The following is a 211,145-nucleotide window of genomic DNA, read 5'->3' as shown; positions in this document are numbered from 1 at the left end:
GGCAATAGCAAGCTGAATGGAATTCTACTTCTGACTAAATGTGCAGAGCATAATGTTGTTATTACAAACACACTCTTTTGACAGAAAAATAAATTTAAAACATCATGGAAGCACCCTCGGTCGAAACACTGGCATCTCCTGGATTACGTAATTGTCCGTGCCAGAGATTGCCGTGATGTACTCCTCACCAGGGCCATGACAACTGCTGATGACTGCTGGAAAGATCACCAATTAATTCGATCCACTGTGGCCATTAAAATTGTTCCTCAACGTAGGCTCCAAGGAAGAAAGCCAAGGCGTAAAATGAACATCCACACCCTTTAAGATCCTATTAAGCAAGCTTGCTTTCAAACAACTTTCAAGAAACATGTACCTATGGAATTTCCTGAAAATGTTGAGGAACACTGGATTAAACTGAGGACTTCCATTATTGCAGCATGTGAACAAACTATTGGATACCAAACTAAGAAACATCAGGATTGGTTTGATAAGAATTATAGTGAAACTGAACATATCATCGACAAGAAAAGGAAAGCCTTCTAGATATGGCAGAAAGACATTAACTGTGCTGCTAAGGAAAAAATCTATGCCAGTGCAAAGGCTGAGGTTCAAAGAAGAACTAGAGAACTGAAGAACGCCTGGTGGATAAAGAAAGCTCAAGAAATCCAGTATTTTGCAGATGCTCATGATGCTCGGGGCTTTTTTAATGCCACAAAGGCCATCTATGGACCAACAAATTATGGTACAAATCCCTTACATTCAATGGATGGTACCAAATTACTTAAGGATAAAGAGTCTATTGCACTGCTCTGGAAAGAGCATTACCACGATCTCCTTAATCGCAACTCTATTGTGGCTGGTGAGGTCTTCTCGCAAATTCCACAACAACAAACTAGAGATGAGCTTGGAATATCCCCTCATTTGGTTGAAGTCAGTAAAGCCATTAATCAATGAAGAATAACAAAGCTAGTGGACCTGATGAGATTCCTGCTGAAGTCTTTAAAGAAGGTGGGCCTGAACTTACACAACAATTTCATAAGCTCATTGAAAAAATCTGGATGAGGGAGGAGATACTGGAAGACTTTAGGCATGCCATAATTATCACCTTTTTAAGAAGCCATGGGTGAATTAAAATGGATGGGAATTGGACATTTTCCTCATTTTCATTCAGGCAACCACAAAATATTTTATGCAGGAAATGAGAAATTAAGAAGAAACGGGGTTGCTTTAATAGTGAGAAGTGATGTAGCAAAAACAATTAAGAGCTATAACGCAAGGTCTGAGCGAGTTATATCAATGAGATTTAACAGGAAACCTATTAACATAACTATCATCCAAGTCTATGCTCCAACAGCAAACGCAGAAGAAGAGGAATTGGAGGGATTTTACGTAGAAGTACAGGAAGAAATTGATCACACACCAAAGCAAGATATGCTGATAATCATGAAAGAGAGAAGAACTAGAAATTGTGGGGAAATGGGGCTTAGGAGAGAGAAATGAAGCAGGAGAAAGACTTATTGAATTCTGTGAAGCCAATGATTTGTTTCTCACAAATACCTTTTTTGAGCAACCAAAAAGACGACTGTATATGTGGACATCACCAAATGGTCAATATAGGAATCAAATTGATTATATAATTGGTAGCAGAAAATGGAAAAGTTCCATACTTTCTGCAAAAACAAGATCAGCAGCAGACTGTGGTGCAGATCATGAACTGGTCATATTGAAAATCAGAGTAAAGCTAAAGAAGACCAACAAAGCAATCATAATGCCAAAATACAATTTAAATAACATCCCAGAAGAATATAAACATCAAATAAGAAATAGATTTGAGGCTTTAAATTTAGTTGACAGAGAACCAGAAGAACTATGAAGTGAAGTCAGAGACATTGTCAAGGAAGAATGCAAAAAGACAATACCTCTCGTTAAAAGGAAAGAAAGAAAGACCTCAATGGATGACTGAAGAAACTCTTAAAATGGTTAAAGAGAGAAGGAAACCAAAAGCAAAAGGAGATAGAAACATGGTCAGAACCCTAAATGCAACAATACAGCGACTAGTATGTAGGGACAAAGAGAACTATTACAATAGTTATTGTATAGAAATAGAAGAGGACAACAAAAAGGGTAGAACAAGAGCCCTATTCCAAAAGATTACACAACTTAAAGGGAAATTTAAACCAAGAGTAGGGATGTTGAATAATCAACAGGGGAACACACTGACTGACTGAGATGAAACAAAAGAAAGATGGAAGCAATACACTGAAGAACTCTATAAAAGAGATGCCAGGATGACAGATTCAATCATGGAGGAACCAGAAATTTTAGAATGTGAGGTAAAAGCTGCTCTTAAAATACTTGGAAGAAACAAATCACCAGGAACAAATGGCATACCAATAGAGTTGCTACAAGCTTACTGAGACTGAATCTGTCCAAATTTTGACAAAACTCTGTCAACAAATATGGGGGAAAAAACAATGGCCCACAGACTGGAACCGTTCAATATACATAACAATTCCAAAGAAAGGGGATCCCAGGGAATCCAGTAATTATCAAACTATTGCCTTAATATCCCATGCAAGTAAAGTAATGTTCAAGATTCTAGAAGAAAGGCTCTTACCATATATGGAGCGAGAAAAGATGTCCAAGCTGGACTTAGAAAGGGAAGAGGCACCAGAGATCATATTGCAAACATAAGTTGGATAATGGAACGGACCAAGGAATTTCAAAAGGAAATCACCCTGTGCTTTATAGATTACAGCAAAGCCTTTCATTGTGTAGATCATGAAAAACTATGGAATTTTTAAAAAGAAATGGGGGTGCCACAGCATCTGATTGTCCTGATATGCAACCTATACTCTGCACAAGAGGCTACTTAAGGACAGAATATGGAGAATCCAATTGGTTCCCAATTGGAAAGGGTGTGAGACAGGGGTGTATTTATCACCGTACTTGTTTAATCTATATGCAGAACATATCATACGGAAAGCAGGATTGGACCAAGATGAAGGAGGTGTGAAAATTGGAGGGAGAAATATCAATAATTTAAGATATGCAAATGATACCATACTACTAGCAGAAACCAGTACGATTTGAAACGAATGCTGATGAAAGTTAAAGAGGAAAGCGCAAAAGCAGGACTTCAGCTGAATGTGAAGAAGACTAAAGTAATGACAGCAGAAGATTTATGTAGCTTTAAAGTTGACAATGAGGACATTGAACTTGTCAAGAATTATCAATACCTTGGCATAATCATTAACCAAAATGGAGACAATAGTCAAGAAATCAGAAGAAGGCTAGGACTGAGGAGGGCAGCTATGAGAGAACTAGAAAAGGTCCTCAAATGCAAAGATGTATCACTGAACACCAAAGTCAGGATCATTCAGACCATGATCTTTCCGGTCTCCATGTATGGATGTGAAAGTTGGACAGTGAAAAAAGTGGATGAGAGAAAAATCAGCTTATTTGAAATGTGGTCCTGCAGGAGAGATTTCCCCCACCATGGACTGCGAAAAAGATAAATAATTGGGTGTTAGAACAAATTAAACCAGAGCTATCACTAGAAGCTAAAGTGATGAAACTGAGGTTATCATACTTTGGTCACATAATGAGAAGACATGATTGCCTAGAAAAGACAATAATGCTGGGGAAAACAGAAGGGAGTAGAAAAAGAGGAAGACCAAACAAGAGACAGATTGATTCCATAAAGGAATCAACAGACCTGAACTTACAAGATCTGAACAGGGTGGTTCATGACAGATGCTATCGGAGGTTGCTGATTCATAGGGTTGTCATAAGTCGTAATTGACTTGAAGGCATATAACAACAACAACAAAGAAGCTGCCTCACACCACCCAGGCACTGCCAAGAAAAGGCTGTCCCTCAAAACTCAGCGCTCGAACAAGAAGGAGACTTGTGAGAGAAGCCACAGAGAGGCCAACAATCACTTTGAAGGAGCTATAGAGTCCAGTGGCTGGGAGTGGAGTAATGGTGCACCAGTCAACCATATCAAGAGCTCTGCATAACACTGGCCCGTACGGAAGGGTGGCAAGAAAGAAGCCCTTACTCAAAAAGTACCATGTGAAAGCACGTCTGGGGTTTGTCAGAAATCATGAGAGTGTACCAGCTGCGATGTGGGAAAATGTTTTCTGGTCAGATGAGACCAAGACAGTGCTTTTTAGCCAAAACTCAAAGTGTTATGTGTGGCGCAAACGTAACACTCCGCATGCCTCAAGGCACGCCTTCCGTACACTGAAGTATGGTGGTGGCAGGATCCTGCTGTGGGGAAGCTTCTCATCAGTAGAGACTGGGCATCTTGTTAAAATTGAAGGGAGAATGGATGGAGCAAAATACAGGGAAAGACTGAAAAAGAACCTGCTTCAGTTCACTAATAATCTCAAGCTTGGGAGGAAATTCACTTTTCAGCAGGCCAATAACGTATTTATTCATTTATTATTTGATTTATATCCTGCCCTTCCTCCCAGCAGGAGCCCAAGCATAAGGCCAAAGCAACATTAGAGTGGCTCAAGAACCAAAAGGTGAATGTCCTACAGTGACCCAGTCAAAGTCCTGATCTCAATTCCATTGAGAATTTCTGGCACTATTTGAAAATTGTGGTCCACAAGTGAAGTCCAACCAACCTGAATGACCTGGAGCAAATCTGCCAGGAAGAATGGGCCAAATTTTCTCCCACACTGTGTGCAAAGCTGGTACATATCTACCCCAAAAGACTGAAACCTGTTATTGCAGCAAAAGGTAGCTCTACCAAATGTTAACGTGTGTGTGTGTGGGGGGGGGGTTTGAATACTTATGCAAGCAATGTTTCAGTTTTTTGTGTTTCTCATCAACATTTCACAACATAAAACCAATGTCACCTTACAATAATTGATTTTGAGTTTCAGTGTTTCCAAATAAAGTATCACACAGAACGAAATTACAGTGTACCATTTGTAATTCAGTAGTATGAGATAATTGGTCAGGGGTCTGATTACTTTTGCAAGGCACTGTATAAGCAAACTAATTAATTGCTGATCTCTCCCTCTCAAGAGGCAGATGTTAAGATGTGGCCGTATACGGCTAACTTTGAGTATCTTCTTGCCAATAGCATCAGTTCAAAACATCTCTTTCCTGAGCTCTGGAAGCCACCAACCCCCTTAACCTCACAAAGGCCCAATTAAAATTGGGCAAGTGCAAGCAGCCGCAAGAGCGACTATGTTGTAAACAACATTGTTAGGCGTGCATCATTCTGACTTCACCAAGGAGATAGACAATGAGGTCAGAGTGATGCATGTTTAACAGTGCTGGCTTTGTGATAAAGCCTCCACCATCACCTGCTTGGATTTGTCCATTTGGTGAGGTTAGAGAGATTGGTGGCTTTACAGAGCTCCATTTTGAAAGATATTTAATCTGTTCACTTGCTTATATTTCAATTAGCTAGATAGGTTTATATTTAGATTAGTTACTCATATTTACAATTACATTTCTTCATTATTTAAGTTGTTAAAAGTTAATATTGTAGGTAAGGTATGTTACATTTTACTCAGTTCGTTCAATAGGTTGGCAACTCCGTTTACCAGGTAGAACACTGCGTAGCATTATATTTTGTAGCATCTTTGTGTGGAAATGCATCTTTGAAAGATATTTGTGGAGCCTCTCAAGCTTGTAATAAGCCAACTGCCTGATGGACCTGGCCAAACTTCCCTTCAGATCAATGGAAAGAAGAATTAGGAAAGTAACTTGGTCTTGCCAAAACCAGGCCTGAAACCCGACTGAAATGGATCCAAATAATCGGTCTCATCCAAGAGGGTCTGGAGCTGGCCTGCCACCACTCGTTCAAGGACCTTGCCCAGGAATGGAACATTTGCCACCAGGGTATAGTTATTAAGATTTTCTGGGTCCAGGGAGGGTCTCTTCAGAAGTGGTCTCACTACCACCACTTTCAGGCTGCCAGGGACCACTCCCTCTTGCAGAGAGGCATTAATCACTTCCCTGGCCCAGCCGGCTGTTCCATCCCTGCTAGCTTTTATTAGCCAAGAAGGGCAAGGATCCAGCACAGAAGTGGTTGCACGAACCTGTCCAGGCATCTTTTCAACGTCCTCAAGCTGCACCAACTGAAACTCATCCAAGAAATCAGGACCAGGCTGTGCTCTGGATACCTCACTTGATTCAACTGCTATAACACTGGAGTCTTAAGTTTTATGTTTTTTACACACATTTCCCAACATAAAACCAATGTCACCTTACGATAATTGGTTTTGAATTTGTGTTTCAAAATAAAATATTATACAGAGCTAAATTGCAATGTACCATTTGTAATTCAGTAATATGAGAGCATCGAACAGGGGTCTGAATACTTTTGCAAGGCCATGTATGTAGGAATCGTAAAGGTAGTCTAGTGGGTGAATGTATATAGGTTGAGGGCAGGGCTATTGCCGTAATTCAGCTTTCCTTCTCCTTGCACTCTCTTATGGGAACCATGCTGAAGTGTGTGAGGGATGGACTAGGATAACAACCTCCACTACAATATTTTAAAACACTATTGAACTGTTGTGGAAACATGTGGCTATATGAGATGTTGTTAGCTACAGAATAACACTGCACTACATTGTAAGGTTGATGTAAACCACTCCCTATGAGCCCCAGACCCACCTCCAGCCTGGAGTATTAATTGTCGATTACATTACCCATCACTGGATCGTCACCTTGTAGTGGTAAGTGGACTTGTGTGTTCCAATGAACCCTGTGAGCGATGCCGTTGGGAGTCATGTACTCCCAGCAGAGTCACCCATGGCGGTAAGGTCAAGGGAGAGGAACCAGACAAAGAATGATCCAAGAATGTCCTCAACGGCAGAACAGGCAGAGGATAACAATGTGTATGTTACAATGGCTGTGAAGGCGGATGAAGGCTGCAGCAGATAAAAGACTTCCAGTCGTCGTGGTATCCATGCCATTGGATCAAAGCCTATTTCTGTCAAGATTGTGTGCTGATCGTTGTGCGCTGATCTCCCCACATAAAACAAATTCATGCACAGGCGTCTTCCAGCCAAACCAAACCAAACCAAAAGTCCCATGGCGATCGGCGAATGGGGCAGGACTGTGAAATCTGGAAGCCCCTAGTCATGGACCGGCACATGGGCAGTAGATACAGACTCAGTCGTCCTGGCTCAAGGACCAAGGCAGTTGAGTAGTTCAGCAGCTATATGTACGACTGAGCAGTCCTATTCAGGATCCACTCTGCTCACCCCATATGGGGAGGGGGCTAGAAAAGGTGTCCTAAACATAGTCTGCCTCAACTCTCTCCCTGACTGGATTACCGCATCCAGTGGGATCACCACTTAGCAGTCACAAAAGACCATTGAATTTTGAAACATGGAATATATGGACATTGCTGGATAATACAGATAGTGAACGTCCTGAACACAGGACTGCCATCATTGCGAGGGAGTTGAGACATTTTAATATTGACATAGCAGCACTCCAAGAAACTCGAAGAGCAGGAGAACGACAACTGAAGGAAGAAAAAGGAGGTTATAACTTCTTTTGGAAAGGACTGCCTGAACAAGAACAACAAATACATGGAGTAGGTTTGCTATTAAAAATAATCTTGTGAAGCTCTTATCAGAAGTTCCTACTGGCATTAATGAACGACTCTCAACTCTCGGTTAAAACTTGCCAAAAAGCAGCAGGCAACTATTCTAAGTGCTTATGTACCAGCATTAGATGCTGATGAAGACATCAAGGAAAATTTTATAACCAGCTGGAGACCATCTTTTCAGAGATATCTAAGGAGGATAAAATTATTCTCCTGGGTGATTTCAATGCAAGAGTTGGGCGTGATTTCGATTTATGGCCAGAAACCATTGGGAAAGAAGGAGTTGGCAATAGCAACCTGAATGGAATTCTACTTCTGACTAAATGTGCAGAGCATAATCTTGTTATTACAAACACTCTTTTGACAGAAAAATAAATTTAAAACATCATGGAAGCACCCTCGGTCAAAACACTGGAATCTCCTGGATTACGTAATTGCTATCTTCATTGCTATGATTCTACACCTTAGTGAGGGGAAACATTCTACTGGTGTGGAAATCATATCGAACAGATGAAAAGCTTTTTCATCTCAGTAGGCTCAAAGCAAAAAGTAAGGTAATGTCAACCTCTGTCGTAGAACTTCAATATGCCAATGATAATGTGGTCTCCGCACATTCAGAGAAAGATCTTCAAAGTGTCCTAAATGTCTTTGCAGAAGCATATGGAAAGCTTAGACTCTCACTTAATATTAAAAAAACCAAAGTGCTTCATCAACAGGTGTGAACTAGTCCCTCTGTAGCACCATCAATCCAGCTTAATGGTGTGACGCTGGAGAACGTTGATCAATTCCCGTATCTTGGCAGCCATGTCTGTGTAAAAGCTGACATCGCTGCTGAAATTCAACATCGTCTGAGCTCTGAGTGTGCCACATTCTCCTGAATGAAGCATAGAGTGTTTGAGGATCGGGATATTCACAGGGAGACCAAAATGCTTATTTACAAAGCCATTGTACTACCAACCGTACTGTACGCCTGTGAAACATGGACCATCTATAAATGCCACTCCCAACTTCTTGAAAGATTCCACCAACGCTGCCTCCGGAAAATTCTGCAAATTACTTGGGAAGACAGACGGACTAATATTAGCGTTTTGGAAGAAGCAAAGACTACCAGTGTTGAAACAATGATCCTTCAACATCAACTTCGCTGGACTGTCCATGTTGTTCGAATGCCTGATCACCGTTTTCCAAAGCAGCTACTTTACTCCCAACATTAGGATGGAAAACGGAATATTGGTAGACAGCAAAAGAGGTTTAAAGATGTTCTTAGAGCGAACGTAAAAAAAAGTAACATGAACATTGAGAACTGGGAAGTCTTGGCCCATGAACGTCCCAAATGGAGGTTGGCTATTATCAAAGGTGCTATGGACTCCGAAGAAGCATGAATACAGGGTGAACGGGACAAATGAGCTAAGCGGAAGGCACGTCAAACAAACCCTCATTGTGACCATCTTCCATCTGGAAACCTATGTCCTCACTATGGGAGGCTGTGTGGATCCAGAATTGGTCTCCACAGTCAGTTATGGACCCATTGTTAAAGACCTTTTCTTGGAAAACAATCTTACTCAGCTACGAGTAATCGCCAATGATGATGATATTACAAGGATGTCTTATTAGGCAAGTAGATCTCTTACCTTCAAAATAAAAACCACATTTTTCATGTGAAGAAGACCAGTTAGAAAGAGTATGAACACCTGTCTTTGGTTTTATACATTTACATGTTGGTTTTCAGTCAAAACACCACTCAAAGTGCCTTACAAACCAATAAAATATAACAGAAGTTTTAATAAATAACACAATATCCAAAATAAAATGAGCAGCCAGCAACAAAGGTAAAATAAAGTAAATCAGAGACAGCTATCAATATAACATCCCCTGCCAGGTGAATAATTACTCAATATTGGAGGCTCACCAAAAGAAGCCAACAAGTTGTTTTTGTTTTGTTTTGCTAACTTTTTGGAGATGGATGAGCTAGATGCGCCTCCTAGAGATTTCTTGTTTTGCAAATAATTGTATTTCATTCTGGTCATTATTTAAATGTATCTTATTTCTTGTGTGCGAATCTTTGTCCCTGCAAACGACCTTTGATTGAAGCAATGAAATCTCTGACTGACTGACTGTCTGGCACAATATATTAATCTGTAAATTAGGCATATAAAACTAAAAAATGAAACATTTATTGATTTAAGCAAATTGAGTTAAAGTGAGGAAGACCTATTGAATGTGAATGATCACACAATTATTCTGAAATGGTCTGAAAGAGCTCAATATTGTGAATGAAAGTGGTTTTAATATATTGCAAATTAACTATTTTTTATTTGTTTGCACAGCTTCATCTACTGCTTGGAAAAGTTACTTCTTTGAACTACAACTCCCATCAGCCCAATCCAGTGGCCATGCTGGCTGGGGCTCATGGGAATTGTAGTTTTAAAAAAGTAACTTTTCCAAGCTCTGCATCTACATAACATATATTTTACCTATACCGGGAATTCTAACAATATATTTAAGTTGGGGGGAAAATAACGAGCGAGGAAGGGGGAAAAGGAAAGAATAAAGTAACAGAGAGCTGCGTAGAATAACTTTTCTGCAGTATTATTTACAGCACCTCCAACTTGGTGTACAGAGCGGGTAACTTTATGCGACTAGGAAGAACTACAATTCCCACAAACCATTGCGACCATCCATCGACGGAGCCAATGCAATTTAAGCCACGGCCGTAGGCTTCCACGGCGCTGTGCAAAGGACTACAATTCCCAGCACCCTCTTCGGGTTAGAGAGCAGGTTGGAGGAAGTGAAGCGGCCTTTTGGTGGGTTTTGTTTTTGGGCGAGAGAGGAATGACGAGGCTGGTCTGGCAGCTGGTGGTGCTGAGGTGTGCGGCTGGGCGCTGGGTGGATTTTGCTGCCTCAGGCGCTCTTGGGCTGGGCTGGGCTGGGGCGGGAATGGACAAGACAAGACAGCAGCTCTCTCCCCCGCTCCCGCTCCCTTTAAGCGGCGGGGGAGGGGCTGCGGGAAGGGAGGGGGGGAGATGCTAATACTTCCTCGGCTGGAGAGCCTCCTTTTTCTGCCTGTGGTTGTTTGGTGGCCGGTATGGGGACTCTTACAGCCTTTCAGGGACTGACAGCGTCAAAAGAAAGAGTGGCCCATCTTTTCACCTTTACAAGCACATGGATGGAAACCCTCATGGGCCTAGTTCTCAGTGAGGTGCTGGACCTGTGTGCCTGGGCGGAACAGAATGTGGGTGGTAGAGCTCACGTGATCGGCCGTGATCTTCAGAGAAGAAACGCATCCCTTTTCAGAGAAGACTAACATGTCAGGGAGAAGGGTCCCGGTCTCATCTTCTCCCTGGCACAGTTTAGTATGTGCACTTTTTTAGAGAGAGAAGAGACGTGCAGGCTGTATCATTTTAGATTGTAGGTGGGGCTCACAAAACTGGCACTTTGGGGAGAAGAATTCTACCCAAGCCCGCTTTACAGCGCTTTGCTAATACAGCGGTCTCAATTAGATGCAATTAGACTAAAGCCCCACTCATACGGCACTTGTTCTGGTTTTACGGCGGTTTTGGGCATCATGCACCATTCTATTCAGTGGTTTTCACTTTACAGTGGGGGTCCGGAACGTAACCTGCCGTATGGGTGGGGCCCTACTGTCTTTCTTTTTCTATGTGGAGGAAATTGTTTTGCATAGAGAAGCATGTCAATCATGCGAGCCACCACCTGGAGTCTGGAATGGCACAGCCTAGAACATGAAAATTAGGTAAACCAATGGCAAATTATAGTTTCTGTTGGGCAAAATAATTAGCATTTTAGATAATTTAGCATCCTAACCCAGGTTCTTACTCTCTGATATATTTTTTGTTAACGTGATGCAAATACTTGTATCTGGGCCAAAACTCACGTTTTTTTCATGCCCGTGTGAGCGTTCAGTATGATTTCCCCTTCACCACATGGGCCAGCTTATTCACATGTAGAGTTGGCATACTCCCAACTGAAAGTGCACAGCTGGTGTACAAACTATGTGAATGGACAGACTCATGTAATAAGTATGTTTAGGTGTGGAACATGGAATCTTTACATGGGCACGTGCTGCCTTGACTTCACGTTTTCTTCTACTAAGTTGCTCTTGGCCTGCTCCCTCTCTCCTCCCTGTTTGAGAGTTTCTCTTCTTAAACCTGGCTTCTCCCATTAATTATCCTGACCTTTGGGTCTCATTTGCCCCCCCCCCCACATAACTTGCCCTCTTTGAGCTTCTCAGGGTTGCATTATAGTGTGTGTACAGATTACTTTCTATGTAGTTGATAATTATGTAGTAAGTGGTTTATGTAAAGTTCTGTTAATACATAGATAAGCAAGGAAAAATTTGCATTTTAATCAGAAATCAGTGGAGCAGTAAAATTCTTCTTGCCATTTGGCAAGATATCGCAGATGATCAATTTATATATATACCTTGATAAATTGCTGCTTGGTAAAATAGCCATTTGTATTCACCAGTACATTTATTTCCACATGATGGGGGTCTGTGTGCAATGCCCATCATGTATAATAGGTTTGTTGTGTAAACTGGACTTGCTTTGTGCTTCCATGTCAGCACTATACATTACTAAATGAAGTTTTGCAAAATTGTAATAGGAAATATATTTCAGAAATAATATCTGTATGCCAGACTTGATAGCTGGTGTATTTAATGATGCTCTAATTTTGGGGCACATTCATACCAGACATTTATTCCACTTTAAACAGTCATGTCTTTCCCCAAAGAATCCTGGGAAGTGTAGTTTGTGAAGGGATGCCCTATACCCCTCACAGAGCTCCAATTCCCAGAATTTTCTGGGAAGAGGGGCTGACTGTTAAACTACTCTGGCCACTGGAGCTCTGTCAGGAGAGTAGGAGTCTCCTACTAACAGTACCTTTCACAAACTACACTTCCCAGGATTCTTTGGGAGAAACGATAAATGTCTGGTGTGGATGTCTGCAGCCTAAATATGTGTAGGACCCCCACACAGATTAAAACCTCCCTTGAATTGTCATTCTGTTCACTGTATTTTGATTTAATTTCATATTTTGACTTGAAATCTATGCAAAGCTTTAATGTTTTGCATGGAGTCATGTCAGAAGGATTAAACTCTCTTGGTAATGCATTTCAAGATGTAAATTGCCATAATGTCTCTCAGTCTTTAACAAGCTTATTAACAAACTTCAGAAAAGGCTTTCGTTCCTAGATACCTAATTTTATGACTACTTGCAAGGGGCATATATTATTGAAGTGTATTTCTTGTGGTTATAATTGTACCCCTAAACTATGGCTAATTTTTCAGATAGTACCAACATAACTGATGAAAATACAAGATTCTGTATTAAAAATTTTTTTTAAAAAAAAAAAACTTTTTCTTTAAAGGGTTGTGTTATAAATTCACAATGTTTGGGGATTTATTTGATGAAGACTTCTCCTTTTTGTCAAACAATCAATGTGGCAAGCCCAAGTCCAAACTCAAAGATGCTGAGTTACCTGTTCCTCGGGAAAACACAAATTTAAGTGGAATAAAAAATCAGGGTGGAACCTGTTACCTGAATTCACTTCTTCAGACCTTGCTCTTTACACCCGAATTTAGAGGTAAGGGATTTTAAAATTAAATTTTTTAAAAAGTTTTCTGCGCGTTGGATTTTTGTGTTATTTCACAGAATGTCGTTTGGTTTACCTTGCCTGCTATAGAGCCCAGGAATTAATAAAGACAAAACTTTTTCAAAGGTTGTATTTTTTAGTGGATTGCATACCAGGGAATCTTAGGATTGTAAAATTCATCAAAATGAAAGATACAAAGGCCTCCATTAGAAAACAACAAAAAGAGTCCTGTGGCATAATAAAAGATAGCAAATGATACTCGGAGATCATATTTTTAAGTTAGACCAGCCTTTCCCAACCAGTGTGCCTCCAGATGTTGTTGGACCACAATTCCCATCTTTCCTGACCATTGGCAATGGGAGTTGTGGTCCAACAACATCTGGAGGCACACTGGTTGGGAAAGGCTGAGTTAGACTGTACATGTATTTCCAGCATAAAATCTTGGCCTAGAGGGCTAACTAGTGATCTAATAGCTATAGCATGGACTGTGTCATATCATTCAGATTTGGATTTTGCTCCTTAATGTAAGTTGGTCATTACTACCTTGCCTGATCATCTGAATAACATTTCTCATGTTTATGTTCCTCATGATTATGTTAGAGTATCTCATCTCTCTCTCCAGATGAATAGGCAGGGTTTGCTTGCTTCCCACCCTTCCAAAATTGTCCTTTTTGTTTGTTTTCTTTGGAGAAACATGCAGTTGTGTGTTCTTGTTGTATTGGACTATCACAATTTGAAATGTTCATATACTTTTTGAAAAGCCAAATTGTGCAAGGAGCAGCAGCAACAACTTCCTCAGAATAAACACATCTTTTGTGCCATGGTAAATGGACAAAAGCAGCACAACAAAATTGCCATGCTAGCTGGTGCTGATGGGGATTGTAGTCCAAAACATCTGAAGGGCAAAGTGTTGCTGAAGGCTGATCTAGAGAGTTAACACAAGATTTCTATTTTCACACTTTTAAAAATTGTGTTGTTGCTTGGAGACTTGTTCTCAGTGTTTTTCTTCTTTGTTACAGAAGCACTCTTTTCCATAGGCCCTGACGAACTTGGATCTTTGGAGGACAACAATAAGCCTGAATCAAAGGTGCTCAGTTCTATCCTTTTAATAAATTCAAAACATATGAATTCATATTCATAAGGAAGAAGAATGTCTTTATAATTGAAAGCTGAACACACACATTTTAGTTCATGCAATCATATAATTAACAGCAGGGGTGTCGTTTTTTTCAGAATAGTTCTTAGAACAATTATTTGGGCAACAAAAGGATTTACAGTGGTGTATTCACATTTTGTGCTAATTCAGTAGTAGCATTATCTAATGGAGTAAATTCTAAGAGATTTAAAGATGCAGTTGCTATGTGGAGGCTTCTCAAAATTGATCTGGACAGCTAATAGTAATGTGTATTATTTTTAAATAATTCTACAATAAAAAAGTCAGCTGGATCCTGCCTAGTCTCATAATAGGTGGGGCATTTATAAAGAGATAAGATAGGAGAGGGCATAAGTAAAGCTTACTAGCAGGCCACAGCTTGGAAACAGATATCTGGAGGCAGAACATTCCAAAGACAAGGAATGGCGTACGATAAGGTCCTTATGGCAGCTGCCACGCAGCTTGCCTCCTCGCTGCTTCAGAACAGTCCTGTTGGTGGTCTGTAGCAATGTGGAAAGCCAGCATTTTACCCATGGTCCCCTCGGGACTGAAATGTAAAAGTTGTTGTAGCCAACTTTTAACTTTTTAAAAAAAGGTGAATTTGGGAGTGGGGTCACATAAACGTTTGCCTTCAGCATAGGGGACTGCAGGAGCAGATTTTAGGAGGGTACGTGGGAGGTGAGGGGCCGAGTCCTGTTGCACAGTGGAAATCCTTGTGCTGACATGGCTTGCTAGCTGAATGCTGCCCAAGGTTTGTTTATTTTAAAACAAGACAAAATTTGGGGAACCACAAAAATCCTCTTGGTGGTAGAGTCTGATAATTGCCCGCTGATTAGCCAGCGCTGGAAAGAGGATATATTTCAATAAAAAAGCTTATATAGTTCACATGAATTTCTTTCCAAAACAGCAAAAAAATTGGTGCACGCAAGTGGATCCTCATATTAGTTGCTTAGAGAATATATGTTATGAGGTAACTAATAAATACAAATAATATCACCACTATCTTAGCCCTGTGCACTTAAGAGCTGTGATGCATTATCATGCACAGGGGAAGGCCTGGCTTGTCCCCTGATATATTTATTTTTAAGAAAAGCAATTATATTGAGTTTAAGGAAAGTAATAATAATAATAATAATAATTTATATCCCGTCCTTCCTGCCAGAAGGAGCCCAGGGTCGCAAACAAAAACACTAAAAACATCTTTAAACATCTTAAAGATAAAACATCTTTAAAAATAAATACTTAAGATGTCTTTTTAAAAAAATCAAAAAACAGTTCCAACAGAGATGCAGAGTGGAATAAGGCCTCTATTTAAAAGGCTTGTTGAAATCGGAAGATCTTCAGTAGGCGCCGAAAAGACAACAGAGATGGCAAAAAGAGAACGAATTGATAGAATTGTTTCCACAATAAATACTTGCAATTACATTCCTCATTTGTATTTATATTTGTTAGGTTACATTTGTTACAGATTGTTATAAAGAATGCTTACTGATTGGCCAAATAACTTATTCTTTGTCGAAATGAAGACATAAAAAAGCATTTTGAGACAAAATGTTTTCACTTGGCTATTGAATGGGGTTGGGGTATCTGGCCCTCCAAATGTTGTTGGGCTGCAAGTCCCATAATCCCTGACTACTGGCTATAGCTGTTGAGAGTAGTTGTTGTAACATCTGGAGGACTATAGGTTTTTCACCCCTACTATAAATATGAACTAAACAGGCTAAACTACAATTTGCTAGATGCGTGATCCAGCCAAAGTTAAGCAGATGTCAATCTAACTGATATAATTGGAAGAGTTGCACCATATTTAATTCTCCCCCACTGAAATCAAAGTGACTTAAAAGGCTTTAACTTTGGCTGGATCACGCTGTTTGGGGGAAGCCCTATTAGTTATGCTTGTGGCCTGCAGAGATTCATCTTGCAGCAACTTAGAGGAGGGCCTTCTCCATGGTGGATCTTAGGCTGTGGAATGAGCTCTCTACTGAGATATGGCAGACATCTACTATGGTGAGCTTCTGACAAATGTTAAAAACGTACCTATTTACTCAAGTTTTGCCTGGCCTCTATAACTGTTCAAAGATTCCTAACTACTGCAATTGTGACACATTGTTTTTATTGGATTGTTTTTATTGTACATTGAATTGTTTCATTGTGAATTGTTTTACTGTATTGTATACTGACTTGGTGGTATTTTAATGAAAAGCAATATGTAAATATTTTAATAAATATGTTTCTGGGAGGCTGTTGGTTAGTTTCTACTTCACTGATACTTGCTAATCAAAAGTCAGCTTTTTATATTCAGATTAGCTTCTTAAAATATATTATCATTTTTGTTTAGGTTCGAATCATTCCATTACAGCTCCAACGCTTGTTTGCCCAGCTTTTGCTTCTAGAGCAGCATGCTGCCTCAACGACTGACCTCACTGACAGCTTTGGATGGAAAAGTGATGAGGTATGATATAGTATTCAGTGATAGCATTGCTCATAAGGTATTTTTTTTCAGTGTGTGTTTTTCCTTCCAGAAAGAAAAACGCAAACAAGATTAGACACCACTGTGTTATTTTAATAAATGTTTCATTTGCAGTCAAGAAATATATTTTATCAAACTACTGTTGTTTGGATCTTCATTGAAGGTAAATACCAATTTCTTTCAGATAGGTAGGCAATATGGTGAATATTTATATGGTATCACTACATTTGCAAGTAACTTCTCAGTCACTTTGGCAGTTTTCTCAATACTTTAGGCAAATTTTAAAAACATAAACATTTATGGGAAATTAACAGCATTTTACTAGCCTGTCTGTCTACATGTCTGTCTTTGTTAGTCATTTAGTAGCCTACAGCAGGGGGGAGCCTATGGCCCTTCAGATGTTTGTTTTTATTAAGGCAGTTATATCCCACCCTTCTAATATAAATTCACCACTTGCCGTGGCTTAGAACATTTCAGTTTCATTTAAAAAAGGCAGAAAAGACTCCAAACTCCCATCAACCCCAGCCAGCCTGGCTATGGTCAGGGGTGATGAGAGTTGTTGTCCAACACCATCTTGAGAGCTGCCTTTTCCTCACTCCTGTTTGCAGGAAAAACTTCTGCTGAACTGGAAGAACTGTTGATTACAGGCACGCAGGTGAATGGGTATTTACAAGCCTGACTTAAAAAGAAATATCCAAACATCGCTGTGTCCTCCAGTGTACATTTGGGTACAATTTTTTAAATAATTGCTACTATTCTTGATACATCATGGCTAGGGTTGTATCTGCCAACAGAAGCAGGTGGCTGGAAAGTGACTTTCTCATCACCTCCTTCCCTTGGTGGCTCCTCGAGTCCCTCCCAAAACCTCTTCACAGTGTTGGGGAATCCTACTGTATTTGTTGGGCTATGTGGGGATGAAGGGGGAAGGAGAGAACATGGAAAAAGGGGTAAAGCTCTCACAGAAGGTGTGTCCACCCAGTTCCCTGTGATCTCTCTCGCAGCCCCACCCACAACAGCCATTCAGCAGAGTCTCTTGACAGTCAGGGGAACCTTTTTCGGGAGGTTCATGGAGATGAGATAGTGGGAACACATCCAACCCTTTGAGTTTTTTCAGTTCACATCTGCAAATATTTAGTAAGTCTTTAGGATTTAATTTCATTGGTACATTATTCATCAGGGACAGCAAATTTTAATTGGTAGGCATAGAAGTTAAGGGCATGATTATTTTTGCGGGCTGTTTTGGTTGGGGTGTGTTTCTGTAAAAGGAAGTGAAAAACAAAATATTAATATGACTTTATCATCCAACAATAAGTAGCAGCTCATGACTGGTTTTGCTCTCTTAAAGTGCTTTCATACGTTGCTTTCAGTGCAGCTTCACCTTACCTTTGGAAAACACGAAATGTGCTCAGACTTAACAATAGTTAAATGAGGTCATGTGCTTCGGGCCCTGAACCAGAATTCTATGGCACACCATAGTCTGGCACGGGTGGCTAATGTGATGCCCTCCAGATGTTATTAGATTCCATCTCCTTTCAGCCCCAGCCAGCATGGCTGATAGTCAGAGACAATGGAAGTTGTAGTTCAACAACATCTGGAGGGCACAACGCTGGCTACCCCTGCTCTGGTAGATATGAGGACCTCCCATAATGTAATTCCATGTTTTAGAGCAATTGCCTAGAAACACCACAAAGATTTCTGAAGAGTCAAATATAATGGCAGATAAGCAATCACAGAACCGTCATAAGACTCTGCAGAGTTGACATGACGTCTGTGAAATGGCATGGCTTACTGCTATTCAAGAGGCTTAGGAGCTGTCCTAAATTAGGTTTCTGTGCATAAGTGGACCTACTCTACATTACAGGAGTCTTTGTAGTTAGGTTTCAAAATGTTCATATCTGCCACATTTTCTCCTTAGAAACCTTGAGTGGCATATGCCTGTGTATAGGCTGTGTCTTTATTAAGAAATCTTACTCCCACCACCCCTTTTAGTATTATTGTCTGAATGGAAATACTGTGATAGGCAGGATTCTGTGGAATTGCCAGCAGATCAAAGTTACGTGGTCAGTTACATTTAAATGATTAATATGTCAACAAGCAGATACTGCTTTTGAAGACAACCTCTTGTAAAATGTAGTATCTTTTGAAATGAAGAGGGAAACTGTTCATTTTCAACCATTTTATGTCTCCTCTGTGTTGCAGGAAATGAGACAACATGATGTGCAGGAGTTAAATCGGATTCTATTCAGTGCTTTAGAAACTTCCCTTGTTGGGACTTCTGGCCATAATCTTATAAAACAGCTATACCATGGGACTGTTGTTAATCATATTGTCTGTAAAGAGTGCAAGAATGTTAGTGAGAGACAGGTAAATCCATAGGCAAGTTTCAGAACAGTACTCTGTGCTCTCTCTCTGCACCACTGAAGTAATGAAATCCTGTTAGAAATGCACAGAACAAATTTTCATCAATTTAAAATTTCTCAATACAGCTATATATTGTTCACAACTTCATGTGATTATAAGAATCAATAATAGTTTTGAAAATAATGGAAAACTATTGTCTAAATGTAACCTTATAAAGGAACCGTAGTCCAGTTCACAACCTTGGCCCTGAATTTCTTATAATGATGATTAATTAATTAATTGCCTTCTACAGTCGTCTCAAGGTGATGTACAATAAAACAGTTAAAAACACAAAAGACAACATATATTTAAAACAAAATTGACACCTATGGCACTAATCGAGCTGGGAAAGCCTGTTGGAACAAAAAATGTCTTCGGTTGTCTGTTTCTGGAAATGCTGATAGTGGGTCCCTGTTGTATCTTGACAGGAATGGTATTTTACAGAACAGGGGCAGCCACATTGAGATCCCTGGTCCAAGTTATTGTGGAGAGGGTTCTGACATATTTGGAACTTGATGACAATCTTCGGGATTGCAGAGCAAGCCACAATTGTATATTTATAGCTTTTGCTGTAATTAACACAGATTTTGATCAGCAATAATCTTACAATAAGCCAAGATACTAACATGTATTTTGGCCAAACACAACCCTTTTGTGCAACCAAACAAAATAGGAAGTCTTCCATTTAACAAAAGTTTTCCATTGTGTCTGAACCAGGAAACTATGGTTACCAGCTTTGGAACAAGCCAAAATGTTAAACCATGGTTTAAAGTTCACTTAATTTTCCAGATTGTTCTGAACCCATTAACCATAGTTTACTGGCATAGGTGGGCTTTGTCTGTAGTTTTCTTAATACTAATATTATTTTATGAGCCATATGCCTAAATCTGTTGATTTTGAAACAAGGTCTTTCCTCTGCTCCCCAATACTGCTTTGTAGGAGGATTTCTTGGACCTAACAGTTGCTGTCAAAGATGTATCTGGTTTGGAGGAAGCCTTGTGGAACATGTATGTGGAAGAAGAACATTTTGAGAAAGATAACTTATATCGATGTGGAGCATGCAATAAATTGGTTGAAGCTACAAAGGTATTTTACCTGTATCATTTACACAAACGTTGAGTGTTCTTTCTAGCAGAACATCCTAAAATAAGACTCCTCATGTGCAAAATTTATTTAAATGTAGAATCCATTCATTGTGTCATGTGCATGGATTGTTGTACTAGATGATGGAAACTTTTCCTTGCTATAATTCGAGGGTGGGGAACTTCCAGCCCTTGGGTCAATCTTGCCTTGCCAGGCTTCCTCACTTGCCTCCCCTCTCTCAAGTCTGTTTTGGGTAAGCCATGGCCACCTGCCTTATACCTAACATCATACAGGTACAGACGTGGCTTGGCCAAAAAGGTGTGGGTTGTTCAAAGCCTGCTTGTACAGCTTCCAAAGCAAGACACACACACCCCATGCATCAGCCAATGCAAAGGGAGAGATTCTGCTTGGTCTGGGTGTGTGAGAGAGCACTCTGTAGAGAGCTCTCTTGCGCAACCAAACCCCACGCTAAGCCGCCTTGTTTCTTACATCCCCGTCAAGTGGCAGGGAGGGGAGAAACAAAGCTGCCTTTTCCAAGCAACAGCAGAAGAGTGGAGAAATCCTGCTTGCTGCTGTTGCTTGCACACTGCAGCCTTATTTCTTCCATCCCAGTCATGGCTGGGAGGGGAGAAACAAGCACTTTCCCAGCCCTATGTTTGGAGCTTCCCAAAGTGCCGAACATGGGGCTGACAATGCCCCTTGTGGTGTGGTTCCCAAGCACCCTTGGCAACCCCACATAAGGGATTTTGAAATGTGGGTGTGACAACCCATTTGTCAAATTTGACCTGTGAGGCTGATCCTGATAAGGATCTGGTCTGTGGAGCCAAAAAGGTTCCTCACCCCTACTATAATTGAAAAAAATGGCCAGTTATAATCTCAAAACTCAGTGGTGGATTTTTGCTTGTTTATAGAAACTGTTGAGTTAAGTGGTCCTGGAGTCTTTGTCCTCACCAGTGTGAGAAAACTAATATTTTTTTCTTACTTGCTGTATTGGAATCTTTCCTGCAAGAAAATATAATAATCTGAATGTCTGCCTCTACAGATAGCATTTCCTATCCCTCTCTTTACTGGAGGGCTTGTGTGTTTAATCCTGAAAATAGCAGCATGGTTGGTTGCTTTTATAAACTAAGGGCAGGATCTGCTGCTTTTTTCCTCATTGTGTAGCCTGCTCTTTGGATCCTCCTTTCCCTGAAATTTTTCTCATTGCTTCCTCCCCCTCCCCTGGCTCCCACAACTGCTCTAAGTATTTCTTTGCCCTTAGCAATGCTTTGTAATTATCATGTGCAGAACCATGTGACTTCCTCCAAGATGCACATAGATCTGCATCACTCAACCTGCTGCCCTCCAGATGTTTTGGCTGGGGCTGATAGGAGTTGTAGTCCAATACATCTGAAGGGCTTCAGGTTGACATAGATCACAGGAGGGGCAAGTATTCTATTGCGCTTGTGGAAGTCCTTGTCTTAAAACTAGCAGATTCTTAAAGGAACTGCAGGGGTTAATTATTGGAGAACTGTGATTAACCTACAAATATTGTTTAGGGTCCCAGCACAGACTGTCCTGGCCTGCTTTTAATTCTTATTTTCTAAGACGTATTACTTGGATGTGAAAATATGATTTGATTTTAACTTATCCAGAACATTTTAAAACATATTCTCTTACTAAATACTCTTATAGTTACTGTAAACCGCCCAGAGAGCTTCGGCTATGGGGCGGTATATAAATACAATAAATAAATAAATAATAAAATAAGTTTGTTTAATTTATAGATTTTGCTTGTTCAATTCTGCACTGCAAAATGTATTTTACGCCAGCTTGTCTTTTGCAATTATTTTCTGTGTGTTCTGTCTTATTCCTGGAATGTTTTTATATTTGTTAAATTTACATCCTGCCTTTCCATTGAATTTTCCTTATGACAATAAAATACAAATATAGTAAAATAAAATGCATTAAAGCGGAATAAAATAAAAAGAAACAATATAAAAACAAATCTTTAGTCTAGCCTTTCCCAACCTTGGGTCCCCAGATGTTGCTGGACTATGACTCCCATCAGCCCCAGCCGGCATGGCCAATGGTCAGGAGTGATGGGAAAGTCCAGCATCCTCTGGGGACCCAAAAGGTGGAAGGCTGCTTTTAGTCTCTAACATAGGACTACTTTTTAAAATTTTTAATTATTATTTTACAGTCTGCTAAACTACGCAAGTTGCCTCCATTTCTCACAGTCTCCCTCTTGAGATTTAACTTCAGTTTCGAGAAGTGTGAACGATACAAGGAAACAGGCAGCTACACATTTCCAATCCGGATAAACCTCAAGCCTTTTTGTGAGCAGGTTGAACTATTTTTATGTGTCTAAATTTTTGTGCTTGTTCATACAACTGTCTATAAATTGCATAAAATTCAGTCATTAATTTTGTTCTAGATGATTGTGGCTGTCCTCGTGTTTGCTAGTACAGTCTTCACTTAATTCTGTCCTAGACTTAATTTAGTGCTTTCTACGGCCATACTGGTCCAACCGCAGACCAGCCTCAACTGCAGAGAAGGAGATCTGCAACATCCTATGACTCTTCAGTAGCTTTCCAAATCAAACTTCCTTTGTTTTGGGTTTGCTCCCTAAACAAATTTTAATCAATCATATTACTTGATTAATTTACCAATTAAATTTACGTATGGGTCGAACCGTATTTCTGAACTAAGAAGCAAACTTTCTTTGTTTTAGATAGTATACATATGCTGTAGCTGCCATTATCTTGGAAGAGGACTTCTTCCTATGTGTGAGAAAAAGGAGAATGCCTCTCTTAAGATGGGTGCTTGCCATCTGCAGTTTCGCTTGTATTTTTTTTTAATTTTGCTACCTGATTAACCAGAGGCACCATTTTAGTTATTAAAAGTCTCTTTTGTTCCCGATAGTTTTGATCCACACGATAGACCTCCTTTTCAAAGCCCTTAACAGAGCAATCCTATAAAGGTTATATGCCAATTATCCTGGTGCTTGCTATGCTGGCAGAAAGGCTGCCATATCATACACCCACTCAACCCAGGACGAAAGAGAAAATTCAACATAGAAAATACAAAAACTGCAGACATGCCCACAGCCTCCCTGGAGACAATGTCAAAGTCCACCAATTGGAGACTGTGGAGGGATCCAATGAACTCAGTTGACAGGGACACAGCCCTGCATCACAACACGCAGACAGACAATAAAGGGGCTGCTAGCTGTGAGTGTAGAGCAGCCTTTCCCAACCAGTGTACCTCTAGATGATGTTGTTGGACCACAACTCCCATCAGCCTCAGCCAGCATTGCCAATGGTCAGGAAATATGGGAGTTGTGGTCCAACAAAATCTGGAGGCACACTGGTTGGGAAAGGCTGCTCTAGCCAGAGGGCACCCTCTGCCAATGGTCAGGGATGTTGGGAGTTGGAGTCTAGAAACACCTGGAGAGCCTCCACAGGTTTCCCAACACTGCTTTAAATGATTCCATTTTCTTTTATTGTATCACCACATATCTTTAATGTTTTGAATCATATTCCTGAGATAAGGCAGTATATTTCAATCTTCTGCGATTCAATATTTTATGTGGCACATGGTGACCTGCAAAGCCAGCATGAAATATCAGAAAAGCATGTTGACTCTTTGTTGTACAGGTCGCACTTCTCAAGGCACTGTCACCATAACAACATGCCCACCACTGGCAGACAATGTACTGGTGTTCTTCAACTTTGGGTCCCCAGAACTTGTTGGACTGCAACTCCCATCATCCGTGACCACTGTCAGTGCTGGCTGAGGCTGATGGGAGTTGTGGTCCAACAACTTCTGGAGGCACACTGGTTGGGAAAAGCTGGTGTAGAGCATTCAAAGGTGCAGGAGTGTGCCTGGAGCCAGTAGGTTGTCAATACCATATACAAACAGCTAAGAAGTTGTCCTCATGGTAGCTGTCTATACTGTGAAAGTTGAAGTTCTCAGGTTGTGGGCACTCAGCTATACCCCTAACATTGGAATATCTATGTGATGGCCAATATGTGACTGCTTTCCAGTGCAATGTATTTTGTTTTTCTTGCTCTGTCCTAATTGTTTTTTCCTCTGTTGAGAAAATGATTTTTTTACTGTGTGTATATTATCTTTCTTTTTAGACTGAGCTGGATGATTTGGAATACATGTATGAACTTTTTTCTGTTATAATACACAAAGGTGGCTGCTATGGAGGACATTATCATGTTTACATCAGAGATATCGATGAATTGGGAAACTGGCAGGTGCTAGTAAGTCAAGCTGATTTCTGCCATTTGGATACAGTTTGCAACACACCCCTAAAAAACCAGCCATATTAAAGCATTGACTTCTATATGTGGACACACATAGTGGAGTGAAGCATCTGTCTCTCGTTTATATGTTTTCATTCCTTCAAGGGGCTCAGGGCGGCATATATAGGCTTATCCTATTGTATCTTCATGTCTGCATTAGAGCTGTGCCACAAGACAGTTAGATACAGTCTCTGTCATGGTGTCTAGATGAGTTTCCCTTTTGTTATTTTCTCAGATACTCAACACAAAGAGACAAGCTCATATGCAGTTAGGTCTCTGACTATATTCAGCATTTGTTCATTGAAATAAATTCTGATTTGATTATTTACTTCCCTCCTAAGGCATCTCATTTGTGATTAGATAAGCAAAAATGGCTTCTAGCAGAGCCTTTTCAGAGGATGCTAATACTCTGCTACAGGTTTTGTTCAATTTCAGCACCAAATCTTCATTTCTGAGGCTAGCCATCTCATATCTGTTGCAATGTAAAGCATTGCTCTACGCTTAGGAGGGAACAAAACTAGGTTAAAAGAGCCAGTGCCTTGATTCAGTAAGCCAATCTCAAGCTGGTATTGTGCCAAAATCTGCCTCAGATAAATCAAGCTAAATTTATTTGGTGAATAAAATTTAACATTGAGTAGTTTCTCTAGCATGTGTCAATTATATGCAGCCTTTTATTATCTCCTTGTGGGCCACAGCTGAGTGTTTAATTGGCAGAGGGAGAGGGATGGTGGAAATGGAGGTTGATATAGATTAATAATGAAATAAGCAAATAAAAAGTTGGGTACATAGAGAATTTCACATGATGGGCTACTATTGGGAGGAAGGGCAAGATATAAATCTAATAAATAAATCATACTTTTTCTTTTCCTCAATCGGTTGGAAGGCAGATAGCCAATAAAAAAATGCTAGTCTTTCTTTCGCACAATAGAATGCACAGTTCTGTCTTTCTGGATTTTTTAATAAGGTGTTCTTTTTCTTGGAGGAGGAAGGCAACATGAATGACGAAGATAAGGATAAGGATACTGAAAATGCCAAAGAGAAGGAAAATCCATTACGAGACCTGAAAAACATCTTAATGGAGGTAGAGTATGTCAGAATACATTTTGTGTTCCTTCATGATATTTAAACTGGAATACATTTCAACGCTGCTATTTAAGTGCAGCTCTGAGAGTGAACATCTGAGATTTTTATTTTGAAATATTGATGTTCAAGATCCATTGAAGAACTTTATGAAGGTGTGTTGAAATAATGTTCTTCATTACAAAACTTAGCAAAACCAAGTTGCTAACCTGAGTTCTGACTTTGACACAGTTTTCCACTTATGTCCTTCACCTTCTGACTTTTGTACATAAATCAAGACATGGATAAATAAATGGAGTCAGCAACTGAGACATAAAGAGGTAACTCTGTCAAAAGTTACTTTTGCTGCTCACACTGGGGAGGATCAGTTTGTGTCTTGGAATGAGCAGGTGAGGTGTATAATAAAGCGGGAACATAAGAACGTTTATTTTATTTATTTAAAATATTTCTATCTTGCCCTTCTACCCTAAAATAGGACATTCAGGGTGGCTCACAATAAAATCATGCACACTAAAATACATAAAATATAGTTAAAAAACGTAGGGGAGTGATATTAAAAGGTGACTAAAGAGATAAAACTTAAAAAGGGGGGGAAATAAAATCAGTTTCAGGCTCAGACTTCAGTTCCTCCCAAAGGCTCTTTGAACAGGATGGTTTTCAAAAGTCTCCAGAACGCCATCAAGGAGGGAGCAGAGTGGGCTTCTTGGAGCAGAGTATTTCAGAGCTTGAGGGCCATGGCTGAAAAGGCGATCTTCCACATGCCTTCCAGTCTGACATCTTTCATTCTAGGTGCGCAGAGGAGACCAGAGATGGCTGATCTTAAATCATGGGCAAGTACATATGGGTGTAAGCGGTCCCTCAGGTACATTGGTCCAAGGCAGTTTAGGGCTTCAAAGGTCAGAACCAGCACTTTGAATTGGTCCTGGAAACAAATTGGGAGCCAGTGGAGTCGATAAAGCACAGGGGTGATATGACCCCCATGCCGCAATCCAGTTAACATTCTGGCTGCCGTATTTTGATCCAACTGCAATTTCCAAACTATTTTCAAAGGCAGCCCCGCATAGAATGTGTTATACTAATCAGGCCTCGATGTCACCAATGCATGTGTCACTGTGGCCAAGTCATCCACTTCCAGGATTGGGCACAGCTGGTAGATCAGTTTGAATTGGCCAGTAGAACTCCTGGCTCCCGCAGACACCCGATATTCAAACAGTAAGGCAGGATCCAGTACTCCTCCCAAACTGCGGACCTGCTCCTTCAAGGGGAATATGACTCTGTCCAGAACAGGTTGCAGCCCTATTCCTGGCACAGCTTTCCCCTCCCATCTTGTCTGGATTAAGTTACAGTTTGTTGGCCCACATCCAGCTCTTCACAGCCTCCAAGCACCAGTTTAGGATGAGCACTCCCTCTCCGCAGTCATATGGTAGGGAGAGATGGAGTTGTGTGTCATCATATTGATGACATTGTACTCCAAATCTCTGGACGACCTCTCCCAGTGGTTTCCTATAGATGTTAAAGAGCATGGAATGGAAGAGAATGGAATCCCACAGGCCAGTGGCCAGGGGTTGAGCAGTAGTCTCCCAGTACCATGTTCTGTAAAGCAGTTCCTCCCAATCCCATCCCAGCTAGACAGCCCAGAAGGATACCATGGTCAATAGTTTCAAAAGCTGCCAAGAGATACAACAGCACCAACATCATCATCATGCAGGGCAACCAAGGCAGTCTCTGTCCCATGACCAGGCCTGAAACCTAATTGGAAAGGGTCTAGTTAATCCTATTCATCTAGCAAAACTTGGAGCTGAGCAGCCACTACTTTCCCAATAACATTGCCCAAGAAGGGGAGATCAGAGACTGGGTGGAAGTTGTTAAGATCTGCAGGATCTAACAAAGGCTTCTTTAACAAAGGTCTTATCCCTCCTGCGGCTTCTGACAACTGGTATTCAGTAGCATACTCCCTCCAACTGTGGTGGCAGACCACAGCCATCATGGCTGTTAGCCACTGATAGCCTTATTCTCCATGGATTTGTCTAATCCTCTTTTAAAGCCATCCAAGTTGGTAGCCATCACTGCCTCTTGTGGGAGTGAATTCCATAGTTTATTTTCTTTTGACTGTCCTGAATTTTCCAACATTCAGCTTCATTGAATATCCATGAGTTCTAGTATTATGAGAGATGGAGAAAAACTTCTCTCTATCCACTTTCTCCATGCCATGCATAATTTTATACACTTCCATCAAGGCACCTCTGACTTTCTTTTTCTGTCAACTAAAAAGCCCAAAACATTGCAACCTTTCCCCATAAGGAAGGCGCTGGATCCCCTTGATCATTCTGGTTGCCTTTTTCTGAACCTTTTTCAACTCTACAATATCCCTTCTGAGATGAGGTAACCAGAACTATACACAATATTCCAAATGCGGCCATACCATAGATTTGTATAACAGCATTATGATATTGGCAGTTTTATTCTTAGTACCTTTCCTAATGATCCCTAGCATGGAATTTGCCTTTTTCACAGCTGCCGCACACGGGGTCACCTATGTTTGGGACCAGATTCAGCTCCTGCACCGCCATTTCTCTGTCATTGTTATGGATAATAATTCCTTTTATTATCTTCAGTTTACTCAGTAGTTATCTGATCTTGTAGGAAGAGTCTAAGGAAATTGCTGTGGATCGGTTGGCACAGAAACTTTTGGAGAAAAAAAGTGTGTCCTGGAATAAGAGATACCGTAAGCAGCATGGACCGATACGGAAGGTATTATGTGAAGAGACTCACATTTTATTTCTACTAGATTTAATCCTATTGACCTTTACAATATTTGGTTAATTGGTTTTTATCAAAGCCGTTCCTTAGATTATGGAAAAAGACTAAGTACGAATGGTAATATTATGATGAAGTATGCAGAAAATCTCCAAGTTGCTAACATATCTTACACATATCTTACACATATCTTACCTACATGTAAACAGGAAAATTATGTTAAATACATTGCCTTCTGTTAGTAATTATATGATGTAACTCTTTTTTTGTTGTTGTTGTATTTTGGAAAGAAAATTTAAAATAAATAAATAAAAGATGGGGAAGGTCGATATTTGGAAGACCCTTTTCCTTTGCATCTCACTTGATTAACTGCTGCTTAGTATTGACAGTGGTTAGGCTTAAATGTGATTTCCTAAAATAAGCCAACTTCAAACTATTGTTTATGAAACTCTTTTGTTTTAGTAAACTATAGTGAAGATTAGCTGAAGCTTAGGGTAAGGATGTAATGCTTAATAGCGAGTGGTTAATTGAAAACAGAAGTGAGAGATTCTGTAGGTACACTAGAAGAAAAATGGGGGTGCAAGCTCATGCAGCCAAATCCAGAAAAATGTCCTTCATATAAAAAGATAGATAATTAATGGATAATAGCTTCATAATTTAAATGGGATTTTAAAAACATCTATTAGGTGCTCACATTCATCTTTTATCATTCAGTTTTTGCAGAGTCATTCTCAAACATTTCTTCTAAGTTCTGATGAAAGCAGAGTTAAGCTGAATGACCAAAGCCATAAACTCCATTTTGGATCAATGTCCCGAAGCCACCCTCAGAATGGTGATGTGAAGATGTCATCAGAAAAAGTAACAACAGGTTTAAGGGAATACTCATCTGAATCCCATTGGTTTGATTTGAATGACTCCAAAGTTCAGCCCATCAGAGAAAGAGAAATTGAGAAGCAGTTTCAGGGTAATGAGAGTGCCTACATGTTGTTCTATCGAAAATCCCAAATGACAAGACCATCTGAAGGTACAAAAAGTATAATGTATAATTTGGGGCCTCCATATTACTTTTGGTTATTTCCTTTTTAGTAGTCAGTCATGAAATGCCTGTTTACAGAAAGTTTAAAAAGACAAAATGTAGGAGACAATTGTTGAAATAACCTAGACCAGAATATTTCACTGACTTAAGTAGCAAAGCTTGTCTTTAAGTGTGAAGACTGTAGCCTTAACAAAGCAGTTGTGATCTGAGCAATTCGCTTTAAGGAAATAATTTCCGTGATCCTCCAGCATCTTTTTGAAGAACAGAGGTTACCAGAAATTGAGTGAATTTCTTTTAGTGTGTAGTTCAATAGACTGCAGCTAAGAGAAGAATTCCCTAGTGATGTCAAAAGGCTATACATGAAGCCCTGAACTTCAGCACCTCCTAGCCCTTTTAATGCTTTTCAGTTGATGTTCATTTAATCAGATCCTTTTGACACAGCTCGAGGAAATCCAAGATACCGGGTCCCCAGCCACCTCTTGAAGGAAATGGATGCTGCTAACATCAGACTGCAAAAGAAGAGGTGAATCAGCTCTGGTATAAAATGTATAGTCTATAGTTCTTGCAGGGACTCAAAACAGGAACGCAAGGCTCTTACTGTCATCTTCCAGACTTGGAAGGCTCTTTGCTCCAGCAGAGGCTGGAAAGGGAAGGGAGGTGATTTTTGCAAAAAACAAACCATTTTCTTCTGCAGTCCCTTCAGTGCCACTTCCTGTGTTGTTCCAAAAGGGTCCCCCAGTGTTCTGGAACAATTGCATGTGTGTATGGGCAGCAAAGGGAAGAGGGCATCAACCAAAATTTTCTCACTCACAGAGGCCTCCACTGGATCAATGAGCCTTCTTTGATTAGAGAGAGACAATTGGGACAACCCCTGGAAATTAAGTATTGGGAAGAATTGCCTAACTGGCAGTTCTATAAGAGGTTGGTAGCAAAGCTAAGCATAGAGGTGGCTCTCTGTCCAAGGTATTCACACTAGCTTGTGAGGCGGCCTTCGCTATACTATGTCTACATACAAATTAATATTGTTTTTCAATAAATTATTTCAATTAAAAAGTTATTTTAACATATTATTTGAGAGGCTTTTTCCTGTGGGAAAGAACCTTGCAGTTCGTACTTTATATCCGTTTCCCCAACAAATACTGAAAAAAAATCAGTGTTAAGTTTGTGCTGATTGATCTGCAAATGGCATGCTAGTGTCTGGAGTGCTGGATTTTGCCCCTATATGCCTGTATCGGGAAGTAACAGACAACAAGTTCTTAAATTTCCAGATCACCCTAATTTTCCATAGGAGGTATGCCATCACAGCGGGTATCAGCTCCACCTATCGTGCGAAGGCAAGAATGTTTTTGAAGTCAAGACTAGGGGCGACAGGCCCCTCCCACTCTCCAGTTCATTCTTGCCTTCGTACGAGCAAGATTGATATTTCCTATAGCGTAGCATTTAGCTAAGTCTTTTGTCTGTGTTTGTTTTGTATTTGTCTGACAGGGTGTGGAGGTATTCTTTACATGTGTGTTTACCAAGTGTTTTCCCTTCCCTCTGTCTTGTAGCTAACGTTATTTTATCTTGGGGGATTCCCTTGGGGAGGTTCCCCCTTGCCCGGGCCATTTATTTCCCCAGTCCTTTCGTCCCCCGGCCGTTAGAGATACCGCGGCTGCAGTTTTCTCTACTCCAGTGGGAGCTTGCGGCTGCAGCTCCCTACATTACCCGCCGCTTGTCTCGTTGCCCAACCTGGCCGTTTGGGCCAATTTTCTTTCCGGGTTCCACCGCGACTTTTTTCCTCACAGCGGTGCCTTGCTAAAACATTTCCTTGAGAGACTGCTACTGCGGCTCTCTTTATGCGGCTTTTTTCCCCGTTAGACTGTTTTGAGCCTCGCTGCTTACTTCCCTCGCCGCAATGGTCTCTGCAGACGGCGGCTGCAGTGGCTTCTTCCTGCTGCTATAGCAGCTGCGGCTTTTTCGTAGCCGTCCCCCAATTGATTTGCTACGCCGCGGCTTCGCTTATCGACCCCGCTGCTGCAACACGAGCCGGCGTACCTCAGTCCGCCATTGCTTCTTCTTCATTGTCCGCCATTTTTGAGTAGATTTTCCCACGCCTGACCCGGCCGCCATTTTGTTGCCCTCGTTTCCACTCCTGTACTAACGTATATAGGGCTGCCTTGATAGGGCTCCCTGTGTGTGTCAACTGTTCTAGGACCCTATAGACAATACTAGGGTTCTTTTTCATCACGACCACTAGACTGTGACTGTGCCCTACTGTGACTGTGATCTACGCTGTCTGCGCTGCTCATAAGCCGTGGCTGCGTTTTAAACTGTCTGAATCATACTCTGCTGTGGCTGTGTGCTGAGACTTTGACATTGTGCACAAGTAGAACTGTACATTCTGCCCCATCTGTGGCCGTGTACCTGCCTGCCTACACTGTACATTCTGCTCCTTCCGTGTGGGCTGAGACTGTGATAATCTGCACAAGTTGAACTGTACCCTCTGCTACATCCGTACAACTACCAATCTGTGACTGTGTGCCAGGCTGTTGATACTACACAATAATTACCATCGTACATTCTGCCCCCTCTGTGGCCGTGTACTTAGCCATCTGCCAGTGCATTCTACCCCCTCTGTGGTCGTGTACTCAGCATATTCGGGTCTTTACATTCTGCCCCCTCTGTGGCCGTGTATTGCATACCCTAGTGAATACAAGATGGCAGAACAGCCAGAGACACCTAAGGCAACTAAGACCAAGCATGTCAAAGCTGTGGCCAAGACTAAACACCTCTCCGGTCACAGCAAAACCAAACGGCCACAATATGCTTCCATTCCAACTCACACTAGAGCAGGCCAGTCACAGCTAACAGACATATTTCATTCTCCCGCTGCCTCCTCTGCCGAAGATGAATTTGCGGGTTTTCCTGAACAGCCAACAACTGGCCAGCCTCTTTCCATATTATTGCCCCATCCGCCGTCACAGTCTACCGCGCCTCCTACTCAAGCACTACCATCTGCTTCACCGGGGCTGCAGCTGTCTCAGGAATTTCTTGCCCAGTTACAAGGCATGTTGTCCTTTTTACAAACACAGTCACCACAGGTTCCTGTCATACCTCAGCACAGTATGGGCCAATATGTATATAATGAGGCAAATCCATCTTGCTCCCCAAATCCTTTTGATGTTACCAGAGGCAGATGTATCGATGACTTATCATGTGGGGCGGAGTCACCCTTTCTGGAGCAAGTCGAGGGTGACGAATGGAGTGATTATTCGGAACACGAGGAGGATACATCATACCGCTTGTTTAATCCCTCCAACTATCAGCCTCTTGTTCACAGGGTAGTTAACACCCTTGGTCTCCAAACTACTCCACCGGCAGCTACCACTCCAGCTATTAAAGGGGCCAGGGTCCTCAAATCACCTGCACCAGTCGAACATTACCTCCCGGTGCCAGATCCCATCGCAAAACTGGCCACCGATGAATGGTCTCATCCTTTGCAAGCTCGCCGCTTCAAGAACCTTGCGGACAAGCGTTACTCTCTGGCTCCTGACTTTACCACCAAACTGGCCGTTCCTGGCACAGACGAGCCTATCGCTAATCTAGTTTCTCGCTCTCTTTTGCCACGGGAAGGTGAATCCCAACTACAAGATGCTACTGAGCGGAGGTTGGACTTTGCTCTACACAAGAATCATGAGGCCACCGCTTTCTCCATGCGCGCCTCCGCATCAGCTTCCGTTTTCTCCAGGGCAGCAATGATGTGGCTGGATGATCTTCTAGAGGATCCTAATCCTGATCCCGCATCGATAAGAAGGTCACTGATAAAGCTGCGTAAGACAGCGGCGTTTGTAGCTGATGCCACCTTAGATGCCAATCAACTGGGAGCACGAGCCATGACGGCTCAGATAGTCGCTCGACGCACCCTTTGGCTTCGTCACTGGCAAGCTGACTCCACAGCCAGAGTTAATCTCTCCAGGGCACCTTACTCCGGATCTTTACTCTTCGGCGACGAAGCCCTAAAGGCAGTACTTGTTGATCCGAAGGATGCTCGCAAACCGGTTTTGGCCACTGTCAAGCACATTGACCACCGACCTTTCAGGCGCTTCCCCTCATTCCGTACGAACCAGCCCTTTCGAGGAACGCAGTCTGGAGGACGAGGCCCCGACCTTCGATCCTATGACTACCGTACCTTCAGGGGAGCCTGGAACAGACGTTTCCAGGGCAGAGGTCAGTACCAGCGGCGTAGAGGTACTTCATCGTCCTTATATAGGGGAGGCTCTCGCCAGAACAAACAATACTAAGGCACTACCGGTTGGGGGCAGACTGCTTATGTTTAGAGACCATTGGCTGCGTCTGACTAAGGTTGCCTGGATCAGGGACCTTTTTAGTTATGGCTATGCAATAGAATTTTGGGCGACCCCACCAGACAAGTTCCATCCTTCTCCCTGTCCTAGGGCGCCAGCCAGGCACGGCATCATGCAGACAGCTATACATCACCTCTTGGACATAGCGGCGATAGAGCCGGTACCTACAACAGAGAGGTCGGAAGGGGTGTATTCCCTCCTATTTGCCGTGCCCAGACGAGATTTGTTATGGAGGGCGGTATTGAACCTCAAGTTCGTCAACCGTTTTCAAAATGGAATCCCTCCACTCCATTACAGAAAGCCTGCAAGAAGGAGACTTCCTGGCCTCTATCGACCTAAAGGAAGCGTATCTCCATGTGCCCATTTGCATAGCCCACAGAAAGTTCCTTCGTTTTGCTTTTGGCCACCAGCACTTTCAGTATAGAGCGATGCCGTTCGGCCTCTCCTCTGCCTCAATAGTATTTACCAAAGTGCTACTCATCTTAGTGGCTTATCTCCGGATTCAAGGGGTCCATCTCTACCCTTTTCTGGACGATCTTTTAATACGGGCAAGTTCTGAGGCGCTGGCTCATCGTCATGTAACGCTCACCCTCAATGTCTTGCAGGCCCACGGTTGGTTAGCCAACGTTGACAAAAGCCATCTACAACTGACCCAACGCCTACAGCATCTAGGTGCAATGTTGGACACCCTGCAAGCGACGGTGTTCCTGTCACCAGATCGTATAATTGCTATCACAGACATCACAAGATCTCTGCTGCACAAAACATCTGCAGACATCATGTTTCTAGCCAGGGTGCTCGGAATGTTCATCTCTACCATCCATATTGTGCCATGGGCTTGAGCTCATACTCGCCATCTTCAGTGGGCCTTGCTACCGTTCCAACAAGACATTGCCAGATCAAACCATCGAGCAATCCCCTTGAGTCCTGCGCTCCGCCTTTCGTTCCGCTGGTGGACGAGGGTCCAACATCTTTCCAAGGGCACCCCGTTCAGAGACCCCCGCAGGACTGTTGTCACCACAGATGCCAGTTTGATCGGCTGGGGAGCCCACTGCAACTCCCAGTACGTTCAGGGAGTTTGGTCCACAACAGAGCAGACTCACAGCATCAATTGGTTGGAGCTAAAGGCTGTCCACTCAGCTCTGCTTCATTTTCAGTCTCTGTTCCCTTTGGACCATGTTCTCATTTGAACGGACAACACATGTGTAAAATCACATTTGAACAGACAGGGGGGCACCAGGTCTCGCCGTCTGCAGGACTTAGCCTCCCTCATCTTTGTCTGGGCAGAACACCATCTACAATCTCTGAAAGCAGAACATCTCCGAGGGATTTGGAATGTGACGGCAGACTGGCTCAGCAGACAACAGGTTTTTCTGGGCGAATGGAAACTTCATCCAACTATTTTCCATCGTCTCCAGTGTCGATTCGGCGCCTTCTCAGTCGACCTGTTTGCTTCCAGTCGCAATTGCCAGCTTCCCAGGTACTTGTGTCCAGGTATCGGGCAAACAGCGGAAGCAGTGGACGCTCTGTCAATACCGTGGCCAGACGGTCTTTTGTACGCCTTTCCCCCAATACCACGGTTAGCCAAAACCTTGAGGAAGGCGTGGAGCGAGAGGGCACAACTGGTTCTGATAGCACCATATTGGCCACGCCGACCATGGTTCTCGGATCTTCTTGCAATGTCAGTAATGGATCCTTGGACACTTCCAGTCAGGCCAGACCTTCTATCTCAGGGTCCAGTATGGCATCAGGACCCCACTTGGTTCAATCTAACAGCGTGGCTTTTGAATGGGGACATTTGAGGTCAGCTGGCCTGTCTGAAGCGGTTATTGATATTATCTTGGCCTCGAGAAGACCATCTACCACTCATATTTATCAACATACTTGGGTGGCTTTCTCCAAGTGATGCCAGTCCCACCACCATGATCCATCCAAGGCCACTATGCAACAGGTGCTGCAATATCTCCATAGCGGCTTCATGATGGGACTCAGGCCCAACACTTTACATCGACATGCCTCGACTTTGTCGTCTATTCTTTCAGTGTCTTCCTCTGGTGCGACTATTGCCTCCCATCCGTTCATCAAACGCTTTCTGAGGGGAGTCGCTCTCAGATCTCCGGCTGTTGTACATCGTTTTCCCTCATGGAGTTTGTCAATGGTTCTGCAGGCTTTGCAACGCCGTCCATTTGAACCCATCAGGACTGTGCCTCTACGTATGCTGTCCTTCAAGGTTTTGTTCCTGATCGCAATCACCTCTGCGAGAAGAGTTTCGGAATTGGGCGCATTGTCTTCTGCTCGTCATCTTTGCGTTTTCCATAAGGACTCTGTTGTACTGAAGACTGATCCTTCCTTCCGTCCCAAGGTTGACTCAGTTTTCCATTGCAACCAGGACATTGTTTTGCCTTCCTTTTGCCCGAATCCTACCCATCCCCTCGAGAAGGCGTGGCATTCGTTGGATGTTCGGAGGGCTCTCAAGACCTACCTGTCTAGGACCCAGGATATACGACGATCTGAGTCTTTATTTGTATCCTTTAATCCACGTTCTATGGGGCATAAAGTAGCTAATTCCACCTTATCCCGCTGGTTGCGGGCATGTATTGTTTTAGCTTATGAATCTCTTAAGCTTCCTGTGCCAGCTAGCATAACTGCTCATTCAACCAGGTCAGCGGCTACTACGGCTGCTTTTGCTACCAACGCTCCTGTTGCTGATATTTGCAGGGCTGCCGTTTGGTCTACCCCACACTCGTTTATAAGGCATTATAAAATAGATCGCTATGCCTCTGCTGACGCCTCTTTTGGCAGACGAGTGTTGCAACAGGTTCTTAATGAGGATTAGCATGTGGGTGGTCCCTCCCTATATGGGCTGCTTTGGTATATCCCGCTGTGATGGCATACCTCCTATGGAAAATGTACCATTGGTCTCACCTGAAAGGTGATTTTCATAGGAGGTATCCCATCACGACCCTCCCAGTTGGAGGATGACTAGATATTTTTTCTAAAGTGTTATATATTCTTGTTACGCTATTGTATTTAACTTTAAGAGTGAAGTCAAGACTTCTAGTTCTGTTATTTCGCTATGTTGGAGTCACGTTATTATGCATGTTATGATTGCGTTATTTTCCTGCTGGCAGGTCTGTTGGCCTTGTTCTTGTATTTTTAGATATTTCTCTTTAGACTCGCTGCGAATGAACTGGAGAGTGGGAGGGGCCTGTCGCCCCTAGTCTTGACTTCAAAAACATTCTTGCCTTCGCACGATAGATGGAGCTGATACCCGCTGTGATGGCATACCTCCTATGAAAATCACCTTTCAGGTGAGACCAGTGGTACAATTTATGTATGCAAAAAATCCCAACAAAATAGTATCCACATAAGGAAATGTATAGCACTAAATATATATGCTTATATTCCTTATAAAATTTCTGCACAACAAAACATGCACACTTAGTGAAATATTCAAGACTCTTACAATGATGTTGCAAATGAATGCACTACTTTTTACTGTGGGACGTTTATGAAGGTTTGTACAAAAAGTAAGATTGTTTTGTTCAGTTGTGCTCTGATTTTTCACTTAACTTACTTTTCTGTTATACTTTTTAAAGGGCAGAATGTGACTTGGCAGACAATAATATTGATTTACATCTCCATGTATATTCTCACTATAAATTTTGCAATGGAGCTCTGCACCCATTACTTTCCCAGAAGGAAAGTGTTTTAGATCTTACCACTGATAAGAGAAAAACACTGGGAGAACTTCGTCAATCGGTATTCCAGGTATTTCCTGCTATTCTACTTTTCCAAACTTGCTGAGTTTGAGTTTCTTTAGTAATAATAAATTTGTAGAATATGCTCTAATACGTGCTTTGGTAACTTGTAGATTACTATAATGTGGTCTTCATGCATTATTTAGTACTATGGCCTCCATCAAGAGAGCCACAGCTAATTGTTTGAGTTGCATATAAGCAACATACTTTGCATATTAGTTTTGTTAAGAGGATAAGAGTAGTGTTAAATGACAGGTGATACTGGTAAATTTCTACTGAAAAACTTCATGGTTTATGTGGTACTAAGTGATCACAATGGCTATACAGATCATATTTCTCGAATGTGAGCAAATTGGCACTTCTTGCCTGCCACCCTTATCTTTCTTATGGCTATTTCATAATTCTCATCTGAACTGATATAGTACAGAAGTACCCAGAAATTAAACAAACATTGTTTTGCTTTAAAAGGAGCAAACCATTCAAGAGATTTCAAGATGTCCTGTAGTCTAGACCTCCAAAAATAAGCCAATGTCATAATTCCGAAAACAATTGATTTTATTTTATGGTAGGAGTTAATTATTGTAATAAAAGTGTTCTTGCACCAGATGAAATCTGAATGCACTACAAAACGTGCTGTGGTCTTGTGTTTTTTATACTCTAATGTTTATAGTTAGGGTAATGGTGTCTTGAGACACTGGCTTGGTTTGCACACAATGCTGAGCCAAAGCACCGCTTAGCATTAATGTGCAAAGCTCCCAGAAAGGAGATTATGGCCACTTTGCACCTCCTTTGCGTCTACTGGTGCTGTTAGTGAAGTTGGAGGCAGCAAGTTTCTGAATACCCGTTGCTGGAAACCACAGGAGGGAGAGTACTCTTGTACTCAGGTCCTGCCTGTGGGCTTTCCATAGGCATCTGGTTGGCCACTGCGAGAACAGGATGCTGGACTAGATGGGTCATTGGCCTGATCCAGCATGCTGTTATGGTGTTATGTTTGTTTAACATCCCTTTTGAACCCAGGTTCTTGGTTTGTCCTTGTAAACAAAGACAGCTCGAGACAAACCATGAGCTCCTGTTTGGACAGCACACTGAGCCAAACAATAGCATAGCTTACAGCCGTGCAGCAGGACCAAAGAAGGAGCAGAGCGGCCACAATTTTCTCTCCAAGAACTCGCATGCTTGCACATTCACACTAAGCCAAAGCATGTACAAACAGGGTCACTTTGATGGAATACGGCCTGTTGTCCTTCAGAGCCATTGTGCAATCACATAACATTAAGATGATTCCTGATCCAACAAGATTACAGAAAGGAAACAGCAGAATGCAAACAGGTAAAGAATATGCACGTGCAGTCACCATATTGGCTGTACAACAAAGTACATATTGCACAAGTTAAAAGCACAGACCCTTTTTGAGTTTGTAGCTGCAAATAAAGGATGTGAATAACTTTTAGCTAACATGACAGCAGTTATATCTGCACTTCTGAAATATATTAACTTTTTACAAATAGTTGTTGGCATTTTGGGAAGGAAACTTGGTTCTCAGCCTTGCAAAGCCTCTACCAGCTGGACTGCACATATACCAAACACTTGAAGGTAAGATACCTTTTAAATTATGAATGTATAATAGTTAGAATCAGCCCTCTGAATAGTTGCAGGAGAAAATACATATTTGTTAGAGTGGCCAATAAATGCTTTGTTTCAAAGCTATGTATCCATCAGGAAACATCTTGATTGCTATGATGGGAGGGCATTCCATAGTTCGGGGGCCACCACCGAGAAGGCCCTAGATCTAGTTGTTGATCTCTGGGCCTCTTTATGAGTTGGGACCCGGAGAAGGGCCTTCGACGTCGAGCGTAGTGAACGGGTAGGTACATAGCGAGAGAGGCGTTCCACCAGATATTGCGGTCCGATGCCGTTTAGGGCTTTATAGGTAAGAACCAACACTTTGAATCTGGCCCGGAAACATATCGGTAGCCAGTGCAGCTGCGCCAGGACAGGTGTTATATGGTCAAATTTCTTTGTCCCAGTGAGAACTCTGGCCGCAGCATTTTGCACTAGCTGAAGTTTCCGAACCGTCTTCACAGGTAGCCCCACGTAGAGTGCATTACAGTAGTCCAATCTAGAGGTTACCATAGCATGGATAACTGAGGCGAGATTCTCCCTGTCCAGATAGGGTCGTAGTTGGGCTACCAGCCGAAGCTGGTAGAATGCATTCCGTGCCACCGAGGCTACCTGAGCCTCAAGTGACAGGAGCGGATCTAATAAGACCCCCAAACTACGTACCTGCTCCTTTAGGGGGAGTGTAACCCCATCTAGGGCGCCTTCTTTGTTATCTTTTCGGCACCAGGTAAAAACCTACCTTTTCGCCCAGGCTTTTTAAACATTTTAAATTTAATTTTTAAACCTAATATGGATTTTAATTTATAAACTCATGGCAATTCTATTTTGGATTTTTATCATGTTATATTTTCCACACTTGCTCATATTTTAATTGTGATTTTATTTGTTGTACACCGCCCTGAGAGCTTTCTGCTATAGGGCGGTCTAGAAATGTAATTAAATAAAATAAATAATAAATTCATTAAACTCAGTTATCTTACAATCTTACTTAAAATCTTATGTATGAAACATTACTAATATATGCTGTGAATTACCCCTTTTAAAATAATAAGTACATCATCTGTTCTAGTGCACTGATGAGGTATAGCAATGGTGGAGATCCTTTTCCAGCTGAAGGGCCGCATTCCTTCATGAGCAATTTTCTGGGGGTCACATGGCAGTAGTAAGTACTAGTGCCAGAGACTAAAGTAGGTGATGCAATGGATGTGACTTACCTTTTGTACATTCTAGCCATGCAAAAAGTCAAGAGGTCTCTATGCATGTATATCCCCAATACTCATCGACACATCTCAGCAAGGAAAAAAAAACACTTGAGGGGGGGCATGGAGCAGGGCTAGTGAAAAGTATGGCCTGCCCTGGGGAGAGGGTATGTGACCTGTGGAGAGTCCCATGGGCTACAAAGAGAGAACTGAAGGGCAGTGGAGGCTGATCTGTTAGGGCAAATGGGGCACTATCCAACCAAAATCAATCTGCCCTTAACCATCCCCACTTGCCTGCCTGCTTCTTACAACGAGTCCTGGGGGTGGCACTGGCTGTTAGCTGCTTCCTCCTCCCTAGTCTCAGTATTGCCTTTGTAGAATTTAACAGGGAGGAAGATGGAAACAAAATCAAAATTGGTTAGCTCTACCTATCATTAGCTGTGGCTTCACCTACTGTCAACCTTCTTCCCTTCCATCCTGCAAGTCCCAAGTGGGCACCAGCCTCCACAAAGGGCCACATTCAGCCACTGGGCTTAAGGTTCTTCACCCTTGAGGTATAAGCATAACTTAATAGCCAAGGCTTGGTTTACATCAACAGCAGATGAGATAATATAACTGTTCCTGGTCATGTCACTTCAGACTGCTGGTGAGTTATCACATGGCTGAATTTTTCTTTCTTGAATTCCCTCCCCCCCCAAAGGGAGGCTGTGCTCAAATGCTCCTGACATCTACTTTTCTCTGTGCTATTCTGGGTCTGGAGGAGCATTCAGTCATACCTGGCAGATTAAAATTTGTTTAGAATGGGCTGGGAGAAAGGGGTGACAGAAAAAGCCCCAAAATAGGATGCACTTACTTCATTGCCAGGAACCATATGAGCTGCCAAAGGTTACATGCATACTGCTGTGTCTGTCATTCAAGCTTCTGCAAGGGATGGAGTGTGAGAATATCCATGGGATACCATTGGGGGAGGCAAGTGTTCTCCCCTGTGCTGCCATTTTTTGCCCAAGCAGTACAGCAGATACATGTTCAGAAATCTGTTTCCTCAAACTGATTGTGTCTGCTGGATTAGGGCTCTTAGCTGCAATCTTTTCTGTGGGTATTAGGACTTAAAGGATGTGCGGATGAAGTAGAATTCACTGGAGAGAGGGAGAAATAGCTGATAAGCAAGGATCTGGTAGTAGAGGGGAGGTACTGTTTCTTAGGATGCTGAACCATGTGGAGAAAGTGTACAGTGAGCAGAAAGATCACAGTGCTACTATTTAGACTTTTAAAATAAGCAAGTAAAACCAGACAGACACAGATAGACATTTTAGAAGCACAATTAAATAATATTTGTGTAGTGTACTTCACATTCCAAAGACTTCTGCTGCATGATGTACTCTGGGCAGGTTCAGCTGTTATACCTTTGATGTGATCATTGCCCAAAAGCTCTTTTCCATCCATCCCATTGCTGCACCTGCTGGGGTGAGTACCTACACTAGTTGCAGATGGAAAGTCATGCCAAGCAGTGTATTTAACTATCAAGTGATCGTACATGACATACCATCAAAGAAATATTTTTTCAAAGACGCTCGTGTGGTGGTGATAAAAACTAGATTAGTCTTCTGTCTTGTTTCCTAATCTTGGATGTTCATAATATCCCTTTCTTATGCGGGTGAAGCATTTGACAAGGGAAAAAAGTCCAAATTCTGGCACAATAAATATCTCAGAACAAGTGCAAAATTTCTAAGTTTCAGAAGGTGAAAGCAAAAAAGTTACACTTTACTGTGCTAGAATTCAAATCAAATATTTTTATATATAATTGGCTTATATATAATATAATTAATATATAATTTTAAAGGACCTTTTCACTTTTCAGGATATTTTTTGGAGTTTAAAAATTATTTTGTTCCTGTCAGGGGATGATTCTACCTTGAGTGGCATTGGACTTTTTGATGGAGCTGATATATTTGTGTGGAATGGAAAGGAGGTAAGAAAACCCCTACCTTGTGAAGGGAGCACATGTATTTTGTGTTTTTAAAAGCTTATTTTAATATTCTGTTAAATTGTGTATCCTATCCCAATGAAGGGCTAGAACATATTTATTCCTAGAGGAAGAATTGGTTTCATTTCCTTGTGGCAGGATCTTGTTCTGCTATTATTCATGTGTCATTTTGTTTTTTTTGCATATGGATCTCTATTTCTCTTCCCTCCCTCTCTTCCTGCACCCGTTTTAAGAGTTTTTAGCATTGCATAATTAATATTTTTCTCAGTGGTAGTGAAATGAATTTTTGTATGGGGGCTATCTTTAAATTGGGGTTTTGTGTTTTATTCTGATTTGTGCTTGAAGAGGGACTTTATTGTTGGGTGTTTGATCCATGCATTTTAAACCTCTGTATTGTGAGGCTGTATTTTATTTTTAACTGTAAAACACCTAGAGGCCATTTTTTTCAAAATTGTTGCATGTGTATGGATTACTGATACCTGACTTGAATGAGTTTATATGTTTTGTGAACATTTAGTGATTTAATGAAGGGGATACGGTAAAATTATTTAGCTTTGAAATCAAACTGAATCTTTTGGCAAAGACTTGTCAGCTGTTATCTATGACTTTCTCATTTTATTACACCTTAGCAAATTTCTGCATATTAATTGAGGATAATCTGTCACTTAGAAAACTGGATCGGGGAAACTGTATGCAGTGTACAAGGAAGATTGTGACTTGCTAGTGACAGAAACCTATGCTTGAAGTCCTAGTTTTCTGAAATGTCCTCTCAGCTCATTACCTGTGTTCAAATAATTCTACTTTGTTCCAATAGGTTGATGGAGTGGAAGTTCAAACTAGCATTGACCATGAACCTATTATTATAAATGTTCTTCGTTTAGCTGGACATAATGAAGGGCGAATGGGACAACAGTTTGTGGAATCCCAGCATGTATTTTCATGTAGTTCAAACCTGCGAACTGTTTGTGAAGCTTTAATGTCACCCAAAGGGATTGTCTTAAAGAACCATTCACAGTGTGAGAGAGAATCTGAGAACTGGAAAGTCATTCCTGAAGAGGATATGAAAAAGACACTCAGAAATATTGGCCTCAGTGATGGAAGCTCAATACTAGTTTTAGGCAGCCATGACCAAAGGTAAGTGCTGCAAATTGGTTTTCCATAAAGTAGCTATACTCCGTTCTGGTTTCATTATGCAGTTCATCTCTGGGAAGCTATTTGGCAAGCCAGATAGGTGTTCAGTGATTTCAAAAAGCCTCTAGGAGCCGGGGAACGTTGAGGGCCTTGGTGAAGAAAGAATGGAAAAGCAGGGGAGAGATTGGACTGCTGAAGCCTTAATCGCAGCAGTGGTGTGGAACACCTCCGGCCTATGAGCCTAATTGGGCCTGGCAGGGGTACTAATTTGCCTGTGAGGCCTTTTGTCTCCCAAGCCACATGCACTTGTCCCATATCTGACATCATATGTGATGTTAAGTGTAGGGCAGGTAAAGATTCAGCTGCAAAGGAACAGCCATGAGCCTTAAAGTTCCTTGGTGAGCTGGGTTTGTAATTGGTGCATTTTAAATTTGGCGCTAAATGCAAGTCCCACTGGAATTGCTTCCACTCACGATCAGAGCTTCCAAGTGCAGCTGATCCCTCCGAAAGGGGGGGTTGCAGGGGCCACCAATCAACTGATCGGCAATGCCTGCAGACTCCACTTTTGCGCGGATCGTCCTATGCAGCCTGACTTGAGTTTAAGCCATGCTTAGAGTGCACTTCTGATTCTTTCTTTTGAAGGTTGGCCACTTGAAGCCCAGGGGACATTAGATGATTGACAGATGGACACCCCACTGTCAAAGTGTCCCAGAAGAGGTGGGGAGAGCTCAGAAAGCCCACTGGCCAGATCCTATTACCTACCTCTGCTTAAAGTATCCTCAAGGGGCTATTAGGTTTGGGGACTGTGCCTTGCACTGTATTTTGGATTACGCAAGGAAACTTCAGCAATGGGAGAAGATGCTCATTTTCTTTCTTGTTCTCCAGAAATGTCTTGCTGCACCCTGCTACATAACAATAAAGCTTTCAAGTTCGGGCTGACAGCAGGGGAATGTTTCATAAGGGTGGGAAATACAAGATTTCAGCCCTTTTTTTTCAAACCCCCCTCCCTGCAATTTTTTCTGACTTTCCGTCTCTCTGCACTCAAACCCTGTGAGTCCTGAACAGTGCTACAAGGCACTTATTCCAGGTTGTCTGAGATCCAGAACAGGAACACTCCTACCTAGATGCTGGGACCACAATGAAACATTTCGTTTCGTGGCACTATTTTTATTCCCAACCCCTTCCCACAATCTCAGGGGGTCAGAGTTGGTGACAATATATTTGCTACCAGCAGCATCAGTATATAGGACAAGGTCCATCCCCCTGCAGCTATAGCAAGGGACTGGAGTAGACAGTGGAGGCCATGGTGGGCCTGCGTTGCTGTCCTTTCCTAACACGGCATGTTGCTGCTGGTCATTAAGAAGGTGTAACCGGCAACGAGAATCTTGGCACAATGCAGGCACAGCGTGAGGAACATTGGATTTGCTCTGCCGCTGTGCTGCACCAGGCCCCCCACTGCCTTGCTCTTGGTAACTGGGAGTGGTGTGTGGTGTTGGGAATTCAAGTGAACAGTGCTGTCCCATCTGTGCAGGCCTGCCAGCTGCTACTGGGTGCAGAGCTCAGTGAAGCCCCTTTTCTTCACTCCTAAGCTCGCTCTTGTTTCCTGTGTGACTTAGGTCAAAGACGGCATAGCCAAGTAGATACAGCCAGAATATTTATACTCTTTTAATTAAGAGTATTTGTTAAAAGTGATCATTGCTGAGAAATACGTTATATGAACAATGGCTGTGAAGAAGGAAAAAGATTTATTGTGGTGAATAATTCTGAATGAGGCTAACGTGTGTATTTCAGAATTCTCAACATTTTCTTCTAAGCCTTTGGTGCTGAGGCTCTCTTCCAAGATGCTTAAATTATGCCACCATCTTCTTTTCTATTTTTCCCCATAGATCTTCTTTTGTGAGAGAACCTATATTTAATTAGTCCCATTCCCACATTTATTTCCTAAAACCATCATTGTGAGAGAGTTTTAGTGTCATTTTGCGTATAGTTTCATTTCTGTTGACACGGGAATGCATGTTTTCAATGTACTTTGCTAGAGATTCTGTGTTGCCCCCATTCATATTAGTACCCATATACATGATTTCAGTAGGCTTTGAATGGACCCAGGTCCTGGATCATGTGCAGTCATAATGGAATTTAAAGCATCTGCATGGGTTTCTTTGGGAGTAATATTCATGGAGTATGCTTCTAGAAATAAGGGATGAGTGTTCCAGTATTGAAAATAAACATATATACAATGTTACGATGAACCTGGCCTATTTAATCAGCTATGTCTGAGCTGGTTATAGGAATGCCTGCATCATATGCTGAAATATGTCACACATTTCTTTTTTGCATAATCCATAAGTAGTCATGATCAGTCAGATGCCCCAAAGCCAGTGGTGGTGTTAATCACATAATTAGCTCAATCAGCAGCAGTACATCTAAAAATCGCTATGGACTGATTTGAGCCACAGCTACCATGACTGGGATCCAAAGCTTCTATGGGTTCACCCAAGGATTTTATGCCATATCAGAAACTGCTTTTAGAAATCCCCTTGATTTCAAATGCTGATTGCTGTGCAGCATACTTCTCAAGCAGTCACAAGCCCAAAGACTTCTTGGTCTGACAGAACTACTTGTGTATTTGGATCATAGCCCATGGATTGAAAGGTTTGTATGAATTTGCTCTAAGTATATGTGCAACTGCATTCATGAGTAATCTTGATGTACGGGTGTTTTTTTTTCTTGTCCTTGGGCCTAATTCTAGGTTGAAATCTCTTTAGAAAAGACACTCTCGTAATTAATTTAGAAGTATGCCATACTTATTCCTGGCATTATTTGAATAATTAACAAATAACCAGAAGAGGAGAAGGAAAAAGAAAAATAGTAGGCACATATATTGACTAAAACCAGATTTAAAATCTGGTGTTGTGAATTTTGACACTTGCATGCATAATGCCCATCATAGTGTCCCCTTGATGACAATGGAAGATTGTGATTGTGCTGTGACTGATATTTGCAAGAATAGTTTATTTTATGAGAACAAGATTCTATCTTGCTGGGTCATTTAGCTGCTCAGATTAGAACCATTGTTCAGAATTCATTTCCCTGCATTTTGTTTTATATGTGGTGCACAATTATGCATTCTAAGCATGTGTTGTTTGCAGCATGGTGAATGTGGCAGGCGGCAATTTGACTGCTTTTACGCATGATATCAGCTGGTTACAAGTAACAAATTTCTGTAGATTGGAGGCTGAAGAGATGCAAGTTAAAATTACTGCAACTATTGAAACAGTAAGTAAAGGAATTGTGATTGCATGGATCTGAGGAACTTCATCTCCAATGGTTCATTTCCTTCCATTCAGTCCAGTCCAGCCCAGTTACTTTATTTTACTTTCTAAATTGTCCAGTTCCAGAAAGCTGCTTACTTTTTGTCTGCTTGTGTTCTTAGATGCTTAAAGGGAAGTAGGAAGATGTGCATATCTTTGTAACATGCGTATTGTCAGCTGTGAATCTGAGGATCGAGTCACACTTTGCTTTTTAAACTTGGGTACAAAAACACCTGAGTTTAAAGTGCAAAATACATGTGTGGTACTGTTCATTCCGAATGGTACATGTACATTGAAATGGCTTGGTTTTTCTGTGTTTATTTCTGCATTTTTTGTACTCCGACCTGGGGCAATCTTCAGGAAGGCTTCCCAGTTTTGGTATTTGCAGCTGACTCTTTGCATATTTCCAAGGCATGTGGTACTAGACATTTTCCAGTACCTTCCCTGCATGCATCTTAAGAATGCAAGTTGGAAAATGTAATGTAGGAAGTCTGTACTCTTGAGATGCATAACAAGGACTAAAATGTAATTAAAATAAAACAGGTACCTATGACACAGGTTTTTGTGCCAAGGAAGTTAACTATTCTTTAGCTTATGGGGAAAAAATAATAAGATGCAAGATGGGGGGAATCTTTTTAATATGCAAATATCTCTGTTTTATGGCTCAAGGATACATTTAAATCTGTATTCTTTTAAAATACAAAGTTTATGTTTCTATGTAAGTTTTTTCCAGTTTGGCTTATTTATGTGAAAGTATATGAGGTTTTTATAGGAGTAAAATAAAATTCTTGGTTGCTAATAGAAAATGTTACAGCTGCTGAGTACTAAAACATAAACATTTACAAAGTCTGCATTCCTTTTGTATATCATTTCTTGCATTGCACTAATCGTTTTTATTTTAGGTGATGGCAGATATCAGAATTAAAGCAATAGAGGAAATGCAGTTGGACAAGGAGCTAGGTAAAATAGTTTTACATATTTAATTTAGTTGAATTGATTATTTCAGAGTTGGTGTTAAAGATCTGAAATAGCACCATATTCAGCAGAGGCTGCTACTGACGGGGAGGGAAGCAATTTTTGCCTATTCTTCCTTACCCTCTGCAGCCCCTGAGCTATCATCTGTGTTGTTCCAGAGCGTCCCCAACTTTCCAGAGCAACTTTTCAGGGGATGTGTGTGTGTGTGTGAGAAAATAGCCTTCACTCCCCAACTGCACTTCCTCCAGTGGGAGCAACCTGAGAACAGAGTTATATGCATGGGACCCAATTATTCTTTTGTTTAATGTTAGATAGAAAAATACACACACTTATTTTCCACAGGTAGCCTGCCATCAAGCGGGTATCATAGCTCCACCTATCGTCCGAAGGCAAGAATGTTCTGAAGTCAAGACTAGGGGCATCAGGCCCCTCCCACTCTCCAGTTCATTCTTGCCTTCGTCGTTGGCAGTTGGATATTTTCATAGCGTAGCGTATAGCTAAGTTTTGTGTGTTTGACTGGGGACTGATTGTTGTTATTTCCTATTGTTCCCTTCCCTCTGTCATTCACTTTAGTGTGTGTGGAACTGATTGTTTTAACTGTTTGTCGTGATGGCAGTCTACCTGTGAAAATGACCCTTCAAGTGAGACCAATGGTCCATTTTATTTTGTAACAGATGTTGCTAAAGAAATATATTCATGTATGACACAGATTACTGTTTAGTCTGCACAGAAGAAATGCTAAATCTGTATTATACAGCCACTAGGGTTTTTTTGCTTTCTGCAATGTTATATCCCTCCATGCCATTCTGCTGCTTCCCATAAGCTCATTTTTTTTAAAAAAAAAAACTTATAAAACTTATAGTCCTGAACTCAGAAAAGCTTGCGTAACAACCCTCTAAGTTTTCATGGCGATACACAACCGTCAGAGAGTTCAAAGTATAAACAAGCAAGGAAAAAAATTCAGAACTCCTGTTGGACTTTGTTCTGTCAAAGGTCTCATAATTTGTTGAAATTAATTAAAAATCAACCATGTTCACAGAGTACCTGTAATCCTATTACTGACCTTGCCCCTACTCTGACCTTTGTCTTCGGCAATTTAAAAGTTTAAAAAATGCCTGGCTGATTTTTAATTAATTTAAGAAATTTAACATTGGAGTTAATGATAAGTGTAGGCATGCTGAGTAAGAACCACATTTCAGTATTCTAAAAGCCAGATTCACAGCTGTTTGGCTTGGCTAATCAGGTGGCCACACCAGACCTTTATTTCACTTCAGACAGTCATGGCTTCCCCCAAAGAAACCTGGGAAGTATAGTTTGTGACGGGTGCTAAGAGTTGCTAGGAGACTCCTATTCCCCTGACAGAGCTCCAGTGGCCAGAGTGGTTTAACTGTCAGCCCCTCTTCTGGTGATTGCAGCTCTGTGAGGGGAATAGGGCAGTTATAGTGAATGCAGTAGGGGAGCAGGGGACCTGACTTCCTCTCTGAGATATTGTAAAAGGTAAAGATGTCCCCGCACTTATAGTGCGAGTCGTTTCCGACTCTTAGGGTGACGTCTTGCGATGTTTACTAGGCAGACCGTATATATGGGGTGGGATTGCCAGTTTCTTCCCCGGCCTTTCTTTACCCCCCAGCATATGCCGGGTACTCATTTTACCGACCACTTCCTATGTAGCTTGGAAGAATTTGGTAACAGGTGCCTCTGAGCATATGGTGAGTGGTGGCAATACCTGCAATCAGCCCAAATAACAGTAACAAGACATGTGCTGTGCTGATCTTGTGTTAGTAGGGAGGAAGCAACAATATTAAGACAGTTGATATAGTTCAGATAGTCACTTTAAATATGTTTGATTTACTTTGCAATTTTAGTGTCCTATAGTAAGTCATTTTCTTTTGCTTCTGTGAATATGTGAAGTACAGCAACATTTTGCACAATTTACACTAAAAAAAAACCCACAAAAACAATTGTGGAATAATGGCGCTGACTATTCTGCAAAATAGTCTCCAGTGGACATGATGAGTGTCTCAGTTTGCACAAGATAAAACAGTGGGAGATTAAATATGTTCTAGCAAGTTTCTTGGCTTGCTTCATGTTTTTAATTGATCATGCCTTTCCTTAAGTGGAGTGGTTTAAGCATGGCAGGCTGAACACATGCCTTTTGGGCAGGCCATGTTTGTTTTTTCCAATAGCTCAATTCATTGTTTAGGTAGCAACATATTGTGATTAGTCTGATTTTACATCAAACTGCAGTTTCAGATTCAACTGTTAATGCACCCAAAATAGAAATAGAACATAACCACCAATTTGAAACACAAAAGGCTATCTTCACCATCATATGATATTGACCAAGAAAAAGGCTTTGAAATTAATAAAAAAATTATAAAGATTTCTAAGATGAATAATGAGAGAAATATAATTTTCTAGGTTAGATTCTCTCTAGAAACAGTAGTAACACTGGAAAGAAACAAAGTAAGAAGAACCCCAACAAACACACAAAAAATGTAATTCTCGATCTCTGAAGATGTAGTCCTGATTGCAGGTGTTGCCACCACACACCATATGCTCAGAGGCACATGTTACCAAATTCTTCCAAGCTACACAGGAAGTGGATTGGACTGTGAAAGACCAACCCAAATGGTGTTTGCATCTTGACCAATTTGTAGGGCAGTCCAATATCTCAGAGAGGAGGTCAGGTCTCCTGCTTCCCTGGTGCATTCACTATAGTTGCTCAATTTCCCTGCTTTTTAAAGTTTGATAGAAATATCTGTTGGCTTATAGCTATGTTCTTAAACCACAAGGGTTTTTTGTCTATTTATTTATTATATTTTAGTTTATTAGATTTATAACCCACCCTTTCGCCCAGTAGGAGCCCAGTTAGTGAACTAATTATTCACTAATAATTAGTGAATTATTATACAGGCATGAGAGCATCTGTATGGATAAAGCAGTGGGTTCCTACACCTTCATTTCAAAGACTGAACATTCTACTCATTATAAAAACAAGACAGTTTGGCAATGCCATACAGTTCAGTTCAGTTTCTGGAAATGTTTTTGTCTCTCCATGTGTCACCTATTAGCTTTTTTTTTAATGCTTCTCAACTCAAATTAAGTTAATCAAATGGTTTGGAATTGGTGTATCTGTTCTGAAGTTATTTTGTAGAAATGGCAGAAATACGTGCTTGGAATGGAGTAAAACATTATACTTGCCCTGTCTTCCAAGCAGGAGGAGCAATTGACCATGTCCTACCTGAAGGCACATAACAAATCCCCCAAGAAAACAAAAAATCATGCAAATTTCATGGCAAAATTCAGGAAAATGAAACTTCATATGGTTGTGTTGATTTAATTTTTGTTCTCCCTTCTCATGTTACAGTGAACAATAGCTGTCTCAGACCTATTAGCAGAAATGGAAAACTTCTTTGTCCAGGTAAGCTCACAAGGTCCCAGTCTGACACTCTATCCCATCAGTCACCAACCTTTTTGGACCAGAAGGTACATCTCAAATTTTGGGAGGGCACTGGGGGCACCAGTCACAAATGGCCTGGAAGTAAGCCCCATTAAATACAAAGTGACTTACTTCTGAATACACAGGTATAGCGCTATATAGTCAGTTCTTAATGAGCCCCTGGTCTTTAGCTCCTGCAAAGCCTCTTTGGAAAATTTTCACGTGTGCCTTTTGCAGGGAAGGGGATTCTTTAACATTCATTCATACATATTGTGTAGTAATATTTGCAGAAAATAATTTCTAGGCACTACCTGATCTCAGGTGAACCCACCACAAGCAGATGCATCCTGGTGGTAGGGAAAAAGGAAGGGCAAACTATGAGGATTCTAAGGACTAGAAAAAAAGATAGAAGCAGGAAAAGTGCACTAAAGGGGAGGGCAAAAGAGCAGCTCTTTAGGAACCCATGGATTCCTGTTGCTTGTCCAAACAACTCACTTATCAATCACAGCTCTGACTTCACCCATTGGCTAATTACAATGACAGGCCGAAGCAGCCATGCAGGCTCATTTCACATAAATTGCTTAGAAGAGTATCGGCACATTTTGCTCCATAACTTTAGGAGGCTAGAAACTTTTTCTTTTAAAATGAAAGTTTGGATTTTGGGCTACCTGCTGGGGTGCCCCTGAAGGCCTTTGCGGGTGCCGTGGCATCCTTGGGTGACAGGTTGACGATCCCTGCTCTAACCACTACACCATCCTGGTTTAGTGCTAGACTCTAGCATCATTATTCCTTCTATTGATGAAGTTCAGGTGTGAATGCCAATACACATGTAGCCAAAATGGCATCTTCTGCAAGATGGCATCTACAAGCAGAGGTATCAGCAGACTTGAGGGAACTCTGAAGGTTTACAAAAGTACAAAAAAAAATCAGGGACACCCCCCCCCAATAGGCAGTGTCCAGAAGATATTGACTGGCTTGGAACAAGAAAACTTTAGGGGGGGAGGGATGTGGAATGGAATATCCTGTTATAAAGGAGGGCATGACTGACTGGGAACAGTGAAAAAGAGCATTCCACACTGCAACATTTGTTGCAGGTCCAACTTGTAATTAGTATTATAGAAAAGTACAAGAAACTCCCCTTCAGTATTCGCTATAGTAGTAGAAGGTGGTGGTGGTGGTATCCATAGTAAGAGAATTGCACTAGTAGGACAAATTTAAGAGAAAAAGGAGAAAATACCAAATGGTGTAAAAATTATCTTTCAAGCAGTCACCCTTTTTCAAGGAAACAAAGAAGCTTAATTCTTTAAGCATGTGGAGTATGGTAAGAGTACCAAAATATTGAATCCATTTTAAGTTACTTTATGGCATATTGTAAAGAGAAAGACGTTTTTAACATTTAAGTGGTACTTCGATAATAACAAGAATTCAGTCTCTGTTTTGCAATCTTGGAATGGACCATGAATAAACCTGATCTTTCTAATTGGTATGACATGTGATGCAATTTGGAAATTCCTGATCAATATTTACCATGATTGCTTTAAAAAAACAAAGCATTATTGTGTTCCTGTTTTGGACTCCTTAAGTGCCTGAGGATTATACTGTTAAAGAAGCAGAGCTGAAAATGGGAAGCCTGCTAGGACTGTGCTCTGGAAAAGCTCCAACAGCCACACAGGTAAAACTAAAAGGTTGCACCAAAGTTTTTTTTTAATTGTAACTATTCATATTCTTGTCATTTTGTTAATACTGCTGGAGATAGAATAGGATCATTGTTCTTAGGTGAAGTCTGCATCTCTGTGAAGGTGTGCTAAACGTGCAGGGTGGAATCCAGTAGTTGTAAGAGGAGGCAATTTTCTCCAATTTCCCCCTTCCCATTGCAGTTTCTCCACTACCTTCCATGCTATTCTAGAAGGTCCCCATCTCTCTGGAACAGGTTAGCAGGGGGCTGCAGCAGGAAAGTATTGCAGAAAATCAGTTAGCTCCTTCTTATGCTAGTGGAGACATCTGCTGGATGAATAGCAATCAAGCAAGCAAAATGGCATCCTTGGATTCCATCCATGCTGTTTAATGGACCTGGCTGCATTGGTTCACAGCTTGTACACTGAATGTTGCTTTCCTTTGAAATTCACAAGTAACAGTGGGTTGTATCCAGTGCAAGTAAAAGTGGGTTGTATCCAGGGCTGTGGAGTCAGAGTTGTGGAGTTGGAAGCAATTTTGGGTGGAGTAGGAGTCCGAGTCAGTAGAAATGTACTGACTCCAACTTCAAAATAAAATCAATATTTTAATATTAATATTTTAATATTAATTTATTAATATTAGTATATTAATATACATTTGCCATTATGAAGGAGTCAGAGTCTGAGTCAGACAGTAGAAAAATTAATATACATTTGCCATTTATGAAGGAGTCGGAGTCAGAGTCTGACAGTAGATTAATAGAGGAGTCGGAGTCAAAGGTTTGACATACCGACTTCACAGCCCTGGTTGTATCCAGTGTATGCCTAACTCAGCTCCATTGATTTCAAAGGGTCTACTTTGAGTAGAATTTAATCGGATACAATCCAGTGTCTGTCCGGTTTAGAACTAGTTCCACTAAATTCCAGCCCTGACCACACAGTATTAGAAATCCAATTGAAATTAATTGGGCCTGATTTCACTTGGGTCTATTTAGGTGCCTGTGGCTGTATTTGGGGTACATAATTAAACCATGATGTAACCATTGCTTTCTAGTTATGGAACATGTCAGGGTTCACAATAGGGGCCCGAGTGATTAGATTCAGCCTCCAACAGTCTCTGCAAGGGATAAGTCACTTCTAACTTTATTTCTTGGGTCCTTTAACTGGAGGTGCCAGACATTAACCCTTGAACCTTATATACGGGAAATATGTGCTCTGCCACGGACTTATGCCTCGTCCAAACTAAAAATACAGTTGAAAGAAATTAATTTACATAGCAATCCTACTGGGCTTGGGAAGAGAGAATTGAAGGTGGATGAACAGTCAGATGCCAAGCTTTGCCGGACTTGTGCTGGCAAGATGGAAGGCGAGAGGAAGGCATCTTTTTTCCTTTCACTACAATAGGAAGGAAAATAAATGTACTGCCCACCTCTTCTAGAAGTGTGTTGGGGGAATGGGAGAGCTTTGGATTTCTAGGATCTAGAGGATTCCCAAGCAACCCTTAGGAATGCCTCCTTTCACCCCCCTCTTTGCTAATTGTGTACGTCGCCTAGAGTGACTTCGGCCAGATAGGCGACACAAAAATTAAATTATTATTATTATTATTATTATTAAAGCACTGACAATGGGGAAAAAGGAGGCTTCCCTCCACCCTCCTTGCTGACTGGGAGGGGGCTGTCAAGGGCAGATCTCCCACTTCTCCACCTGTGGAGAGGAAGATCCATAAGACTCTATGGCCCCGGGACACCCTCCCAGAGATTATAGGATTGTGCCCTTAAAGTTTTCAGTCTTACAACTTTATTTTAAATTCAATACACCTTATGAATACTTGAATTCAAATATTCATTTTTAAGATATATAAATAGATTTTTGCTCAGTCATCTGTGATAAGTAACATTCTTCACCAGATGACCAGGCAGGGAAGCTTTTGTTGACTAAATAACTGTTGTTTTTCTGTTTTGTTTTTGTTTTAGGTCTTTGATGTGCCACAAAATAATAAACATATCAAATTAATTTGTAATTTTTGCCTACTTATTTATATGCCTGCTATATTCCATAGGGAATTATTTATACATAAAATGCCTTAATCTGAAAGTGTGGAGTGTGTTAAGTTTACTAAAGCTACATGGGGTGAATAAACTTGACCCACTCTGTTTCTTCTAGCTTTTTCTGTATTACATTGTGGGCCATGAGCTTCAGTCTAGTCGAGAGATGGAGATAGTGGTAGAAGAAACTACAACTGTAAGAGAGGTAAATACACGAGCGATAAAGTCTGTAAAAAAATGTATAGAATTCTTGTATGGCTGTTACGTTACTAAACTATTACTGTGGTGCCATAGTAGACAATGGTTCAGACAGAATGTTCCTCTCTGGATAAATAAATAAGCCTCACAAACAAACCTCAGAAATGAATTTATTTAATTTATTTATTAGACATACAAACCTTGGTGTGTCTAATCAAGGAGCAGCCGTTGAATCTGTGGGGGCTAGGTTAAATCATATGATTGTTTTGATCCTTTTTTCTTTCTTTTTTGAAAATTATCTTGCCAAAGGTTTGACTGAGTTTAAAGTAATTTAATAAATACAGTTAAACGGAGGTCATTGGTAAAGGGCATATTTATCTGTTCAGGCCATTTTGTTGTGGTATAGTGTAATAAGGAATGAAAAACAAAATACTAAAAATGGCCTTTTAATGTCAAAGCAGTAGTTTTTAAATTAAATTGTACTTCTGCAAATATATTTACTTTTAACCAGTTACTTAATCAAGTTATCAGTTTAAAGTTGGATGGTTCATCAACTAAAAAAATCTTTAATTACTCATTAAGTCATAATTATATTTATGGTTTTATGTTCTCAAACAAAAATAGGCCTTAAAAGAATGCTACATAAATTGGAAGAGTATTGCCAGTCCCAGAAACTCAAGATAAACCATTCTAAATCAAAGGTCATGGTGAGTGGAAAACATATGAAAGCAAAGAACTCCTGGTCACTAAACGGGGTCCCAATAGAACAGGTTAATTCCTATAAATATCTCAGCATATTGCTGACAAATAACCATTCCTGGACCTCACAGTTAAAAGCAGTGACCACAGCAGGCGCACGCGCCCTAGGTATAACCAAAAAGTTTTTTTACACGCGAGGGGGCCAATTGGTTCCCCCTATGATTAAAATATTAAAGGCTAAAATCCTAGCTTAAGATACTATATGGCGCAGAACTATGGGGCCCAACCGCTAGATCTACCTTGGAGCCCACCCAGAACGCCTTTATGAGGATAGTGTTAGGCCTCCTCCCGGGCACTCCGGCTGCCCACATGAGAGCTGAACTGGGACTCCCCTCAGTAAGGGCATGTATAGATATGGCATACCTACGGTACTGGCTTCGAATTCTTAATATGAATAATACATCTATGACTAAGAAATGTTGGCAGGTACAAATGGCGAAGGGAGGATGGGCGAAGGAATATCAATCAGTACTCATAAAATACGACCTTACATTAGATAAACTTTTAGACTTAAGCAAAATGGCTCTCCGCAATTGGATTTATGAATGTGATGCAGCCCAGGACCGAGCCTCAATTGTGATGGCCCGGTTTTCAACATGGTACCCTCATATTAAACTTAATCACATGTTAGCAAATTATTTAGACTCACTTGACAGAGCCCACATTAGAAGAGCCTTTACAGCTCTGCGCTTTCAAGTTATGTCATCGGCCTATTTGGAAGGCAGATATCGAGGCATACCAGTGGCTCAACGTCTATGCATCTTTGGATGCATGGCAATAGAGGACATTACACACTACATACTCCATTGCCCACTTTATGACAATCCTAGGCGGAAATTTTTATCCACTTTTTTAAACCTTTTAATGCCTTATTCAGATAGGGAAAAGATAATTATGCTTTTATTGGATGAATGTAATTATGTATCACTAGCGGTTGCCAATTTCGCTATGGCAGCACAAAAAATGAGAGATTCCTATGTTAAGAGAATCTCCCCCATAAATGAGTCACCCAAAGAAATGTAAATTGTAAGGTGATACGTATCAATGTATGTTCGTATGTTTTAACATGTATTCTTGCACATGGCCCATGGCTAAGCATGCAATAAAGATTATTATTATTAATTATTTTATAAAAGCCTTGGCTTCTTTCATTTGATGTTGGAACTCCCAAGCCATTTGACCTCTTGTTCAGCACGTGGGAAATCCTTCAAGTCCAAAGAAGACGGGAGGCAGTGCTTCTCAGGATTCTGCTTCCCAGGAGGGGCTAAAGCAGGGACGGGAAACCTTTTTCAGCCCAAGGGCCTCATGCGCTTCTGGACAACCTTCTGGGGGCCACATATCAGTGGTGAGGGGTGAGAGGCAAATGGGGACAGAATAACCAATGTAAATGGTACCCTTTGAACAGTAGCCTAATTTCTGTGCACACCTCTTTCTATCCTCCATCCAGGCAAACGAGAAATTATGAGGGTTCAAGGACACATTCCAGCCAAGCAGGGCCAATGTAGGAGTGGTGGTGGCCTGAGAAGTGGACCAAGGCCCAGATAAGAGAGGCATGGAGGGCAGCATTGGGCCTCTAGTCCTAAGGTTTCCCCACCCCTGAGCTAAAGTTACTGGCCTTTTCCAGACTTTCTCATCATTTTCCTTGCTGTGGTGGCAGCATCCCTCCAGAGACAGGCAGCTGGGACAACTCTTTTGAGTCCCTGTCAGTTGTAAAGCTACTATTGCTGTGTGTTCCACTACAGTAGCAGAAGCAGCCTGGCTCATTTGCCCCATTACAGCAATGGATAGTTAGCTAGCTTAGATTAATAATGGTTAACACTGCCCCAAGAGTACAAAGAGGACTGCATGCATGATTTAAAAGAAGTTCACCTTAAACATGAAACACAGCTGGATTTCTGTTCCAGTGTTCAGTGCATTCATATTTTTGTTCTTTTTTTTGTAGATAAAGCTATTTGCCAGTATTTAAATTTTATTAACTTTGGTTATGGTGTTGTTTTTTTTAGTGTTTAAATTTAATGCTGAAGAAATTGGATATAGCAGGTGAGTATAAATATTCTGTAGAGTTTTTTTTGGGTGGAAGGAGATAATTCCTTTCCTAATATTGCTTTTGTGCTCAGGGAAAAATTGGGTAATGCTGAAGCAAAATAAAAATGTCCTGCACTGTATATTATAGAAATCTTGAGTGTCTCTGCTGTTTTGACTTCAGGGATTTATAATTCTTCATATGTTATGGTGAAATGCTCAACTACAGCTGACTTCATAGGAAGCTTCTTTGACATTTTGAATTTATATTTTAAAAAAATTGTCAATCAAAATTTATTTTGAAGTTGGAGTTGGTACATTTTCCATATGAGACCGGCCATCACTGCGGGTTTCAGCTCCACCTATCGTGCGAAGGCAAGAATGTTTTTGAAGTCAAGACTAGGGGCGTCAAGCCCCTCCCACTCTCCAGTTCATTCTTGCCTTCGTACGAACAAGTCTGATATTCTATAGCGTAGCTTTAGCTAAGTCTCTGTGTTGTTTTTTGTTGTATTTGTCTGACAAGGTGTGGAGGTATGTTTCTCGTGTGTTTACCGAGTGTTTCCCTTCCCTCTGTCTTGTATCTAACGTTGTTTTTCCTTCCTGGGGAATTCCCTTGGGGGGGTTCTCCCTCGCCCGGGCCATTGATTTCCCAGTCTTTCGCCCTCAGCCATCAGAGAGACTGCGGCTGCATTCTCTCTACTCCCAGGGAGCTTGCGGCTGCAGCTCCCGGTGTTACTCCCTCCAGCCCTGGCCGTTTGAGTCGTTTTCCGTCCCGCGCTCTGCCACGGCTCCTCGCCTCACGGCTGTACCTCTTTTGGAGTATCTCCCTGAAAGCCTGCGGCTGCAGCTCTCTCTTTTTTGCGGCTTTTACCTTCCTGAGCCTCGCTGCCTAGCATTTTCACGCCGCTACGGTCCCTGCAGATGGCGGCTGCGGCTGTTTCCTGCTCTGCTTTAGCGACTGCGGCTTTTTTGTCCTCTTTCCTAGCCGTTCCCTCTTTGTGTTCTGCGCCGTGACTTTGCTTATCGGCCCCGCGGCTGCAGCACGAGCTGATCCCCTCAGTCCGCCATTACCCCTTCGTCACTGTCAGCCTTTTTTTATCGTATTTTCCCGTGCTTGCTCCGGGCGCCATTTTGTTTGTCTTCTTCCCCTCTCCTGTACTAACAAAAGAGGGCTGCCAGGATTACCTGTAAATGTGGGGCAGTTAGGAACCTGTAAATATACAAGGGTTCTTTTACCACGCCGACATTGCTGCTGCTCCTTGCTACTATTGATCTCTACAGCCTCTGTTGGCTGCATCTCAAGGCGGTGACTGTGATCTACGCTGTCTGCAATCTCCTTCTGTGGCTGTCTAGGCTGTGACTGTGTTCTGCACCGCTTGACCTATACACTGCTGCGGCTGTGTGCTGAGACTATTGATATTGTGCACAATTGAACTGTACATTCTGCCCCACCTGTGGCCGTGTGCTGAGACTGTGATAATCTGCACAAGTTGAACTGTACATTCTGCCCCATCTGTGGCCGTGTACCTGACTGCCAGCACGGTACATTCTACCCCCTCTGTAGTCATGTACTTAGCCATCTGCCAGTACATTCTACCCCCTCTGTAGTCGTGTACTTAGCCATCTGCCAGTACATTCTGCCCCCTCTGTGGTTGTGTGCTGTGCCTGTTCGGGTCTGTACATCCTGCCCCCTCTGTGGCCGTGTACTGCACCCATAGTGAATATAAGATGGCGGAACAACCAGACATGTCTCAGACAGCCAAGCCGCAACCATCTAAGGCAGCTAAGACTGAACATGTCAAAGCACTGGCTAAGACTAAACATCTCTCCAGCCACAGCAAACCCAAGCATCCACGCTATGCTTCTGTTCCGAACCCCACCACAGCAGTACAGACGCAGCTAACGAATATATTTCATTCCCCCGCTGCCTCTTCTGACGAGGAGGACTTTGCTGGCTTTCCTACTCAGCCAACACTTAGCCAGCCTCCTCCTGTGTTGCCGCCCAGGTCTTATCCTCCGACTCAGCCCACGGAGCCACCTACTCAGGCACAACCATCTGCTTCAACGGGGCTGCAGCTGTCTCATGAGTTTCTGTCACAACTTCAGGGCATGCTGTCATTTTTCACTCAAATGCAGTCACCACCACAAGTTCCCGCCATATCTCACCGCACTATGGACCAACATGTATGCCATGAGGCAACCCCTTCCTGCTCCCCAAATCCTTTTGATGTAGCTAGAGGCAGGTGTATTGATGACGCTTCGTATGGGGAGGAGTCAACCTTTGCTGATCATGCTGAAGGAGACGAATGGAGTGACTATTCGGAACATGAGGAGGATACATCGTATCGCTTGTTTAATACCTCAGATTATCAACCTCTAGCACGCAGGGTAGTTAACACCCTTGGTCTCCAAGCTGCACCCCCACCAACTACCGCTCCAGCTATTAAAGCAGCCAGAGTTCTCAGATCCCCTGCACCAACTGAGCATTACATCCCGGTGCCGGACCCCATTGCTAAACTGACCACCGAGGAATGGTCTCATCCATTCCAAACTCGCCGCTTCAAGAACCTGGCTGACAAACTTTACTCCCTAGCTCCTGACTTTACCACCAAGCTGGCCGTCCCCGGCATTGACGAGCCGATCGCTAGCCTAGTTTTGCGATCTCTTTTGCCTAGGGAAGGAGAATCCCAACTAAAGGATGCTACTGAGCGAAGATTAGACTTCTCCAGGGCAGCAATGATGCGGCTGGATGATCTGCTAGAGGACCCTTCCCCTGATCCTGTTTCTCTCAGACGATCATTGATTAAGTTGCGCAAGACAGCGGCGTTTGTGGCTGATGCCACTTTGGATGCCACTCAAGTGGGGGCACGAGCCATGACGGCTCAAATAGTCGCTCGACGGACCCTCTGGCTTCGCCACTGGCAAGCTGACTCTACAGCCAGAGTGTATCTTTCTAGAGCTCCTTACGCTGGATCTTTGCTCTTCGGCGAGGAAGCTCTAAAGGCAGTGCTGGTTGATCCCAAAGATGCTCACAAACCGGTCTTGGCCACTGTCAAGAACATCAATCATAGGCCTTTCAGGCAATTTCCCCCCTTCCGCACTAACCAGCCCTTTCGAGGAACGCGGCCAGGAGGACGAGGCCGCGACTTCCGATTCTATGACTCCAATTCCTTCAGAGGAACCTGGAACTGACGTCTCCAGGGCAGAGGTCAGTACCAAGGGCGCAGAGGTACTTCATCATCCTCATATAGGGGAGGGTCTTGCCAGCGCAAACAGTATTAATGCACTTCCGGTTGGTGGCAGACTACTTACGTTTGGAGACCAGTGGCTGCGTCTGACTAAGGTCACCTGGATCAGGGACCTCTTTTGTTCTGGCTATGCAATAGAGTTTTGGGCGACTCCACCAGACAAATTCCATCCATCCCCTTGTCCCAGGGCGCCAGCCAGGCACAGCATCATGCAGACAGCTATACATCACCTCTTGGACATAGCGGCGATAGAGCCAGTGCCTACAACAGAGAGGTTGGAAGGGGTGTACTCCCTCCTATTTGCTGTGCCCAAACGAGATTGGTCATGGAGGGCGGTACTGGACCTCAAGTTCATCAACCGTTTTGTAACATACCGCAGATTCAAAATGGAATCCCTCCACTCCATTACTGAAAGCCTGCAAGAAGGAGACTTCCTGGTTTCTATCGACCTAAAGGAAGCGTATCTCCATGTGCCCATTTGCATAGCCCACAGAAAGTTCCTTCAGTTTGCTTTTGGTCCCCAGCATTTTCAATATAGAGCAATGCCGTTTGGCCTCTCCTCTGCTCCGCGAGTATTTACAAAAGTGCTTCTCACCTTAGTGGCTTACCTCCGGATTCAAGGGGTCCATCTCTACCCATATCTGGACGATATTTTCATACGGGCAAGCTCTGAGGAGCTGGCTCGTCATCATTTAACGTTCACCCTCAATGTTTTACAGGCCCACGGCTGGCTTGTCAACTTCGACAAAAGCCATCTTCAACCGACCCAATGTCTACTACATCTAGGTGCAATGTTGGACACCCTGCAGGCGATGGTGTTTCTGTCTCCAGATCGCATAACTGCCATCAGAAACATCGCGAGGTCTTTGATGCAACAAACAACCGCAGACGTCATGCTTCTAGCCAGGGCGCTCGGAATGTTCATCTCTACCATCCACATTGTGCCATGGGCTCGAGCCCACTCTCGCCACCTTCAGTGGGCTTTGTTGCCTTTTCAACAGGACATTGCCAACTCCAATCATCGCACAGTTCCTCTGAGCCCCACACTGCGTCTTTCATTCTGCTGGTGGACGAAGGTCCAACATCTTTCCAGAGGCACTCCATTCAGAGAACCTCGCAGGACTGTTGTCACCACGGATGCCAGTCTCATCGGCTGGGGAGCACACTGCAACTCCCAGTACGTTCAGCGAGTTTGGTCCACAGCAGAGCAGACTCAGAACATCAATTGGCTGGAGCTCAAGGCGGTCCACCTAGCTCTACTTCATTTTCATTCTCTGTTCCCTTTGGACCATGTCCTCATTCGTACGGACAACACGTGTGTAAAATCACATTTGAACAGACAGGGGGGCACCAGGTCCCGTCCTCTGCAGGACCTAGCTTCCCTCATCTTCGTCTGGGCAGAACAACATCTACAATCCCTAAAAGCAGAGCATCTCAGAGGGATTTGGAATGTGACAGCAGACTGGCTCAGCAGACAACAGGTCATTCCAGGAGAATGGAAACTTCATCCGACCATATTCCAGCGTCTCCAGCGTCGGTTCGGCGTCTTCTCGATTGACCTGTTTGCTTCCAGTCGCAATTACCAGCTTCCCAGGTACTTTGCCAGATATCTGGACACAGCAGCGGAAGCAGTGGATGCTCTGTCCATACCGTGGCCAGACAGTCTTCTGTACGCCTTCCCTCCCATACCGCTGTTAGCCAAAACACTGCGGAAGGCGCGGAGCGAGAGGGCACAGTTGGTTCTGATAGCACCATATTGGCCTCGCCGACCGTGGTTCTCGGATCTTCTTGCAATGTCGGTGACGGATCCCTAGACACTTCTAGTCAGGCCAGATCTTCTATCCCAGAGTCCAGTATGGCATCAGGATCCCACTTGGCTCAATCTAACCGTGGCTTTTGAACGGGGGCATTTGAGGTCGGCTGGACTGTCTGACGCTGTTATTGATATTATCTTAGCCTCAAGACGACCATCTACCACCCGTATTTATCAACATACTTGGGAGGCTTTCTCCAAGTGGTGCCAGGCTCACCACTGAGATCCATCCCAGGCCACTATGCATCAGGTGCTGCAATATCTCCATAACGGTTTTATGATGGGACTCAGACTCAACACTCTACGTCGACATGCGTCCACTCTGTCGTCCATTCTTTCAGTCTCCTCCACTGGTGCCTCTATTTCCTCACATCCGTTCATTAAACGCTTCCTCAGAGGCACTGCTTTACGTTCGCCGGCTGTAGTCCATCGTTTTCCTTCATGGAGTCTGTCCAAGTTCCTACAAGCTTTACAACGCCCTCCGTTTGAACCCATTAGGACTGTGCCTTTACGTCTACTGTCCTTCAAGGTCTTGTTCCTGGTCGCCATCACTTCTGCCAGACAAGTTTCGGAACTGGGCGCATTGTCTTCTGCCCGCCATCTCTGTGTCTTTCACAAGGACTCTGTTGTGTTGAAAAGTGATCCTTCCTTCCGTCCTAAGGTCAATTCAGTTTTCCATTGCAATCAGGACATTGTACTCCCTTCGTTTTGCCCAAACCTTGCTCATCCTCTAGAGAAGGCTTGGCATTTGTTGGATGTTCGGAGGGCTCTCAAGACCTACCTGTCTAGGACCCAAGAGATTCGACGAACGGAGTCTCTGTTTGTATCCTTTCATCCAAGGTCTATGGGGCATAAAGTAGCCAATTCTACCTTATCTCGCTGGTTAAGGGCATGTATTACCTTAGCATATGAGTCCCTTAAACTTCCAGTTCCAGCTAGTATAACAGCTCATTCAACTAGGTCAGCGGCCACTACGGCTGCCTTTGCTACCAACGCTCCTGTTGCTGATATTTGCAGAGCTGCTGTTTGGTCTACTCCACACTCGTTTATAAGGCATTATAAAATAGATCGTTATGCCTCTGCCGATGCCTCTTTTGGCAGACGAGTGTTGCAACAGGTTCTTAATGACGATTAGCATGTGGGTGGTCCCTCCCTCTTATGGGCTGCTTTGGTACATCCCGCAGTGATGGCCGGCCTCATATGGAAAATGGACCATTGGTCTCACCTGAAGGGTGATTTTCATATGAGGACGGCCATCACGACCCTCCCAGTTGGAGGATGTATAGATATTTTACTAAGATGTTATATATTACTGTTACGCTATTGTATTTAAAGTTACTAGTGAAGTCAAGACTTCTAGTTCTGTTATATCGCTATGTTAGAGTCATGTTATTATGCATGTTATTTTCCTGCTGGCAGGCCTGTTGGCCCTGTTCTTGTATTTTTAGATTTTTCTCTATAGACTCGCTGCGAATGAACTGGAGAGTGGGAGGGGCTTGACGCCCCTAGTCTTGACTTCAAAAACATTCTTGCCTTCGCACGATAGGTGGAGCTGAAACCCGCAGTGATGGCCGTCGTCATATGAAAATCACCCTTCAGGTGAGACTAATGGTCCATTTCTACTGACTCCGACTCCACCCAAAATTGCTTCCGACTCCATGACTCCGACTCCACAGCCCTGTTAACTTCAGTCTGTTTTTTTCATGCATCTGCTCTGGGTATGGCTTAGGCAATGCAAAGCACTGGCTGGCTGGGTTTTAGAGGGCAGCAGGGCCACCACTGCATCTGCAGCCCTGCTGTGCATGGCAACCAGGGCCGAGGGTGGGAGGTCAGGAAAATCCAGACTGCCACAGTGTTGGGGTCTGCAGCTGGCCTGATGCCAATGGATTCAATGCCAGCTTAGCCCCTCCCTGTTTTGAGAACACCCTGTTTCAGGGCCTTCCTCTGGCTACCACTAGCAGGGATCCCGCCAGTGGCACTTCCACCTGTCTGCACATTCAGTGGGTGGAAGGGGAAGCTCCGCATGGCAGAGCTACTCTGGTGGTGGTGGCTTGCAGGAGGCCAGTTTAACAGGCAGAGCTGGATTCTGAAAGGATGCCTTTGACCATCAATCTCATTGCCCCTTAGTCTGATTTAGATTGGCCTGCCTGTTGATTTTCCCCAGGTAGCCTGCCATCACTTTGGGTACTAGTGCCATCTAGCGTCCGAAGGCAAGAATGCACTGAAGTCAAGACCTGGGGCATCAAGCCCCTCCCACTCCAGTTCATTCTTGCCTTCGTCCGAGGCGTTTGGATTTTAATAGTGTAGTGTTATAGCTAAGTTCTTTCTGTATTTTGTGAGTGATTGTGTGGAACTGAATTTTATTTATCCTCATCCCCTTCCCTCTGAGTGAGTGTGTGGAACCCATTATTCCCTTTCCTCGTTCCCTTCTCTCTGTCACTGTTTTATTTTTTCTGGGGCGTTTGTTGGAGGATTTTTACCTTTTTCCTTCCCCCTCCTTAGCCCCTCAGCTGGGGGCTCCGGCAGCTGTTTCCCCTGTTCGACTCACACGTCTCTTGTGAGACGATCCTTGGCTGGGAGCCCGCGGCTACGGCTCCCATTTGTAGCCTTCTCGCCCTTTTATGAGGGCTCCGGCGGCTGCCGTTTCTCCGTTTTAAACTCAAACATTGGCGGAGGGTTTTTTTTTACTTCTCCCCTCCTTAGTCTCCTTTGTTGATGGCTCTGGCGGCTACCTTTTCCCCCGTTTGAGCTTAAACGCCTCTTGTGAGGCGAGCCTTACAGAGAGCCCGCAGCTGCGGCTCCCCTTGCAGCCTTTTTGACTCTTGCCACCAGCTCCATTTTCGCCCCGGCAGCGGTGGTGCTTGAATGTTTAGCAGCCTGCCTGGGAGCCCGCTACTGCGACTCCTCTTTGTGGCCACTTTACCGCTAGCTGTTTTCTCCAGGCAGCGGCGGCTTTTTCATTAACAGTGGAGCGCTGCAGGGGCTAACTTTCATGCTGCGTTTTGGAGCTCGCTCCTGTGGCTCCTCTAACCTGACTGTTTGGAGCACGCGGTGGCCATTTTTTCAACCGCCATTGCTTCTTCTCCTTCCTGGCCGCCATTTTGTTTTTCTAAATTTCCCGCCCTTTTTCAGTGGGTGCTATTTTGTATGCCCTTTCCCCCGCCTTTTTTATTTAAGCTCTGCTTGTTACTCCTTTGTGTGGTAGCCACAGTTTCCAGTGCTTTTTATTTGAACATAGATACAGCACAAGGCTTATCTATTACAACAGCATCTCTGCATATCTGCACAGCAGCTGCACTGCACCCCCACTGCTACCTGTAGATACAGAGAACCCTGCTCAGGGCTCATCTATTACAACAGCATCTCTGCATAGCAGCAGCACCGCACCCCCACTGCTACGAGTCTACTACAGTGCTTTTGGGGCGGTACATTCTCCCCCACCTGTGGGCATGTACTGAAGCATGTGTTGGCTATTCATTCTCCCCCATCGTGGGCGTGTACTGAAGCACGTGTTGGAGAACGTGCATTTGGGGCTGTACATTCTCCCCCACCTGTGGGCGTGTACTGAAGTCCCTCCTCACACGACTTGTCTGCACAGCAGCTGCACTGCACCTCTGCTATGTATTTACTACAGTGCATTTGGAACTGTACATTCTCCCCCAACGTGGGCGTGTACTGAGGCGTGTTGCCGGTACATTCTCCCCCACCCGTGGGCATGTACATGATGGCAGATCAACAGCCAGAAGCAGCTCATGCTACAGGGGACGACGACACCGGGTACAGCTTAGTGCCTCGCAAGTCTACTAAACACAAGCAACCCAGACTTCATTCCAAGGCTGTCGCTAACACCAAACACTTATTTAGCCACACCGCTGCCAAGAGAGCATGATATGTGTCTGCCCCGGCTTCTGAGGCTGCTGGCCAAGAGAGATTAACAGCCCTCTTTCGTTCTCCTGCCGGGTCGTCTGATGACAGATTTGAGGGTTCCCTAGCCAACCAGCTGTGAACTGTCCATCTCAACCCATGCCATCAACTGGGGCTCATACATCTCACCAGTCTGATGAGACTCCTGCTATTTTGCCTCAACAACGGCACCAGCCTCTGCTCCGCCAAGCGCAGTCTGTGACCTCAGATCCTCAGATGGCCTCTTGCTCCTCTTCTGGGATTGCAATTCCCTCCTGAATTTTCTGTTATAGTTGCAGGACATACTGAGCTTCTCCCATGCGCAGTCACAGTCGAATCCACTTCCTCATCAGAGTGCGCAAATACTTTTTGGCGCTATGGGGCATTGTGACTGCAATGAGATAGATCTGCCACCCTCACCAAATCCATTTGATGTTGCTAGAGGCAGGATTGGCAATGAGATTGCCAGTTTGGAGGATCCATCGTATTCTCTTCAAGCCGAGGGAGATGAGTAGAGCGATGATGCAGAGGGCTTCTGATGCTGCAGAACCAGGATAAGTTATCTACGGGTCCTGTCAGGCCACATACAAGACCAGTGCGGAAGGACACTCACTGCCTCTCCCCACTGTGTAATTATTTTGGCTCTTAGTGGTGGTTCCACTCTTGTCTCTAACCATGATAGGTATCAACAGTCCCTGCTAGGCCACAGACATGACCAGTGCGGAAGGACACTCTCGATGTCCCTCCCCACCATGTGCGATTCTTTTAGCTCTCAGGAGTCTCTCCTCTCCCCTCACGAGCCATGTTAGGTTTCTACAGTTCCTGCCAGGCCAGAATCAACACCGGTGCGGAAGGACACTCTCACTGTTCCTCTCCACTGAGTGCAATTATATTGGCTCTCGGAGGTTGCCCTGGCTGGCCTTGTGAGGCAATGCTCTCTCTACCAAAGTGATTAGAGCTAGTTAGAGGCAGATTGCTTCCTCTGCCTCTGTTGGGCAGTTTCTGAGCTCTCTATTACCGCTCTTCTCTACCTTGGGTAGCTTTCTCAGAGTTCATTTGGGCTCCGACCTCTACATGGCCCGCCTTCTCTGACACTATGCGTTCACAGCTCTTCCAACTTCACAAGCCACGTTATAACAAGTCTGACAGTGTCTTCATAGAGCTCTGAAGATGGGACTGGCAGTTAATACTGACACCCGGCTTCACCAGATTTGGTTTGATTACCCTGCGAGTGTTTAAATGGGCTCGCATCCGATGATTGTAGGTTCTCTATAGGCAGCTGCCCTCCTTTCTTCAGCAGTGTATCACCAGGGTATCACCATTGCGACTGTTATCCTTCAAGGTCTTGTTCCTGGTGGCAGTCACATCGGTGAAAAGAGCCCCAGATTTCTACACCTTCCATAATGATTCAGTGATATTGCGGCCAGATCCATCTTTCTACCCCAAGCTCAGCTCAGTGTTCTGCTGTAACCAGGACATTGTTCTTCTGTCATTCTGTCTGGAGCCAGCCCATCCACTAGAGAAGGCCTGGCAATCACTGGATGTCCAGAGGTCCCTCAAGACCTACCTGTCTCGAACCCAGGATATAAGACTAATGAATTCATTTTTGTATCCTTTCACTTTGGGTAAAAAAGTTACTAACTCAACCTTGTCTTGCTGGTTGCGTGCCTGCATTGCGTTGGCCTATGAGTCGCTTAAGCTTCCAGTGTCCATTAAGATAACAGCGCACTCGACTAGGTCAGCAGCCTCTATGGCTGCTTTTGCAACCAACGCACCTCTTGCAGAGATTGCAGTGTGGCTGTATGGTCTACTCCAGATTCCTTTATAAAACATAAGATTGACTGTTATGCTTCTGCCTAGGCCTCTTGAGGAGGCGAGTTCTGCTACAGGTTCTTTCTGACAAGTAAACAGTGGTGGTCCCTCCCTATTGGGGGGCTGCTTTGGTACATCCCAAAGTGATGTCAGGCTACCTGGGGAAAATGGACCATTGGTCTCACCTGAAGGGTGATTTTCCCAGGTATCCTGCCATCACAGCCCTCCCTGTTGGAGGATGTCTGGGTATTTGTACCACCTTTCCAATTATTTCTGTTAGAGTGTACTGTTTTGCACTGTCTGGCTAAGTCAAGACCTTTCTAGATCTGTTACATTGAATGTAGTTTCATGTTATTATTAGGGACATTGTCTCTATTTTCCTTGCTGGTAGGCCCCTGGGCTTTTTGTACTTCTCAGATATACCACTTCAGACTCGTCACGAATGAACTGGAGTGGGAGGGGCTTGATGCCTCAGGTCTTGACTTCAGTGCATTCTTGCCTTCGGATGCTAGATGGCACTAGTGTCCAAAGTGATGGCAAGATACCTGGGAAAATCACCCTTCAGGTGATACCAGTGGTCCAATTTCACCCAATCCATTTAATAAACGGATAAATGTATAGGAATTATACTGATGATGTGACTCTTAGTTTTGTGTGTGTGTTTGACTTTTTATGGTCTTTTTTGTTTTTACAGGCGACAGCTGGCATTTGAGAAAGATTGACTGGTGTTATGAAGCTGGAGATGCATTACATGAGGAAGTAAAAAAGCTAATTTTATGCATAAATATACATTTTTATATTACTTTTATAGAACTTTGAATTATAAGGCTCCAGTAAACAAACTTCTCAGGACTTTTTCAGTTGTGGCCCCCACCCTGTGGAACTCCCTCCCAAATGATCTCCGCCATGCCCCTTCCATGATGAGTTTCTTCTGCGCCTTGAAGACCTGGCTCTTCAGGCAGGCTTTTGGGGTGGGCTAGATTTTATCTTCATTGTTTTTAGATTTTTAATGTCTAGGTATTGTATGCCTATTTTGTACATCACCCAGAGTGGCTGGACGACTAATAAATTCAATAAAAAAATAAATAAAACTTGCTGGTCCAAGTTTGCACAATTGTAGCACAGTTCTTTAATCCATTACTACTTAGTTCATGTTATTTTTAATGTCCTTTCACGTAGGAAATTATCTATTTAAAAATGGTCTTGGGGGTTCTGCTGTAGGCAGATAAGGTACTATGGCTCTACTCCTTAGATTCTTCCCTCCCCCTTTAAAAAAAATACATTTTCTTGTTTGGCGTTTGGTTAGATACACTTCTCTCTTTTGTACATAGGTGAATAATGATTTTTCGGACAACTGAAAAGATACAAAAAATTGGCAAGCTTTTAAGGTTTTCCAGAACTCTTTGTCAGGCATGATGTTACACAAAACAGGAAGTAGTGCAAGAAAGAAAAGTTAAAAAAGCAAAGAAGTAGAAACATCAAGTTATACATTGTAGGCACAAAGTCACTTTGTAGACTTGGTTCCAAGGTGGAGATTGAGGCTTCCAAACGTAATGGGTAATACTAACTGCTCAGTAATACTAGATTATTTGACTTAAATTGACTAGTACACCATCAAAAATTAATACCTGCCTTTGCCAAGATAACAACTGCCATGTTAATTCTATTCTCTCTACCTGCATGTTTTAAGTTGTGGGACAGTGGGAAAAGAAGCCATTGGTACTTTATTCCAGAATCCTAAGTGTGTAACCTGCTGCCTGTAGCACCTGGAAGAGACTTAGCGCAGCCTGCAATTTCCATCTTGCAACTGAGTCTGTATGCTGATCTCACAGCTACAGCATCTAGACCAGGGGTGGGGAAAGAACCTGGCCAGAGAGCAGATCCTGAATGTCCTCACCCCTAGCAGGCCACTTTAAGAGGCGCATGGGGTGCCCACTTGTTAATTACCTGACATCACCATGAGTCGGGTCACACATTCTTCTTTGCATTGCGGCTTGAGTTCAAGTCATGCTATAAAGAAAGATTCTAACCAATCCAAGCAGGCTGCACTTCCGAGTTCCTTTTAAATTTGGCACCCAATGCAACCCCCACTGGGATTGGTTCCACTCAGCAGCTCCCAATCAGAGGAGTTTGTATTTGATGGCAAATTTGAAAGTTGCTAAATACAAGTCCCATTTGCCAAGGAACAATCAGGAGTGCATATTAAAGCTCCCAGTTGTGCCTTTGTGGCCATGTCTGTACTCACCCCACACTTGATGTCCCATATGATGTCTGGGGTGGGGGTGATGGGCAGGCATAGCTTGGGGGCCAACATTTCCCATTGCTGATACAGACTTTGGAGAGTTTTTTTTCTAATGGATCAACATGGATACTGTTAGCTGTTTATATCCTCTCTTTAATGTTTACTGTTGTTTCATCAGGGTGCAACACTAAAAGAACTTAATATCTGCAGCGGAGAGATATTGAATGTTGCCGAGGGGAAGCTTCCACCAAAGGTAATATCCAGCATAGTAATGATGATGGCATGAGAACTGAAAGTAAAATAAGTTTTCTCAGAGGAAAACCAGATAATTTAATCTGCAGAAATACTATATGCTTGTTTTCAATTAAGGCTTATGGAGAGGCAACTGTGTGCCATCCTAACACCTCAGCCGATTAGGATTGTTTTCTAAATAATAGAATGCTGAATGCTGTGACAGTAGTAGAGTGCCTTGAAAAAGGAAGGACAGAGCTGATCTTGTGGGTGCCACAGGCTAGGTCACTGTTTTTCAACCTTGCATCCCCAGATGCTGTTGGACTACAACTCCCATTATCCCTGATCACTGGCTAAACTGGCTGAGGATGACAGGTGTTGTAGTCCAACAACATCTGGAGATTCAAGGTTGAAGAACAATGGGCTAGATGAAGCACAAATAAAGGCAGTGAATATGCAAAGTTGTGTTGGCTTAAAGAATCATGGTAGATGATTTGTGTGTGTGTGTGTTTTTAAGTCAAACTGAGAAAGATAGAAGACCTGCCTAAGGGGGAGACAAATATAGAAGAATGAGTAGCATCAGAGATGGATAAAAAAGGTAGGGAGAAACTGGTGGAAGTGTTTGTGATGTCACAGAAGAATCAAGAGAAAGGGCAGTGGTTCAGGAAATAAGGCTGCTAAAGCAGGTAGATGTTCGGAATGCATTATTTTTGTTTAATCTTCTGTTCAGAGGTGTTATATCTACTATCTATTCTAAAGCCAACATATCTTGTTTCTTGGTAGCAGTAAATTATAGAATATTTTTCATTAATTCCGAAAGGGTTTCCTGAAAGTGCCTGTTTGGTGGTACAAATCCTTGTCTCAGTTGAGGCACAAAAGTAACATGCAAGACCAAGTGAACTCTGTCAGCAAAAAAATGGGAGCTCTGGGACTGTCAGCATCTGGGGGTAAGCTATAAATACCCAAGCATAAATTCACAAAGTCTGTAAGAATTTTTCAGCCCTGGAAGTAGCTATCTGGCCATCCCAATACCACCATATCAGCAAGAGATTTTATTTGTGCATGTTTAAAAAGATCAATATAAATTATCATTTCTTGGACAAAACACTTTGTTTTGTGGATCACAACAGAACTATTTACCTAAGGGGAAATTACTGAGCTCTGCAAAGGAATGTATGTGCATTTCCCTTTTTTTACTTTTAGAGTTTCCTTTTAAAAGTTTCCTAGACATCAGAAATGGTGCTGGGAACAACAATAGCTGCTGCAGTTGGTTTAAATTGTTTAAAGGAATGGAGGAATCCCTTGTTAAGGCACTGAGATAGGGCAATTTATTTATATTTTAATTAAGTGAGGGAGGCCACACAGCTTGGAATTACATTTCCTTATGAAGTAGAAAGCTTTAAAGCAGAGGTGGGCTTTTTGAGAGCTGTGTTCCTCTGTGGGTAATTTGTTGGGGGCTACATGCTAACTGCAGGCAGGGCTAGAGCCAGAAGGGTACACCACATTTTCACACTCACCACACACTCAGCAGGCTGCTGAGGGAGGGCAGAGGTCTGAAGTTTTGCCAGAAGTCAGAACTGACTTTGAGGGCTTTTGACATTAGGCTGAGGGTTGTATAAAATTAGGCTGAACACTGCGGGTTGCCAACTTCTGCTTTAAAGGGAGGAAAAAAGCCCAGTCTGGAATTGAGGTAGAGCTAGAGATTCCTGGCAAAAGGGGAGGGAATTGCTCTTGTAACACTATATTGTCAACAGAGCAATTACAGCAGCCACGTTGCTATTTTAGATTTCAGTTGAACAGAAACAAAAGCAGGCAACATGAGATCAAGAGTTCATGGACTGATTGGAAAGCGACTAGCCACATGCAAAGCAAATTATAGCTCTCCTCTTTAAATCTTGTGCTGTGCCTCTGAGTTAGGTAGTCAGACTTTTTTCCCCAGTTGCAGAGAATGAAGATGGATCACATCTTCTCAGTCATCCATGGACATGTATGTTCTTTGGATTTGCAGCAGTGGAGAGAGCATAGCCAAGTGCTTGTTTCTTTCTGTGCTTGTATGTTGCCTTGGCTGTCTGATCTGGCTCCAGTGCAGGCTGATTCTTAGAGGCAAAACATGCCATACAGGTTAGTGCAAGTGTGTATAAAAGTCAGCAGCAATCTCCCCTAGCAACAGCTTTCACAAATGTTTTTGGGCCAAGGTGTCTTTGTAGGTTTAGCCATCCTGGTTGCCCTGGACATGACCCTTAGCACACTTCTTTACACTGACTATTTGATGCACCAAGCACAGCAATTATTTGTGCATTAGTTAAACCATCCCAGTAGTGGTTAGTTTGCCACTTCCTGCAGAGAGGGATCCCCAGAGAATGGGCATTGTGCCCTTGACCAATTTTAACTACAAATCAATGAATGTGTTTTTGCTCCATTCTCCTACCTTCAGTCCAGTATGTTAGCCATCTTATTGCATAGACTGTTAGAAAATTTTCATCTATAGGGTCTCTCTGACATGGCCGTTCTGCTTAGAGTGATGTTCTAGCCTTAGGGTTTGGAGATTCCAACAATGTTGCACTTTGAAGTCATAAAACTCAAACCTTTTGAAGTTCCTTTCCACTTAACTTACAAATGGTGCTCTCCTAATTAGTGGGTAAGAATTTGATAGACTCAATTATTGTGCATCTGGGTAACCACTTGGACATATACAATATCCATCATCTACAAGTAGCATTAAATCTCTACAAAAATGCACTTATCACGGGTAATCTATCGTGAATTGAAATATTATTACCATAGCATGAGACTAGCTTCATATGTAAGGAGATAGAAACTTCAGTTTTCACTAATCTGCAGTTTCTCATTACATACAAACTGAAGAAATTGTGGTTTAAAAACAATTAAATGATTTTATATCCTAGTTTGTTAACTTGTCTAAATTTAAACCACTGTTTTCCAAGTTTGGATTTCATTTGTTCTTATGTCTGTCACTGTCAGAAAAGGATACAAACCTAGTATGAATAATTTTCAGTTCTGTATCCAACCAGAATTTTTTTAGGGTTGATCAATGCACTAAGCTCTTTCTTTAGTATTATGAAGACCTCCATCTGATCTTGTTTGAACAGAAAACCAGTTGAAACAGTTCATTTATTGATCACTAAACTCATGTTTTGGTAACTGTGTAAGTGTGAAGAATTCTAAATTTCTTTAAATTGTCATTCTTGATGTTCTTAAAAGATTCACCAACATGTCTCCAAAGTGAAGCTGACCTATGTTATGTGGGTGATATAGAAATCTCAGGAGAAGCTTTCCTGGAAGACCTAAAGATGCAGGTTAGATATTATATTTTGTTAATGAATGTAGTTGTTCTTTCTTTAAGTAAGATCTATTAATATATATATATATATTTATTTCCTTTCCTCTGTCTCCAGTATGTTCTGAGATGGCATTTGCTTAGATGCCATTTTCAGTGGTAAGTACAACCAGGGACTTTTAAGATTCTAGCTGAGACACTTTCTAATATCCACTTCCTACAGTTTGTCATCATTTTTTTCAAGTGTCATTGGCTGCAAGATTCATGTTGCACTTTTATTAGAAGTGTTATAGGACTTCCCCATTTTACTATATGTGAAAGTAATGCATTTAGTATCAAAAGAACCGCTTTGTATTTTGACATTGTTCTTTTATTAACTGGGGTTTTGTGTCTTTCATATGTGGGATATGAGAGGTTGGTGGTAATATTTGTGAAATGGTGGGTTAGCTTGTCAAAGAATCAGACCATTGGTCCATCTAGGACAGAACTGTGTACTTCATCTGGCAGCAGCACTTCAAGGTCTCCACTGGAGCTTCTTTAGAAACCCTTTTTAACAGGAAGAAGCCAGGGATTGAACCTAGGATTTTCTGCATGGAAATCATATGCTTTATCACTGAGTCCCTCAATGATAATGAAATAGTTTTTAAAAAATACACACACGTTCAACTTTCATTGAGATTTCATTCAGTTGACAAGGAAAACTGGCTGTGGCCCAGTTAAACTGTAAAACTGGTTTAATGTGAATGAACGTTTCTCCACATGAACCACAAGTAGTAACCAGGTTTTTTCTTGGCTTTTCGCTTGTGATTTGTTATGAGAAAAGAAACCGCAAGCTGGGGTTTGGATTGCATCACAAGTCAGACTCTGGCTCGTTTCATCTGTGGCATGATGAGAGTTGCACCATGGACAAAACAAGCCGGAGTTGTCATGTTGTCTAAACCCCAGCTTGTTGTTAGTTTCCTCCAAACAAACCCAGCCATGTTTGGAGGAAACAAATGACAAGTCTGAGTTTGGGCCACACAAGTCAGACTCAGCCTTGTTTTGTTTGTGGCATAGCCAAAGGGGGGGGATGCTACGAGAACTTTACATTCACATTAAAATAGTATGATTCAGTGTGTCATGTAAAGCAGGCCTATGTTAAAACTCAGGGAGTTGTTGGTGTCGCTGCAGAAGAGAGAATAAAAGGGGGGGAATGCTCACATCGCATGCAGAGAGCTTTCACAGAATTAGATAGTCTAGGGTGAATAATGAATGTGATTTTGTTTAAAGGAGCAGGGGAGGAAATGTATTGGGGGGGAAGCAGGAGAAAGCAGGAGAAAGGAAGGCAAGAGCGACTGGAAGTTTGCTCGTCAGCAGCAGGAAACAAAATGACGCCCATAGACAGTGCAAGGGGCAAAGTAAGGGAGGATCTAAAATGGTGAACAAACTGCACAGACAAACAGCGAAGAAAAGCGACTACACAGTACGTTGGCACTGAAAAGGGTGCAGATTTTTAAGCCAATTTGTGATTTTTATCACATCAATTTAATCCGGATTTAAAGGCAATAGCAGCTGAATGCGCTTGTGTTGGCAAAAACGTCATGTAAACGGTCCAAATTAAAAGGATCTGCAAACAGCACCAGATCCACACTATCCCGGCATGTGATCAGGCCTCCAAACAGTTTAGTAAAATAGTCTCTGTGGGCCTCTTCAGACAGTGTTCCCCACTTCTGAACCTCTACACGCTGTGAAATTAGGAGGTGATTTTGTACTCTCATATCTTCCTCTGTCTTTTCCCCTTATCTAGAATGTAACTTGAAAACCAGTTGTATCAGGGAGATTCCATGTTCAAATAAAGATGGTTGCTCCTGATTCTGATGTTATGCTTTATGCTTACTGATGGAGGTTGGGGGTAAGTCTGACACCTGCTCCCAAGTGCACAGGCATATAGAGGTTGCAGGAGGGGGAATTACTTCTGAAAATTCCCTATGATGTAGATTTTAACAGAAAAACACACATTTGTTAGTATTTTCTGTTAAGTTTGTGGTTCAAGAATACTGAAAAAATAGTAAATTTATTAAAAGAAATCTAATGTGATGGTTAAATGCTTTCATTTGTAGTTCTGCAAGTTAGAAAATACATTTCAAAGACTGACTGTGGCTTTCTGTTTTTCAAATAATATTTATTCTAAAATTGCTAGCAAAGTGCTTTTCTTTTCAGGTAATGACTTTGCCATTCTTTCAAGAGTTTAGTATTCCATTGCCAGAGTTTCTCCGAGTTTGGACAGTGGAAAATAAACATCCATGCAGACTTTTACGAAACAACAAGCAGCAACTCCAGTAGGTTCCTAATTGCAACATTAAGTTAAATGTTAATGCATCATATTTTTACTGCTAGTTTTAAAATTAAGGTGCCAGTCGTACACGCCTTTGAACTTTGTGGGATTATGCTAGGGATGCTTTGGAGCTGTAATCGTTTATCCAGTTTTCTAGGAGCAAGCCCCACTAGACTCAACGGGTCTTACTTTTCAGTAGACGTATCAAGGATTGTCATACAAGTGTTCATTCAGTTGTTCTCGACTGAATTACAATTAAAGCTAAAGTTTCATTGGTTGTTGTCTAAACCCTGCTCTCTCTTTTTTTTTACATTTTGTGAAGGCAATCTGTTCCTTCTGTATAAATTAGACAAAGGATTTCTCTTGACCCTTTCACATAAGAGTTCTGGCAACACTTAAGTTAGCAGTCTATGGTTTTTCAACATCCAACTCTTAAATGTGCCACTTTATTTTATTTTATTACTGTTTACATCCTTCCTTTTCATGAAATTGTTCAATTCTAAATTTAAATTATTTATTTTATTTCTTTTTCAGTAAACTCAAACTAGGAAACAGAGTGGAAATTTGTATAGAGCCTTTACATAAGAGAGAGGACCTTGGGTAAGATATACAGTCACAACTCGTCGAAACAGATTTTAGAAAAAACACTGTAAAATATTTATTTCAAGTCCAGATTATTCTAGGTTTTCCTTTTAGAATCTTTGTTTCAAAAGAAGCCTCTGTGACATTTACGTCGGCATATAATTTAAGAATGATAACTGCATTGTGTGTGTTTTTCTTATTGCAGACCAAAAGATTTGCTTCTGCGGGTGCAGATGGGCATACCAGGGGAAAGAGATTATTACCATCCTGTGGATTTGGTATGGGATATCTCTAAAGAGTATACAGCATACGCATTGAGACAAAGAATTGCTTCATATTATTCCTTGCCAGTTGAGAGAATTGAAATTGCTAAATATTCTCCTGGGAAATTCGAATGGATGCCAGTATGTAGTTGGGTAAGCTAGGAGATGACAGAGAAAACGCTCGGGACATGAAATATTATTGTCAGCAATTATTTTGAAATAAAATGTCACATTATCTAAATAAAAGATGATCAATGCTAGATCTGTGCCAAATGTTTATCAATGACATTTAACCAGGGAAGGGTTAAAAGGAAGAGGTTTCAGAAGTATTACAACTTCCCTGTTACCTTTTCTGCATGCTGATTGATACCAGTTCACAACCATTTCTCTTCCCTGGTTTACAGCTTTGGCACCACTGTTTTAAAAAAATGCATTTCTTCTTGAGGCCATCTTAGTCTGTCAGTAATCAGGCAACGTTCTGTCCTTCTTCCAAGGAGCTCAAGGTGTAGAGAACATGGTTTCCCAAATCCATCTTACTCTCAAAGTAAAACTATGTGGCAGGCAGGATTGGCTGAACTATAGTGTCTAGCCCAGCCTTTCCCAACCTTCAGGTCCCCAGATGTTGCTCCCATCAGTTGTAGCATGGCCAATGGTCAGGAATTATGGGAACTGTAGTCCAGCAACATCTGGGGACCCAAAGGTTGGAAAAGACTGGTCTAGCCCAAGGTCACCCTGTGAGCTTCAAGGCTGAATGGGGTGTCCCTGAGTCTCCTCAGTCTTAATCTGACACTCTTAACTACTACATTACATTGGCTTTTAATATGTTTTGTCATCATCATGCAATGAGTCATATTTGTATGTGATAAGATCAGAAAGCCAAATTGAAGTGCAGACAGTCCTTCTTGCTCCTCGCTCTGAATGGAGAACCATTTTTGTTCATTTCATCATCACCCTCCCCCCTAAAAAAAAACTACTGAAATGGGAAGTGCATTTTACACAGAGGCAAAATATCCCCCCTTTTGTCCAGCTCTAGCATGTATGAATATGTTAAATAAATCAAATACATTTTACACATATGTAACAAAGATATGAAGCAGTGGATGAGATCCAATGAAGTGTGACTGGCTGTCTACTCATGCTGCATGGAGGAGAAGAGGAAACAGAAGCCCCGCTGCATCTCATACCTCCCACCCTGTTCTGGGTGGCCGAGAGGACCCTCTGGAGCAGATTTTAGGGTGCCTGGAGAACTGGAGGAGAAGTAGAGAACACTGGAAATCCCATTGCACAAGTGAATTTCTCCTGCATAAGTGGGCAAATATAATTGGATATCATCCATTGGTGGTTTCTAATGATCCTAAGCAGGGAAGCATTAGTACTTAGCAATAAATCTGAATATTTATCCCCATTAGAAGTTTATTGAGGTCTTTTTTTGAGCAAATCCACATGTATTCAGTCTCATACCAGTTTTTATTTTAAAAATTACAAATGACCGTTCAACTGTAAAAATGCATTATCTTTTTATCTGGAAATATAAAATACTCTCCTACTTCTCTGCACCAAAATCACAAATTATCTATGCTAGTTTATGGTGCTTTTCTCATTAATTCTCATTTGCATTCAGACACAGCAAGTTTCAAAGCGAAGAAAGAAGAAGAAAAGTGACAGTCTACAGTTAAGCTCCTACTGTCTCAAGGATGGAGACATTATAGGTGTGAAGGTAAATAAACTGATTTACCAGCAAGATTCCTTCACTTAATTTCAAGCAGTTTCCATACCACCACCACTGCAGCCCCAGAAAACACAGCCCACAATGTTTGGTAGGTCTCCCTACCAAAGAGAGCGAGATACACAATGTTGGATATGCGTACAACTCATAGTTAATAAGCTGTTAATTATGAATTAAAGGTGGAGCCTTCTGAACTCCAAAATTTCTTGCTTTCAAATGTTTTCTCGGTGTACCTTAAAGCTGAAGAGGATGAGACAATTTCATTTATATTTGCCTTTCTTATTGGTTTGACTTACGATTTTAGATTTTCTGTTGGGCATCAGGCTTCCTGTCACTCCCCGTGGCTCTTTTTTCAATGCTGTTTGTCTCTGTTTTCTGCGGTTAGCTGTGTTGAGAGGTTTTGGTCTGATAAAACAGGATAGAAATTTTTAAAATAAATACTGTTAGATGGCTTTGTTCTACTTTGTAATTGGATAGAGGTTTTGAAATATTTTTTTGTTTTGTGTGAAATTTTGCGGTTTGAATTGTCTGGAAGACATATTCTAGGAGAAAAGTTACTAGTTGTATAAGGTTGGGAAGGAAAAAATGGTATAGTATTGATACAAACAAAAGAAAATAGTGAAGAACTTTAATTTTTAATAACATGACTTGATACAGTTTAAGGCCATTAATAGAAATGCCATTGGTAAAAAATTACCTGCCTTTTTAAGCAGAATACTGTAAGGAACTGATTTCACAATACTTTCAATACTTCAATACAGAATCTCCTACTTGATGACAGTAAGGATTTCAGTACCATGAAAGATGATATTGGAAAACAAATGCAGAAGCAACATTACGTGGAAAAAACTAGGTATATATCTTTTACTTATTTATAGAATTTATACCATGCCTTTCCCTCACTAAGAAGCCTATACAATGTTATTGTCTAAACATAATAAAGCAGTAAAAGGGATCTAGCTGTGTCCTCGCATGTGGTAAGCAGATCATTTTACCTATCAGAGGACTTGTATATAAAGCATTCAGAAAAGAGACTTATTGTAAAATTCCAGTGAAGAAGCCCCTGTAATATAAAAATATTCCATGTTTCTATTGGCTGGACCATACCATATCTGTCTAACAATATAACTCCAACTGTAGTCTCACACTCATGAACACACATTATTCAAGACAGCAATGCATACTGAAAAAAATGTTAGGGTTACAGATGGTTATTGTAAACCATATGCCTGCTTAAATTGTTGGGCAGTGACTTAAATTTTGTATCAGCTTGAAAGATAAATATTATTAGGGAATATGCAGGTTAAGGAGAAGGCATGTGAGCAATATTTCCACATGGTAACTCAAATGAATCAAACAAAAGATTTATCCACACCAAAGTATGCTCTTAAAAGCTGGCAGAACAAATTATTATTTGTATTTTATATCATAATCTTAAGGATTATTTAGTTGGAAATGTCTGTATGATGTGCTGCAAAATAGATAAATGTCAATTTTCTTGGAAAAATTAAGATTTTATGTATAGTTTTTTTAAAAATAAATTTTAATAAGTGCCTTTTTTAAAAATTATAGGCCATGATCCAATTAATGTGAATCATAGCTAACATTAACATCATAATAACGTGCTGCCCTGTTTTTGTATACATTGGGATATTAGATGGTACAGGCCAAAACACTGGGTTTGATGAAAAGTTCTGTTACATGAACAGAAGTAGCTTCTGTTCATAGAAGACTTCCATGAACAGAAGGCATCTGTCAATGAGTGGAACAAGATGTTCTCCTGTGCATGGAAGATGGGAACTCGAGCTCCCCCTAGTGGTGTGGATCTCTCTTTGTCCAAAGCTCCAGTTCTAGCCTACCTTCGCCGGAAATGGTTGGAGACGCTCTCTGCTTTACTTCTCTGGCTCAGGTTTGTTTTGGGTGGCTTTGTGTCTTGTGAGAGTTAGTTTGTTGGGGCTGTTTTTTGTTGTTTCTGTCTGTGTTTTCAGTGTTTTGAGTATTTTTACCTCGGACATTTTTCATTTGGTGCAATTTCTGCTCACTGTTTAACCCCTTGTCTCTGCCTATATTTCCCCCTCTGTAGGTTTTTTGCACATTAAAAAAGGAGGTCCTTTTGTATTATATTTGTTTCTGTTCTGGGGAAAGGTTCTCCTTCAGCGTTTATTTCTCCTTCATCTTCTTTCCTCTGGTAACCCAATCCTGTTTCTCCCCCCTGTTGTAATATTTTGGCATTTGCACTAGGAGGTTTGGGTCCTAAATTCAAGTCTGCTTTGTATAGATTTCTAATTGACTAACTTTAATAGTGTATATATTTTTGTTTTCAGTAGCCAGCAGGCTGTATGTGTACAGAGTGATCATCTGTCTGGAAAAAAGGTGGCCAAGAATCGTAAACCTGAAGCATCACTGTCCATCAGTGTTGGGGTTTTCAGCTGACTCACTTGGACTAATCAAACCTTGTCAGTATCTTACTGAATAGAATGGAATTGCCTCGGTTCACCTAGCCAAGGAACAGTCTTCCCTGAGATGTGTGCCTGTATATTTGATGCCACAACTGGCTATGGATTAGAAGATGGCTGGGGTGCTCTCTCTATATCCTATTGTGGGGAAGTGCTTTAATTCTATTACAGTTTCAGCACTTACTCTTGGGGGTGGGTATCTGCACTTTAGTAATGAGAACAATATGAGTAACTTAATCTCTCAATTGTTTTGCAATAATCATATGTTTGAATCTGATTGTATGCTGTATTATCACTACAAAGATTGTTGTTCCCCTGATGGATTAATGTACAGTAGAGCAGCATGAGAGCTGCTTCTTGTATTTTGGAGATGTGGGGTGCTTCTGCTGCAGCATTGCTCCCATGTTTGAATGCCACAAAATACTTCTAAAAATTCTAGCCTGAAAAATTAACATGTGCAGCTAATTAGAAAGGAAACTGTTGTCACCCATGGGAGTGACTCTTCACACAAAATGTGAGGATTATTAGCTGAATTTAATTTTGAGTTCCCCTCTCATTTCATTGCTCTTAGTTGTTTAGGGTTTGAAATTTTGTGAGCTGAGTGACAAATAATTATGTGCTTCACGAAATCCTAATGTAAAATTTCAACACATAATTTTCTGTGCTGTAATTTGGTCATTAAGTATCAATTCTTTTTTTTACAATAATTTTTATTCAAATTTTCATAAAACAAACAAAACAAAATCAAAAAACATAACAATAAAAATAAAAATAAAAACATTGACTTCCGATTTGTCACAGATCAGCTATAAATATATAATATATATCAAACCTGTCCCTTAATACATACAAAATCATTTTTTCTCCATAGTCTATCTTAATTAATCGTCAAATCCCATTATCATCATTTCATTTTTATCTTTCAACAAAAAGTCTAAGAGAGGCTGGTCATTAAGTATCAATTCAAAACTTTATTAACTAACAAATTCAATCCAGTTTGTCTTTTGGTATGCCACAATTCACATGGTCAATCTAAAAGACAATATGAAATATAAAAAGACGAATAGCTATAGCCTATGGCTTGGATCCAAAGATCCCACTATGTAAGTGGAAGACTAGAATGCGCACGTGTATGTACGTATTGCAGATTCCCTTGCCCTCTTATTCTTGATTGCCATATATTTTGGCTGGGTTCAAAATACACCAGCCCAAACTTCTCTCTATGCACAGTGGGCTGAGTGAGATTATGCCTTTTCACTCCCTCACTAGACATGCTTGTCCCACCAGATATCCACATGTGGGAGTAATGTTTGAATATGGCTTAAGTGCGCAGAGTATAATTGGTATGCCAGATATAATCTGGAAATGGACTGTATATAATGGCCCTACACACATTCATATACACCCTACTCAAAGATTACACTCACATTTAGGCAGCTGCTGACTGGGATTAGGTGTATTGTGTGGGTGCTGAGGGGAAATACACTGTTGCTTTTCCCGCCACACAAGAGAAACTAGAGGAGAGTATTGTCCAAACTGGGCCTTTGTGGGATTAGATTTGTTCTGCCAAAGTTCAGTACAATCCTACATAAATATGAACTTCAGAATGGTGGTGTACTGCTGAAGTGAACGATTAGAGATTTAAAAAATTGGGGGAGGGGAGCTAATAGTAAATGCCAGGACGTCTGCTGACTTTTGTCAGAAATTCCTGTCAGGCAGCAAGTTTCCTAATAATATTTCTACATTATTTCTACATTATCCTGAATGAACAGAAGCCACCAGGATATAGGTGCATATACATTATAGAGACTTTTCTCCTAGAGTTCCCACACAATCTTGGACAACATGTATTTCACTGTTCATTTTTAAAGTGATTTAGAAAAATGGACTGTTCGAAAAAGTGATTTTGTGTCAATTGCCCTCCATAGCTTATTTCCTCAAAGTATTTCTCCCAATACATGTACATTTTGACCATAGTTTGAACTCCAGCTGATAGATGGTTTAACCTTAAAAATGGTATTGGGATAAATATGTTGGAAAATGGTCTGTGGAAGGAGGGCTACTGAAAGTGTAAATAGAAGTAATGAATGACATGGGGGAAGACAGAAAGAACTGGTAATGGGCAAGAAGAGGCAGGTAGGTGTTAGTGCAAACAAACCTTATTATCAAGGTTTCACTTTACTGACTGAGGGAAAGATATAACTGTTTGCAATTTATTCCTGTACATAGGGATTTTGCTGTCTTTTTGGTGATTTTGCTGTTTGTGTTCTTAATTGAAGCATGCAGCTTGGAAGGAATTTTATCACCTAGTAGATGCTATGTACTGGCATAGGATTCTTTAGAACCAATTATTCTAACTGCCTAACTTGTATCTTAAAAGAGATATAGTGTGCTGTATGAAGGACGGTACAAGTAAGTTTAATAGCCAAATGGTACAATCACATCTGGGAGAAAATCTTTCTTAATCATTAATTAAGTGATCACTTGGAATTTGAGTGAATTCTGTATGTTCAGCACCTGACTGTTCATCTCCTACTATGGAACCCTGATCTCTTACACAGAAGATGCACCCAAGATGTAGAAAAATGCTGCTAGTTGAAGAATCTGGTAATACCCCTCATAAAAGGTTCCTTTGAGATTTTTGATTTTCTTAAAAAGAATAATGAAGTTATTTACTGAACATGAGGCTCAGAAATTTTTATATTAAAAAAAAGGAAGTGTGTGCCTTTAATAAAAGTAATGCAGCAATTGCTGCAAGAAGCCAATACCAAGTTGTTTGTGATGTTGGCTTGATTATTTTGTTATAAAATTATGGGACATTCCACATTTGAACATTTTATATAATGGAATGTCCAGGGTTCCACACTTCTGCTTGTATTACAATACAAGTAATTTTTTATAGTTCAAGTCTCTCTTGTACTCGCAAAAAGAATAAAAAGATTAAATGTTTTATTTGTATTGCATTTATAACAAGATCTTTTAAATAGTTTAATAACTTATCGGTTGAACAATTTATTTAAAAGTGAAGTGTTTGCAAAAGAAACCCCAAAGGTTGGCAGAATCCCACTTTTGAAGTGCTATTAATCAAAAAGTAAACACACAATATTAGTATTGTGTTGTGGTAAATGGTATCACGTTATGCTTATGGTCTCCAGAAATATAGAACTGACACAAGACCTCAGACATTCGCCTATGATTAATATACATGCATACTACACCACCGTATCTAGCTAGAAATGCAAATCATGTAGCCAGAAATATAGAGAAAATAAGCTCAAGTACACCAATGAATCCTAATTTTTCAAAACAAAGGGATTGGAGGAGGCTATGTTAAGTACTTTTATTGTACTGTACAAGGGGTTTTTGTGTTAGGGCCAGAGAAATAATACATGCATATTGGTAGCAGATTAGTACCGTTATCATGTTTTTATTTTCTAATCTGATTTGGACCAGACTGTGTAATAGTTTTGCCATGTGATTGTCTAATCTGGACTTGTTTTTTTAAGACGTAGTAGCCATGGTGGGTTGTGGTCCAAATTGGGACCCCTCCCAAACTATTTTTAAAAGTCATTTCTTGTGAGAAAAGAGGCCTCTAAAATGGCCCCTGCATGCATGTTAAAAACAAAGAGAGTATGCCTTTTTCATTTTGTGACTGTTTTACTTACTTAAAATTGATACAACTAGTCCAGGAGTTCCCAAAATGTGTTCCATGGACCGCCATTGGTCCCCCAGCTTTCTTCAGATCATGGTGGGTACCGTGGCTATTTTGCCCTTCTTAGAACCTGGTGGTCTGCCCAGACGGTGAGCAGGACAGACCGGAAAAAACAGGAGGAGGCACTTGAAAGGAGGAGAGGACTAGCTGTGAAATCAATGGGAGGTTAGGTTTAATCTTGATTCAGTTTAAATCATACAGATGTAGCTGAGGGCATTGCAGTTACTACAACAGGCAGAAAAATCATTAAGTGATCCGCCTCAGCAATTTTCAAGTAGTTGGTGGTGGGGGGGGAGTTTGGGAACCACTAAATTAGTTTATTAAGATTTTTTTAAGTGAAAGCCCCCTTTTGTATTCTTTTTTGGTTAGTTAAGACAATGTTCCTTTTTGAAGTTCTCTGCATCTATGATACAATTTGGATTCTGTAAAATGTGAAAGCTGACAAAATGAAAAGTGAGAGGGGAAGAAAGGCAGGAAATCCCAGGCATAAGTCAAAAAAGTCAACCCAAATATTACTGCAAAGGTAGAGAATAACAGTTGAAGTATACAAGAGATAAGACTTGCACTACCTACTTTGCATTATTTTGTCTCTTACTATTTAAATAAAATAAACTATCATTTCTTACAAAGGACCAGGTTAGGGGAGGTTAAGAAAGGGAAGTTGAAAGAAGGCAAGTTACAAAGCATAAGCGTCCAGTAGCAGTGGGAGCAGAGTACAGTAACCACTGAGAATGATTGTAGGGAGACAGGTGGGAAATCCCACCCAGTATTATTTTATTATTTTCATGTCTTCTCCCCCTCCTGCCCCCTCGACCCTCACAACAACAGTAGGTTGCACTAAGGGTGACTGGCTTCAGCTCACCCATCGGTCATCCCAGTCTGAACTCAGCACTCTTTACTCGCTAACTCGCAGTGAGTTATGTGCACGCAGCACATTTCCATAAAATCTTAGAAAGTTCAGCAATGGAAGTCTGTGTGCTGTGTTGCTGTGGGGGTTCTAATGGTTTTATTGTTATCTTACTGGGATCTTTATAGATGAAGGGAGGTTTAAAAATTGATTCAATAAATTTTATTCTCAAGCGTGATAAATTGCACTGAAACGTGGATCCTGCATTTGCACAGTAAAAGGAAAGATGTACAACACACATAGCCCATATGACCTCTGCTAATTCCTGGAGGAGCAGTAGTATGTCTTGTGGCACTTTAAAGATGATCAGATTCATGGACTATGGTCCAGTTAGCCACTGTATGATATGCATAAAGTGTTAGGCTAACTCTTACCATATAAAAAATGAAATGGACTGCCTTCAAGTTGATTCTGACTTACGGCGATCCTATGAACAGGGTTTTCATGGTAAGCGGTATTTAGAGGGGGTTTACCATTGCCTTCCTCCGAGGCTGAGAGGCAGCCCAAGGTCACCCAGACAGCTTCATGGCTGTGGGGATTCGAACCCTGGTCTCCCAGGTCGTAGTCCAACACTTTAACCACTACACACTGGTGCAATAAATGCCAGACATCCAAGCTGGATTTAGAAAGGGAAGAGGCACCAGAGATCATATTGCAAACATATGTTAGATAATGGAATGGACCAAGGAATTTCAGAAGGAAATCACCCTGTGCTTTATAGATTACAGCAAAGCCTTTCATTGTGTAGACCATGAAAAACTATGGAATGCTTTAAAAGAAATGGGGGTGCCACAGCATCTGATTGTCCTGATGCACAAGCTATACTCTGGACAAGAGGCTACTGTAAGGACAGAATACGGAGAAACCGATTGGTTCCCAATCAGAAAGGGTGTGAGACAGGTGTATTTATCACCCTATTTGTTTAATCTATGTGCAGAACATATACGGAAAGTGGAATTGGACCAAGATAAAGGAGGTGTGAAAGCTGGAGGGAGAAATATCAATAATTTAAGATACGCAGATGTAATCTCTTGCAGGTTCTTACGGGCCAAAAATGAAATGAATTTGCAAAGATTCCATGAATAACTTGTGAACTTTTTTTTTTCATAAAGAAAACACGACATTAAATATAACACAGTTCCATATGGTTCTCAGTTTCCAAATACTTAAAAGATCCTTGTTCATGTGTCCTTTCTCTTTTTTTGGTAAAATATCTTTGCAATCAACTGAAAAGTTCCTTTTCATAATCTTCAGGAGATGAATAACTTTATCCTGCTGCAATGGCAAATGCAATTCAATATAAACAAGTGTAAAATTATGCATATTGGAGCAAAAAATCTTAATTTCACATATACGCTCATGGGGTCTGAACTGGCGGTGACCGACCAGGAGAGAGACCTCGGGCTTGTAGTGGACAGCACGATGAAAATGTCAACCCAGTGTGCGGCAGCTGTGAAAAAGGCAAATTCCATGCTAGCGATAATTAGGAAAGGTATTGAAAATAAAATAGCCGATATCATAATGCCGTTGTATAAATCTATGGTGCGGCCGCATTTGGAATACTGTGTACAGTTCTGGTCGCCTCATCTCAAAAAGGATATTATAGAGTTGGAAACGGTTCAGAAGAGGGCAACCAGAAGGATCAAGGGGATGGAGCGACTCCCTTACGAGGAAAGGTTGCAGCATTTGGAGCTTTTTAGTTTAGAGAAAAGGCAGGTCAGAGGAGACATGATAGAAGTGTATAAAATTATGCATGGCATTGAGAAAGTGGATAGAGAAAAGTTCTTCTCCCTCTCTCATAATACTAGAACTCGTGGACATTCAAAGAAGCTGAATGTTGGAAGATTCAGGACAGACAAAAGGAAGTACTTCTTTACTCAGCGCATAGTTAAACTATGGAATTTGCTCCCACAAGATGCAGTAATGGCCACCAGCTTGGATGGCTTTAAAAGAAGATGAGACAAATTCATGGAGGACAGGGCTATCAATGGCTACTAGCCATGATGGCTGTGCTCTGCCACCCTAGTCAGAGGCAGCATGCTTCTGAAAACCAGTTGCCGGAAGCCTCAGGAGGGGAGAGTGTTCTTGCACTCGGGTCCTGCTTGCGGGCTTCCCCCAGGCACCTGGTTGGCCACTGTGAGAACAGGATGCTGGACTAGATGGGCCACTGGCCTGATCCAGCAGGCTCTTCTTATGTTCTTATGCCGTGAACCACTGCAGCTCCAGCTAGGCCAGGAAAGTCCACAGATTCATCAAGGTCCTATGATTAAAGAATACATATACAAATAACCACCATTCAAATATATATATACTCCTCATACCCTTCCCTACTTCTGTACAATACAGATATACATATGTACCTTAATCAAGGGGTTAAAGACCAACTAAATAATAGCTTCCCTAGCAGCCATACCCAGGATCAACTTCTCTGCTCCACACTTGCTTTCTTTTTCAAACAGGGTTTTTCTGCTATGAAACCTCACCCACCAGACTGAACCAACTAAAACAAGATTGTGGGGGTTATACAGACGATACCATACTACTAGCAGAAACCAGTAATGATTTGAAACGAATGCTGTTGAAAGTTAAAGAGGAAAGTGCAAAAGCATAACAACAGCTAAATGTCAAGACTAAAGTAATGACAACAGAAGATTTATGTAACTGTAAAGTTGACAACCAGGACATTGAACTGCAGATATGAGAGAACTAGAAAAGGTCCTCAAATGCAAACATGTATCACTGAACACTAAAGTCAGGATCATTCACACCTTGGTATTTCCTATCTCTATGGATGTGAAAGTTGGACAGAGAAAAAATCAGGTAAGAGAAAAATCAACTCATTTCAAATGTGTTGTTGGAGGAGAGCTTTGCGCATACCATGCACTGCCAAAAAGACAAATAATTGGCTGTTAGAACAAATTAAACCAGAACTGTCACTAGAAGCTAAAATGATGAAACTGAGGTTATCATACTTTGGACACATCATGAGAAGACATGATTCACTAGAAAAAAATTATGCTGGGAAAAACAGAAGGAATTAGAAAAAGAGGAAGGCAAAAGAAGGGATGGAAAGATTCCATAAACAAATCAACAGGCCTGAACTTACTAGATCTGTCCATGGCATAAGTCGTAATCAACTTGAAGGAACATGAAAAATGGAAATGGACTGCCTTCGAGTCGATTATAACTTGTGGTGACCATATGAATAGGGTATAGATGCTATTGGGGGTTGCTGATTCATGGGGTCGCTATACGTCGTAATCGACTTGAAAGCACATAAAAACAAAGTGGCTGACATCCAAGATTATGTTGCTTCCCCTCGCCCCCCCCCCTTCGACTCTCTCCCTCCCTCGCTCCTTCTCTCCCTCCCTCGGTCGGTCCCATTTGGGCCGGGCTTTCTGTCGCTGGGGCCTCAAATGGCGCCATCACTGCCACCGCCCAATAGAAGGGCGAGGAGGGCGGAGCCGGATGCGGTGGAACGAGACCACGCCCAGGCGCTGCCTGTTGCTAAGGCCGCGAAGTTGGGTGGCAACGAGAACGGAGGCCAGAGCGCGGGGCGTGCTGGGAGTTGGTCAGGGCCCGGTTTGGTCCTGCTTTGGGGGGTGCAGCCATGCAGGGCTCCGTGGTCCGGCGTACGCAGGAGCTGTTGGGGCGAGTGATCCGGAAACCACCTCTCACGGAGCGCCTTCTCAGCAAGCCCCCCTTCCGCTACCTGCACGACGTGATAGGAGAGGTCAGAAGGGGCTAAAGGGGCGCGAGGGCGAGGGGGCGGCTTGCGTTCTCCAGTTGCCAGGCAACGAGAGGAGGCTGAGGGAGGGAAGTGTGTGTGTGAGGGGGAGAATGGTTATGGCTGCGTGAATTCTCTTTCTCCAGTCCTAGAAGTGTAGGTGCCATCACTTCCTCATCCCCCCACCCAAACTGCCACCCCCAATTCAACCGCTCAGTAGAGTTCCCCACTCTTAAATTAGCCTCTGTACCTGCCCCTTTTAGAGAAAGAAAACGCACTGGTTTGGACCGTAAAGAGATGAGCAGCGTACAGAAACCCAACATGTATAGTCTTTGCTCATTAAAATAATTCACCACATGCTCAGGAGTGAAAAATCCTCTATTCCACATACAAAGTAATCCTTTTCAGTTAGTTGTTAACTAGCAGTAGTAATTTGTTGTTGTTCTGATAGTACCAGCCAGAATTATTCCTGGTCTTGTAGATAGTGTAGTTCTGTATGTAGGGTGGTGTGCTTTGATCTCTCCATGACCTGAAAGAGCTTCACCTATGCTTTTCAGTAGATCAAGTTGCAATTAAAGGGGCTGCTGCATAGGCCAGTATGAAGATAGGCGAGAGTACCTGTATTGAAGGTGGCGAAAGGAGTAAATCTGCCTTAGTCCAGCATCCCCGGAACTTTGAACACCATCTCTTCACTCCACACACACACACCCTTTCCATCTTTTCCGATAGCCTTGTGACACTGAGACTAACAGATTTGTTGTATCAAAAACTTTTTTGGATTAGAGCACACCACAAGCGGTTGGCAAATATGCAGTACAGAGGTAAGGGAGGGGGATGTAAATCTCTGGTTTTGCTTTATGATGAATATATTAATATAATAATAATAATAATAAAATTTTATTTGTTAGTCGCCCATCTGTCCGAGTCAACGGACACTCTGGGCGACGTACAGCAGTTCAAATACAATAAAATAATATACAATCAACAAATCACAACAGCAACATCAATTTATCTAAAACCATCTTTCAATTAATACACCATAAAACTAGTCCACCCCAGAAATCCCATAGGCCTGCCTGAATAGCCAGGTCTTTAAGGCTCGGCAAAAACCCATCAGGGAGGAGGCATGTCGAAGGTCAAAAGGAAGTGAGTTCCAGAGGGTGGGGACCACAATCGAAAATGCCCTCTCTCTGGTCCGCACCAGCCTAGCTGTTTTTACCGGTGGGACCGAGAGAAGGTCTTGTTTGGCGGCATAATTGGTGATACTGGAGGCGTTCCTTCAGATAAACTGGGCCGAAACCGTATAGGGTTTTAAAGGTCAATACCAACACCTTGAATTGGGCCCGGTAAACAACTGGTAACCAGTGTAAATCTACCAACACTGGGGTGATATGATCCTGGCGACGGCTCTGCTTTATCAAGCGTGCCGCCGCATTCTGTACCAGCTGCAATTTCCGGACCGTTTTCAGGGGTAACCCCACGTAGAGCGCATTACAGTAGTCTAAACGAGAGGAGACCAGGGCATGTATCACTCGTGGGAGCAGATGTACAGGAAGGTAGGGTCGCAGCCTCTGTATCAGCTGTAGTTGATACCAAGCTGCCCGGCTCACTGCCGAAACCTGAGCCTCCATGGACAGCTGGGAGTCAAGAATGACCCCTAGGCTGCGAACCTGGTCCTTCAGGGGTAATTTCACCCCATTGAGCACCAAGTTTAAATCTCCCAACCTTCTCTTATCCCCCATGAGTAACACCTCGGTCTTGTCGGGATTTAGCTTCAGTCTGTTCTCTCCCATCCATCCACTTACGGACTCCAGGCACTTGGACAAGGCATTCACAGCCAACTCTGGTGAGGACTTAAATGAGAGGTAGAGCTGAGTGTCATCTGCGTATTGGTGACACTGCAGCCCAAAACTCCTGATGATGGCTCCCAGCGGTTTCATATAGATGTTAAATAGCATGGGGGAGAGGATAGAACCCTGTGGCACTCCGCAGTTGAGAGGCCAAGGGTCTGAAACCTCCTCCCCCAATGCTACCCGTTGTTGCCTACCAGAGAGAGAGGAACGGAACCACCGTAAAACAGTGCCCCCTATTCCCAATCCCTCCAGGCGATTTAAAAGGATACCATGGTCAACTGTATCGAAAGCCGCTGAGAGATCCAGGAGGACGAGGAATGTGTATTCTCCCCTATCCAACGCTCTCCTCATATCATCCACCAGAGCGACCAAGGCTGTTTCAGTTCCGTGTCCAGTCCTGAAGCCCGATTGGAAAGGATCTAAGTAATCTGCTTCATCCAAGTGTGTCTGTAACTGTTTAGCCACCACTCGCTCAATCACCTTGCCCAGGAATGGTAAATTAAAAAGTACAAAACACCACACATTGTCTTAGGGCACCCAGACTAATAAATTTATTGTGCCCTATGTCTTCATTAGCTAGAGCCCACTTCATCAGATATATAAAGTGTTATCCAGTAGCTCACAGATTAAAAGAGAGAAAAATTTCTAAGTAGTGGAGTGAAAAGGCCATGAAATGTGAGAGTCAACAGTAGGTGAATAGCAGATTAAAAACTTATACACCCACTCATGTAGGTCATCACTTTATCCACCATGCTGCTATAAATCTGTTCTTTAAGGTGCCACATGTCTGGTGCAAAAACAAAAGAATGGTCACCCTCTGCAGTTTATTCATGGTTTTAATATGAAAGTACAAGAGTGATGGATAGGTACGAGGATTGTTTGAGGTTAGATATCCTTTTCTGTTTTAAACGAATTTTGTGAGGTGTCACTTAAAAACAAACTGCAGCTTGTTTACAAGGAAGTAGGTAGGGTAAAAATATATAGGCTTGGATCCAGAATTTCCTTGAATGGAACTCTCCTCCTGAGTTGGTCCTCCTAGAAGAAGGGAGGGGGAAGAGACATTTGTTGATTTTCTCCTCTCCTTTGCAGTCCCTTTGCACCGGGAAAAGCTGGTTGTAGAGGGTTGCGGGACCCTGCAGAACTGTGTAGGAGGTGGTGTGGGGAGGGGATTGCCTTTTCCAGCAGGACCTGTGCTGGATCACAGTCTCTTTCGCAAACAGAAGTCAACTTATATTTTGCCGTGTAGATTTCATTGGAAAGATTTAAGCGTGTCTTTAATTCTCATCACAAAATAAATTGGAATATACGTTCTTGACTTTGGTTGGATTGTTGCTCTCCTAAAGATCTCCAAAAAGGCACATACAGTAATCTTAAATATTTATTTAAAATTAATGAATCTCATTTTCTGTTGCTTATTATATAGTTTAACAACTAATTTTTCTTACTGCCTCATCTCCGTCATTTACCGAATTCTGACTTCTCATGGGGTGGGGAGATCTGTCTCCAAATTAGATTTCTTCACCCTGGGTAGTGATTTTCTCAAACATTTTCCTAAGAGAGTAAAATCAGTTGTTAGAAAAAGCTGGCAACTTCTTTGCAGCCATTCTACAGTTACCCATAGAGGAAGGTTTCAAAAATATATGCCATTGTCTATACCTAGAACACTATGCAGGAAGGAGATGCATCTGTCAAATCTTGCACTTCCTTGCAATAGTTAGAGTGATATGAACCATCACATAGAGAATTTTGAAATCTTACATATTACTAGCCAGTAACAACACAGCAACTGACTCATAATATTCCCATGACCCACTGGTGGCTTCTGCTCAACCATTTGAGTAATACATCTAGTCCTGTAGCTTATTAAAGACTGGTTTAGTTACGACTTTACTTTACTTGTCTGAATTACTATGGCAGTGTCTTAAGTACAAGTTGCATTGTAATTGGTAATGAAGAGAATTGTCTTCAAAACTAATTAACACTGAAAAGTTAGTAATTGTTTTGCAAGTAATCTATCATATATTATCTGAACTGAGAGGTATATTACCTTAATTGAGAAAAGTATGCAGAACAGAATTTTCAATTCCATTCAGTCCCATGAGAAGCCCACGTTCCTATCACCTACCCATCCCACCTGCACAGATATATGCCCATGTGCTTATAAAATTGAGGTGTTAAAAGAGTAATTAATTCTGTATAGAGAATAGTCATAACCAAAGAGAAATTTGCTGGGCCGTAGATATGAGCCACGAGCTTTGTCGTAAACAAAACATTTGAATACTACAGAGAGCAGAATTTCTCTGGAGATATCTTGATTATCTCTGCTGTTATCTGAACCTGTACTCTAATAATTGTATGTGCTTTGGCAAACCCTTCCACCCCTGATAGAATTGTTATATATGTGAAGTTGCTTTGAAAAGTGATAAAACTGGAAAATATTACAATCCCTATGAAATTGCATATGTAATCATGGAAATGCAGACAAAATCAAGAAACAGAACATGTTGTGTTTTTTTGTTTGTTTTTAAAGGTAATCAGATCAAGTGGTTTCATGAAAGGACTGTACACAGAAGCAGAGATGAAATCTGATAATGTTAAGGTATGCAAGGCCGTTCATTGTTTAATCTTCTAAAATCAGAGTATCTCATGTGTGCACGAGCGCATCAAAAACACACATTCTGAACTATGCTAAAATGCTGAACTATGCTAAAATGTTAAATAATATGCTTTTATTAAGATTATATGCCAGGAAGACCGCAATTTGTACTGAAATCTGGTGAACATTCTTTAACTATGTCTTACTCTACTAGGATAAAGATGCAAAAATCAGCTTCCTTCAGAAAGCAATTGATGTTGTCATCATGGTAACAGGGGAACCTTTAGCAGTGAAGCCAGCACGTATTGTTGCTGGGCATGAACCTGAAAGAACCAATGAACTACTCCAAGCAATTGCCAAATGCTGTCTTAATAAGGTACAATCTCAACATGTATCTTTAATCCATGGACTTTAATGTTACTAAAGGTTTCCATGCACTCAAGATCTTGATCTCAAGCTGGAGGAAAAGCGGGATGGTGGTGGGGAATTATAGAAGAAAGGCAACTTGGCTGGAAGTTGCAGGGGAAGGGTTACACACGCTTCCAGGGCTGGCATTAATCTGCTGTGGGCCCCTGCTTTCCCCCTCTGTATGTGTGTCCACTTAAATATGCCCGGTCGCACCACCTCTTGTTTCCGTGTCAGCACACTTACTGCCATCACCCAAGATCTTGGTGTGATGGCAGTCATGCGCATGCAGCATGCTGATTTGGTGAAGCAGGAGGTGGCACAACTGGGCATATTTAAGTGAGCACAGGGCTGATGTCGCCTGGGAGAGTGGAGTTCCTGGTCCACAATCCACGTTACTGTCCTGTTGTGACCCACGACTTGATGCTGGTGGGGAACGCGGAGTAGGAGCTCCACCCTCCCAGCCCCAGATGCACCCAACCTAATACTTTTCTCTTGAAATTTATTCTCCCAATGCTTTTGGCTATACAGACACAGCAGCCAGGCATTTGTATAAAAGAGTTGTATAGTAACTTGTCCTCGCATCTGTGGAGTATGCAAGTGGTTCGCTTATGGAATCTGAACTTTGCTTGAAGGGTCAAGGAATATAAGCTTCCATGGATGCCTCTTGACTGAAGTGAAAAGGCAGGGTACAAATACTTTAAATAAATAATAGAATAATAGCACAAAAAATCTAAATTATTGTTAGACACTTTCTGCCAGGTTGGCACTCATGATTCATCACATAGTACAGTAAAATGCAGCTGCGTTTTGAGAGCTTTCTTTTCTTCCCTTCTTTCTTCAGCTTCTATCCCATTCTTTCTTGGTTCACAATCCCAGGATGGGTTGCAACCTAAAACATACACAGCAAAACAGAATCAAAGAAAGAAAACCCAATACAATATAAAAAAGCAGATAAAATTCTTAAAATAATCTTACTTACACTACAACTAATTACAGCTAGCCTTATTTGCATCAACCCTCCACCAAAGGCCTGAACAAAAAGATGTGTCTTCAGCTGGGGCCAACAAAATAAACAGTGTTGGCACCAGCTGTACTTCAGAGGAGAGGGCTTTCCAAAGCCAGGGTTCTACCACAGAGAAGGCCCTATCCTGGGTCACCACACCACATTTCTAATCTGGCTGGTAGCTAGCGTTTTCATGTGTCAGCATTAGCACCTTAAATTAGGCATGGTAGAACAAGGGTGGCTGACCTCTTTCAGGCTGAAGGCCACACTGACCCATGGTCAACCATTAACTGGGGGGAGGATGCTCATGCCAAAGCAGGTGTGGCCAAAGGGTAAAAGTCTATGGCCAGTTTTTGTTTAAACACATTTTGGGGAGTTTAGAGGGGGCACGAAAAAGTTTGGTATCAGAATCAACAGAGCTGCTGAGACAGCTTTTTTTTTTTTTTTTAATCAACTAAATTTCTAGCCCTCCTGGCTAGAAGCAAATGTTGTGAAGTTGTGAAGCAAAATGTGCAGGTATGCTTCTAGGCAATTTATCTGAGATGAGCCAGCGTAGCTGCTTCCAACTTTCAGAACTTTTGGTGACGCAAGTCAGAGCTGTGATAGCGGGTTCTGTAGGAATCCCTGGGGTTCCCTTCCCTTTGGTGCACTTTTCCTGCCTCTGTCTCACTTTCTAGTTCTTATTTTATTTATTTATTTATTTCATTTATACCCCACCTTTCTATCCATAATAGAAACCCAAGGCGGCTTACATATGGTTCCCAGGCAGTCTCCCATCCAGGCACTGACCACACCTGACCCTGCTTAGCTTCAGCAGGATGCTGGCCTCATGTGCCTTCAGACCATAGCCTGGGACCACAGTCCTTGAATCTCTGTAGTTTCCCCTTATTGTTTCTGCCGAAACCAGGACACATCTTTCCTGTGGAGGGTTCTGAAATCAGGCACTCCCTAGAAGTTATTTTCTACAAAAACTACTACTACGCAGTAAGTGTGGGTAGATGTTAAATAATCACATAAATACACCCCAAAAATGGCAAATGTAAAATGTAAAGACTTTGTAAAGAGGCTTAGGTAGGTCTCCTGCTATGCAAGAGCTAAAGATCCTTAAGAATTCACTGTCTCTTTGTCTTTAATGAGACTAACTCCCAGGTCAGTGAGTATAGGATTGCAACCTTGGCTTTGGTTTAGGGTTGGCATTGAGGGGGAAGGAGTGTTCTTTATCTTTAACATCTGTGCTGCAGGTAGAAATTCAACGTTAAGCCTTTTCTAGGATGGAAATACAATTGGAAAAGCTTCACACATTCACATTCTGTTTGTTTATTTATTTATTTATTTTATTGCATTTATATCCCCCCCCCCCAATAGCCGAAGCTCTCTGGGCGGTTTACAACAATTTAAAAAGTAGTATCCTACATATAAGCCATACTCAGATGTCCATGTATCCTTTACAGAACTATTTGATTCTCACACTGAGCGTTAATCATTCTCATCTGTTTTCATACAGCTAAACTGTCAGTGCGTATGGATCCATTGCAATGGCAGGTGCAAAGTGTGCACATCTGATCACTGACATTACATGCTTGTGTGGCCACTTATTTATTTTTGGGCTGTCTAAAAGAAGAACACAAATCTGCATATGACACAAAGTGTATGCAAATTGTATACAAATCTCTGTCGTCTTGTTCCAGTTGGGTTGGTGGGCCTAGTCCACATACAGGGAACCTATAGGAGTGTGCATGTGTGCATGTATGTATTTTTGAGGGCAGCAAAAAACCTTTTGGCATCACAGTGAGGGAACACTTGGTAATTAATCTAACTTTTTTTTTATTGGACAAGCCTTTTTGTCCACAAAAAAACTTTTGGTGTCACAGCAGGGGACCTATAGGAGCATTAGGTTTTGCTCTGCCATACCCCTATTGCAGCCTTTCCCAAACTTTGAGTCCCCAGATGTTATTGGACAACTCCCATCAGCCACAGCCGATATGTCCAGTGGTCAGGAATGATGGGAATTACAGTCAAGCAACATCAGGGGACCCAAAGGCTACCCTATAACACCTTTTGGCACCTTTTGGCTCATCTGCAGCTGGACACCTCCACCGAACCACACTGAGTTCAGTGGAACTTCTTCTCTAGTAAGCATAATTAGGGTTGTTGCCCTAAAAGAATTGTTGTATTCAGTTGAAAGGAATTATTTGTATCCAGATTTTTTTTTTAAGAAAGTGCTGTTGTATATAGAATAGAAATGACAATTGTGAAATAAAATTGTATAGTTCACACTGACTAGTATTTTCTTTTTGTAGCTATCCAGTGATGAAGCTGTTCAAAAGGTCCTTGCTGGTGAGAAAGCTGATACTAAAGCAAAGCCTCCATCTTCTTCTAAATCCCAAAACAGAGAATCTAGAACAGAAGAACATAGGTCCCATAAAGAGGTACTATGAACAAACTTTTGGATAAAAGAACTGTTGCGTGAAAAACTAGAGGGAAGACTGTGTTGCAATTTAATATTTTTATATTTTATTATATAGGGAAAAGGTGACTCTGAAATAAAAGACAGAAACACAATTCAAGACCAAAAGTCCAGAGAAGATTTAAAACAGGAAGAGAGCAAGCTAAAAGAAAGTGACAGACATAAAGATTATGAGAACCGGCACAAAAATTTTGAGAAAGACAATTTTAAAGAAGGTGAAAAACATGAAAGAGAGAAAAATAAGAACAGATCAAGCAAACAGGGAAGAGAGCCAGAGAAAATCAGAGACAAAGAAAAAGGAGATAGGGAAGGAGAAAAAGAGGAGCGCGATAAAGAAAGGGACAGAGAAAGGAAACAGCATGAGGGAGGAAGAGAAAAAGACAAAGAGAGGGTCAGGGACAAAGATAAGGAACATGAGAAGATCAGAGAAAGGGGGAAGGATCGAGGAAAAGACAAACGAAGGGAACGAGCCAAAGAGACAGAGCAGTTGCGACAACAAGGAAAGGAGAAAACAGATAAAAAGGTAAAGAATTTTTTTTAAAAAATTGTGAATTGGCAGTTGGTGGCAATTGTAATTCACAGATTTCTTGAGCAAATCTGTGAGTGTGTTTTGTTTCCTGTGTGTAGAACATGGACTGCTAGTTATGAATATGTTATTGTTGTGCCAGTGGGAGAGATCTAAATCCTGCACTGCACATTCTCTGACCTAAATATTTGTAATAGTTTGATGGAGGTGTTACACAGATGTGATTTGGTTTGACAGTGGCCAGTGCACAGAAAGCTACTGAGAAAAATAAGTGATCACTCTCTCTTTGAAAATGTTAAACGTTAACAGTTTATACAGGTTTGTCTCTAGTACAAATCAGAACACCAGGGTCCCTTATAAGACAGAGCTTGGAAAAAATGTGGTTACCCTTATATTAACAAAGCTAGAGTGGATTTTCAGAAATAAATCATTGGAAAATCTAGGGACATGTTTCATTTGCTAAACTGATTGAGGTAATGTAATGTGATATATAGATTTACCAGTTTGCCAACTCTAATTGTTAAATAATAATAATAATAATAATATGGGAATAGATGTGTTTAACCATGTTGGGGGAATGAAATCCTGTGCTCCCAAAAACCTTTTACAATATTAGCCTAATTTCAAAGTCAGATAAAGTAATGGATGAAGCCATCTTGAATCCACTTAACTTGATTGGATTATTCCCTTAGAATTAAGCACTAAAGCTGCAGTCCTAAACCCACGTATCTGGGAGTAAGCCCCATAGAATTCAGTAGGACTTACTTCTCAGTAGGCGTGGCTAGGACTGCACCATTAGTCTTATTGGCTTCAGTGGGCAAGTTCAGTATGTTGTTAAATCTCTTTCTATGAAATTAATAGTGCTTACCTTTGGTTGGATCATGCTCCAAGTGTTTAGACTTAACTGAGTCTTGCCTTACATAATTAATTTATAATTTGATAATTCTGTGTGTGAGAAGACAGATGTGAAGAAACAAATACAGATATTTGCATCTGAGCTGTGAAGTGAATTGTGGAAAATGTCATTTATTTATTTTAAAGCATTTATAAACTGTTTAATATTCTAAAACTCAATAAAGGTATATAATATAAAATACAAATAATATCATTAAAACCGAAAATACAACCTAAAATCAATAATACAGCATTTAAAAGCCCATAAAAGCAGATAAAACAAACATTCAGGGATTCAAGCACATAAAACGGTCCAGTCTCATGGGTCAGGTGAAGCCTTAGGAAAAAATATAAATGTTTGCAGGATGATTGCTGCTTCGTGTATGGCAGAGGGAAGGGCATGTTATATTATAAGGGCAATAGCAGAAAGGCCCTTTTTCGGGTCACTGACCTAAGATATTTTGTAGGAAGCGGTGCCATGAATATAATTCTCCCAGATGATCTAAGTGATCTTACGGTTCTATACAAGGGCAGGCAATCTTTCAGGTACCCTGGCCCCAAGTTGTTTGGAGCTTTATATGTTAACACAAGGGGCTCCGCCTCACTCATATTGCTCACCGACCCCGCCTACAATCTCACCCCAACCTCTCACCAATCCCTGTACCCTTAGACCTCTCCAACGGTTTTTGCTCCCACCATGCAGGCCAACTTTAACAGGTGGCAGGGCAACCCCTACGTCAATTACATGACATAACTGTAATGTCACATGATTTGAAACCTGTTGAAGTTGGCCCACAGGTGGAAGCAAAAAAGGTTCCCCACCGCTGGTCTAATGAGTTAGTATGTGGGATTTAGACAGAGCTTGGAAAAGTTACTTTTTTGAACTACAACTCCCATCAGCCCCAGCCAGCATGGCCACTGGATTGGGCTGATGGGAGTTGTAGTTCAAAAAAGTAACTTTTCCAAGCCTGGCTAAGCCTCCTCCCCTGCTCTCCTCCTCCTCCCCTTTAGAGCTGGCTAACCCACCTCCCCCAGCTTCCCCTCTGCCCTTTCAGACTGGCCTGTCAGGAATGTGCCTCCACAGCTTGCCTGAACTGCTCCCCACTGTCTCCTCCACTGCTGCTATATAGTTCGCAGTGCCATCTGTCTGTTGGGCTGTGAACTGCAGCGTGACACATTCAGGGCTTAACTTTTATTTATATAGAAAAATACTTTAGAATGTAGCCCACTTGCTGATCAGCAAGTGCAGTTCCCTCAGCACAGGTGTAACCGTCTGCCGCAGCTGCAGGTTCCAGGCCAATTCCAAGGAAAGCTCCACATAAGAGTGCACTATAGTAGTTCAGTTACACCATTATGTCAGTAAAAGCATTCTCAGCATTTAGTCATCAAGGGTTTGTACATAGACTATGCCATACAAATCTGAAATACCTTCAGTTAGTTAATGGCATTGATTATTTGATGCAGACATTGAGAGCAGAATTGCCACGTGCAATATGAATCTATTGCTATAATTTTCCTAGAGAATTCTGATAGGAAACACAATATTGGGGGAGTCTGCAAATAACATTAAACCAAATTATGATTTGTGCAATGTTCAGCTAAAATATGATTTGTGCAGTATGCACTCCCAGAGAATAGATTGCAGCCGGTTTGCTCCTCCAGTCCTGCTGCATTGCTGTGACCTAAGTCATAATTTGGTTTAGTGTGTCGTCTGAATATAGCCTCATGATTTGTCTCACTCCAGACAAACTAAAAACTATAACCATAATTGTGGTAAGCCAAACTATGGCAGAGGTTACAGCAGCAAGAGGACCAGAAGAGAGTAGCAACTGTGATCTCCTCCAAAAGCCCTTATGCCTATTTATTCGACATATGTGCAAACCAGCTGCTTCTGTTGCAAAAGTTCAGTATAAAGCCATTTTCTTTCTCTAGCCTACAGGATCTGAGGAGAATGTAACTAAAAAATCAGTGGAAAGATCTATAAAAGAGAAAGCTGAACCAGATAAAGAAGTAAGTAATCAAATGTACACATTTTGCACAGTGATTTAGATACCTCATTGTTATACTCTCCATACAAGTGAAAATAGGACAGACTGCAATTTGAAACTATTAAAGCCTCATAAAAAGTGATTCAGCTTAGTAAAATAGCAGAAATTGATTCATATATAACATGGCATTCCATGAACAAGCCTTGTGTTCATTTATTTATAGCATTTTACCTGCCTAAAAAGGCTTCTAGAGCAACTTACAGATCAGAGTCCCTCCTGTTAGGCTTATAATCTAAAAGATACAACACCAAAGCAAAAAGGGAGGAAAAGGAAAAAAGCAAACTCAGGCACCAGTTCTTAACTTACAGAGCTCTTGCAACCACCACCTGAGATGGGAGCTGCTCAGGGAGAGTAGGAGTGAAAAGTAACTGCTCTCTCAGCAGAATCAGTGGAGAGGTTCTGCTTGCCATCTCTGCTATAGTTTGATGGAATAGCTACTGCTGGATGGCAATTGATGGAGAGCCAAAGGTAGCTGGAAGGACATGCTTCTTCCTATCTTCTCTCTTCACACAGACTTTTTAAAATCAGATGTGTAAAACGTGATTTTTCCTCAGGTAGCATGCCATCACGTGGGTCATAGCGCCATCTAGCGTCCAAAGGCAAGAATGTACTGAAGTCAAGACCTTGGGGCAGGCAAGCCCCTCCCACTCCAGTTCATTCTTGCCTTCGTCCAAGGCTGTTCATATCTATCTCCGTAGCGTAAGGCTTTCGTGTAGAAATTAGTATTCAGTGTGTGTGTTTGTAAAGTGTGTGTGTGAGAGAGAGTGCGTAGGGACTGGGGATTTTGTTGCCCTCCAGCACTTGCTGAGTTTTTTCTTTTTCCTTCCAGCCTTTTGGCTATCCCCTCCCTCCCTTCCTCCCTCTTATAGGTTTTGCGGGGTGGTTTTCAGTTATTTTTTCTCCCCCCTCTTCCCTGGCCTCAGCAGGGTTGGCTGCCATACCCGGCCTTGCAGTCCCTGCTTGGCAGCGGCACCACCTCCTCTCCTTCAGGCGGCAGCTACTGTCTTGCGGTCTGCTTCACACGGCACCGCTTCAAAGAGACTTTGCAGTAAAAAATGGGAGAGGCGGGCAGGAGGAATCCAGACACAAGGGACAGACGAGAAATAAGGCTGTGTAACTATTTGTAAGGAGTATTCCTAATGGTCTTCCTGACGGTAAATGATTCAAACTATGAGCCGAGAAAATTGTATTATAAAGAAATAATGATTTAAGGTTTTTACTATTACATTACTGGTTAAAGGTATACAAATCTCATGCTTGTGACTTTTTTATGTAATACTGGCATTTTACTTCTGAAAAATTGTACCTATTTTTTACTATGCCAAAATTGGGCTATGCATAATCTGCGAGGTTTATGGGCTTAAGTGAAAGTTGCCATGCAAATGGAATATCACATGAGCTACGACTTGTGTTTGTTTTGGTGTACAATTAAGGAGATGGGTAGAGAAGGAGTTCTAGAGAAATTCCTCTCCCTGTGCTTCTACTAAGGTGACCAAAGAAGGAAAGGCTGCTGTACCTTTAATAGTTGTGTAGAAGAGGAAATTTCATCTCCTTATATGGTAAGCTGTACCTGCCAAAACTCCCTCTTTTACACAACTGCTAGAGATACAGTTGCCTTGTCCTCCTTTGCCTCTGACCATCTTACTTGTACAGTATGTCCCTCCTTCTATGAGCCCTCCCTTTTCTTCTTCCTCTATGGAAAAGGGTGTCCCCTCACCACCTCCTTCCTTACTGATAGGAAGGAGGAGTTGCACTGAATCTCTGCTCTGACCACAGTGTTCACACCAGTGCTCAAATTAGAGAGGGAAAGAAAAGGAGAGAACTTTATGGGGTCCACAAGCTCCAACTCCCCCTGCCCCCAAGTAATAGCTGAGGGAGCTGTCACAAAAAGTGAAGCAGCCAGGCCCCTTCAGCCCTTTTGTAATGGGAGCACAAACCTGAGATAGTTCATCATATTGCCTGTTGGTTACTACTGCACATTAGGGCAAGGGGGGGGACACTAATATACTAAAAATTGTACCTAGATCCCCCCCCAATTATTGCTTGCTTTATATATCTTTTCAAGAGTGAAAACTCAGCAAGATTACCAAGGCAACATTCAACAAAGGGACCAAGACAACGAGCCAAACCTGGTGGTGAAGGTAGCTAAAACGTTTGGAGCGCTTATTAGTCTGTGGCCACTTAAGGCATAAAGTAAACCACGGCTTCCTGCTGCATGAATGAGTTTCGCCCTGTAACATGTGCTTCCTCCTCCTTCCTTCTCTTTTGTGTGTGAAGGAAAAGTGAGTACAAAGGAGATGTAGAGACATGCTTTTAGCCCCACCACAGCCATTATGCTGCTCTTGCCAGCTGCTTCTAAGATCAGCTGTAACTTCTGCAGCAGAGAACTCTGCTTGGGAAGCTTTCCATGGAAGGTCAGGGTTCTTCACTGCATGGGAAATCTCCACAGAAATTTATTCTATAATTATGAAACTTGACAATAAGATAGAAGCATTTATGAAGAAATGGGAGAAAGATATTCAACAAGAAATAAACTTGACAGAATGCACATGGATTTGGGCAAAAGTACCTTTTCAATTAATATCAATTTAAAGGAAAATTTCTATAAAGTCCAATACCAATAGTATTTCACCCCATACAGGCTCTCAAATATATATCCTATAGCACTGAGTCAGTGTTGGAGATGTGGTAACAATCGAGCAGATTGTCTGCATCTATTTTGTAGAGAGCCAGTGTGGTGTAGTAGTTGACGTGTTGGACTACGACCTGGAATAACAGGGTTCGAATCCTCACACAGCCATGAAGCTCACTGTGTGACCTTGGGCCAGTCACAGCCTCAGAGGAAGGCAATGGTAAACCCCCTCTGAATATTTCTTACCATGAAAACCCTATTCATAGGTCGCCATAAGTCGAAATCGACGTGAAGGCAGTCCATTTTTTTCCCCATTTTGGAGCTGATACAAGTGTACAAGTATATTCCTACAAGTATATTGGACTAATGTGTGTAATATAATTCTAGATATGACTGGAGACTCTTTATACTCTTTATAAAATAACCCTAAAGAACTATTGTTAAATTTTTTGGATGGTATAGTTCCAGAATTCAATTTAGAAATTATTGTAAATCTGTTGACAGTAACAATTGTTAAGGTATGGAAAAAGAAAGACGCTCCATTAATCTTGGATTCATTTAATAAAGTCTGGGAGATAATATTAATGATAAAATTAACATACCTTAGAAGAGAAAAAAAATGGGCAAATAAATAGATTTGTAGAACAGTGGTGTTTATTATGTTTTGGACAACAAGATCCAAGATCATACTTATCCATATTCTTTGTATACATTATTATAAAAGGGAAAAGAAAATAATATGAAAAAGGGAAATAATATATCTTTATTTATAAAAATCTATTTTTTCTCTCTCTTTTAAAATGCACATAAATCTGTATAGCTTTTCCCTTCCTCCTGTTTCAGTTATTACTATGCTATGGAAAATTAAGTTTATTCTGTTAATAAATCTTATATTATTAAAATAAAAAAGAAAAGATTCCCCATTGCAGAAGTGCAGCGAACTCGTGCAGCATAACTAAGAGGGTGGAGCTAAAAGCAGAGCTCTGCAGCCTCTTTGTTGTCACTTTCCCTCTTCACATAAGTGATGACTGAGAAGAGGGCTGTTGCTGCAATTTTCTGTCATTGTGTTGCTCACAGAGATGATGCCATCTTTTCTCTTGGTGTCAACAGTGGCAGGCCCTACCATTTCTGAAGGTGCCTCTCTTGATGTCTCAGGCAAGCTGGCTATGTGTCTAGGATCACCCCATCTTTTTGGATGTTCGTACTGTCATAGGTTATTCCATTTCTAAGCAGCATGGGGGTATGCATTGTTCACTGTGGAGAGGGCAGGGGTAACCACCACTGGCCATTTTTTGTTTTTATACTTATTGTAAGTCACTCAGAGAACTTTCTCTTACGGGGCAGCATACAAGTGCCATTAATAATAAATAAATGACATGGAAAATGGGAAGAACAAGTTCTAGAGTAAGCATTTGTAGATATAAGAAGTAACTAATAAATGTAAACAGCATTTTTCCACTGTTACTTTGGCCCCTAGCACCTTTTGTAATGGGCTTTCAGTTTTCATTCCAATGAGAGCAGAACTGTTCTCAAAAACTTGTAAGAATAGAAACATTGATTTTTCATTAGAATTAGGGCAGCCCCTAAAGCACTGCGTGGCAATTGACACCTCATCATGGTTGAGCGATACCTGGAGCATGGAGGTGTAGAAGATGGGTACTGTTGGGGTACCTTTGACCCCACACATCAGCAGAGGATTAAACTAAGGTTAGTGAGAAGAAGCAGGATCAAGCTATAGTTTCAGATCCCGGCTTCTTCTCAAACCATGATTAAAACAAACTATGGCCCTCAAGTTCGTACATCAAAGGGAAATTAAGTTTAAAATAAAAAGTGGAAATTTTCTGTCTTTTTTTTCCCTAGCAAGTGAAAAAGAATAGGGAAGTAGGGAGCCTACTCATTCACATTTGAGGAAACTATGGTTTCCCATTATGTTTGTATCAGACCTATGCATACGTTAGCGTTCCTAAGGTTATATTGCTAGCCCACTGTGGTGCTAATGTAGCAGGAGAAATCTGTCAGTGTACAGGTTTGGTAGCTTGAAGAAGTAAGAAGAAGCTGTGTGAAAAAACAGCTAGAGAACATTGTGTTGAAGAGCTTGATGAAGTATCTGCATAATGCCACCAATTCTAAACATGCTTAAATGGTTTTTAATAGTATATAGTACACATCTCTCTGTCAATTCTTTTATGTCAGGACGAAAGGAAACTAGTAAAAGTGTATCTAGTGGTGCAATTCAAAGAACAGCTAGCATATTTAAAGAGAAAGTTGAGCCAGTTATTACAGCACAAGAGCCAGGTAAGAAAAAGCAAGGCTTCCTTGCTTCATGTTTGAGTGCTACTTAGCAGCTGAATATTTAAAAGCACTACAATTACATCTTAATTGTCATTGCCCTTGTATCAAATCAACATACAATGTTTTGATGAAATGTTTTTGAATCAAAGAGAGCTGATATAGTTTAGTGACTAGCAGACTAAGCTATAAATCAGAAAATCCCCAGTTCAAATCTTGCATCCATTTAGATCTCACTGGATCTCCTTCAGATTCAGCAATATAGGATGATAATGGTGACCCTACAATGTTGTTGGACAGTACTACATGATAAGCCCCTAGGCTCTAGAACTCCCTCCCTAGGGAGCAAGAATGGCCTCCTCTGTGCAGTCCTTCCGCCAACAGCTAAAGACTTTTTTCTTCTGGCAGGCCTTTGGAACGGAAGGCTTTAAGGGTAGTGACTGAAGAGGATGCTGTATGTGATTGTTTTACTTGTATGCTCCTAAACTGGGTTGCAGTATTTTAAGTGTATATCTAATTGGTTTTAACATCTTAATAGTTTAATCCTGTTTTAATGCTGATTTTATATGTTTATATGTTTTATATTTTTCTAGGTTCTTAATGATATGTACTTATTTTTATCTGGAAACCGCCTTGAGTTCCAGTTTGGAAAAAGGGTGGGGTATTATTATTATTATTATTATTATTAATAATAATAATAATAATAAAAGTATTATTATTAATCCTTAATGACAAGTACTGCCAATATGTTTAAGGCAGGAGTTTGCCAACCTTGGAGTTAGAGATTCCCAAAATGCAAGAGTCTTCCATTGCAGAGACATGACTGCTAGGTGGAAAATTGGCCAGCTCCTTTCCTGAATATACCTCCCCCAATTCCCTATCAGCCTAGAATCTTGAACTTTAGTTCTCGGGTTCCCAGGACCTTTGGCAACCATGTTTGAGAGAGCTTTGAATGGATGAAAGGTGAACATAGTACATGAAAACTTGTATCTGTCTTGAACAATGACTTAAAGTTATATCTAGTGCAGCACTTTGTTCTGTTGTCCCTACAACTAGCTTAATGGCTTCCTACTACAAACTTTTATGCTAGGAATAATGGGAGCTAATAGCATTGCAGCTAAACTTGCAGATGAAACATCGGCAACTGTTTTACATGGAAAAGCTGAATCAGAAATTATGGTAAAACCAAGAGGTAAGCAAAACAAGAGGCGCTTGTTCAGGACTCTCTTTGGAAGGTACCTTTAATTAATGTGATTAAATTTTAGTTAGTTATTGTTTGTTCACATCTTACAGCTCACAATTCAGATGTTATATACCCATGTTAAAAAAACCTTCCACTTTAATGCCTTCTAGGATTCAAAAGTCAGTATTTGTAATTAATGGCTTGCTGTCTGGAGTGATAAAGAGACATGTATTTTTCCCTCCTAGGGTCAAGATATGGCATCCTGGGACAAATGGAGGGAAACATGTAGTGTTGGTGCATGTTTGCGTTTTCCCACTCTACTCCCAAGATTCTGCATCCTGACCTCAGAGAAAATGACCTTGTATCTTTTCAGCAGCTTTGTGGCAGTGAGCCAGTAATCGGCAAGGGTGTTTCCTGTCCCTGTCCTGCATGCAAACAGTGGGATGTCTAATCCAATTTAAAATTACTCCTAGGTGTTAAAAATAATCACTATGTGTTTATGTTACAGGTGAATCATCCAGTGATGCAGGTAAAATTAACATTGAATTTTAACAGAAACCACATGCTAGCATGATTTTAGAGTATTTTAACTACAGTAAAATGGAATATAAAAACAGGTTGTCTTGTTTTCACATTGGTAGATTGATATAAATCTAATGTTAATTTTTTTTACATTAGAATATAATAAATGTCATAAAAAGCAGTAAAGGAGAAAGAAATTACCAATTGACTTTGGTTTCATATACAATACTAAATTTATCTCTGTAGCATAATAAAGCATATATGTGTAGTGGGAGAGGAAGTTCTGCATATTTCAGTAGGATTATGAAAGAAACATTACCAGCATGTAACAGAACTGTTTTATTTAATAGAAGGAGATGTTATGAACACTGCTGCTCCTGAAAAAATAGTTGTTTCTGAGAATAGTGAAATTACTAATGAACTTCCTCCTCACATCACCCAAAGGTAAGTCTGTGTATCTTTCATTTCATTAAATGTATATGGGCTGTATTACTCAGGCTGAACATTTGGGGTGAAATCCAGCTTAATTTAAGTTATGCCACTTATTTCAGTTAGAAAGATTTGAACATCCTGAATTCATCCATTTACGCCAGTGGTGTCTGTAAAGTGCTTAAATTGACTGGATTGTGCCCCATGAATTAAAAACTGAAAATAGTTTTATGACACATTAGATAGTAAATTGACCATAGCTTGAGCATTTGTTAGATGCCATGATGTAAACCATGATTTGCTAATTGGAAACTACGCTAAGATTCACAGGGTTCTTTTACCTCCCTCCAGAATAATTTTCTCCTTACCTTGTTGACATTAAACATGTATTAGAGTTGTATGTGCAGAAATGTTTATTGTTAATCAGGTTCCCTTGTAAAGCACCATTTGAAACCATGGTTTGTACATTGGGATCCTTGGAGACACACATTCCCTCTCCAGAGCAAATTTCCATTACCTTGTCTTGTTGGCCCTAATCATGCTTTTAGAAAGATATACACATGTCACTAACCATAGGTTACTCCTAAATTGGTTCTCTTGCAACTACAGTTTAAAATTCAAAACACTTCAAACCACGGTTTTCAAGGAGTCAGCATAACATCTGCACTGGCCTACAGTACAGTAGGGCCCCGCTCATACGGCGGGTTCCATTCCGGACTGCCGCTGTAAAGCGAAATCCGCTGTAAAGCGGAACGCGTTGACTAACATTGACAAAAATGGTGCCCAACTCCCACAAAATGCCGTAAAACCGGAACAAGCGCTGTAGGAGTGGGGCCTTTCTGCAATTGACAACTGCTGTATCAGTGGAACGCTGTAAAGCGGAGCACTGCAAAGCAGGGCCCTACTGTATTGCTGAAATATAGATTACTTCTAAGTGTATTGTTTTCTTTATAGTACTTTCTATAATATACATTACAGCTGAATAGAATCTAAATTACAACTACTAAGGCTGCAATCCAATACGTACTTACGTGGGGTAAGCTCCATTGAACCCAATGCAGCTTACTTCTGAGTAGACATGTATTGGATTGCAGCCTAAGAGTAAAATTAACTGTAGTACATACATTTTAGATTAAAAGCTTTTAAACTCTTTACTCCTTCTTAGATGCAATCCAAATTAAAAGGTCATCTTCCCCAAAGCAGCATTACCTTCTGGCATGACATCCTCTGCTGTAATGAATAGGAAAACCTTTCCTGCATATGAGCTCCTATGTCCAAATCAGTACATACCCAGAGCTCTGTATCAGAAGTAATTCGAAAAACATAGCTGTTATCATGAACATCATTTTAGAAGCCTAAACTGTAACAAGCTTTCCTGTTGAATATAAGAAGATCCTGCTGGATCAGGCCAATAGTCCATCTAGTCCAGCATCCTGTTCTTGCGGTGCCCAGCCAAATGCCGATGAAAAGCCCAAAAGCAGGATCCAAGTGCAGATTGCACTCTTCCCATACTCTTCCTCCTCTACCAGTGGCTAGTAGCCATTGATAGCTTTATTCTCCATGGATTTGTCTAATCCTCTTTTAAAGACGCAAAGGTCCCAAGTCAAGTCACAACAATATACATAATTAAAAAACAGTTAAAAACAACCTAAACAACATCACAGAAAATAGGGTGAGTCCTAAAAAAATGTACATTTCAGGTGTCAAAGGCCAGGGTAAAGAGGTGTGTATTCAGCATTCGCCAAAAGTTGTACAATGAAGTTGCCAGTTGCCCCTCTGTGGGAAGTTGCCTCTCCCAGACCATCACCACCTGAATTTCCAAGTGTGGCAGAACTACCAAAAGGGCCCCCTCTGCTGATCTCAACACCAGAGAGGGTCTGTAGGGAAGGAGGCCGTGTTTCAGATATTTGGAACCTAAGATGTTTAGGCTTTAAACACTAATGTGGGCACCTTGAACTGGGCCTGGAAACGAACTGACACCAATGCAGCTGTTTTAAAACAGGGGTTAAATGAGTTTTAAAGGGAACCCTAGCCAGGAATCTGGCTGCTACATTTTGGACCAGCTGATGTTTCCAAGTTATCTTCAAGGGCAGCTCCGTGTAGAGTGCATTGCAACAATCCAGTCTGAAAGTTACCAGAGCATGGAGCACTGTGGCCAAGTCTTCTCTGTCCAAAAGGGGCCGAAGCTGGCAAACAAGCTGAAGCTGGGAAAAGGTACTCCTAGCCACTGAGGCCACCTGAATCTCCAATGACAGTGTTGAAACAAGGAGTACCTCCAGGCTGAGGATCTGCTCCTTCAAGGAAAGAGCAATCATTAGAATCATAGAGTCATAGAGTTGGAAGGAGCCTTGTAGGCCATCGAGTCCAACCCCCTGCTCACAGCAGGAAATCCACAGCTAGAGCATCTCCTGCAGATAGCTGTCCAGCCTCTGCTTGAAGACATCCAGCGAAGGGGATCCCACCACCTCCCTAGGCAGTCGGTTCCATTGCCGGACTGCCCTTACTGTCAAGAAGTTCCTTCTAATGTCCAGTCTGAATCTACGCTCCTGCAACTTAAAACCATTAGACCTAGTCCTACCCTCTGGGGCAGCAGAGAACAAATCTGTACCCTCCTCTATGTGACAGCCCTTCAGGTACTTAAAGAGTGCAATCATGTCACCCCTCAGCCTTCTCTTCACCAGACTGAACATGCCAAGTTCCTTCAACCTTTCCTTATAAGACTTGTTCTCCATACCGGCTATCATCCTCGTTGCCCTCTTCTGAACCCGCTCTAACTTGTCTATATCTTTCTTAAAATGAGGTGCCCAGAACTGAACGCAGTATTCCAGATGAGGCCTGACGAATGCAGAATATAGTGGGACTATTACTTCCCTCGACCTGGAAACTATAGCTCTGTTTATGCATCCCAAAACCGCGTTTGCCTTTTTTGCCGCAGCATCACACTGCTGGGTCATGTTCAACTTGCGATCCACTACAATTCCAAGGTCCTTCTCACACGCACTACTGCTAAGCCAGGTATTTCCCATCCTGTACCCGTGCATTTTGTTTTTGTGGCCTAAATGCAGAATCTTGCATTTGTCTTTATTGAATGTCATTTTATTAATTTCAGCCCAATTTCCTAGTCTATCCAGGTCCCTTTGGATTTTATTCCTGTCTTCCATTGTGTTAGCTATCCCTCCCAGTTTCGTATCATCCGCAAACTTCATAAGGCTTCCCTCCACCCCGTCATCTAAGTCATTGATAAAAATGTTGAAGGGTATCGGCCCCAGGACAGAACCCTGTGGCACTCCACTCAAGACCTCCTTCCAGTCCAAAGCAGAGCCACCGACGACCACTCTTTGAGTACGGTTTTCCAACCAGTTGTGAATCCACCTGACAGTATTTCCATCTAGTCCGCATTTGACCAGTTTGCTAATCAAAAGGTCATGGGGGACTTTGTCAAACGCTTTGCTGAAATCTAGATAGATGACATCTACAGCATTTCCACCATCTACTAAGCTAGTGACCCGATCAAAAAAAGAGATGAGATTAGTTTGACAGGATTTTTTCTTGACAAACCCATGCTGGCTCCTACTAATCACAGCATTGTCATCTAGATAGTTGCCAATGGACTCTTTTATTATCTGTTCTAATATCTTTCCCGGTATTGAAGTCAGACTGACCGGCCTGTAATTCCCCGGATCTTCTTTTTTACCCTTTTTAAAGAGCGGGACGACGTTTGCCCATCTCCAATCCTCCGGCACCTGTCCCGTTCTCCAGGATTTCTCAAAGATGATGGCAAGAGGTTCCGAGAGTACATCAGCAAGTTCCTTCAATACTCTGGGATGCAGTTCATCAGGCCCTGGAGATCTGAACTCATTTAGGTTAACTAGGTGTTTCCTGACTATCTCCTTATCAATCTTCGCAATCCCGACCCCTTACTAAGATTGCTACCGATGCAAGGTTGCACACTGTTCCCTTTTTGGGAGAAAACGGAGGCAAAATAGGCGTTGAGCAGTTCTGTCTTTTCCTTGTTATCTGTCAACATTTTGCCATCCTCATTGAGCAGCAGTCGAACATATCTGAAAAACCCCTTTTTGTTGTTCCTCGCTTCCCTTGCCAGCCTCAGCTCATTCTGGGTTTTAGCTTTCCTTACGCTATTCCTGCAAGCCCAAGCCGCTCGTCGGTACTCTTCCTTGGTGATGCGTCCTTCCTTCCATTCTTTATACATGTTCTTTTTTATTTTTACCTCCTCCAACAGTCTTCCGTGTAGCCACATTGGCTTTTTCCGATGTCTTCCGTTTTTCTTCCTCTTTGGAATTGTTTGCGATTGCGCTTTTTGTAATACGTTCTTCATGAACTCCCACACTTCTTGGGCTCCTTTTTTCTTTAGTCTATCTAGCCACGGGATCCTACCCATCATTTCCCTGAGCTTGCTAAAATTGGCTTTCCTGAAATCCAAGGTCCATATTTGACTATATTCTTCTTTGGCTTTCCCCAGAATCATGAATTCCAGCATTACGTGGTCACTTTCCCCCAAGGTACCAACCACTTTAATTCCCGTGACCAATTCGTCCCTGTTAGTTAAGATCAGGTCCAGGATTGCCGATCCCCTTGTTCCTTCTTCTACTTTTTGAAAGAGGAAATTATCAGCAAGGCCCATCAGGAATTTGTTGGAGGCTTTGTGCTTCACAGAGTTTGTCTCCCAGCAGATATCCGGGTAGTTGAAGTCCCCCATCACTACTACTTCTTGCCTCCTTGAGATTTCAGAGATTTGTTTGAGAAAGGCCCCATCCAGAACAGGCCTTCTTCCCACCTCCTGGACATGAGAACTCTGGACACATAACACCTCTGTCTTTTCAGGATTCAGCCTTAATTTATTGGCCCGCATAGTGCATCACTGCCTCCAAGCACTGGTTCAACACCTCAACTGCCTCTTCTGATTAAGGTGGAACAGAGAGGTAGATTTGGGTGTCAGCTGCATATTGATGGCACCTCACTCCAAATCTCCTGATGACAGCTTGCAGTGGCTTCATATAGATGCTTAATAGGACAGGGGACAAGATGGAACCCTGCGGAACACCACAGAATAATTCCCATGGTGCTGAATAGTAGCCTCCCATAACTACTTTTTGAAAGTGACTCTGGAGGTATGAGCGGAACTACTGAAGCACAGTGCCCCCAGTCCCCACCTCCTCAAGACATTGCAGAAGGATCCTTTGGTCAACAGTATCAAAAGGCGCGGAGTGAAGGAGAACGAGCAGGGTCGCATTCCCCCTATCTCTCCCAACAAATGTAATCAACCAGGGTGACCAAGGCAGTTTCAGTGCCATGGCCAGGCCTGAAGCCAGACTGGAATGGATCCAAGTAATCAGCTTCCTCCAAGCATGCTTGAAGCTGGACTGCCACCACCTTCTCAAGCAATTTGCTGGAACGGGATATTTGCCACTGGGCGATAGTTGTTTAACACTTTTGGGTCCAGGGTGGTCTTCTTAAGGAGGAGATGAACCATGGTCCCTCTCCTCCAGCGAAGCATTAATCACTCTCTGGACCCATCTAATCAGTCCCCTATGGCTAGTTCTCAGCAGCCAGCATGAGCAAGACTCAAGGAGGCAGGTGGTGCTCCGCACTTCTTCAAGCAGCTTGTCCATATCCTCAGGCCACAACAATTGGAACTGATCCAATATAGATCAGAACAGACAGTGCTCTGGATGCCTTCGTTGAACTTGCTGTGTGGCATCCAACTGTCTGAATCTGATCGGTTTTGTCCCTAAAGTGCCTTGCAAAGTTGTTATATCAGGCCTCTGAGGGTGTCAGAGCAACGCTTTTTTGGACAGATGACAAAAGCCCATTCACCACTCAGAAAAGCTCTGCCAGCCAGCTACTTGCGGGCACAATGGTGGCAGAGAAGTAGGCTTTCTTAGCCGCCACCACTGCCACATGATAGGCATGATAGTGCAGCCTTACGAGTGTTCAGTCATGGGCAGACCAAGATTTGTGCCACCTGCACTCCAGCTGCCGACCCTCCTGTTTCAGTGCACGCAGATCACAGGAATACCAAGGTGATCCACATGCTTCACAGTGACGGCAGGGGCACTCAGGAGTGACTGTGTCGATGGCTCTACTCCACCATTCCACAGTGAGACAAGAGCCTCAACAGGAGCACCAGCTGTGGCAGCTACAAAATCCCCCGGAGCATTCAGGATCCATAAGTCTCTGAGGGTGGACCATCTCAATGGGTCCCGCACCCTTGCAGAGTGGAGTAGCTGCATTCAACCCAAACCTTAGTAGGGAATGGTCCGTCTATAGCAATAGATTTCAGTGAGTCATCAAGTCAATGGAGTAGTATCAATCCGCTCTGTGGCAAAGACCAGGTCAAGGGTATGCCTGGCCATATGTGTTGGGCCATTGATGTATTGGGACAGCCCCATGGTTGTCATGAAGGCCATGAAGTCCCAAGGTGTCCCTTTAGAGGCAGCCTCAGCATGGATATTGAAATCCCCCAACACCACCATGAAAGGGTTCACCAACACTACATCTGAGATTACCTCTGCCAGCTTGGTTAAGGAGGGGGTTGTAGGGCAGCAGGGTGGATGGTACACAAACAACATCCCTGTTCTGTCTCTCTAATGACTAGTCCAACACCACAAACAGCCGCTCGAGCGTAGATACAGTGTGGATTGGTCTCCTGGTAAGGGAGATGAAATTTTTATGGATGATTGCAACTCCCCCTCCCTGCCCTTCTGACTTGCTGCACCAAGTACCCAGGTGGGCACAGCTGGGTTAGCAGTAGGCCACTGAGCTCACCCACCCAGGTCTCAGTTATACATGCCAAGTCTTTCCCCTCATCCACAATCAAATTGTGAATGATAGATGTTTTGGAAAGGCCTGGCGTTTATCAACACCACCAGAAGGCCAGGGGGTTGCCTGACAGGTGTCCCCAAATTCTGAGACACAGTAGGCGAAGCAGAGGGGGCAAGGGCTTTGATGTAACTAGCCTTCCTCTTCCCGCCTCTATATCTTCGCCCACCACCATATCACAGCGATGGCAGTCCGACTCCCATACTTCCCTCTTCCTGGCCAAGGCACATACTTCCCTGACCCTCCACTAACAAATAAAGATATGCAGCAGAAGTTGGTGGCAGGGAACATCAAATTAGGAAACAGACGAAGAAAACTATCAGACACGACTCACACCCCAGCTCTCACCTGGGATAAAAACCACTTCCCTCCGACTCTCACCTATGAAGGCCCAGTTTCATGCTGGATTGGACTCTTACTCCAGGTGCATGAAACAAGACAGTCCCTCCAGAGGAAAACAATCAATCAAGACTACACAAAACTGCACATGAAACCCTGCCCTGTGAAATTAATTAAAATTAGTTAAGTGTGACAGGATTTTGTTACGACAGTGCATACTATTTATTAAAGAAGACACATCAGGGCTTGATATGATTGGGTTTTGGAGATTCTTCAAAGTAAATGTTCCCAAATGTTGATTTGTGTTAATAAATGAAATACTTTTTACCCCACTTCACAGAAGGCTTTCACGACCCAGCAGTGCAAGGCCAGCTCCACCCCGGATAAAAGGCCAAGAAAGCACAGAGGTTATAGCGCCAGAGAGGTAAGAACAAAATATGAGTTATGAGAAATAATATTAACACTGCTGCCATATTATTTCATAGTTTGTTTTATTAGCAAATGGAGTCTAGCTGCCATTGTTCAAAACTTTCTGGCCTTGGGAAGACTAATATAAAAGTGTCCTCAACATGATTTTTCCTGTCTGATAAATTCTAAATATATGCAATTATTTCTAAAAAGGGTAATGAATTGTAATTCACACAATTTTTCTTAGGGGTTAATAGCTTGACAGTTTTGGAAAAAACGTATCTTTAGAAGTGGCTGAATACACACTTTTCTGTTAAAGAAAGAATTCTGGTTTTTTTCCTTGAATCAGTTGTAACATCCTTTCTGAAGTATAGTCCTTTCCTTGCTTCCTTTTAGAAATGGCAGTGCCAAAATAGTCACTAATGTCATTATAGACAAAGAGGAAGAAGAGGATGATGACCAGTTTGTAGTGGAGGCAGCACCGCAGCTGTCTGAAATGGCAGAAATGGCAATGGTTGGTTAATTAATTTTGTCACACAAATGTAACCTGAGCATTAACTTGGTGTTGTCTCCGGCTTTGCTCTGTCTCTTTCTTAATCGGGTTCCAGTAGATTGCGTTATATTTGGTTATTGAAGGCAGGCTCGTGACTGATGAAGTCTGGAGGTGCAAGCTCCCTACAGGCCTGTTAGCCCAGGATGAAAGGAAGTTTGTATTGTCATAGCAAAGAATGAATGAGAGGAATATTGAATGATCATGCTAGAATTAACAATCAGAAGCAGCCTGGAGGGCTAAACCCTTTGCTTTCATTTCAAAGCATATGGCTTGCCCCTTCAAATGTTGCCAGAGTATGAGATGGCCCTGAGTATCTTCCAGTGGCTGCTGTAAAGTTGTGCCTCATGTTTTAAATCCATGGATCCGGTATAAATCCTGTTGATAACCATACTAGGTTCCATCTGAATTGGTACATACTCCAAATTGTATAATAGGCTCCCTTTTTGTTGCACAGGGAATTGTAAAACATAGCAGTTCTTCCCAAGTGAGCAGATAATCTTCAGTTTGTTTTTAGGTGGTAAAATGGTAAAGTGGGGTGGGGAGGTGGGGTAAACACCATTCTTAAAACAGAGGTAAAATTAACAGTCAGGGTGCAAGCATGGTTATCTTCTACTTCCCTAGATTAAGAAGCTTGCAAACTTTTCATCTTTCTATCTACTCTTTGATTATTGTTACTCAGGAAGCGACAGTAGAACTGGAAGAAGATGAGAAGCATGGTAAGTGTTTTCTTTCATTAGGATTTTTCTTTTCCTGCTTGTTTTTGATGAAGCCTCTCAAACCTGTCACTGCCCATATTCTTATTCTTCCTTTTCATATTCAGTATGTGCTCTGCCCAGTTCATGCTTTCTTGTCAAGTGTCTGCTCTGGCCTGATAACATCTGAAGGTGCACAATTCCTTCCTATCCTATTTGTTCCATCTTCTTTTACTTAGTGAAACTTGGCACAAACACTCTGATTCTGACTCTGGTTTCATAGGTCAGGTCTCATATAGATCCAATTAATTTAATTTAACTCAGAATATGATACCTTCTCCTGTTAGCTTCCCACTTTTATTATACTTTAGTGCCTGTAAGAACATAGAAAGAATGTTTCACTGTGTACTATTCAGAAGAAATTAGACTGTTGTGTGAACCAAAGCTGAGCCATGATTAGCTCAGAATGTTTTGTCTTTTTATTGTTTGATCGTTTGTTCAATTTATATCCTGCCCTTCCTCCCAGAAGGAGCCCTGATGCTTTTTGCAGGTAATAACTCTAAGTTAATTTTAATCTTCAACAGGAGGGCTTGTCAAAAGAATATTAGAAACAAAGAAAGATTATGAATTGTCACAGCTGCCAAAATCTGTTGAGAAGGTAAGCTGCTAATGATCTTCAAACGAGATCTTAGTTCTTAGTTGCTTATTCTGCCAGCATTTTCATTCCAGTCCCTTTTCTGTTGTTGAATAGTTCTGAGTCCCAGAAAATAAAATTAATGTTGATAGCTTTGCAAAGAAGTAACATTTTTAGTAACCTCTTATAAAAGCACCTGCCAGACACCACCACATTTTATGACGCATTTCTGTTAAAGGCTACCCTGTCCAATAAAACAAGGAACACTTTACTCCTCTTATCACTCCAGCAAATATCTAGCATAGGTCCTGTGTGTATCTACTGTGCTTTTGGAATAATCTGCCCATTATCCTGGACTTACTAACAACAAACATTTGCCCATGAGCCTGAAATAAGGAAATATCCAGCAGTGTTGACAAGTGGATAGCCATACAACTATTACTGTCATTGAGTGGCAAAGTAACTGTACAATTCTTCAGAGAGGTTTGGTTATGTGGAGCTGTGCTGCCAGACATGCTGTGCCCCCTGATACAAACCCTCATGTTGATCCAGATTCATTCTACCGATGAAGGGAGAGGACTGATCATCATTTTTTCCCACCCAGCCTTTTCCTCTATCAGGTCTGGGAGGACTGGCCACAGAGCACAGCTCCCTCTTTACTGCACATGCATCCTGTGCGTGGACACATACTGTGGGCTGCATCATACTTCTGGCTCACATCCTGTTACCTACAAAGTCCTTGTTACTTTATTACTTATTTGAAATTTGTAAATATGTTCTTGATTGTTGTGTTGCTGAATCTCTCAGTGTACTGGAGTGGATAGGGTGTTGGACTTTGACCTGAGGAGACTTACGTTTGAAATCCCTCTCTGCTGTGAAGCTCACTGGATGCCTATGCGCCAGTCGCTGTTTCTCAGATTAATCTACCTGACAGGAATATCATGGGAATAAAATGGATGGGGAAAGCTATGCATGCCATTCTGAACTCCTTGAAGTAAAAAAGGCATAAAAATGTAACACAAAATAATTTCTGCACTGAGGAAAAACCTGTTCCTCCCACATGCAGCTTTATCCTCTTCAGAGCATGAATTTTTAAGCAGGATCCCACTTGGATCTAATTGGTGGAGAGAGAATATGAGAGAGTTTGAACACATACCAGGAGAGGCAGTTTCTGAGATGTGTTAAATCCTAGGACAGAATTGTCGAAACCAGAATTTGCCTTGCATGATAAATGGCAGCTATTTGTGCAAATAACATAGTTTGGTTGTGTTTTCACATCTCACTGCTTTTGGTAACATTCTCTACCAGCTGAAGTTTCCAGCTACCCAGGTTTACTGTCTTTGATCCTGTTGCATCCTTTCTCCAAACTTCTGATCATCCTTTGCTCTGGTCATCTCCTTTCTCTCTTTGTGCCACCATTTTCCCATCAGTATAGGACAGGGCAGGGCCGGATTAAGGCCAACGGATGCCCTAAGCACAGCCCAACAATGCTGCCCCCCTCGGCCCTTCCATTGCGTAACTGACAAGACATTAAGACTCAATAAGTGCTGAAGGAGAAATAAGAGATTGAAAATTCAGTTTTCTTCCAGGCCAGACCCCACAACTATATTAAATAAAAACTTTTTTTTATTTATTTTATTTAACACTAAATAGCAGTAAGCAATATAAGCAAATTATTTACTTATAACTGGGGCAACAGAAAAAATGCAAATTTTCAACACTGTTTTATGCATTTCTTAATAAAATTGTTATAAGGGAAAAAATGCAAATATTAAAATTTATTGAAAATGACTTTTAATCACCCTCCCAAAGATAAGGCAAAATAAGATCTGATATTATCTCTACTGAAATTACGTGATCTCGAGAGCATACTTTTCAATTTTGAAAATCCTCTTTCTACAGAAATTGATGTTGGTGGACAATTTTTAAAAAAGATATTCTAATGGAGAAATATCGTTATTTGTAAGAAACAAAACACCTTTTATTCCATTGCTTTCTAACCTTGGAGATTCATAGCATTTCAGCATACATGGATCAAAAGAGGCAAAATAATGCTTATTGACATTGTTGCCTAGTTATAACTTTATTTATACTTTAAAAAGTTTTCTCCTAGATTTTTTAATTGCAAAGTCTTTGATCAAGTCTTCAAAACTAATCTGGCGTAACAAATCTGCTTCTGTACTTAGCAGAGACAAGGCATCCAGCCTGTCTTGTCACATAGTTGTTCTGTTGGGATTTTTAATATGCTTGAGCTGAGAACTCTACTGAACTCTAGGTCTATGTCTGACACCTTCAAACTTTTGAACTTTAGTCACTCACCATACCAAAGAAAATGTTTTTTTAACAATTCAGATTAAAGTCGAACACGGCAGATAAGGAGAATTACAAAAAATTAGACTAAAGTCAAGTGTGGCAGTGAAAGAGTTGAGAGTTAAGGTCATGATAGCTAGGGGGAAAAACTCTGTGGTGCCCCCCTTCCCTTGGTGCCCTAAGCACGTGCTTATTTTGCTTAATGGTTAATCCCTCTCTCTCTCTGCCCCCCCCCAAACAACCTCATGTTTACCATAGAAAGTATATCCTGCTGGTCCTGATTGTGGAAATACAGCTGATAAGACACAAGAACCCTGTTCTCCCCAATGCCAATCCTAAACCAAAGCCTAGACTGTCATTCCGTACCGTTTGGAAGTAAGCCCCATTGCCTGGAAGTAAGCCCCATTAAACACAAAGAGACTTACTGTTGAAATATACCATTGTACTGTAGATTAACTATGCTGTAAATTGCTTAAAGGTACCTGCACATTTTGTTTCATAATGTTCTTTCCAGGAGGGCTAGAGAGCTCATTTTTTTAAAAAGTGAAGCTCAGAGTCTGGGGTCCTACTGGGAGGCACTAATGAAAACATTCATGGATGCTGGGTTGGTGATCCCTGGTATAGGAGGTCATCTATTTGGGATTTGGCTCCACCTAGTGATTGAAGAGAGGAAAGTAGCTTTTCAGGAAGGTAGGTAGCTCTCTCAAAGTCCAATTTGATTTCCTGCCTTCTAACTTGGATAATGTCAATCCATGCTCCAGAATTCCCGAAACCCTCCATTTACTACAGTTGGACGCTGGAGCAGTTTCTCTGCATCTATGGCTGGTGCATCCCTACAGTGATTGTGCTGGGAATATATTTTTCTTCTGTCATGCTGAAGGATAAACATTTTTTTCTTGGATAGAAAGAAAGAGACTGGAAGTGCCTTTTCTTTCTTAATTGAAATTATTCGGATTCATACAAATGGATTGGTATCCTGAATGAATGGCTGAAGCAGCCATCCAATAGAGTATTTAAATGCCTGCATAACAGCATGGTAGTTAAAGTAGGCTGAATGTAGCCAGACTTCATGAAGGTTCAAATTTAAGTTGTGTTGACTGTTATTTCATTTGTGAGTTGCTCCATGATCTCATATGTCTCCAATTGTAATTTGTTGAAACTTCCATGTCCGCTATATATTTGATATATGGATGCATGTGGTTATCCAACAGCACTTTCCATTTGTGACTACCTCAGCTGATTTTTAAGCTTCTTTTCATTAAAATAAAATAATAGTTAACAAACTTTTTCCCCCTCATGGAGCACTTGAAATCACTTAAATGATTTTTCTGCCTGTTGTAGCAATTGTCATGCACTGTGCTAGATGCTGTATGATTTTAATTGTATTTGTATTGCTTCTTTTATTTTTTATATATTTATTTTATTGTATTGCAATTTGAATTCCAATATAAGAAATAAAAGAATCAATAACAATACAACAAAAGATCAGTCTGAATATTTAATGCAGTGGAGTCATTCAGCTACATTTCATCAGATTGGAATATAAGTGTTTGCTGCACCATTTAAAAAAAATCCTACCCATATTGAGACACTAAAAACACAGCAAATTTTTATGTGGCATCCCTGATTTACAGGAGGTTCGGAAATGGGGCAGGGTCATCTGGAACTAACGACACCAACCAGACGAGTACATAAGAGACACGACAGAATTTCAGAAGCCTTAGAAAAAATACTCTCAACACCATGTGTCATTGGACTTTCAGGCTAATAAGTTATGACCAATTGGTTTATGTACTTAGTATTTGTATCACTTTCAGGTTTCACAAATATTTTTAAACTGAATATTTAGTAATTTGAGTTTATAGTTAAGCTATTTATAGCACTTACTATTACTGTACAGCCCTAAGTTGCCTATCAAATTCTGCGGCTGCACTGTAAACTTTTGCACGCTACAGTATTATAAACAAACATATTTACTGAAAATAAAAGTACATTGTCAAGTTCAAATTCATTATCTACCAATTCAAAATTCATTATCTGCCAGTGTAGCTCCAACATTAAAGCCCCAGGCATCTGATACAAGATTTTTTCAGTAACATTATTGACTATGACAAACCAAATGTGGCAAAAATGAAAAAAAATCTTACAAACTGGGCAGAGAACACCATGATGCTTGCACTGACAGAGGCTTTCTGTGAGCAAAATACCAGATTTTTAAACTAACCTCCTTTTGAGATATGAGGCCTCAAGTTGCTAGCAATTTGACAAAATGGCCAACTTTAGAATTTTTCCTCCTTAGAGGGAGATACTTGAATTAAACTCTGTGGGGTTTATCTTTCTCTCCTTTGGGTAGGAAAATGGTAAAAAAATAATGGCACTGTTGATATTGAAATTAAGAACATAAGAAGAGCCTGCTGGATCAGGCCAGTGGCCCATCTAGTCCAGCATCCTGTTCTCACAGTGGCCAACCAGGTGCCTGGGGGAAATTAAGGGTCTTTTGGAGGGGAAAAAGTTAGCAAAAAACACCGTTCTTTTTCTATCTTTACTTGCTTGCTGCTCACCCTTTATTTGGCATAAAGTAGTTAACAAGTGTATAAAAATGATGTCCAGACTATGGTGAATAAAACCTTTTTTGGTTGAAGTTGATATCATTCATAGAAGCAGAGAAATTAAAGATAATGCAAACCTTTGCAGCGCCAGTTTTTAAATGACCCTTCCCCCTTTCTGGCCCCCTTGTAAATCAGTGGTGCCACATTTTTTAAAAAAAATAGTACAGCAACCACTTATATTCAAATCAGGTGAAATCTACTGGAATGACCCAATAGATGTACCATCTTCATTCGTCAGCAACAAGTCTACATACACACCACAGACCACCTGAATGAAGCTTGCAGACCACTGTGTGGGACCTCCTTGTCAAGTATGCCTTGTTTGTTAAGGCTGTTAACTAAAATGGTTCTGTGGAAAGGAATTGTGGGGAACATCTTGGCTGAATTATGGCCTCTGGAAGGTCATGAGACTGTTGGTTCTCACAGCAGAACTCAGTTAATTAGACATTGAGTAAGAGTACCTGCTTATCAGCCTGAGACTGGTACCTCAAGGCCACAGGCCTGGGAAAGTTGGAGAAGCACATGACTGTTAGGTGCAAAAGCTCTGGAAGATTTCATCATCAGAAAGCCCCCTGACTGATTAATTAATTCCTGGTTGTTGCTGGGCTTTTCCCCATAAAAGTAGAACTAAGATTCTGAGTCTTTGTTCCCCAATGGTCCATGGTGATACCATCTGCTATCCTGGCTATACATCTCTGGGGAGATGCGGAACCATGAAGTTACTCTGCTTGTTTTCCTATATTGTGTGAGTATAGAATACAGTAGGGCCCCACTCATACGGCAGGTTAGGGACCAGACACCTGCCGAAAAGCGCCGAAAAGTGAGACATAGCATCGCTCTCTCCCACTGCCCTCCTGTGGTCGGTCGCTTGCTCGCCCTCGTTATGGTGGCAGCCTCCCTGCCGCGGATTGCAGGCAGGAAGCTGCCCACCCGCTCTCTCTCCTCGTACATATCTCCTAGAGCTCTAGGATGGCCAGGGGCATTGTCTGCAAGAAGTAAAATCTTAAAAGGAATATTCTTTTCCTTGCAGTAAGCCTCAACTGTAGGCTTAAAATAGTCCGTGAACCAATTTGAGAAAAGATCACCAGTTATCCAAGCTTTTGAATTGGATTTATAATTAACAGGGAGGCTAGCTTTTGCATAGTTCTTTAGGGCCCTAGGATTTTCAGTGATAAATCATCATAGGTTTTAACTTGCAATCACCAGCTGCGTTAGCCCCTAACAAGAGAGTTAACCTGTCTTTTGCAGCTTTGAAGCCAGGCGTTGACTTCTCCTCTTTAGCAATAAAAGTCCTAGACGGCATCTTCTTCCAGTATAGGCCCATTTCGTCCACGTTGAAAATCTGCTGCTTAGTATATCCACCATCTTTATGATCTTTGCAAGCTCACGTGGATAACTTTCTGCAGCTACTGCATCAGCACTAGCTGCAGATGGCTTCTTTCCTTAAACCTTATTAAACCAGCCTCTGCTAGCTTTGAATTTATCCTTAGCAGCTTCCTCGCCTGTCTCAGCCTTCATAGCATTGAAGAGACTTAGGGCCTTGCCCTGGATGATGGCTCGGCTTAAAGGCACGTTGTGACTGGTTTGATCTTCAGTCCACACCAGTAAAAGATTTTCCATGTCAGCAGTAAGGCTATCATGTTTTTTTATAACTTTAGTGTTCGCTGGTGTGGCACTTTTAATTTCCTTCAACACTTTCTCCTTAGCATTCACAATTGTACTAACTGTTTGGTGAGCCAAACCTAGCTGATGGCCTATCTCAGCCATAAACATGCCTTGCTCACTTAGCTGAATCATTTCTAACTTGGCACTTAAAGTAAGAGGCTTACAACTCCTTTTTTTATCACTAGTACTACACTGAGATGCCATTGTAATTAACACAATATATATATATATATATATATATACCGTATATTCCGGCGTATAAGACGACTTTTTAACCCAGGAAAATCTTCTCAAAAGTTGGGGGTCGTCTTATACGCCCAGTTGTCTTATACGCCGGAATATACGGTATTTCTCCTGCTCGCAGCCTGGCCCGGCGTCCCCTCCCCTGAGGGGAATCCCCATTGCTCCTCCATCCCGCCATCTCCGCCTCCTCCATCGCGGCAAAGGCGGTGCCCTGCGCGGCCTCCTCCGCCTCCTCCTCTGTCGCAAAATGGCGGCTGGGGTGGGGAGCAGCAGCAGCAGCAGCCTCCCCGCGTCCTTCTCCTCCGTGGTGGCCTCGCCTGCGCTGCCTCCCGCCGCTGCTGCTGCTCCTCCGCCTGCGGCTGCTCAGGCGAGCGACGGGGCCGCGGTGGCGGCGGCTGCTCCTCCTCAGGCGGCCAACAGCGGGCCGCTTTCGCTGCTCTCGCCGCCGCAGGCCGCGCCGGCACCTCCGCTGACGCACAACCACCGGGCGGCGGCAGCAGCGGGAGGCGGCGGAGGCGGGAACCCGCTGCCGACAGCTGCCCCTGTGGCCTCCTCCTCGGCACCCTCCGCCGCCGCCTCCGGCCCGCTGGCGCCGCAGAAGCCGGCCTACAACTGGCAGGCGACGAAGCCGACGGTGCAGGAGCACTTCGCCTTCCTCTTCAACAACGAGGTGCTCAGCGATGTCCACTTCTTGGTGGGCAAAGGCCGCGCCGGGGCACAGCGCATCCCCACCCACAGGTCGGTGCGGGCTATGGGGCAAGGGAAGGGGCCACGCAGGGAAGAAAGGGGAGAGGGACGCTGGCTTTTTAAACGGGGATCAGGGTCAAAAGTTGGGGGGTCGTCTTATATGCCCAGTCGTCTTATACGCCGGAATATATGGTACATATAATACTATTATACGGTATAACTGTATATAATATATATATTATTATATTTATATATTATAAATAAATGTATATATTATAAATTATTATATATCTTTATATATCTTTATATATCTTTATATATACTGTATATAAAGATATATAAAGATATATAATAATTTGTATTGTATAATATAATAACCTTAACCTTTGAAAGTTTGGGAAATTGCCAGAATACAGAGAGACGCAGAGCGCACAAATGCTGAATCAGACTGAATCACCGACAATAAAATGGCGCCCAACGCCCTTCTCGGACTCAGCTGCTGAGCGCGTCATCAGAGCTTGGAAACGTTACTTTTTTGAACTACAACTCCTATCAGCCCAACTGTAGTTTAAAAAAGTAACTTTTCCAAGCTCTGATGACAAGTTCAGCAGCTGAGTCCGAGAAGGGCGTCGGGCGTCATGCCGCAAAAACGCCAAAAAAGCGGAACAAGCGCCGAACATGGATATGATTGAAAACCGCCGCATTAGTGAAGCGCCGAGAAGCGGGGCCCTACTGTAGGCTAGACAGATTTCTTATTTTTGCCTGTGACTTGAACATTCTGCATTTTGTATTTTACCTAACCCTAGGGGTGTTTGGTTTAAGGAATTATTTTGCTGCTACATTTTTGCCGTTACATTTTATTCTAATAAAGCTACCTCTTATTTACCAGTGTGTGTGCATTTCAGGGGGAATTTGGCTCTGAATCCAGCACCTTGGCCATTTAGCCACAGACTACCTTATAGTTGGGAATTTTGCCTTAAGGCTGCAAGACAATGAGTGCATCCTTGAAATTATGAAAATATTGACATATTATGGTAATATAATCATTATGGCTTACACCTTGGAAGAAAGTTCTAGTTGCACAATGGGATTTTGCTTCTCTGTCCTTCCTGCTGCAGCCCCTAGTACCCTCCCCCAGCTGCTCCTGTGAGTTGGGATCCTTTGAACAGTATGACTTAGGGGTCTGCAGGTGAGATCTCCAGAAATTTATGACACTCTATCCCTTCTTGTGCAAATAGAAGTGTCTTTAATTCCTGCAATAGAATGTTTGGATCCAAGTCTATAATTTCCCTGTGTGCATGTTTAAGGGGGGGGGAAGGGTTTTTTCGCTTTCACCTAGAAAACATATGTGTGATTTGTGTTTAGATTAAGAATCCTAGACTTTAAATATAATTTTATTAAAAATATTCATGATGGTTGAATGCCCAACTAGAACTGTTTTCAAGAGTCTCATCTTCCGAAAAGAGGAGAGGGTGGTGAAATGATTCCGTGAATCTCCTTAAACCATTTTCTTTTCCAAACCAGAGACTGTGTTTCCTGACCTTTGGAATGGTTAGCACTATTTAAAGGTATCAAAAGGTCTCTAATAGATTTGTTTTCCATTCCCACACTCCTGTGAGGGGTTATTAAAGGGAAAGCCACAGAAGGGCAGGTGTGCAAAAACGGTTCTGGTGTGTTTTACTTTTCTCTCTTGCTTCTGCTGAATAGCTAGCTTTTGCATAAGAACATTTGAGAACTGAATGGTGATATATAGACCTCAGATATATTCGATAAAGTCATTCTGAGTCTTTCCCCTGTACCATAATACCAAGTTTAAGCATGATGGGTTTGTGCAAGGCTTCCCAAAGCATGTGTGCTATTAAATATGCTCCAGTTGCTTTTGTATAAACACAGTTCACTCACTGCGATTCTAGGTAAGAGTGGAATTAGTGTGTAGCTTCACAAATAGGGACCATATACATCTGGATAAACGGATATCACCACAGAATTGTTTAAACAGATTTTTTTCAGCTAAGTAGCTTTGAGGGCAGACTTCTTCCTCTTTTAGGACTGAAGTTCCATCTTCCTGTCTCACCCCACAAACGCACATGCTTTGCTCTCCACCTCCCCAATCTGATGGGGCTGTTTGATTTACTCTCCTTTCCTCTTTTACAAAACAGGAATATGAGGGATAGTTATTTTAGTAGTTGAATCTTAACAGTTATCATTAATGCTAACATACAATATATAATCTAGTATACTTGATCTGTTACTAGTCTCTAAAAGTTCTGCTCTGTTTTGAAAAACTTGTATTTTTATTTATAAAAATGTAGTTTTCCAAAAAACATTTACTCCCCTGGCACTGATTGACGGAAATATAAAGCAAAGCCGGCAAATTCAGGAGTAATTTACTTCAGTATAGTTGTAATTAACTCATGTATCTTTATAAAATCACAGTAATTTCTGTTTTCATTTGCAGATGTTGCATCAAACTCCATTAAAATCAATGAGACTATTGTCATTGGCCTCAATGAGAGGTACATCCTTTCACAAAATGTTTATTACAAAACCAAACGTTGGAAGGAAATCTTGGTTGTAGAAATATTTTTCTACAATTTAAAATATTATTTCAGTTCTGAGCTGGTGACTGCTGAAATATCTGGCAATGTTCACTTTTGCCTTCAAACACAGCTGAACAAACAAAGCATTGATGTACATAGAAAGGATGATAAATCTAAAAGTAAGAAACTTTGAAAAGTATTTTGGGTCTCGGCGAGAGAGACACAGGCTTACTACTTCAGTATTTATGTGCCTTGTATGAACTGCTTTAAATAATTCATTGGTTCATGATAAGGAGACTTCTACAAAGACCATTTTTGCATACACAAAATAATCATCACTGAATGAAATTCAAATCAGACTCTTTTTTCTCATAGGGTAAAATGCATCTTTGATTTTAATGGCTTTTGAAGTTGTTATAACAGAAACTAATTGTTATTAACTAATTCAGAGAGCTTTCCATGTGAATAATTTGCTTCATTTAGTTACATTATCGTATTGGTGATGGGTTGACTAAAATCACACTAATATTTTATGAACACTAGCTTAGAGTACAATTCTATGGATTTGTTAAAAGTTGAAGTTTGGCTGTACGCTTGAACCTCAAGGTAGTTTTCATTAGTGCAAATATATGCCCCTACTTTGAACAATAAAACTAAAATAACTATTTATACTTCATATCTTCACCTTATCAATGGATACTCAGGATGTTTTTCAATCAGAATACATTAAAATCCATTTTAAAACCAACTTTTAAAAAGGAAAAAATAGATTGAATGGAAAATTATGTCTTACCCAGTCATTTAGTCCAATTCTTAAAAGCCACAATTGAGTTCAACATCATTAGGGCAATTGAGTGCTTAGTTAGGGGATTTTTTCCATTCAGAATCCATCTGAGCCACACCAGTCTTCCATTTTGGTAATTTTTAAAGCAGTATCCCTTTTTGTGCAGGGGGGTGGAGAAGCATAGTTTAGGAGAAGAGCATTTTGTACATGCTGTTCTGGGTTCAGTCTTTAGCATCTCCAGTTTAGAAGGAAGATTGCAAAGTCCTCCTATGTCAGAGGTGAAGACGAGCCATGCAGGATGGCTTCAGAGAGCAACACTAGAGGGAGAACCAATTTCCTTTCAATAGAAACCACTTTTCCCTCCTGGAGCAAGCGACAGTCCTGCTGCCCATCAGGTGATGGGCATTTGGGAGCATTCCTTTCTCCAGCAAACGAACAATCGGGACCGTACTTTAAGTTCCCGATTGTTCCTCTGAAACCTCACCCTTATCTGCCCCACACCTGACCTCATGTATGACATCAGGTTTACAATGGGTGAATGTGGCTTCCCCAGAATGTCAAATGGGGAGACCTGGCAGGCCAAGTTCAGCCAATGGGCTGGAGGTTTTAAAAAGGTCACAATAAAGTTGTGGGAATTTGGGACTTACAAGCAGTGTCCAGTAATGTCCTTATGTCTTGCATAATCCCACTGAGCAATCACAATACAACAATGTCTGTTGTCTCTGTGGGAATAATAGTGTTTTAGTAGGTACAGTGCGCTGTGTTTTTAATGTTCAAATATGAGATAGAGGCTTTTTGTGTCAGGTAGGGTAAGAGCCAAACTACACGTGACCAAGGAAGTGATGTTTCTTGTGTTTTTTCCCATATGTCTGTCATGTTCATGTATGACGCTAGTATGGAGGGGTCTCATATTAACATGAAAAGGAGTGCATGGGTGAGAGGGACTGATCCCTTCCCAACTTTACCTTCCCACATTCTTGTCACTGCAGTCAGCTTTCTGCCAGCCTTACTCATTTCTAGCATTGGAACCAGGTTTGGGGAAGATACCTGGGTCACCACAGTAGGTTCAGTTTTCCTCAACCATGCTCCCTGTTTGCACACATCTGTCCCCTGCTTTACATGTGAATGGGGCAGACTCATGAACAACACACACCCAACACATTAGTTTGTCTTAAGAAATGTAATGTAACTTTTTCAAAACAATTTTCATGAATTTCAGCGATTCACCAAATACATATAGAATACTGAACTTGAGGGAATGGATATATCTCAGGCAGTGCTATCTTTTAGATGGTTCTTGACCATTGCATTTTTTCCAGTGACAGAATTATGCTAGGGTGAGCAATCCTGTTGATATTTTTATTATTTGGTATGTCACTGATGGCTCTCAAACACATCCATTTTCTATTTTTATCTTTTGATTTTTAAACCGGTCCCATATATTTTCTTCACTTCAATCTCTTTGGTTTTTAGGAAAAGCCACTTTTGTCAGAAGCAACAAGGAGAAAAGAGAAAGACCTAGTAGCAAAAGAAATAGAGAAATTCCGTGGATCCATTCAGGCCCTTTGCCGAAGTGCTCTCCCTCTTGGAAAAATAATGGACTATATTCAGGAAGATGTGGATGCCATGAAGAATGAGCTCCAGATGTGGCAGAATGAAAATAGACAACTTGAAGAGGCCCTACAGAAAGAACAGGGGTGAGAATATTGAGAAATATACAACAATTCCTGCATAAGAGTTGGTTAATCCAAAATAATCTGCATGGAGTTTTGCAAGGCAAGTCAGAACTGGGATTGCCAAACAGGGAGAAAGTGGGGTAGGAAAGGTGTCTACTGACATTTAAAGCTCCCTACCATTGCAGTAAAATATTAAGAGAGGAGTCAGAGCACTCCCCCAAACTGTAATGGTGTGAGGTAAGTATATGCATGCTTCCCTCAAGCCGCCAGGATTGGCCATAGCAGAAGCAGGTGTACAGGTGCTGCTATCTTCAGGGACATGCCACTGTATTAAATTGAAGGTAAATGAGCAAATATTCACCTGGTTTCCACTGGTTATGTGTGGACAGCTGAGCAGTCAACCAATCTCTGGCTCCAAGGAGGAGAGCAGGGTGCCAGAAAGTTAGGCAGAGACATTAAGGAGTGCAACAGTGCTGCTTGTCATCTGTTCAGTCTGAGCCCCCTGCAACTTGTCTGAACCAAGGTGCTTCCTGGCTGCCTCCTCGGCTGTCTCTACTGAGGACTGTAAGTACCTTCCACATAACTCCTTTCTTCCTTGCTCTGTATAGGAGGAAGAGGATATTCGTTTGGTGATTATATTTATCAAGTCATCTCATGTGATAAGCTCTAGGCAATATACAATACAGTGTAAAACATTAAAACATACAAAATATTCAAAATAATGCAGCCAGTCAGCGAGAACAAGTTATATACTAGCACAATCACATAAAAACTAATATCCCCCAAACTAGTCATCAGCAGATTAGAGACTAAAATTAGAGATATTAACATTGTAATGTTTATTTTAATAGAACTGGGAAAACAAGAAGGCCTTTGCCAGGTGAGCAAAAGTCATAAACTAGGCGCTAGGCAAGTCTTTCTAGGGAGAGCTTTCCACAAACGGCACCACCACCAAGAAGGCCCTCTGTCTGTGCCACTCTCTTTGTTGCGGAATAAGGTGGCAGTTGGAGGAGGACTTCAATTATGTTTGAGGCAACACTTCAAATTGGGACATCAGTGGAGGTAGGAAACGCTTGTTCCTAGTTAAAAACCCTATCAACACATTCTGCAGTAGCTAGGGTTTTGCTGTCTTTAACGGCAGCCCCATGAACAGTGCATTGCAATAATCCAAATGGGAGGTTACCACTGAAAGATGTGGTACAAACTTTATAAATAAATTCCAGTAGCTGGGTCAAAGAGCAGTCCATGGGCTAGAACTAGGTGTAGGTGTAGCTTGTCAAGACTGGGGAGAAGGCTGAAGATGCTTACCAGTCTCCCTTATTGTCACCATTGCAGTAGGCTTGGGGTTGGGTTTTGCTCCAGATGGAGAAAGAGGTGTTCTGGAAATGGGTGAAGGGAAGTGGATATCACCCTGCTGTCATGGGCAAACCACTTCCTGGTGAAGTTTGGACTTGCAGCTCCAGTCCCTTACCCCTTTCAGGGGTGGGGAACTAATGGAATTCATTGAATTCCTGTATGCCCTGGATTTTTTCCAGTGGATGCAGCAGATGACCCTATTGATGTCCTTGCCATGCTGTGGAATAGTGAAAAATGTCAGGCTTTTGACAGCATCTCTTCTTCATTGTGGAGCCTGGTATATCAGGGACCTACAGGTGATGAAACAAACTGGACAATGGCTAGAGCACAAGCAGGGAAAGATGTGCTGCAAAACTGACCAAACACAAGTGAGAGCACATAATTGTGCCTACTGCCATTGAGGGTGATGAAGAAGGCCCACTTCTCTGCCTCCATTGCATCCTCAAGTAACTGTCCAGTGATTTTTTGTTGGGGTCTGCTGACATCTACAACAGGCAATGGAGTTTTGGACCCTTTGGAAGCCCACTGTGAGTTGTTTGTAAGGCCTTTTAACATAAAGTTGCTTGTCTGAAAAAAGCCTACCCTGGACCAATTGGTTTGTGACAACTACCGCCTGGTTGCAAATACCCCCTTTCTGGGAAGGGTGATTGTGGCATAACAGTTGCGAATACTCTTGAATGAAACCAATTATCTTGATCCATTCCAATCAGACCTGGCTATGGGACTGAATTGACCTTGGTTGCCCTGGTGGATGACATTCATTAAGAGAAGGACAAGGGAAGTGCGACCTGTTATTCTTCCTTGGTTTCTCGGTAGCTTTTGATACCATTAACCATAGTATCCTCCTGAACCTGCTCTGTGAAATGGGTACTGGGGCACTTGTTCACAGTTGTTCTGATTCTATCACCACTGTCAGTTTAAAAGCATTAGGTGATCATCTCTTGCCCCCATGGTTGTTACGCTGTGGGGTGCCGCAGGGTACCATCCTCTTTCTAATGCTATTTGACATCTACATGAAGCCATTGGGAGTAATCATTAGAGGAGATTTGGGATGAGGTGTCATCAGTACCCAGCTCTATTTCTCTGTAACATCTTAATCTGGATGAGGGCCAGTAAATCGAATCTGCATCCTGGCACAATGGTGGGACTACAGGGGAGTGGTTCCCAACACCAGAAAATTGGTCAGTTGCCTCCTTTGGATGGGAACCTGAAGGAACAGGTTCATTTTGGGGGGGGGTGTTCCTGGGTCCATCTCTCTCTCTAGAGGTCCAGATGACTTCAGTGTCTAGGAATGGCTTTTACCAGCATTGGTTGGTAAGATAGTTATGTCTAGTTCTGAATCTTAACACCCACTGTTGTCCATGTGGTGGCAAGCTCCAGGTTAGATTACTGCAATGCACTGTATTTGGGGCTGCCCTTGAAGCTGATGCGGAAGCTGCAGCTAGTGCAGAATGCAATGGCTCAACTATTCATGGGGCAGAATATCACCATCACATTACTGGCATGGCTGAAAGAATTGCACTAGCTGCCAGTTGGCTACGGGGCTAGGTTCAAGGTGCTGATATTTGTATACAAAGCCGTATACAGCTTGGTACCAGGATGACTGTTTTATATAATTATAATTCGCTTCCTGATGCCTTTGTAAGGAAGATCCCTACTATTCCTGTTTTACTGACTAGTAAACAGTAAGGTGTGTGCCTAAAAACACTGCATTTTTTTTAGTAAACTGGGATTTGAATATTGGACTCATTCCAACTGTCTGCTGACCCACTCTAATTCTCGGCTTAATCTTTTATCTTGACTTCCTCTTCCCCACACCTTTCTGTCATGGATAAAATCTTAGGAATTTTTTCATTATTATATATTTATGTGCAGTACCGCCCCTAGGCACCAGGAAGCAGGGCAGTTGCCCCGGGCCCTGCGCTTGGCAATCTGTGCTTGGCAGACCCACCCACTGCCTTGTGCGGCCGCTGCTCTTCCCCGTTGCTCTAGCAGTGTCAATCAGCCGCCTCACTTTGCGTTCTGTGCTCAGTTCCACCTTAAGAGGCCAGCCCGGATCTTCTTGGTGGTTTGTTGTTGCCATTGCTAAGTAGACCTGTGCTCATTAGTTGCCACTACTGCCTCTGCTGTAGAGCATTGAGAAGGTGAAAAGGTTTACTTAAGACTAGGTTACCTCCCCAAACTTCACTCGCCCAACGAGGAGCAGGAGGGCAATGCAATTCTTTCCCCTCCTTCAGTCAACAACTGTGCCATGGCGTCCCCTCCCCCCCCCCCGATTCCACTGCCCTCCGTTCATATTTACTTTATTTCTCTCCTCCCTCTCGAAGTTCAAAAGATGGGGAGAGGGGTTATTATTTTCCTCCTTTTTAATTTTGGTTAAAAATCTTACCATTTTACTATTCTTTTTAAAAAAGCCACTAAGTTATTTTCACTCTAAATCAACACTGAAATGTTAAAGTTGCAGTCCTGTGCACTCTTGCATGACAGTAAATTCCATCAAAACAAATTGTCCTCACTTCTGAGTAGACATGCTTAGGATTTGCTTATTAGTGTAAGGTTATCAAAGGTTCTCCTTACCTCGAGAATTGACTTTCCCTTTTCTGTATTTTTTCCTTTTCCTGTCACCTTCAATGGAAGCCTTCCTTTTCCTCTCTCACAAATACCTGTCTATCTACCCTCTCCTTGTGTCAACTTACCTAATATAATGTACAGAAAATAAATCTGAAAAAGTTTCAGTACCCTTAGAAATTAACATAGACAGGAGTTCTTTGCTGCTGTCCTAAACCCACTTAATTTGGAGTAAGTCCTGTTTGACTGAATGGTTGTTCCTTCTAAGCAAGCATTATGGGCAGATGGTGGGAAGGTAAGTGACCCAGGCTGCAATCCAATACATGTCTACTCAGACGTAAGCTCTGTTGTGTTCAATGGGACTTAATCCCAGGTAAGTGTGTACTGGATTGTGGCCCTATTGAGTGAGTGAGCAGGCAGACAAGCTAGTGTCAGTGTGCAAGCAGGCATTACAATGCAACCCTAACTACATCTACTCAGAAGTAAGTCCTACAGAATTCAAAGGTGCTTACTCCCAGGTAAATTGAATTAGGATTGCACCCTTACTCCTGAGTAAACAAAGGTCTAGTTGAAAAGCTGCAATAAGCCTATGTAGTCAGTGAGACTACTCTTGTGTAAACCCACACAACCCTAAGGACACATTTACCTACAAGTAAAGCCCCATGGTTGAACTAGGAAACTTACTCCCAAAGAAAAACTACAAAGGATCAGGCTATGGAGTAGCCACAACTCTACCAAGGTACATTGGGGAGTAAGCATCATGACAGAATATTGGTGAGAATAGGGTTGCCAGGTTCAGTTAGGAAGATAAAGATGGGAATATATGCCTAGAAATAGACTGCCATATCTAGCAGATATCGACAAAGGGACCAGTGGACAAATGGATATGGAACAGGTTGACTAGAGGCCTATTCCCTGAGGTGAAGGTAATCATATTTGTATTTAATAGGTTGTTAGCCTCATATGTAAATTAGATATTATAATTACATATATTCGTAAATAAAATCTCTCTCTCTAAATATATATATACAATATAGAGAGAGAATGTGCCCCCCCCAATTATGCTTTTGCCCCGGGCGCCACACATGCTAAGGGTGGGCCTGCTTCTGTGAGTCCCTCCTCTTGTATCTCTCTTTGTTTCAAATGTGATTGTCTAGCCAGAATGGATTCATTCATTTGTAGTTCTATAAAGTGTAATTTACTTGCTTTATCTCAGTATTACAGACAGTGTTGTGGAACCCTTGAAAGCAGAACTTGCCGAGTTGGATCAGTTGATCAAAGATGAACAAGATAAGATCTGTGCTAAAATGGCAAACGTTTTAAAGAACAATGAAAAAATTGAGAAGATGGTTCATAATATCAACACAAGAAGATGAACAATGGGACAAAGGGCTGGAACTAACCTTTTCTTCTAAACAGAAATGAGAAAGGAAGATACATTGTGTGCAAAGGAAACTGTTGCATACAAAAGCATGTACAATTTCAAATAAATTGTGTATGGCCTTGGAAGATTTATATTGTGTAGGTGAAAATTACAATTCATTCAGTGTTTTGTAGCTTTAAAAAACATTCAATGCAAAACATTCACTATATTGTGTTAGGTTATCTGTTGTCAGCAGAGGTCATTTTTCTGGTTCATTTTAATATCAATATATCCTGATCAAGTTTTTACCATTCATGTCTAGCATATGTATGGTATTTTGAACAAGTAGAAGCTATTCTGCTTCTTAATAAATTGTATGAAGTTGGGAAGTTTGCTGTTGGAGTGGCTTGAAATACGTCCTTGTATTGGCAAATCCTTTAAAAAGTCTTGCAGATCAAGAAACAAAATTGTGTTTATCTCTATTTCCTTACGTCATACAGTAAGGAAAACAACAAAATAAGTTTATCTGAAAATGTTAATTATACTTGCCTTTATTTACTTGGTTTAAGTACATTTTCTCCACCTAAACGTCCCACCATGTATGTTTTTACATTAAATCATTCTGAGAGAATTAGTAAGGAGTGTTGTATACATTTATGCATACTTGGAGGGTTGTCTGGCTTTTGCTACAAATATTTCCAATGTATTTTGAAGAGTTCCTGCTGTACATATACTAAGGGACCCATAAAATTTGGATGGCCTTGGTAGCCAATCAGTATTTGTGGCTTTTTGGACCTATCCCTTGCCTAATGAGGTCTTGTCTGATGTCATGCTGAGTTTTAGCGCCTGTGCATTGCAATCAAGGGTAATCCCTCTCTTCAACTCTGGAAGAGGCCTGGAACTTACCTGTTGTATTGCACTTCTAGATTACTAGGTGGACCTTCAACGCACAGTGAGTGCTCCTGCTAAGCTTGAGACAGAAGAATCCCTACTGTTGCACTATGCTTCTGGGGTGTCCCAAGCACCTTGGAAGCAAACACAACATAGATAAGCCCACTACTTCTCCTGATTTCTGAAGTTCAAGGGGCTAGAGTGCTGTCCAGACATTTATGCAACTCACCCAACTGCTGGAAGATTCAGGAAGAGGGCCGGGACTTCATTTTGCATTGCACTTGCAAGGTGCTCAGAGAGCCTTAAAAACACAACATAACTGGATGGATTTCCCACCCCATTTACTCATCTCCAAGCTTCGGAAGATATCTGCGTCTTGTCATGCTTCATAGCAGGGAGAGAATGTAAAGAATCTTATCATAGTGAGCAGGTTTGTGAATCGCTCCTTATTTGTGGTCCTGTGTCACATAAACACGCTACATACAATCTGAAGCCTTTTGTTCTTATGAAGTTATGCCATTTTTTAAGTGATTGTGATTTCATCCATTTTTTTCCAATGGATTTGATTTGAGAACTCTCAATGTCTGCAAATCTGTCATCTCTTCATTTTCTCATAAAATTACATTTCTCATGGGTTATGTATGGTTTACCAGATGTTGGACAGGAAAAATGTAATGTCATATATGTATTTTCAACCAACTATTTAATAAATTGTGGTGCACTTTATCAATCTGACACCCTGACCAAAACATTTGCTTGGAAGTACTGAAATTTACTTCTAATAACACTGTTTAGGATAGTTGCCAAAGTCCATGTTGAACAATGTGTATGATTTAGTTATAGGTGTGCTAACTGGTAGAGTTTTGGTTCTTGCTTTTCACTGATTGGACCCTGCTGCCTTTGTTAAAATGCCATCCAAACTTTTTACAACAAATGTTTTTGCATATATTTCATAAAAAGTACTACAGAGTGTTGGTATATAGTATGACTGTCATTAGTCCATTTTGAATAAAATATCAATTTCCAATGTTAGGAAAGGGATACTGGAAGGTAATTTGGAAAAAATGTCTGAAGGCATCAGCAGAGGTGTTAAGCTATTTAAGTTGCAGTCTTTTCAAAATGCATGTAACTGCATACTTGCAGCTGAATTCAGCATCTGAAAAAGAAATCCCATCACATTTATGTGTGGATCTGTATATATGGTTAAAACTGTTTGTGTCAGAAGAATCTAACATTTTCTGTATGTGAGTAAAATGTACAGCATAAAATATAATTTGTATTATAAATTTATTTTCTTTTTTATATAAAATAATTAAATGACCTATTTTTTCTATAAATAGTTGTTTGGTTTGTACAGTTATTTTGAAAGTAAATAAAATGACAAAACTTTAACTACTATTGTGAAACCATTATCATCTTATCCTTGCTCACGAGTCAACAAATCTCAGAGAGGCTTCATGCATATGACCACAATGCAACAGGTCAGTGTTTCAAGCAGAAATACTCTTCTTCAGAGAATATGATACTGAATATGTGAGGTGATAACTTATCACATTTCAGGCATCAGGCCTCACACTCTCCACATTGCCACATGCACTAGTCATACCCCTTCCTCCACTAAAGAAACATTTGGTGTCAGCATGAAAGGGGCTTTCATACGTACATCTGTAGGACCCTGGCCAGTTTACATGAGGAAACCCTACATCCATATCTGTAAATGTGTAGGCCTTCACAATGACATGAAGCCCATACAATGGTTTGATTTTTATTTATTAAATTTATTAGTCGCCCATCTGGCTGGTTGTCCAGCCACTCTGGGCGACGTACAAAATAAAAGCATACAAATACATTAAAACATTAAAAATCTCAACAACAACAATAAAACTTAGCCCACCACAAAAGCCTGCCTGAAGAGCCAGGTTTTCAAGGCCCGGCAGAAGCTCATAGAGGGGGCATGGCAGAGATCATTTGGGAGGTAATTCCACAAAGTGGGGGCCACAATTGAAAAAGCCCTCTCCCTAGTCTTCACCAGTCTAGCTGTTTTAACTGGTGGGACAGAGAGAAGGCCTTTTGAGGCTGATCTTGTTGGGCGGCATCGCTGCTGATGCTGGAGGCGCCTTCAGATAGACTGGGCCGAAACCGTATAGGGTTTTAAAGGTCAGAACCAACAGCTTGAATTGGGCCCAGAAAACAACCGGTAACCAGTGCAACTGCTTTAGCACTGGAGTGATGTGATCTCGCCGGTGGCTGCCTTTAATCAGGCGAGCCGCTGCATTCTGTACCAGTTGCAGCTTCCGGACCATTTTCAAGGGTAACCCCACGTACAGCGCATTACAGTAGTCTAGGCGAGAGGAGACAGGGCATGTACCACCAATGGAAGCAGATGATTGGGGAGGTAGGGGCGCAGCCTCCGTATCAGATGGAGTTGATACAGCGCTGCCCGGCTCACAGCCGAGACCTGAGCCTCCATGGACAGCTGGGAGTCAAGAATGACCCCCAGGCTGCGGACCTGGTCTTTTAGGGGCAGTTGTACCCCATTGAGCACCAGGTCAACATCCCCCAACCTTCCCTTGTCTCCCACAAACAGTACCTCGGTTTTGTCAGGTTTCAGCTTCAGCTTATTCCTTCCCATCCAGCCACTCACTGACTCCAGGCACTTGGATAGGGTTTCTACAGCCAACCTCGGTGAAGATTTGAATGAGAGATAGAGCTGCGTGTCATCCGCATACTGGTGACACTGCAGCCCAAATCCTCTGATGATAGCCCCCGGCGGCTTTATATAGATGTTGAACAGCATCGGGGAGAGGATGGAACCCTGTGGCACCCCACAAGTGAGAGGCCCAGGATGCAGAACCTCATCCCCCAATGCCACTCTCTGGTACCTACCAGAGAGGAAGGAATGGAACCACTGCAATACAGTGCCCCCTATGACCTCTTCAGGCGGTCCAGAAGGATACCATGGTCAACGGTATCAAAAGCCGCTGAGAGATCCAGGAGGATGAGGAAGGTGCATTTGCCCCTATCCAATGCCCTCCTCATATCATCCACCAAGGCGACCAAGGGCATTTCAGTCCCATGTCCAGGCCTGAAGCCTGATTGAAATGGATCCACATAATCTGCTTCCTCCAAATGCACCTGCAACTGCTTCGCCACCACTCGCTCAACTGCCTTGCCCAGGAATGGCAAATTTGAGACTGGGTAAAAGTTGTTCAGATCTTGGGGATCCAAGGAGGGCTTCTTTAGAATCGGTTTTATTACTGCCTCCTTGAGAGCTGATAGCATTACTCCCTCTTCCAGGGATGTATTTACCACCATCTTGATCCCCTCGCCCAGTGTATCCTTGCAGCTCATAATGAGCCACGACGGGCAATGGTCGAGTAAGCAAGTGGTTGGCTTTAAGGTTGAAAGCCCATTGTCCACTTCATCAGAAGGAAGAAGCCAAAACCGATCCCACATCACCGGAGCACAACTGGCCGCCTCTGGCTCGCTCACTGTGTCCACAGCGCACGGAATAGCACTCTTAATACGATCAATTTTCTCCGTAAAGTGTTTTGCAAACTCATCACAGGAGGCCTTAGCATGTTCCATCGGTTCCGGGGCAACTGGACCGACCAGGCTCCGGACCAGTTGGAACAGCCTCCTGGGACAGCACTCTGCGGACACAAAAGAGGCAGCATAAAAATCCTTTTTTGCTGCCCTTATCGCCACATGGTAGGCTGCCGCAGCTGCTCTAACCCATGTCCGGCCATCGTCAGAGCGAGATTTCCACCACCGGCGCTCTAGCCGTCTCACCTCCCGCCTCAGAGCTCGCAACCGTGGAGTATACCATGGTGCCGTCTGAGCTCTATTCAGGGGGAGAGGGCGTTTCGGAGCCACCCATTCTAGTGCCCTGGTGATTGCAGCGTTCCACCCTTCCACCAGGGTCTCAACCGAGTGGCCGTGTGCCTGCTCCAGAGAATCCCCAAGCGCATTCAAGAATCCATCTGGATCCATCAGACAATGGTGTGGAAGGGGGGTATGGTGGGCATGACTTTGTTATCACATACTCACTGCAAATGGGGGGTGGATATCTTCTCAACATTGCCCACACCTGAAACCAAGAATTGTCAAACAATTTGGGCCTGTGGGCACAAATGAGAACTTGTGGGCACCACACATGCGCACAGCAGCCAAGCACACACTGCAACCTAGCGTACTGGCTGCAATGGAATGGTTTCAAGCCCAACTTTGATGGGAAGGGGGACTCTGTAGGCATATGTGCATCCACAGGCACCTCATTGGTGACCCGGTCACAAAAGGTATTTCAAGAAATTGAATCCTTTTCAACAATGCTACAGTCTTGCCAGAGTGTGGGTTTGTTTATTTATGTATTCTCTCTTGGGAGCACTATACAATTCAGCTTAGCTGAATGCTGTTTTATCGTTTGCTCAATTCTGCAGTAACCAGGTTACATTGAATTTTCAGTCTGTCTTTCAAAATGTTTGTGGTCCCATTTCATTTTGTATCTCCCATTAAGGTGCTGCTTTTGCTTTCCTACTTCTCCATGATTTTAATACAGATTATAAACTCTTCGAACCTTGGGCTCATCCCCTGGGGAATGTTGCTCAATGTTTCTTTCCAATTTGTTTTCAAAATTGAAAACACTAGAGAAGTAGAGAGTTGATAGTCAAGAGGACTGAGAGCAGCAGCCAATGTGGTGCCAGCTGGATGTTAGACGTCATCTCTCATTAACCCCAGCCAGTATGGCTAATGGTCAAGGATGATGGGAGTTATCGAGCACAAGAGGAGGAAGGCATGATATTGGGGAGTTAACCCATTTTCACTTTCAGTAGTCCAGATCATACAGCTGCTGCTGCAGTCTTCACAGAGCAGACATCTACATGACAGCCATGATCTTTTGTAAGCGATATGTCAAAGTGCATAACACAAATCCAGTGATAAGTGTTCCATTTTACAACCACTAAATATTCACAGCTCACTGGGATGAAATGCAGATGCCACTACTGACTGATAGGGCATTCCACTTGGCCAACTACTTAAGGGAAGGACAAATAACTTCATTGCAACCTGTGAATTTGCGTAGAGAAAATCATTTCTTGAGAAAAATGTCTGTAAAGGTAACTGCAAATAATATAATGTTGTATTGGATTCCTATAAGACAGGAATGGGGAATCTGCAGCCCACCATATATTGTTAAGTTTTATCTACCATCACCAGCCAGCATAGCCAGTGGTCAGGGATGACAGGAGTTGTAGCCTGGCAACATCAGAGGTGAGTGTAGGTTTCCCATCCCTACTATAGATCTGCTTTGTTTAAAGAACAACGTCAAATGTTCTCATTTACACAGCAGTGTGAAAGATGATGATGGTACAGCCCCCATGGGGGATCCTTTCTGAGTGAAAGGTGATGCACAAAAAATGTAATAAATATATAAAAGGTCCCAAAATGTTATGGGTGGGCATATGAAATGAGGCATACTACTGCCGCAACCTGATAGGTGCCTATACCTGGTGTACAGTCATAATATACAAGTTACTTCAGTGGAAGAGCTAACTACAGGAGGATCACATTTTCCCTAGTAACAAAATATTGTGGTTTACTGGTGGGGGATGCATTTGTCTCCACAGGAAGTCCTAGCTGGGGAAAAGATGTGTGGATCACTCACAACAACCAGCAATTGTGTACTTATTTCAGAATAAAAATAGAATATTTAAAGACTAACTTAGGTCATTTAGCCTTTAGGCTACTGATTTCTTAGTCAAAACACTGAGGCGTTAGATTTGTATTATTATTATTGTTACTATTATTATTTTATTATTATTTTATTAGATTTATATCCTGCCCTTCCTCCCTGTAGGAGCCCAGGGCACACATGCTGTTAATTGTTAAATACGGTCAAATATTAAATGTTATCTACCAATTGTCAAAATATTTCATGCTGTTTATCAGCTAAATACCATTACATGGTAAATGCTAATAGAAGCGACATTTTGTTACATATATTTTACAACTGGTAATTTATAACAATTCATATTTGCTGCCTGCCAATATAAAACAACAAAGAGAAGCCAACAGCTCCGAAACAGTCACATTTTACATCAAATGTTAATCCAAAATACACTTAATTTCAAATTTCACATACAAAATTTAAATATTGGTACTTACTAAGTATTGTTGCACCCCAACTATCAAATACAAACCAACACAAATTGCTGTTACAAGTCAGCTATCAAATAAGCCCAATATTTGTCAAGTGCCAAAGACAGCTATCAAACTGTCGCATACCTTGTATAGCTGCTCTTATACCATTCCATGGTAAATACCGGATCCCTAAGAGCCCTGCTGGATCAGACCAGAGGCCCATCCTGCTTACCACAGCTGCTATGCAAATGCCAATGGGAAGCCCACCGTAGCCCTCTCTTCTGTTCTTTCCCCACTTACACATTGCTCAAAAAGAGGAAATGCATCACCAAAAAAAAGGACAAAAGAAGACTAAAATTTGCATATGCTAATCTATATGTGTAGGTGCAAATTTAGAAATAATTGCTGTAATGTAAATACAAATACATCTCACCTTAATGGGAAGACTGACCAGGTGGCCATGTACCTGCTCATTCTGCGGTCCAGGCGTGTTGATAGGCAACTTCAAGACCCTCCCTGCCCTCCCTCCTTAGGGTTCATTATCTTTAACTCAGGCAAACAGCAATTGCATCTCCATCTGTAGCTCTGGTTCCTGTAACTTTAAGAGCTGTGCCGAAGGAATTTTGGCAGGTCATGTCAGAATGAAATTTGTACTGAAATTCCTTCTTCTACCTTAACTCTTAAAGCAAGTCTGGATGGTTTTGACCAACCAAGCTGAACAGAGCCTCACTAGCCAAATATGCCAATCCCCCAGGGCCTGAACAAATTTCAAAACATAAAAAGAATCTGTTGGATCAGACCAAAGCTCCATTTGTTCATCTTTCTGTTTGGCCAACTAGTTCTAGTATAATGACCTTTTTTCCATCCAGCGCTGATTTTTACTGCAACCTCCACTGTGTCTCACCTCCCTCCTTCTGGGGCATCCCTTCCCAAAAAGGTCTTACCTGTTGTGGGCCACAGCAACACCTTCTGTGAACTATTTCTCTCTCTATCTTGCCCTCTCTAATACATGCACTCACTTTTTATTTTCATGCATAGGAAGCAGAAATCTAGTACCCTGGCACAGCCTCAGTGCCTGGCAACAGATGCTCTAGAGAGCCCCAAGTGTGCCTGCAGTGTCCAGATAGTCCAGAGAGGTTTATTGCTCATGGGCCAGAGGATCTTTACTCCTAATGCACAAAAGAGCAGCATGCAACAGAGAGCTACCCTAGCTGCTTGTGTGTTCAATGTCTATAAAGCCTCAGGTTGAGGGGTAATTTTAGCAGACCAGGCACTAGGGATGGAAAGATCTGTCACTTTTGGTTCTCTTGGCTTCTCATTATTCAAATCTTAAAATCAGTTCTCCACATTTCTGCAGCAACTTGCAATTTTTTTAAAAAAAGTCCTCATGAAAATTCTTCAGCATTTTATTGTAAATTCCTCCTAACAAACACATTTTTGTATGCAGTTTTGACCAGAGCTTGGAAAAGTTACTTTTTTGAACTACAACTCCCATCAGCCCAATTCAGTGGCCATGCTGGCTGGGGCTGATGGGAGTTGTAGTTCAAAAAAAGTAACTTTTCCAAGCTCTGGTTTTGACTAATGTACACATTTGTGCAAGCAATTTCTCCTAATTGCATGTCAGTTTCACTAATATATGCTTTTTATGCAATTTTTCAATAATATATGCATTTCTGTAAACATCATTTGGTTTGAAACCTGCAGTGCAAAATTTGGAAAAGTGCGAATTTCAAAGGATGGTGGTATTTTTGCTCTCATATTGCTTCGGAATGTAGAAATATGTTAGGTTTGGCTTTAATTGCAAACTGAATTGAATTTCTCCCCAACCCTACCATTCACACAACCAAACTTGGTCCCAGGTGGTCCTTCAAGTAGAGAACTGTCTTGAGTAAAGTAGGACACATGCCCGCCCTCATTCTGAGGCAACTGTACGCTGCCTTTGATCCTGGAGGCAGCATAGTCACCACCCTGACTAGCAGCCATTGATAGTCTTGCCTTCCATTAAAGTTACCCAAGTTGGTGACCATCACCATATCTTGTGGTAGAGAACTCAATAGTTTAATTATGCTGGATAATTATACGCTGTGCAAAATTACCCAACTGCCAAATATCAAACTGGTGAAAAACTGTGAATAAGAGGCTGAGCTATATGACTCAGGAAGTCATTCATTTGAATCATGCCCCTCACGTGACCTCACTTGAAGGAGTCTTTAGTAAAGCCACTGTTGTTTGAGTCTCAGCCGCTCATCTGCAAGGTGTGGATAATGTAACACTACTGACCTATTTACTGGGTTACTTATGGTCATTCATTCATTCACAATCACTCATGCCCAAGTAAGATTGTCTTCCAGGGTAAGGTCTTTAACAGTGGGTCTGTAAGTGACTGTGGAGGCCAACTCTGGATCCACACAGCCTAAGAACATAAGAAGAGCCTGCTGGATCAGGCCAGTGGCCCATCTAGTCCAGCATCCTGTTCTCACAGTGGCCAACCAGGTGCCTGGGGGAAGCCCGCAAGCAGGACCCGAGTGCAAGAACACTCTCCCCTCCTGAGGCTTCCGGCAACTGGTTTTCAGAAGCATGCTGCCTCTGACTAGGGTGGCACAGCACAGCCATCATGGCTAGTAGCCATTGATAGCCCTGTCCTCCATGAATTTGTCTAATCTTCTTTTAAAGCCATCCAAGCTGGTGGCCATTACTGCATCTTGTGGGAGCAAATTCCATAGTTTAACTATGCGCTGAGTAAAGAAGTACTTCCTTTTGTCTGTCCTGAATCTTCCAACATTCAGCTTCTTTGAATGTCCACGAGTTCTAGTATTATGAGAGAGGGAGAAGAACTTTTCTCTATCCACTTTCTCAATACCATGCATAATTTCTTATGTCTTATTTCTTCTATCATGTCTCCTCTGACCCGCCTTTTCTCTAAACTAAAAAGCCCCAAATGCTGCAACCTTTCCTCGTAAGGGAGTCGCTCCATCCCCTTGATCATTCTGGTTGCCCTCTTCTGAACCTTTTCCAACTCTATAATATCCTTTTTGAGATGAGGCGACCAGAACTGTACACAGTATTCCAAATGTGGCCGCACCATAGATTTATACAACGGCATTATGATATCGGCTGTTTTATTTTCAATACCTTTCCTAATTATTGCTAGCATGGAATTTGCCTTTTTCACAGCTGCCGCACACTGGGTCGACATTTTCATCATGCTGTCCACTACAAGCCCGAGGTCTCTCTCCTGGTCGGTCACCGCCAGTTCAGACCCCATGAGCGTATATGTGAAATTAAGATTTTTTGCTCCAATATGCATAATTTTACACTTGTTTATATTGAATTGCATTTGCCATTTTTCCGCCCATTCACTCAGTTTGGAGAGGTCTTTTTGGAGCTCTTTGCAATCCCTTTTTGTTTTAACAACCCTGAAAAATTTAGTGTCGTCAGCAAACTTGGCCACTTCACTGCTCACTCCTAATTCTAGGTCATTAATGAACAAGTTGAAAAGTACAGGTCCCAATACCGATCCTTGAGGGACTCCACTTTCTACAGCCCTCCATTGGGAGAACTGTCTGTTTATTCCTACTCTCTGCTTTCTGCTTCTTAACCAATTCCTTATCCACAAGAGGACCTCTCCTCTTATTCCATGACTGCTAAGCTTCCTCAGAAGCCTTTGGTGAGGTACCTTGTCAAACGCTTTTTGAAAGTCTAAGTACACTATGTCCACTGGATCACCTCTATCTATATGCTTGTTGACACTCTCAAAGAATTCTAATAGGTTACTGAGACAGGACTTTCCCTTGCAGAAGCCATGCTGGCTCTGCTTCAGCAAGGCTTGTTCTTCTATGTGCTTAGTTAATCTAGCTTTAATCATACTTTCTACCAGTTTTCCAGGGACAGAAGTTAAGCTAACTGGCCTGTAATTTCCGGGATCCCCTCTGGATCCCTTTTTGAAGATTGGCGTTACATTTGCCACTTTCCAGTCCTCAGGCACGGAGGAGGACCCGAGGGACAAGTTACATATTTTAGTTAGCAGATCAGCAATTTCACCTTTGAGTTCTTTGAGAACTCTCGGGTGGATGCCATCCGGGCCCGGTGATTTGTCAGTTTTTATATTGTCCATTAAGCTTAGAACTTCCTCTCTCGTTGCCACTATTTGTCTTAGTTCCTCAGAATCCCTTCCTGCAAATGTTAGTTCAGGTTCAGGGATCTGCCCTATATCTTCCACTGTGAAGACAGATGCAAAGAATTTATTTAGCTTCTCTGCAATCTCCTTATCGTTCTTTAGTACACCTTTGACTCCCTTATCATCCAAGGGTCCAATTGTCTCCCTAGATGGTCTCCTGCTTTGAATGTATTTATAGAATTTTTTGTTGTTGGTTTTTATGTTCTTAGCAATGTGCTCCTCAAATTCTTTTTTAGCATCCCTTATTGTCTTCTTGCATTTCTTTTGCCACAGTTTGTGTTCTTTTTTATTTTCTTCATTCGGACAAGACTTCCATTTTCTGAAGGAAGACTTTTTGCCTCTAAGAGCTTCCTTGACTTTGCTCGTTAACCATGCTGGCATCTTCTTGGCCCTGGCGGTACCTTTTCTGATCTGCGGTATGCACTCCAGTTGAGCTTCTAATATAGTGTTTTTAAACAACTTCCAAGCATTTTCGAGTGATGTGACCCTCTGGACTTTGTTTTTCAGCTTTCTTTTTACCAATCCCCTCATTTTTGTGAAGTTTCCTCTTTTGAAGTCAAATGTGACCGTGTTGGATTTTCTTGGCAATTGGCCAGTTACATGTATGTTTAATTTAATAGCACTGTGGTCACTGCTCCCAATCGGTTCAACAACACTTACATCTCGCACCAGGTCCCGGTCCCCACTGAGGATTAAGTCCAGGGTTGCCGTCCCTCTGGTCGGTTCCATGACCAACTGGTCTAGGGAATAGTCATTTAGAATATCTAGAAACTTTGCTTCTTTGTCATGACTGGAACACATATGCAGCCAGTCTATGTCCGGGTAGTTGAAGTCACCCATTACTACCACATTTCCTAGTTTGGATGCTTCCTCAATTTCATATCTCATCTCAAGGTCTCCCTGAGCATTTTGATCAGGGGGACGATAGATCGTTCCCAGTATTAAGTCCCTCCTGGGGCACGGTATCACCACCCACAACGATTCTGTGGAGGAGTCTGGCTCTTTTGGGGTTTCGAGCTTGCTGGATTCAATGCCTTCTTTCACGTATAGAGCGACTCCGCCACCAATACGTCCTTCCCTGTCCTTCCGATATAGTTTATATCCAGGGATAACCGTATCCCACTGGTTTTCTCCATTCCACCAGGTCTCGGTTATGCTCACTATATCAATGCTCTTCTCTAACACCAAGCACTCCAGTTCTCCCATCTTGGTTCAGAGGCTCCTAGCATTAGCGTACAGGCACTTGTAAGCAGTGTCTCTCTTCAAGTGTCTTTGGCACTTGTGGTTAGGCCTGTGGTAATTTTGCTCTTCTGAATTTATATCCTGTGCCCCTGCTCTCACAATGCCTACTTCTAGGCCTACCCCTTTTAAAATTTCATCATTTCTTTGGTTTTTATCCCAGGGGGGAGGTTTATTCCGAACCGGACCTTCCTCAGCTCCTGTCGGGTTTCCCCCCTCAGTCAGTTTAAAAGCTGCTCTGCTACCTTTTTAATTTTAAGTGCCAGCAGTCTGGTTCCATTCTGGTTCAAGTGGAGCCCGTCCCTTTTGTACAGGCCCGGCTTGTCCCAAAATGTTCCCCAGTGCCTAACAAATCCGAACCCTTCCACCCGACACCATCGTCTCATCCACGCATTGAGACTGCGAAGCTGGGCCTGTCTGGCTGGTCCTGCGTGTGGAACTGGTAGCATTTCAGAGAAAGCCACCTTGGAGGTCCTGGCTTTCAGCATCCTACCTAGCAACCTAAATTTTGCTTCCAGGACCTCACGGCTGCATTTCCCCATGTCGTTGGTGCCAACGTGCACCACGACCACTGACTCCTCCCCAGCACTGTCTACCAAACTATCTAAACGACGGGCGATATCCGCAACCTTCGCACCAGGCAGGCAAAACACCTTGCGGTCTACATGCCCATCACACACCCCACTGTCTATGTTCCTAATGATCAAATCACCCACTACAAGGATCCCTCCACCCCCTGGAGATATATGCTCGGCACGAGAGGATAGCTGCTCATCCCCCAAGGAATGGGTCCCTTCTAAGGGATCGTTTCCCTCTTCCTCAGCTGGATGCTCTCCTTCCCCGAGACCATCGTTCTCCATGATAGCAGGAGAGCTATCATCGTTGAAGTGGGACACAGCTATAACGTCCCTGAAGGCCTTCTCCACACACCTCTCTGCCTCTCTCAGCTTTTCCAGGTCCGCCACCTTGGCCTCAAGGAAATGAAGTCGTTCCCGGAGAGCCAGGAGCTCATTGCACCGAGAGCACACCCACGACTTCTGTCCAACAGGCAGATAGTCGTACATGCTGCAGGCGGTGCAAAACACTGGAAAGCCCCCACACCCCTGCTAACTTCTTACCTGCATAGTTTTGTTTAAGGTTTATTACGTCAATGGGTTGGAGACTGCGGTTTAGTTGAGGTCAGGGAACAGACGGGCAGAGTGGGGGGCCCTGGCCTCCTTGCCCTGCTGCCAAACTCGCTCTGCTGCTTAACTCGCCTTGACGCTTTGTCAGCTGGGGCTCCCTCTAGCTCGTGGAGCAGGCTCCCTCGCTAGGGTGCTCTGACTTTATATGTGTGGCTGGTTCCTCCCAGCTACTGCTGCCAGCCAATGATGTGTTACTTGAGGCTGATGGCTATCAGCTGGGGCTTAACTCTTTAGTATTCTCTCAGGCTTCCTTCCTTCCTGAGCGAGGGGCGGGGCTGTTTAAGCTTTTGGCTGCTTTTAATCTAATCAAGGGGCTGCGCCTTCCAGGCAAGTCTTTTGTGTTTGTTGTTTTCCCACCTAGAACAGCCTGACCTTTCTTTAACCTAGGGAAACAGTGAGGACATAGATTTCCAGATGGAAGATGGTCACGATGAGGATTTGCTTGATTTAGCTCTTTTGTCCCTTTCGCCCTGTACTCATGTTTCTTCAAAGTCCATAGCACCTTTGATAATGGCCGGCCTCCAATTGGGACTCTCATGGGCCAAGGCTTCCCAGTTCTCAATGCTTATGTTACATTTTTTTAGATTACCTTTGAGAATATCTCTAAATTTCTTTTGCTGTCCACCAATGTTCTGTTTTCCATCCTTAAGTTGGGAGTAATGTAGCTGCTTTGGAAGACGGTGATCAGGCATTCAAACAACATGGCCGGTCCAGCGAAGTTGATGTTGGAGGATCATTGTTTCAACACTGGTGGTCTTTGCTTCTTCCAATACGCTAACATTAGTCCTCCTATCTTCCCAAGTAATGGTACAGATTACAAGTTAATATATATGAGGTGCTCTGAATACTCTAAAAGTATTATATGCTAGGGGCTTTGCCACTGCACACTTTGCATGCCATCTCCCTTCCCCCAGGTCGCCAAGGCACCTCCCTCCCTCTCCTCCAGATAATCAAGGTACCCCCCAGAACAAGGCATCTCCCCTCCCAGGTGAGCCGCACAGGAAGGCTGCCCTGGCCTGTCATGCTGTAGCTCACCCAGGTCGCCACTCATTCTCCCACTTCCCGCCTGCTCGCCCTCCTCCTCCCTCCCTCCTCATTCATTTGTCAGCCTCAGCCTCTGTAAAGGCAGCAAAGCACCACTCATTTCCCCACTCTGTTCTTGGTCTCCCCCTGTCCACTACTCGCCCTCCCTGCCTCCTGCCCTCCCTCCTGCCTTGCTTGCTGGCCCCAGCCTTGTTGTCAGCAGCAAAACACTGCTCATTCTCCTGCACTTTGCTCAATCTCACTTCCCTCCCTCCCTCGCTGATGCCCACCACTGCCCGGTTGCTCTCATGCTCTTCGCCCCCCTCCCTCCTTCCCTCTTTGTTCTGTCACTGGCCTCGCTCGCCACTGCTGCATCCCCACAACGAGAAGGCTGTCAGGTGACTACAGTGTAATGCCTTACAAAAATATTATATAGCTGCACAGACACACAGTGGAGCAGGCCAGCCGGCTGCCACATCTAAACAATGCCTCTTCCCCGTCTAAGACACCTCTGTGGAAAGAACCTATATTTTCTTTCCTACCAATTTCCCAGATGTTGTTGATGTGACTGTAGAAAGAATCAGCAACCATAGTGAAAGCAAACATGACATTACTTTCTTTGGAGTTTTAACATATTTGTATAAAACAACAGATGGCAAAAACTATTCTTAAGACATCTTATAGAGTTGTAATTTTAAATAAAAATTATACTAATCTAAAATTAAAGGTTGCAATGCTCTAGAAAACACGCACATCTGCTCTGTTCATAAAGGTATTCCACTTGCGTGATTTATTTTTAGCACGTATTATTTATTAGATTTATTATTTATTAGACTTGTTACACAAAGCTGCTTACAACATATTTAAGATATTTTGCAAACGTAGCTTGAGGTCATGAGTCTCTGTATGTACACAGAGTTCCTGCTGAGGTAGAAAAGTAGAGCCAGAGCTCTCACTTTATTTATTTTGAAATTTAATTTATTTATTTTGCAGTGTTCAGTAATAAAAATACAATACAGTAAAAACAACATATCTTTTCAACAACAATATGACGGAGAGACAACAAAAATACAACATTATTAAGCAAAATAGAGACCAATTCAAAATGGTTGAGGGAAAAATGCTTTAATCTGGTATCGAAAAGACTGTAGTGTTGGTACCAGTTGAGCCTTCCTGGGGAGATCATTCTAGAGTCAGGGTACCACCATAGAAAATGCCCCCATCACCTCCAACACCTCCAATGAACAGAACGGAGAATGGAGCTCCTTCACATGTGAGGAAAGCTATATCAGGACAACTGACTGTACTTTTCCATGAAGGCTAAAAACCTTAAAAAAAAAAAAAAAGCTGAGATACTGAGAAATCAGAAATCTCTGCTAGATTGGGATCCAAAGTGCACCAAGTGGAAAGCCACGAAAAAACCCTCTTGAAAAAGTTATCCATTTAATGCTAAACTTCCCAGCTGTAGCATGTCTGCACTGCAGCTCACAGAGCAATCCAACTGAGAGGAGGCTAGCAGCAGTGGAGCTAGCAGAAGTGGAGATGGCGGAAGGGGCCGCCACATCCAACTGCCCTTCAGGGGCCGCTCTGAGAGGAGAACACTGGCTGCAGTGGCAGGGTGCGACAGAAATAAATGAAATGCATGTTTCCTTCCACCACCCCTTTTCCTGATGTATCAGCTGCCAGGACTGAGGGCCACACGACTAAACTGAACAAGTTCAGGATGTGGTGTAAGCCCTCCTCCCCTTAGTTCCGCCCTCAATATGCCCCCAGAATGCCCCTTTTTTGGGCCTTCTGCTGGCTCCACTTGCACCAGTCTGGGCTGAGCTGGCTGAGCCCCAGCTGTGCCTGGGTGTCAGCAGAGTTCTCTGGTGCTGCTGTGGCTGTACCCAGGTGTGTGTGTGTGTGTGTGTGGATTTCTGCCAGCAGAGCCCAGCAGCGCCCAGCAGAGACCCTTTTTCCTCCTCTGCAGCTATGCTGCATCCAGCAGCCCTGGCATATTTAGGAGGTGAATTGCAGCCTTACACTGGTTTAAAGTTTAACAATCCTATTTCCTCAGGAAACCTTGGGATCTAGGTTGGCAAAGAGTGCTACATGTTGCCAACAGGTGAGGGCACCCTCACCCAATTACAGTTCCCAGGATTCTTCGGGAGAAGCCATGATAGTCAAACTTATATAAACCTATTTATTTATTTAACTATCTATTTTTCCTCAGGGACTTTGTATAGCAGTGTCTATATCCTCAGCCCATGGCTGAACATGAAGAGAGCTGCATTTATCAAAGTGGTCTGCCATTTAAGGTCCCTTAGGGAGGTTTCTTAGGATGTGCCAAATTGTAATTGTGAGTAATGAGCTAAGTCCTACCCAGAGCAGACAAAACCAGAATAAAACTAGCTGCTCAAAGTGATAGTGAAATTTGACTCTCACTTGAGCTGTAGCAAATTCAGTTCACCAAATGCAAGCTTTAGCATAGTAGCTGCAAGTTAAAAATACCTTTTTGACAAACTTACAATTAAGACGGCAGTATTGGGTCCTGCTACTAGACAAGTCTGAGTGGAACTTTGGGGGATTTGAAGGGTTCCTGTTTCTGGAGAGCACACTGCAAAGGAAGGAAGTAATAACCCTTAATTTGAGCACCAAAATGAAAAACTGTAATTATGTCAGGTTCACCCTCTTCTTATGTAGACATGTAGGGACAAGGATCCAGTTCATCCAAGAAAGACAGCGAGTGAGATTTTCCTGTTCTCTCTCTACACCACTTCTTCTGCTTTACACTATATGTAACTGCTGGGTCATTTCCAGGGTATATGGTATGGTATTGGCAATGGCAAAGCCTTTTTTTTAAAGTCAAAAACCCCCACAAACCCAATGATGTAATATTCGGTTTTCTATAAAAAACAAAAAACATTGGTGTGTGTGGTAAAACTATCATAGAAGCTGTTCTCTATATTCATTATTCTAATATGGTTATATTTATATTTTATAATGTGAGATCTGCTAAACACACACACACACCCCTGGTATTCAAAAGGTATATTGCCTCTGTACATGGAGGTTCCATTTAGCTATCACAACTAATTATTTTCAATCAGCTTCTCTTCTCCATGAATTTGTCAAATCTCCTTTTCAGCCATTTAAAGCCAGTAGTCATTACCACATCTTGTATGAATTCCATACATTAATTATGGACTGTGTGGAAGAAATGTTTCTTTTATTAAATAAAATAATGTTGAACAAAATTTGTATGCCGCTTGATTGTAAAAAACCTCTAAGCAGTTTACAAAAAAAAAGTTTATATCTGAATTTACTGCCAATCAATTTCACTGGCTTTCTCATGTTCTGAGAGAGAAACAACCCTGCTTTCACTTTCTTCACACCATGTACAACTTGATTAAATGTCTGTCATGTCTTCTTTAGGCATCTTTTAAAAATAAAAGCATCAATTCCCAAAAGTTTTGGCACCGTTTCCTCATAAGGGAGGTGTTCCAACTCCTTGATCATTCTGAGCTTTCCTTCTGTGCTGTCAAAGGAAACCAAAGCCTTAAAAGGGAAAGGGAAAGACTTTTACAAACCACCTTAACTTGAAAGCAGGAAGCACTGGGGTAGTGTATTTCCACCAATCAGGTGAGAGAAAGGCTGGGAGAGTTTTGCAGCTCCACAGGCGAAGGAAGGGAAATGACATGTCAGCCTCAGATGCTGTTACTGTGTCAGGGTAGCTCTAGGCCCACGGGAATGCAAATGGGCTCCCCTTTGACAGATGGCTGATGCAAGCAACCCAGACAGTCAGGATGCAGGCACTGATGTTCCTGAGCATGAGGCCAGAGAAAGCCTGGCAGCTCAGACACCCGGCAACGGTCATGGTATTCGTCTCAGTGCCATGAGTGGAAATGCAGGTAATGTAAGGGACACCAGAAACCCTGAAACCATCCGGTTACAAGGAAGGGAATAAAGACCCTTAGAACATTCTCCCACCACCACCTGCTTCAAAGAAGTGACACCTTGTATTTCCATGTTGCTTTCTTGGCTCTTGGCTCTTGGCTCTTGGGTTTGGTTTGGTTTGGTTTGGTTTCAGTAATGATCTGACACTGAGAGTGGTGAAGTGATGAAAACGCAAAACATCTCTAGCTTTTCTCAGCAGCCAGCATGTGCCTGTCCTATGTTTTCAAATTGATCAGATGCTAATGATTGCTCAGGAATCTTTCCTGGAAGTGGTGCTTTGACTGAGATTGGATTTTCCAGATGAGCGTGCATGGCATTAAGCAGAACGCTCTTTGAAAACCTTGAACAAACTAAACAAAAGTGGGGTTTCTGATTATATTCACCAGGATCTTAAAGTGATTTTAAGGGTATTAAAGTCATTTGAGATGTACACATTGTACATATTACTAAAACTAGAACCCATTATTTCCGTACTGTTGTTCTACCCGTTTAAGGTTTATCTACAGTTCAGTCCTTCGAGAGTGATTGTTTACACATGATTTATAGTAGTCATTATGGACAATAACATTACTAATATAACGAATTAGCTATTATCTACATCATGGCTTACTATATTGGTTGGCATCTGATAAAAGTAAGTTGATCATATGCTAGGAGCCAATGCTGTTAAAAGGTGTGTGCTTTTAAAGTACTCATCATGTACTACTAGGCACTGTGGTCAGTTTTGTGGGCTGGGAGTCATGGGACCCAGAATGTATTCTTAGCTCAACTGCCAGATTAATCTGGGGAGAGTGTTGCTCTGTCCACTCTATTTGTTTCTGCAGAATAGGGATAATGATAGTTACCCACCTTGGCAAGTTGTTTGATTTTGTACAAACATGAGAGCTGAATACAGATAGTAGCAAAAGGGTCTACGGAAGCACACACTTGCCATTCCCTCATTGAACGAGAGCCAGTCCATTCATTCCTGTGTTAAAAGGCTGGTTTTACCCTCATTGCAACAGCATTCCTCGTGGTGGAAAGAAGAGATACAAATGATACAAATTAACTAAATAAATAAGTGCAGTTTTTTACTCTCGTATTCAAATGGTACATTTTGAGAAATATTAGGGTGAGGACCTGTTTCTGACCCTGGTGATTGCAGTGACTCCAACTCAGGACAATGACTGTTTCTTGAGGGTGTGTCTGTGGAAATGCTGGCAAGAGGCTTTGCTGTATATATCTGGCTTTGTCAGTGAGCAGATTTAAAGCACTTTAATATCCTGCACATCTACAGAAATTTTCCTTTGTTACAAATGTGTCAAATATTTCTCTACAATCTCAGCAATAACACACAGTTATGTGTCAACTTCTTCGTTATAAAGTACCTTTACATTATTTAAAAAGTAAATAACTCAGAATACTTACGTATTCTGCTATAGTATGATTTAACCTAATCAGATAATAGTGACTCACTTATGGTAGAAATGTAATTGATAATGGGTACCCAGGTTGCACCGTTGCTCTAAAGGTGCAATCCAACGTGTATTTATGCAGGCTTGAGGGGAATTGGATATGGTGGGCCCCTGGCTGAGCCGGCAGAGTCCTGGTTCCTCTGGGCTCCACCAACAGAAGCCCCTCCACCGTGGCAGAGCTGGGACACTACCAGCTCAGCCAGGGTTCTGCAGGGGAAGCCCAATCTGGCAGAAAGTGTGCTGGTGGGAGCTGACGTAAGGCCCGAAAAAGGGGTGTTTCAGGAGTGTGTCAGAGAAGCCAAAGGAGGGGACTTAAGCAACATCTAACTCCCGTTCGGAGCACTCCTGCAGGTCCCAATCCAGGCCAAAGTTACACTGAGAAAAAGGTCGGTCTAGAAAATCATTCTAATGGAAGTCAATGAGGAGTACTTACTCGCTGTTAGGGTATTCATGAGACCTGCCTTTTTCTTTTTTATTCATGTGCGCAGCTCCTGGCGGCTCTAGAATGGGAAATAGATGCTGGGGAGCTTCCCACTGGCCCCTCCTCTGCAGGCACCCTTTCTGCCAACTTTCCATAAATTGGATTGCTCTGTAAATTATTCTAGCAAATGAGTTTAGAGATTGTGGCTTTAAATGCAACTTTTTTTAAAAAAAAAGTATTTGTTGATTGATTTTGTCACTGGATTTTATGCAGTTATTAAACCAATTCTTCACTTTTAATTTGCAATTTTTTTTAAAAAAAACCCTACTGCTCTTGACCTTTGTTTTTGTCTTCTATTGTCTTTCAGTAATTAAACTTGCCTTTGGTATAACCTGGCCACTTACACATTGTTTCATCTGAAAGCCACAATAATGTCCTGTTAACTAAGGTTTGGTATAGGAATAAAATATAAGCAATATGATGGTTCTCCATATGAATAAGCATCGTTCTCATGTTGTTTTCTATATGATGTGAGGATAGATAGATCTTTGTATTTCTATCTATCCTCTGCATGAGTTTGTAGCCCCCACCTGAAGGGAAAAACTCCAAACACAGGTTTACAATGGCAGTGAAAACTAGGACTCAGTCTCTGGTGTCTAATTATGATTGTTCACCTATTTTCTCTGCGGTAAAGAGCAGTTACTAATATAAATCAATACATTTGTATTTCTCAGTTGAATACTGGATTTGTTGAACCTGTTTACTAGGATCATAAATACATTATTTCATTGATAATATCCCAGCTCATGCTTATATTGCAGTTAAAAATGGAAAATCATAATGCAACTTCCTAATTCTGGGTTTTTCTTCAAACCTTCCCTACTCGATTTAAAAAACAAACAAAAAACAAATAAGATATACTGTGGTATCTCTGCCATTCTGAAGGGATAATTTTGTTAATTTACTTTTGTGTAGAAGGCCCAAGATAGGTAACAGCTCTGAAAATTACAAACAAAGCTAAGTGTAAGGGTTGCCAGATGTCTGGTTTTCAGCCGGAGACTCTGGATTGTTTGCATCCTCTCTAGGTCTCCGGGTGAGTCAGCTTAATCTCCGGACTCTCAGCTTTCATTTAAAAATAAAATTAAGTTTCTAGGTGGTCTGGTGCATGAGATGTACACCAAAACGTCAGCCGCTGCCCCCACAACTTCAGTGAAATGATCTCTTAGCTGGCTGCTCTAACCCCACCCTTTCAGATTTGTAGCCAGTAAGTGAAGTCAGGGTTGTGATTGACAAGGGATTTCTGGGCCTCCAAGCAGTACCTAGACTACATTGCAAAGGTAGAAAACTTGTTTTTTCCCCATGTTTATCTGAAAATCTCGTAAAATGAGTAAGTATATACCTTTCAGCAGCACCAAAAGTATTTTTTTCTGTTGCATGTAGGAATCAAACAAGTTTAAATTTTCCTGGGCTGTTGAAGGTGGCACTGTTTTGAAAACCTTCCCAATATGAAGCTTTAATCCAATACTCGCTTTTCTGGGAGTAAAGCTGCAATGCTAATCCCAAATACCCAGAGTAAACCCCATTGAATTCAGTAGGAGTTACTTTTGAATAGACACGGTTAGGATTGTGCTGTAAATTAATGGGACTTTTGAGTGAACATGGCAAAGGATTGTGCTTGTGTTGTAAATCTTTCTCTCCCTCTCCAGTCCTATTTTTTAAAGCAATTAGGCAGGGCTTACATAGGTATCACTGCTTTTATCTTGTAGGAAACTAATACTGATTTTTTTTTAAAAAAAATGTTCTGCAATGACCAACTGGTTTTGACAATAAACTATTATATGGGGTCTATGTATTTTTATATCTCCAGTATATGTGTGTGTGTAGTCTTCCCAACAACCCTGTGAGGTAGGATTGCTGATTGGAAACCAAGGCACCTCACAACAAGAAATAAATTCCTTTAAAATCCAATAACCACAAAATGTATAAACAGTTGCAAAACAGCTTATTTTATTATTTATTTATTTTCATTTCTAGACCGCCCATAGCTAATAGCTCTCTGGGCGGTGTACAAAACGAGATTAAAATACAATATAGAATAAAATCAGTAACAAAGGAACACATTAAACTAAAAACATTAAACATAAAGCATTAAACATTAAAATGCCTGGGAGTTTAAAGTGGCATGATTCTGAATTTTGGGTTGGGTATCACTTGAGGCTGCAGTTCTGTGCACGCTTCCCTGTTTGGGTAAGCTTCTGAGTAAACAATCATAGGATTGCACTATAAATATCTTCACAGGTTGTGTAAATAATAAATGTCTTTGACAGTCATGCTTATATAAATATTTCTTCATACTATGTCCCAATAAGTATTTGATTTCACACTATGGTTGAAAATACTTCCTCTACATTTTAAGTGTGCCCTTCTTCCTTGGGGTGGTCATGGTTCCCCTCTATTGTTTCATCCTGAGGGGCAGATTAGGCTGAGAGATAGTGAGTAGCCCATGGTCACCCAGTAAACTTTATAGCTCATTTCCATTAAAAAAATTAATTAAAACGATTTACATGCAGGCAAAGTTTATTAAGTAGATCCACACAATACATTTAAAGCACATCCAACTTGCATTTAAAGTGCATGACTTCCCCTAAAGTATCTCGGAAAGTATAGTTTTCCTCTCCCAGTTATAGTTCCCACTACCCCTAACAAACTACAGTTTCCATGATTCTGTAGTGGGATTCACATGCTTCAAATATGTGTTTAATGTGCTTTAAATTAATGATGTGGAGCATCAAAATGCTGTTGTGCTCCTTTAGCATTCCTAGATCCTGTAAACCATGAGTGTGACCTACACCTTTTCTATACAGATTTTTATCTTGTGCTGTCAAGCTAGCTGGCTGAGATAACAAGCAATTTCATTGAATTAGAGAGGCCTGCATCACTAAAAATCGAAATGGACTGCCTTCAAGTCGATCCTGACTTATGGCTACCCTACGAATAGGGATTTCATGGTAAGTGGTATTCAGAGGGGGTTTACCATTGCTTCCTCTGAGGTTAGTCCTCCCCAGCTGGCTAGGGCCTGCTCAGCTTGCCACAGCTGCACAAGCCAGCCCCTTCCTTGTCCGCAACTGCCAGCTGGGGGCAGAGCTTGGAAAAGTTACTTTTTTGAACTACAACTCCCATCAGCCCAATCCAGTGGCCATGCTGGCTGGGGCTGATGGGAGTTGTAGTTCAAAAAAGTAACTTTTCCAAGCTCTGGCTGGGGGGCAACTGGGCTCCTTGGGACTATGCAGCTTGCCCATGGCTACACAGGTGGCAGGGCACATAACCCCTGAGCCACTCACTGTGGGGCTGATCTTTAGCTGGCTCTTTATACCGAGGAGACATGAGTGGGGATTTGAACTCACAGACTCTGGACTCCCAGCTAGGCTCTCCTCCCCACTGTGCTATACTATGGATCCTTAATATTTATTCTTCAGTCTCAATTGTCTGCTCAAGATACATATCTGTACAGAAAAGGTGTCGATAGCACTTATTGTTTACAGGATCTAGGAATGCCAAAGGAGCACAATAACATTCAGCTGATAAAAATTTACAGTTCCCGCTGAAGAAGACCTGTATAGGTTTAACACGTTTCAGATATATTCAGCACAATGACATTTTATTGTTATATATGGTTGTTTTATACATGGTTTTATGAATGCTAGCCATTTTATGTATATTAAATTTATATTTGTTAGAAATACCTAATACAAGGCATAGTATTGATACACATGGAAGTTTTTAATTACGTCTTTTGACTGATAGCCATTTCAAACAGAATAAATAGATCATCTAGCCCAATTGAATTCATCTAGGAACCAAATTATGCAACATTTTAGACAACTTTCCAAATCTATAGATACTTCCCTAAATAGACTTTAGGGTAAAGAAAGAGGTAACATTTTTAATGCAATGGAAGTGGCTTGAACACCTATTTGCTGCATTCCAAGGCATTCGTTTTCAGGGCAGATAATGGGATGGATTATTATAAACAATATTTTTCCCAGGTTTGGAGGCAGTATAATAGTGCTATGTCCCACTGTGGTCTCTTGTTATCAAATAGATTTTGCAGATTTTTAAAATATTATCTCCCAAACCTAAAAAACCACAACCCTGTTTGAACAGAGACCATATGTTAAAAAATGAGCATCTTGTACTGAAGGGCAACATAGTCCTATCTTATTGCCTTCACATCTCTGGAGAAAACCATACCCTCTCTATCTGAACGGACTCAGAGAGCTTGTAAACATCTTGGGCCCTGCCTGAGCCGCTCTGACTCTGGGTCTTCCTTGCTGTACTTCCTTTTTTTCTTCTCCAGTGACAACAAGAGACTCCCATGGACAGGGCAGGGGGCTGAGCTCATGCTGAGTTTTATGATCTAACAGCAGCAACAATCTCTCCAGCACAGGTCGCAATCTGAAGGAGTGGTTGAAGGAGCAGTTCTGTGACCATCCCATCGAGCACTGTGCGGACACCAGACTGCATGATGCTGCTTATGTGGGTGATTTGCAGACCATTAGAAACTTGTTGGAGGAAGAAAGCTTCCAAAGGTAAATCTTCATGTGTGGAGAAAAGGATCTCCCGCTGATCATCCCTCCTGGCCTCTGTGCATTCAAGGTCCCATTTGCATGCTCATGCCATCTGTGTGATCTGTACTGGCCATTTTTGCACAGTTCAAATTATGAATAGGCTTCCTGTGCAAATTATTCAGATGTACACAGGTTCAGATGTACAGTGTATGTGTAAGCTGGGATTGCATGTAGGTTCACGTGTACAGTCAGTGATGGACTCTTTACAGGTTTTTCTTTTCCTTAAATGAGAAGGATCAAATGGATGCCGGCTGAGAGCTATGGGAGTTGTAGTCCAAAACACCTGGAAGGTACCAGGTTGGCAAAGGCTGGAGTATAGCACGTGGCTGTGTCCTATATAGTTAGTTTGTCAAGGTTTTCTTCCCATGCTTCCAATAAAATGCCTTATACATAACACAGAAAGCATGCATGCAGACATCCAGGGACAGAATCCAGGGACAGAAAAGTTGGAGCTTATCTTTAATTTTTGCCCTACACTTGTTTAGAATAGTGCATGTTCACAGGAGAAACAAGGCAGGATCCATGCACATTCATAGATAACTTAGTTGTGCTGCTTTTGATTTCTTCAGCCGCATCAATGAGAAATCAGTGTGGTGTTGTGGCTGGCTGCCTTGCACGCCACTGCGGATTGCTGCCACAGCAGGACATGGAAACTGCGTGGACTTCCTGATTCAGAAAGGGGCAGAGATCGACCTTGTGGACGTGAAAGGGCAAACTGCCCTGTATGTAGCTGTCATGAATGGGCACCGGGAATGTGCACAGATTCTTCTGCAAGCGGGTGCTGACCCCAATGGGAGCCGTCACCATCGCAGCACTCCAGTGTATCATGCTGCCCGGGTGGGCAGGGCTGACATCCTGAAACAGTTGATCCGGTAAATACAGATTAATTTCACTTCATCTTTGCTTAGGAGCCCATTATCAAATGAACATTACATATTTGCCACAGGAAGTGCCAATTACAACAGGCAACAATTGTAAGTGGTGAGAAGATAGCAGGGGAGGATCCTGAGAAAATGGAGAGCACCAGATGGAAAGACTTGAGAATTACTTTTTCAGGGTAGCAGAAATTCAAATTCCTTTTGAATATCTGCACTTTGGTTGTGTGTTTTTTACAAAATTTCTCACTTAAAAGTGCTCAAGATGACACTGTTTTATTCTCCTCTCTCTGACCATTCTGAGAATAAGTTAACATAATTACTCTGCAACTGCAACATCAGGTGACAACGGCTGATGTGTGAATCAGCTATTGCTCATCAAACAACACAAACCAAACTTCCATGTTCCCTCAAACACAATAGGTGCAATCCTACCAAACTTAAACATTTAAAGACCCATTTTATTTATTTGCTTCCATTTATTAAATATTTTTATTCTGCCTATCCACCAAGGCAGCTAGCAATGAATGAATCATAAAAACTTAAAAAAGGTTAAAGCATGCATTACTGCTACACATGGAGGGCTCATCCAGACGACTGCAAAATGTGATACACGATCTCTTTGTGTTTTCATTATTTTTGTCATCCATATGATGTTGCGCAGTGTTGCGCTTTTTCTCGGGTTAAATCCGCTCCTGACAATACAGCAAAATATGCGATTTGCCTTTTAAAATCGGGAATCATCCGCTGTGCCTTCAGGAGCTAGGACACAATACGGCGGACTTTACAGCTGATGGGCGGTTCTTGGGCGTTTCCCCGTGCCCCTTCTCCTCATTCCAGCCAATCATGTATCTGCACTTTTGCGCATGTGTGCAAATATCGGGGGGGGGAAGCCTGGGAAAATTGAACCAATCATCACAATGGTGGGGTGTTGAGGGGGGGCTCTGCAACTACTGCACAGATGCAAAATTCCAAGTTTATTTTTAGCCAGGCTGCGAACTGGGCGGCCGCTCTGGGTGAGATCTGCAATTGTGGTTGTGTGTAAAGCCCCCCTTTTCCTGGCTGGTCTCACTGAAGTGTGGCTGGTTGGTGCAGGGAGCTGCTCTTGGATTGGGCAGGGAATGCGGGCAAACAGCCCCGCTGCGCTGAAGCCCACCCTGGAGATGCCGTAGACTGAATTTGGGACCATTTGCATGCGCAGCAGATGCTCTTAATATGTATAAAGGTAGAAAAGCAGGGAGCAGGAACCCCCCTCTGGGGGCCCCTCCTCGAGGAGCTGCTTTTGGAAGGCAGCCAAAAGAAGGGAGCTAGCAGTTTTGTCCCTTCACATCCCCTCTCCTGGTTCTAACCCAAATAAAATGAGTTATAACTGTGGTGGGTAATAACAGAAGAAAACATGAATTGTCCTTGTGTGGGCTTGAACCACCAACCTTTTGGTTAACAGCCAAAGGCGCTAAGTGATTGTGCCACAGAGAAACCTGTAAGTAGCAAGCAGCAAGGAACTCCTTTACAGCCACAGGGAAATTCAAACTTTTGCGCTCTAACGTTCAAGCACATGCGCAATATTGTGCGTTGCAAAGGGGGGGAGCACGCGTCATTTTTTTGTGAACCAATTGGCTGATGGGGTGGTTTTACAGGCGGGGCTTGGATAAAGCGAAAAGGATGTACGGGTCTTCCCGCTGCGTCTGCGGGTGCAAAAACCACGTATTTTTTAAATCGGAAAAAAGCAGGGGGGTGAAGACAGTGAGGACTGTCAGATGGCAAACCAGATATGAAAAACATGAATTATCCCGCTCCGTTTGGATGAGCCCGGAATCTTATTTAGAAAAAAAATTCAAAAAGCAAAGCAGCAAAACCAGGAACAAACCCTGATAAGAGAACCAAACAGATAATCAGTTATCGCCCAGGCCAAAATCACACTGTTTTGATCTGGGGTCTGAAGGGAGGCAAGGAGTGGATATTCTAGGGAAAAGCAAATAAGCAAACAATCTCCCCCCTCCCTCGAGTTTGCCCTCTGGTATATACTTGACAGACATGCACACAGTTAATCCCAGCTCTCTGACAGGTTTACCTACCCATGTAGAAAGGTGGGGAACAAATCCCTATAACTGATACCTAGATCTGTATACAGATCTAAAAAGCATAATATGTGTCACAGTGGAGGCAGCTGATACACTCAATTCTAAGAGCCAGACAACATGGGATGGTGGCAGGCCATGCCAGACCCCAACTGTTGCCGAGTCTCAATTTAGTGGGGTGATTTAAAATGCATTACAGCAGCCAGTAAGGGGTGCTGAACCCTATGTCACATCTATGCTGTCACCTGAAAGCTGAAACTGCATTTCTCCAGACATTTTTCTTCTGAGAGGAGTTATACCTGGCCCCAGCATCCTACCAGGAGAGAAACAGCTGGGGAAGGCAGTTTCAGGTCAGGAGCATGGGCAGTGGATGGGTTTGGCACTGCCTTCAACCTGCCTCTAAAGGTAAAGGTAAAGGTGTCACTGCACTTGTAGTGCGAGTCGTTTCCGATTCTTAGGGTGACATCTTGCGACGTTTACTAGGCAGACTGTATACATGGGATGGGATTGCCAGTTCCTTCCCTGGCCTTTCTTTACTCCCCAGCGTATGCCGGGTACTCATTTTACTGACCACGGATGGATGGAAGACTGAGTGGACCTCGACTCCTTTTACCGGAGATTTGACTTCTTCCTTCCGTTGGAATCGAACTCTGGCTGTGAGCAGAGCTTTGGCTGTGTTACCGCCGCTTACCACTCTGCGCTTTAAACACTCTGTGCTTTAAACACTTTCCCTCCTGTGTCACTTTGTCAGATTGCCCCACACAGTCACATGTAGTTTGCCCCTCCCCCCGAGTCGTCAAGAGGCAGCCTACCTGAAGCGTAGGAAGAGGGGCAAAATGTTCAAATGAATCAGTGTGACACAACTGTATTTGGCATTCCAAACCTGGGAGGAAACCAGGATCACCCTAACTGGGGAATATGCATTGCAGCACCTGTTTTTTGGCAAGTTTGTATACATCCAGCATTTCTTGCATGAAACATCCATGACCCATGTGAATTTATGAAGAAATAGGCATTTTGGAGTAACATGATGATGTGCAGATTTATACTTCTGCTGGCAAGGATCTTTGGCCAACAATATTAAAATGTAAACTTTGGAAAACTTTCACGTTTAAAATTAACTGAATCTAGCCAATATCATCTTCTTATAGAATGTCTCTTTCAAGATGACTATGGTAATACCAGATTGTCAGGTTGAAAGGCAGCTATTAATCAGTTTAAATTGCTTTGTAGAAAGCTTAAAAGGATCAGTTATGCCATTCTTTGACATATTGCAGAAAATGCACTGCACCAATCAAATACAAACATGCATACGCACATTACCGCTGCTAAAACAAGCCAGCAAACAAAATCCCACATCATGTCTAACTTGACCTAAACAAAAATAATTTTGTTTTGGTCTGTCCTGTGTTGGAGCATCTCTAAACATTTTTTGTCCTAGGTACGTCATGCATCAGGAAGCTGACACATGTGTTGGTTTCCCAGTACATACATTTAGACTGAAAACACACCTGTGCCAATACCAACATTTCCAATGTTCAAAATACATATTTTTTCTGAAGCGGCTGTTTTTGTGTCTGTCGGGAAGGGAAAATATGAGAAGCAGATCTGAGAAGTGAATAGCGGAACTGCTGTGTTCCATCCCTCACCCAGGCTGCCAGAGAACATTTCGGAAGCATATTTGGCTTGTCCCTTTTCAACCTTTCAGAAGCAAGGAGACCCTCTTGGATTTTGGGTGGCAGGGAACAAGGTTCAAGTGCAAGACTCAAAGGCCCATTCTTGAATATTTTCAAATTTAAATTGCAAAAGAGCAGTCAGCTGGAGCCAAAGAACCATGATGAGCAGAAAGGAAATAGCTACTGGTGCTGTTCTGCCAATACTTGTACAAGTGCTGCTATAACCGATACATTCTGAAGCAGGACACATCTTTCACTTTTCTTGTGCAACTCTCTAGTATGAGATATAAAACAGCCTTTTCATGCGTATATCATTCCAATCTAGCATATGTTCAGAGCATTTTTGCGGTTACTTTTAAAATATTAAATAATAAAAACATGAAGGTTATCTTCAGGATAGTCGCTCTTTTTTGTTAAGCATGGGGATTTGTGCCATTGGCATGCATTCCTAGTGCAAAGGCAAATACTATCTGTTCTAACAATAGCCACTCATGTAGAAGCCACTGGTGCTCCTCAGAGGCATTATTAGGGGAGCCCTGGATTTTTTGTGCCAGTTCCAGATCTGCTGCCCCGCCCCCTTGCTTTAAACAAAACTTAATTATGGTTTTTTTTTACTTTGCTTACAGCCTGGCTGGTTACACTGTGACGTGAATTGCCATGAAACACCAGCCACCGGCCCTCTTAATTCGCTTTTCAGTTGTGGCATAGATTGTTTTGCCGTCGTTGCTGCATATTGTGTATGAATGGTGTTGACAGACAGATATTAAGAAAGTAGTGAGCTGGTTGAAGGGAAAGCATCCTTGGAGTACAGTAGCTCACTTTGGAGACCTGATGCAGAATTGGTGGTTGTGCTGTCTGCTGCAAGAGTCTCTTTATTTCCACTCTGCGCTACTTGTATATTTGCAAAGAACTATCACACGGAGAAGTAATATGATTCTTAAGCTCCTGCATCCAAAGGAAACTAAAATTTGTAGTGCAGGCCCTGGAACTTCTCACAATTTGGAGAAGTGCATGTTCTCATAATTTGGAGTCAGTGGGTAAAGTATTTGTCATTTAAACAGCTATGTGTCTAATATTCAAAGTGCTTTTTGAATGTGAGAGAGCTGTTTGAAGGGCCTGGAGCACTCCCTTCCCTGAAAGGCTAAATCAGGAAGCAAAAACTGTGTGCGCTGCAGAGGCAGAAGACTATATGTACCCCTATTGGATTGGAGCTATGCCATGATTTTATGTAGTCAGAGTAGTCGCTGAAGGTGGAAATTCATAGGTAGGACTGAATGACTTGGCAAGGCAATATTTGTGTTCTTCAAAATGGTATTTTCCAACTCTGTAATGACTAGTAAGGCCTACCTACAGACATAGCCAGGACATCCCAAGAAACTCTGGCACAGAATATCCTCATTAACTTGGGAGGGAATGGAAAGGTATAATTAGGAAAGCAGAAAACCCTCATTAGACTGTTTGGATGGGAAGCTTCAGTCATTCCTGATTCATTTCATTTCTCCTTAGGGACATTTGGAGACTTCTCCTTAGGAGTCCAGGTTACAGCAAAGCCAAACACAAATGCTGTGCTTTTTAAGCTTCAGCTTCCTGACTGCTGAGTTTTGTTTTTTAAACCTTTTCTATACGCGCAATAGCAACTACTCTGCGGAATGTCTGTTTCAAACAAATACATTGTTTAGGTTCTCAACGATACTTGCTACTGGAATAGTACCTTTGCACTCCTGCTCTGTTCTTTGAGATCTGCCCAGCAGTAAACAGAAAATGATGCTTGGCAATTTATTTGGCAAGCTGCCACTTTTTGTTTTGTTCTTTGCTGCTGCTATCCATGTTTTCTACTCTGCCAACTTCTATTTCTACAAAAAGGTTCAGTTTCTGAAGGTGCGTACATCCCTGTTTGTTGATACTTACCGAAATTGTGAGATCTCTGGAAGGCAACAAGTTAAGCAATGCTGACGGTGTTTGTGTGCATATGCAGCACTGGGAAAGTCACATTTAATGGGTCAAGGAGGCAGAATAAATGGTAGGCAACTCGTAAAGGGGGTGGGGGGTGGAATCTTTCAGCTTTCCTCTGTGGTGCTCCTCATCTCTCTCCTCCCTCTCTCTTCCCATTCAGCTGACTCACAGGGACACCTGAACTGATATGGGATAGAGGAGGAAGATCAGCACAATACTACTACTACTTAGTGTGAATATAGTATTTTGAATGTCTAAAGTACTTGCATTATCTACAACAGCCCTGTAAGGTAGGCTAATATTATTCCGTTATGCAGGAGTGGGGGAACGGAAGCTGAGAGACAGTGGCTTGCTTAAAGCCATGTTATGAGTTCCTGGCTGTAGTGAGACCTGAACCAGCAGCCCCACGGCTCATTCTCTTAGCCAGCACCAATGATGACTTCTAATTAGGGAATAATGTGTAAGTCTAGCACACAGAATCTAGCCAGACACTATTCCAGATTCAGGGCTCTCTGTGCTGAAAACTGGGCTGCTCACTGCTTTGTTATTCTTATTGGCTGAGCAATGGGTGGCCTTTGCTTAACTCATTCACTTGTTTGGGCACTCTCCGTCTGCGGTCAATACTTCCCTTGATCTTAAGATAAAGTTAGTGTGCATATTGAGGACACCGATTCTGCATTTCAGGTTTGAGCATCAGCTCAACGCCTGCACTCATTTCCAACAGGGCCAGGAAAGGTATAAAGTACCCTTTTAATGCAAACTCTTTCTTAACAACTGAGACATCTGACTGTGTGAATACGGCTTAGCTCACCCCTGGTCCACACACCCATTTGGGGGAGTAGGGATGAAAGATGTGAAATACACTGTAGTGCAGGATTTTGTCAACTCTTAACCTAAATTCTTCCAAAATCTTTTCTAAGTTAGGGATATGGCATGCTGTGGCCTGAATTGTGCAGGGTGATCTATGCAGTGGCTGAATTGTTTTTATTTTAGACAAGAGATGATCTGGAATATCTTTGGTCACTTCTAACGCTGTGATTTTCCCGTTCAATATGACGATCTTGCCTGTTTAAGTAATCAATGCCCCCCTTTTATTTGGCCACATTTTAGACAACCCTCTCAATATTATGCTTCCCAAAACACTTAGGAGAGTATATGCAGCTTGTTTGTTTCAGTGGGGAGTGTTACATCCAAGCTTATTTTCCATTTTTCCCATAGAGGGCGGCATAATTCTTTCCCACTAGCTCATCTCTAGGGTCTTGGCATTTTTAGTTTATATTCTGATTGATGAGGACTCTCTGTTTCCATCTTTCCATGTAAAAGCTATCCGAGCAACTAGCAAGCTGACTTTTAGTAGCACTAGAGGGAACATATAAATGTGTGTGGTTTTATAGACATGGATACACACACACACAATGCTTTTTTGGTAAAACATTAGGAGCCTCATATATCGATAAAAGTGCTGTGGGTGGCAGCACAATGGCTGACATGGACAGTAAAAAAGAGGTGCTGGTTCTCCGTACAGGTGAATGCTGTCACACACACACAAAAGCCATGTTCTTATCTATACCTGCACACAGTGAAAAACACATTTAATCGGTGCAACCCGTAGAGAGGGACTCACCAAAGCCTCTGTGCCCCATCGTGAGGCTCGTACCAATTTGTACCTTCCAAAACTGAAGGGAGAGATACAGGAGCCTAAAGTGCAGCAAGAAACAGACAGGGTAAGGTGCTTGGACTGCTGAAGAGAAGTCCAGCCCTTATCTATTGTCTGACAATTGCACCTAATCCAAGGGATGCACAATCTGATGGCGGATGGGAAATGTCTGCTAGGCTTCATATGCTTTATTCCTGTCCCTCTTGGTCCAAGAGGCATGAAATACAACCAGGACAGATGACGGTGCTGCTAGGGTCCTCCTGTCTTTCCTGTAGCACTTCTAAGGCACACAGCCACACAGAGCTTCAACCTAGCCTTTATACAAGGCAAGATTTAAACACATGTGAGGGTTGTTAGAACTTGAAAGTGGTTGAAGTTGGATTTTTTTTCAGTTGCCTAGCAACCCTCCCTTCCACAAAAGGACAAAACTAAAGCAGGGCTACAACAGTCTTTCCAAATGAATTTTGTTTTCTGTCCTCAGGTATGGTGCTGACGTGGATGTTAATCACCACTGGACATCAGGAATCCCTAGCCCATCTTCCCGGCCACTCACATCACTGGTGGTCTGCCCTTTGTACATTAGTGCAGCCTATCACAACCTGCCGTGCTTCAGGCTGCTTCTGCAAGCAGGAGCCAACCCAGATTTTAACTCCTGTGGGCCTGTAAACATACAAGGCTTCTCCAGGGGCTCTGCTGTGTGTGTCATGGATGCAGTCTTGAGACATGGTTGCGATGTGGCCTTTGTCAACCTCTTGATTGACTTTGGTGCTAACCTGAACCTGGTGAAATGGGAGACTCTGGGAGAAGAAGCTACAGGGAGGATCAAAGTGAACCCAGAAGCCATGCAGGTGTTCAAAGAAGCCAGGAGTGAGTGAAAGAGTTGTTTTGGTGTTCATTTTTAGTCCTGGAGGAGTGTGTAGCAAATTGAATGTACATGTATTAGGGTTGTCAGTTGATTTAAGTTTTCTTAGTTTAATTTTCTTGGATTTTTAACAGATGAAAATTAGAAAATGTTTTCTAATATATAATTTGAAAATTAAATGGAATCTCAGTGTGAGAGTTTAAGGAAGGTATTTTTCATTTTAAAAAAATCATTTACATACTATATTTATATACAGTTTTTCATGTTAATTTTAAAAGCAGTTCACAAACTAAAAACCAAGAAAATATCCATAAAATAATTTAAATAAAACAGTAAAAACAAAAAAAAACAGCACCACAACAAAACTCAGTAAGTAATTATACTAAGTAAGCAATCACCTTTCAAAGGTCATCCAAAACAAAAACATTTTTGCCCATTTTCAGAAAGTTAGCAGAGAGGAAATCAAAGGGATCATGTTGTGCTCCTACAGCTAAGGCCCTGCTCCTAGTGGAAGCTAATCTAGGCTCCTCATTAGATGGAATTCAGAGCAGGACCTCATCAGTGCTGCAAAATATACAGAAGATGTTCCCTGAGAATCAGAGCTTGGAAAAGTTACTTTTTTGAACAACAACTCCCATCAGCCCAATCCAGTGGCCAGGCTGGCTGGGGGTGATGGGAGTTGTAGTTCAAAAAAGTAACTTTTCCAAGCTCTGCCTGAGATAATCAGGATTCAATACCAATACGCTTATTTATAACCTGCTCTTCTAGTAAAATACCCAGAGCAAAACGCTACATAATAACAAAGCCATATAATGTTATAAGCAATAGGGAGTATAAATGCAACAAATAATTTCTAAAAAACCCTAAAACCTGTCTTAGTCTTTACAAACTAACAACTAGCACTTTAAGTTGAGCCTGGAAGCCATTTGGCACCTTGCTGCAGACACTTCAAAACAGGATATATGTGAATATTCTTTCACACCTGTACCACCACATTGTATACAAGCTGAAGTTGCCAAATGGTCTTCAACAGCCACATTACAGTAGTCTCTATCATCCTGTTGCAGCATAAGTGAAGTATCAGCTAAAGCTGATAAAAGGCACTCTGGGCCACAAGCCCAACATCAGCAACCTGCTGTTTATAGGGGAACACAATCCTGTCCAGAAAAGGCAAATCCCCACCAGCCAACCAATTCACTGAATTCCCCACTATCATTCATTCTGTCTTATCTGGATTGAATTTACTTTATCACATCTACTTTATCACCAATTCAGGAAGCAACACAGGCAATCCAGTCTGTTAGTTTGAAAACAAATTTAACCATTTTTAGTGAACATATACACTACATGCACTTAATTCTGCTTCTCATCAGACCGCTCCAATTAAAAACAGATTAGGAGACCACATGATTAATTATATCAATTAATTGCTAAAGGCTTAAAGCTGTTAAGTATTTAAGACCTTTCACATCTTGATGTTAGCTAGCAACAGAGGAACTGCAACTCAAAGAGTTACACATACTTTCCCCCCTTTTGTTGGCATAAATGCATGCACTGTTGGCATGTGTGCGTTGTTGTGTGAAACAGCATACATTACGTTGGAGTTAAGTTGAGCAAGAAACTTCTTCAGAGCATGTTAAGAGTCTTTATTGAAAGACATTAAGGCCAGAGGCTTAAGAGTAAATACATGTAGAGATTCTTCAGTCACCCCCCTTCTGGTACATCTCTCTCCATAGATAAACACAAAAGACAGCCTCTCAGCTCAGAGGCATAATTCAGAAGAGAAAGCAACACACAGACTCTGTTAGAACTTTCCCAGTCGCTATCAGATGGCTACCATAGCAACGGCCCTGGCAGTCTGTTCCCAGACAGGGCATAGACATAACTCTCCCTTAACCACAGTTACGTCTTCACACTTGCAGGCTTCATGGAAAACTACTAGAGACAGTAATGCCTACTGGTCACCAGCCCAACATGCACTTCTCCCCACTCCGCATCCCCACTCCCACCTCTTGGGTTGGCCATTTCTACCAGGATGTGTGATTGTTCCTAATTAAAATTAACATGAGTAGACATAGTAAGACAGTACAGATGAAGCAGAGGGAAAGTAGATTATGTAGGTAGAATCAGATCTAATTACTCAGTGGCAGGGGAAAAGTAGGTACAGGCTGCAATGCTGTGCACCCTTTACTTGGAGGTAGGGATGGGGAGGAAATTCAATTCAGTTTGCATTTAAAGGCAAATCTACCAAATCTGCACATTCTGAAACGATATGAGAACCAAAACACACCTCAAAGTTAACACCTCTCTGAATTTGGCAATGCAGTTCCCCAGGTTTTTTCAAAATGCACACATTAGAAAATGCATATATTAACAAAAAGTATGCATAACAATGAATGTGAAAATAACATATAAAATGCATTATGTTACAATAAATTGCTTGCAAAAATGTATACATCAGTCGAAACTGCATCCAAGATGTGTTTATTGAGAGAAAATTGCATTAAAATACTGAAGAATTTTCATGAGGATTTTTTTTCAAAAAGTCACAAATTGCTGCAGAAATGTGGAGAACTGAATTAAGCATGGGAAAATGAGAAACGGAGAGAACAGAAATGGACAGATTCTTCCATTGCTACTTGGAGGTCGTCTTTATTGTACTCATTGGGTTTTATGCCTGAGTAAACATGCAGGGGATCAGACTGTGCATGTCTACTCAGAAATAAATCTATTGAGAAGTGCTATATTTCTATTTATTTATTTGACAAAATAATATACCTCTTACTTGACAGAAAACCCCTAAGTGGTTTACAAATAAAAATCTAAAATATTCATTAAAAATACTGACAAAAGTAGAAAGGTAAAAACAAGTTAACATAAACAATTATATACAAGTAAAATTAATCATTTTAAAACAATTGTATATAATAAAATTACATATCAAAACTGCAAGTAAAAATTATATGCCTGGTAAAGCTTGTTGAAACAGAAAAGTTTTTTAGCAGGTATCTTAAATAATATAGTGAAGGTACATGCCTAATATCAATGGGCATGGAGTTCCAAAGAGTAGGTGCTGCCACAATGAAAAATTGATTTCTTGCAAGTGCAGGATTAACATTATGTGGCACTTGTAAAAGTGCCAGTTCTGTGGATTGAAGCGGTTGAGTGGGCCCATATGGTGTGAGGCAATCTTTCAAGTAAACTGGTCCCAAGTTGTTGAGGGCTTTATATACTAATAGAAAATTGGTAGCTAGAGCAGATCTCTGAGCAGAGGTGCAATATGCTGACAGGGTCTCATTCCATCCAGTCCCTTCCTGCTTAGTTCTGAAATTCCCTGCTTAGTTCTGCTTAGAACTGAGTGCAATCCTATAGGCAGCCTAGAGGTCTTAACTGGACATGGGTATTTGTTGGACCAGCAGATGTGATAGTTAGTTTATTTTCTCTTGTTACCTGTTTCTTCTGTGTTTCATTACAGGCTGCCCTAGAAGTTTGATGTCTTTGTGCCGCGTGGCAGTACTGAGGGCGCTTGGTAAATGCCGCCTGCAGCTGATACACACTCTTCCAGTCCCAGACCCTATCATGAAATTTTTACTTTATGAACAACAGTAAGATCTACTTGGATGTTATGGAGGACAATTTCCATTTCTTGTTTTTTTTTCTGTTCTTTTGTTTTGTTTGTTTTTCAGAGTGATCTATCTAATACATGAAGTAATACTTTCTAACGCTATTGAATAATCTATTTTTTGGTTAATACTATAGTTATTTTCATGATACTACCTCTGTTAATTATTCTTCGTAATTTGGATTTTGGCAATTTGATCTGATGTGATACAATGTGTCATGTATCATGAAGAAGATAGGACATGGCCTTAGTAAACACAGAGCATTTTATTTTTAGTGTTGTAGTTATGTATATTTATTTATTTAAAAAATATGCTGCTCGTAGGCAGTTAATATCTACCAGTAGTGGATGCTGTGGTGGGCCTGTGCCACCTCGCCCCTCCCTCTCTCCATCCTGTATGGGGGTCCTCCAACCCCTTGGAGAAGATTTTAAGAGTGCACAGTGGAGAGAGGGAAAGTAATGTTGTACAAGCAGAAGGCTGTTTTGCTGCTGCCCCAGTAGTGTTGGATACAACCCACAGGATTACAATCTAACTACCAGACTTTCTAATAGTATGCTTGAGTCTGATCAATTACAGTGATCACTGCCATGGCACAAAGAGAAAACTGAAGGATCAGAGAGAGCACAGAAATCTTCCCCGCCCCCCTTTATATAATCAGAGATATCTAAAACCCTATGGAGGCAATCTTTGCAGGTAGAAATGAACACAGGGGGGGATCATGCTTGCACAGCCTACATCAGTAGGTTTCTCTTTCGTGTGATCTGTCCCCTCCATTTCTGCAGAGTATAGGCTATGTGTAAGAATCCTCCATGTGTTATGTATTAGGTGTAGGATCCTGTGCAAATGGAATCTTAAATGTGTGAAACACAGAAGTGGGGCCAGACAGTGCATGCAGTCCTGGATCTCTTTCCATTATACACTCAAGGACGCACATTGCATGGGGCTTCAGAATTTGTTGGTTTAGGGTTACTATTCTGAATCAATACTTTTTTTTACCACTACAAAGGAATCCTAGGTTATTTTATCCACACAACCTTCTTCATAATCTATGGCTGTTTTCAGGCTGCTGTGTGCTTTCTGTAGCTAGCTCCTCTGGGATTTTGAAGGTATTTATCTCCACTGTCTGTACCTCATCACAGCTAATATTCAGAAACATTCTTGACAATACTAAACCTGGTATAATTAAAGCTGTAAGCACCAGTGGTCGAAGTTTTTCTTCCCTTTCACTCCCATTCAGCATAATTTTAAATGTAAGCTCAAACCGAAGTATTTTAGATGCTTCCCTGGCTGTGGACGAAGTCTGTCATTTCACACCTTGTATTCCTCCATTAATAGATTGGATGAGTCATTAGTTCTGAGTATTTGCCCAAAACCTGCACCACATTCCCCATTACTCATTTCCCCTCCACATATTCAGGTCTTGAACATCAAATGGTGTAAATTATAAAAGCAACAAGGTCTTTACCAACCAGCTGGCCAGCGGTAAAAGTTGCCTCAGAAAGTGTTGAGTGCATAGTCTAATACAAGGATGGGGAACCTATGGCCCTCCAGATGTTGTTGAACTCTAATTCCCATCAGCCCCAGCCAGCATGGCCAATGGTCAGGGATGTTGGGAGATGTAGTCCAGCAACATCTGGAGGAGCTGACAGGCGGACAATTGAGCAACAGAAACTAGCAACAAAACTAGGCAGCATAAAAGTGGCAAAAATGGATAAACCATGGAAATGTAACAGGCTTGTGTGATTATCTAACTTAATAATACAGTTATATGCTGAAGTGTACATCAGTGTAAAGCAGCCACACATAGCCCATGAATTCTGCTCACACAGCCAAGGTCTATCCATCTATTACTCCTGCATGTTACCACTGCTTGATACGGTAATAATATTTTCAACCAGTATCATGTTTGTTGGGGGAAGGAGGACAGGGCCAAAAACAAATTAAGACATTATTTCTACTAAACAGAATCTGCCATTTAAAATGTGGCCTCTCTGTTTTTGTAGGCCATGTAGGTACATGTACAGTGCTAAGTATGTTTCAGGCATGAGGTTGCCTTTGTGAATCCAGTTCCAAGGACTGTTGCTTGACCCGTCTGGATTTATTTCACAGAATGTATTACTTGGCTTATTTGTTGAAGGAGGCTTGATATATAGACAGTTCAGTCCTCCATAGTGCAGGGGGCTGGTCAAGGTGGCCTTCTGGCCATACATTTCTCAAGCTCTGTTTCTCATGCCACTTTGGATTGTCAAGAAATGGCTGCATGCTACTCTGAAAGGTGTTCTTCCTCTTGTCACTATCATTGTCCAGGATGTAGGGATGCAATCAGTATACTGAATCAGATTCTATGTGGTATACTGGTTGGATACATTTTTGGTGAAACTGGGGTCATTTTAGAAAAATAAAGTCATTGAAAAAGAATGTGTGTATTGCAGTGAGTAATTAATGAAGACAAGCATAGGATGGAAATACTTGATCTATATATGATGAAATGGTGTCTATTGTTGCCTTTGATCAAAGTTTGTTTGAAAGCCCTTGCCACAGTGCTGATGATGGCCCTCCAACAACCTCTGAAAAAGGACTGTGGCAGGGGTAGCAGCCACATGTTTTCTCTGCCACTGGTTTGGTGGTGGCAGTGCCATTCACCACCCTTCACCAGACCCCGGACATTCTTCAGTGGTGGTCGGGCATAGCACTTTTGAATGGGAGCTAAGTTCAGCTCCCATCCATGGTGGCCACTCACCATCTTGTTACCAAAAGTGCAATGCCCATGCAATGTACTATAGTCATATGAAATCAATAAATTCCATAGATCTATGGGCCAGGGCATTACATTCTGGTAACTGAAAAACAACCATCATGGATGAAAGCTGAGTTTAGCTCCTGTTTCAAACCAGCATCGCTATCTGCCACTGGGCCTGGTGGGAACAGCAGTAAATATCGGCAGGACAGTTGGGCTAGTGAGGGACCCTTCCAACTCCTCAGACCCTTAGCCAGTGCTTTATCTTGCCAGCTGCTGGTACTGGGCGTTGTTCACATGGAAACACTTCACTAGAATATCCAGACTATTAACACTATAAAGTTCATAACTTTAGCCAAGTATTGCCTCAAGGGAAACTGACATCGATAGTCCTGTTCACAGAAACTGATAGGAAACTCATAACAGGGATATTAAAATTACAGCCATAGTCCTATGCACACTTGCCTGGGAATAAGCCCCACTGAACAAACTGGGAGTTACTATTGTGTATGCATGCACAGCATTATGTTTCCCAAGGTTTAAACACCAATGCTTCAATTCCATACTCCAGGAAAGAGAAGCCTATGCCATTCTAGATGCTGTTTTAATATGCTGCCAAACCTTCCTGTGGCTACATGGGGGTGCTATTGCTATTGTTGTGTTGTTGTTTAGTATTATGTATGTTTTATTTGCTTTTCTATTAACATTGTGTAAATCGCTTGAGGACATTCAGGTATCAAGCAGCTAATAAATTTAATAAAGCATAATAAAAATAGTAATAACTCCCATCAGCCCCAGTGAGCATGCACAATCAAGGATGGTGGGAGCTGTAGTACAGCAACATCTAGAGAGCCATAGGTTCTTCATCCATGGATTATACTGTAAAAGTATCTGCATGAAAAGGTTAGGTCAGGTGTTTATGATTCATGCTGGTGAAGCATAATGACTAAGTGCCTGAGCTATAAATTAGAAAATTACCTGTTCAAATCTTGCTGTTGCCAGGAAATTACTAGGTGGCCATAGACAAATCATTCTCTCAACATGGGGATAACAACATTGCCTTATCTTCCAGGGTTCTTGAAAAGAAGATGTATGTCTTACCCTTTATTTATTTGAAATTGGTATATAAATGCTGAGCCCTATTATTACTTCAACATATTAACTATGCACTTAACATAGGCCTTGTTTTCGCTGGATGGCATCCTGTGAATCTTGGCTTTTCTGTGTGCCCCTTTTTGTTTCCAACTATTAAAAACCTTTTGTCACAGCATTTTATGAGAGATCTCTGGAACCAAAAGGACCAGAGACTTACTTCAAAGGGGTATAAATTGAGATTCTTGGGGCGGTGGACCTTATTGCTCGGGGACCATCACCACATAATTTTGCATGGGTTTTGGCCAACTTGCAGAGTCTCCATCCTATCCCTTCCACTGGTTTTCTTTGGGATGGTGTTGCTTTTATGTTCATCCTGTGAATTTGGCTCAACTTCAAGCAGTGTAATTATACCATAGGAAAGTTGTGCCCTCTGGTTTTTGAATTATAAATTGAAAAGCCATACTGTTTTTGGAATAAACAGCACTGGTCATTAGAAGGACTGGCAATTTACTATTGCATGACAACAGAATGAGGAATTATTTTAGTTGAAAAAAATCCTCCAGAAACAGTCAGACAGTTGTCACCTTTTCCTAGGGTGGAAATCTTACTTTTATTTTCTTTCTTTTTTTAATGCCGTACAGACTGTAAATTAGAATTCCAGGTAATACGTAAAGGCAATTTAATTCAAAGGCAATTAATGGGGGTCTTGTGAGTACTCCTGCCCTAAGATGTTACGGACATGTCATCCTCATCAGATGCTGCTTCTAAACTGAAAGGATTCTGAAAGCCCATCCTAACATTTATATTCAATTTCATACATATCAAACAAAGCTTTTTCTTGAAGCAACAAAGGCCCTGCTGCCACAAGTGGTTAACCATTTTAGTACAACTTGAATACATTTCAATTCCTGTTTTCAACAATGCATTGATGGCCACCCAGCACACAGAAAACAAAAACAAACCCTGCTCATACAAACAGCCTACCTGCATGAGTAGCGTAAAGTCAGACCATGACCTCAGCTAAGTTATCATTTTCCCAGTTCATGGAAGGGAAGGGACAATCTTTTCTGTTACTTGCTGCAAGATTACCATCACACAAACATAAAACTCAAATAAATTAAAATGACTAATCTTTGTCTAATTCTCCCTTCATACTTTCCCTTGTAGTTTACAGCAGGAGCATCTAATCTGTGGGCTGCAAGCTGCAGTCCTCCAGATGTTGCCAGACTGCAACTCCCATCACTCAGTTCTGACTGTCAGCTATGCTGATGGGAGCTAGAGTTCCACAGCATCTGAAGGTTCACAGGTCCCCCATCCCACCCCTGGGTTAGAGCTTGTGTTGCATAGTAGTTGCTAATGACCACTTGGGAAGCGTCTGGTTTAAATCTTGCCTCTGCCATTTGCTTATTGATGGCTTATGATGTCATTATTTTCATAAAAGTAATTAGCAATATAGTGACTGAATGCAATACCAGTCAAATTACACAAATAGAACAGATACAATACCAGTCAAATCTAAAATCAGAAGTTAAGATTAATTTTTTTAGGTGACTACACCTAAGAAGAGCATATACTTATGTTCAGAACTCTTCAGGCATACTAAAATTAGCATGTTAACAGTTGTGACTTTGCTCATGTTTTCGTAACATCTAAACAATCTAAAGGCAATGTGTGCTATTGAGCTGTCACGTCTTATAAAATACTTGTAAGTAGTCCAATACAATAATTTCTAAGTAAAGTTTTGAATTTGTATGAATATAACTTTTGATCTATTTATATACGGCTTATTGTTTTGTTCTGTTTGTTATATAAAAGGCTGTGTACACACCATACATTTAAAGCACCTCCAAAGAATCCTGACAACTGTACCCCTCATAGAGCTAAAATTCCCAACACCCTTAACAAACTACAGTTCCCATGATTCTTGGGGGGGTGCTTTAAATGTACCTAAGCCTAAGTCAAATAAATATGCTAAATCAGATCTCAATCAATTTAGGGCAGCAGAAAATTTTCCAGTTCAATATCCCCCCCCCAAAAAAATAAACATGTTTGCTGTTTTCGCTTGAGGGGAGGAGGCAGGAAGGCTAGTAGGGTCTGATTACTTCAGATCAGACATGAGGTACTTTCGTACTAAGCATTTATTGTGCGATAGCCATGCCTTGTTTTCTCAATTTTTATCTCCCTGACATCTTAATCAAATTGTTGTCTGATCTGCACCATGCTTCAAGATGAAGTTCAGCTGAACTATGCAGCTGAAACCTCCCCAGATTGTTTCACTAGGTTCATTAACTTTATTATTTTTCCTGTCTTATCTAGAGAGTATAATTTTTTTAGCTTTTGTGAATATACAAGAAAGCTTATCAGAGGTAGGAAAGAATTATAGTAGAAATGTAAGTGACCAGGCACTGTAGGTTCTCTTCCCTGTACTCTGCTGGTTCTCCTATCAAGATTAAACACCAGTTCCTGCTGATCCTTCTAGCTACCCATTATCCAGTGTCCCGCAATTCCCATCTTTCTGTCAACTTCACAATTTCTGTTCTTAGTCAATGCAGAAATACCAGAATTATTGTTAGCTACTCCCCACTTCTTAAGTGGGAAGAAGTTCTAGGGGCTTTTGATAAGAATGCCCTGGAGACTTAGGGCATTTTTGTAATATTTGGTGTATTTATAAATATCTAAATCTATCTTATTTATCTCAATGTTTTCCAGGTCAGAGACTCTTCTTTATGAGCACTATAAAAATGAAGTCTTATGCTCCATTTAATAAGTCACTAATAAGATAATTGTTGAAGTTACCTTATTAGTTAAAAATAATTAAAATTAGTATCTTACCAAAACTAAAACATCTTTAGTTGCATCTGCACTGATTCCCTCCCTCCTTCCCTTCCCTTCCCTAGCCAATGCCACACCACTACAGCTTTCCCTTCTTTTGGGTGCACATTTTTGGTTTATTTTTCCTTCTCAAAGAATCAATGCAGTTAAGGCACCTGCTTAATGCAACCTTCCATTGTTCTTGTGGAGTTTTTAGGGCTTAGAAAATTCCAGTGATGCTCATACGTTGTCCAAATTGAACCTCTTGAAAATAGAGGTTTCATTTTTTTAATAGTTCAGGTTTCCCCGAGTCTCATGTGCAGCAGCAGAGTTGGAGTTTTGTAGGCCTTTATACTAACTAGAGAATTGGGTGTTTCATAATTAGGGTTGTCACCCGGAGACTCTGGATTTTTGGGGTGCTCCCCAGGTCTCCGGGATAGTCACCTTAATCTCTGGACTCTCAGCTTTCACTTAAAGAAAAATTAAGTTTCTAGGTGCTCTGGTTCCTGAGATATACACCAAAATGTCAGCCACCCCGGAACTTCAGTTAAATGAGCTCTTGGCTGGCTGCTCTCATCCTGCCCTTTCAGGTTTGTAGCCAATAAGTGAAGTCAGGGTTGTGATTCACAAGGCAGTAACTAGAGGCCTTTGCAAGTCAGAAAGCTTGATTTTTCCTGCTTTTCTGAAAATCTAATCAATTGAGTAAGTATATAGGTATAAATCAGATTTCTTTGTTCCTAAACATGGAAAGAAACCCAAGGGCCGCAGTGACTCTAAAATTTATTTATGTATTTTAATTACAATATTTACATCTACTTTATTGTAAAAAAATCTCAAAGCAGTTTACAGAAAGAATTAAAACAATAAAATTATTGGCAAAAACAGTTATTTATTTATTTATTTATTGCACTTTTATACCGCCCCATAGCTGAAGCTCTCTGAGTGGTTTACAGCAATCAAAAACATTAAAACAAATACACAATTTAAAACACACATTTTAAAAACAATTTAAAACACAATTTTAAAATTTAAAACAATATAAAAACAATTTAAAACACATGCTAAAATGCCTGGGAGAAGAGGAAAGTCTTGACCTGGTGCCAAAAAGATAACAGTGTTGGCGCCAGGTGCACCTCGTCAGGCAGAGATCATTCTATAATTTGGGGGCCACCACTGACAGGTATTTAAAATATTTAAAATATTCAAAATAATAAAACCAATGAGTTAAAAATAGATAAAGACATAATAGCTTCTACATGCCTGGGTAGGCTTGCTTTAACAAAAACATTTTAGCAGGTACCAAAAAGAGTACAATGAAGACACCTGCTAATGTCAATAGGCAGGGAGTTCCAAAGCATTGGTGCTACCACACTAAAGGACTGATTTCTTACAAGAGCAGAACAAGTACTATGTGGCACTCGTAACATGGAAAGCACACCTTGAACTTGGCCTGGTAGCAAATCAGCAACCAGTGCAGATTTCAGAGCAGAGGTATTATGTGCTAATAGGGTCTTATTCTTGTCAGCAATCATCCACATTATTCTGCACTAACTAAATGCAGGTTGTGCTGCATGGGGATTTCTGTGACCTTGGCTGACTGGCTGCCAGACGTTTTTTAATTTTGGTTTTTGGTTAGGAATCCTGACTGGTTGTGGGATGCTGGGTTTTCTGCCTTATTCATAGGAAACTTGTTGTGGTTAGTATGGCATTGCATTTAGGGAGTCATCACTGTATTTTCTTTTTCATTTTCTGTTTGCATTTCATTTACCTTTAACCTCACTCCCTTACATCCATAGAAGCAACAGCAGTGGTTGCATTTGCTCAGCTCAACCCCCTTAAACCCACTGATGATGCACCTTGTTGTTTGCTTTATGGTTTGTTTCTTGCCCAATAGTGGTAAAAGCAGAGCTTGGAAGATTACTTTTAAAAAGTAATAAATTACAGTTACAGTTACATGGCCCCCAGAAGTAGTAATTACTGTTACAATTACAATTGCTCTGAAAGTAACTGATTACTTTAATTTTTCTCAAAAGTAATCACTACAGTTACATTTCCGTTACTTTTTAAAAAAAATGGCCTACAAGGTGCTGGCTTTGGCTGCTGCACATCCAAGTAGCTTAAAACAACATTAAAAATAAGCAAACACATACAGACGTAGTAGAATAATTATTTTTATTAATAAGATAGCAATAGTGGTCTCTCCACTGATAAGGGAGTTGGGGAGGGAGGCAGAGTCTACTACTCAGATGTTTGCACATCAAACCAAGTGCAACCCCCCCACTCAGCCAGCCAGCATAATCTCTCACACTTAACCACCTCCCGGACCCTGTCCTGCCACCAACTAAGGAACACTCACTCAAGCAAACATTTTCCCCTGAGATGCAAACAAGCACAGTAGCCAGAGAGGATGGTGGAGGCCACTTTGTGTGCCAAGTACAAGCACAGCATTCTCTCTCTCTCTCTCTCTCTCTCTCTCTCTCTCTCTTTCTCTCTCTCTCTCACTCACTCACTCACTCACTCACTCACACACACACACACACACACACAAACACACTCTCACTCACTCACTCACACACACACACACACGCACACATGCACACACACACACACACACACACACGTTGTCATCTTTCACCTCCACAGTTCTTTATCTCCATTCTGCTGCTGCCTTCTCCTCCTCCTTTATCCATGTTCTTGACCTCCGGATCCTTTTTCCCTCCACTCCATTCTTCACCACCACTATCCATTTTTTAAAATAATTGTTTTCTCCACTCCACCCCATCTCACTCTCCGCCTCCTCACTTGTCGCCTCCTACCCATCCACAGAGCATGAGGAAAGAGCGACACTGCACAGAAGCCCAGTTTGAGGCACATGATCTTCATCCACAAATCAGAGGAGCAGAAGACTTCCCCTGCTCCCCCCCAAGTAATGCCCAAAAGTAATTCTGGAAATGTTACAATTACTCCGCAAAAGTAGTAAAATTACTCCTAGTTCTATTACAATCAAAATGTAAAGGAATTACCCACTCGTTACTCAAAAAAGTAATGAATTACAAGTAATTCGTTACTTGTAACTAGTTACTTCCAAGCTCTGGGTAAAAGAGAATGCACATACTGGGCAGCATGGCTGCAATTATTGTTCCCAAGCTGCTCTCTATGAAGGTAGACCAAACCACATGTGTTTTCTCTGTGTTAATTATTACTGACTAGAATTGGGTTGGCTGTCAAAGTGAGTTTATAGCAGCCCACAGGGGAGACAGAAAAGAATAGAGAATCTTCTTACTCTTACTCATTTCTCAAACCTCTTTCTGAACTGAAGGGTCAAATCTGTAAAGAAATTTTGAGCAGGGGCAGGGCATTACAGGCAGGGGGTTGCCAACCCTACTTGGATATGGATATCTTTGCAGGTCAAGGTTTACCAACAACAGAATCCAAACCATATCTACTGAGAAGCAAGTCCTTTTGAGTTCTTGGGGCTTAATCCCTTAGTGAGTGTGTTTAGAATCGCAGCCTTCCGGACATCCATCTTTACTCCTGAGTGCTCCCATCTCCACAACATTAGACTCCTTTATTCCTACAATAGCTTTCTGGTGACTGGTCTGGCCTGAGGGCACTTTAAACCCTTTTTGCCAGAAGCAAGTAGGCTAGATTAAATGTTCCCTACCCAGGTCCCATCTTTTAGCTAAGATTTTTATCTTAATTTCCAATCAGAAAAATGTTTTTGTTTGAATTGTATGCTCCAAGCAACTGTGGTTGATGCTTAATGTATCATGCTTAATGACATCACTTGGGCCTAGGCCGTGACATCACTCAGGCATAGTTGGGATGCTTCTCACCTAACCCTATTCATAATGCATTGGCTTATCCCAGTTTGCTGTAACTGTTCCCCAGCTCCCCTTTTCTTTTTCTTTTTTTTTAATAATTTTTATTCAAATTTTCATAAAACATAGAAAACAAAATCATAAAACATTCAAAGACAAAAAACAAAACAAAACAAAAATGATTAAACAAAAAAATAAAATAAAATAAAATGTTGACTTCCCATTTGTCACATATCAAATCAGTTATAGGTCTACAATATATAACAATCCTGTCTCTTAAATCATATTATAAAATCACTTTCCTCCAGTAGTTATCTTAATTAATCATCAAATCTCATAAACATTACTTTATTCTTTCCACAAAAAGTCAAAGAGAGGTTTCAATTCTTTAAGAAATATATCTATCAATTTTTCTCCAAATAAACATGTCAATTAATCCATCTCGTTAATAATTATAATAATCTTATTGTCATAACCATAGTCCAAATAAACATTTCGATTAATCCATCTCATCAGAATCTGTTAGGTCCAATAATTTCAATAGCCATTATTCCATTATCCCTATTAGTTCCATCTTCCATCTTCAATAGTCCTGTTAAGTCCAGTAATTTCAGTGTCCAATCTTCCATGATCAGTATTCCATAATAATCTTGCTGTTGTAGCCATAGTCATATAATAAGAGTCTGATGGGAATTTCCTCTATCCCAAATATTTTCTTGCCATCCATTCTGAATAAGTTGCTGAAATACTGTTGTAAAGTCATATCTGTGTTCTTCTTTTTTACAAAATGCACTGGCTCATCTCTTAAGAGTTTTTCCATTGTCACATGGCTGCAGTTAATTCCATAGATTTTCTCTATATCAAGCTCCATCACATCATTCCAGTCCAGAAGATTATCCAAGCCATTGATAACTTTATCTCTAATATCTTCATTAATTTCTTCAGAGATAACGTTAAATTCCAAACAGTAGATTTTATTTCTAAAATCCATAAACTCCAGATCTTTTTCCAATTCCACATTTGTTCCAATCTCCAGGGCTTGTATCTTCCCTTTATTTTTTCTTTTCTCATCTCTGATCTCATTCTCCTCTCTCACAGGGTCCCCTATTTCTTTAAGCTCCTGCGTCATTTTGCTCAGTTCAATTTTCAGCTCCTTACTACCCTGTCGCAGGGTTTGTTTCGTTATCTCAATCTCATCCATTATTTTCTGAAACATAATTACTTCCAGATTCTCAGCCACTTTCTTGATTGCCATTTTTAAAACCACGAAAACAAAGCAAAACAAAAATAAAGAAGAACCACTTCTTATTTCAGCAACAATTGGGTTAATATTCCAGGCTTGATGACATCACAGTATAAACAGAGCAACCTGCCTTATCTCTCTTGTGCAAGAATGCAAAACAAATTTAGTTCCCAGCATCAAAACAGTTAGTGGCGTCGTGAAGAAGCAGATTCGTCAAAATAAAATAGACCAAAAAAAAGAATAGTCCCAGACAATATAATATTCCTCGGAATAGAAATCAGGAATAGAAATCCCTCTTCTGTTTATTATCTTTAGAATGCACTTCCAGGACAGCTTTTTGCGACAGAAACAGAGATAAGCTGTTAATTTCGTGAATAACAGAGAAGAGCTATATCTCACCCAAAAGTTGTCCAAAGCCAATCAATCTGACAAATCTCCTTTTGCTGCAACAATTTAAACCAAGTAAAAAAAATAATAGAAAGAAGGGTGCTTGCCTGTTAGTCCGTTCTCTCTTTGAAGAAAAGATAAACGTATCGCTTAAGCAGATAGAGCTTGTTAGAAAGTCCGTCCGGCATTGTTGGCTGGACCTTATCTCATAAATTAATGAAATCCAGTCCTCCCAACAAAAACAGGCTTTGAGGTTGATCTCTACGTTTCTCCCTGCCCGGGAGAAATTTCATCAGTCAAAAAAAAAAAATGTTCTGACTGATTTATATCTGAATAAGCTTCTTTTGAGGCGGGAGCCCGTCCCAAAAGCAGGCACAAGCGAAGTCACCCTTCCCGGAAGTCCCCAGCTCCCCTTTTCTTAAGACAGTATGCGACATATCCACCTGTCTTTTTTTCCAGTCATAGCTGAAAGAACAAAAAGATTTCCTAGGGCCAATGGTAACTTTCATAGCTTATCCCTAGTGTGTGGCTTGGCTTGGTTGCCAGAAAAATACGCTAAAATGGACAAAATGTTGAGAGAATGGAAGAGCTTTTAGATTTTTTAAAAATAAAAACATGTTCCTGAGGGCCAAAACAAACAAGATTCAGGAGACCAACAAACAAATCTCTTGATGTTTTAACTTTAACATAAAAGCAGCTGAGAGGCTCCTGAATTAGAAAAAATGCTGAGAAAAGTATTATTTAACCGTTTCCTCTGTTCACCATTCCCCTAGTTTTAAATGTGCCGCCCACAAATTGCTGTTAGTGCCCACAGTTGCTGTTAGCCCCCACAGAAGAAATCAATTTCTTGTTGTTGTTATGTGCCTCCAAGTCGACTACGACTTATGGCGACCCTATGAATCAGTGACCTCCAAGAGCATCTGTCATGAGCCACCCTGTTCAGATCTTGTAAATTCAGGTCTGTGGCTTCCTTGATAGAATCAATCCATCTCTTGTTTGGCCTTCCTCATTTTCTACTTCCTTCTGTTTTTCCAAGCATTATTATCTTTTCTAATGAATCATGTCTTCTCATGATGTGTTCAAAGTATGATAACCTCAGTTTCATCATTTTAGCTTCTAGTGATAGTTCTGGTTTAATTTGTTCTAACACCCAATTATTTGTCTTTTTTGCGGTCCATGGTATCTGCAAAGCTCTTCTCCAACACCACATTTCAAATGAGTTGATTTTTCTCTTATCAGCTTTTTTCACTGTCCAACTTTCACATCCATACATAGAGATCGGAAATACCATGGTCTGAATGATCCTGACCTTAGTGTTCAGTGATACATCTTTGCATTTGAGGACCTTTTCTAGTTCTCTCACAGCTGCCCTCCCCAGTCCTAGCCTTCTTCTGATTTCTTGACTATTGTCTCCATTTGGGTTAATAACTGTGCCAAGGTATTGATAATCCTTGACAAGTTCAACGTCCTCATTGTCAACTGTAAAGTTGCATAAATCTTCTGTTGTCATTACTTTAGTCTTTTTGACTTTCCTCTTGAACTTTCATCAGCATTCGTTTCAAATCGTTACTGGTTTCTGCTAGTAGTATGGTATCGTCTGCTTATCTTTAATTATTGATATTTCTCCCTCCAATTTTCACACCTCCTTCATCTTGGTCCAATCCTGCTTTCCGTGTGATATGTTCTGCGTATAGATTAAACAAATGGGGTGATAAAATACACCCCTGTCTCACACCCTTTCCGATGGGGAACCAATCAGTTTCTCCGTATTCTGTCCTTACAGTAGCCTCTCGTCCAGAGTATAGGTCGAGCATCAGGACAATCAGATGCTGTGGCACCCCCATTTCTTTTAAAGCATTCCATATTTTTTATGATCTACACAGTCAAAGGCTTTGCTGTAATCTATAAAGCACAGGGTGATTTTCTTCTGAAATTCCTTGGTCCGTTCCATTATTCCAGTATTTTACCTTATGTATTTATTTTACATAGAGATACTATATGTTTTCTCCAATGGGATCTCCCACATCTTGTCTTTTTCACCTGAGAAAGATGGTAGAGAGTAACAACCAAAAACTGCTTAAAAGATTCAGGGCTAAAGCCAGGTTTGATGGGGCTCTGGGCAAGTGGTTCTCTGGCAGGGTCTCCAAAGCTTACTGAGGGCAAATGGTGATGAGGTGGCAGGAAGCAGCAGAGAGGATGTGCAGCTGTGCTGAAAGCATCACAGCTCCAGCTGCCTAACACTCAAGTCACATCCATGCCCCTGGTGTCACAATCCTACACTACCACCAGCCTCTACAACAGCAACAGCTGTTGTTTAAACTTGTTATCCAAACCTGAACAAGGTTTGAAACTTATCCAGACTGTGGACTCTCTTTGGAATGAATCAGAAAAACCTTGCTGTAACATTTACTGCTGTAAACTTTATAAAAAGATGCCACAGAACAGTGAAATGTGGAACAGACATACTTTATTCAACATCATGCAGTTCTTTAGTACAAAGTTCTCAAAATGGCTGCTGCCTTACACTTCAGTTCTCTGAGGTGTTCCAGGGAACTGCTTCGCTCCCTGCACTCCCTCACGCAGAACACTTTTGGTTCCTGCTGTTATGCTAAACAGGCTGTGCTCACAATTTCAAATCAAACCCAGTTCTCTGAACCTGATCATAGATTAGATTTAAAAATGAACTCCTGCCTCCTCTCCAGCATAGATTTAAGTTCTAGAGCCCCTGGGGAGGGAGTTTCACCCAGAAGAATAGGGATAAAAAAGGGCAATGTTTGGCCAGAAAGTAGACTCCCTGTGGTAAATAGGGACAATTGAAGTGTGTGGCTTACAATCTATAAGCTATATTTAAGACTCAAACTAATGTGACTGAAGGAATGAAATCCAAAGTGCAGCTGTGATGGGGGTGGTATATGAAGAAAGCAGCTAGTGAAGCGAAGCAAGTAAAGTGGCAGCAGGGGGCAGCCACAAGTGCCCCTCCAAGGCTGAATAAAGCAAACATTTCCAAAACCTTTACTACAGGTGTCCTAAACAATACATTGCAAAACTATAGATAAACAATGTCACACAGCCCAGTTTCATTTTCTACAAAGCAGACATCCAAAGAACAGTTTTGTTGTTCTCCCGTATGACTAAACCAATTAGTTTGCTTGTCCCTGAGTTGGCCTAACAAGACTGTGGATAAATCCCAAAGCAGAGTCTGTGATGGAAAAACATAATGGCCTGTGCTGTGGCTCTGTAGAGAAGGCTGGCAGGAGATGTCATTCCCAAATCCTGCTTGAAGGCTCCCCCCACCCCTCCCCCTTAAGAGCCCAGCAAAGAGAATGATTCCTATTCCAGGCTTTCAGGCTTCCACGCTAATTTAACTTGAACCATTTCCTGCTTCATGAAAGGGAAGCAAGGATGAAGGCTGCATATTCGAAGGGGAACTGAAAAGAATATCAGGAATTTTATGGCTGCTCTTTTTCTTGGCAGCACATCAGGGGACTGCTTCCCTGCCCCCAAGGGTAGAAAGTGGAAGAATGCAAACACTGGATCAGTGAGTTTGTTTTTATTGCAAGTTTGTCTTCATGGTGTTTCCTCCTTGTACTTGTTTTATTAATTTTATGCATTCATCTCAGACCATTGTTTATATGTAACACAGCTCAATCCCATGCAGCCCAAACTATGACAATTTCATGGCATCTGAAGACCACAGTCATCTTCAAGATCAATCAATATGCAAATCATAATTAAAAGAATATGAATAAACTGTTGGGTACAGTATACTTTATAAAACGGAAGAAAATGATATTTTACAGACTTCTGTTTCTTAGTTGCTCAATCCATAACTGGTATTAAATTAGTCAAATAGCCTAACTACACATCATGTTAATTACAGAATGATCAATCACGTCATTTGCTTTTTAAAATAAAATTCCAAGATGGGAGTGGGGAGGATTGGTATCAACATTAAGAGTAAGCCTTCCTTCTCCACCCCGTCTTCATAAAATTCTCCCCCCCCCCCGCCACCACCTAACATGGCATTTATGAAAAAAGTTGTGTGTGTTAAGGTAGCACAACACGTGCAAGTAAAACAAACTTTGGAACTGTTCATTTGGCTGAGAGAAAAGGTGCCTAATTTTCAATTCTATATATAGAACAAAACAGGCAACTCGGTAATGCAAATATTTTTGTTACTTCAGGAGAATAACAGATTAAATTAAACATTGAGTACTTTGAAAAACACTTTAAAAACAATGCACCAAGCAAGAATAAGCCAAAAAGATGCCTCATGACAGCCTGTTGCATCAATTAAAGGAGATCCTCCTAGCAGTACCAAACTAGCAGGATCAAACTAGTGCAACTATGAATCTAATTGGAACATCAGCAGACATCAGGCAAGGGACTGATGATGTGCTTAAACCTTTCGCCTTGGGCCATTCTTCCAATCAAAAGCTGTCCCTCCCAAGCTGCTTTCCAACCAATGGGAGAGAAGACCTAGGGTCTCTGTATCTTACATATATACAGTAGGGCCCCACTCATACGGCGGGTTACATTCCAGACCCCGCTGTAAAGCGAAACCCATTGAATAGAATGGCGTGTGATGCCCGAAAACCGCCGTAAAAGCAGAACAAGCGCCGTATGAGTGGGGCTTTAGTCTAATTGCGTCTAATTGAGACCGCTGTATTAGCAAATCGCTGTAAAGCAAAGCCCTACTGTACCCATATATCTCCAAGTAGCTGGGGAAGGAGGCTATTGACTGGAGAAACAGCTTGAGGGGAAAGGTTAAGTTCAACATCACCACTGCTCTGGTCAGATTAAAGGTAAATGTGTCCCCGCACTTATAGTGTGAGTCGTTTCCGACTCTTAGGGTGTCGTCTTGCGACGTTTACTAGGCAGACCGTTTATATGGGGTGGGATTGCCAGTTCCTTCCCCGACCTTTCTTTACCCCCCAGCATATGCCGGGTACTCATTTTACCGACCACGGATGGATGGAAGGCTGAGTGGACCTCGACCCCTTTTACCGGAGATTCGACTTCCTCCTTCCGTTGGAATCGAACTCCGGCCGTCAGCAGAGCTTCAGCTGCATTACCGCTGCTTACCTCTCTGCAGCCTTGAAATCTGCTTTTCAGTTTTTTAAAAAAACCACAGCATCTCATTTAACTTGGCTCTTGTCAATTTATTATATATTGCACTGTGAATTATGATGTCTTGGCTATGACTCAATAGTGATTTCAGACATGCTACAGAAGGGTGGAGAAGTAAAATTGCTGTAGTCTTTCTTAGGACGTCCAAATCGAAGACCTTGCAGTTTCCTCCTGAGGTAGAGAAAGCTTATCACTCTCCCCATGGGAGGTGATTCCATTGCTCAGCTATAGATATCATTTGTCTTAATATCTCTCCCTGCTTTTTTAGATGGTTTGAAGTCCATATTTCCGTATGAATTGAAATGAATTCTGTGGTAGAGTATACTGTGCCACTTCAATCTGCGGGTAGAGGTTACTGCTTCTGAATGTGACTCCTCTTCATTAAAAACTTCCTGCAAACAGAAAACTAGCACAGTAGACCTTTCTCCATGGTGAGCTAGTTTTCTATTTGCACAGAGTTTAGAAACAAAACACTACAAATACTATGGTTTGTTCTTGACTTGTTCTATGGTTTGTTTGAAGAATAGCCACATATAATGCTAAACCACTACTCTGGTTTGTTTTCTCCTGGTGCAGCAAAGGGAGGAGGGGGCAGATGCAATTTGAGCAGTACGGTGCACCAGCATACTTGCTTGTTCCTGGTAAACCATAGGTTGTTTAACTATGGCTCACCATAACATTGAACTGGGCCACTAGCTCAAACAAAATTGCATTTTCCCAGTGCTCAAAATAGTCTGAATGCAGGGAAAATGCAGTAACTTCACATCAGAGGCATTCCCTTACAGGCAGACATCTGATTTCTGTGTAACAACTGTACAATTTGATGATTGTTGTTATTTTGTGGTTGTCTAGAAAGTCTCTAGCAGCTGCTGGGAATATTGAAAAGGCGGAAAATACCTTGTATGGTGGGGCTTCTGGGTTCATTGTAAACGAAGGTGGGCTCTGGCTATGCATGGCTGAAAATCAGTCATTTTATTTCATGGTGCCTAGAAGGCATTTTGTTGTCCCCACCCCCCACTGTCCACAGCTACTGTCACAGATGAGAAAGATCAAAGCCCATGTTGAAAATAGTAGAAAGAGGCGGGAAATGGGATTCTACATCTGGAAGCCGGAAAGAGCTCTAAACAGTCCAGGAGCAGAAACTAGAGGAAAGAGGCTGGAAGCAGGTGCCTACTGGTTCTTTAAAATAAAAGACAGTGTCATGCTGTTCCTTGAAGGCCTGGGTTTGAAGCCATTTGAAGATGAGAATTTTTATCTTTCTTACATAAAGTTATTGATAATTCTAGAAAACACAGGGAAACAGAACAGGACTGTGAACTGAATTCCATGAAACCCAAACTTTTTCAAGGTTATGACATAGGGTAGAAACACACTCACTGTTCTTCCGGTTCCAGTGTGTCTCCACCTCTCTCTTCTGAAAACGAGAGCACATGCTGCTAATCACCCCCCCTTTTTACTGTAAAACCAGGTGGGATCAGCTTGAGTGCATTTTTTAAAAGAAAAATCAGCTTCAAAGAGATTTCACAACTGATCAGCAGATCAACCTGTTCCCCCTCCAAGTGTGGCTCATGGAAACGCTTTGAGGTAGGCGACTAGTGTGTTCACAGCCATAGAGGGGAGGGCAGCTCTTGGAGAGTGCAGAGTTCAAACTCCTCCCGAGTCTCACTTGAGCAGAGCCTCAGTGTCTCATCTCCCCAGGTCTCTCAGTTACAAACTGCCACACTGGTGACAGGCAATAATCCATTGGTGCTCTTTGGGATCATCCAAGAAAAGAGAAGAGCCATTCAGTGTCCCACTATGTTATGGCAAACAGATCACAGTCAACAATATCAGATATCTTATTAAGATCTACAAGGTTCAACAGGGTGTAACTCCTACTGTGACTACCACTACCCTGTATCCATTAATATCACTGCCTTCACTTGGCAAGAAAACAGATGTTGTTGTTCCTGCTGTTGTTGTTTTGTGTTGTTTTAATGAATATTTTCCTTTCTCCTAGGGATCCCCAGGGCACCACAGAGGGAGTGATCTACCTTATATTTATTTATTTATTTATTGTATTTATATACCGCCCCATAGCCCGAAGCTCTCTGGGCGGTTTACAACAACTATAGGGTTGTTCTAAGGATTAAAACAAGGTTCAAAAATGTCAACAAGTAATGCTGTTAAGTATTGTTTGGCCCCCACATGTATGTGTAAAGTGAAGCTTTGTACAGTTTCTCATTTGCAAAATATATTTGGGAAGCATATGATTTTCAGCTCCTAGTTCAGAAATAGTCTGTTTTTAGTAATTTTTTAAAAATTGGCCATTGTTTGAAATTTTGAATGGTGAGACATGTTGAGTATTCCTTCTAAAATCTTGTATGAAATCCACACAACTTACCATGGTTGTTATGCGCACAATTGAAACCCTTACCTACAGAGATGATTAAGAAGCCAGCTGTCCATCAGTGGACTCCTTTTGAGCGAGAGATAATGGTGTTTTCTGGGCTGATGAGGGAAGTTGCTTTCAAATTTATCTAAATGGTTGTTGGTATCAGTTATGAGGCAAGTTGAATCCCTTAAAATGTTATGGGGAAAGGAATTAGATATAACAATTGAGAAGAATTGCTGGGAGAGGCATTGCGGGGTAAACAATCATACAAAACAACCTCTGTGGGAATAAAAGAAATGTCATAAAAACTAATTCATAAGTGGTATCTTACACCTAGAAAATTATCTTTAATGGATATGAGGAAGTCACCAGTATGACCCGGACAGATAGGCGACTAACAAATAAAAGTTTATTATTATTATTATTATTGGAGGAGGTGCCATTTGCTTCTTACTGTTTTTGTAAGACAACCTGGAAGCTGTGCTGAAGGATGGTATATTTAAATAAATCAAATTAAAATAAATCTTTTAATTTGTGCCATTCTTCTGTCTTTGAAATAAAGATGTCTGGGTACCAGACTAACCCGAGGCTTCACAGGCAGGTGAGAGTGAAGGAGGAAGGCAAGGTATACCAAGCACTCCATAATTTAAAGCATCTTGAGCCAAATGGTTCAGGGAAAAGGATGTGGCTAAAACAAACTTTTAAAAAGAAAAGAAAAAAGGATCAAAGTGTATGTACAAATGTATTCCTTGTGGCAGAGGCTTTTCTTCTTTTATTTTTCCTCCACTAAGAAAGGTGATTATTTTATGGTTCAACTTGCTAAATATGTCCATATCTCTGGATTTGATCAGGGTTTCACTGATTGATGGGATGGAAGACACCAGATCCTATACATTCTGAAGATCTAGAGAGCACCGCCGTCAATTGTATGCTGTGAGCACAAAAGTTTAATGAGCTGCTCTTTGAACAAGTGCTTCAAAAGGCACAGTTAACATAGATGCATATTGGACTGAAGCACCAGGACTCTAGGAATTCTATATAGATGCCATTTTAAAATATCACCAAGCAGGGAAAATGCACTCTTACACTGTGAAATCTACAAAGTTTAAGGCACATTATTTTCTATCCATCGCATCTCACGTGTGTAGAATGGATCTCACTGTATGTGTAAGCATAAGAAGGGATAGATCTGGCAGTTAAGGCGTGACCCTATCCCTTTGGTGAATCAACCTTGCCCTACCCTTGGAAAGATACTTCAACATGACACAATAACTTTGCCCTTACTCGTGGTCCTCTGGTTGCCCACAGTGTTTAGTTTTATAGCTAATAAGACTCACTATGTGAACCCACACAATAACTCACTACAACTCTTATCAGAAACCTGAAAGGCTAAAAAAAGAAACAGAGGAAGAGGTGATTTCTAATATGCTGCCAGGTCTCTTCTCAGAAGTCCTGCAGCATGTGCAAGAAGGCAAACAATCTGGACAAACAGATGCTGTATTATGGCATGCCACCCTCATCTCTAGACTGTGCTCTCAGTGAGATGGTAAACTTGTCGTGTAGGCTGTATGACTTCAGACTGCAAGGTGGAAGTGAGTGGGGACTCACATGACTGCGCACTCCTCCATACAAAACAATCCTTTGTACATAGTAAACATGGTTAAGGATAGGTGGTCACTTACACATTGCCAAAAACGAGGGCAATACACTCCAGCCCTAGAGTGGGAAGAGGTGTAAATCTTTTTTTACTCTACAAAATTATCTTTTCTCCAGCTGTGAAGAGAGAGAGAGTTCTCTCTATGTGTTTGAAAGAGAGAGAGTACTGTGTGCCTGCATATGTGGTGAGTTCGGATATTTGATGTATACTATTGATGTGATTGTGTGTGTGTATCAGGGATAGGATCTATTGGCTGGTGCAGCTTTGAAACCATTCCGTCAACCTAAGAAGCAGTATTGATTTGAGTTCATTCTTTGTCTTCCATCTATTGCTTTTACCGGTACAATTTTCCCCTCCCCACTAAATCAATATTAATATTGATATTTTGAAAGGAATTATTGATATTTTGAAATACTGATAATTTGAAAGGAAATATCTATGAATGGAATAACAATAAATGGAAGGAAATGTCAATATTCTGAAAGGAAAGTGGCTTCACCTCTTCCTCTTCCTCTATTAGAGGCTTGGCTTGCTTCCTCCCTGCTTGGAGCTTGAATTATCTGAGTGGAGGTGGGGGGGGAGAGAGAGAGAGAGAGAGAGAGAGAGTGAGAGAGAGAGAGAGAGAGAGAGAGCTGTACTGCCGTGCAGTGATTAAAATTAATAAAATAACAATATATTCAAGGGAATATTAAAGGAAAAAAGTCGGTGTTGGGGGAAAGCTGCTGTAGTTCAGAGCAAACAGGATGACTCTGCAAAGATGGAGAATATGTGGACCATTGAAAAATCTGGTGCTAAATCCAAATTTAGTGGAATTCTTGTCCATCCCTAGTGTATATACACACTCGTGCATAAATTGACATTGGCCATGCCCTCTGTTGGCCCATGGAGAGGTGAATGACAATTAGTGTGGCTCTTGGACCAAAAAATGTCACCTGCCCACCCCTGCTGTAAATGGTTTCTCATAAGGCCCATGCTAACCACATGACTTGGTCCCCCACTCATAAAAAAAACTATGGGAAGCCTACTGATGTAATGACTTGAATGGAGGCAGGGACCAGAAGAAACTATCATAGTATAGCATCAAGTATAGACTCCCCCTTGAGACCTTTGGCAAATGGTTGCTTCTCAGTTTCAATGTGTATTATTTTCATCATCATCCAAGCCCAGAGTGGCTAACAATAAAAATATAGCCTCAAAAGTATGGTTAAGACCAGGTACAAAACAAAATACAATGTACAGTGATGACATTGATTGGAGTGACAGTCCCACCTGCCTTATAGCATTCAACAAATTAGAGGGTCAGAAGCTTAGTCCATCACACTACTTATAACAGCCAGTAACTTATTTTACATGTGTACATACATACAGTTTAAAAAAAACCCACACCTAAATGCAATCAGACATGACAGTTTACACACGGGCTGCACATTTGGTTGGATCCAAAGAACTATGGGTGGAAGGAAAACTGTCCATTAGTCCTATTCCACAAATGCTTTCACAAAGCAGAACTTCTTAATATAGGTTTCATCTCCACTAACATGGACTTTCACCTAGCTTCAAAACACCAGAATTATTATCTAAATCTTTGTTAGTCTAAGGCAGCCTTTCCCAACTAGTGGGCCACTAGATGTTGCTGGACCACAATTCCCATCTTTCCTGGCCATTGGCAATGCTGGCTGAGGCTGATGGGAGTTATGGTCCAACAACATCTAGTGGCCCACTAGTTGGGAAAGGCTGGTCTAAGGGAATTCAGCTTATGATCTATCCTAAACCAGACAGCATCAATTGATTCATCATATGATAAACCTCCAGGCACAAAGTAAGGGGGGGGGAATGAAAGGAGATCTGAAATACAATAATGAGTTTTTACAAATATCACAAGTACCTCTTTAAGGAAGCAAATACCCTCTTCTTAGGAAAGGTGATTGAGAGGGTTGGGGCGCAGCAATTCCAAGTACTCTTGGATGAAACAGATTATCTTGACCTAACCCAATCTGGGACTGAATCGGCCTTGGTTGACCTAATAGATGACCTTTATCAGGAGAAGGACAGGGGAAGTGCAACCCTGTTATTCTTACTTTATCTCTCAATAGCTTTTGATACCATTTACTATGGTATATTTCTGAACCAACTTGGTGAGATGGGTATTGAAGATACTGTTTTACAGTGGTTCCAATCCTTTCTCCAGGGTCATTCTCAGAGAATAGCAGTGGCTGATTGTCTTTTGGACCCCTGGCAGTTATTCAGTGGGGTGCCGCCGGGTACTATCTTCTCCCCAATGCTGTTTGGGAGAGGTCATCAGGAGATTTGGGGTGAGGAGTCAGCAGTACGCTGATGATACCCAGCTCTATTTCTCTGTAACATCTGAATGAGGAAAGGTCATGAAAGCCCTGGACCAGTGCCTGGACTTGGTAGTGAGCTGGATGAGGGCTAATAAACTGAATCTGAATCCTAACAAGATGGGCGGTGGTTCCTGAGTTTGGATAATTGGTCAATTGTCTGCTTTGGATGAGATCATACTCCCTCTGAAAGAGCAAGTTTATAATCTGAGGATGCTCCTGGATCTATCTTTGTCACTAGACACCCAGGTGACCTCAGTGGTTAGAAATGGCTTTTACCAGCTTCAGCTTGTAACACAGCTGTGGCTGTTTCTGGACTGGGATAGCCTGACCACTGTTGTCTATGCACTGGTAACCTCCAGGCTGGATTACTATAATGCACTCTAAGTGGGGCTGCCCTTGAGTTTGATCCAGAAGCTGCAGCTGGTGCAAAATGCTTGCCACAACTGCTTACTGGGGCAGGGTATTGCCAACATGTCACCCTGCTGCTGAATGAATTGCACCAGTTGTCCATTCCACACAACATACAAAGCAGATCTTTAGTGTTGTGACATCAATATTTTTGAATTCCCTCCCTTTAAATATTAGACAGGCACCATCTCTGTTATTTTTTTGGCACCTACTGTAGCACTTCCTCTTTCAACAAGCCTTTTAAGTAGAGATCTTATCCCAATCTGCATCTCTATTGGAATTTTAAGAAGTTTTTAAAGCTTTTTTTTAAAAGCTGTTTGTAAAATGTTTTGTTTCAATATTTTTTAAAGATGTTTTGTTTCAATATATTTTAATGTCATTTGATTTTAAGATGCTTTAGAGTGTTTTTAGTGATTTTGTTTGCTGCTCTGGGTTCCTTCTGGGAGGAAGGGTGGGATATAAATTTAATAAATAAATAAATAATACATGGGCTTCGCTGTTCAAAGAAGTTTGCATATATTCTTGCAGTAATCATATAAAATTGGGCACATTATAATCTCAAATTACAGGCAGAGTGGGGCTAACCTAAGGCCTCCTGGTTAGGGTTGCCAGCTCAAAAGCATCTCAAAATCTCTGTGATGTCACAGGGGCAGGTCAGAGTGATGTCACAGGGTCGGGCCTGAGTGATGTCATTAAGCATGATACATTAAGCATCAACCACAGTCACTTGGAGCTTACAATTCAAACAAAAACTTTTCTCTGATTGGAAATTAAGATAGAAATCTTAGCTAAAATATAGAGCCTGGATACGGAACATTTAATCTAGCCAACTTGCTTCTGGCAAGAAGGGTTTAAGTTCCCTCAGTCACCAGGTCAGTCACCAGAAGGCCACTTTAGGAAGAAAGGAGCCTAGTGTTGTGGAGATGTTAGATAGGAGCACTCAGGAGTAAAGACGGATGCCCCTGAAGGCTGCAATTCTAAACACTTACTAAGGGACTAAGCTCCATAGAACTCAACAGAACTTACTTCTGAGTAACCCTAGTCCCAATGAGTTACTGGATAGCCAGCAATTCAAAACTGAGACTTCCAACTCAAACTCTTAGCCACTGTACCATGCAACATGTCTAAACTGTCTGATATGTCCAGAGGCAGGTATTATGAATACTAATTCAGAATTCACTGTATAGTTAACTTATGTCCATCTTTGAGGCACATTGGGAGGGGAGCATGTTCTTCCTTTTAACCTGAACAGTAATTGGTCTTCATGTTCATCACAACACTGGTATGGTATCTACATAACAGGGAAAAACAAATTATAGCAGGGACCCCTTCATAAGCATTATTGCTGTTTGTACTTCTTTATTTAAAGAAATTGCTTAAGTTTATTTTACTGTTAGGAAAAGCTGCCAGCATTTATGTCAACAGAATCATTGAGAATCATGAGATTTATTCGTGTTGGCCCTGAAAGACAGCACCAGCTGGGAAAGAGATCAGTCACAGAATATACTTCTATATAATATATTTTAACACCAACTGCATGGACATTGTTTAAGGCAGCAGCACCTACAGCCCATGGGCTTAATCTGGCCACATTCCTCAATCCAGCCCACCAGGCCTGTCCCTGTGAGCCCTGCCAATCATCCCATGTCATTTTATTGCTTGTCAAATGGATCAATTGGGATATCTATTATGTTCTAGTGATTAGAGTTTAATCATTAAATTGGAGTTAAGCCCTTAAACAGGCAGAGGCATCTCTGAATCCCAATCTTAGCATTAAGCAGCACAGGCGAGATAAGGCTATTACCTGCTCTTTGAGAGTAAAAGACAGTATGCTAGACACCACAGCACTAAGATTAGAGATAAGCATTCTGCCTGCTCTTTAAGAGTAAAAGGCATCATTGCCACACACACACCAGCACTGGAGCAGGGATGAGAAGAAATGCTACCTTTAACTTATCTCAGATATTAGGGCTGTGGTGCTTAGCATTAAGATCAGGAGATAAAACATCTGTCACCTCTTTAGAAATCACTCTGAAGTGCAGGCAGAGGATACTTTCCAGCTACTCCCCCCCCCAATGAGTACATAGGCCTGGAAATGCTAAATGTGTGTGTGCCTGCATTTCTGATATGTGAAAGTGTACATATGAGTGTGTGACTGCATGTATTATGTGTGTGTGAGACAGGAAGATAGTGCTGTGGGCCTGCATGCCTATTGTATGTCTGTGACAATGGAGGGTTGTTTCTTTGGGGAGGTGTTTAGCCCCACCCACCATTGGAACACAGAAGGTTGGCCAGGTTTGAATCCTCTCCTTAGGTGGAAATAGGTTTCTCACTCCTAGATTAAAGGACCTTCTATTCTATCAAAAGCAGTATCCATCTTCATTTTAGATGTATGGGGAAAAATCACATCTGCAATAGCATCACCATATCCCATTCCCTTGTAAAGTTTGGGATGGTGAGAAGCTGTCCTATGGAAGGTAGTTGAGCATGCGGGTGCCACATCCTTGGGTGTGTCTGTGTGTCAGGGATACCAATGACCTTGGTATTCTCCTGGACCATCTATGGAAGATGAGTATTGGGGGTGCTGTTCTGCAGTGGCTCTGGTCTTATCTCCAGGGACAGTCCCAGAAGGTAGCTCTGGATGCATGCTGCTTGAACTATCAGGTACTGCACGGTACTACTCTGTCTCCAATACCATATGAAGCCATTGGAGCAGTGTGTCATCAGCAAGCTAATAATACCCAGCTCTCTTTCTCTGTACATCTGAATCAGGAATGGCTGTGCAGGCCCTGGGACCAGGTGTGTTCACTGTGTTCCACAGGAGAGTCTCTCCTTCAAGCTTCAAAAACATCAGAAGCCACTCTCCAGGAACTTGGAGCAGGCTGCCCCTGTTCTACATTCCCAGGCATTTGACAGACTGAGTGATGTTGCCCGTTATTAGTATGCTGCCAAAGCTTTCTGTGGCTGTTGGGGTGTTGGTGTTTTCTTTTTATAGTATGATATATTTGTTTTGGTTTTCAACATTGTTGTCAGTCGCTTGGAGACCTTCAGGTAACGAGCGACAAATAAATCTCAAGAATAAGAATAAGAATTCCCATCAAGATACAACAGGCACCCACTATTTGCACTTTCCAGAAACAACTGAAGTCATTTGTTTTGACAAAATTTTCCATGATAAAAATGTCTCTGCCATAGATGTTCATTTCGTATTGTTTTTAAATCTATCTTCACTCAGTTATTTTTTTGTTTCATTTTAAACTATTTTATTATACTTTTATAGCAGCAGCAGCAGCAGCAACAACTTTATATGCAGAGGTCCCCAGACTAAATCCCCAGCATCTCCTGACAGCACTGGGAAAAGAATCCCTGCCTGAAACCAGGGAGTGCTGCTTGCAGTCAGTGTAGACAATACTGAATTGATGGACCAATGGCCTATCTTGGTATAAAGGGGGGGGGGAGAGAAAGCGCTCTTTCATCTTCCTCTGCTTCTTGGCAGTGGGAGCCTTCAGGATGCTAAACAGGGCAGGCATACCACCTAGAAAGCCATACGAAGTGTAGCCTAGATCTTAAGGATCACTAGTCCTACTCACAGAACTACAATTCCTAAGGTTTCTTGAGGGTAGCCATGACAGTTTGTAGTGTGGCTGAAGAATGTAGGGTGGCCGAACCATACCCCTCTCCCAGAAGGGGTTACCCCAAAAGTCTTCATAGTAGCATAGTGCTCTCCAGAATGATTGGTCTGAACAACTGCCTCTGCTATATGGAAGCATCTCTAAGTGAATTGTCTGACGGGAAATTGTCTGCCAGGGCATCTGATGTCTATTAGCCTTCTCATCCCTGGTTTGGCAGCAGTTCTACATTTTGGCTGCAACTTTGCAATTCTACAGTTTGAACTCTCGACTATAAGCTATAAATGCTCAAACATCATCCTCTACATTGCTTTGGTAGGGAACAAAAGCTTCACAGAGAAACAGGTTGCCATAAAAAGAAACATCTCATGAAACCTGGAAGAGAAGGCCAATCTCTTGAAGCCAGTTTGGATGCTGCACTGAAATAATCATACCAAGTAAATCCTGAACAAAGACAGAAAGATATGCATTTGCATCAGCCACCAGTCATTGCAATTTGGGTGCAAAGTACAAACACAGATAAACTCAGCTAAGCAGATAAAATTGCCATATTAAATGTAAAAGTATGGGTTGTATTCAACTAAGGCCTACTCAGAGTAGAGCAATTAAGTTAGTAAACCTAAGTTAGTCATGTTTATTAACTTTAACGGGTCTGAGCGGGACTAGCACTGAATACCACCTTATGCAATTCAAAATTTAGAGAGTATCATCGTGACCCTCATTTTAATGGTAGCTGCTAGAAATTTGTGATCTTGATCAACAAGGAGAAAATTCACATTAAAATCAGCTGAAAATTCTATGAAAAGAGCAAAATAACAACATATGAACCAATGTTTCAGTAATACTATCTCCACATGGGCATGCATGATTCTGAAATGGAGTTATAAAATCATCCTCAAGTACTGCTAAAGGCAGCACATTCAAGCACACACTAGAGAAAGCACTTCTATATTTTAGAATTATTAGATCCTGTAGATAAGTTGTCATTGTTTCAAGAGGACTAGTGGAAGCATAAGAAGAGCCTGCAGGATCAGGCCAATGGCCCATCTTGTCCAGCATCCTGTTTTCACAGTGGCCAACTAGTTGCCCATGGGAAGCCTGCAAGCAAGACCTGAGTGCAAGAGCACTCACTCTTCCTGAAGTTTCCAGCAAGTGGTATTTGGAAGCATACTGCCTCCGGCTATGGAGGCAGAGCATAGCCATCATGGCTACTAGCCATTGATCGCCTTATCCTCCATGAATTTGTCTAATCTTCTTTTAAAGCTATCCAAACTGGTGGCCATCACTGCCTCTTTTGAGAGTAATTCCACAGTTTAACTACGCGCTGTGTGAAGAAGTACTTTCTTTTGTCTGCCCTAAATCTTCCAACTTTCAGCTTCATGGGATGTCCATGAGTTCTAGTGTTATGAGAGAGGGCAAAAAATTTCTCTATCCACTTTCTCTATGCCATGAATAATTTTATATACTTCTATAACGTCACCGCTTACTCACCTTTTCTCTAAACTAAAAAGCCCCAAATGTTGCGACCTTTCCTCATTTGGGAGTTGCTCCATCCCCTTGATCATTTTGGTTGCTATTTTCTGAACCTTTTCCAGCTCTACAATATCCTTTTTGAGGTAAGGTAACCAGAACTGTACACAGTATTCCAAATGTGGCCATACCATAGATTTGTATAACGGCATTATGATACCAGCAGTTTTATTTTCAATGCCTTTCCTAATGATCCCTAGCATACAATTTGTCTTTTTCACAGCTGTTACACACTGGGTTGATATCTTCATCGAGTTATCCACTACCACCCCAAAGTCTCACTCCTGGTCAGTCACCACCAGTTCAGACCCCAAGAGCGTATATATGAAATTAAGATTTTTTGCCCTATTATGCATAACTTTACACTTATTTAAATTGAATTTCGTTTGCCATTTTACTGCCAATTCACTCAGTTTGGAGAGTTATTTTTGGAGCTCTTCACAATCCCTTTTTGTTTTAGCAACCCTGAACAATTTAGTATCATCATCAAATTTGGTCACCTCACTGCTCAGCCCTAACTCTAGATTATTTATGAACAAATTAAAAAGCACAGATCCCAACAGCAATACTTGGAGGACTCCACTTTCTATATCCCTCCATTGGGAGAACTGTCCATTTATTCCTACAATCTGCTTTCTGTTTCTTAGCCAGTTCCTGATCCACAAGAAGATCTCTCCTCTTATTCCATGACTGTTAAGCTTAGGAGTCTTTGGTGAGATAGCTTGTGAGGTCCACTGGGTCACCTCTATCAATATGCTTGTTGATACTCTCAAAGAACTATAATAGGTTAGTGAGACAGGACTTGCCCTTGCAGAAGCCATATTGGTTCTGCTTCAGCAAGGATTGCTCTTCTATATGCCTGGTTATTTTATCTTTAACAATACTTTCTACCAGTTTTCCCAGGACAGATGTTAAGCTAACCAGCCTGAAATTTCCAGGATGCCCCCTGGATCCTTTGTTAAAGACTGGAGTTACATTGGCCACTTTCCAGTCCTCAGGTGTGGAGGTGGATCTGAGGGACAAATTACATATTTCTGTTAGAACATCAGTAATTTCACATTTGAGTTCTTTCAGAACTCTTGGGTGGATGCCATCCAGATCCGGTGATCTGTCACTTTTTATTTTGTCTATTAAGTCTAGAACTAGAAAACAGTCATACCAAAGGTATCGTTTTCTCACAATGGCAGGCAAATTATTCTGATGTTCAGAATCAAATATGTGTTGCCTCAGTAGGTTTTGCTTAATGAGACTTAAACTTAGTCATTGCTGTGATGAAAAGCAAAGAAAGCATAACCTTGGATTAATGGCTTTCATCCAACTGCTTTCATGCAAATCAAGCAGAGCTAAATGAAGCAAGCCAGTAGGGCTAAGTTCAACAGGAGTTAACAGTTAAGTGTCCTGATCCTGACTAAAAATGAAGAGAAGATCAGTCTCAAATCATAGAGCAGCATTTCAAACATCCTGGTACACAGAAACTTTGTCTAAGGAACTTAGACTTCACAAACTTAAGTATGCTTAAACTGGCATCAGCCCAAATTTGAATTCCATAAAATAATTGAGGTTTAGTTCAGGGATGGGAAACCTGTGGCCCTCCAGACTGGACTCCAACTTCCATCAGCTAGCATGGCCAAAGGTTGTGGATGATGAGAGCTGTGGTCCTGCAACATTTGGAGGGCCACGGGTCCCCCACCCCTGGTTTAGCCTTAAAAACATCAAGCACAGCAGATATAATAATAATGACGAAACATTCAAATTTTAGTATTTTGCATATCTTTTTCTGTCACATATTCTTGTTGAGCTGGCCATGTTCCAAATGATTGAACTAGCTCTTCCCAAATACTTAATAACTCTTACTTGTTCAATGAGCTGTATATCAAAATACCATGGGGCTGTTCTATATCACTGAGAGAACACCATTACCTTGGTCTTGCTATAAATGCCCTCAGCAATCTCTCAAACCTACTTTTATCCAGGATAGAAGAACAGTGTCATCTGTGTACAGTAGAATTAGTTGCATGGTAATTTGAAGATGATAAGCACTCAACAATATGATCTGCATACAAACTGAACAGGACAGGAGCCCCTCTGGTGGATGGCACAACATCTGTAAGATATCTGTCTCTGGTTCATCACACTTTCAGCTCAGCTAATTCAGAAAGGGGTGTTTGCATTCAGTAGTTTGAAGACTGAGGGCTTGTCCACACCAGAGCAAAATGTAGACTTGAACATGCCTAACATTAATTTAGGGGCATCCACATGATGTCCTCATGATCTGGCATCCCAATGTTGTCCCACGTTTCCTCTTTTAAATGCGAGCTTTTTCAATTCTTGGAAAATCCAGAAAGGAAAAGTAGTCCATGCTGACATCTCTTGGGGTAGATACCTTGCTCCATTCTCCTAATACCACTCCAATATGTGTTCAGGGGAGGCTCCTTTTGGGGGGACAACTTCTCAACTTCTGGCTGCAGGCTGCTATTTCAGTTTTTGTTGCATAGTATTGGCTAACTGATTCTCACAACTTTGACACATTTGATGGAATTTATAAACATTCCAAAAAACAACCAAATGCTCTATCTGTTGGATTTATACTGAGCATTTTACATGCTCAGAGCACCACTATATCTGTATCAGGGGTTATTTTTCATGTGTCCCCCTCTTTGCCTTGTGCTGCGTAGAACCACTGGTTGCCCCAGTGGTTGGGAAGCAATGCCCTAAACAGCAGCCTCAAAAGTGCAGTAAACTGAGCATCTTGCAAACCTTCATGGCCAAACGGGATAGCAATGCATGGTTTCCCCTTCCCTGCAAGTGGTTGTACTCTAAGATCAAGGTAACTTTGTTTTAATTTTCAATCTCTCTCCTGCTTCCAAAAACCAACCAAACATTTATTCACTGAGCCTCTTTTCGTGCCTGCAAGTGACAGGCTGAAGTCATTTAAAATGGTCTCACACTTGAATCCAACCCATCTGAGCTTGAATCCAACCCATCTGAACTCAGGGAAATCTGAGTCTGCAACCTGGATGAGCTCCATCTCTGGTTTCATTTCATTTCTGGTAAATGGCATGGCAACATCAACATTTGTTTCCATCTAACAAACAGATTTAAATGAATCATAAAGCAATTATTACAATCATTGCAGAAAGACTGTGTGATTTTTTTAACCCTGATAGTTGCTCAGAAGTTTCCAGTTCCCCTAGTGAGATTAACAGAAACCCAAGGTAGGGTGTGTTGTTGTTGTTGTTAATGCTTTGGGATGGTGGCAGTAGCAGTTCAGACCAGGAGGATGGCCACCTTAAAGATTTTCACATTTGATGGAATTAGTTTTCTGTTTCGGCTTATAATCTGGAATTGGTTCACACTAATAATGTATGATCCTTCCATTTTCATGTGTCACCCAAGTGTCTTGTTGATTCACTGGACATATTTTTAAATGCCATAACTGGTATAGCTAAATTAGCTTACGTGTTCTGTTAGATTTAGAATGTTATAGCCACAACAACAAAGTGTAACTGGTTTAGAGTCTCTGTGTGTAATATCAAGATTTGGTAGTCTTTGGCTTTCATAACGGAAATAGTGGCTCCAGAAGTCCAGAAAAGCTCATAGTCCAATGACATATTCAAGACATTTTACAAGACTTACCTTTTCAAGTTACTACCTACTCAGGTCAATTCTCTGACTGGTGAAGAATACATTCCAATATGGCCACTGCATCTTGATGACCTGAGGAGTTATTACCAAAAAGGTTCTCATAATTAGGGTAGAGACACTTACTGTTATGCCGGTTCCAGTGCATCTCTACCTCTCTTTTCTGAAAACGGGGGCAACCTGATGCTAATCACACTCCACCCCTTTTAAAGTAAAACCCTGGTTGGATCGGCTTGAGTACATTTTTTAAAATTCAGCTTCAGTCAGATTTCACAACTGATTGGTAAATCAACCCATTTGTCTTCTGGGTGTGGCCAGTTGCAATGTTTTGCTGCAGGGCCAGGAAGAGACAACATGTTCCTGTGGGTGGTCCTGAAAGGTCTGAAATCAGCAGCAGGGAAAGGGGATGTGGCCAGCAGAGGGCAGTCACTTCAAAATGCAGCCAGAAAAAAACATTCTGGCTGCTTTTATTTATTTATTTATTATTTTATTTATATCCCACCCTTCCTCCCAGCAGGAGCCCAGGGCAGCAAGCGACTAGTGTGCACAGCCTTAGATTTAGTGGTTTCCCCTTCACCAAGGTGTGGAAAGTTCCAGGGCAACTTTAGAGGTGCAGTTTCTTTTGAAGATGGATAGTAGTTTTTGAAATATTTGTTTTACAACAGTATAGGTTGAGCAGGTAGCATTCAAGCAGGCTTCCAGTCAGTCAGTTGCCATTGCCAAATCACAATCGCCCCAAAATTACAAGTCCAATATCAAAGGGGGGGGGGAATCAAAGATGTTCATATAATTTAGATTTAGAAACGTTTATTGTAATATTTTCATCATCCAACTGGTATTTTAGTTTATAAATCTGTGGCAGTTCTGCATCATGATATTTAGAATCAGCTCATGATATTTCCCTTGCACAACAGTTCCTACACCCCATCCTGTCTGCTGTTTTGCTGGAGCAAGAAAGCAAACAAGGTAATAAGAAGCCAAAAAGACCACAAGTATATGGATAGGAAAAATTGATGCTTGATCCTGTGCACTATATAAAACCAAATATATGCAAAGGTGTGCTTTTTTTTTTAAGAGAGAAAGACTAAAAGACTACACATTCCCACAAAAATAATATGACCTTTACATAACAAAAACCTCAAACGGGAAAAAGTGTTTTCTCTCAGTTTAGCCAGTTTGGCTCAGATTTTACCAAAAGATGTGCAAAGCTTGGCAAGCTGTTTTTTTTTTTTTTTTTTACTGCTGAGCCAGGCTTTAAGGCACCTTCCCAGAACAACAGATTGGCTACAAACCAAACTGAGCTGAGCTCGGCAGCTTCATTACTTTAATCTGGAAAATAGCCAGATTCCCACAATCTGAATTAGTAATATAGAGTGAGAAAGAAATACTGCTCCAGAGTTTCCTATTTGAAGCCCTGCAGTTATGTAATAATTTATCTGCATTTGGATGACAGTCTTCACCACTATGGTGCCTGTAGAAAAAGAATAAAAGAAATGATAATAGTGTTGCCTAATGCAGAACTTGTTTCAGCAGAAGTTGGGTGTTTTACAGAACCCAACTTTGCTGCTTCCTCCACTCCAGATTGTGAGGTTCCACTTTACTAGATAGGTTTATTGTAGCAGAACTCAAAATGTCAAGGTTTTGTTTATTTATTCTCCAGGAAGTATATTATTTAGAGAAAGTTGCAAACTGGGTGAAGGGGGATTCCTGATCCCATTCTATTTTTTTTCCTGGTTTGAAACACACTAAATTAAGAAAAATATGAAAAGTAACTTTTCCCCACGAAAGGCATCTGAAATAATTTTTTTCTCTGCAGAATTGTGTGGTAGGTTTTTTAAAATGCATTGCAAACTGTGTTTTAAATTTTACTTTGTTCTCCTGTGAAAATTGAAGAAAGGGATAAGTGGCTTATTTTGCAAAATGCATTACTGACTTTCCAAATTTCCAGAATTCAAATGGAGCTGAACCCAAAGGATATTGGAAAGTTGGGACAATAGTTGGAGGAGAATTGAGGGAATCTGTCATAGCTACTTCGTAGCTCACACCGCTGACTTATAATTTGCATCACTTGATTGTCTCATCAACACTTAACAGCTCGAAGCTTTGAGCTGTAAGTGTTTTGAATGGGCTACTATGGTTGCAGACTGACCTAGAACATTGCATGGGGCAACAATAAGGCCTGCATAAAATATGATTACATCAGGTTGTTGTTATTCAGTGTGGAAGAAAAGATACTCTCCACATTTTTTTATTATATCTTCTCATACTCTGAAAATCTATGTTAAATCAATTTCATTTAAATTTCTATTATTCTGTTGCAGCAAAAATAACAAAGAGTCTTGTGGTGTCTTAAAGGCTTAACAAAAATTTGGGGAGACAGCCAACATTAGTCATACTCAGAGTAGATCCACTGGAATATATGGTTCTAATATATGACTATATACAATACATTAAAGCATGGTTTTTCCCCAAGAATCCTGGGAACTGTAGCCTGTTAGGATGCTGGAAACTGTAGCTCTGTGAGGGGTAAACAGAGCTTGGAAAAGTTACTTTTTAAAACTACAACTCCCATCAGCCCCAGCCAGCATGGCCACTGGATTGGGCTGATGGGAGCTGTAGTTCAAAAAAGTAACTTTTCCAAGCTCTGTGAGGGGTAAACTACAGTTCCTGGGATCCTTTGGTAGTAGGGAAGACTTAGTTGAGGATTGTTCTGGGTTTGGGTTTCAGATGGATGATTTCTATGAGTCCATTTTCAGCCTCTGATTTGGAATCCTGCACCTGGAGGTGGGCTCTGCAGCGAAACCTGCTCCTGGTCAGATGAGTCCCTTTTGTTAATCTAATAGAGTGGCTAGGTAGGATGCATCTATCAAGTGCCCATTAACTGGTGAATGGGCCAGGGAGATCCTATGGTTGTTGAAACTCTTCAGGAGAGCCTCCCCCCCTCTTGGGGCCTAGGAGAGGCTTGTGTTTTTAGTTGAGTCTGAGGAAAGGCTGGGACCTGGAGACGTGCAGGGAGCTGGCTCTCTGCATCATGGCTTTAGGATGCCTCCTGTAAACCTGATGGAAAAGCAATGTACCTATTGGACTGATGATGATTTGGACCCCTCCATCTTAAGCTCAGGTTGGAATGTGTGTAAATAAATAAACCATATTTCATAAAGATGCCACAGTCCCCGCTAATCTTCTTTCCAAGGAAACCAAACCCTGGGTAAGCGCAGGGACCCCTGGAGATCTCTCACCACTCAGAGATTGGGGTGGTGCGCAACAGTACTATCCATTCTATGGCATAAGCTTCCATATGTTTGTGAAGCCCACCGACAAAGTCTATGCCACAATATATTTCTTACAGATTAACGCTTATGCCAAAATAGATTTATTAGTTATTAAAATTCCACAAGACACTGTTCTAGATTCTAGTGTACACTCTTAGATATTTTCAGGTTGGACACAACAGATCAATTGCATGTTAAACTAGTTTCAGCCCCTCCAAAAAAAACTGTATAGCCCCAAACAAAAACTTAGAACATACCAAAAGAAACAGCCTTCTTCTTTATTCCCCACTGTGATGTGTCATGTAGACCCAAAGTGCTCTCCAGGTTCTTTTTTTAAAAAAAATCTCTTGTGTGAGGTTCATATTGCATGGGCAGATATTAGAGAGCTACTCTAAGGGAGACTCACTGGAGGCGAAGAGCACAGCATCGTCCAGAGGGGCTCCAGTCTAAGATCTTTTTTTTTAATTGGGTCTGGCTTTTGATGATTGAGGTTCGGCTGATGGAGGATGGGTAAATTATTGTGGTTTATTGGTTTAATGTGGTTTTAATTGGATATTTTAATTGTGTGCATTAACATAGTGAGACTGAAGCCTTACAGATTGTGGGATAGGCTAGAAAAATTGAATAAAATGGATCAATGTGTGTAACAACTTTGGTTGGTAGCCCAGCTACGTCCCTATTTGAGTAAAGAGGACCTTACATCAGTGGTACATGCTCTGGTAACCTCGCGTTTGGATTACTGCAATGCGCTCTACGTAGGGCTACCTCTGAAGACAGTTCGGAAGCTACAGCTAGTGCAAAACACGGCAGCCAGACTGCTAACAAGGACGAAGCGGTCCGAGCATATAAAACCTGCTCTGGCCCGCTTGCACTGGCTGCCAATATGTTTCCGGGCCAGATTCAAAGTGTTGGTATTAACCTATAAAGCCTTATACGGTGCGGGACCATGATACCTT

The 211,145-nt window shown here is 41.7% G+C and overlaps 3 protein-coding genes across 14 annotated transcripts; all 3 read left to right on the top strand.

Moving 5' to 3' along the window:
* Positions 1-10,310: 10,310 nt before the first annotated feature.
* Positions 10,311-85,320, top strand: USP40 (ubiquitin specific peptidase 40). Of its 9 annotated transcripts, none has more exons than XM_061607774.1 (32): positions 10,311-10,392; positions 12,978-13,193; positions 14,222-14,289; positions 16,694-16,807; positions 19,025-19,189; positions 20,165-20,311; positions 22,491-22,634; positions 24,433-24,562; positions 25,584-25,684; positions 28,327-28,434; positions 29,155-29,464; positions 29,903-29,999; positions 37,419-37,590; positions 39,089-39,173; positions 42,298-42,368; positions 43,198-43,517; positions 46,664-46,790; positions 47,728-47,785; positions 51,171-51,224; positions 52,826-52,914; positions 55,079-55,165; positions 57,921-57,957; positions 69,410-69,474; positions 71,136-71,210; positions 72,009-72,135; positions 74,411-74,505; positions 76,686-76,804; positions 77,335-77,400; positions 77,588-77,798; positions 79,267-79,362; positions 80,133-80,224; positions 81,696-85,319. In XM_061607774.1, exons 2-32 carry the CDS (start codon positions 12,998-13,000, stop codon positions 81,802-81,804), a joined length of 3,735 nt encoding a protein of 1,244 aa, XP_061463758.1. In that variant the 5' UTR covers positions 10,311-10,392; positions 12,978-12,997; the 3' UTR covers positions 81,805-85,319. The 9 variants fall into 9 exon arrangements, with proteins under 9 accessions (XP_061463758.1, XP_061463765.1, XP_061463764.1 ...); XM_061607781.1 differs by having other exon boundaries at positions 24,433-24,561; positions 25,586-25,684; positions 29,918-29,999; positions 81,696-85,318; XM_061607780.1 differs by lacking the exon at positions 10,311-10,392 and adding an exon at positions 10,401-10,455 and having other exon boundaries at positions 77,588-77,660; positions 81,696-85,320.
* Positions 85,321-89,898: 4,578 nt separating this feature from the next.
* On the top strand, positions 89,899-138,497 carry TRAF3IP1 (TRAF3 interacting protein 1). Of its 3 annotated transcripts, XM_061607771.1 has the most exons (17): positions 89,899-90,179; positions 94,557-94,625; positions 94,837-94,998; positions 98,334-98,462; positions 98,559-99,023; positions 101,853-101,930; positions 104,034-104,109; positions 106,794-106,895; positions 107,980-108,081; positions 108,581-108,601; positions 108,945-109,038; positions 116,543-116,626; positions 117,007-117,124; positions 117,843-117,879; positions 118,440-118,513; positions 130,801-131,024; positions 136,144-138,497. In XM_061607771.1, the coding sequence occupies exons 1-17, from the start codon at positions 90,057-90,059 to the stop codon at positions 136,301-136,303; spliced, it is 2,118 nt and encodes a 705-aa protein (XP_061463755.1). In that variant the 5' UTR covers positions 89,899-90,056; the 3' UTR covers positions 136,304-138,497. The 3 variants fall into 3 exon arrangements, with proteins under 3 accessions (XP_061463755.1, XP_061463756.1, XP_061463757.1); XM_061607772.1 differs by lacking the exon at positions 106,794-106,895 and having other exon boundaries at positions 89,900-90,179; XM_061607773.1 differs by lacking the exons at positions 106,794-106,895; positions 107,980-108,081 and having other exon boundaries at positions 89,901-90,179.
* Positions 138,498-154,600: 16,103 nt separating this feature from the next.
* Positions 154,601-194,163, top strand: ASB1 (ankyrin repeat and SOCS box containing 1). 2 transcript variants are annotated; one of them, XM_061612858.1, is made up of 6 exons: positions 154,601-154,838; positions 161,207-161,348; positions 161,957-162,259; positions 170,108-170,493; positions 173,964-174,093; positions 193,335-194,163. In XM_061612858.1, the coding sequence occupies exons 1-6, from the start codon at positions 154,703-154,705 to the stop codon at positions 193,447-193,449; spliced, it is 1,212 nt and encodes a 403-aa protein (XP_061468842.1). In that variant the 5' UTR covers positions 154,601-154,702; the 3' UTR covers positions 193,450-194,163. The 2 variants fall into 2 exon arrangements, with proteins under 2 accessions (XP_061468842.1, XP_061468843.1); XM_061612859.1 differs by lacking the exon at positions 161,957-162,259.
* Positions 194,164-211,145: the final 16,982 nt, after the last annotated feature.

The sequence above is a fragment of the Rhineura floridana genome, chromosome 2 (genome assembly GCF_030035675.1).
Source record: "Rhineura floridana isolate rRhiFlo1 chromosome 2, rRhiFlo1.hap2, whole genome shotgun sequence".
NCBI lineage: Eukaryota > Metazoa > Chordata > Lepidosauria > Squamata > Rhineuridae > Rhineura > Rhineura floridana.
This window is presented reverse-complemented; position numbering and strand designations above follow the sequence as displayed.

Bases quoted from the DNA above. Each gene is read 5' to 3' on its own strand.
- ASB1 (XM_061612858.1), top strand. From the start codon at position 154,703: ATGGCTGATGCAAGCAACCCAGACAGTCAGGATGCAGGCACTGATGTT. The intron at 154,839-161,206 runs GTAATGTAAGGG...TCTCCAGCACAG, and splicing joins TGCCATGAGTGGAAATGCAG to GTCGCAATCTGAAGGAGTGG. The intron at 161,349-161,956 runs GTAAATCTTCAT...TGATTTCTTCAG, and splicing joins GAGGAAGAAAGCTTCCAAAG to CCGCATCAATGAGAAATCAG.
- USP40 (XM_061607774.1), top strand. From the start codon at position 12,998: ATGTTTGGGGATTTATTTGATGAAGACTTCTCCTTTTTGTCAAACAAT. The intron at 69,475-71,135 runs GTAAAAAAGCTA...TTGTTTCATCAG, and splicing joins GAGATGCATTACATGAGGAA to GGTGCAACACTAAAAGAACT. The intron at 76,805-77,334 runs GTAGGTTCCTAA...TTTCTTTTTCAG, and splicing joins AACAACAAGCAGCAACTCCA to TAAACTCAAACTAGGAAACA.
- TRAF3IP1 (XM_061607771.1), top strand. From the start codon at position 90,057: ATGCAGGGCTCCGTGGTCCGGCGTACGCAGGAGCTGTTGGGGCGAGTG. The intron at 99,024-101,852 runs GTAAAGAATTTT...TTCTTTCTCTAG, and splicing joins AGGAGAAAACAGATAAAAAG to CCTACAGGATCTGAGGAGAA. The intron at 116,627-117,006 runs GTAAGAACAAAA...GCTTCCTTTTAG, and splicing joins GAGGTTATAGCGCCAGAGAG to AAATGGCAGTGCCAAAATAG.